General features: G+C 41.3%; 2 protein-coding genes across 4 annotated transcripts; one reads left to right on the top strand and one right to left on the bottom strand.

Moving 5' to 3' along the window:
- Window positions 1–8894: 8894 nt before the first annotated feature.
- Window positions 8895–24731, bottom strand: LOC137324385 (uncharacterized). Of its 2 annotated transcripts, none has more exons than XM_067988611.1 (11): window positions 24181–24731; window positions 22483–22547; window positions 20785–20866; window positions 20288–20392; window positions 17792–18570; window positions 17525–17604; window positions 16137–16244; window positions 12081–12295; window positions 11283–11351; window positions 10451–10546; window positions 8895–9635 (listed from the first exon to the last, which is right to left on the bottom strand). In XM_067988611.1, exons 1-11 carry the CDS (start codon window positions 24696–24698, stop codon window positions 9482–9484), a joined length of 2271 nt encoding a protein of 756 aa, XP_067844712.1. In that variant the 5' UTR covers window positions 24699–24731; the 3' UTR covers window positions 8895–9481. The 2 variants fall into 2 exon arrangements, 1 of the variants encoding a protein (XP_067844712.1); XR_010963599.1 differs by having other exon boundaries at window positions 9608–9635; window positions 10451–10511.
- Window positions 24732–25155: 424 nt separating this feature from the next.
- tarbp1 (TAR (HIV-1) RNA binding protein 1) lies at window positions 25156–185311 on the top strand. 2 transcript variants are annotated; one of them, XM_067988609.1, is made up of 31 exons: window positions 25156–26198; window positions 31423–31520; window positions 32792–32861; window positions 37749–37897; window positions 38440–38492; window positions 38588–38685; window positions 40413–40548; window positions 41409–41505; window positions 43106–43195; window positions 48391–48529; window positions 53631–53730; window positions 55242–55420; window positions 71694–71788; window positions 73981–74142; window positions 84500–84693; window positions 88178–88448; window positions 88772–88954; window positions 105506–105705; window positions 106026–106097; window positions 107924–108044; window positions 110665–110775; window positions 111283–111432; window positions 115343–115429; window positions 117719–117921; window positions 118779–118860; window positions 119836–120010; window positions 133606–133800; window positions 144019–144143; window positions 159167–159303; window positions 177776–177872; window positions 184426–185311. In XM_067988609.1, exons 1-31 carry the CDS (start codon window positions 25157–25159, stop codon window positions 184615–184617), a joined length of 5103 nt encoding a protein of 1700 aa, XP_067844710.1. In that variant the 5' UTR covers window position 25156; the 3' UTR covers window positions 184618–185311. The 2 variants fall into 2 exon arrangements, with proteins under 2 accessions (XP_067844710.1, XP_067844711.1); XM_067988610.1 differs by lacking the exon at window positions 184426–185311 and having other exon boundaries at window positions 177776–182320.
- The last annotated feature ends 42443 nt before the right edge of the window (window positions 185312–227754 follow it).

The raw sequence follows: 227754 nt of genomic DNA, 5'->3' as shown, positions 1-227754 counted from the left end.
GAAAAGGTGGATTTTAAGGAGCGTCTTAAAGGAGACGAGAGAAGCGGAGAGGTTTAGGGAGGGAATTCCAGAGCTTGGGGCCTAGACAGCTGAAGGCATGACAGCCAATGGTGGGGCAAAGGAAATCGGGGCTCTTGATCATAAATGAGCAAACGTTTCCTTAATTTCACCAGCACTGACAAAAGGCTAGATTTGAACATTGCAAAAGTTGCTGCAAACACAATTTTTTGAAGTATAAACTCGTAAATTTAATTCTAATAAGATTAACAATAATAAGGCCAATTTTACTAAGCTGAGAGGTGATTTAGAAAAGTGGACTGGAAACAGCTACTTGAAGGTAAATCAGTGTCAAAGCAGTGAGAGGCATTCAAGGGGTTCAGAGTAAACATGTTCCCACAAAGAAAAAGAGTGAGACTGCCAAATCGAAAGGCCCCTGGATGACAAGGTGCATACAGGGTAAGATAAGCAAAAAAGGGAAACTTATGTGAAACACCGAGAGCTCAATACTGCAGAAAGCCTAGAGGTGGATAGAAAGTGCCGGGGTGAAATTAGGAACACAAAGAGTGCATGAAAAAATACTGGCAAGTAAAATTAAAGAAAACCCAAAAATGTTTTATAAATACATAAAGAGCAAGAGGATAACTAAGAGAAAAGTAGGACCTATTAGAGACCAAAAAGGTAAACTATGTGTGGAGTCAGAAGATGTGGGTATGATTCTTAATGAATACTTTGTGTCTGTCTTCACAAAAGAGGGGGACAATGCAGAGATTGTAGTTGAGGAGGAGGAGTGTGAAATATTAGATGGGATAAACACAGTGAGAGAAGTATTAAAGGGTTTAGCATCTTTGAAAGTAGATAAATTGCCAGGCAGGGCTGAAATGTATCCCAGGCTGTTAAGAGAAGCAAGGGAGGAAATAGCAGAGGCTCTGACCATCATTTTCCAATCCTCCCTGGCTATGGGCATAGTGCCGGAGGATTGGCGGACTGCTAACGTTGTACCGTTGTTTAAAAAGGGAGAAAAAGATAGACCAAGTAATTATAGGCCAGTCAGTCTAACCTCGGTGGTGGGCAAATTATTGGAATCAATTCTGAGGGACAGCGTAAATCGTCATTTAGAAAGGCACTGGTTAATCAAGGACAGTCAGCATGGATTTGTCAAGGGAAGGTCATGCCTGTCTAACTTGATTGAATTTTTTGAGGTGACAACAAGGAGGGTTGATGAGGGATAACGAGGAGGGTATTGGATGTTGGAGAACCAGCGTGACAAATCAGAGGCATTGGAGGGGTTGAGAGAGGTGGTGGTGAGGTAGATCTGGGTGTCATCAACGTACATGTGGAACCTGACGTCATGATTTCAGATTATGTCACCGAGGGGCAGCATGTAGATGAGAAAAAGGCCTAAGATAGATCCTTGGAGAACTCCAGAGGTAACGGTGTGGGAGTGGGAAGAGAAGCCATTGCAGGTGATTCTCTGGTCGTGACTGGATAGATAGTAATGGAACCAGGCAAGGGTAGTCCCATCCACCTGGACAACAGAGAAGAGGCATTGGAGAAGGATGGTGTGGTCAACTGTGTCAAAGGCTGCAGACAGGTCAAGAAGGATGAGGAGGGATAGTTTACCATGGTCACAGTCACATAGAATGTCATTTGTGACTTTGATAATGGCCATTTCAGTGCTGTGGCAGGGGCGGAAACCTGATTGGAGAGGTTCAAACATTAAATTGCGGGAAAGATGTACATGGATTTGAGAGGTGACAGCATGTTCAAGGACTTTGGAGAGGAAAGGGAGGTTGAAGATGGGGCAGTTTGAGGACGGGGTGATGATGGCAGATTTGAAGGGGAGGGGGCCAGTACCTGTGCAGAAGGAACCATCAACAATATCAGCTAACATGGGGGCCAGGAAGGGAAGCTGGGTGGTCGGCAGTTTGGTGGGTAAAGGGTCGAGGGAGCAGGAGTTGGGTCTCATGGACAAGGTGAGCTCAGAGAAGGTATGAAGGGAGAAAGGAGAGAAATTAGAGAAAGATGTGAGTTCAGGGCTAAGGCAGGGAGGAACCTTAAGGTAAGTTTGGTTTGGTGGGCTAGGAGAGGGGAGGGAAAGTGGCAGAGGCAGCTGAACGGAATGCCTAATCTTAGTGACAAAGAAGTCCATGAGCTCCTAGCACCTGTTGTTGGAGGTGAGGGTGGAGAGGGAGGGGAGAGGGGGTTTAAGAAGACGGTTTGTAGTGAAGAGAAGCCAGGGGTTATCTTTGCATTCCAGGATGATATTGGAATAGTGAACAGTTTTGGCAGAGGAGAGCAGGACCTTGGTAGTGCTTTATGTGGTCCAGCCAGATCTGGTGATGAATGGCTAAACCAGTTGTCCGCCATAAAGGTTCATGTTTGCGTCGCTTAGACTTAAGGGAGTAGAGATTAGGGCCGTACCAGGTGGAATGACCAGGGTGAGAGAGAATAATGGTTTTAATGAGGATAAGGACACCAAAGGTGGAGATGAGGGTGTGACTGAGTAGATCGGTAAATGCAAAAATGTCGTGAATGGAGGGCCAAAGGCCAGACAGTTGGGAATTTGAAAGTGCTGTTGTAAGTGACTTGGGGAAAGAGTTTTTTCCAGGGGCAGACACAGAAGGAAGTGGGGTTGGGAGGGGGCATGGGGAATGTGAGTGGAGAGGGATACAAGGGAGTGATCAGAGATGGCCTTATCTGTGATTGACATGATGGGATAAGAGAGGCCACATGAGATGGTAAGGTCGAGGGGGTGGCTGTGAATATGGGTAGGGGAGTTTATATGGAGGGAGAGATTAAGGGAGGATAGGGCAGTGAACTCAGAGGAAAGAGGTTATGATGAGTTAATATGGAGGTTGAAATTACCGAGGATGAGAAGTCGCTCGGTGCAGGGGCTGAGGGAGGAAAGCAGTGAAGATATCGCGTGAGAAATTTGGTGTGGTACTTGGGTGGGCAGTAGAGAATGAGGATTTTAGAGAGATGAGAGTGTTTGTGAAGAGAAGATGCTTGTCATTAATAACTTTAGAAATTTAAAAAGTGTCAATGGGATCTTTATAAATTATGAACTTAAAAATTGAAGTTTAAAAAATGATTGGTTGTCATTATACTGCAGCTTGTGTAAACCCATGTGGTGAGACTACCTCCTCCATGTGGTCACATACCATGTGGAAATCTGAACTGATGCTGGTTTGGCTTCAGTTTTACTGCATGTTTGCATTGCTATTAAAGGGAGTGGGTGATTGAAGGGTATTAGTTTTTGGAACCAGCCACATGTTCTGCAGAATCTTTCCTGGTCTTTTACTTTTCTATGTGCTTATGCACCAAATTAAAACTTTCACATCAATGCAAAATGTTCAGTACAGTTGCCCTTTAAAACATGCTGCCAATGTCCAAATCCTATTTACTTTCCCTTGTCTTATACAAGATTACTTTAAGGATAGGTGCATATGTCTTCTACTGTGTTAACTCACAATACATTCGAACAAAGTAGTTCTTTTAATGGTGAATTTGTTCTGCAAGCATATACCACTTATCTCAGACCCCAGATGTCAATTACATGGTTCAAAAAAACCCCACAAAATCCAGACAGATTAACAAAATTATACACTAGCTTTATCAACAAGAAAAATAATTTTGATTACTATGTAGCAGAATCATCAATTCACTTTTGGGGAGCTAGAACAAATGTGGGTTGTACTAAGTTTGTTTATATTAGAGTGTTACATTATTAATCCTTTTTCTATTAAAGGATGCCATATCAATTCCAACAAACAAAAAAAATCAAGGTTATAGTTCTCTTGAATTCAGTTGCTAGTTGAAATACAAGACTCTCTCAATGAGGCCGTGTCATATAAATTTAGTTACTTATGCAGATTTTTCCATTGCCACCTTAAAGTAAACAAGTCATGCTGTCAGCTTGCTGCATATTCTAGCACCAGAAAATTAGCTGGTCAAAACCTCTGCCAGAAAGAACTGAAACCCTATAAAGGCTACTTATGCTCAAGGTTTGTTCATCTTCCTTCTGAGAATAGCTGCTTATGCTGTTAAGTGCACACAATCTAGCCTAGTTTCTTTGCATCGCCCTCCCTATATCCTATCATGTTCCTTGAGGAAAGATTTAGCCAAGTCATCTCCATAAATGTTGCTCCTTGATAGATCTTCCAATATTCTTTTAACCCATTTATGATCTTCTGGTTCAACTGGATGAGACCAGAAAACTCTGCCTCTAGGAGGATGTCCAACTAGAAGTGACAATTAGGTTTGGGACTTAAAACTTGGATTGTCTCACGAAAAGTTGAACAATCCGGGTTCTAACAAAATACACACAAAACAAATAGGGTGCAGCCACCAACAGCCGGCAGACATGAGAGGCCAAATTGTCTACTTATATGTTGTAAACTTATTGACATCACTGTCAAGGGCTCCATAATGAAAGTTAGTATTATAATCCCTTTCCTAGTTTTAAATTACAGTAATGAACTATTTAAGTGGTTGCATATGGAAAAAAATCCAAAGAATCCAAAAATTCCAGAATTTGTGCAAGGATTACTCTGCTTGATTAAAAAAACAAAGATGTTCCATGTTAAAGGTGCACAGACTGGGTTGTGAAATTCTTTGTTATCTTTAAGAAAAGGAGTCATGACAAATCAAATGAGAATTTTTTTGTTGAAATACTTCATGGACTAGGGTTTTGGAACCAACTATTTAAATAGTTAATTACTATAATTTGAAGCTGGGAAAGAAGTAATTGTAACACAAACATTCACTATAAGACCTCTTGACAAAGACGAGGCTCTGGATATGGCCCAGTCTCCAATTGTATGGGTGGAGCTGGGTAAACTTTTTTGTGCATGTATCTCTCTGCTGGACAAAAAACAAAGATGTGTTCCAGGTTAAAGTTGCTCAGACTGGGTTGTGAAATGTTTCCTTATTCTGAAGAGATCACAGAACTCAAGAGTAAGTCTTCTTTCTGTTTTATCAGGTTAAGGAACAATGTAGAAACAGGTGGATAGATAGATTTTTGGGGTTGTATTTATTTTTACAATTTTCTCAATGTACTGACTTTCCAGGTTTTTGTTTTGAAACTGATCTAAGCAACACATCTAGTCAAACAAGCAGAGCCTTTACACACATTTGGGTCATACAACACCTTGCACTTATATAGCACCTTTAACATAGTAAAACATCCTGAGGTGCTTCACAGGAGCATAATCAGACAAAAATTGACACCAAGTCAAAGGAGACATTAGGACAGGTGACCAAAAACTTGGTCAAAGAGGTATGTTTTAAAGAGAGTCTTGAAGGAGGAGGTGGAGATATTTAGGGAGGGTATTCTAGCGCTTAGGGCCTATACAGCTGAAGGCACATCTGCATCAGAACAAAGATCAGCACTACATAAATTGAGGCTCCTCCAATGGCACTTCTTTGTGCTGAGTTGGCTCATCTCCACCAGGGTGCAATGGAGCTGCTATAATTGGGCTCAGCATTCCTGGTCAAGGGAGAGAAAATGAGCAAGTATTTCTACCCCAAGTGCTATGCAAAGACTCCTGTGGAAAATATTTGTACAGACATTAGATGTGTATAGGATTGGGGTCAGCATGACGCCAAATACAGTTGAGCAGCCTGCTAATGCCTGCCCTCCAGGTATCACTGCCTTCAGGAGCGATAGGAATGAAGGAAAGGGAAAAAAAAGACAAAAATGACAACAGAAGAGAATCCCATGGCCAATGGCTCATATTAAGTCTGGTCACTGTGGACTGTTGAAGTCAAGCAACTTGCAGTAACTCCTCCAGCTTTTGAGCTTGCCTATATAGCCAAGTTTGGAGGTTGTGGTTTGTACCAGACCATCTTTGTGATCTGGAAATCTGAGTGGATCTGATAGCAGACCAATTTTATTTAGAATGCAGCCTGCAAGGAAGACCTTCCACATGAATTCAACTGTTTGCATTCTCTGTCAAGCTCTTGCTTTGAAGAGACACTCTTCCACATTTGTACTGTATGTGTAAGACTATGATGGGGTTTGAGAAGTGTTACTCGCAGCAAGCATGGGGGAATCGTGTAGATGTGGTCTTCTGCAGGCACCATACAATTCTAGTTCCCTACTTACAATAAACTTCAAGCTGAAATTCAAAAGGCCTAGGAGAAACATGGTTTTTACAAGAAACAAAGATTTTTGGTGGCTGTATCTCAAGAACCTTATCTACTTTGCTGTTAAATCGGTGATAAGATTGAGAAAAATCCAACTTAACTCAAGGAGGAAAAAGCTGAAGAACAAACAGCTTAAAATCCAAGTAGTCGCAAATGTGTGCATTTACTTGCAGCAGTTTAAAGTGAAGTTCAGAAGGTGACTGCTGTTTTGAATAGCTGGCTACCTATGTGCAAACAATGGATTATTCCTGCACTCTGAATGAGACTATTTTCCAAAGACTTCTCAAAAAAGGTAATTAACCCTTTATAAACTTTGCCCATTAGATATATGTTTCACATTACATTACATAGAATGTACAGCACAGAAACAGACCATTCGGCCCAACAGATCTATGCTGGTGCTCCACACGAGCCTCCTCCCTACTTCATCTAACCCTATCAGCATATCCTTCCGTTGCTTTCTCCCTCATGTGTTTATCTAGTTTTCCCTTAAATGCTAGTCGCCTCAACTACTCCTTATGGTAGCGAGTTCCACATTTTAGGTAAAGAAGTTTCTCCTGAATTTCCTATTGGATTTATTAGTGACTATCTTATATTTATGGCCCCTAGTTCTGGTCCCCCCACAAGTAGAAACATCTTCTCTACATCTACCCTATTAAACCCTTTCATAATCTTAAAAGATCTCCATCAGGTCACCCCTCAAGTCTTCTCTTTTCTAGAGAAAAGTCCCAGCCTGCTCAATCTTTCCTGATATGTATAACCTCTCAGTTCTGGTATCATCTTAGTAAATCTTTTTTGCACCTTCTTTAATGCCTCTATATCCTTTTTATAATATGGAGACCAGAACTGTTCACCGTATTCCAAGTGTGGTCTAATCAAGGTTCTATACAAGTTTAACATAACTTCTCTGCTTTTCAATTTTATCTCTCTAGAAATGAACCTGTGCTTGGACCTAGCTTACCTACGTCGCTACCTTTAGTGATTTGTGTATCTGTACCTCCAGATCCCTCTGCTCCTCTTACTCATTTAGACTCTTATTTTCCAAGGAATATGTGGCCTCCTTATTTTTCCTATCAAAATGTAATACCTCACACTTGCCTATATTGAAATTAATTTGCCAATTACAAGTTTATTAGTGTCTTCCTGTATTTTGTCGCAGTCCTCCTTAGTACTAACTCTAACCAATTTGGTCTTGTCCGCAAATTTTGAAATTGTACTTCTGATTCCTCAGTCTAAATCATGTAAATGGTGAGCAACAGTGGTTCCAGTACCAATCCTTGTGTAACACAACTTCCCACCTTTTGCCAGTCTGAGTAACTACCTTTAACTCCTATTCTGTTTTGTAGCCAGCTTGCTATCCATTCTGTTACTTGTCCCCTAACTCCATATGCTCTGACCTTAGTCATGAGTCTACTATGTGGTACCTTATCAAAGGCCTTTCGAAAATCCAAATATATTATATGTACTGCATTACCCTTGTCTACTCTGTTACTATCATATATAAACAGTTGATAGCATTTGCCATTTTTTATGGCTTCATATTTCCATTAGATTACAAATAAATATTTTTGTTGTTTTAACCTGTGAAGACTCTGGTTGGCGTTCAATATTCTACCATTTCAAAAATAGTGGCTAATTCAGTACACAGTTTGCTGCAAATACAGCATTTTGATTCTGCAGATCACACAACTCTCCAACTAAAAAAGGTACAGCAAGTCTCCTCTCCCGAAGACATTAAATCCTTATTGAGGTATGTTTTCACAGACAGCAGTGACTCTCCACTACCTTGCCCAAGTGGCCATTATTGATGCACGAGCATTAACAGTGAGTTTTTGCCAGGTATTTGATCATGGGGCAATCACAGCTATCCTCATCCAACTTCTACACACATGCACTTCCAGCAGGCGTCACTGGATAGTGATCAGGAACAGGAACGCTGGTGTATTGAGGTCAATTGCAGTGCCCCAAATAACCATCCAACTGAGAATTATCTCAGCATAATTATGGGATTCAGAGTGGATGTTCCTGGAGTGTACAGTTCAGCTATAGATTGGATAAACTGAGCTGTTAGGGAACCAGTATTTTATACAGCACTCAAAAGTGAGTTACAGTGGGCATGCAACTATTCAAAATTTATGATTTGGCTTATCCAACGAGCACAAGAAGACAGAGGACGTTTAGTAGACTAGTGTCAGCCGTGGCTCAGTGGTAGCACTCTCGCCCGAGTCAGAAGGCTGCAGGTTCAAGTCTCACTCCAGAGACATGAGCACATAATCTAGGCTGACACTTCAGTGCAGTACTGAGGGAGTGCTGCACCGTCAGAGGTGCCGTCCTTTGGATGACACGTTAAACCGAGGGTCCATCTGCCCCCTTGAGTAGACGTAAAAGATCGCATGGCAATCTTTGAAGTAGAGCGGGGGAGTTCTTCCCTGTGTCCTAGGCAATATTTATCCCTCAACCAACATCACTTTTAAGAAAAAACAAATTATGTGGTCACTGTGGGACCTTGCCGTATGCAAATTTACTGCCATGTTTCCCCACATTACAGCAGTGATTACATTTCCAAAAAAGTTCTTAATTGGCTGTAAAACACTTTGGGATGTCCTGAGGTCATGAAAGGCACTATATAAATGCAAGTTCTTTCTTCTTGTCCAGTTACACTTTAACTGTGTACAGAATTCATATAGTCAAAAAGGGGAATCCATTTTGGATTAAAAAAATTATTTCACTTGCTAGGCTGGAAGCAGTCAGTACTGGCATTATTTATTTATAATAAAAATATTTTACACTGATGTCACTATTACTGAAAAAAAATCAATACATCACAGTACCCAAGTTATAAAAATTAAACTCCAATAATGCTGGATTAATATCTTCAAATACAACTTTGTAATTAAAACATTCTCAGTCACATTAGAGGAGTCATCCTGCAAATGTCTGCTGCTAGTTGTAGAATGACTACTACAGTAATTCTACTGCTAACGTTGTTATTAAGAATAAAATAGTGCTCCAATATTTCTGCCAGGTCTGTCACTATGAATATATCCCAGCTGTGGTCCCCAAGATTCATTCCCATGCTGGTCACTACGTGTGACTAGAATGACACGAATGTTGCCAGGACCATTCATTAAAAAACACTGTGGAAGAGAAGGTAATTAAAAAAAAGTTATTTTAAATTTACATTTTCTTGGCTACCCCGCTGAAGTAGCACCCCACAAAGTCTTCAACTGATGGGTTAAAAAGTAGGTATTTAGCTTTGAAAAGTTTTTACTTTGGACAGGCTCCCGTTTTGGAATCTCTAGCACCAATGAACAATGTTTCTAGGATTGTTCCTTCACTGTGTTTCAGATCTGTGACAAGTATCTTTTATTTGCAGTTTATTAAAGAATATGTTTTCCATGAGGTTAGGGACATAGTCATATTTTTTATCTTCTTTGACAGCCTCAGTATGCCATCTCTTTGTTCTCTTGCTGTACTTGGCACGGTACCTGATAAGGGAGAAAAACAAGAGGTTAATTTCTTGCCTTTTAAAAATTCTACTCTAGCATTCATTAAAAAATACTAATTTTCTTGGTGATCCTTTACAGTCAATCATACTGTTAGTAGGCTCTGACTTCTACTACATTGATCATATGAACTAATTCATGTTGTAAAATGGCCTCACTGAAAATACAAACATATACAACTTATTAATATACATGTATGTGGCATCTTATGTCAAAACACCTCAAAGCCTTTAAACACAGTTACATTTAAGTGCAGTGACTACTGTTATGTGGGTAGATAAGCTTAGTGATTCTGCAGCAACAATGTTCCAAAACAGAAATGAATGACCAGCTAATATGCTTTTTGTAATTGGGGCTAGTTGAGGGAATAATGTCCTTGGACACTGGGAGATGTTCCTACTCGTATCAGAAGAGTGCCATAGGATCTATAACATCTATCTGAACAAGCGGATGACACCTCAATGTTACAATATCTCTGCCAAAGGATAGCATCTCTGACTATGCTGTACTCCTTCGGTATTATATTGGCATGTCAGCTTAGATTATAAATCTTGAACTCACAATATTCTGATTGAGATGAATGCTACCAATTGAGCCAAGTTAATACACGGTTTGCCATTTACTGAAATTAAATACTTCTAACAGTTGTCATATTTGGTTTAAATATACACTACAACACAACAGAGATAACTAGGATCATCTAGAACTGAAATGGGCTGTCAAGCCAAACAGAATAATTTCTAACTTTCTGAATCCCATCCAAAGATGGCCGTTACTATAAAATCATTAATACTTACATTGGTGTGCCATCCACATTCTTAGCTTGTGAGCGGTCCAAATGATGGTTGTAGTCAATAGCTGCAAGATAATTCCTTAATTTGTAACTCTGATAACTGTTTTAAATAAACAAGAAAAGTTATAAATGTGGTTTAATTTTCAAGTACAGTGAACCTTGACTAAATCACATTTGGGACTTTAGCAGACAGAATTATTTCAACATGCATAAACATCCAAGAGGGACTATATCTGCTGATTGATAAGTGTTTTTTTTTTAGAGTCGGTTCCTTCCTCATCCCATCAAAGTTAGCTTCTTTAACTCTAAAACATTGTTCTGTGACTTTTTTTCCTGTTCAATCCCAAGAGTGAATTCAATCATAGTATGGTCACTATTACCAAGATGTTTTCTTACTGCCGGATTGTGTAGTTGTCAGTAACCAAAATACTTAAGTTAAGAATCACTTGCTCCCTTATTAGCTCAAGACCCTCTGCTTTATGAAACTATTTTGAAAGCATTCAATAAACATATTCCATTTTCTACTTCAATCTCAATCTAAATCTAAATATTCCAAATCAGAATCTCCCAATGCTACATTTTATTCTTACATACCTGCTATGTATGTGCACTTTCCTCTGTTAAGTAATCATAGTCAGGTTTACAAAATACTCCCACTAGTCTTTTGCATCATTTTCTGTTCCTTAGCTTTATCACATTGTTTCTACCTGCTAATTATATTCATTTAGATCCCTCCTTTCTACTGAGAGGTGGCGGAGGAGGATTCATTAAGTATTCATGAACTCCCAATAATAGTACTACAATACAATTACATTAATGTATTATGTTATACTTACTCATAGCTATGTCGTTTTGAAGCATACATCAGTAAATAATTGTGAAAGGACTCCATATGACTGTTATGTCTGAAACAACAGTGAAATATTTATGTATTCAAATACTATTTTGTGCAGAAAGTCATTATTCCAATGAATTGTTCAATTTTAAATTGAACTAATTTAATTGTTTTTGGTTTTGTGCTCCTCTTCATTGTAGTCACAAAGCTCGCCTGGTGGTTACTTTCCTCTTTCCTCCCACCTCCAGACTTGAGGTAAAGAAGACAGAAATAAAGACTTGCACTTACATAGCACCTTCCATGACCTCAGGACGTCCCAAAGTGCTTTACAGTTAATAACTACTTTTTGAAGTGTGGTCACTGTTTTAATGTAGAAAATGCGACAGCCAATTTGCGCACAGCAAGGTCCCATAAACAACAATGTGATAATGACCAGATAATCTGTTTTTTTGATTGAGGGATTCATATATTAGCTAGTACCAAATCTCTACTCTGCACTTCCCACAACAGCACCGCTAAGATTGTGAATTAAATACCTTGAGGAACAGAAGTGCACAGCCACTCCCTCCCCACTATGGCCACCCCAAAATTATTTTAAATATAAAACTATTAGCAAGTCAGTTGAACAGTTATCATTTCAAAAAAAATCCTGCCGCGTTTAATTGCATCTCCACACAATGCCCCTATAGGAATATAACACACTGTAACCAGAATATCATAAGTTTTGGCATTTAGCGTATTTATACCAACTCAAGCTTTAGCTCTGCCAATAGTAACAATCAAAGTAGGTTATACTTACCTAAAGTACTTAAATCGACTAATATTTCGAAGGAAATTTCTATCCAGGATGATCTGACGGAGGAACTTCAATGGAGCACTATTTTGTTGTATCCATGGCCTGGTGTGCTCTTCATCGTGTATTGATTCATGGTTACAAGATGTCTCTCCTGCACTGTTGGGTACAATCCATTCATGTTCATTTACAACATGATGTAAAAGGCTGGCCCATCTTTCCTACATTGTGATGAAAAGGAAAACATTATGATTATGGTAACAACCAAATTTACTTAAATCAGTATTTGCTACTGAGATGGCCAGTGGTTATTTTGCTGCATAAATTTAGATGGAAGCAAATGTACACGATTACTCTCATATACATTTTTATGTTCTCAGTATAAATTAACTAATGCAGATTTTGTCCTCGGCCAGATAACAGGTGGCACAAGTCTGGGCCATTGGTGCTGCACTCTTGACATTCAGACTGGTTTGATGTGCTAATTGAGGCAGGAAAACCATATTCCGGAGGCATGGTTTTGTTGTTGCGGTGGATGACACCGTTTTCCACGCAATTCACTTTAAAACAGATACAGTTAGAGGAAGGGGAGTTAAGAAACCATTGTAAGACAATCCTACATTGAATTTGCTTTGATCTCCAGGCATATCAAAAGACACAAAATATGATATTTAAGCCCTGGTCTGAGAACTTGAGGGAAGTAGTAAGAGGAACACGATACAAGGTGTTCGAGAACTGGAGGAATGGAAGGAGATGGGGAGAAGGAGACACAGAGTTTAATACATTGTCTGCTTAATAAGCAGAATACATCCACAGAAGTTCTGGGAGTTTAATGGGCAGTTATTGTGCAAGAATTATGCAGTTCGATATGCTTCTACCTGTTACCACCATTTCGGCAAACAAATCTAGTTATTCAGTTTGGAGCAGAGGGTGGTGTTTTGCTACTTCCAGTCCTTTGCAACAACTAGGAGTGAAGCAAGAGTGCAGTGTGCCCTGGCAAAACAGGATCTGTGAGGAACCCAAGGTCACATGATTATGGCAGGTGCAAAAATTTGAGAATGCAGCTTAGGGATAATAGGGGGAAGCAGGCTTCATTTGCAGGAAGTGCTTTAAGATATCCTAAACTTTCATCATGGCCACATAGACAAACATTAAATCACAGCACCTGTAGGCTACCAAAAGAGTTCAACAACAATTACAATTATAGCAAGCCCAATTGGCCTACTTTTTTTGACCATAGAATTATAGAAATTTACGGCACAGATGGAGGTCATTCAGCCCATCGTGTCTGTGCCAGCCAAAAAAGAGCAATCCAGCCTAATCCCACTTTCCAGCACTTGGTCTGTAGCCTTGTAGATTATGGCACTTCAAGTGCACATCCAAGTACTTTTTAAAATGTGATTAGGGTTTCCGCCTCTACCACCCTTTCAGCCAGCGAGTTCCAGACCCCTACCATCCTCTGGGTGAAAACATTTCTCCTCAGCTCCCCTCTAATCCTTTTACCAATTACTTTAAATCTACACCCCCTGGTTATTGACCCCCTCTGCAAAGGGAAATAGGTCCTTCCTAACCACTCTCTCGGCCCCTCATAATTTTATGCACCTCAATTAAATCTCTCCTCAGCCTCCTTTGTTCCAAAGAAAACAACCCCAGCCTGTCCAATCTTTTCTCATAGCTAAAATTCTCCAGTCCTGGCAACATCCTTGTAAATCTCCTCTGTACCCTCTCCAGTGCAATCACATCTTTCCTGTCATGTGGTGACCAGAACTGTATGCAGTAGTCAAGCTGTGATCTAACTAGTGTTTTATACAGTTCTAACATAACCTCCCTGCTCTTATAGTCTATGCCTCGGCTAATAAAGGAAAGTATCCCATATGCCTTCTTAACCACCTTCAGGGATCTGTGGACATGCACTCAAGGTCCCTTTGTTCGTCTGCACCCCTCAGTATCCTCCCATATATTGTGTATTCCCTTGGCTTGTTTATTATCCCCAAATGCATTACCTCACACTTCTCTGGATTGAATTCCACTTGCTACTTTTCTGCTCACCTAAACAGTCTACAGCTTTCCTCTTCACTATCAACCACATGGCCAATTTTTGTATTATCGGCAAACTTCTTAAATTATGACCCCTAAATTTAAGTCTAAATCACTAATATATACCACATGAGAATCCCTAACATCATGGTGAACATCGGTCAACATTTACCCAGAATCAAAATGCTAAGTCACACACACACACACACACACACACACACACAGGAGTGGGGTCAATTACTACAAAGGTTACAGCAAGATTTAACAATTTGCCAGATATGGCAAGAGACGAACACATTCTGGCAAAAGAATGCTGCACATCATATCCAGGAGCCTTCCATTGACTTGTGTTTATACCGAGTATATAATGATAGATAAAACAATGGAGGGGTGAAATGACCATACATGAATATGAAGTATGGGGCTAAGGCAGGTATATGGAGTTAGGTCACACATCAGCCATGATCTCACTAAATGGCAGAACAGACTCATGGGGCTAAATGGTCTACTCCTGTTCCTATGTTCCCATACCCAAGTCCAGGTCATTAATATAGATCAAAAAGAGCAGTGGTCCTAATACTGACTCCTGGGGAACAACACTGGTTGTTTTTCAGACTGGAGGGAAATATACATTCACCACTATTCTCTGCTTTCTGTCCCCTAGCCAGTTTTGTATCCACGCTGCCACTGTCCCTTTAATCCTATGGGCTTCAATTTTGCTAACAAGTCTATTGTGTGGACTTTATCAAATGCCATTTGGAAGTCCATATACACATCAACCCTCTCCGTTACTTCATCAAAGAACTCAATCAAGTTAGTCAAACATGATCTTCCTTTAACAAATCAGTGCTGACTTTCATTTATTAGCCCATACTTTTCCAAGTACCAATTAATTTGGTCTCAGATTATTGTCTCAAAGTTTCCCCACCGACATTAAGCTGACTGGCCTATAATTGCCAGGTCTATCCCTCTCCCCTTTTTAAAAAAAAAACAGGGGTGTAACATTTGCAATCCTCCAGTCCTCTGGCACCATCCCCATATCCAAGGAAGATTGGAAGATTGTGGCCCAAGCCTCTGCAATTTCCACCCTCACTTCCCTCAGTAACCTAGGATGCATCTCATCTGGACCAGGTGACTTTTCTACTTTGAGTACTGCCAATTTTTTAAGTACCTCCTCTTTATCTATTTTTAATCCTATCCAATATCGCTACTACCTCCTCCTTTATGCTACAGTGGCAGTATCCCCTTCTCTAGTGAAGACAGATGCAAAGTATTCATTTAGTGCCTCAGCCATATCCTCTGCCTCCACAAGATGATCTTTTTTGTCCCTAATCGGTCCCCTGCTTCCTTTCAGTAGCCTTTTACTATTTATAAAAGACTTTTGGGTTCCATATACATATACTTAGACCAACTAAAAAAAAAATAATTTGGGCAGTGGCTGCTTTAACCCCACCCACCTCTCAGTGTGAGAAAAGTGAAAATGTTATGAGGCAACTCAATTGGGACCAAGCCAGAGAAACAATATTGAGAAATGGATATGGAGAGATTTTGCAGTTCTTGTTTGTAGTGTAACAAACAGCTCATCTTTCACATTTGCAAGTTCAATTTATAATGATGAATTTCTCTTCTTTAAAAGAGAAAAAGTGTGTTTTTAAGAGAGAACTTGTGATCTTTCTTTACCTGAAGAAAAGTGCATTACATAACCTGGAAATATTTCTCTTTTCATGGTGTTTCTCTATTATTTAGAATTGGAAACCCTCACAGTTGCACATTGAGGTAGCCTGCTCAGCAGGGCAGTGATTTTTACAATTGAGCTCATGAAACTATACCAAACAGTTTCAATAAGAAGTGGTTATAGCTAACACTCAACAATTTCCATGGTAGAGTCAGAAACAGACACACCATATCCTATAGTTGAAAAGATTTGTACAATGCTTTGTAGCACAACACTATCAGGAAACATAATGATCTTTTTCTACTTTGAGTGATACATAACTAAAATGAAAAAGGTTTAACAAAAATTACCGCTAACAGGACCTCATTGCCATTGCAATTCTTTGCACAATACCAGAAGTGATTTCGTATTGGTTCAGACCACGCCATTAGAATGTCATTCCCTTTTTTCTGTGCTGCCTGAAAATAAACACAAGCGCTAGGTGATTCTAAAGTAATGCAATAGGATAGCACATACTAAGTACAAAATAATGCTTTCTAGACAACTATAAATGTGGAACACAAGTTTGCTGGGTGGGCACTAGAAAGAAAATTAATAAAAACATATTTTGCAAGGTTTCTCCCCCGTACTAATTTTCCACACTTAATTAGGTTGCTGATACAGCACTTGACACACAGACTACAACCTGCTCTCAGTCTTCTGTAAAAGGCACTAGGAGAGTACATCTTCTCACCCCCACAAGCAGGAACTTGCTGTGTGGTAAACTGCAGGTGCTAACTTGTATCTTAATATTCTCGGTGGCTCACGGTGTTGACCATGGCTCAGTTGGTAGCACTCTTGCCTCTGAGTCAGAAGGTTGTGGGTTCCGGTTCCACTCCAGAGACTTGAGCACAAAATCTAGGCTGACACTCCAGTGCAGTACTGAGGGAGTGCTGCATTGATAGAGGTGCTGCCTTACGGATGAGACATTAAACCCAAGCCCTGCCTGCTCTCTTAGGTGGACATAAAAGATCCCACTGTACTATTTCGAAGAGGGTGTCATCCCCAGTGTCCTGGCCAATATTTATCCCTCAACCAACATCATTAAAAAAAAATCTGGTCATTATCACGTTGCTGTTGTGGGACCTTGCTGTGAACAAATTGGCTGCCATGTTTCCTACATTACAACACAGTGACTACACTTCAAAAATACTTCATTGGCTGTAAAGAGCTTTGGGATGTCCTGAGGTCGTGAAAAGCGCTATATAAATGCAAGTCTTTCTTTTCTTTTTTTTATTCTATAGCACTGCAAAAGTCTATACATTTGCTGCTCCACTGTAAAAAAAAATCTACAAACAGGGACTAATGGAGCATTGACGTGGAATACTGTCCACACTATTCTTATGTCTGGAAGCTGAGCTTGAAACTAACCCAGGATGATGGCTGAAAATCTCATCTTTCTGTCAGCTAGAAGGATCCTATGCAAAAGGAATTTGGAGCAGATATTCCTTACCATGACATCTGCATGAATTTCTCTTCCGTCCCCCCGCCCCCTAAATTTTAGAAAAGGAAAAGAACAAGATGGCTTGATATCCACCTCCATGTCAAGATATTCTCATTCATTAACTGAATTGCTTTCCACATTCAAAGTTGTAACTGAATAAATAATGAGAACAAACACTTAAAGGCATTTAGAACATGGACATAGAATATTAAAAACCAGAGACAATTAATTAAAAACAAAGTACAAGACATGTACCTTCATCATCTTTTTCTGAATGTTTTTTCCACCATGCCAGATGTCATGCGAGTGGAAGATGGCTGAATACTTCCCTTTTTCTATGGGGTACATGCAAACACAAAATGGGCAAAAGTCAAAGTCAAAATCACTATTCATGAACGTATTTTACAAGTTATTGTTACAAAATGCTGGCTTGAGAACAGCAGTATTTTTCTTTAACATAAATATTTGACAGTCTATTTTTCATTAATTATATAGGATTTACAAAACATATTATGTACTCACTCATTAACGTGTCAATTTGTGGGTTGTTGTTTGTAGTCACTTCAATTATATTCAATTTTGTTCTTAAGCAGTCGAGTGAGCGCTGAAATCCTAACTTCTCAATGTTAGTACTCTTGCCACTAACTTCACTCACATCCACAACATCAATATTTAGAATGTGTTTTCTTGTGTGATGGCTGAATGTGTACGTACAGTATTGAGCAGAATGGCCTGCAGAATCATTTCTGCCATCGCCACATAGGATAACATTTTCACCTTCACAATTTTTGAATAGTTTATCCTGCATGGATTTCCAGTGCTGCACTATTGCTGGAGCAGCATACAGTCGCTGGACCTTATAAAACTCACTGGATGAAATGCAGCCCAACCCCATGAATTTGAATAGGAGAGCAATCTTACGATAATTGTTACCAGATATCAAAATTGAAGCAGCCAGCTGTAGATTACTGGAACTGCAACCCTTGAAACATGGAACTGTACAAAATCTGCCTCCTAGGTGGTGATTTGGACAAATCCAGTAAGCCACAAGGGCAGTTCCTATCATACGGCAATGGTAGGTAAATTTTTTGGTACATCCTTTTGACTTGCAGTCGTTTCCATGGATCATTTTCAGAAGATCCATTATGATGTCAATATCTGCAATACATTTTTTCCTGTTAAGTACTTCTATTCCTGGTACCGCAGAATCCTCAATCTTGATGCTTTCTTCTTCATTACTTTCTTCTGTCACAGTATCACTGAGGTCTGCACAGAAGACATCGTCCTCTGCCGTGATATTGCTGCCAAGAAAATTATGTTGAATGAAGAACAAAAGTCAAGACATCATTACAAAGGAGTTGCTTAAGTTATCAGGCTGTCATAATGTTTGACATAATTAAACTAAGAAATACGCAATTCTGGCAAAAATCCCCACAGAATGTGCTGATACAGAACATTGTTTTAAGTAGTCAAAATGTCAAGAAGCAAATGTAAAGCATAATTATAAAGAGGTACCGGGATTATTTCATAGGGAAGATCTTGAGAGGGACGTGCTATTTGCAACAGAGTGAAGATCAAAATGACTGATGTTGAGGGGACATCGACATGTAGGTACAGCAAGCAATTAGGAAAGCAAATGGTATGTTGGCCTTTATTGCAAGGGGGTTGGAGTACAAGAGTAAAGAAATCTTGCTGCAATTGTACAGGGCTTTGGTGAGACCACACCTGGAGTACGGTGTACAGTTTTGGTCTCCTTACCTAAGGAAGGATATACTTGCCTTAAAGGAGGTGCAACAAAGGTTCACTAGATTGATTCCTGGGTCGAGAGGGTTGTCCTATGAGGAGAGATTGAGTAGAATGGGCCTATATTCTCTGGAGTTTAGAAGAATGCATACGTCATTGAGACATAAGATTTCAAGAAGGCTTGACAAGGTAGGTGCTGAAAGGATGTTTCCCCTGGCTGGAGAGTCTAGAACTCGGGGATATAGTCTCAGGATAAGGGGTTGGACATTTAGGACTGAGATGAGGAGGAATTTCCTTACTCAGAGGATCGTGAATATTTGGAATTCCCTATCTCAGTGTTGTGGATGCTCAGTCATTAAGTATATTCAAGGCTGAGATCGATAAATTTTTGGACTCTTAAGGGAATTAAGGGATATGGGAATCAGGCAGGAAAGTGGAGTTGAGGTCAAAGATCAACCATGATCTTATTGAATGGCTGAGCAGGCTCAAGGGGCTGTACGTCCTACTCCAATTTTTTAATGTTCTTATGGGGCAGAGATAAGTTTGGTCATAGTTTACAGTGTAGTGACTCCAAATTTTCTCCAGCATGAAACCAACCCAAAATGACTGTTCATTTTAAAGTCAGCTTGGCATGAAAAACAGAATTTGCATCATTGACAAAACAAATATAGGCTCTGTGAACATGCCAAGTTAATTCCTGTATTAAAATGAAACATGGGCTACAAGAAAGCTATCAGACATTGCACCAAAGTGTCAGGACACAAGTCTGCACCCACAATTCCTCATACATATTCCTGATGCTGGCTGTACCATCAGGGGGCAGTGCTAAGCAACGGTCAATCACTTTCCTATTGGGAAGGATGAAAAAACATTTAAAACACAAATTGTTTTAGGTTCCTAACACAAGTGTCATACTAGATGACTCAGAAGCAGCATTAGCAGAAGTCTGGGGTGGGGGTGGGGATAGGACACGTGATTGACTCTACATACCTTACAAATATCTAATTTTAAGACAGACATTGCGGGGGAAAATAATGATAAAATATAACTGAAGGAAAAGAGAACAAAAAACAGAATGAAAAATTTGAGGGATTGGAAAGAATAACATAAAACAAAGGAATGACAATTGGTTTTTTAAAAAAGGAATTTGTAAGTGAGAAACTAACCCATTTTGAACCTGTTCCTAAATATTTGCAAATGTAGCTGTTATAATTGCAGAAAGTTTAACCACATAGGCCAATAAACTATCTTCCAAAGCATTAAATTAGAAGATACCTCATAGTTTCATCTTCAAAATCATCCTCTCCTCCTGCCATAGAAGACGCCCTTGATGAAGATGCTTCACTGTCACAATCCTCTGTCACCATTAGTGTTTCATACCTCCAAAAAAAAGCAATAGATAATGCTAACGTAACAAAAAAAGTAAGTTTTAAGTCTTCTGCTACCAGACAGAACATAATTTTCTCAATAGTTTATACAGAACTTACAACAAATGAGTTCATTTCCAAAGGATCGCCAGCAAAAATTCTACACAAAGCCTAGTGTAGTCAAAGTACAGATGTGTGCAGAGTTGCTGGATAATCCTGAGGCTGAAATTGCTGTGCATTTGAATTAACAGTAAGTCACTATATAAAAGAGCCATGCAGCAAAGGTCTGACATTTTCTTTGTTGACTCCCTGAATAGAATCTACCTATTACATACTGTTGCCAGTAAAGATGTCTCCACAATGAGGATGCACAGCAAGATGTTTCATGTATGTTGAAACACTTACATGCGCGTTTCAGTTTTCTGTACTGATGTGGTATCAGCGGTTGTCTGATGTTTGGAAGGAGTGCTCATCAACGAAGACATAACTGAAAGAGACAAATCATGCACAAAATCATTCAGTCTATAAATAAACTGATGAACTATGTTTCAGTGTCATATCACCATGTGTTAACAGTTGTTCAAGTCTTGTTACATTATAATTATGCAATAGTTACTAAGAATACATGTGTTCATAAGCATTTTGGTGCAAAGTTGAATCTAGGCCAATCACTAGCTTGGTTAATAACTCAAATTGCTGTTTATTATTGTTATTTTAAGCAATAATGTTAAATTGCCCACCATAGACATGATCTTCCTCATTTTTTAAATGCAGTTCAACTCCACATACAAACAGGAAATTGCAGACATCCTAAGGAGATGGGAGAAAAGAGAAACACCAAAGACACTGTCCCTTCAAGAGCTTTGCCACACTTGCATAATGTGCCCCATCTGTACAAAGCAACATTGTGAACTGCAAGAGATATTAAATTAAATGTGATCATGCATATATCAATAGTGCCAAGCGATATTGCATCCAAAAGAGAACAGAGGGACAGGAAAGATAGATTTCCAGAATGAGAAAGACAATATGGTAGGTAATCTAACAATGTTCCTCATTCATTCAATGCCACATATAAATAGGAATATACCAAAGCAGTGCAGAACCTGGATATGGAATACTGAGGACCTAAATGTGTAGCTTAGCTTGAACCACTGCTATGCCAAAGCACTTATTCTGGGCAAATTAAGACAAAAATTCTAAATGAAAGCATTTTAGTTGTTCCAGTAGCTGCTCCACAGACAGTGTTGAGCAAAACCCTCCACTTGTAGGGTCACAAATTTGTTAGAGCAGGGGCAGAGTTGACTAACTTTTCCTTGTGGTTCCCGGTTAGCCAAGGAAGGACATAATTTGCTGACCTATGCTTAGTGATGGGTTTACCTAAGATACAGCTGCATACTTTATCGGTACCGTTTTCCTGGGTTTGGGTGGCTCCAGATCAGCTCCCAGGCCGGTCCGAAATTGCAGTCCCATTTAAGATGAATGAAGCCACTCTGGGACGCAGGCGGCTCCTTCCTGCCAGTGACGTCACTGGAGTGGCCTGGAGGAAAGGAGACCTGAAATGGCATGGTAAGAAATTTGAGTTTTTTTTAAAAAAACAAATAAGAAGTACTTATATTTATAAATATTTTTACATAGACATTGAGGGAATTCTTTGATGAAAAGTACTCCCTCCACCCTTAACTTTCCTTTCAAGACTTTAAATCTATAATAACAACCAACTCCAGGCTGAGGCTTTACAGGTAGGTGCATAGGCAACACAATGGAACAATTTAAATATAACCTTCTCAGTAACACACCAGGGTTTTGCAATGCTGTAACAGCATCATGATACTCAATTCAAATGATTCAATTAGTTTCCAAAATCCAAATATGCCCAATTCAGTTACCATTTCTCCCTATTCTGTTTAAGTACAGCAGCAATTAATAACACTCAGTGCTGATACACAAAAGTCAAAATCAGGATTTAAACCTGGATACAATCAACAGACCTGATAACAGGCAAGGTTTTTCTTTTAATAATTCCTCTCCGCACACATTTACATGCATCAAGTTTATTTCACACATCACAGTATGATCTTTAGATAGGGAAAGAAAACGTACATGGAGTCCATCTGGCAGCCATGTTGGTTTGGGAAGTAATCCTAGTTTCTGATATTCCTTCAGGGCTGCATGCCAACCAAAAGAAACAAACAAACAACCAAGCAGTTATTAATATTAACACTAATAAACAAAGTCAAATATGTATATCGGGGCTTGTTTTACAAATGACTATATTGGGCAGCACGATGCAACTTCCTGATATACATGGCACCCACCTCTAATGCACATCCATGAAATTGGCTCTATGTGTCAATGCGCAGAAAAGACAAATATTACCTGAAAAAATACATTTGCTTATTCAAATAAAATTATGTTACTAAAAACTCTAATGCCAGCAGAAACCCTACACATTTGTATTGGGAAGTATTCCTAATAGGCTCCTCTTTCCACCTTTTAAAATAAAGAGCTGGGAATCATCTCTCCTACCCATTACAATGGAGTGAAGTACCTTTACATTGTTGTAGGGATGATAATTCACAACACTTCAAAACTAATTCATTACTTGCCACAGGTTTGAGATGTTGATAGAATAAAGTACTATATGAATGCAAGTACCATTTATTATAAAACCAATGAATCAAAATCCTATGCTCAATTCCTGCATCCACACTGTTAATAGCTTTAAATCCTCACCCTTCCCATCTTTGCCAGCAAAAACCTCTAATCACATTACAACAAACCAGACATCCAGAAGGATTGAATACAATAGCATGACATCATATATGTAACTAATGTCACCATTCACCTGCCAACATTTTCCAAAAATCGAGTCTTTAATTCCTGCACGACTCCACCACCTTCTCCAAGGCCCTCCTTAAATCCCACCTCTTTGATCAAACTTATGGTGTGACCCTTTTATTTCCTTCTTGTGCTTTGCATCTTTTTTAAAATTACACCTCAAACACCTTGGGACGTTTTTCTACATTAAAAAGGCATTATAGAAATGCAAGTTCTTATTGCTGCCAAAACAATTACCATAAATTTAGTTCCTGTCATTAACCATAAATGGAGCAGGCTCTGAAACTGTTTTCCTTTCCCAGGGTTTATTCCTTTAAGGTATGCAGAGTTGGCTTATTCTTCCTGCACCAGGCTCTAAACGAACTCAAGGTTATTCGGACTTCTCGGGACTGCATGCATACAAGTACTTTGGGACTGCTGTTAGCATTTTCTGGGAATCTAGGACGGGTAGGTTGAGCAGGAGTAGGTAGGGACAGTTCCGATCGTTCGTAGCCGTGGCTTTTTAGTAAGGCCAACCCTACACTTACCCGCATTGCTGAGTCTAGTATACTGTTGTTTTATAGACAAACTCGTCAATTTACTCAAGTTCCCACAGTCAGCAATGATAGTTAATCTAAATGATAGTTAAGATGGTTTTTTTTGGAGGGGGTGATTATAAGAGTTATATATAGTGTGAATGCACGTTTCAGACAGATCATAAGTTGCTATAGGACTGTCAATCTTTATTTATGGGGAGGGCAAATGATTCGGCAACGCATAAACAGCGTATAAACTGCTGTCCATGTGAAGCGCTTTACTACGTTAAAAGGTGCTATATAAATGCAAGTTGTTGTTATTGTTGTCCCGGCACCGTGACTTTCCATTAAGTCGGGTGAGAAAACAAAGTCTCGATGCGGATCTGAGTGATAACAGATCACTTGTCCCAAGTATGAGAGGTACACATGCAGTTTGCTTACTTACTGCAGGCTATGCGCGTCGTCCGGAGTGGAAGTGGCAGGGTTCGAGTCCCCGCGTCCCGCCTGCCGGGTTTCTCTCTCCGCCTGCGGGTCCCGGCGCTCGGGGGGAACTTCTCGTCCGGCGAGAAAAGTTGGGTGGTCGAAACTCAAGTTGGCCGCCCCGCAGGAGCAGTTCTCGTAAACGTTCATGAGGAGATTGGCCAGCTCTGCGTGACTGAAGCTGAGCATCAGGCGCAGCTGGTCCCAGCGCCCAAACGCCTGGCCCAGGTAGACTTTGCTCTTGTTGGTGTGGCGAGTGTGCTCCAACCGCCGCTTCTTCCTGGTGTCCGGCGACAGCGTCGGTCTCCCGCGGCCTCTCCGCTTGGTCACTTCTGTCTCCTGTTGAGCGCTGGTGGCGTCAGCAGCCGTAATGGTCGTTGTGCTGCTGATGATGTGGAAGCTGGACTCGGTGACCGAGGTATCGGCTTCGAGCCCTGAGGAGACGCTGTGGGTCCGAGGCCACTCTTCTTCAGCCATCGCCATTTTATTTTTCCCCTCCTACTAACTGATTTTCTTCCCCCCCTCCCTCACTTTAACTGACCATCGGGCTCGAGCGAGGCGGGCCCATTACGTCACCGCCCCTTTCATATTACGTCATGACGCAAAGATCGTTTTTCTCATCGAGCAGCGGGGGACTGGTGGTAACCATGGAAACACGGGCCTTTTTAAAAAAAAATCTAAGTAACACCGAGTGAGCTTTGCAGGAACTCGATGGTGACCCGTTCACGGCTCCATTTTCTTTTGGAGCTAGAAAGATGACCTCGACTTTAAATGCGTAACATAATTATCGAATTTACAGCGCGGCTTCCGCGCATCGTGCCCCCCCCCCCCCCTTCTCAACGAGAAGCGTTTTCCCGGGACGTTTGAGAGTGTGACTCTCTCCCGGAAGTCGCGCGAAAGGTGGTCCGTGCGGCGGTTGGCGCCGGGTTTGGGTTATGAGAATGGACCCGCTGTTGGTGGCGGACTTGCTGCTACGCTTCGGTCGCGGGCCGCGTTCGGGCTCCTCCTTACGGGAGTTGTGCCGCTGGTGCTGGGAAGGAGAGGACGATGGTCCGCCCAGCGCCGATCGAGTGGAGACTCTGCGCCTCTTCGTCGAGAAGCTCGGCGCGCGACCCCGGCCCTGCGCGGGGGACCGCGACCCCGACCCAGTCAGGGAGAAAGTGACCGATCCCCGTGGCAGCGGCTCGGCCGCGGAGTACGGCCTGTCTCCGGAGGAAGAAGATCTTCCGAGCGCCTTGCTGGACCTGGCCGTCGGCCGGTGCCTGCCGCTGTTGCGCTCTATGAGGTTGGAAGGGGCGGGGAGCCAGTTTCAGGAGCCGGGCCGCCGGCTGGTGCACTCGCTGTGCGCCCTGCTCAACACCTGCTGCCGAGAGGCCCCGCCGACCCTGCTGGAAGACGTCGCTGGCTGCTGCCTGCGGGAACTCCGGAGCTACACCGAGGAGCGGAACAGAGTTGACGAGGCCGGTACTTGCGAGCTGCAAGCCCCGGGGTACTTGGACATTCACGTCGCGATCGAGGTGCTGGTGAAGGTGGCGCCGCTGCTTCTGGAGCGATGTATCGCGACAGAAGAGCTGATGTCGGTCACTCTGACGGCTGTTAAGGTGGGAGAGGACAGCGTGGCGTCCAGGATGGTCACCGGGGTAATACCGGCTCTTCTCGATCCGGGCGGTTCCGAGCTAAAGTGCGCGACCATCGAAGACATCTGGCATCGAGTGAAACGTTGGGAAAGTACCGGCACCGTCTCTAGAGTCCTGCTGCTTTTGAGCTCGCTTTCTCATCATCTGTTTCTCCCCACCGGAGATCGGTCACCTCCCGAGACCCACGACCTAAGAACTTGCCCCCAATTTTGGAAAGTGTTGCAGACGGGACTAGTGCAGACGGATAACACGTCGCGCAAGAGAGCTATGTACCTGCTGAAAAGAGCTGTGGCTGTTTCCAATACATTGAAAAGGGATATCTGCTCGGAGTACCAGACTGAATCTGGTAGGTTGAGGACTTAAAGTTTTGTAAGAATTAACAATAGTTATCGGTATAAATGATTATCTCCTACAGTATTCACCAGACAATACATGCCGCCCACCATAAAAGGTTTCTACAGTTAAACTTAAACGACGTTACTGCAATATAAGCAAGATTTTCCAAATTGGAATTGAAAATATTTCACTGTCTTGACATTTTTTTAGTTTGGACAGGTCATACCATTTTGGTAGTTGAAGTTATTCCGGCTCAAAACTCTTTAAATCCCTTGGGACAGGTGGTATGTACAGGAGAGATTGCTGAGTGAGATGGAGTCCGCAAATATAGGAGAGGCCTCACCAAGTTGGAAATAAGTCAGCAAAGTTTTTGTTTTAAAGTGACACAATAAACTCAGCAAATTATTCTGACACCAGTAGTTGGAAAAATAACGGAATCAATCATGAGGAATGCACTTAAGGATCACCTTTTTATGGAAGTAACGTTACAAACATGTCCTCACAGCAGCACTGCCAATTTGTGCACAGCAAGGTCCCTCCGAGCCAGAAGCTGGTGAATTGTCAATAAGACAGTGATTTTTGCAAAGGAACTCTTTAACTATACCACACAGTTTCAATAAAATTAAGTGGTTGTAGCTAACATTCAACAAGTTTCATAGTATAGTCAGAGACCGACACAATCTAGATACAGAAGATATACATCACATCCAACCAGTAAAAAGATTTGTACAAAGCATATTGATACAAAGCAATCAGGAAACTCAATGATCTTTTCCAACCGTTCATGGATACATAACTAAGATGCAAAAGATTTAACAAAAATTACAGCTAACAGGACTTATTTGCGGTTGTAGCTCCTTGCACATCGCCAGAAGAAATTTTGTATTGGTTCAAACAACCTCATCACCGAGCCCATTATCAAGGTTGATACTAGTACAAAACTGAGGGAGTGCTGCACTGTTTGAGGTGGCATTTTTTGGATGAGATGTTAAACTGGGGGTCCACTTGCCTGCTCAGGGCACCATAAAAGATCCCATGACACTATTTGAAGAAGGGCAGAGAAGTTATTCTGAGGGAAGTTTTCTCATTGTTCTGGCCAACATTTATCCACCAACCAATGCTACTAAAACCAATTATCTGATCAATCACATTGTTGTTTGCGAGATCTGCTGTGCATATATTGGCTGCTGTGTTTGCTTATATACCAATTGTGATGGCACTTCAGAAGTAATTATTAGCTGTAAAACACTTGGGATATCATGTGAACATGAAACGCACCATATAAATGCAGGTCTTTCTTTCTAGATATGAAAATGGCAGGGTCGCTTAATGAAAACTTTGCTTCGGTATTTACAGAGGAGAGTGAAAGATGTCTTCAAAGGTTTGTAGATGAGGAAGTAGAAAGGCAACCAATAGCATATGCATTAATAAGGAAATTGTTCTTAAGGTGCTGAGAGTGCTAAAATTGTTAAATACTCGGGACTAGATGACGTGTGTCCCAGGTTAGCAATGAAGCAGTGGACTATAGTCAAATTTCATTGGAGTCAGCAGATCTGTTTACCAACCTCCAGATCAGGACTGGAAGTTGGTAAATATTACACACCTGTTCAGAAAGGGGAAGGTGATATGAGGAAAAACTTTTCTACACAGTGAGTGGTTAGGATCTGGAATGCACTGCCCTAGGGAGTGGTGGAGGCAGATTCAATCATGGCCTTCAAAAGGGAACTGGATAAGTACTTGAAACAAAAAAATGTGCAGGGCTACGGGGATAGGGCGGGGCAGTGGGATTAGCTAGATTGCTCGTGCATAGAGCCAGCACGGACTCGATGGGCCGAATGGCCTCCTTCTGTGCTGTAACCTTCTATGATTCTAAAGTGATAGGCCAGGCAACTCTCAACTGTATTGGTTCGAGAAAAAATTACTAGATACCATAATTAGGGATAAAATAAGCGTGCATAGACTGATTAGAGTTAATTAATATGGATCATGTTTAACTACCATTATAGCATTTTTTGAGAGAATAATGGAATATATGGATTAGGGGCTATGTTAGATATAGTTTAAGGAGACTTTGGCGAACATTTGATAAAGTGCTGCATAAGGAATTGGTTGAGAAAATTAAGAACCGTGGCCAAATAGAGAAAGTGGCTGTATGAATAGAGAGATGGCTGAAAAACTGACAAAATGAGTGTGTCGTGGATCAGTGTTGGGACCTTTTCTTGCGTGTGTAAAATTAATGTAAGATCCTTACTTAGAAATAAAAGATTGAATATCAAAGTTTGCGGACACCAAATTGGGAGGAGTAGCAAACTGCCAAGAAGAATGCAGCATATTACAAAAGAACATAAACAGGCTAGGAGAATGGGCAGCTAAGTGGCAGACACTGTTTAATATGGAAAATGTGAGATATTCCATTTTGGGAACAAGAATAAAGAATAGAATTATAACTTAAATACTACATTTCTCAATGTAGCGGAGCCAAAAAAAGAATGTAGACAAATACATAAACCCTTAAAGGTGAGTAAAAAGATTTTAAAAATACCATTAAGAAGGCAATTGAGATTTGGGATTTATATCGAGAGCACAAAAACAAAGATGCCATGATGACTATGTCTAGAATGATAGGCCACATCTGCAGTAACGTTTGTGACTTTGAGCTCCTCACTACGGGGAGATTCAATCGCCCCAGAGAGAGTGCAGATTTACCAGGATGATATCAGGAGTTTGGAATAAAGGTTAGAGCAACTAGTGCCGCGTCCTGTCAGACTGATGATTGAGGGAGGTTTTGATAGAGGAGTTCGAAATGATAAACAGGATAAACATAGATTACTTATGTTGGTGCATAAATTGAAGAGAAAAGACCACAATGTCAATATGAGTACAAGATACATGAAAAAGGGAAATTCAAAGAAACTTTTTCAGAGTAATCAGAATCTGGAATACTTTGTCCAAGTGATGATTGATGCTAGATTGATTACGGCATTCAGAAAGGTACTGGTTATTACAAGAAGAATATTAAAACGATGGACAAAAAGCAGGACAGTTGGACTACATAAATTCAGCAGTGGAGGAGCTTAAATTCAGCACAGGCAGGAAGGGCATCCTCCTATGCTAAAAATTTCTGTTTCTTTGTCTTGTAGATTTTAATTCTAGAAGAAATTAATGTGAAATACTGAACCACCAATCCTATATGAGTACCGTTTGGTTTTCTCTAGAACAAGAACAACTTGCACTTGTATAGTGCCTTTAATGTAAAAAAAATGTTCAACGGTGCTTCAGAGGCATAAGGAAAAAAAAGGATGCCGAGCCAAAGAAGGAGATATTAGGAGGACTGACCAAAAGCTTGGTCAAAGAGGTGGGTTGTAAGAAGGTCTTAAAGGAGGAGAGGCAGGTGGAGAGAAGTGGGTGGTTAAGGGAGGGAACTCCAGAGTGTGGGGCCAAGGAAGCTGAGTGCATGGCTACCAATGTTGAATTGCACATTGCAATGTTGGGGGGGGTGTACAAAATGCCGGAGTCAGAGGAATAGAGATTTCGGGGAGGGGTTATAGGGCTGGAGGAGGTTACAGAGGTAGGGATGGGGGAGGCCATGGATGGAATTAAACGTAAGGATGAAAATTCTAAATTTGAGGCGTTGGAGGACAGTGAGGGCAGGAGTGATGGATGAGCGGGACCTGGTATGAGATAGGACACGGGCAGCAGAATTTTGGATGAGCTGAAGGATGGGAAGCTGGCCAAGGAAGCATTGGAACAGTCAAAATTGGAGATGACAGAGGCATGAATTAGGGCATCGATGGCAGATGGGCTGAGGTAAGGGCAAAGGTGGGCAATATTATAGAGGTTCCATGAAAGAAAAGCTATGGATTTGAAGGCTACCTTTTCGTCCACAAGGATAAATGAGTTGCATACCTTGACATTTGAAGAGAAATTTGCCTGGTATAACTGTTCATGTTTGACAAATCTTAGAATTTTTTGAGGGGTTAACTGTCAGGGTAGATAAGGGGGAACCAGTGGACGTAGTATATTTGGATTTTCAAAAGGCATTCGATAAGGTGCCACACAACAGGTTGTTACAAGAGATTAGGGCTCATAGGATTGGGGGTATTATATTAGTATGGATTGAGGTTTGGTTAATGGACAGAAAACAGTAGGACTAAATGGGTCATTTTCAGGTTGGCAGGTTGTAACTAATGGGGTGCCGCAAGGATCAGTGCTTGGACCTCCACTGTTTACAATATATATCAATGACTTAGATCAAGGGACCGAGTGTAATGTATCTAGCTTTGCTGAAGATACAAAGCTAGGTGGGAAAGTAAGCTGTGAGCAGGACGCAAAGAGGCTGCAAAGGGGTATAGACAGGTTAAGTGAGTGGGCAAGAAGGTGGCAGACGGAGTATAATGTGGGGAAATATGAAATTTTCCACTTTGTAAGGAAGAATAGAAAAGCAGAATATTTTTTAAAAGGTGAGGGACTAAGAAATGTTGGTAGTCAGAGGGATTTGGATATCCTTGTACATGACTCACAGAAAATTAACATGCAGCTACAGCAAGCAATTAGAAGGACAAGTGGTATGTTAGCCTTTATTGCAAGGAGGTTGGAGTATAAGAGTAAGGAGGTCTTGCTGCAATTATATGGGGCTCTGGTGAGACCACACCTGGTGTACTGTGTACAGTTTTGGTCTCCTTACCTAAGGAAGGATATACTTGCCTTAGGAGGGTGCAACGAAGGTTCACTAGATTGATTCCTGGGATGAGAGGGTCGTTGTGTGAGGAAAGACTGAGTAGAATGGGCCTATATTCTCTGGAGTTTAGAAGAATGAGAGGTGATCTCATTGAAACGAATACAATTTTTAGAGGGCTTGACAGGGTAGATGCTGAGAGGCTGTTTCTCCTGGTTGGAGAGCCTAGAACTAGGGGTCATAGTCTCAAGATAAGGGGTCGCCCATATATGACAGAAATGAGGAGAAGTTTCACAGGGTTGTGCATCTTTGGAACCTGTGATGTTCAGTCATTGAGTATATTCAAGACTCAGAGTGACAGATTTTTGGACACTAAGGGAATCAAGGGATATGGGGATGGGGCAGGAAAGTGGAGTTGAGGTCGAAGATCAGCCATGATTTTACTGAATGGCAGAGCAGGCTCGAGGGCCCGTATGGCCTGCTCCTACTTATGTTCTTATGTTGGGTCAAATGTGACAAATTCTCAGTCCCATTCTAATTTGAACCTTTTTTATTTTAGACTCGTGTATTTTCTGGTGGTCGGGTGAAAAAAACAAACAACATGTACAGTTGTGGGAAAATTATATTTTAATAATGGAGACACTGGAAGAAAATCAAGTGAGTAGACCATGCCTAGTTTATGTACATTGTCACTTTGAAAACTGCCACATCTGTATCGTAAAAATTAAATTCAACATTGGATGGAAATTAATTTATAGCATGGAGGAAACACAATTGTTGAAATATAGCCTTTATGAAGGGACATTGTTGTAACATAGGGAGATTTACTGTACAGCTGGCTATACCATAACTGAATTGGAAATGGTTGATGTTGACACTGGGTACTTGAAATGGAAGAAGTGTTCCATTCCCAAGCCTCAACATGAGTAAAATAATGGAATTGACTGTTAAGATAAACTTTAGGATTGTGTGTATGGCATTTGTGTTTCACACTACTCTCATAAGTGAATCTTAGCTTGCTACATTCTTGAGAGTACTTTTACTTTCTCTGATATCCAGGTGCCTGGGTACCCACTAAGTTATTTGGATCAAGAGAGGAACTTGAGGGACATAGTGGATAAATCATTATTAATCATTATGGCGAATAAGCAGTGTGATGACCATTTTGAAGGCAAAGAAGGTTTCAGTTTGTATTACAACATTAGAAGATAAAAGTAAGAACACTAGTTGGGCTATATACAGCTTTTGTATGGCTGTACTTAAAGTATCGTATTCAATTTTGGATGCTATTTGACAACGACCAAAATGATAGCTAGATTTTGGGCTCTTAATTATTATGATAGGCTATAGGAGTTAGGGCTATTTTCAGCAGAGAAACATGGGTTTAGTGGAAATATGATTGAGGTTTTAAAAATGATGAAGGGATTAGATATGGGTGCATGCATATAAAATCCTTGGATTACATGTTAGAAAGTATTTCTTTTAACAGAGTCATTACCCTCTGAAAAAGATTACATAGGCATGTGGTGAGTATGGATTCCCTGCAGTTCTTCAAAAGGGAATTGGACAGGTTCCTGACAGAGGAGTACAGTACCTTTCCAGTTAAAGAGGGTAAATTGTGGGTTAACTGAAAGGGTTGATGGAGCTTTGCTAAATTGCCAGGGAGTTGGAGAGATATTTCGTAAATTGGCAACAGGTTTTTTTTCCTTTGGTTTTTTGCATTTCCCATGGTGTGGCTCACTGGTATACATGGCAGTCCCATGTCTGGATGGAGTGTGCTTGATGGACCAGATGGTCTTTTCTTGTCCTTTCCATGTGTTCATATGTCTGCATCATGACAAAAAATGCTTCACTGTTCATGGTTTTCTTGAATAATTGCATTAATGAGACAAATGAAAATTTAAGAATCCTTTGGTTTTGTATTTTAGGTTCACGTCATAAGACCAATTTTGCCAAGGCTTAAGAGCCTAATGGATGCCACTGTTTCCAGTGACCAAGGTGATTATGACACTTCTTTGTAATTTTGTTCCCCCACTGCATGATTTACTAATATTTTCCTTTGGGCGAGATACCTACCGACTGCTCTGGTGCAAAACATGAGAAATCGCTCAAAAGTTTTGGCAGGTTGTCTTCTCAGCCCTAAACATGGTTTAGTCGCAGAGGGCTGACGTCAGCTCCTAGCATACAATGTCATCTCAATTTAATTAGATAATGTTTGAAACCAGTGAAGGGAAATACGCATTTCATGGGGGCATCAAAGGGGTAACTGTGCAATTCATTTGTCCCAATTAAAGTTTTTTTAAAAAATTATTTTCCGTTGCAATTAATGTGGCATAAACCAAACACATGATAAAGAGCAATGGATTAAAGTCAACTGCTAATGGTGGCGCTGACCATAACTTGCTAAGTCAAGAGTTATCTGATCAATCCACTCATAGAATATAAATTGTATTGCAATATTCCTCATCATAAATATGTCTTGACTGAGCTACTCCACGGGTTCTGGATCACATTTTAGTTTGCTTATTGATGTATATATTTTTAAAGTTTTAAAAAACAGCACTCCCAGCTATGCACTATAATCTAGTTGTGAGGACAAGGGAGCAATTGCCCCTTGGTTCGTGTTGTCTGTGTGTGTGTGTATGGGAACAACTCCGCCTGCACGTTCCCCTCCAAGTCACACACCATCCCGACTTGGAAATATATCGCCATTCCTTCATCGTTGCTGGGTCAAAATCCTGGAACTCCCTACCTAACAGCACTGTGGGAGAACTTTCACCACATGGACTGCAGTGGTTCAAGAAGGCGGCTCACCACCACCTTCTCAAGGGCAATTAGAGATGGGCTTGCCAGCGATGCCCACATCCCATGAACGATTAAAAAAAATGTGTTTTCACATCCTTCACGCAAAATGCTTTATTACTCAGAACTGTTGTACCTGATGTCTTGATTCAGAACTAACAACTTATCACTAGTATGGCTAGCTAATCTGAGTACCAAGCAGTGCTGGACGTTATGTCTATATAGTGTCATGTAAAGTATTCATCTGCTGCTCTATTCAGTCCCTGAGTTTCCTCTTTTAATGAAAGATGGGGGAGGATGCCTGTTTTTCTCTGTAACTAACCCGCTTGGCTTGGAAGTGTGAACTTTCTGCGAATGCATTTAATTATCCGCAGACATGGGGTCAGCTTCCACATGTACGCTGACAGTACCCAGCTCTCGAACCCTCTGTCGCCTCAGTCTTGTCATGTTGCTTGTCTGATATTCATTGTTAAATGAGCCACAAAATCCTCCAGTTAAACAGTGGAAGAAGAAGCCATTATCTTAGGCCGCTGCCACAAACTCCATACTCTTGCCTCTAATTCCTCCCCTTTCCCCGGTCACTGTCCTAGGTGGATCGAGACAGCTTGCAACCTCTGGGTCCTATTCAACTGAGGGCTGAGTTCCTATCCCATGTTCTCTCCACCACAAAGATCACCTACTTACACCTCCGCCCCTACCTCATCCCACCTGCTGCTGAAACCCTCATCCATGCTATTGGCATCCCCAGATCTGACTATTTCAATGCTCTCTTGGCTGGCCTCCCATCCTCCATCTTCTGTAAACTTCAGCTCATCCAAAACTCTGCTGCCCAACTCTTAACGTGCACCAAGCACTACTTGACCATAACCCCTGTTCTCACTGACTATCGTTGGCTCTTGGACCCCCCCAAGGCCTCAAATTTAAAATTCTCATCCTTATGTTTAAAACCCTTAATGTCCTCACGCCCCCCCAATCTAACCTCCCCCAGTCCTACAACATCCTCCTCCGACCTGTACCCTCTTCCTCTGATTGACGCTTCTTGTGCACCCCCCACTCCTCCTCTCTTTGCCTCACCATTAGTGGTTATGCCTTCAGCTGTGTAGGCCTCACACTCTGGAATTCCCTCCCTTAACCTATCCGCTTCTCTACGCTCCTCTCCTTTAAGGCCTTGTTTGATCCTGCTTTGGCTCGGTGTTTATTACGCCTCTGTGAAGCCCTTTGGGATGTTTTTCTATGTTCAAGAACATAAGATATAGGAGCAGGAGTAGGCCATATGGCCCCTTGAGTCTGCTCTGCCATTCAATCAGATCATGGCTGATCTTCAACCTCAACTCCACTTTCCCGCCCGATCCCCATATCCCTTGATTACCCTAGAGTCCAAAAATCTGTCCATCTCAGCCTTGAATATATCCAACGACTCAGCATCCACAGCCCTCCGGGATAGAGAATTCCAAAGATTCACAACCATCTAAAATTCCTCCTTATCTCAGTCTTGAATGGCCGACCCCGTATCCTGCATCTATTATAGAAACATGGAAAATAGGAGCAGGAGTAGGCCATTCAGCCCTTCGAGCCTGCTCCACCATTCAGTATGATCATGGCTGATCCTCTATCTCAATACCATATTCCGCTCTCTCCCCATACCCCTTGATGCCTTTTGTGTCTCGAATTCTATCTAGCTCCTTCTTAAATATATTCAGTGACTTGGCCTCCACAGCTTTCTGTGGTAGAGAATTCCACAGGTTCACCACCCCCTGAGTGAAGAAATTTCTCCTCATCTCAGTCCTAAATGTCCTACCCCATATCCTGAGAATGTGACCCCTTGTTCTAGACCCCCCAGCCAGTGGAAATATCCTCCCTGCATCCAGTCTGTCTAGCCCTGTCAGAATTTTATATGTTTCAATGAGATCCCCTCTCATTGTTCTAAACTCGTGTGAATACAGGCCGAGTCGATCCAATCTTTCCTCATACGACAGTCCTGCCATTCCCAGGAATCAGTCTGGTGAACCTTCGCTGCACTCCCTCTATGGCAAGTATATCCTTTCTTAAGTAAGGAGACCAAAACTGCACTCAATACTCCAGGTGTGGTCTCATCAAGGCCCTGTATAACTGCAATAAGACATCCTTGCTTCTGTACTCAAATCCTCTTGCAATGAAGGCCAACATACTATTTGCCTTCCTAACTGCTTGCTGCACCTGCATGTTTGCTTTTATGCCCCCTAGTTCTAGACTCCCTAGCAAGGGGAAACAATCTCTCAGCATCTACTCTGTTAAGCCCCCTCATAATCTTGTATGTTTCAATGAGATCACCTCTCATTCTTCTAAACTCCAGAGAGTATAGGCCCATTCTACTCCACCTCTGTTCATAGGACAACTCTTTCATCCCAGGAATTAATCTAGTGAACCTTAGTTGCACTGCTTCTAAGGCAAGTATATCCTTCCTTAGATAAGGAGACCAAAACTATATGCAGTACTCCAGGTGAGGTCTCACCAATGCCCTGTCAATTGTAGTAAGACTTCCTTTTACTTGTACTCCAAACCTCTTGCAATAAAGGCCAACATGCCATTTGCCTTCCTAATTGCCTGCTGTAACTACATGCTAGCTTTTTGTGTTTCTTGTATGAGGACACCCAAGTCTCTCTGAACACCAACATTTAATAGTTTCTCACCATTTAAAAAATATTCTGTTTTTCTATTCTTCCTACCAAAGTGAATAACCTCACATTTCCCCACATTATACTCCATCTGCCACCTTCTTGCCCACTCACTTAACCTGTCGATATCCCTTTGCAGACTCCGTGTCCTCCTCACAGCTTACTTTCCCACCTAGCTTTGTATCGTCAGCAAACTTGGATACATTATGCTCGTTGCCTTCATCTAAGTTATTAATGCAGATTGTAAATATCTGAGGCCCAAGCGCCGATCCTTGCGGCACCCCATTAGTTACAGTCTGCCAACCTGAGAATGACCTGTTTATCCCTACTCTCTGTTTTCTGTCCTTTAGCCAATCTTTTGTCCATGCTAATATATTGCCCCAACCCCATGAGCCCTTACCTTGCGTAGCAACCTTTTATATGGCACCTTATTGAGGCTCTATGTAAGTGCAAATTGTTGCTGTTATATTAAAGAAAAGTCTGCATGGGAAAATTTTCTGCTGCACTTCCTACATTACAGTAGTGACTAAACCTCAAAAGTATTTCATTTGGCTTATCTTTTACTTTCAGGCAATATACCTAAACCCCGTTTTGAGCACCATCGACTCCCCTGCCACCCTCCTGCCCCCATGTCCTTTATTCCTATGTAGGCAATTACCACTGGCTCTTCTGTTTGCTGCAGTAGTTTATCCACACTCTGCTCTATATAACCGTAGCCCCTAAAAGAGCAGTCACTTTATTTACTGGTTATCAGGTTTATTACAGGGGAAAACGGGTACTTCTGTTGTATATGTTAAGCGAAATTTCACCTCATCATATCATTGTATAAATACATTTTTAACTTGTCTCTGACTTTGTTTTGTTTACTATATTTGAATCACACTTGGTAGGAAGGGTAGGTATGAATAGCAGAACAGTCTGTCTGAGCTTGGGCAAAACAAGAAGATTAATAGAAGAAAATGAATCCACGGAGAGCTTAAGAAAATTTAGCGCACCTTGTGGGGCTGCCAATTCATTACAAGCCTGTCTAGTAGTAGAGCTGGTGAATTGGTGGATGGATTAAGCTATTGTCCAGTTTCCTAAGTACAAGCCAATCTTTGTCCCCAAAGGGAAATCCCATCAGTCCTTTGATCGTTTGCTGTTTCATCATTCACCAGCATGTGAAAGTGTCTGAGCTGGCTGTCCTAGCCTCTGATAGTGTGGATATGGTCACTGTTTTCTTTTTACTGAGCTGTGGGGGGTGGGGTGGGAGAGAAGAGAAGAATGTCAGATGAAATGTGTAGTATTTTAAGTTTGAAGGTATTGAAGATTGAATTGCCTGGATTTAGATTCTGAATGTATATTTTTGTTTTATTTTGGGGAAACGATGGGTGGAAGAAGAGCAGAGATTGAAGTTGATTAATGAATCGATTGCTTATATGTCACCTAGGCAATTCACTTTTCCACACATCCTGGCTCCTTTGTGCTTATAAACGCATGTTTGAAAGTGAAAACAAAACCGTGATGAAAGAAGGCCTGTTCCATTTTCTGGATCTTGGTGTAATGAAATATCCTTTCAGAACTCAAGAACTATCTGAGGTAAGTTTTTGAAATTTGCCACATTTGATAAGTGAAACCTTGTTGGCAGCAGCCTTCCGATTTGCCCTACAACAGGAAACAAAAAAAAAATCGTATCTTTAGTCAAGATGTGGGTTGCTGGTTGTTGTCACTTTGATCAAGGCTCTTTGGACCTGATCAGTTAATGTTGGCATCCCATTTCAGAACCTGCGTGTCCTGCCACTGGCGATTTCAGTGATCAGCATTCAAGAATGCTGTTTATAGTGTATTATGTGACATGGGAAGGGTGTCGTATGGGTGCCATCCAGATGCTTTGAAGTTCCTCTATCTTTATAATTCTCCCCTCTGTTATATGAAGGATGTTTTCACTTGAAGAATGGAGGCAACCCTATATCCTATAAAAGTTCTGAAAAATTCTGTATCTCTTAATCTTTTCTACCTTATTTTCTCATTCTTTCCCTCTTTTGCCCCTCTTTTTTACCTTTCTTTGTCCTATTTATCTTTCAAATTGAATATTTTATTTTTAGGTTTCATGCTATACTAATTTTTTTTTTAAATTTAAGTTTATCTGTGGTCCAGTGATGGATGCTCTTTCAGAAAGTACTCTTTACAGCAGGTAAATACTTTAGTTCCTTAATTTATCTTCCTGTTTTTCATGTTTTGTGATCTTCTTTATCTGCTTTGATATGTTACTGTATTTTTATTTTTCAGATCTCCAGATCAGATCATTGGCAGCTGTCCTGTTCTAGGTGTGAAGTTACAGACATTGTTTGTTGATTTTGTGGAAAATGTGCCTGAAGAATTCAAAGGTAGGTTTTCGAGATTTATAGAACTTGTTCTGTAAAGCGTAATCTTGATTGTGTTGTAACGATGTGTTCGATTCAGGATAAAACATACATAAACTGATCTGTTGGGGAGGAAAAAAAATCAAAGCTGTACTGATCATTGCCACCGATTTTCAGTGATACTGTTCTGCTGTGGAAGATAACTTGGTACTTGTTAAGAATTTTTCAGTATTTAGTCATATGTATCCCATCTGTTTGAGTCACTTAATTGGGGACCTGGAGTAATGAACCTCAGATCCATAATTACAGCATTCTATAACTTAAGTAAACAACTAAACAGCTTATTTTCTGAAAACAGTTTTTATTCTGCGGTTTTGACTGTTGCACTGAAATTGCACGGCTGTTGTCATTTATGATAGTATTGCTCCCTATTTATATGCAAGTCAGAAAAATCTAAGACAACTATTTACAGAAGAGAAGTGCATCTGGTCCCTGTTGGGTGTGATAATGATGCTGCCTATGTACTGTACAGGCAAACGATAACCATCTTGCAGTGAGAGTAATCACTTTTTCAAGTGATAATCCTAACCATGGTAATCACAATTGTGCACTTCGTGGTGTGATTCGAATAATGATCAGGGACTGGTAACCATAAATCTTATCTCAAAATTTATTGCAGTCATTAGTTTTTAATGCTTTTGTTTTCTCCCCTCCTATTGTGGCTTGTGCTGGAGTAAGATTCCCTTGATGCTGTTAGTAGGCTATTTTACCATGGGGAGCATCACAGCTGAATACTGTATTATCTTAACCTGATATCCACGAACAAGTCACTGGAAAGTGAACAGGAGTGGAAACCCTGGCTGACTTTTATTTTTTTCCCCCTACTCCTCCTCCCCCCCCCCCCCCCCCCCCCCCCACCCCCCGCCCCCCCAGCTCACTCCTGCTGCTGCCCCAGCTGAGATCCACGAACAGCATAAATCAGGGATTGAACCTGGGATTTTCCTGGCCTGTGCATGCCTTTGTACTATAGCATTTACATACTTGGTGTGATAATGATGCTGCCTATGTACTGTACAGGTAAACGATAACCATCTTGCAGGGAACTGTTTTATGGGGTTTATAAATGTAATTTTTAAAAATTACATCAGTGTGCAATTATTTTGCAATTAGAGCAATTAAAATTCCTTCTGTTTGATTTTGTTTTCTCTGTTTAGTTTGGTAATATTTTTCAGTTGTGATTTGCTTTCCTTAAACCTCTTTCCCCCCCCACCCCCCAAAAAAAAGTTGCTATGTTTGGATATGTGTCTGTACGAACAGAACTCCAGATGTTCTGCTCAGCAGGTGTCAATGCACAGATTCAAGAAACCCCTCATCACACAAAACATTTTTTTTTAAACAATATAAAAGAAACAAAGTATTTCAGGATCCTACCTGGTGCTATCCTGATGAACAGAGGTACAACTATGAAGATGCAATTATACAGTGTGATATATCTTCTGATGTAAGTTAGTGATAGGATTCAAATATCAGAATATTTCTAAGTCAGCATTTATTGATAAAATATTTGCATTGATAATGTATCTTGAAATCCTTTAGTATTAATGCATTATAACTTGTCATATTTGAGATCAAAACCCATAAGCCTTGGAAACTGGAAAGAATTTGCAGTTTGTTTAAAAGGTGCTGTATGTTATCGTATTTTGACCTGGTTTATGTGGAAAGCCAAAAAATGTTTTGTTTCCTTTGATTAGGTGACTTTCTCATGAAGTTGATTAAGAGCATGGCCACCAAGCACTGGTGTGCTATCCCCATACTCTTCATCTCTCGAGCCCTCATGCACATCCCATCACACAAAACTTGGGGAGTAGAAGGGCTTCACGCTCTTCGGTAAGGATGATTGCAGGAAATTAGTTTTAACCCTACCCAGAACTATTTAAGACGGTGTATTTTACTATATAATGGGGTTAGTGGTTCAGGCAGAAACTATGTCATCATTCAAGATTAGATTGGATAGTTGGATGAAGGAAAAAGGGTTGAAGGGATATGGGAACAGGGAGGGTCAATGTGATTAGGTTTATTTGCTCACGTGGTGAGGTAAACGCCAACATGGACTAGTTGGGCCGAATGGCCTTATTCTGTTTTGTAACTTCCATGTATGTATGTATATATAACTAAATGGGTTTGTTAGAATTAACTGGCTATCCTATTTAGAATGCATTGCTTACATTTTCCCAATATCATAATCTAATTATAATGTTAGAGTTATAGTGGGCTTTGAGGATTAGGTGCTTTTTCTGCTGTTGATGAAAACCAATCTCTCTTTCCTCTATGTTTATACTGCAGGGTGGTTTCACCAGTAGGAGTGAGAAAATCATCGACATGCTTTGCTCGTTCATGGTTTATTTATCTTTTAAGTGGCTGTGTTTTTAATGAAAGGAAAAAATGTTTGTTTTTAAATGATGGCTTTGCAGAAAGAGACTTACTTAAAAACCATTTGCTGATAGACCAGTTTAGAATACATAAAACTATTTCAGTGCAACAAACGCTTATGGTCTGACCCTTCTATTGTGTAATGGTATGGGTTTAACATTTACAACCAAAAATTTTCATCAAATATAATATGAAACCATTGAGAACCTTTTTTAAGCTTCTGTGAAGGACCATACTTGGCTAAAAGCCCATCATTTACACCTGTGAAAAATATGCATTAACAATTGCCTTTTATTTTTACATCTGGTACTTTACAGAGAAGTACTGCGTTGCACTATGACCAATCACCAAGTGTTGCTGCGAGGAGCAGTTCAGTGTTACCTTCTACAAACTGCTATGCACCTGACTAATGTGGTAAGGGAATTATTATTCTTTAACTTACACTTGTGAATAATCTCTTGATGTAACAGATGACGTCAGTGACTGAATGAAACCTAACCGGGACCCTTTAGATGTAGTACAGTTTATATAGTATATAGGATTTCTTTTTGCACATTTAAAACATTGCGTTCCTTTTTCCATTTCTTCTCCACTTGCTGCTTGTTGACATATATTGTACTTCATCTGAGAGGACAGAATAGCCTAGACAGCGTACATCACCATAAATACTGCAACGTGATTTGAAGTGAAATGAATCATGAAATGCTAATTTATACCTGTGTTTGTCGCAGTCATCAGAATGAGTGCCATGAAACAAAAAAACTAATTGGGAGTTGAGCTCTCAGTTGAGTCAGTGGGTTGCTGCTCTCAGCTATAAAGTAAGATGTAAAGTTTCTCTATTTGTGTCTACTGCAAACTTGACCGAAGTGATAGACCAATTTGTTGCAATATTTTTTTAAAGTGGGATCACCAATGAGAGTAATTCCATTGAGGAGTTGTAATAAATCACGGTCCGTTTCCAATGAAAATTACAGATAAAGCAGCTGTGCAGTTTTTAACCTTATCTGAAGTTCAAGCTTGTTTGTCTTTTCTAAATTTTAGGATTCTAATATATGTAAACAACTATTATTCTTACAGTTGAGAGTGACAGGCATGAGCATAATGGGCTTCAGATAATTGAAGCAGAATATGTCAGGTATCTACTAGTCGTGAACCAGTTCAATTGAGAAACCTGAAGTTGGGATTGGGCCTTCAACTACTCACACCTCAGTGAAATCTTGGTGAATTTCAGATGCTTATTCATAATAAGTCAACTAATGTTTATAAGTGATCTTTAGATGCATAGTAAAACAAAGAAAATTGAAGTTTTTGAGCATTTTGTTTTCTGTAAAATTTTGGTTAGAGATGTAGAGAAAGTGAAAACAAACCAAATCTAAAATATTCAAAGCAGAGTTTCAGCAGCAGGTTAAACTGATTGAAAGCAGCCAGGGTTTGAAACAGATGTGAGTTAATCGAGCTGGAAGCCTTGAGGATTCTCAAACGCATAACTTATGTGGAATCCCAGATTTTCTAGAGTGAAGTATAAAGGTTTGGAATAAAATTTTGTGCCCTGCTTACGTTTGTTAGTATTTTAAAAGCTAAAAAGCGATGGACTCCTGTACTTTGCTGGTGTTCTCGTCAGCCATATTCATTTTTTCCCATGTACTTTTCTATTTGTGGGCGGATATGGGCACTCCTTTGTCTATCAATGACTCAAATTCCATCTCCTCTGTTCATATGTTTTGACTTTCAAGATTTATTTCACTTTTCCTGAAGTATGTGGTGATTTTGCACCCACTCCACATTTAAGGAGATACACAAGATCTGTAAGTGATTCCTGTTGAAACTGATTATTTTAGTTTGTAAGTTGTTGTCCGTGTAATGTTGCAAAAATGAATTTTCTGCCAGTGAAATTACATGTGTTTGGCATTGGGTTTTAGAGCAATAAAACCCCAAGTGTTTTTTGAGTGAAGCCATGTACTGCTCACTGATTCTTTTTGATAAATAAGAAAATTCTTTTTTTTTGCCTTCTCAGGAAAATGTGAGACTGTCTGACATTTCGAACTTCCTGGCGTCCATTCGAACTGAGGAAGCTTTATCTCGGGGTACAAAATTGTGGATGGAGGTGGGAGAAAAAAATAATCTAATGTGGAGTAGATCCATATGTGAAGAGTAGAAATGAAGTATTACTGAGCAAGCTGCCAGTATAGTTTCTTATAATGTAAACTTTCATTATAGAGTTGCAAGGTCGCCCTTCCTCTCATCTTGCTGCAGTATTAATTGCGCATTGTTTTGAAAGTATCACATTCTATTTTTACAAATTTTTTTATAGTAGCTGCTTATAGAGGAAGAGATATATATTAAATCCACTTGAATACACAGTGGATTTGAAATCCTATTTTTAAAGGGATTTTCTCTCTTTATTCCACTCAATGCACCTTTCCTCCGCTAAGAATTTGTATTGGAAGGTTGCTCCAGAGCCTCTGTAAAGATCATTAAGCCAACCACTGGAAGGGTGGGGTGATTTTAATATCTTTTTAATTTACCTTGTGGTAACGCAGCAATGTTAAATGGGGTTGGCTGAGATCAGGAGCTGGCCGTGTGAGTGGTTGAGCATCCAACTAAACTTGTCCAGAACTCTTACCACCTGTGCCCTATCCTGTATCAAGTGTTGCACCCCTATTGGCGTCAACTTTAATCAGTTCTTCCTCCACAATGCATCAGCTTGAAAGTTTTTTGTCCTAGTTTTTAAATCCCTCTGCGGACTCCTCTTCCCACTGATGTAATCTTTTCCAATCGTACATCTCAATGTGATCTGTCCACTCTTCCACTTTGGTCTACTATGAGTTTGCTTTCCAACCCGCTCCACTGTTTGTGGCAGAACTTCCTTTTCACATGCCCCCAAACTATGGAGGTTTCTTCATAAAAACCCCCTGCCATGCCACTCTTTCCCCATCTTCAAGATTCTTATCAAGAGCCACCTTTTGACCACACTGTAAGCCACCTCCCATTACTTTTCTCTGCTCCCACTCCAGTGCCCCATGCCCCCTTATCCTTAAAAATGTATTGGGGTGTTTCATATGAAAGATGCTATAACTGTGCAATTTGTTGGCGGCAACCTTTTGAAGAATGAAGGTTGTTTCTCTCTTTAACTAATCTAATATTAGTTACATAGACTAGGGATTGTGGAAATGGTGACTTCCCCATTTCTTTCTAAATACATTGTTGTATTGTGAATTGGGTAACCGTGGTGTGTTTGGTGTGTGATTTTCTTCGTCAACTTCCTGTCCTGTTCTTGCTTCTCCTGTGTGTCTTTTATAACGTAGCCGCCACACTTTGTGAAGTTTGCAAACTCTAGGTTTTAGAACTGCTTTTTTGTTACATGTTTTTAATTTTCTTTAAGGAAATTTCACAGATCCTTTCATTAAAAAAATTAGCCACAGTAAATGTTTTTTTTGGAATTTTGCAAGTAAAGGTTAATCCAGGGTTGAATTGCAGAACTGTGATATGACAACAGAAAAGTTGTTACGGGGAAGTCAAGCTATCTTATTTACGACATGCTTACTATACAGACTTTGCTGGAAAGAAAACTATTTACCGCTGATCAAAAGGACCATATAGTTAAAAGACTACTAACTAATTTTATTTCAGCCTCACACCTTCAGCTACAATAATTAGAAATGTACTGCTTAAATTTAGTTCTGTGGAGAATACTTTAAAGAGAGAATTAATTCAATTTTATTGCTAAGATATTTTGTATCTCTATTCATTTAGATATTACACATGTTTGTGTTCCTGTCTTGAATTTGGAAGCACACAGAGATGAAAATTATAATGAAAAACTATAATGAAAACAATGAATTATTGTGCAAACTTAATTTCAAACATCTGTCTACGGGTTGGGTCATGTAAAGAAAGGCTGCGGTCTCTTTAAGGGCAGGGTTTTAAGTGGCTACTAGTATAAAAGTGACTGTGATCAAGGTTTTTCTTGGATTTGTGAAGTCGTCAACAACAACAACTACTTGCATTTATATAGCGCCTTTAACGTCGTAAAACATCCTAAGACGTTTCACAGGAGTGTAATCAAACAAAATTTGACACCGAGCCACATAAGGAGATATTGGTCAAAAAGTTAGATTTTAAGGAGTGTTTAAAGGAGGAGGGAGAGTTAGAGAGGTGGAGAGGTTTAGGGAGGGAATTCCAGAGCTTAGGGCCAAGGCAGCTGAAGGCACGGCCGCCAATGGTGGCGCGATTAAAATCGGGGATGTGCAAGAGGCCAGAACTGGAGGAGCACAGTGATCTCGGAAGGTTGTAACGCTGGAGGAGGTTACAGCAATAGGGAGGGGTGAGGCCATGGAGGGATTTGAAAACAAGGATGAGAATTTTAATATTGAGGCTTGCCGGACCAGGAGCCAATGTAGGTCAACGAGCACAGGGTGATGGTGAACAGGACTTGGTGAGATTTAGGATATGGGCAGCAAAGTTTTGGATGAGTTCAGGTTTATGGAGGGTGGAAGATGGTGGCCGGAGTCAGGAGACATGACTATAATCTCACAAAGGACCAGACTACCTCCCAAGTTTCCAGCTTTTCATTGATTAAGAGAAAGATTCCGATTGCATAGATCGTTTCCCAATAATGTTCAATACTTGCTAATTTGGGTCAATAGGCTAAGGTCCGATGACTGTGCCAAGCTCCGCAAAGACTTCTACACCCAAAGAAGTAAAACCATCTGCTCCCTCCAATACAAGTTTCCAGCGCCATTATTTTTAAATTTAAGTGGCAGCAGCGTGAAAACTGGTTTACATGCAGGAAAATGATGATGGCCAGTGATTTTAATGGGGGCGTAGCTGTGATAATTAACTTCTAACTGTTTTTGGTGAAGGTAATGGCAGAGTGGCGTAAAATTCTCAGGAAAAATATGGAGCGATGTAATTAATGGCATAAGTCACTTGCTCCATAATATCCTCTTTTGCGCCATTCAAGGGTGACACATCAGATGCGCCATTACAATAAGTAAGTCCCAAGGAAAATCTTCCCCTTAGTTTTAATGGGGCATATATTTGTCTTGGACAGTAGCGCATAACTGGTGATAACAAATCAGCAGCCCATTTTACACTCCACCTGATTTTCAAAAAATTCACTCATTTAGCTCTACTTCTGACGAATTTATACCAGTGTGTGCTTTACAAACCAAGCAGTTCCACCAGGTTCCTGCAGGTGAAGCTACTGATCTGCTGCATGTCCTTACTCTTACTGGCACCACCAGCAGGAATTGAATGGTACTGCAGTTGTGAAATGCAGCACCTTGTCCCTGTCTGTGGCCCCCACCATAAACCCTCGTGCATTATATTTTTTATTATTATAGAAGTGTATAGCTGACAATACTTTATACGTGAGTTTATGACTCCTGTTTTGGTGTTCAAAATTATGAGCGATTTTGATAAGGTGACTAGGGAACAATTATCTCTGCTGGTTGGTGAGTTGGTCACTAGATGGCATAAATTTAAGATCATCAAAAGAAAGAAGGGAGAGGTTTTTTTTAATGGAGAAAGTTGTTTGGTTCTGATAGGGCATTTCATATCTTATGGCAGAAACAGAATCGCAGCTTTTAAAAGGGAAGTGGATAAATATTTGAAAAAAATTTAAATGGGTATGGGGAAAGGGCAGGAAAATGGGACCAAGTATATATGGCACAGGCATGATGGACTGATTGGCTTCCTTCTGTGTAAAATTCTAAGATTGGAAACTAGGAGTCACAAGGTTTTGGTCACCTGTCCTAACGTCTCCTTCTTTAGCCCGATGTCAATATTCACATGATTGCACTCCTGTGAAGCGCTGTGGCACATTTTACTATGTTAAAGGTTCTAAATAAATGTTAGTTGTAGGCTAATTGATAGAGATTGATTACTATGATTAGTCAACAACTCCAATATCGTTGTATCATGTGACTACCAGGATAGTAGACTGTGAACTAGATGGACCTTGGTCTTTTTTCATCTAGCAATTCCTATGTTCCCATTTTTCTCATTTCTGGTTTTGTGAGGCATATTACTGTTCTTCGTGGGATCTTTCACATCCACCTGAGGGGCCAGACGGGGCCTTGGATTAATGTTTCATACAAAGGACGGCACCATCGACAGTGCAGTATTCCTGCAGTACTGGACAGGAGTGGTCTCGGGCAAGATTATTTGCTCAAGACTGGAGTGGGACTTGAAACTATGACTGTCTAACTCAGAGGCATGAATGCTACCACTGAGCCAAGGCTGAGTGACACCAAGGGTCTTTTCTTTTGATCAAGCAGAACTCTCAAGGATGCATTGCCTGTCATGTTGGCAGGAAAGCAAGAATTGTGTTTTACCCCATGACAATGATACCAATTGTAAATTGCACTTTACAATGGATTCTGTAATCGCTTAGCAATCATGAAGCACAGAGCTGTCTGTATCCAGTAGTTAATTCACACCCTTTGTAACGCCACAGAAATGGCCATCTCTGTCCTTTATAGCTGCTTCATTTAACACCATTTAAACCTCTTTTCCCAGCCAGGATAAGAAATCCTTTTATCAGCCATTTGTTTTACCATACACTGAGCATCTATCTTCCATTATGCATCTTTAGTGAAGAGAGAGTAGCCTTCATGTTAACTGTATTTATTTAAATATGCATAACGAGACAACAGAATTTCCTGTGTTCATCACAGTCCATTGCCAAGGACTGTGTTTAATGAGGCCTGCCACACTCTCTGCCCATCATTTTGTAAATATTGAAATTTTGGGAATCTTGGACTTGGGTATTTTTGTTCTCTTTGTGCCATCTGAAACCGAGAAGAAGTTTTAAAAGAGCATCTCAGATCTTGGATTGTCTTTTTCTTTTGCCAATTTTCTGACTTCTTCCCTCCGTGCCCACCTCCCTTTCCACCTTCTCTTCTCCTACAGGTGTTTGACCACAATGTTCCACAGTGACAGTGGAACGATTCTCCATGTGGGCATCCTTCATGTGTGAACCTAAACAATGAGCAGCTGAACTCAGCCCTATCCTGTGCCAACCCAGCCCGGTCCTACCCTTACCTGGCATCCACACCATGCATTTTCCAGCAGGCGTCACTGGATATTCTATCGAGAGGAAACCCAGGCTGTTTATTTTTCTCTAACTTGGGTGATTGGAGGGTGTGGGGGAAATGTTCAACTGCATTTTTAAAAAATGTCAGTTTCTTGAATAAATAATTTCTTCAGTAACCTGCTAAAACTGTAAGTGGCTATATTGCACTTGTTCGTGCAACTTGAATCTAAATTCTTAATTGTCATGGATTTTTATTTTAGGTGTGTGAGTGGCTACACAGTAACGACAGAAATTGCAGGCTCGAAGAAGGTGCCACCGAAATGCATCTGGAGAGACCTGCCTTAAATGTCTATGTTCAGAATCTGGTGGAACACTACATGAAGGTTCCAGCGACTGAAGGTAAAAGGCTTACTTCTGTATTTTTGTGAACTGCATTTTGTTTCCAGTATTTTAGTGTATCCTTGCTATGCTGCACACCAGTCACTGGTTGAGAGGGTGGTCCACGCGTGCTTGGAAATACTAGTTTTCAGGATGTCTGCTGGGGAGGTGTGTGGGAGGAACCTAGCTTTAAATTATTTAAGCACTTTAGCGCTGCAGGGTTGAGCTTCCTTAAAGCACTGAGCTGTGGAAGCCGTTGTTGTTTAAAGCACAAAATAGCTCTTCTATTGTAATGCCAACTGAATTCAGCAATTAAAATACAAACACTGTATGGTGCTTTAAATGACAGGTCTCCTAGCTCAGTATTGGGAAAGCCTTTCTGTGCACCTTCTGGTGATGAAGGAGAACTGGAGTTTTCTTTTGCCCTTCAGCTCTGGTGCTCTTCTACTCGCTGCTCCTCACCTACCTACCTCCCTCTTCTTTGCTCCCTTCTGCCGCTTCCCAGCACTCTCAACCACAGCCACCTGTGCCTTCCGTTTCCCACTGTTGCCTCCCACCCTCAAATTTAATGCCTTTCCCTCACTTCCTTCTGCCTCTCGCTTCTCCTACCCAAACTACTCATTACCACAATTCCCATAAATACTCGCTACACATATTACTCCCTATATCTTCATTACTCAATAATCTTCTGCAATTGCCCACTACCCTTCAAATCCTCACTACTCTCCTACCAAACTATTCACCTTCGTGCCCCCAACCTCCTTGCAAACCACATCCCAAATCCTCGCAAATCAAATGGCACCTTTCCAAACACTGTATCCCTTCATTGTTCCTGTTGTACATTTGTATTTGTGGAAAACATAGTTCTTGTATTTTTAAAAGTTTATATTCATTATTATTATTTGACACTTGCCGTGTGGTGATATGCATTCAATTTCTGAGACTTGAGTGCTGACAAATAACATTTCTGTACTCAGCTTTGGATCCCTTTCCCATAGTCATCTATGGAAACACAGCAAAGCTGGGAGGCCAGCCACCACACCATCATATATAAAAAAAAATCTGCTTGCGGATAAGCCCATTGTGGGGCATTACTCTGGAGGTTATGCTTGTATATAATATATAACCTTCTAAACTTGCCATGATGCAATCCTTGGGCAGCAATGTTTTGTGTGTTCCAATTTTTTTTTCTCCCTCCCATATGCGATGGCCAAGTTGAGAAATGGAATATTTTTCTATTTTGGGCACCTAGCATCATTATTGAGCACTCCCAGGTGAGATCTAGCATGAGTCAGATTCAGAGTAAAGCCTCAACAATATATCATAACTACAGTATCAGAACAGCACCATTATGACTTTTTTTTCCTTTTCCTACTCCAGTCATGCTTAAAAATAGACGATAAACTAAGTGGGTTGGGTGGGGAGTTTGGATTTTTTTACTCTGAATCCTCTCCCATATTTTATTGATACAATCTGTAACTTCTAACAAAAAAAATGAAGTGATTTAAATTGAAAACATCAAATCTTTGCCATATTAGAGCCCTGTTGTTGAATTACTGCAAGATGTTGCCGATGGATAGGTTTCCTGAACTGGTATTCATTAAAGCAACGATTTCGGACTGACTTGGAGCTACCCCACCTAGGAAAGTAGGCAACTAGCCAACTGCAAACTTCTGTGGGATTGGCCAACTCCAGATCAACTCTGGTCTGAAGTTGCAGCTTCAGTTAAATTCAGAGCTGCTTTTCGACTTAGCAGGTGTCTCCCTGTTGGCGACACCATTGGAAGCAGCTGGAGGTCTGAGATTGGGAGGTTATGGAGGTGAAAAGGCTGGGCCCACGGGCCACAAAAGCTATTTCGTAATAAGGAAAAGAATTAAGAATTCCAGCAAAGTGCTTTTTTTAATATTGTGACTTGAGCTGCAGCCAGAGTGGGGCATGATTGAGTACAGAAAGGATTTACTAGAATGGTACCAGGAATCAAGCAGATTCAATAGTAACTTTCAAAAAGGAATTGGATAAATACTTGAAGGGGAAAAATTTACATGGCTATGGGTAAAGAGCAGTGGAGTGGGACTAATTGGATAGCTCTTTCAAAGAGCCGGCACAGGCACGATGGGCTGAATGGCCTCCTCCTGTGCTGTACCATACTTTGATACTATGAATCTTTAATACTACTTTGATTGGGAGCAGTGATAATAGCTTGAAACAACGGGGGAATAGCAGCCAAAATTGGGCGTCAATCGGGCATGCTGTTGATTTTAACGATGGCTGGAGGGGATTAAATCATATTGAGAAAAAGGAATCTCTTATTGTATCAAATCAAAACAAAAAAATGTTATATTTCAAAGCTGAAAATTGAGTTTAAAATGACTTAACTGCAAGGCAAAATACCAGTTTGGGTAAAATCAGGATAATGTTAATGCTGGGACAGAAAATTCAATTGAGTAAATATTTTTTCCAAAAAAACTTGGAGGGAAAGTTCCAAACATTAAAATGTTTTGAACTTTAAAAGAATAATCCAGGCCATGTACCTTACAATCGTGTCCACTATGTGTGAGACCAAGTATGGGTGAATCTGTGACACCCTTAACAGTAAAAACTCCTTTATCATCACAGCACCTACAGTCATAACAGATACAACAAGCAAAGTTATGGGTTTTCCCATCAGCGCAAAGTTGACTTTAGTTTACGACGAAAGGCTTGCCCCATGTACCGAATTTAATATATAATAGATTATTTTCATTATATGCTCAATGTGGGATTACTTTGAACTGTACTCTCCCTAGATGTTTCCTTTAAGACTGGGGTGTCCCCATATAATTAAAATTCATTTGGGTCAGGGAGAATCAGGAGTAAATATTATGTACAAAACAATCTCCTGTTTTAAATTATAAAATTTCAGACAGTGTCAATAACGTGTTTCACAAGAAGCTTGTTAGAAAAATTCAGGCATAGGGTATATAAGGGTTGGAAGTGGTGTACTGCAAAGATCAGTGCTGGATCTACTTTTGTTCTTTGTATATGGGGATGATTTGGCCTTGCACATAGGGAGCCGAGTCTTTGAAATTTGCTGACGACACAAAAATAGGGGATTTGGCCAACAGCGGGCAGGAGTACGAAAGACTTCTGGACAGCTTAGACAGGTTAGCAGAATGGGCAGACAGGTGGCAGATGCAATTTCATATGGATTAGTGTGAGATAATATATATTGGGAAGAAAAACAAGAAATGGAAATATACACTCAATGGGAAGACACTGAATGATGTGGATGAACAGCAAGATCTAAGAGTTCAAATACATAATTCCCTGAAAGTGCAAGTGTGGATCAATAAAGCCAACAGCATTTTGGGTTTATAAATAGAGGCATAGAGTACAAAAATAATGAAGTAATATAAATTTTGACAAAACTTTGGTTAGGTCTCAGTTTGAGTTCTGCATGGAGTTTTGGGCGCACACTATAGAAAAGACATGAAAGCCATAGAGTGCATAAAGCGTAGATTCACCCGGATCACCCCTGTGCTCGCAAACTTACATTGGCTCCTGGTCCACCAACACTTTGATTTTAAAATTCTCATCATTGTGTTCAAATCCCTCCATTACCTCACTCCTCCCCATCTCTGTAACCTCCTCCAGCTCTACAACCCTCCGAGAATTCTGCAATCCTCCAACTCTGGTCTCTTCTGCATCCCCCACTTCTTTCACCCCTCCACTACCGGCTGTGCCTTCAGCTGTCTAGGCCCTAAACTCTGGAATTCCCGCCCTAAACTCTGGAATTCCCACCCTAAATTTCTCACTTCTCCTTTAAGACACTCCTTAAAACCTACCTCTTTGACCAAGCTTTTAATCAACGGTCCTAATATCTCCTCCTTTGGCTCTGTCAATTTTTGTCTGGTTACGCTTCTGTAAAGTGCCTCAGGGCGTCTTACTACATTAAAGGAGCTATATAAATGCAAGTTGTAGTTGTTGATGGCAGAAATAGGAAACTATAGTTGCGAAAAGAAACTTGAGAAATTGGAACTATTTCCACTGGAGCAGAGAAGGCTAAGAGGAGATTTAATATTTTTTAAAATTATGAAGGGCTTTGATAAGAGTGAACAGAGAAGGACTATTTTCCTCTGGTTACTTAGTCAGTGATGAGAGGTCATCAGTTGTCACAGAGAATGAGGAGAGGTTAGATTCTAGATACAGAAGATTATTGGAGCATGGAATTCTTTGCAACAGGGAGTGGTTGAGGCAGAGACTGTTGTATATTTCGAGGGAAAATTGGATAAATATTTGAAGCAGATGATGATATAGGGCCATGCGGAGAGAGCAAGACAGTGGGATTAATTTTGGAATTACTTAGCAAAAAGCCAACACAGACATAATGCAGCCAAGTGGCTCCTTCTGAGCTGTAAACTTCTATGGTTCTATGAGCACAAAGGTTGTGCAATTATATAAGCTCATCAAAAGACATCAGAAGTGTCAGAGTGTTGGGTACTTTACTGTTCTTTTAGCTGCAGATTTACTTTCAGCTGCAGATTTACTTTTGCTTGTATATAATTTTATTTCTTACAATAAATGGTGTTTTTCAGTCTATCTGACGAATCAGGAGTATACAATGGGCATCCCATTCTATTCCCAGCATAACTGAGCCATACAATGGTGGATTGTTAGCCCTGAGGAACAGTACTTCCTATTCCCTACACACAAGTTTCAGTTCATAGTAAGCACAGACAGTGAACAGAAGTGTTGGGAGAGACTCCCAGCGTTGACCCGAATTGTAACACATGCTTCCCTCTTTTGACCTATGTGAATACTGGATCCATATATGCAGCATAAATCTTGTATATCAAGATTAGAATCCGTAGGGTCTGGGAAACCCTGATTTATCTTGCTCCTTTTCTATGGGGGAAAACAGTCTGGCCTTTTCCCCCATGGCAGCATGGATAAAAATGAGAAATTGGCACTTAACAGCATTGTGGGACAAGGACAGAGCGCTCAGAAATTCTGTGAGCCATCATAACGCGTTATTGAAAGATAGAACATTACTGACCGACCGTCCAACCTGGATGCTGCAGGTATGTTCCGTACAACAGATATTACATTTAACACACATTTGTTGTGCTTTCTCCGTAACTAGGAGAACGGGTCAGTTACATGCCAGACTGGTTTGAAGCCCAGCTTGTCGCCCGGATGATTCTCCTTGTTGCTGACATCGAAGAGCAGCACAGCACTGAAAGGTAGTAGCAGTAATTCTAAATGTGTGTGTCATGTTATCTGAAGCGCAAATCAAAAACAAAACCAGTTTCCATAATTCTGTTGGTATTCATTTGTCATGATAGTGAGTCAACATTCAGCAACTGCGCTGTTAAAGTGAGAATGAAGATTTAATGCTAGTTGCCGATTAACATGTAATGGTACAGCGTTGAAATTTTCTTATGTCAAATTGAACTGTGGAAAAACAACCTGCAGCACAATTGTAGATTTTTGTCATTCTAAATTTGGGTTGTCATTGTTTCGTCCACAATTACCACCAATTGCAGGTGATTAGAGTATCACACAAGAGGTGTATCATACGACATTGAAGTGGTTTAAATGGCCCACTGCTTCAAATTCTAAAATTCTATACATCACTCCTCTCAGTACCTTCCCATTGTTCTTTGCTTCTCTTTGCCAGTCCCCAGCTCGGGACAAGATCGCGCTAAACATCACAATTGCTCTGCAGTTAGAGATCAGCTAGTATATAAGGCAACACAAATATTGAATTTGTAAATAGGGGAAGTATGGAAAAAGAAATAAAGGAGGAAGAGACAAGGGGTGACGGAAACTGGTGGGTGGGGGAAGAATCTTCAAGAAAAGAAAAAGGAGTTGAAGATTCTTATTTACATTGGTATACTTCTGTTCCTATGTTCCTTTCAGCCCCTCAAGCCTATTCCACCATTCAGTTAGATCATGGCTGATCTGTATCTTAACTCCATTAATCGCCGTGGCTCCATAACCTTTAATACTCTTGCCTATCAAAAATCTATCAATCTCAGTTTTGAAATTTCCATTTGACCTAGCCTCAACAGCCTATTGGGAGAAGAGACTTGTAGATTTCCACTACCCTTTGTGTGAAGAAGTACTTCCTGACATCACCCCTGAATGCCCTAGTTCTCATTTTGAGGCTATGCTCTCTTGTTCTGGACTCCTCCACTAAAATGAACTGGGAAAGGATTATGTTATTCATGGTGGACAGGACCTGGCTAAATGCCAACATGTGGGTGCATGGACACAATTTGTACACGAGATGTGTTTGAGAAGTTGTGTGACTGCCTGACTGCGGTGGGCAGGGTACGGGTGGAAGATTTAATTCCTTCACCCCTATAGCTGTCCGGGTATACTTGTCAGTGAGTGAGCAGGCCAGGCTAAGTGCATGTTCACTGCAGCCTTCTGGGAATGTGATGAGGGAAAAAGTATATTCATATCTCAAAATGAAAAAATGTCTTGCTGTGAAAAGCAAAACAGCGGTGTTCCTATTTTATATGATTTTTCGTTCAGTTAAATGAACTTTAACTTTAATTTCGTAGAAACTTTTGATATCGCACATCTAATGTAGAATGTAAATAAGGGTTAGAGTGAAATCTTTGACTTTGACTTTGGAAAGTTCTCTGCATTAAAGTAGCTAAGCTGTTATAAACACTTAATAATTTGCCATGTGCTTTCTCTAATATTGACCCTGCTTGTGATTTTTTTTTTGATGTTTATTTAGTGTCTTTGACAGTGGGGATCAGAAGGCCTTGGCTTGGTTTTTGCATCCCCTTCTGGATGCCTTATGGAAGCTGAATACTCATGCCTACTTACCTATACTGAAAGCAGACAAGAGCCTACAGCTGTTGTTGAAGCTGTTGGAGATGTCTACCCCAAAACGCCATATAACAAAATCAGAAGGTTGGTTAACCCCCTAATATCTTGTACTATATCAGCAGACTTGAAACGCTTCTGTAGGCTTCAAATAATGTGTTTTCCTTGCCAATTTTCTCCTCTCATCTCTGTCCTTTTCCTGAATATTTTACTACTTTGTTGGATTGCAATTACATAGCTGCTGGGTACCCTCCAAGACCTCGCCCAAGTGACCATCATTCATTTGACAGCCCGTTTGTGTCTCGTCTGCCATCCACCCAGCAGGCAGCGACTGTTGGCGATCAAGAGCAGGAACTTTGGCTGATTTTTTTTTCTCCTGTCTACCCCCTTAACCCAGAAGTGCATTTGTGGCAGTCCCACAACCATTCTGGCTGAAATCAGGAAACTCTAAGAGTTGAATCTGGGTGGCTCAACTACTCATTGGCCAATCTGGGATGGTAAGGCTCGGATGATCTTCAGAACCACTGCCAGAAGGAGTGAAGTTGGGAACAGGGCCAGAAAGTGTGTTTGACAGTCTCCTTATAGCCACTGCTTCACTTATTCGATTTTAAAATTCTGACTCTGGTTTTCAAATCCCTCCGTGGCCTCGCCCCTTCCTATCTCTGTAACCTCCTCCAGCCCTACAACCCTCCGAGATCTCTGCGCTCCTCCAATTCTGGCCGATTGCGCATCCCCAATTTTCTTTGCTCCACCATTGGCGGCCGTACCTTCAGCTGCCTAGGCCCTAAGCTCTGGAATTCCCTCCCAAAACCTCATTGTGTCTCTCTGTCTCTTTCTTTTTCTGTCTGTCTGTCTGTCTGTCTTTCTCTTTCTTTTTCTCTCTCTGTCTCTCTCTCTCCTTTTAAGACACTCCTTAAAACCTGCCTCTTTGACCAAGCTTTTGGTCATCTGTGGTAATATCGGTATCAAATTTTGTTTCATAATACTCCTGTAAAGCGCTTTGGGACATTTTACTATGTTAAAGGCGCTATATAAATGCAAGTTGTTGTTGACTTTGTACTCATGTGGTAGAGTTGGGGTGGAATTTACAGAGTTTGTGTGGGGTGACAAAACACAGAGTAGTGTCTCTGGCAGCCTGCAAGGAAGCGCGCGCTCCACTGAAGGTTCCCCGAGGTCTGTCGGCCCTGTCCCCACTATGTTTTCTAGAGACTTCTGCTGCAACAGAAGTCAGAGCGTGGCATGAAAAGAGCATTGCCAGAAGAAGCAAAGTGCTCCCAGAGGGCCAGTCATTCCTTTCCAGTAGTTGACTGACACATTTCCCATCCCTTGACAGAATTTCTTCCACTATGCCCCAGATCCAACATTTCCTCTGGGACCCGGCTGTGCTATTTAAAAGTCACAAGTTATTTTAATATTAAATAACCCCCCTCCCCCCACAAATGTGTGGATAGAAGATAATGTGAACAATTATCACTGCATATTTAACTCATCCATATTACATTTTCACTGTTGTCACCGGATACCAATTTTTCGCACAATTGAGAAGTCCTTTTTTCTTTGAGATTTAAAGAGAGGCCAAAGTATTAATGAAGCAGGGAAGGATAAGTGTAATGCTTTCTATTTTAAGGAGCTATAATTGTTGGTTTCTATATTTGATTTGTTGGAGGCTAAATTGCAGATGGACTCATTCGCCGTTTCCTGCACTTAAAAAAAAATTATGCTAATTCAAGGTATTGTACTATCAAGTCTTTTTGCTTTTTTTTGGAAGAGTTCAGATGTTGTAGAAGGTTACAAGATTCAGGAAATCTGCAAAGACCCTTTTATACTCCTAGGCCATTTGAATTGCAAAAACTGGCATAAAGCACAGCTGTTAATATTTTACTGCTGACAGTGCTGAAGAGTGAGTGTTCTTATTCAAATCTAATGAAACCTTGAATAACACAGAGACATGGAAATGCACTTTAATGTGGCTGCTTCTCATTTGTGAATGTAGTCCAATTAATTTTGTCGGAAAGTTTAAATGAGAATACATTATGTGGTTTATTTGGGGATATAGCTTTTTGTTCAACCCATTTTTTTTCTTCCCGTGCCCCCCCCGCATCCCTCTCACCCCCCAATAGATTTGAAAGTTTTTGACTTTTGGGATACACTATGCTTAATTTAAAGGAAGATTCCAATTGTTTCCTCTTCTTCCACTTTTAAGCCATGATGTGGAGATGCCGGTGATGGACTGGGGTGTACAAATGTAAGGAATCTTACAACACCAGGTTATAGTCCAACAGTTTTATTTGAACATCACAAGCTTTCGGAGGCTTTCTCCGAAAGCTTGTGATTTTCAAATAAAACTGTTGGACTATAACCTGGTGTTGTAAGATTCCTTACATTTCTCCACTTTTAAGCACTGTTTGATGGGAGATGGGGAAGATCACTGTGAAGTCTGATCATGGCCTTCCCCTGGACATCAACATGTGCACTTTAACAATAGATGATAATTGGGTGACTGGCTGAATGGCTTTACCAATTGAGCCGCAGGGGCAGTCTCTTCATGGATTAAATGCAGAAGCCCCATTATAGGATTGTATTTTTCATTAAGTCTTAGTTCGATCGGATGCCAATTGATCTTTTTTTTCCCCTGTATTTAATTATTTGGAACATGTCTCAAGTGCAGGTTGATAGCTGATGGAGCAGAGAAAAAGCCTCTTCTCTTCTCTTTCTTCGCCCCACCCCCCACCCCCCCACTAGTTGCTTGTTGTAGTATGTGGACTTAACTGTCCAAATCTGAGTAAAATTTCCCATCGCTTTATTCCATTTTCCGCAACGGTATTACAGCAGTGGGCTGCACATTTGAAATTTGAGTTCCTTTTATGTGAAGTAATTACCATGTTACTGTTCTATACGTAAACTGTTTAAAAAGAACGTTTATAGTCTAAATATTGAAACCAACAGAGCAGTCACTCTGTTCTTTCCTTCTGTTGTCAGCCTATTTCGTTTCCTTTGCCATTTCCAAAGAAATTGCATTCTGTATACATCAGGGAGCAGCAGACACCAATAATTTAAATGCGGCAATTAAAGCATGTTATGTCTGAAGAAAGCTTATGCCAGACTTCCTGAGCACTAAAAGGGCCATGCTTTCTTGGAAGCGTTTTTGGCCAATCACTATAAAGGATGAAGTGCAGGATTATCGTAAAATCGAAAGCAAGTAACATGATGATGTGCTTCAGTAAAATTTACATTGTTGCATTGTGTGTTGAACTGAGAGAAAGCGTGCCAGCAACACAGTGTGCTTTTCAAATGCATCCGGGTTCCATGTTACAACTATTTGATCAGTACGGTGACCCCAAATTAGCATTGCTAACGTTGCTAAACTTTTTGGTCGCTAGCCTGGCAAGCTGTTCTTTTGTAGCACAGATGGAAACTGTTGTGCAAGTCATCTAGAGCAGTTTCTGTTATGCTGCAGAACGTTTGGTAAGCCAGTCAAAATAATGGCAGTAGTTTCCCATATTCCTCAGTGTTGGTGAAATCTCACTATGCATCTACTATAACAACCTCCCCTGTCGCTGAGTAAGCAGCACCAGTAGCAGTTACTGCCATTGAGATTTAAAAAAAAATATATCCTTTTGATACCCTTACCTAACAACAAAAATCTATCGATCTCAGTCTTGAAAATTTCAATTGACTCAGCACCCACAGCATTTTGGGGGAACGAGTTCCAGATTTGCCCTACCCTTTGTGTGAAAAAGTGCTTCCTGATTTCTAATTTTAAGATTATGCCCTCCTGTTCTGGATTCCCCCCTCCAGAGGAAATAGTTTCTCCGTATCTACCCTGTTAAATCTGTAACATTTTAAGCACCTCCATCTGATCACTCCTCAATCTGCAATGCTCAAGGGAATACAAGCCAAGTTTATGCAATATGGAACAGACTATTTTAGATCTTGTATTGTGTAATGAGATAGGGTTATTTAGTAATCTCATAGTAAAAGAACCTCTGGGGAAGAGCGATCATAATATGATAGAATTTCACACTGAGTTTGAAAGTAATGTAGTTAAGTCCAAAACTAGAGTCTTAAACTTAAATAAAGCCAATTACATAGGTATGAGGGGTGAGTTGTCAAAGGTAGATTGGGAAATTAAATTAAATGGTTTGACAGTTGAAAAGCAATGGCAAACATTTAAAGAAACATTTCAATATTCTCAACAAGTATACATTCCATTGAGAAATAAAAATGCCACGGGAAGAGTGATCCACCCGTAGCTAACCAAAGAAGTTAAGGAGAGTATTAGATTGTAAGAGCTTCTACAAGTATGTAAAAAAGAAGAGAGTAGCAAAAATAAATGTTGGTCCCTTAAAGGCTGAGACAGGAGAAATTATAATAGGGAATGAGGAAATGGCAGATGCATTAAACCAATATTTTGTATCTGTCTTCACAGTAGAAAACACAAAAAGCATATCAAAAATAATGGGGAACCAAGGGGTAAATGAGAGTGAGGAACTTAAAACAATTAATATCACTAGAGAAAAAGTACTGGACAAACTAATGGGATTAAAAGCTGACAAATCCCCTGGACCTGATGGCCTACATCTGAGGGTTCTAAAAGAGGTGGCTGCAGAGATATTGGTTATGATCTTCCAAAATTTTCAAGATTCTAGAATGGTCCCAGTGGACTAGAAGGTAGCAAATGTTACTCCGCTACACAAGAAGGGAGGGAGAGAGAAAACAGAGAACTACAGGCTAGTTAGCCTGACATCGGTCATTGGAAAAATGCTGGAATCCATTATTGAGTAAGTGGTAATGGGGCACTTAGAGAATCATAAAATGATTAGGCAGAATCAGCATGGTTTTATGAAAGGGAAATAGTGTTTGACAAATTTATTAGTGTTTTTTGAGGATGTAACTAGCAGGGTAGATAAAGGAGAACCAGTGGATGTTCAAAAGGCATTCGATAAGGTGCCACATAAAAGGTTGTTAAACAAGGTAAGGGCTCATGGGGTTGAAGGTAATATATTAGGATGGGTAGAGGATTGGTTAAAGGACAGAAAACAGAGAGTAGGGATAAACGGGTCATTCTCGGGTTGGCAGGCTGTAACTAGTCGGGTGCCGCAAGGATCAGTGTTTGGGCGTCAGCTATTTACAATCTATATTAATGACTTGGATGAAGGGACCGAGTGTAACGTATCCAAGTTTGCTGATGATACAAAGCTAGGTGGGAAAGTAAGCTGTGAGGAGGACACAAAGAGTCTGCAAAGGGATATCGACAGATTAAGTGAGTGAGCAAGAAGGTGGCAGATGGAGTATAATGTGGGGAAATGTGAGGTTATTCACTTTGGTAGGAAGAATAGAAAAACAGAACATTTTTTAAATGGTGAGAAACGATTAAATGTTGGTGTTCAGAGAGACTTGGGTGTCCTCGTACAAGAAACACAAAAAGTTAGTATGTAGGTACAGCAAGCAATTATGAAGGTAAATGGCATGTTGGCCTTTCTTGCAAGGGGAGTTGGAGTACAAGAGTAAGAAGCCTCACTACAGTTGTACAGGACATTGGTGAGACCTCACCTGTCACTGCGTACAGTTTTGGTCTCCTTATCTAAGGAAGGATATACTTGCCTTAGAGGCAGTGCAACTAAGGTTCACTAGATTAATTCCTGGGGTGAGAGGATTCCTATGAGGAGAGGTCGAGTAGAATGGGCCCATACTCTCTGGAGTTTAGAAGAATGAGAGGTGATCTCATTGAAACATATAAGATTTTGAGCGGGCTTGACAGGGTAGATGCTGAGGGATTGTTTCCTCTGGCTAGAGAGTCTAGAACTAGTGGGCATAATCGCAGGATACGGGGTCGGCCATTCAAGACTGAGATGAGGAGGAATGTCTTCATGCAGTGGGTTGTGAATCTTTGGAATTCTTTACCCCAGAGGGCTGTGGATACCGAGTCATTGAATATATTCAAGGCTGAGATGGATAGATTTTTGGACTCTAGGGGAATCTAGGGCTATGGGGACCGGGCGGAAAAGTGGAGTTGAGGTTGAAGATCAGCCATGATTTGATTGAATAGCGGAGCAGGCTCGAGGGGCTGTATGGCCTACTCCTATTTCTTATGTTCTTAACCACAACAACAACTTGCATTTATGTAGTGCCTTTAACGTAAAACGTCCCAAGGTGCTTCACTGGAGCATTATCAGATAAAACTTGACACCGAGCAACATAAATAGATGTTAGGACAGTCCTCATAATTTAACCTAGAGCTCAAGCACAGCAGAGTGAGCAGTGAACAGAATGAGGACTTCAAAATGGAATTTGCAAAGTGCTACACAAAAAATCCAGGAAGGGACTATTACTTAAATGGAAAGAAAATAATGTCCATGGAAAATGAAAGAGATCTGGGAGTGCTGATTGACAATAAATTGAAGCTGTTGCAACAATGCTTAGTGGCAGTGAGTAAACCTGATATTGGTTTGCATTAAAAGGTCAATATTGATCCAAAACTGTGAGGTAATCCTGCCACTTTACAAATCATTGGTGCGCCCGCACTTAGAATAAATGTACAGTTCTGGTCGCCTCGGTACAGAAAGGATATTGCAGCTATTGAAAGGATACAGAAGAGAGCAATCTGAATGATTGAGGGGATGGAGAGATTGGATTATGAGGAGCGATTATGTAAATTGGGCATGTTCTCACTGGAAAAGAGATGGTTTGAGAGGTGATATGATTGCTGTTTTCAGTATTCTAAAGGAACTAGATAATGTGGACCATGACAAACTGTTTCACTTGTCCAGAATAGAAGAATCAAAGGACATGGCCTGCGCTTGAAGGAGGGGGAGGGGGGCGGTAAATTCAAAATCAATCTGCGGAAATATTATTTCAGTGAGCGAGTGGACAAGCTACAGAACAGGCTCCCCAGGGAGGTGGTGGAAACAGATAGTATTGATTAATTCAAATGCAAATTAGATTTTCTTTCAGAAAATAATATTTTGGGATACAGTACATGAATAATTTGAGACTTGGCATATGCTAAGTGTTTCATGCTTGGGAAGATAACTTTGGACCTATGGTCTCCAAAGCATTCCGCCACTGGGGGTTTCCTCACGTCATGTCTGGGACTGCTGTCGACTAATTGATAAAGATTGATTGCCATGATTAGTCAACAACTCCATTATCGTTGTATCATGCGAGTACCAGGATGGTAGAAGGTGAACTAGATGGACAGTGGTCTTTTTTAAAATCTAGTAATTTCTATGTCCTATGTGCCAATGTAATCCTTTAAACCCTGTATAATTCTGGTGAAGCTGGGCTGCACCCCTTCCAGGGCCAATATATCTTTCCCAAGGTTCATACTTCTTGTACCTGTGCAGTAACTTTTAGTGATTAGTGTGCATGGCCACCTAAATCCCTTTGTTCTTCCACCACTCCTATTCTCTCACCATTAAGAAAATATTCCAATTTGTCCTTCTCAGATCCAGAGTGGATGACCTCACACTTCCCCAGATTGTGCTCACTCACTTAATTTGTCAAAGTCCCTTTATAATTTCCTCCTTGCATTCACCCACTGTGCCTCCTAACTTAGTGCCATCTGCAAACTTCGATATACAACTCTCTCTTCCTTCATCCAAGTCATTAATATACATGGTGAAAAGCTGAGGCCCCAGTACAGATCCCTGAGAAACACCGCTTGTCACATCCCTCCATTTAGAGAATCCTTTATCCCCACTCTGTCTTTTACCTAGGCTCAAACAAATAGATCCCTTTTTTGTACATGAACCCCATCTATGCACCATACACCTCAAATCATTCTCTCTCTATAATGCATTCTCTCTTGAATGTATTTATACTGTCCTGGTTTAATTAATCTGCCTGCTAACATATTCCACAACTTTGGGTGAAAAAGTTTCACCTGACTTTCCTCCTTACTCCTAACTACCCAATTTTTAACATGTATGTCCTAGTATTTAAACCAGGAGATTTCCTGCGTAATTCCTGGAGTATCTTGTGCCTTTCAAGCTTTAGGACTGCTTTTTTAAAAAAAAAAGTGAAACAAAGGGTCACATGTTCATAAAAAAGGCTCCTGTACATTGTGTCAATCTATCTGTACAAATTTCCATACTATGCATTTATCAAAAACCCTAAAATATTTTTTAAAAGCTGATTTCTATAAATTCTGTGATAGTTGTATTAAAGTACACTATTTTTGTGTGTTTTAAACTTTTTCAATATAGCAATCTATGACCACCATTAACAATTTCAAATGCTAGGCAGAACCTACAATTCTATTAAGGAAAACTTGATGAGGAAGGTTGAAAAAACAAGGCTCATAGTGGAGGACGAGATGAAATGACACGATCCATCAGTGTTGAAAAAAGTAAAGAAGACGAGTTAAATCAGGAAATAGTATTGAGTTTTTATTGATACCATTGATTTTTTTAAAGGCTGATGATGGTACAAATTAATGTCAACATAAGGTTTTCCATTAAGACCCCTTTTTCAAGTTTATAAATGTGGGCTGTAGTGGGCAGAGAGAAATATGTCTGTTGCGTGGCCTCTGAATTGTTTCCGGTATGAAACCTGCCCCAAAAATTATTTTAAGTTTTCCACGACTAACTTGGAACAAAAAATGTGTTAAACGTGCACCAACAGTTATTGTGTGGATATGAGTCGATGTTAGGCTGTGACTTCTAATTGCAAATATGAGCAGGGTTTACAGGACACAGCATGCAAAGGATTGGAGAGTACTGGTAAATTGCAGGCCATAACTTGGTTGTTCGTATCCTGTTTTCGATTACACACATTCATAAGTTTATATGTAACCATAAGACCATAAGAGATTGGAGCAGGAGTGGGCCATTCAGCCCCTCGAGCCTGCTCCGCCATTCAATGAGATCATGGCTGATCTGATTTTTACCTCAACTCCACTTTCCCACCCTTTCCCCATATCCTTTGACTCCCTTGATGATCAATAATTTGTCTAACTCAGCCTTGAATGCATTCAATGACTCAGCCTCCACAGCTTTTTGGGGTAAAGAATTCCAAAGATTCACGACCCTCTGGGAGAAGAAATTCCTCCTTATTTCCATCTTAAACGGGCGACCCCTTATTCTGAGACTATGCCCCCTAGTTTTAGATTCCCCCATGAGGGGTACCATCCTCTCAGCATCTACCCTATCGAGTCCCCTCAGAATCTTGTGTGTTTCAATAAGATCTCCTCTCATTTTTCTAAACTCCAATGAGTATAGACCCAACCTGTTCAATCTTTGCTCATAAGATAACCCTTCCATACTCGGAAACAACCTTGTGAACCTTCTCTGAACTGCTTCCAATGCAAGTATGTCCTTCCTTAAATAAGGGCACCAGAATTGTACGCCGTACTCCAGGTGTGGTCTCACCAGCACCCTGTACAGTTATAGCATGACTTCCCTGCTTTTATACTCCATCTCCCAAGAAATAAAGGCCAATATTCCGTTTGCCTTCTGGATTACCTGCTGCACCTGTATGTTGACTTTTTGTGTTTCATGTACGAGGACACCCAGATCCCAGCATTTTGTAGTATTTCTCCATTCAAATAATATTTTGCTTTTTTATTTTTCCTCCCAAAGTGGATGACTTCACATTTTCCCACATTATATTCCATCTGCCAAATTTTTGCCCATTCGCTTAACCTGTCAATATTCCTTTGCAGACACTTTGTGTCCTCATCGCAACTTGTTTTTCCACCTACCTTTGTATCATCAGCCACAAGACACTCTGTTCCTTCATCCAAGTCATTGATATATATTGTAAATAGTTGAGGCCCCAGCACTGATCCCTGCGGCACCCCATTAGTTACAAATTGCCATTTTGAAAATGACCCTTTTATCCTGTCTCTTTGTTTTGTGTTAGTTAGCCAATCCTCTATCCATGCCGGTATATTACCCCCAACACCATGAGCTCTTATCTTGTGCAGTAATCTTTTATGTGGCACCTTATCGAATGCCTTTTGGAAATCCAAATATACTGCATCCATTGGTTCCCCTTTATCCACCCTGCCCGTTATTTCCTCAAAGAACTCTAATAAATTTGTCAGACATGATTTCCCCTTCATAAAACCATTTTGACTCTCCTTGATTGTATTATGAGTCTCCAAATGTCCTGCTACTAATTCCTTAATAATGGATTCTGGCATTTTCCCAATGACAGATGCGAGGCTAACTGGTCTATAGTTACCTGCTTTCTGTCTCGCTCCCTTCTTGAATAGGGATGTTACGTTTGCGGTTTTCCAATCCGCTGGGACCTTTCCAGAATCTAGTGAATTCTGGAAGATTACAACCAATGCTTCCACTTTCTCTGTAGCTACTTCCTTTAAGACCCTCGGATGCAAGCCATCAGGTCCAGGGGACTTGTCAGCCTTTAGACCCATTAGTTTACCTAGTACTTTTTCTCTAGTGATAGTGATTGTTTTTAGTTCTTCCCTCCCCTTTGCCCCTTGATTTTCTACTATTATTGGTACATTATTAGTGTCTTCTACTGTGTATGCAATAATGTGTAATAATGTGCATTGCACTATTTTTTGTCTGGTAATGTTCAGTATAGAATCACGTTGCTGATATTCTGATGGCATGAAATGACATTTTGCTAACTTCTGAGTTTTGTTAATGTCGGAGTTTTGTGAGCTTTTTATTTAAATGTCTGCCTCCACAATTTTTTCAGCGAATTATCCTGTATCATGCTTCATCACCCCAGCCAAGAGGGTGGGCAGATGATCTGCTTTAAAGCTGTTATGAATGTTTTTCTGTACCTGACCATCCGGAGGTGCATGATGTTTTATTTTTCTCCTTCCCAATTGATGCTTTTCATCTTATTTACAGTTAAATTGGGATTTGTTTTTTTAATCTGGTTCAATGCAGATGCATGCAGAGGTAGTTTTGTGGACTACCTCAGTGTCAGCCTGGCTCAGTGGTAGTGTTTTTTTGCCTCTCTCAGAGGATTACATGGGTGGGAGGGAACACGGGGTGGGGGAGGGGAAAAGCGGGGGAAAGAGAGGAGATCATGATGCTTAGTTGCATCATGACTGTTTGGCGTCGACTCAACGGACCAGCTGGACTTTTCCTGTCCATTCTTTTGTATGTTTGTAAACTAGAAGATTGTGTGTTCAAGCCCCACTCAACAATTTGAGCACAGAATCTAGATTGACACTTCATTGCAGCATTAAGGAGTTACATAAACACACAGGACATGACTTTAGCTGAGAGCCTGGATCCCAGCCCGTCCCTAGATATTTGTGTGGGAAACTGGAAGCTAAATAAGTGCGTCATAATCTGCAATCACAACTCATTTGAGGTGAATATTTGTGCTTCCGGGCTTTCCATGCACTAGCCAGCCAGAATGACAGGCTGGCTGCCTATCAGTAGGGAAAGCAGCGGCGAATCATAGAGGGGGATGGAAGAGAGAGATAGTGGGCTGTGGAATCAAATTGGAGGCAGTGGGGGGTGGGGGTACATGTGGACGACGTCAGGTGGGCTTTGAAGATCGGGGGGTCCACCATCTGGTGGGGGTGGGGGGTGGTGGAGGCCGATTGCGGGGGTCCTGTCGCGTCACGTGAGCTTGTTGGGCCTGGAAGAAGCACTCCTGTGAATCGGAAGCGATGGGAAACCCGAACAGGCAAGGTTCATTTCACTTTTGCAATACACAAAAAATTAAGTACCTCAACTATTTCAATGAGGTACATCGCCCCTTTAAGTATCGGTCCGCTGGCTTTAAGTGGAGATGGGTCTTCCGGGTGTCTGTTGTGTGCGCATCCAAACTTGTCTGGGTTAAACCCGGAAGTGGGCATGTTGGAGCTGGGACGCGGTCCCATTCCCACTCCAGATAGCTATTATTTTAACCTCCCACCCGCCCCCAACCCACTCGTTCTTGGGGGTTAAAATTACCCCTATAGAGTCCACAGCACAGGAACAGGTCATTCGGCCCAACTTGTCTATGCCAGTGTTTATGTTCCACACGAGCCTCCTCCAACCCCTCTTCATCTAACCCTATCAGCATACCCTTCTATTCCTTTCTCCCTTGTGCTTATATAGCTTCCCCTTAAATGCATCTGTGCTATTTGCCTCAACTACTTATGATAACGTGTTCCACCTTCTTACCACTCATTGGAAATGCTACATTGTCGGAGGTGCCATCTTTCAGATGAGACGTTAAACCGAGGCCCAGTCTGCCTGTTTAAGTGGATGTAAAAGATCCGACGGCCTTATTTGAAGAAGAATGGGGGTTCTTCATTGTTCCTGGACAACATTCATCCCTCAACCTACACCACAAAACAGATTAACTGGTCATTTTTTACATTTGCTTTGGTGGCACATTTGCTGTCTGCAAATTGGATACTGTGTTGCCTTCACAACACAGTGATTACACTTCAAAAAGTAATTCATTGGCTGGGAAGCATTATTTGGCAAACTGAGGACATGAAAAGTAATACGTCAATATGACTGCTTCCTTTCTTTATGAGCTGTTACGGCATGTGAGTGTTTGTTTATTTTTTGCATACAAGTCTACTCCTGAGAATTCTAAGTCATTTTTTTTAGATAATTCAAATTAAGTGAAGTGAATAACACAGCAAAGTGGGAATTTAATGCAAAAAAGTGTGAATTATCAGATAATTTGAATTAAGCAACTTTATTCTAAGAATAGTCTGTATATGCTTTGTCCGACTCCTCCCCCTCCCCTTCCTCAAGTTTATAATTATAGAATGTTAGGGCACAGAAAGCAGCCTTCTGACCCATCAAATCGGCGCCGGTGTTTTTCTCTACAAGTCATTCAATCTAATCCCACTCGCTCTGCATACCTTTTTAATATTACTCTTTTTCAAGCAGTTATCTAATTCTCTGGAGAAAAAAAATGGATCCTGCTTAGACAAGTTTGTGGCAGAGAATTCCAGTTTCTGCCCACCCTCTATGCAGAGAATCTTTCTTCTAACCTCCCCATTAATACTTTTTGTGACTATTGAAATTCGTCGACCATTGGAAACAAGTGATCCTTATTTGCGTTAAAGTCATTCATAATCTTCAAGATCTCCACCAGGTCACCCCTTAACCTCTCCGCTCTACTGAAAAAGCTTTCTCTTCTCAAGTCTGTCTTTGTGCCTATAAATTGTCATCTCCGGCAACACCCTAGTGACTTTATGCTGTACCTTTTCCATTGCTTTATATCATTCTTATACTGGAGTACTCAAAAATGCACAATACTCCAACTGCAGCCTTAGGTCTGATGTGCTTCAGTAGGCAGAAAGGGACAGGTATATGTCCCCAAATTTTGGTGACTGTTTATTTGCATAATCTCCAAATTAATTGTTATGAAACTTGCTCCTAAAGATGGCTTGGAACACAAAATGTGTCAACGTATTCTGTCAATCATTGGATGAGTCGATGTCAGCCCGTTACTTATAATTGCTAATATGAACAGCGTTTATAGGGACATGACATCCAAGGGATTGGAGAGCAGTTGTTAAAAGATAGTAAATGGCAGCACAGAGACCAGTAAGTGGCCATAAAAAACACCCAGAGAAAGAAACAAACATCATTAAAGAAAAGGGGAAGCATGATCATAAAATTCAATCGGGTAGCTATAGAGCAAAAGGGGAATAGCCATAAATGCAGCGCAGAGGTAGTAAACAGGCTGGGAGATGATAAATGCTAAAATGGGACCACCAGTGTGAGAGATCAAAGGAATGGCCAAGGAAAATTAAAAAGATCAAAGAGAAAACGATCATAAAATCCTGAAAGACAGCTGCAGAAAGAACTTTGGACACAGAATCATAAATAGCTTTTAAAAAAAAAACTTCTGTCAAGTTAAAATAATCTTAATCATCAAAATGAACCCTGACTAATGTATTGAATGCTGTAGTGGAGCCATAAACTGGTTGGCGTTTAGCAGCGTGACTATGCAATGTAATGCCAGTTGTGTCCCCATTAGCAGGATGGTGGTTGTGTGGCTTAACTATACCACATCAATCTGGTAGGAAATTTGTCACTGAAAGTTCACTTAACTTTTTCCTGGGCAAGAGACGTGTCTGCGTCTACAAAGCAAAGAACAAAACTGTTGCTCTTGGTGGTAAACCAAACCAGACTCGTGTCATTTGGGGTAAAGTGACTCGTGCTCGTGGAAACACTGGCATAGTTTGTGCCAAGTTCAGCGGTAACCTTTCGTGTGACACAGGATTTAAATCACAGCTGTACATAAATTGACAATAAATAGTAAAATAGTCTTTTTAAAAAAAAAAGCCATCCAAACCAAACAAATCAGAATCTTCAGCTGTCATCAGGTTGATCTGACAGGGATACAGACATAGATTTGTCCATGCAGATGCCCCTAGAAAAGGCTAGCTAAACTATGTATATTGTTTTGAAACCATTAAATGTTTCAGTTCAGAATATAGACAGCTCATCTGGCTTTCTAAAAAGGCCATCAGCAACTGCAGTCCCTGCCGTCAAATAGGAAAGTTTAAAAAAGAATTGGAAAAGTGGCGATGGAAGTCTAATTAAGACAGTCACAATAAACCACCCAGCTTTCAACATAGGCACTGGATGGAGAAATGTTGCTGATAAGCTCTACAGTGGAGTGAAAATAAAAAGCGGTAGGGGCCTCTGGGGGTCAAAGCTGACTGCCTCATTGTTATGTTTCAGTGGTTGGCCATGTAATGATGGACATGAAGATGGCTGCCCTGATACGGAGACCACTCTTTTCATCAAATTGAATAACAGGTTTATTTTTGCATAAATCTTTTTCGAAGGTCCATTAGAGCCATAAGAGATAGGAGTAGGCCACTTGGCCCCTTGAGCCTGCTCAGCCATTTAATGAGATCATGGCTGATCTTTTTGTGGAGTCTTTCCTTCTCACAGGGATATATTTTTGTTGCGAGTCATAAAATATCTTTTAAAATGTTTGCCACTGCTTTGGTTCTGTCTTCACAAAGGAGGACACAAATAACCTCCCAGAAATGTTAGGGAACCAGGGGTCTAGTGAGAGGGAGGAACTGAAGGAAACCAGTATTAGTAAAAAAAAATAGTGCTAGGGAAATTAATGGGGCTAAAGGCTGACAAATCTCCAGGGCCTGATAATCTACATCCCAGAAAACTTTAAAAAAACTTTAAAAGCTCATCACAACTAGTCTTCATATGAGGTATATTACAAGAGTGATTGGTTTTAGATTTGCAAGAATCTTATCCAAATCTAAAATGCTAGTCATTAAACAATTTTGCGGGCGGTTCTCCTAGTGTCTTTTCCTCAACAAACACCACAAAAAATAGATGAAGCGGCCATTCATCTGATTCCTGTTTGTGGGACCTCGCTGTGCACAAAATGGCTCTGCACTTACATGTCAGTTATCTGTACTTCAAAGTAGTTTAATTGCATTTGACACACTGTGGGATGTTTCTGAGAATGTGATAAGGCTCTTTGTAAATGCAAATTTACCTTACCCCCTCTTCCCTACCCTCCCCTCCCCTTCCTCCCATCCCTGTGGGAAAGCTTTTCCCTCCCTGCCTGTGGGGAAGCATCTGTCCTCCAATTAGCATCTCTTCCCAATGGCACGACTGAAATTGATAACTTGTCATGTGAGGATATGGAAATCTGAACCTGCATCCCACCATCCTCTAACTCAGCATGCTGGGACTTAAATTTATTGCACCACGATACCATCCCTACATAAAATGTTTGAGGTACTGTATATTAATTTAAAATATGTTAAGTTCTGTGTTCATTTGCATGATATCCATTTATTCGTTGCAGTACATAATGGGTTTATTTTTATATGACTTTGCATTTGATTTGTTTTTGGCTGTACCCCAAATTCCATACCTGCTATCCGGAAGTTGGGCTTTCATCCTGAAAGTGGGATTAAGCTGGATAGCTCTTTTCAACCGGCATGGACATGATGGGCCGAATGGCCTCTTTCTATAATTTGTAATCTGTGTCTGCTATAAGTGCATGGTTGCATCCCATAAATCTCCCCTGTTTCCTTCTCTTTCCCCCCCTCCCCCCTCAAAAAAAACCCCTCTAGATTAACTTTTTGCAATGCAATAAGAAAGTCTCTGTTTTAGAAGCTGCAAAGTGTATTCAGTAGACCTGGGTTAATGACTTGAAGGTCTGCCTCTGGAAGTGCCTTTCTGGATCTGACATTAATTGGTTGCTGTCTAGCATTCTGCAAAATGAGGTTGACACTGATTACTTGCTTTTCAGGATATGGCATGCTTTGCAATTTAGTGAACATATTTCCAATTATCAATCTGATTTTTTTTAAAAAGAAGAAATTATTCATTTTGTTGCTACTAGGCCAATAGAGAATTACAACAGAACAGAACTTGTGGATTAATTCGTGTAAATCATCTGTTATCCTTGTCTATAGATAGGGTACTGAATGTACTACAAGAATGTGTCATGTCTTCAGTGGAGCAAGTCTTGGAGTACACACTCAGGAGGTTGACAAGTGAATTACAAACTGTAAGTATGACAAATTCAGCTTCATTATTTCTGCTCAGTACTGAATGTGGTCCTGTTTATACTGCTGTGTAATTAGCATTTCTACTATAGCTACAACTGGTATCTAGTATTTGAATTATATAATATAGCAAATTGGTGGTTTGAATATACGGCATTGTATTGGACATTCATTGATACTCGTGTGTCTTCTGTGATGTTGCTCCCAGTAAGAGACACAATATACTGTTTTATAATGACAGCAGGATTATGCCATGTAATTCACAATGTAATTTTCTGCTGCTGAGATGGCTCTGTGTTTGATCTCTTTTGCTTTAAGGCTACAAAGTCATATTGCTATATATAAACACAGTCTGAGGTTAGTCAGTGTTTATTTATTGTTGGGTGAGAGAAGTTTGCAGACTGAAAGATGCTTGTCAATTTCCAGCTCCAGCTTAGAAAAAACAGGCCGGAAGTATATGCCTTTCTTTCGCACCTGGCACATCGTAAAGCCAATAAATACTGGGACTAATTCATAGGTGCTAAGTCCAATATGAACAAAGCCTCGGTCAGACCCCATCTGGAGTACTATGTTCAGTTTTGGGCACCTAACCTCAGGAAGGATATATTGGCCTTGGAAGGTGCACAGTGCAAATTCACCAGAATGATACCAGGGCTTTAAGGATTAAATTACGAGGACAGGCTACATTAACTTGGTTTGAATTCCCTTGAGTTTAGACGGTTGAGGGGTGATTAATCAAGATGTTCATACACGGATTTGACAGGGTAGATACAGAGAAACTATATCCTCTGGTCGGAGATTCAAGAACAAGGTGGCATAAATTTAAAATTAGAGCTAAGCCATTTAGGAATAAAATCAGGAAGCACTTTTTCACACAAAGGGTAGTGGACATCTGGAAGTCTCTTCCCCCAAAAGCCTGTGGGTGCTGGGTCAATTGAAATTTTCAAGATTGAGATAGGTAAGGGTGTCAAGGGATATGGAACAAAAGGTGGGTAAGTGGAGTTGAGGTACAGATCAGCTATGATCTAATTGAACGGCAGAGCAGGCTTGAGCGGCTAAATGGCCTACTCCTGTTCCAATGAACTAAAGATCGATTCATTGGGTTAGACTTTCAATGGAATGAAAAGTAGGCAGGTTCTATAAAGGGCATTTGATATGCTCTGCTAGATTACTGCTCAGATGGTGAAGATAAAAATCTACCCCAAATCTATTGTGTCCTAAATGTTAAATGTTTTTTAAAAAAATGCTAAATTGAAAACGATAAAATAATTATGCCTAGGGGAAGTGCCTTGTTGAGAATCAGTAATGTAAATGAAATCTTTATGTAATCAGACATTGTGGATTTAATTACCAAGGCACCAGGACTTGGTATAAACTGGGTGTAAGTTAATTTCCCCTGTGAAAACAAAACCAAATAATTTCCACTGGGTTTATTTGTGCTAAATACAGTTCTGTAGTAGAATGATATGTGTAACAGTCTACATTTGGAATCCTTGAGGAACTGATGTTGAGTTTCTGTGCTTTTTAAATCTTTTTTTTTGCAGTGTCTCAAAATACTTTTTATCATGTTCGCAAATATTTTGTGACTGGAAGTGTGTGTATTTTAAAGCTGAAACAAAAATATCTGAACTAAAAGAGCTATTTAAAACTGACAATCTATCCTACATCTTTGTAATCTGTTGCCACACTTGACACTGGCAGCATATTTTGGAAAAGCAGATACCCTCTTTTTAAAAATTTTTTTGACTTGTTGCAAAAAAAAACTGATACTAGTCCCACTTTGAACCACAGAGAAAAATAGTAAGTTTTCAAAAAGTTTGGTAGATGCCAATTTTTATTCATAAGCTAGGTGTTTTGTTTTAAATGACGCTTTCCAGTTTCTTGCATGTTTCTTCGTGTGTTGTCTTTATGTTGGTGCTTGGGGAGGGGAAGTAGTTATGACACGCTGCGGGATGATTTCTTCTGTTAGCGATATGCAGTGAAATTGTAAACGTGTATAATGAGCTGCTGTTAATTTTGTTATGAATGGTGAACAAGGAAATCCATTAAAGTGTGCCCTATCTGAATTTTTTTTAAATTTAAAGTAGAAGATATTAGAGAAAGCTTAGGCGTGATTTTTGTTTTGTGCTAAACAGTGGGTGGCACATTTTTTCCTCCATTGTTCTAAATCCACTCTGTTTCTCCTTCATTTGAGGTTTTGGACCTGGACAGATGTAGCCTCTACCTTGCTGTGATGAGTGAGATAGTGAAGACACTTTCAACAGTGGGCTGGACAAGAGGCTCCTCCATCTGGAGCTACATCTCTTCCCTGACGCAGGCTTCAATTCAGCATCTGCAGGCTGCCAATGATGATAAGGTAGTTTTTCCTTCCTTTCTGATGTATACCAGACCATTTTCACCCAAGCCCTCCCCATCTCTTTTCCCCTTCATCCTTGTCTCTTTCTATTTTATTCACAGTACTATGGTCAGTACCCATTTGAACTTCCTCACCAATTTGTCTTAAACAGCAAATCAAGCCTTCTCAGAATCATAAAATCTTACAGCACAGAAGGATGCCATTCAGCCCATCGTGTCTTTTACCAGCTCTTTGGAAGAGCTAGCCAATTAGTCCCACTCCCCTACTTTTGCCGCATAGCCCTACAAATTTTCCTTTTCAAGTATATAATTCAATTTCCTTTTGAAAGTTACTATTGAATCTGCTTCCACCACCCTTTCAGGCAGTGCATTCCAGATCATAACAACTCGCTGCGTAAAACAATTTCTCCTCATTTCCCCTCTGGTTCTTTTGCAAATTCTCTTAAATCTGTGTCCTCTGATTAGCGACCCACCCCCCAGTTAAACAATTTCTCATATAAAAGATGTTTATATACCTGAAATATAAAAGCTATTTCAATATACCTCTGCAAAAGCATCAGCGTTTTAAACTAATTAACAAAAATGGTATTGGTCAGCCATATGGGCTTGTACATATACATTTACTTACAGTTTGAGTAATTGAAAGGACAGCTTTAATTTTTGTTTAATTTCTCAAAAAAATGACAAACCTCAGAAGGCACATTAGAGTTCCAGTTTCAAAAAAGATTTCAAAATAAAATTAAAGCATTTAAAAAAAAACATAAAGCCAGCAGATGCCATGTGTTTGGAGACTGATAACATTAACTTCAAACATTCTCTGACTTTTATTCCCAAGCGTTTTTATTTTGGTATGCATAATTGGCTTGGTTAAACTTTCCATGTTAATTTTTTTTTCCGCGTAATTAGTTTCTTCGTCTGCCGCCCTATTTTTTGCCCTTGTGAAAAATTCATTGACGTTTCTGGAGAGCACCTTGAATGATCACAAGTTCACCTGACCGAATACTATAATAAAACTGGTATTATTTGATGAAAGCCTTTGAACATGTGAAGCAGCCAAATTACACCCTCTCCAAATATTTCACTTATAAATCTTAAAAGCTGTTTATTAATTTCAACATGTAATTGGCAGATGCACAAAAGCACAGATTTCTGCTATAACACACCATTGTACAATCAAGCCAACTGCTACTTTACTCTTAAGAAGTCTGTGCTGCACTTCATAATCGTAACTATTTCAAACTGGCTATTGACAATAGTAGCAACTGGACAAGAGGCAACTTTTGCAATCTTAACATTTTATGGATAACTATTTTAAGATGAAATCATGATTAATGGTCAAGTCCCATAGTGCGGGACACCTCCAAAGTTGAAGAGGGTAAAAGAGATGACAGTGTAAATCAGGAAGTAGTGATTAGGTGATATTGAGTTTGGATTTTAGAAAACTGAATTGGAGAAAAGAAAAATTGAGGGGGATAAAGGGCTCCACAGTTTTGGGGTCCTGGGAAAGAATGAGTTAGAATAGGAGACTAAGCAATCTGTGAAGTGATGCATTTCGGGAAGAAGAATGAGGAGAGGCAATATAAACTAAAAGGTACAATTTTAAAGGGGTGCAGGATCAGAGAAACCTGGGGGTTCACGTACACATCTTTGTCCAATGTCCTGGCGAATTGAATAACTAGGGCTGTAGATAGGGCTTTAAACTAAAAAGAGGGGGGGAGGGGGCAGGGGGCAAGTGAGGGGAAATTTAGAAATCTTATGGGAAAAGTCAAGGCAACGGAGCAGTGTAGTGGTTTGTATAAAGATAAGCAGAGTGTGGCAGGAAGGGACTGAGAGTTTATCAATAATAGAGCATCAGCAAGTAAGGTCAAAGCAGAAAAAAATGTCAAAATTAAAGACTCTATCTGAATGCACAGAGCATTCATAAAAAGATAGATGAATTAGTTGCACAAATAGATATGAATGGGTTTGATCTGATAGCCATTACAAAGATATGGTTGCAAAGTGACCAAGATTGGGAACTAAATATTCCAGGGTACATGATGTTTAGAAAAGACAGGCAGAATGGAAAAGGAGGGGGTGTAGCTCTAATAATAAAGGATGACATAAGGACAGTGGTGAGAAAGGATCTTGGCTCGGAAGATCAGGAAGTAGAATCAGTATAGGTGGAAATAAGAAATAACAAGGGGCAGAAAACACTGGTAGGAGTAGTTTATAGGCCCCCTAATAGTAGCTATACCATTGCACATAGTATTAATCATGAAATAATGGGAGCTTGTATCAAAGGTATTGCAGTAATCATGGGGGACTTAAATCTTCATATAGACTGGGCAAATCAAATTGGCAAAGGTAGTTTGGAGGACAAGTTCATGGAATGCATTCGAGATTGATTCCTAGAGCAATATGTCATGGAACCAACCAGGGAACAGGCTATTTTAGATCTTGTATTATGTGATGAGACAGGGTCAATTAGTAATCTCACAGTAAAGGATCCTCTGGGGAAGAGCGATCATAATATGATAGAATTTCACATTGAGTTTGGGCATGATATACTTAAGTTCGAAACTAGAGTCTTAAACTTAAATAAAGCCAATTATATAGGTATGAGGGGCGAGTTGGCTAAGGTAGATTGGGAAGTTAAATTAAAGAGTATGATGGTTGAAAAGCAATGGCAAACATTTTAAGAAATATTTTAATATTCTCAACAAATATACATTCCATTGAGAAATAAAAACTCCACAGGAAAAGTGATCCACCTATGGCTAACTAGAGAAGTTAAGGATAGTATTGGATTAAAAGAAGATGCCTATAATGTTGCCAAGAAGAGTAGTAAGCCTGAGGATTGGGAGAGTTCTAGAAACCAGCAAAGGATGACCAAAAAATTGATTCAAAAGGGAGGAAATAGAATATGAAAGTAAAATAGCAAGAAATATAAGAGCTTCTTCAATTATGTAAAAAGGAAGAGAGTAGCAAAAGTAAATGTTGGTCCCCTAGAGGCTGAGATAGGAGAAATTATAATGGGGAATCAGGAAATGGCAGATGTGTTCAAGAATTATTTTGTATCTCTCTTCACAGTAGAAGTCACAAAAAGCATACCAGAAATAATGGGGAATCAAGGGGCTAATGAGAGTGAGGAACTTAAAGTAATTATTATCAGTAGAGAAAAAGTATTTGAGAAACTAATAGGGCTAAAAGCCGATAAATCTCCTGGACCTGATGGCTTACTTCCGAGGGGTCTACAAGAGGTGGCTGCAGAGATAGTGGATGCATTGGTTACGATCTTCCAAAATTCTCTAGATTCTGGAACGGTCCCAGTGGACTGGAAAATAGCAAATGTAACCCTGCTACTCAAGAAAGGAGGGAAGAGAGAAAACAGGGAATTAAGGCCAGTTAGCCTATCATCAGTCGTTGGGAAAATACTGGAATCCATTATTAAGGAAGTGGTAACAGGGCACTTAGAAAATCATAAAACCATGTTGACTCTGCCTAATCATATTATGAAAGGGAAATCGTTTTCGACAAATTTATTAGAGTTTTTTGAGGATGTAACTAGCAGGGTAGATGAAGGGGAACTAGTGGATGTAGAATATTTGGATTTTCAAAAGGCATTCGATAAGGTGCCACATAAAAAGTTGTTATGCAAGATAAGGGCTCATGGGATTGGGGGTAACATATTAGCATGGATAGAGGATTGGTTAACGGACAGAAAACAGAGAGTAAGTATAAACGCGTCATTTTCAGGTTGGCGGCTGTAACCAGTGGGGTACCGCAAGGATCAGTGCTTTTTGCTATTTGCAATCTATATTAATGACTTGGATGAAGGGACTGAGTGTAGTTTATCAAGGTTTGCTGATGATACAAAGCTAGGTGGGAAAGTAAGTTGTGAGGAGGACACAGAGTCTGCAAAGGGATATCGACAGGTTAAGTGAGTGGGCAAGAAGGTGGCAGATAGAGTATAATGTGGGGAAATGTGAGGTTATTCACTTTGGTAGGAAGAATAGAAAAACAGAATATTTTTTAAATGATGAGAAACTATTAAAAGTTGCTGTTCAGAGAGATTTAGGTGTCCTGGTACAAGAAACACAAAAAGCTAGCATGTAGTTACAGCAGGCAATTAGGAAGGCAAATGGCATGTTGGCCTTTATTGCAAGGGGGTTGGAGTACAAGAGTAAGGAAGTCTTACTACAATTGTACAGGGCTTTGGTGAGACCTCACCTGGAGTACTGTGCACAGTTTTGGTCTCCTTATCTAAGGAAGGATATACTTGCCTTAGAGGCGGTGCAACAAAGGTTCACTGGATTGATTCCTGGGATGAGAGGGTTGTCCTATGAGAAGAGATTGAGTAGAATGGGCCTGTACTCTCTGGAGTTTAGAAGAATGAGAGGCGATCTCATTGAAACACATAAGATTCTGAGGGGGCTTGCCAGGGCAGATGCTGAGAGGTTGTTTCCCCTGGCTGGAGAATCTAGAACTAGAGGGCATAGTCACAGGATAAGGGGTCGTCCATTTCAGACTGAGATGAGGAGGCATTTCTTCACTCAGAGGGTTGGGAATCTTTGGAATTCTCTACCCCAGAGGGCTGTGGATGCTGAGTTGTTGAGTATATTCAAGGCTGAGAGATAGATTTTTGGACTCTAGGGGAATCAAGAGATATGGGATCGGGCAGGAAAGTGGAGTTGGGGTTGAAGATCAGCCATGATGTGATTGAATGGCGGAGCCGGCTCGATGAGCCGTATGGCCTACTCCTGCTTCTATTTCTTGTGTTCTTATGCTCTGCCTGAGCATTTACATTACCAAGCTCAGGGTGATCCGTGCTCATTTCTGCACAGTTGCTCACTTCTTTAATTGGGGAACTCCTGAAATAAAATGGGAGCTTGGGGTGAGGCTGCGATGGGCAAACCTGCAGACAGGATTAGTGCCTCTGTCAAGATGGCATCCATTATTTTGAGCAATGAGATTGAATGTTGGAAGCCGGGAGATCAGCTGTCAAAGTGATCACTCATCCTCCTTACCTTTCTGGTGGACGGACTGACTGGGGAGTCTAGCAGGCTTTCCAAGACATGCAGGTAAGTGTCTCGTGGTCTAGTCTTGGAACTGGTTTTGGATGAGGAGACACAGGACGGGGGGAGGAGAGGGGAGCAACTCAGGATTTGGGAGCAGATCTCTGCTTTTCTTGGGTGGCATCGGAAGCTGAGTATTCTTTGTTCTTGCCGTTTTCTCACTTTTTTTAAGAGGTATTTTCAAGTAGAAATTGGCATTGGATTCAGAGTTGTCCAGGTCAAATCACATCCCTGAGTCCCATCTTGTTTGACCCTTAGAGAGCACCTCAATTGGCTGACTTAACAATTCTTTGGTACATTTTAATCAGCAAAGGATGACCAAGAAATTGATGGGGAGAAAATTGAATGAGAATAAACCAGCAAGAAATATAAAAACAGATTGTAAGAACTTCTACCAGTATATAAAAAGGAAGTGATTAGCAAAAGTAAATGTGGGTCCCTTAGAGGCAGAGACAGGAGAAATTATAATGGGAAATAAGGAAATGGCAGAGACATTAAACAAATATTTTGTATCTGTCTTCACTGTAGAAGACACAAAAAACATACCAGAAATAGTGGGGAACCAAGGGTCTAATGAGAGTGAGGAACTTAAAGTAATTAATATTAGTAAAGAAAAAGTACTGGAGAAATTAATGGGACTAAAAGCCGACAAATCCCTTGGACCTGATGGCCTACATCCTAGAGTTTTAAAAGAGGTGGCTAAAGAGATAGTGGATGCATTTGTTTTGATCTTCCAGAATTCCCTAGATTCTAGAATGGTCCCCTGTGGATTGGAAGGTAGCAAATGTAACCCTACTATTCAAGAAAGGAGGGAGAGAGAAAACAGTGAGCTATAGGCCAATTAACCTGACATCAGTAGTCGGAAAAATGCTAGAATCTATTATTAAGGACGTAGTAACAGGGCGCTTAGAACATCCAATATTGTTAGGCAGAGTCAACGTGGTTTTATGAAAGGGAAATCGTGTTTGACAAATTTATTAGAGTATTTTGAGGATGTAACTAGCAGGGTAGATAAGGGGGAACCAGTGGATATAGTATATTTGGATTTTCAAAAGGCATTCGGTAAGGTGCCACACAAGAGCTGGTTACACAAGATTAGGGCTCATGGGATTGTGGGTAATATATTAGCATGGATTGAGGATTGGTTAATGGACAGAAAACAGAGAGTAGGAATAAACGGGCCATTTTCAGGTTGGCAGCTTATAACTAGTGGGGTGCCACAAGGATCAGTGCTTGGACCTCAGCTGTTTACAATATATATCAATGACTTAGATGAGGGGACCATTGTATCCAAGTTTGCTGATGATACAAAGGTAGGTGGGAAAGTAAGCTGTGAGGAGGATGCAAAGAGGCTGCAAAGGGATATAGACAGGGTAAGTGAATGGGGTAGAAGGTGGCAGGCGTATAATGTGGGGAAATGTGAAATTATCCACTTTTTTTAGGAAGAATAGAAAAGCTGAATATTTTTAAAAGGTGAGACTAAGAAATGTTGGTAGTCAGAGGGATTGGGGTATCCTTGTACATGACTCACAGAAAATTAACATGCCGCTACAGCAAGCAATTAGAAGGACAAGAGGTATGTTAGCCTTTATTGCAAGGGGGTTGGAGTATAAGAGTAAGGAGGTCTTGCTGCAATTATATAGGGCTCTGGTGAGATTACACCTGGAGTACTGTGTACAGTTTTGTTCTCCTTTCCTAAGGAAGGATATACTTGCCTTAGAGGGGGTGCAACGAAGGTTCACTAGATTGATTCCTGGGATGAGAGGGTAGTCGTATGAGGAGAGATTGAGTAGAATGGGCCTACATTCTCTGGAGTTTATAAGAATGAGAGGTGATCTCATTGAAATGTATAAAATTCTTAGAAGGCTTGACAGAGTAGATGCTGAGAGGCTGTTTCTCCTGGCTGGCGAGTCTAGACCTAGGGGTCATAGTCTCTAGATAAGGGGTTGGCCATTTAGGACCGAGATGAAGAAACATTTCTTCATTCAGAAGGTTGTGAATCTTTGGAATTCTCTACTGCATAGGGCTGTGGATGCTGAGTCATTGAGTATATTCAAGATTAAGATTGAGATCAATAGATTTTTGGCACTAAGGGAATCAAAGAATATGGGGATAGGGTGGGCAAGGGAAGTTGAGCAAGATCAGCTATGATCTTATTGAATGGCGGTATGGTCTGCTCCTGCTCCTATTTCATATGTGCCTTTGCCTTATTTAACTGCTGCTTTTATTTCTCTGACCTTTCTACCTATGTCAGTGAAGTAACTGATGTTGTTCCAGCTGGCATGGAAGATATCATGCCTTCACCCTTCCCTTCTGTGAGGCCCATAATACATCTTGGTTCAATCAAGCCTATTTTCTTGTCTCTTAAAAATGTTTACTTATTGCACATAAAAATTCTGCTTCTATCACCTAGTTTCTTGAAGTATCCAAGCTTACTTTGTCTTTGCTCCAACTTCTGTAAATCTGTTTTTAGAGCTGCCCTCCAGTTGGACAATGAGAATTTTGTGGGGGTTTTTTCCTTTGAGTTTTCAAAGACAATTTCTTCATGTTTCTCTCAAGTCTAGCCAGCAGCCACTACCTCTTACGTTTTGGATTTACCCTAGTCGTCCTCCTATCAACTTTTTAGGCTTCATTAGCTCTCTGACCTTAAGTGGAACTCCCACATCTCCACCATTGCTAATAAAAACAGAAAATGCTGGAGAAGCTTAGCAAGTCAAGCAGCATCTGTAGAGAAAGAAACAGAGTTAACTTTTCAGGTCAAAGACCTATCGTCAGAACTGGAAGATGCTAAAAGAGTTAAAGTTTTTGAGCAAGTACAGAGCCAGGGAAAGCGGGGGAGGGAGGGGTGGGGAGGAAAGAACAAAAGGGAAAGTCTGTGATAGGGTGGACGGCATAAGTGATTAAATGACAAAAGGGATGATGGTGCAAGGCACCTGATGAAGGTGGTAATGGGACAGGTTAAGAAAGAAAGGATTGATCAGGAGTAGCTGTAAATGGCAGCAGTAGAACCATTACCAGCACTAGCTGACCGAAAAAAATGGGAGCAGTGGTTATGATCTGAAGTTATTGAAATCAACGTGGAGTCCGGAAGGTTGTAAAGTGCGTGATTGAGGTGCTGTTCCTCAAGCTTACGCTGAGCTTCGTGGGAATAGTGTAAGAGGCCGAGGACAGAGTTGGAGTGGGAAGGAGAATTAAAATGGCAAGCGACCGGCAGGTCATGGTCACGCTTGGGGACAGAGCGGAGGCTTTCAGCAAAGCAATCACCCAGTCTGCGGTTGGTCTCCCCAATGTAGAAGAGACCACATTGTGTGCAGCGGATAAGTATACTAAACTGAAAGAAGTACAAGTAAACTGCTGTTTCACCTGGAAGGAGTGTTTGGGGCCCTGGACGGTGGAAAGGGAGGAGCTGAATGGGCAGGTGTTGCGTCTCCTGTGCTCGCAGGGGAAGGTGCCGTGGGGAGGAGAGCGGGTGTTGGGGGTGATGGAAGAGTGGACTAGGGTGTCATGGAGGAAGCGATCCCTTTGGAATGCTGAAAGGGGGGGGGGGGGGAGATGTGTTTGGTGGTGGGATCGTGCTGGAGGTGGCGGAAATGGCGGAGGATGATACGTTGAATGTGGAGGCTGGTGGGGTGGAAGGTGAGGACAAGGGGGACCCTATCATAGTTCTGGGAGGGAAGGGAAGGGGTGAGGGCAGGAGTGCAGGAAATAGGACGGACACGGTCGAGGGCCCTGTCAACTACAGTGGAGGGGAATCCTCGGTTGAGGAAAAAGGAAGACCCATCGGAAGCACTGGTGCGGAAGGTGCTATCGTGAGAACAGATTGCTATCATTGCTAAAACTGCTTCCAAGAACCTCAGTTTAGGGAGAAAAAAAACTCCAGGAAATTGCTCCCTGACCCCCTGATGCAATCAAGCAAGCACCAGGAGACTACGGTACCTCATGTATCTCTTTCTATTTGCAGCTACCCCATAACCTATCTTTCATAACTTGAAATGTCCTCCTCTTTCAGGAACTTGTCTAGTGCCTTTTTGAAGGACTGCAGGGAATCCATGCTCACAGCATGTTTTGACAATCTGTTCCCTAAGTCTGCATTTCTTACATGAAAATAGCCCAAATGTTCCTTTTTAAAAATTTGTTTGTGGGATGTGGGTGATACTGACAAGGCCACATTTACTGCCCATCTCTAATTGCCCTGAGAAGGTGTGTTGAATAGCGATTGTTTGTACAACTGAGTGGCTTGCTGGTCCACTTCAGAGTATTAAGAGCCAACCATGTAGTGTGGACTAGTGTCACATGTAGGCCAGATGGAGCCTTGGTGGCAGGTTGCCTTTCCGGAAGTGAAGCAGTTGAGTTTTAATGACAATTTGACAGCTTTCATAGTCAATTTTTCTAGTGCTAGCCTGCAAATTACTAGATTTATTGTCCTAAATTTTAACTCTGAGAAACAGGTGGATTGGGAGGGGGGGGCAGTAAAAAAAAAAAATGTTTTAAATCTAAAACCTGCTCCAACCTGCCCGTTTCTGGTTTTAACTGAGGCGGCACGAGGGGCGGGCAGCCAACCTGCTCTTAGGAGGCGGGTTGGTCACAAAGCTTTCCAGGAGGCTGCGGGCCTCCATTTTTACAGCTTTTTTTGTTTTTAACCCCTGGGGGTTGGGATTCACGCCACGTGAGAGGAAGCGGGAAGGTCCGAAACTGCAGGTGCCTTTATAGCATAGCTTGTGGGCCCAGAGGAGCAGGAGTGCTTCCCCCAGGCCGAACAAGCCTACCTACAGCGATCTACGATGCCCCTCCCCTCACGATCTATGATGCTACCCCCTCCCCCAACGATCTACGACCCCTTGCGTCAAAATCATAAGGACATCTGGGAAACCCATACTTTCGGGTTTCCCGTCAGGAAATCTCCCCTCCCCCCGGCTCCTAGTAAAAATTTAGGCCATTGAGTTCTATTTCGCATCTTCGGTTTTGAACTCATGACCTTTGAGTTGCTTGTCCAGCAGCATAACCACTCTATTTGTTTACATGATGGTTAAGAGTTTTAAGCCAAAGTATCATTTTGAGCTCCCGCTTTGGTATTTTTTTATGTTAAAGATGCTATCAAAATGCAAATTGTTCTTAAGCTATATTAATAATTCTTTTGTGCATTTGCTAAAATGAAGTTTGCTAAAATTATGTAAATTTAACGTGCATTGTGTTTGAATTTGTTACTATTATCCAACATGAAAAATCGTGAAATCTGAAGAGCTATAGAAGCTGTACAGTTAAGCTGAAGGCGCAACACTTCGTACTTGTTCTGTGTCACAGGTCCTGAAGCTAGGACGACAGATCCAAATGGTGGTTGCTAGGGCTTCTTTAGCTTGGGTTTGCGAGATTACTGCCCAGTACCCAGAGCTGCAGCTTGACTCCCTTGATGCTGTCAAGACACTGGTCAGATCTGTTTTAATTGCTCCCTTCAACCAGATACTTGAGAAACCTTTCTGCAGTAAACAAGACAATGGGTAAGTAATGGGAGCAATTTATATTTAAAACATGAAATTATTGTGCAGGAAAATCTAGTGTGACTATTAAAAGTTTCCAGTAAATAGTGAAGATGTAGCCCAAAATTCACGAAGAGGTTGGCGGGGCGGGGGGCTGATGCATGGATTAGAGTACTTTCAGTGTAACTTACTCCTCCATCGAAGAATTACTATTCCACCAACTTCCAAAAAAAAAGCCGAAATCGCTTCTAGTGGGATTTACTTGCAATTTAATTTTCCCAGCTCCACGTTAACGTGAATTTCAGGTCTCCAAATTTACCTGTAAGCAGCTCAGCTGACACCAGCTATAGGACATGTAAGTTAATACCTCCCTGGGGTCCAGCTCGGATTAATGTCCTTTTTGGCTCTGATTGGGAGATGTCTGAGTAGAAAAACTGAGGTAACAGCTGTACTGGTTCTGGGAAGAAAACAAAACCTTAACTAGATTGGAGTTGAGAGAACTGCCCATGTAATATTGAAAGTAATCAGTCTTGGCACTTATTTGTTTTTCTGCCTCGCTATTTTTGTTGATGTTCAGGAATTTGGAGTGTATTGTTCAAACCTTGGCAGGTCCAACGCAGGCCATGATATTGCGGAGATGCCAAGTAAAGGGCAGTCGCTTTCCCCATATGAAGAGGGAGAAAATAGGTGGGTGGGACGCCCCGCAATCTGCTCATACCCGTTGTAGCAGCCAGCTCAAAAATGGGCAACGTAAATAGTGGAATGGGAGCAAGCTACCTACCTGTTTTCTTGAGTGGGGAATGCCACAGAAACCAAAGGAAGGTAAAAGAGTAATCTTGTGTTGACTAGTTCAGAAAACCAGATGTTTTTAGTCGAACTGATGACTGGCCAGCTAATCAGAATCTGAGGTTTTACTAAAACCACGCATGAATATGAAATCAACTGTGTTCTCCTTTTATAATCAAATATTCCTAGAACAATATTATTCTGTCCATAATAATCAACCAAATTGCATGTGAACTCTGGGTTAGTGCCAACAGCACTTTATTTTGCCTTACCAGAAATAAATATGCCAAGTTGTCAACCCACCAGATAACACTCTCCAGAATGGATTGCTGTGTTTAAATAACAAAAATGCAATCTATTAATAAACAAAAGAATATGCTTGCAATTAATGTAATCACACAATGACTGCTCTTGTCATTGAAGCTTGTAGCTTTCAAATGCATTTCAAAAGTATTATCCCATCTGCTGCAAATTCATTGTTTTTTTTTAAAGCTTCATCAATCAGAAAACTGGATTTTTAATAACATAAAGCTGTCAGCAAATGCGATAAGTTGAGGAAGAATTGGCGCAGTTCAACCAAATTTAGTGCAGTGGTTCAAAGGGCTCGTAAGGTTGTGATGTTTAGTCAGATGTAATGTGTTGTTATCCAGGTAAATAATACTTTGGAGGCATTTACTATTGTAACCATGAAAACACTTCTGATTTTACAAGTACAAGTGGTGTCTGAGGCTGTACAATATATAGAATCCACCACTGCTCCTTAGGTGCACTGGTTTATAGTGACTGAATAAATCTTATTCTATTTTTATGTCACAAGGTTCCAGGATTTTTAGCAATGATTTGGGGTTTTTAATCTGCCCTTTTGTCCATTTTTCCATGAAAACTGCAAATCTTCCTCATTATGGGGAAAACTTCCTACTCCCTGTCACCCATTTTAACATTCCAATTTTAACCTTTCTCCAGAAGAGACTTTGCGAATAAGGAAACAACAAATTTTGCCCTGTGCAAGAATTCTATCCTTGCATATTTGCAGCACAGGTCTTCAGAATAGTCCCATTAGCAAACATTTAGTGGTTTATTTTTTGAAATGTTGTGGCAAGCACCTATGCTTCAAACCTCTTGTATGAGTTTGATAGCCTAAGGCAATCATCTGAAGTCCTTCTACCATAAGTGTCCTTTTTTCTGGATGGACTATCATTTTAGTTGTCTATGGTGTCCAATTTACATTGAGTTACATCGAAACTACAGCCCAGAAACGGGCCACTTGGTTCAACTGGTCTATGCCGGCGTTTATGCTCCACTCGAGCCTCCTTACTTCATCTAACCCTATCAGGATACCCTTCTATTTCTTTCTCCCTCATGTGCTTATCTAGCTTCCCATTAAATGCATCAACGCAATTTGCCTCAACTACTCCGTGTGGTAGTGCATTCCATGTGCTTGCCACTCTCTGGGTAAAGAAGTTTCTCCTGAACTCCCTATTGGATTTATTAGTGATTCTTTTATATTTATGGCCTCTAGTTTTGGACTCCCCCCCACAAGTGAAAACATTTTCTCTATATCTACCCTATCATTATCTTAAAGACCTCAATCAGGTCACCCCTCAGCTTTCTCTTTTCTAGAGCAAAGAGTCCCAGCCCATTCAGCCTTTCCTGATAAGATATCCTCTCAGTTCTGGTATCATGCTTGTGAATCTGTTTTGCACCCTCTCCAATGCCTCTATATCCTTTCTATAGTATGGAGACCAGAACTGTGAACAATACTCCAAAGTGTGATCTAACCAAGGTTCTGCGGCACGTTGCTATACAAGGAAAAAATGCACAGGAGAAAATATAGTAAAATTCTAATTATGCAGACATTTTTTTTTCACAATTTCTTTTGTCAGGAAATTTTGCTTTTCTCTCATTCCAAGCTCCTACCTTGTATCCTTTTTAAGCATTTTTTCCCCTGGTTGACAGATTCCCTGCCCCTTTTCCAGTTGCAATTTTTTAAAAAACTGGAACAAAGAAAGCTATTGGAGATCTAATAGAGGTTTTCAAAATTATGAAAGATTCTGAGAGAGTAAATGGTGAAAAATTGTTTCCACAGGTTGGCAAATCAGTAACAAGGGGGTATAAACTCAGGATTGTCACTAGAAGAACAAAGGGTGAAATTACGAGAATTGTTTTTCACACGCAAGGTTATCAGGACATAGAATGCTTTATCACAAGTGGCAAAGACTGTGACACCATTTAAAAAGGAATTGAATTAGCTTTTGAAAAGGAAGAATATAAAAATACATCAGGAAAGGGCAGGGAAATAGGATTATAATAGGTAGTTCCAGTTGAAAAGCTAGCATCGGCACAGATGTGATGGGCCAAGTCTCCTGTGTTGCAATTTCAATAATTCTATTTTAAGTAGTATAGTCAAACATTAGGGGTGTTGGATCCAAGGCTGGTTGACTTTTCTATGTTCTTCTGCTCCATAGTTGGAAACTCCAGTGGCATGGGAGCAGTTCATCTAATTGTCATTTTTGTTGGGGGATTGTGTGAGGCATGGCAGAAACTTAAAGGTGGAAGGAGTAGAATATTTTTTGCTTCATACTATTATGAATTGCATGTTGACATCACACTTAATGGCTTTGCATTTCACTGTACTTTCATAATTTACACTATTGTAAAATGTTGTGATAGTGCTTTACTGCTCCTGGCTTTTTAAAAAAAAAAAATGTTTTCTGTTTAGACTTTTAGAGGATGGATCTTCGGCTCAGGGCTGGGGAAAGGTATCTACTCAGTACGTCCACGATCAGTGGGTCTGCATCTATTTTACTTTGAGAAAATTTGAGCAGCTCATGCCATCACCTGAAAGTACAGCCAACAAGAGCTGCGAGCTTTTATTACCTGCTGTAGAAAATCCAGCACTCGCTCTCCACGCCTGTATAGAAGCACTTAATATTGTTCCATCGGACCAAGTACTTCCCATTATGCAGTGCATGAAGATTCTCGTTCCTAAGGTGAGCAAGATTAAATATGACAAATGTTTGACACGGTGGAACTAAAACATTTCTGATTTACTCCTGCAGTAAATATTTTTACTTTTTTTTCTTGTAAATCTAATATACAGTTTTTAAGCTAACATTGTGATCTAACATTACATATTGGTAACTACAATTGAAGTGCTTTTAATCTTCATGGAGGTCTGTAAATGTTCATTCTATCAAAATCTGCAATAGGAATATTCACAAACTATAGTGCAATTGTAATGTTTTTCTTTTTATTTGAAATGATGCAAAAGTAAGTTTCATTGTGCATTAGAACTTGTTTTTAATTTATTTAGCTTTACAGGTCAGAAGAGTCTCTATGTGTGAAATCTCTTGATCTAGCTTGGAAAGTAGTTGTGGATCTGAACAGCAACCAGATGCATTTTTGGCCTATTTTAAATGCTTTCATACACATTGCCTTTCACCACAAGCTTCTGAATATAACTGAGGAATGTGACATTGGAATAAAAGTGAAGGAGGTAAGATATGTCTTAGCATCTGCTGTTTAGTGAGTCCCACCCTTGTGAATCAGTTTTATAGGCTCAGAAATTGCATGGAATGACGAACCAACAGTGCTCGCCGCTCCGTGGATTTATACTAACCCACTAACTTACCGTGATCTTTACTGGGTGCATTCCTCTAATAGGAAGCTAAGAAGAGCCCAGTGTTAGCTCCAGCAAAGCTAGGACCAATGGGAGAAACGAGAGGATCGATCTCTCCCCTCGACCAATCAGATTGCAGCATTTTTGACAAGCTGTGAACAGTTTCTACAAGCTGGAATGTAAAATCCAAGAAATCCAGTTGTAGACAGCGGGGGAAAAAAAAAGAGGGTAAGAAATAATCAAATTAAATAAGAGACCGAAGGGAAAAGTAAAAAAAAATACATTTTCAAAAATTTTTTTTATAATGACCAAAAGCTATTAAAATAAGGAATAATGAGACCCCACATTTTTAAAAGTTAATTTTTAGTTGTTTGGCAGTCATTAAGACTTACGCGCTGTTAAAACTTAGTTTAGACCTGGTGTTTTTGAGCGTACCAGTTTTGTGGTGATATTAGTTACTTTCCAGCTGGGCAGACGAACAAGTTGGCCCTGGTCCATTGTTTCCACTGATTCCAGCCGTCGATGTCCTTTTAATTCAAGGCTGTCATGTCGTCGGTGAACCGGAAGGAGCAAGTTCCAGATTTCGGCGTTTGACTGCGCATGTGCGAACGCCGGAATTTGTTCCTCGATTTCTCCACTAACAATAGTGACTTGAACTCACTTTTTTAAAGCAATTTCTGGGCTATAGACTTAGAATCATACAACACAGAAGGAGGCCATTCGGCCCATCGTGTCTGTGCCGACTCTTTGAAAGAGCTATCCAATTAGTCCCACTCCCCCGCACTTTCCCTGCAGCTCTGCAAATTTTTCCTTTTCAAGTATTTATCCAATTCCCTTTTAAAAGTTACTATTCATTCTGCTTCCACCACCTTTTCAGGCAATGCATTCCAGATCATCATAATTCGCTGCATTTAAAAAAAAATCTCCTCATCTCCTCTGGTTCTTTTGCCAATTAGCTTAAATCTTTGTTCTCTGTTTATCGACTCTCCTGCCAGTGAAAACAGTTTCTCCTTATTAACTCGATCAAAACCCCTCATATAATTTTGAACATAAAAAGAATTTCCATGTTCTGTATCAGTGGCTGATTCCGTCTGGTACAAGACAAGATATTAGAGTATGGAACAATTAACTGTAATCCCTTTTTCTTAGACATTACTGGCCAATATCAATAGAGGGCTTCCAACCCTAAGGAAAGTTTTGCGGGTGCAGACACAGCCAAGCACTGAAGGCATGAAGCGCAAGAAATCAGCCGTGGTTATTTGGTCACTTTAGATCAAAGAAACTTTGTGGTTCTTGATGATTACATAGAAAATCTGAGTCATTTCTGCTTCTCGTGTATTGCTTCCTTTTCATCTTTATTAAAACATATGTGTTGTGGCTATCACACTCAAAGCCCATCTTTGCCAACCATACTCTTCCAACTCTACACAATCTTCCTCGGTTGCTGATCGGTGAACCAGCTCTGTGTCTCACATCACTACTTTTGCAATTGATGGGTTTCTGATGTGTCCTCACTTTCGATTTCAGCCGAACTTTGGTTGGATGATTGATGAAGTACTGGAGGATGAGAGAGCAGAAATGCTTCTGCACATAGTTTATGAGGGCAAGATGTGATTCGTACTGTTGGCTACACAGGCACTGAAAATTGACACGTGCACTTCTTGTAATCAGTTTGATTCAAATAAGATGTGTACTTTTGTATTTTACAAGTGCTGGTGACATTTAATGAGGATGGACTGTTCAAATGTGAACGTTTCCTCCTCAAAATAAGTGAGTTGGAAGGCCTCCTAGTGTACAGTGTTTGACATTTTTGATGCATTGCACTATAACATAAAGGCTAAACATTATGCTGTGACTTTATGGTGGATAATATCTTCTGACTACGCAGTGACAAACTGCCCACCAATTCAAACCAGCACAGCACTTGAATTGTAAAATGTTCAAACCATGGGAAGAAGTTGGGTAATGAAGAAGAGATGCAAGGTATGTTAGCACCCATGGTGTTCACAAAGTGCGTTTGATCACAATGTTCACATCCACCCGTATGTAGACATGATGACCAGTGCAATGAATCAGGAATGATGTGGAGATGCCGGTGATGGACTGGGGTTAACAATTGTAAACAATTTTACAACACCAAGTTATAGTCCAACGATTTTATTTTTAATCCCACAAGCTTTCAGGGCCTTTCACTTGTCACTTCCACACCGCCTGAGGAAGGGGAAAGCCCCCGAAAGCTTGTGGGATTAAAAATAAAATCGTTGGACTACAACTTGGTGTTGTAAAATTGTTTACAATGAATCAGGAAGGTAGTGATCTTAACACAAATATACTGATTAGATTGAGATTGCAGGCTTTGCCACCATCTTTTGCTCTGGTGACCAATGCTTCTCTTGTATATGGGCCACCCATTTTCAGGGAGCACTGACCCAGGGGTGAGTAGGCACATCCACACACGTCATGGTATAAACAGGCTCAAATTTGAGCAGTGTGACTAGCTGTGGTGTTCAAGAAATGAGACTGTGGTTAATCTTTGGTGAGACATCACCACTGTTGAGAGGTTTATAAAAAGAAACTCCTGACCCCTGTGTCAACTATGTATGATGTGGAGATGCCGGTGATGGACTGGGGTGGACAAATGTAAGGACTTGCACAACATCAGGTTATAGTCCAACAGTTTTATTTTAAATCACAAGCTTTCGGAGCTTACCTCCTTCATCAGGTGAGTGACGAAGGAGGTAAGCTCTGAAAGCTTGTGATTTAAAATAAAACTGTTGGACTATAACCTGGTGTTGTGCAAGTCCTTACATTTGTCAACTATGTATGGCATCAGTGTTGTCAGAAGCTCACCATATTTATTTTTTTGATCAGTGCTTTGAGGAGTGCAGAATATTGCAGTAGATGCCTTGAACAAGTGTTCAAAGTGAGATTCTCGATTTAGAATCAACCAGTTCATCTTTAATATGTGGGGGTTATCCAAAGATTGGCTAGAAATTTTTCTGCAGAGGCCAAGCTTCTGTTTTAGATATGTGAAAAGGGAATTGTTTTTAACACTTCCCTGCTGTTTCTCCTCATTTTCAGGATCATACTGAAGACATGGATGGAAGAGTCAGCAGTTATTTTAGTGACTGTATATTGGCTGTAGACCTGATTGGAATTGACTGCCAGTCAGTGCTGTGATAGCTTGGCTTTTGAGAGGAATTACCTAAATCTCGAGAGGGCTGACTCAATTCTGAGTCTGTGTCTTAAGATGTAGATGTATAATTGGCATTGTAAAAATTGATTTACATGCTTTTAGCAAGCATTACTGCCATGATTTGGCAGCCCCAGCTGTAAGAAGGTACCCATTTAAGTCCAGATGTTTTCCCATAGGAAGGGAAAGTGATCCCAAGCCACCCTTGTGAGCTACTCAAAACAGCATTGGTGCAGCAGGTTGAACCCAATATCCTTTACTGTAAGTATTTTGTAGCCTCGGGAAATCAGAGGGGAGAATTCATAAGAAAAATATTTGGGGGAAAAAGAGAACTTTCCAGAAAAAGTGTTTTCATGTGTGTTAGGTAGATAGGAAAGCTCCAAGGATTATATAGTCTCTCCATATTATAATTAGAAGAGATGAAGGCTACATCCTCTTATTGCATGTCAGTCATTGAAGGTCTCCTGCTGCTATTTTAGAATTTGTGCATTAAACTGTTCAGTAGCTAAATTATGAGAGCTTATTCTCTCAGCGCGTATTTGATCTCTAGAAAAAGCTGTCGTCTTTTTCCAGCTGATTAAAATTGTATGTTGAAATTATGGAATTAGATTTAAATAACCTTCACAAAAGCTTGATAATGTAATCTGAGATATGGTCTTGGTTTCATAGTATTTATTGTTTTATGTTTTAGATTTCTTAAATAGATTATAACCATCTGCTATTACTGAGGATATTTGAATGTTTATCAATTTCTCCACAAATTAGCTTTGGGTATGACCTAATTCTCTTCTAACGACTGCTGGTGAATTATTCATTTACTCAGTCATAGATTTAGATCTATTTTTCTGCCGATAGCTTGCAATAATATCTTCATTACATTATAATTTGGTTTTCATTGCGCATCTGTACTGAGCCCTAATCTTTTTTTAACTAATGGTCATTTCATCCAAAGGTTAGATGTGATGCAGCAGTAAATTTACTTTGCTTTAAATATAGTTTTCTGTTTGTTTCTGGCTGTAGTGTAACATTTGTGCACATATCGTTGGAGGTGGCAGGGCAGGTTGAGAAAGCGGTTAAAAAAGCATACAAGGTCCTGGGCTTTATAAATAGAAGCACAGGGGTCAATTTTTCGATGGCCGAGCGGGTGCGTTCGTGGCAGGGGGGCTCCTAAAATTGGGGATTCCCAGAGAGGGTCCGGAGCCCGGCTCCAACCCGCCCACTTCCGGGTTCCCCAATGACGTGAATCGGTGCGCGCGCAGCCCCCGCATGCAGGACTCCCACTGGCAATCAAAGCCGGCGGGATCCCACTTAAGATCATTATCTGGGTACTTGAGGTCGTTTACAGACCTCATTAGTTGGAGATTTTAGGAGGATTCAGATTTTGGACTACCCAGAGCGTGTTTCCCAGGCTGGGGGAAACACTCCCTGTTTGAACAGATATGTTGCAACCAGCAGCCAGTGGCAGCTGCAAAGATCCATTTAACAGGTGCGGTGTAAACCCTCATTCATTTGCAGCAGGGCACTCTGTCACCTCAGACAAAGTTTTGTCTGCCACACCGTTGTCTCCACACTCCAAATTATTAAATCATACCCTAAACTCTGCTGTCCAAACACATTTACTTACCTCGTGGACCCCTTCACGCTCACAGCCGGGGTTGGGGGGGTGGGGGGGGGTTCCATTGCTACATTCATCAATCCATTGGATGACGACCAACTTCACCAGCCTTGCCTGGCATGCCGTCCACCTCTGCCACGTGGAGCTACACAACACAGTGCTGCGCAACAGGCACCTGCACAAAGTAGTCGTGCAACTACATATACACCCACTGTAGGTTGACCCAAGTGGGTGGCATCAAGGGTGTTCATGGAGAACCTCATGAAAGGGCATTATTGCACAGGCCAGTCAAGAATGGCCAAGACGTGGCAGTAGTGGTGACAATATAATATGTAATGTGAGTTGATCAGAAATCAAACATAAGTAAAAACCATGACAAACCCTCAAACACTCTTGTGCATCCCCATCATGCCCACGACACGTTTGCCTTATGCTTCCTACTACACATATGTGATGCATGCCCTGTGGCTGCAGCACAGGTAGTGGCTGGTTGGGTGAGGCTGACCGTGAAAGAGATGCATGAGAGGGTGAGTATGAGATAGAGCCATGAGATTGTATGAGGATTGGGTTGAGTGGTAGTGGTGGGATGAGTACAGGCGAGTGAGTAAATGCAGGCAAGATGAGGATGAGCTTTGAGTGGATGTGAGGAGTGATATGATAACGTAGTGTTGGCAGTGCAGAAGGAGATGAGGGGTCGGGGCGGTGATTTGGCAGATGGAGTGTAGGGGAATGAGTAAGTGTACTACTTAGGTCATTGAAGCGCCTCCCGCACTGTATGCAGATGCGTGATATGTCGGTGGTGCTGGTGATCTCCTCTGCCACCTCGAGCCAGGCCTTCTTGGTGGCAGAGGCTGGCCACTTCCTCCGTCCGCTGGGGAGAAGATCTCTGTCCTCCCCCCTCCTCCTCACCCCATCCAGTAAGACCTGGAGTGAGGCATCATTAAACCTGGGAGCAGCCTTCCCCCCCCTGGGCTGCTCCATGCTGTAATTTTGCCTATTTTCTGCAGCATCAGTGGAGGACTGCCCCTTTTAAATAGGGCTCCTCCAGCTGACAGCCTATGATGCAGGTGCGCAGTCCGCCCGCTGTGCAGCTTTCCAGCGCAAAACCGGGAAGTCAAGGTAAGTGGCTTCAATTTACTTACGATCGCGACCCCCCCACTGCCCAACCCGCCTCCCTCCTAATATCGGGCCCATAGAGTACAAAAGCAAGGAAGTCTTGATGAACCTTTATGAAACACTGGTTCGACCACAACTGGAATGTTGTGTCCAGTTCTGGGCATTGCACTTTAGTAAGGCCTGAGAGAGGGTGCAGAGGAGATTTAATAGAATGATTCCAGGGATGAGGGACTTAAATTACATGGATAGACTGGAGAACCTGGAACAGAGAAGGTTGAGAGGAGATTTGATAGAGGTATTCAAAATCATGAAGGGTCTAGACAGACTGGCGGAAAGGTCAAGAACCAGAGGGCATGGATTTACGGTGATTGGCAAAAGAACCAAAGGTGACGTGAGGAAAAACTTCTTTACACAGCGAGTAGTTATGATCTGGAATGTGCTGCCTGAAAGGGTGATGGAAAAACCTTTTTACGCAGTGGGTGGTTGGGATCTGGAATGCACTGCCCGAGGGAGTGGTGGAGGCAGATTCAACCATGGCCCTCAAAATGAAACTGGAAATGTGCTTGAAATGAAAAAATGTGCAGGGCTACGGGGATAAGGCGGGGGAGTGGGACTAGCTGGATTGCTCGTGCATAGAGCCGGCTCGGACTCAATGGGCCGAATGGCCTCTTTCTGTTCTGTAACCTTTCTATGATTTTCTCTACCTACTGAAGAGAAATAAACATCGGTTTATCTAGTTACTGTTCTTTTCCTTCCTCTTTACCCTTTATATTTCCATGCTGGAGATATTTGCTGCCACGTTGCCTCAATCAGCCTGGTTGAGATGGCCTGGGCCATAGATTACCCCACAACTATTCTCAGGCTATTCATTTACACTAAGGAAAGCCAATTGATGATGCTATCCTTTTTTTATTCATTCATGGATGTCGGCGTCGCTGGCAAGGCCGGCACTTATTGCCCATCCCTAATTGCCCTTGAGAAGGTGGTGGTGAGCCGCCTTCTTGAACCGCTGCAGTCTGTGTGGTGAAGGTTCTCCCACACTGCTGTTAGGTAGGGAGTTCCAGGATTTTGACCCAGCGACGATGAAGGAACGGCGATATATTTCCAAGTCGGGATGGTGTGTGACTTGGAGGGGAACATGCAGGTTGTATTGTTCCCATGTGCCTGCTTCCCTTGTCCTTCTAGGTGGTAGAGGTGCTGTCGAAGAAGCCTTGGCGAGTTGGTGCAGTGCATCCTGTGGATGGTACACACTGCAGCCACTGTGCACCGGTGGTGGAGGGAGTGAATGTTTAGGGTGGTGGATAGGGTGCCAATCAAGCGGGCTGCTTTGTCCTGGATGGTGTCGAGCTTCTTGAGTGTTGTTGGAGCTGCAAGTGGGCAAGTGAAGAGTATTCCATCACACTCCTGACTTGTTCTTTGTAGATGGTGGAAAGGCTTTGGGGAGTCAGGAGGTGAGTCACTTGCCGCAGAATACCCAGCCTCTGACCTGCTCTTGTAGCCACAGTATTTATGTGGCTGGTCCAGTTAAGTTTCTGGTCAATGGTGATCCCCAGAATGTTGATGGTGGTGGGGGATTCGGCGATGGTAAGCCATTGAATGTCATGGGGAGGTGGTTAGATTCTCTCTTGTTGGAGATGGTCATTGCCTGGCACTTGTCTGGCGCGAATGTTACTTGCCACTTATCAGCCCAAGCCTGAATGTTGTCCAGGTCTTGCTGCATGCAGACACGGACTGCTTCATTATCTGAGGGGTTGCGGGTGGAACTGATCATTGTGCAATCATCAGCGAACATCCCCATTTCTGACCTTATGATGGGGGGAAGGTCATTGATGAAGCAGCTGAAGATGGTTGGGCCTAGGACACTGCCCTGAGGAACTCCTGCAGCAATGCCCAGGGGCTGAGATGATTGGCCTCCAACAACCACTGCCATCTTCCTTTGTGCCAGGTATGACTCCAGCCACTGGAGAGTTTTCCCCCTGATTCCCATTGACTTCAATTTTATTAGGGCTCTTTGGTGTCACACTCGGTCAAATGCTGCCTTGATGTTAAGGGCAGTTACTCTCACCTCACCTGCTCCCCCTTTTCTCTCCATACAATATCTACTATAGCGACACTCTAGGGTAAATTCAACTCCCAAGCTCTCGACGGGGAATAACACTCGAGCCCATTTTCCAGACTGGAGGAAGGCGTGCGGTGGTGTTCTCTGGAGGTCGGTACTAGAACCACTGCTTTTCTTGATATTTATTAATGACTTAGACTTGAGTGTAAAGGGCACAATTTCAAAATTTGCAGATGACACAAAACTTGGGAGTGTAGTAAACAGTGAGGAGGATAGTGATAGACTTCAAGAGGACATAGACAGGCTGGTGGAATGGGCAGACACATGGCAGATGAAATTTAATGCTGAGAAGTGTGAGGTGATACATTTTGGTAGGAAGAACGAGGAGAGGCAGTATAAACTAAATAGTACATATCTAAAGGAGTGCAGGAACAGAGAGACTTGGGTGTAATAGAGAGACAGGTTGTTGAAGGTGGCAGGACAGGTTGAGAAAGCAGTTAAGAAAACATACAGGATCCTGTGCTTTATAAATAGACGCGAGGATGATATGTTGAACCTTTTATAAAACATTGGTTTGGCCATAATTGGAGTATTGTGCCCAATTCTGGGCGCCGCACTTTAGGAAGGATGTGAAGGCCTTAGAGAGGGCGCAGAAAAGATTTGCTAGAATGGTTCCAGGGATGAGGGACCTCAGTTACGTGGATAGACAGGAAAAGCTGGGATTGTTCTCTGAGTAGAGACGGTTGAGAGGAGATTTGATGGAGGTGTCAAAATCATGAAGGGGCTAGACAAAGTAAATAAAGAAAAACTGTTCCCATTGTGAACCAGAGGGCACAGGTTTAAGGTGATTGGCAAAAGAACCAAAGGAAAAAATTTTTTAAGTGAGTGTTAGGATCTGGAATGCACTGCCTGAAAGGGTAGTGGAAGCACGGTCAATTATAGCTTTCAGAAAGGAATTAGATAGGTACCTGAAGGAGAAAAATTTGCATGGCTATGGGGAAAGTGCGGGGGAGTGGAACTAGCTGGATTGTTCTTGCAGAGTGCCGTCGCAGGCTCGATGGGCCGAATGGCCTCCTGTGCCGTAACCATTCTATGATTCTATGAAAAGAAGCATGGGTCGGCGATGGGGCCCCAACATTACAGACTGATTTTCTGCCCTGCGTTCCTTTCAAGCATGGCTCTCTGTTGGGAGCATGGGGTAACTGAACTTGACCCAGCCATGATTTTTCCAAAACTTCTTCCTAATATTAGCAGGCAAGCTGGTGTTAAAGGCAGCCCTGAACCTCAACCCTGCGACATCCTGGTCGAAGTCTCACAACAATATGTGTGTGTGTGTGTGTGTGTGTGTGTTTATATTATGAGATATATATATATATATATATCTCATAATATAAACATATTTACATTTGGACCCAAGCTTTGATTTCAACAACACTCGAGCTTTGTTTTTGCAGTTTGATGTCGTGAGTTACTGCTAGTTGGATTACTAACTTGTAATTCACTCCCAACTATCTAATGTTCTGTATGAGAATGGTGCTGTGAGGTGTTCAGTGCTAGAAAAGAGATTACAATGAGAAAAACAGTAAAATTTAAAGAATCTAATCATACTCTCAATGTAATGGCAGCAATGAGCAGAGAATTATGTGTGTTTATCACCTTATTCTTGAGTATTTATCTCCTAGGCAGCTGTAAATTGATGTAAAGCATATTTTTAAAAAAATTGCCAGTGAACGCACATTGTGATTCAGCCCCAGAACCTTATTTTGTTGTCAGAATGGATGCTTAGAATTGGAGAAAATCACTGATTCAGCAACAGAAATATTGTGCAATTTTATTACAAGCAGCGATCCATATTTTAATGGAAGTAATGGATCAAAGCTGTCTTTCTTATTTAGCTTTTAACACTCAGCAAGTCAAAACTGACATTGATGTTTGAAGACCTGTCGTAAATACAAACCTTTTGAATTCATGATTGCATGAATAAGAGAATAATAAATATAATGGAAACAGCTGATTTCAGTAGGAGATAACCAAAGTAAACCAGGACAGTTTGGATATAAATTTAGGATTATGTCAACAATTCTTTGGTCTACTGTGTTTGCCTTACAGATTAAAATGCACAATAATTCCCTTAAATTATTTTTCCCCCCTGCAGCTAGTGCGTTACATCTTGAATTTTAATTTCAGGAGTTGGTACCTAGTTGAAATATGCTTGATGTCGGGTGTAATGACATGAAATTAGATGAGATGGCTATTGAACAAAGGGAACTGTGATTCAAGCCAAGTGAATACTAGGAAATGACTTGTTGAGATAATTGCTAAAGTAATGCTGTCAGAATTTAGATGACCGCTTGTTATTAACCAAGCCTATAATCATTAAGACTTATGGTTGATCTGAAAAAAGTTAGTAACTTAAATAATGCTTCTTGAATCGATTTGTCATGCAATAAATAGGCAATCCCATACACTGATGGGGTGTTTGTCCATGATGGTGTAAAATAAAAAATAAAGCATCTTTCTCTTTGTTGAATAATCTATTGCAGTCTAGCCATGTGCACCCAAGGTCAAGACAGAGACTTGTGTAGTTCTGGAAGTCCTTGGTATGAATGATTTGAATATTCATATTATAGCTGAATGGGTGGGGGAGCCCGTCCAGTTAGTAATTCGAAGTACTTGGTACCAATCAATAAATCAAGCCATCTTGTTCAGTTCCAAATGTTTTAGGTGACTGACACACGGGGTTAATGGTTTTGATAGCAGTGATTGGGTTGAAGCCCTTGTTAAGGAACATCGGAACAGGAGGGTTTTTTTTTGTTCGTTCATGGGATGTGGGCGTCGCTGGCAAGGCCAGCATTTATTGCCCATCCCTAATTGCCCTTGAGAAGATGGTGGTGAGCCGTCGCCTTGAACTGCTGCAGTCCATGTGGTGAAGGTTCTCCCACAGTGCTGTTAGGAAGGGAGTTCCAGGATTTTGACCATACGACGATGAAGGAACGGCAATATATTTCCAAGTTGGGATGGTGTGTGACTTGGAGGGGAACGTGCAGGCGGTGGTGTTCCCATGTGCCTGCTGCCCTTGTCCTTCTAGGTGGTAGGGGTCGCGGGTTTGGGAGGTGCTGTTGAAGAAGCCTTGGCGAGTTGCTGCAGTGCATCCTGTGGGTGGTACACACTGCAGCCACAGTGCGCCGGTGGTGAAGGGAGTGAATGTTTAGGGTGGTGGATGGGGTGCCAATCAAGTGGGCTGCTTTGTCCTGGATGGTGTTGAGCTTCTTGAGTGTTGTTGGAGCTGCCCTCATCCAGGCAAGTGGAGAGTATTCCATCACACTCCTGACTTGTGCCTTGTAGATGGTGGAAAGGCTTTGGGGAGTCAGGAGGTGAGTCACTCGCCGCAGAATACCCAGCCTCTGACCTGCTCTTATAGCCACAGTATTTATGTGGCTGGTCCAGTTAAGTTTCTGGTCAATGGTGACCCCCAGGATGTTGATGGTAGGGGATTCGATGATAGTAATGCCATTGAATGTCAAGGGGAGGTGGTTAGACTCTCTCTTGTTGGAGATGGTCATTGCCTGGCACTTGTCTGGCACGAATGTTACTTGCCACTTATCAGCCCAAGCCTGGATGTTGTCCAGGTCTTGCTGCATGCGGGCACAGACGGCTTCATTATCTGAGGGGTTGCGAATGGAACTGAACACTGTGCAATCATCAGAAGTAGGCCATTCAGCTTGTTCGTCATTCAGTTAGATCATGGCTGATTTGTATCTCCGCTCCATTTATCTGCCTTGGTTCCATATCCCTTAATATCCTTACCTAACAAAACTCTATCAATCTCAGATTTTAAAATTTTCAATTGTCCTAGCCTCAACAGCTTTTTGGGAGAAGAGAGTTCCAGATTTCCTCTACCCTTCGTATGAAGAACAACAACTTGCATTTATGTAGCATCTTTAACATAGTAAAACATCCCAAGGTGCTTCACAGGAGCGTTATCAGACAAAATTTGACTTCTGTTTCCTGGCATCACCCCCGAACGGCCTAGCTCTAATTTTAAAGTTATGCCCCCTTGTCCTGGACTCCCCCACCAGAAGAAATAGTTTCTCTCTAACTACCCTATCCAATCCTTTAATCATTTTAAACACCTCAATTAAATCACCCCTTAATCTTCTATACTTAAGGATGGGGCCAATGATCTTTTGTTGTCCTTTTTGACGGACAGTTCTGTGGTCAGGAGCTTCTGATTGTAGGCTAATATTTTGGCTAAATGAACACAGTGAGTCAGTCTGAAGCCAGTGGAGAGACTGGGGCTAATCTGGCTTGATGGCTGTGTTTTATCATGCAAAAAGTGAGTAACTGTTTCAAAGATTAATGTTCTGTTGAGAGAGCACAGGAGATTTGTTGTTTTGACATTTCTAGAATAGTAAAATTTAGAATTGTACTGGAAAATGTTCATTTACTTGTTTAATGTTAAATAAATGTGCTGGTCAGTTTGTAGCCTGTGCTTCGGTCTGATAAATATATTCAGTGCTTCTCCTGAAGACAGAGGTCACGAGGCAGCATGTCGTACATTCCAGTAAAATGGAATACATTGGCAAGGGTTCTCTGTTTAATCCTTGAAACTAGTTACATTTACCTAGGTATTGAACACACTGGTTTGCAGGGGAACAAGGTCTGCCTGTGGAAGTGGCCACTGACGCTGAACCCAAGTAATATGTCTCGTGTAAAAACCCAAAAATGGAACTGATTTTTTTTTTGTTTGTGAATTATCCACCAACACAAACACGGGCACAGAGAATGGGTGAGTAATCTACTCCCAGGTCTGTACCAGTACTGCTTTGTAACCAGTCACATCAGAGGGGTGTGAGTGCTCTGGATTGTCCCCTTCCCCACCACCCAATCTTCTTGACCAGGATACCACTTGTCAGCTGCTTAGCACCTTCTTCATAATGGACTGGCTGAATCTGAGAAAATTCAATTGTAAAGATCAGGATTTGAAATCATAATGATCTACTAAATATTGAGACCATATAGCTTTTTAAACTGACCAGCATTATAAATTATCAGTACTAAGATATTTTACTGCACAAACATAAGTTGAAAGAATCCACCTGATTTTCTTGTCATTTTAGTATTTGGAAATGGAAGTCATTGAAAGGCATTGCACTGTCATGCTTATTTTTCACTTAGAGTTGTGCTAAGGGGGAGGCAATATATTCATATCCATGGAGGAAAATACTTTATTCAGTGTGTGGGAGTACAGATCATTGACTACATCTTTATTATTCAACTGTCCTTTGAGTCAACATTTTGAGGTGCAGAAATTGGGACTAAGTTCCCACTCTGCTCCGTTAAAGTGCCAAAACAACCTTTTTTACTTATTGTTCTTGGTCCAAGTATCTGCCCTGGTGATGTGCATTATAAATTTTATAAATTGTCATTTTAAAAAGATGTTTCTGTGATCATCGTTCCCCCCTGAGGCCAAGGGCTGGCGCAGATAACATTTATTTATGTTGTTAGAGGTATTCAAGAGTGCCGAAATTAAGACAGCAATTTAAACTACGTAAACCATTACAAATGTGTGCTTGTTGAATCTGTTCTAGCTCATAATTTTTAACTTTGATTCCTGCTAGTGAAATTGAAAAGACGATGGACAAAATCTTTTGGAAAGAGGTGAAAGTGTCATGTGAAATATGAAAGCCTAGAATTTTCCACTCAGGCAAAAACATGAATGTCAGTGGGGAGGTGCATAATTTATATCCACCTGACGTGAAGTCGGCTGACCTTGATGAGCTTTCTGAGGTCAGCTTAATTTAAATAATCAGGGTGTGCTTTAAGTGTTTGGGTATGCCACTGATTGCAAGCTCACCCGTTGGGAGATAAAAATTAGTGTGCTGTTGCAGAATTTAAAAACCTGTAACAACTTAAAGGAGCAGTCATCCAAATAGTCAGTTGCATCCATGACTTGCTTAATGCACCTGTGCACAGCTGTTTGCCTAACGTCACACTTGTCCCCAGTAGCAGCTTGGAATGACCATTTAGCATGGAAATTAAAGGCAGTGGCAACCCTAACAACCACTGGCACAGTGGTTGGACCCATACAACACACCCTCTGCCTATGATTTGGGGCCTGCACAGCATGCCCTGTGCATGTGTTCTGGACCCTACACAACATTCCCTGTATCTGTGATGCTTGTCAATTATTTGCATGCTTGTTGAATAAATTGCACATTTAACAGCTTGTTATCAAGTATTCTCTGTGTTTGATGACAATTCCATGGAGACCATTTTAAGCATCATTTTGTTATTTCCGCACAAACCCGATTAGATGCCTGCAATATCCTGCTAACTACTGATTATAATGTTATACAGGGGACGTGTATATGCTGCATAATTGCATGGGGAGCTATATGTATAGCATAACTACATGGGACTTGAGCAACTTAAGAATTATATTGCCAGAGGGGAGCTCTGGAAGTCAACGCCTTTACCCTGTTCAACAAACAAAAGCCACATAGGGTTGGCACAGGTGCTTTAAGATTTTATCCCTCCAGATGCTGAAAGGCTTTCTCAGTCTTCAAAATAAATATTTTTCTCTATTTCCTAGAGAGTTGCTTGTACTGAGAATTTCTAATAGTGATGGAAAAAGATAGTTGGGGAAATTTACTGATCTGCAGAACTTCAATAATACAGTGCAAGGCTAAGTAAAAAAAATTGCAGTCCAAGGAATACATTGAGGAAATACCGTGCAGCGAATTCATAACAACATACAATTCAGATTGGTATCCCCATTGAGTGGCAAATATTTCATAGAATTTCACAGCACAGAAACCAGCCATTCTACCTTTCAAGTCTGCACTTGTATTTATCTCCATGTGAGCCAATAATCCCACACTTCTGCTCACTCTCCATATCCTTTACTATTTCTGTTTTTCAAGCAACTATCAAAGATCCTTTTAAAAATACTTATGCACCTCAATTTTCTGTTTGCTGGAAAATTGGGCTTGCACGTGGCCATACTGGTAGTGTCAGGGGGCCAGACTTGATGCAATGTTCTGATTTAGGCCCCCGCCCCCACACACAATTTGACTGAGCTCCCTACCCATGGAAAACATGTTCAGGAAATCAGACCTGTGAGCAGGAGTACTGCTAGTTGGAAAATTGAACCATCCAACTCCTGTCAAAGAGCTACTGCTCACCCCAAAATGGGAATTGAGTATTATGGAGCTGGAGCAGACAATATGGAGTGTATTGCCTGCGACGATATCAGCAGGGAAGTTACCCGAATGTAGCAGTGATGCCTCAGAGGCCCTCATGGAGGGTGGCCCTATTTGGAAAGCCTTGGAAAGTCAATTTAAAAAAAAAAAAAATAGATTTAGGATGGGCACAGCATGCTGGTGGTTCAAAACACAATGACATGGAATGGGTTCGCACTTGTAATTTCTTGCATTATAATTGCAACGGCCTGAGGACATATTGCTTTCTCGTTGCATTCTCGGCCATTTTCATTTCATCACTTGCGTTGATGATGCTGCAAGGAGCCACTAAGTGCGACAGGTGTTTCCCAGCAAGGGGGGGGGAACAGATTGGTTGGGGGGAATCTTTACCAGGACAGTGGCTGTGGTGGTCTTGTAGCTTGCTATATATGCTCTGCCCTGTTGGCTGCAAGAGGAACACGGCCTAGTGATGGAGAAGTAAATGGACAAAAAGAGGGTAACATATGTCATGCAAGATTTGAACCAACTTTTTTCTCTTTAGTGGTTTCAAAAAAAAAGCACAGAGGCCCATAGGCATATAAAAAGAGAAAATAAAAGTTCATATTTTGGTTAGAAACCCTTCACCAATTCTAACGAAAATTCACTACACACAATGTTAATTTATGTTTTCTGTTTTCAGATGTCTACGTACCTTCTGTACATTTCCATCATTTTCTGTTTTTATTTCAGGCTTGCAGTTTTTTCTTTTAACTCCCTTTATAAAAGGCAGTTTAAATTCCCTTTAGCCTGGGTACATGTATCAGCATTGCCTCAGTGTTAGCGTACTCACCTCTGAGTCAGAAGGTCATGTGTTCAAGCCCCACTCCAGATACTTGAGTGTATAATTTGGTCCGACACTTAAGTGTAGTATGTTACTCTGTCAGAGGTGCCATCTTTTGGATGAGATATTCCATCAGTCCCCTTAAGTGGATGTAAAAGATCCCAAGGCACTATTCGATGAAGAGCCAGGGTAGTTCTCTTGGTGACCTGGCTAACACTTAACCCTTAACCAACTTCATTGAAAAAACATATTATTTGGTCATGTAGCTCACCGCTGTTTGTGGGACCTTGCTGTGTGCAAATTGGTTGCTGCGTTTCCCTACATTACAACAGTGACTGCACTTCATTGGTTGTGAAGTGCTTTGGGACATCCTGAGATCATGAAAGACTCTGCAAACATGCAATTTCATTTTTTTTGTAGATTATAAACAAGTTGCTTGAAATATCGCAAACCAAAACTGGAGTCTTCAACGTGTTGGTTACTCACTGCTGCCAAACATGGTTGCCTGCTGTTTCTACTGCTGAAGGTTTTCTGCAAGATTCTTTCACAAGTGCTGAAAACCACGTAGATCTTTTTGTAGAAGCTTGCCTATTTGGACCTGTTTTTAGGAAAGATCAGAGGTAAAATGATGGAGTGTTGTAAAACATCTTAAAGAACTTAATTTTCAAAATAAGTGCTGTGTCTTTACAGTAAAGTCAATTTCAATCTCAGATTTGTTGTTACTTTATAAAATTTGTGCTGTTTGCAGCTAGTTATTGGAAATGTGAAAAATTAAAAGTCTAAAGTATATCATTACTTTAGTTATTCAATTGTGTAATCAAATGTGAATACACTTTTTCTATTGTATTTTGTCACAAGCTGCCTCTGTATTTTATGTATAGTAAATTTCTGATGGGTTTTCAAAGGAGTTTAAGTGTTAATTCTTTTTCTTTTTGTCTAGGCTAATTCAAGATGTACATATCCACATAGAACTACTGGGAGACGACTGTGCAGCTAACGGAGCTACTGAAAAGTAAGAGAATAGTTGGTTTCTGAATTAGTTGCCGGAATTGCAATGGGCAGAATTGATTTGGATGAGGGGAGAGAATAATTTGTGAACTTGGAAAATGCTGACACAGTGTGACCCATTCGCAAAACGGGATTCACTCATAGACCTAGTAAACAACTGGCCTGCAGTTCTTGATCTTGTTGTCCAGAATGGCAGGTGAAAAAGGGCTATTATTTTGTGATCTTTCTAGCTTTTTATTTCAATTTTCCCAGAGCAAGATATTCACATAGCTTTAAGCTTATTTCTAAACACATCCTACTGATTTATATTGTTTATTTTTATCCACCTCCATGCATTCTTTAGCACTTTTATTGCACTGCTTTCGTATAACTTGATTTTACTCCTTTTTATCTGCTGCTTTTACGTGACTTGGTTGTTTAATGGATTTGGGTGTTTCTTGATTGTAGATTTGCTTAAATCCTGTTTGCACCAACAGGCATGTTGAACTTAAGAGCAGGGATAGAAAAAAAATGGTAAAATAAGTAAAATTTATTTAAGGAACCACCTAAATAAATTTCTGCTTGCAGATAAAGAGGATTAAGTATTCAGAGCTTAAGCGCCTCCTCTTGTATCTCTCATGAATACCTCCTTCCCACTCTGTGTCCAGGCTGCACTGTCAAGGCCAAAGGCCCAGCACCTCTCTTGCATGTTTGACATTGATAAGGAGGACCATGGAGGTATATTGTTTTTAGAACAATCTCACTCTTCGCATTGCCTTGTTTCTGGTATTGTTGCTAATAAAGAATGCCAGGTTGCAGTTCCCAGCACTGCATGTGATAAAGCACCTGGCACTCTGGGCTGGGCCCGGGGTGGGGTCTGGCCTTATGCTCCCTGCTTACTCACCAGCAAGTAGCTGGGCTGCTAGTTGACCTGTCCTTCTGTTTTTCTCTTTCTCTCTGTATGGCGCTTCCACACTTTGTCAACGCAGGCTCCAACAGTAGGGTCTGGAAGGAGTGGGTAGGACTTAAGTCCTGAGGGTGGGAAGTTGAATAGGTTCTGTTTGGGAGGGATGGGAAGGCATCAGAGACTGAAGCTCAGAGTGGAGAGAATACGGGGATTGTAGTTCGGTAAAGCTCAGTTAGGGCTGGAGAACAGTTGCCACTACCCTAAGAAAAGCAATTGTAAACAATTTTACAACACCAAGTTATAGTCCAACAATTTTATTTTTAATCCCACAAGCTTTCGGAGGCTTCCCCCTTCCTCAGGTGGTGGTCATTTCCACACCACCTGAGGAAGGGGGAAGCCTCCGAAAGCTTGTGGGATTAAAAATAAAATTGTTGGACTATAACTTGGTGTTGTAAAATTGTTTACAATTGTCAACCCCAGTCCATCACCGGCATCTCCACATCTAAGAAAAGCACACAGACATTGTCATTTTTTTTTAAAACACGTTTATTTTAATGGATCAAAACTCTGAACAGCAGTAAAGTAGAACCACAAGTTTGATGTAGTCAACGGTTTCGTAGTCGACTATTAGCCAGAATGCACTTGATGAAGAAGCAGCAATTGCACGTAACCCTTCCTGCATACTTCCAGTCAGCTGGGTTAGAATGGGAGCTGGTCATCTAGCAGGGTGCACGCTTGGCCCAGGGAGGTCACGTGAAAAAAAATGGAGAGCAGGAAATGGAAAGTAATCCTCTTAGAAAAATACCTATTTACTATTTTCCTTAAGTAAAGCTGAAATCACATTATTTAAACAATAACATTCTTATGAACCATTATTATCTGGATGGAACGTCCTAACTTTTTTTTTAAAAAGCTGATCTTTTTGCCAATTTACCACCTTGCAGTGAAAACAAAGATGATCAATCTGTGCGAATTTGGGCCATTAACTTCCTCTGTCAATTGAATGGATCGAATTCGTTGCACAAGAAATTCATGGAGAAGCTTGTTAGCAAACTCCTTGAGAAGGTAATTATTTATCTTCCGGTATCTTCCTATTGCGTGTCACTGGCATAAATTTTTCACAAATGATGATGATTCGTTACTGAATGAGTAAGAAACAAACATTCTGGCACTGTGTTTTGGTCACAAGGAAGTGAAGTATGGTTCAGCATGATGGCAGAAATGCTTAATCATAGGACCCTGTGACAGTACTTTTCTGGGAAATTGAACATTATATCTATAAATTCTATTAGTTTTGCTATATGTTGTGCACGTTACATTGAAAACGCACTATAAATACCTGTTACTCCCATAGGTGGTGATATAATGGGCTTTTTCAATGTTAATGGTGTCATGTTGGATGACACACAATGGCTCCCATTTTGTAATGAGAAAGAGCCCCTCTGATTGTTTAGTTTGGTCACCGGGCTCCCATAAATCACTCAAAATGCTTTCCGAAATTTTTTCCATCCAGCATTTTTTCTCCAACTGAAACTTCTGATGTCCAAAATAAAAGTTTAAACAAACTGCTTTTTAAAAGATATTTCACAATACCATGATTAAATTGATCCACTGAATTGTCTTTGTATCTTTTAACACATTATTCATTAAAATTTTTACTTGAAGGCCTCAGCCATTCCCAAAAGCCTGGGCTTGAACTTCATGATTTTGCCCAGAGCAGAATTTGGATTGTGTGGTTTTAGCATGTATAGCGTGCTTAATTTCCCTGATGCTTCAGTATTGTTCAGTCAGCTATACTGATGGAATATTTTTATTTAGATTCCAGCACTTTCCAATGGTAGCTTTTCTTCAAATAATTTGAAAAACAAAAGGGCAAATTATAAAAACTTTATTGAAGTAATATATTGAGTTTTTTTTTAAATGGAGAAGTTACTTCTCTGAAAAAAATGACTTCCGATTGCATACAGTTTTGTGTTCTGTAAACTTCAGAAAGTGCATTAAAGTTGTGAGGAGAGGAAGAGAGACTGACTTATCGCACTAGTTGAATTTTGAAGCCAACTATTTATCCATTTGTCCTTTGCTGGCAGTTAAAAACTAATTGCTAATTTTTTTACACTTGTGAGACAGAGATTCTAATAGCTAACACCTCTTGACACTGATAGCGAGAAAGACACGGGTCTAGAAATTGGTTGACACCGCACTAGCTTTACAGGTTTAAGACAGGTGCCAAAGCATCCAATATGGCAGGCAGTGTGCTCCGGGCTGGAAGTGCGCCACCCGCCATATTGGTAAAGGCAGAAAGAGACATTGAGGGCTGTGCCTGAAGCAGATGTTGGGGCCCTTTGCATATGCAAATAAGGGGCATTTGCAAAAGGTTTGCATATAAAACCTTGATGGTACACTTTGAGTACCATGTGCTATATTGTCTCCACACTATAGGAAGGATATTTGGGCCTTCAAGAAGGCACAATGTAGATTCATTCGGAATAAATGTGAAGAAAGATTGGGGCTTTTTTGTTAGAACAGTGCAGATTACGGGGCAATATGATAGAAGTGTTTAAAAATTATGAAAGGATGGGACAGGGTAGAGAGAAGCAGACTGTTTCCAGTGGTTGAGGGGCCTAGAATGTGTGACCATGTTTAAATGTAAGAGATTTAGAATAGAGCACAAGAGAAACATGGTTACACTATGGGTTGTAAAGCTGTGGAACTCACTTCCAGGCTTAGTAGTCGAGAGAGAAACAATATCAAAATTCAAGATTAGATTGGATAGGTGGATAAAAGAAATGGGGATAAAGGGATATGAGCTGGTGATTAGGACTGTTTACTCACGTCGGGTAAATCTCAACATGGGCTAAATGGCCTGTTTCCGCGTTGTAACTTCTATATATGCCTGAGAACAGAAACACAACATGGAGAAGGGAGATGGACATGCATTTCTATCTGTGAGTGATGCCATAAGAGATCAACTACTAGGTTATATGTTGCCAACATTTGTTCACCAATGTTATTCCACACACACACAATTGAATGGCACTGCTTTTGTGGAGTAAGTATTTAAATATTTAAGTATATGCAGATGTGCAATCTCTTAATGGAGGCTGTCAGTGGCTTGGCAGAGAATTATGTAACCCTTTCTATTCTTGAGATCTCTGCGCTCCTCCAATTCTGGCCTCTTGCCCATCCCTGATTTTCTTCGCTCTACCATTGGAGGCCATGCCTTCAGCTGCCTAGACCCCAAGCTCTGGAATTCACTCCCTAAACCCCTCAATCTCTCTCCTTTTAAGGTGCTCCTTAATACCTGCCTCTTTGACCAAGCCTGTCCTAATATCTCCTTGTGAGGCTCAGTGCCAAATTTTGTTTGATAACGCTCCTGTGAAGCGCCTTGGGACTTTCTACTATGTTAAAGGTGCTATATAAATGCAAGTTGTTGTTGACTGTTTTATGCTGTGTATTTTCAGCACTTGCAATTTGGATCACTCCTTTTGATCAAATATCACTCCTAAATTGCAAGTCTATTTACAATGGCGCCTGTTGGATTTTGTTTTCAGAAGGGTTGCTCAGCCAGTGTTCAGCACATATTTGAACAAAATAGTATCGCTTATCTTTTTTGCATTTAACACCAGCATTCCTAATCTATACCTCTTCAGCATCTGCCACATGTCGCTATTTCATCTATTCACAGGATGAAGAGCTGAGGAACACCAAAGGCCGATATTATGTGAACTCCATGCTGCATCGACTGAAGAACAGAATTTGGCAGACAGTACTTTTACTTCTTCCTCAAATGGACGAGGTAGAAATATAAGCTCGTGACTGTATTTTACATTTGCAGGGACACCAAAAGTAATTAGCCATGAAGTCGTTTTAATCTTTCCAAATTTTAGTATCTGAAAAAGAGGGTTCTTTTTATTTCTCCAATTTGGGGGACAAAACCACTCTTTGGACTGTTGATTGTCGGTTGTTTCTCTGGTGGTAGTTATTGTTGGAGGAGATAGCCCTGATAACTATATGGTGCTTGCACATTAAAATACAAACATAATTGTGATGCATTGTGAATACTTTAATCAGAGGATTGCTTGTGCTGAATTAAAAAAATTCAACCCAAAGTAAATTTGTTGAGATTCACTTGGGTCAATGGCCAGGAAAGCCCGTTTCTACACGTCTTCCTGTCCACCATCCTTTATTGATCCCCAAGCAGGTTTACTTTCAGGTTGCAGCCGTCTGCTGCGCAGTAGTTGGTATCATCTAATGGACATAGTGCCCATATTCTTGCACTAAAACTGCATCAATCTGTTCACAGATTTTTCTGAGCAGCATCATTGAAACTGTTTATCAATCTGGTTTGAGTGATAATCAGGCATCTGTAAAATACCTAATCGAATGGTTCATCATCTTGATACTACAGAAGTGCCCTGATTTTATTGATTCTTTCTGGAGATGCTTCAGTTACGTAAGTAAAACATTATTAATTAAACCTTATTATTCCTCTTACTTTCCTACACTGTTCTTAAAATCTACTTAGATATACTGGGGGAAGACAGAGGGGCAGTGGGACATCAGTAAGAAGATCAATACCTCTCTAAATGCCACTGTTGTAGGAACTTACATTTCTTAGTTGTTAATTTCCTTCTCTGTACGGTTTCAATTTATTAGTGACATTCCAATAATGGGTCCATTATAGAATCATAGAATGATACAGCACAGAAGGAGGTCATTTGGCCCATCGTGCTTGTGCCGGCTCTTTGAAAGAGCTATCCAATTAGTCCCAATTAGTCTTGTCATCCAAGACTGAAAAGAATATCAATCACAGCTGGGAGCCTGTGGAGCTATTTGTTAATGTCATATGAGTGGCAGTTTTGAGGTGCAAAATGGTCAGCCTCCCAGAAGCTGCAAAACTAACCATCAAAATAGAATTTAATCTACATTGCAGATGGGGGTAAAGATAAAGGGAACATTTTATGTTGAAGGTACATTTACCTTTTCCTCTGATGTGCCATCATCACCACAATACACCCCTTGCTGCCCTCCCCAGCTCTACCCTATAGAAATTCATCCAGAATTTTGTGGCCTGCTCACTTCCTGCTCACTGATCACTCCTGTCCTTGGTCACCTTCATTGGTTCCCTGTCCCCTAGCATATCAACTTCAAATTTCTTACTCTCATCTTCAAGTCCTTTCATGGTCTTGTTACATCTTATTTCTCCAGTCTTCTCCAGCTCTATCTCATTACTACTTGTGGAATCTTGATGTGTGCAAATTGATTGCCATATTTCCAAATTACAACAGTGCTACACTTCAAAAGTAATGTATTGGCTGTTAATTCCCTGGGACCTCCTGAGGTTGTGAAAGCACTGTATAAATGCAAGTTCGTTCTTCTTTCTAAGTCACCATTGTCAAATTTAGTGTTTTAACTCCACAATTCAGAACTGCATTAATTTTCATATATTATAACATCATACCTCTGCTTTTCAACCCAGCTTCATGCTGACGCACTATCTTAACCTGATCCTAATGGCTCAGAAGATAAATGCACTGTGTGGTGTGGTACTGAGACATTCAGGGCAGGAGGGTCGCAGGTTTAATCTCTGGCCTCCTGTGGAGTTAGCTGTTCACAGTTGGGGCGGGAATAGAGCAGCACCGAGTGTATTAGTGTTAGCTTGCATGTATTTCATTAGTTGGGAGATAGGGGCTAAAGGAGAACTGGTGTGGGGGTCGGGGTGGGGAGGATGGTCCTGGAGAGCAACAGGGTGAGGCAGTGAGATGGAACATTGTTCACCCCTGAGACCTATGTCAATCTAGTCCAGACTCACTGGGTGAAAGTCTCCTCCCTTTGATTGTAAATAGCTTAATTAAAGCTTAAGTGAACAGTTTTATAGCAGTTCCTTGTGGGTGTGAGCCTATGGCACACCACTGTTCACATGTCAGCACAAATAGTAACTAAATTGCTCTGAAGATAGCGGATATGGGAGATAAAAATGGTACAGTAGCAGTGCTGTTCTGAGGTTTGGATTGAGGCACATTGTTGGGGCACATTACAGAGAGTTTTATTCTGCAGCTACCTGTGCTTTACCTGACCTGGGATTATTTGCAGCTGACATTGGGTGGCAAACACGGAGTGATGTTCCATTCTTATACACTGATATCTCTCACCTTCATGCGCATATAACAAGAAATACAACTTTTAAAATAAATTGTCTCCTTCCCTATTGCCCTCAAGAATGTGAAAGCTGCATTGTGCTGAGCACTGGAGGACCTAAGTCCTGTAATATGTCTCTGAATGGCCTTGCAAAACAGTTTCTTGACTGCCCATTGCTTCTCATGGATGACTGGAATATGCCAGAACTGGAGCTTCAAAGGTAGTGTAAATTCCTCTGGCATCAATACTCTGCTTTCTTTCCAAGGTTCACCAATTATGTGGCATCAGCATGGGGTCCAGTATAGCACAGCAGTTAATCTTGAATTTGTAAATAGGATGCTTTTAATTTTCATTGTTCAATATTGTTGGGAAACCTCATACAACTGGCTTGTTGCCTCCTTCATCAAGAGAGCACAGCTGCCAATGATTGTGTAAAGGGAGGAGGGATGCACAAAAGGCTGGAGTCAGAAGAACAGAGAGTTTGGGTGCAGCTGTGGTGCTGGAGAAGGTTACAGTAATGGGGTGGGGCGAGGCCACATAAGGATTTAAACTGAAGGTTGAGCATTTTAAATTTGAGGTGTTAGGGAACGGAGAACCAGTATAGGAGTGATTGACTAGTGGGACTTTGTATGGGAAAGGATACAGGAAGCAGAGTTGTGGACGAGCTGAAGTTTAGAGGATGGGAAGCTGGCAAGGAGAGAATTCAAATAACCAAATCTGGAGGTGACAAGGCACAGATGAGGGTTTCACTGGCAGAGGTAGGGGCAGACGCGGTAGATGTTACCGAAGTGAAAGTAGACGGTTTTGATGTTTGAGAGGATTTGGGTTTGGAAGCTCAGCTCAGGGTTGACTAGGCCACCGAGTTTACGAACTGTCTGTTTTAGTCTGAGATAGTTGCCGGGGAGAAGGATGGAATTGGTGGCGAGGGCCAAAGACAATGAGAGAAGCATGTCTGTTGTTGACTGCACTCTCTCAAAGTAAAAGTGCCTTTTGTTATCCCATTTTGTGTAGCACTGTTGACAAGTAATTATCATCTTCATTATCTGCACTCTACCTTAATCCTCAGGCCCAAGCCTCTTCCCCAAAATTGGCCTAAGATCTGCACTAGTCTTCATTACTGTTAATCATTACTGCGGATGTTGCACTATAACAGAAGTAATTGCTGCAATATCATTTGCCCTAAAAGCAAAATTACAGAATAAGATGAGTAACGGTAAATTGATGATTGCATAAAAGGAAGGACAGTTTCATTATTTTTTTTAATTAGTGTAGACTCATTATGTAGGGAATTGTCTTGTAAGTGGAGCTTTAAAAGGAATCTCCAGAGTTATAATTATGGCTCAAAGTAAAAAAAAAAATCCTTTTATAGTTAATTGAAACTCAGTGCAATATTCCTAATTTGGGTGACTATTTCAACAGAGCAACTGAATTAGCACTCCTTCCTGTTTAAATTAACAGCTGTTAAATGCAGCACATTATGGCTTCTAAAGGTGTAAATTTGCCTCAGTGGAATTTGAAATGAAGGCATGGTTGCTGCTTATTCTTCATAGCAAATTAATGGAAGACAATATTATATTTGGAGGCTCGAACTAAAATTTTGGGGGATTTGATCTGATGTGCTCCTGATATATAGCACTTTTATGTCGTATGTAAGGAATACACCAAACCCAACCTGTTCTGGCCTGTAAACATATGGACCCAATTCTGTACTTTGTTGTGTTGGTGAAGGGAATGAATAGCTGAGTTATATATTCAAGAAAGGCCTCAGGTTCGATCCCAGTCTGTGCTGAGTTAGCTGATCTCAGTGGAGATGGTGCTAACGAGGCTGCAATTGACCTCAGCACCCTGGCTTAGAAGAGGGGAAACATTGGTCTTGGTTCTGAGTCCTGATCGCTATTGAGTGACCCTGCTGGTAATGGGTAGTTTTAGGATGAGATTAGATTTGGCTATGGTACCTCCCATAGTCAAAAAACTATGCCACTCACTGTCTAGGCTCAAACATGAAAGAATGACTTTTTGGACGATTCACCAGAGGGTGCACATTGCTAGCAGAATCATGGCCCTGGAAGGAATCAATGGGCTTAGGAAAGGCGGATGAGGGAGAATAAATTGGTGGAAAATAGAGAAATATTTTTTAAATATAGATTTGTAGCTCATTTATTAAGTTAAATTGAATTAAATAAATTATGTATTATTTAATTCTGCTGTGTTTTGTTTTTATGCAGAATCCAGAAAGTACAAAAACCAGTATCTGTACCTTCCTGGCTGTGTTAGTTCACATTAACGTGATCCTTAAGAACACTTCAAAGAAGGTAAGCATCCCTATTTTCAGAACTAACTTGAGGTTAAATATTCTGAAGAAACTTGTATGGAATTATTGGAATTTACGCTAAAGCTCTGTGGTCATTTACTAATTGTGTGATGAATGAAACTGATGGAGTTCCATTGTCCTGATTGCCAAAAGGAATCACATTCATTGCAAAAACAAAGTGCCACTCATGAAACCTATACCGTCTATAAATTCATAGCAGTTGATCCCAAAAGACAAGTTGTCAAAACCCCATGTACTAGACCACAAATTAAAAAAATATAACAAGCTACAGGAATGCAGTTGTAACTCTGGAGCCCAGCATTTGAGTATACAGCTGAAGGTCTAAAGACAGTCAACTGAATATAAAATATATATATAATTGACTTGGTGAGTATGTACATTGTGTGTGTGTGTGCATGTAATTTTAATGTTGTGAAAAGTGAGTGCTGTAGAGAGGTGACGTGTATCTGTGCCCATACCACAATTTTTGATCTCCGATGATCTTTATGTGGTGAAGCACAGGATACAGACCGGACATTTCTCTAATTGAGAAGGGGGTGAACAGAGGAACAAATTGGAGGGAGTGTAATTACTGGGCTGCTTTTGTGCCCCCTTCAAACAAGTAGTGCATAGGCAAATTGGTGGGACCCAGGACTGACTTCTCAACCCCAGCCTCTCATTTGCAGCTGATGATTAGCCCAGGGAGAAAGCGTGAGAACCTCACCCACCCCCTCATCACCTCCAGGCTCCATTTTTTCCAATGTTTTGATCCTAATGTTTCCCAAACTCCACCTAGAGTTGTTGTTGCACATAAACTTCCATTTATCCAGACCTCTGTCGCCTGCATCCTATCCCGCACAAAATCCAACCCACCTATCACCTCTATAATTGCCAACCTCCATGAGCTCCCCATTCCTTACACAATGATTTCAAGTTCTCTGGTCTACTGTCCACTCCCTCTCCCTCCACCATCAGTAACCGAGCCATAAGCCATCTACACGCGTATGTGTGTACGTGTACACACACACACACACACACACACACACACACGTGGACCTCTGGTCATTTCACTATCTCCTCTCCCTACTCTTGTTTCAATGGTTTACTCTGATCGAAGTAAAAATGCAACATAATCAATGATTAATTGTCGTGTTGGTAATAGCTCTACACAATCTTAAACACTTCTTTCTCATCACTACCCTTCCCCCACTTCTGCATATTTTCAAAATATTGCAAGCAAGTGGGTAACCCTACCCAACCCATGAATGAGCCTTTCTTCCCAGCTCTCAATATATTTTAGGAAAGCATCCCTATATTCAGCTCTATATCCCAAACTTCAAAAATCCCCAACTGCAACAGATCTGTTGAAGCACTTGCATGATATATTTTGATATATTCAGGAAAAAAACACCATGAGTAGTGAAAGACGCTCTTCAATTGAAAATAATTTTAGGGACATCACCAGTAACTTGTCGTACTTAGATTTTAAAAAAATTTACAAGCAAGCCCTTAACCTGCAATGAATAGCATATTTTGTTCAATAAATCCAGTTAACGGGCTATTGGGAGCTGTTCTGAGTTATCTGCCAGACAGTTTTAAAATAGCCACCGTTGCTTTGTAGCATCATCTGAAAAGGCTTGACTAAATGAAGTAAAGCAGTAATCTTGCGTTTCTAAAGGCCTTGAGGCAATGGGGAAAGCACTATAACTCTGGTATTGCCAAAGAGCATTTCAACTTGTATTTTTAAAGATATGGGTTACTGTTGTTCTATTTCAAATGTGAGGCTGATTTTGGAGTCTTGATTATTTCCAAACTGTTGCATTTGAACATTTTATTTTAAAGTTGTCTGTCCCAACTTCCTTTAGGACAGGGAGATAATGGCAAGGCTATTGGGTCATTTCCTGCACCGTGCATTTACTGGGGAAACTGAGTCTGGGAGAAAGTGGGTAGATAGTTCCCTTAGCATGTGTCCAAAGAAAATGGTGCACTTGATGAGGTAGTTTGAGTCACCCCCTACTTTTAAAATGTACATAAAATTATTTTCATTCTTTTACTGCTTTAATTTTAAAAGTAAATATGATTTTTTTTTTACATATGTGACATTTTTATTTAGAAATAAAACAGTAGTAAACCACATGTAAATATATGAACATTTTAAAAATTAGAAGCTGGGAGTGATTCAAGATCATCCACTGGTTTATGACTTGTATTTCATAAGGCTCATATTCAGTAATATGTTGGCACTAATCCAAATTCTGTTGACTTTGTTTTTATTTTTCTTATTAACTAGGACCAATATTTGAAGAAGGCACTGAGTGTGATATTGCCATGGTGTCTAAACCACAATTTCAGTGTGAGATTGTATGCCCTGCTTGCTTTACAAAAAGTCTGGGAGGCATGTCTACTGTCTAAGCTGGAGGGTGAGGAGTTGCAGTTTTTGGCACCAATAATAGAATCCTGTCTGGAGCAAGTTGGACACAAGCAAAGCACAGGGTTAGTAGGAGACAACAGTATACTTTTCTCTTCATAATGTTCATTGCTATTTGTTTAAAAAGCTTTATGGGGTCATCCATAATTGTCCTTTTCAGAAGAATACTCTGGGGAAGTGTTAATTTTCTATATACACTTTCAGCGGGTTTTTTTTTAAGTTGAGGGGGCAATAAAATTCACTCAAGACATTTTAATATATTTTGCCATCTTCTTTCTGTTTCCCTGCACCACATGCGGCCAAGATGGCCATCAGGCAACTTGCTCACAGGCCTCCACCAATGCTGCTGTGATGGTGGCTACTGCACGGTGCACACGGGCAACCTGGTATGATTCTCCCTTCTGTGCTTTACTTCATCGACTGTGAGGAACCACCCAGCCCTGTAAATGGTTAGAGAGACCAGGATAGTCCCAGCTATCTGTAGCATTCATTAGGTCCTTTGCTGTAGGAACGGAGGGGGTAGTGAAAGATAGCCATTGGGTGGCTGGGAGGACACTGAGGATCGTTGGATAATTGAGATGGGGACTGTGGTGCGCATTCAGTGTGGGTAAGGGGGATCACCTCCATATTGTGCACCTGCCTCAAGCACTCCATAGTGACTGGCACCATGAATGTATGGGACCTGTATAGGACCAACAATATCAAAGATTATGGAAAGCTCTTCAATTTTATACTAATTTATTGCTTTTGCTATTCTTTTTAACAAAAAATTCTGAATTTCCTATTATACACTTTTTAATTCTAATTCTGTAGACTTGATAATTCTGGTCTCTGGGCCGTATGAAGAGTTAACCAGTGTTGTTTGTGTTTTAGCTTAGTTCTTTGAGGTAAATGCCTAGCCTTTTTCTTCCCTTCTGTTAAGGAATGCTGGAAAGAACTGGCAGAGGATTCAGGACCATTTCTTTTTTGGAAAATTTCAACCATTGGAAGACTACAGTTTAGAGGTACAGAAGATAAAATATTCCAGATTTTCTTCAATAACTACATTTTGATGAAATGTCCAACTTGCAGCCAGGTATCTACTAATGCAACTAAGTCTAAATCGTCTCGCAAAATAATTGCTTCCAGTTCCCCATTTTATTTCCCACATTTTGCACATTGCAATACATGCATTTTAACCTTTTTTAACACTACTCCTTTGCCCGTGATTTTTCTTGTCTAAGCTAGATCATAGACTTATACAGCACAGAAGGAGGCCATTCGGCCCATTGTCTCTGTGCCGGCTCTTTGAAAGAGCTATCCAATTAGTCCCACTCCCTTGCTTTTTCCCCATAGCTGTGCAAATTTCTTCTTGTCAAGTGTACATCCAATTCCCTTTTTGAAAGTTACTATTAAATCTGCTTCCACCACCTTTTCAGGTAATGCATTCCAGATGCAGTGGGAAGTCCTTGAACTATCTGTTAAAAGGTAACAAGCCCATCAGGAATAATCAGGACTTGAACTTGATCTTTATGCTTGGAAATTACTGATGCTGTAGACTCATGCCAAATAAAGCCTAATCTAGTGCTAGAAGGCAAATTAAAAAGTGTGCTTCACAGCTCAACAAGAAATTTGTTATATATTTTCAGTTTTACATATAAAAAATCCAATGCTTACAAGCGTGCATGCTCAAGTATCATTGGAAGTTTATCATTCTAATTTTTAAAACAGTAAAAATACATCTACTGATTGACTGGAGCATCTAATAGTTATAAAGAGTCAATAGTTATAAACATCATTCAATGGTGCTGGCTGAGGCAATCAGTATTTAACTGGCAATTAACCAAAAACATAAAAGTGACCTTTTAAAAAAAATTAATAAATTGCTGATCATTTCCAATCCCAGCAGCTCAACTTTGTAATTTAAAAAAAAATGAGAATACAATCCTGGTCCCTGAGCTTAACCTTCATAGTTCATGCTTCTCCCTTCTCTCTTGCAGACAATATTTTACATCTTTCCAAGCCTATCAGATGTAATAGAAGATGAATGGATCCCTGTCTGGAAGTTTAACCGAGTCATGGCTCTCTTCTCCTCCAGTTCTTCAGTTAACTTGTTTAACCCTAGGAATGAGCTTTGTGATGTGAAACCAACAGACTGGGTTCAACGAGACAAAGGTTTAAAAAAAAAATTCTCCTGTTCTAGTTTCATTTTTTTTCTTTTCCTTTCTCTCCCCATTCTCTTTGGGCAGGGCACCACCTGCAGCCGAGTGGACGGACACACTAGGCATCCTGCTCACACTTCCTCTGGCAACCCCAGTCTGAAGCTGCTTTTGAGCTAAGACCCATAATACTGACTTTGAGTCTTGTGCAGCCAACTTCACCAGGAAAGTAAACTTGCTGGAATTCACCAAGAAACAGCAGCCAGGAAGACATGGTGAAAATAGGGTTTCCTGGTTGCCCGTCTTAGCAAATCCCACCAGGTTTACTTCTGTGTTTCAGTTGGCTGTGTAAGACACTGATGTTGGGAGCTGGTGCCACTAGCACAAATTTCACCCATTATAAAAGCTGTTTTAGAGACTGATAGGTACATTAGCAAGCAGTGCCACCCCACATCCTGATTTTGTCGTTGATGTTTAATATTGTTATTCTAGATCACCGTAACAACTTGAGAGCGGCAGTAGTGTTTCTGTACCAAACAACACTCTTCCCCCTTTTACTTAATAAGGTCTGAGCCACCAACACTACACTGATCCCCATAGAAAATACCTAGCCAGTATGGATAGTTACCGTCATTAATATATAAAGAATACATCTCAATGCTAGTGGTTTACCAGTGAGCCAACCACAGTGTCATGAGGATGGCCAAGAATGGCAAGTCAGTATCACTGAGTGCTTCCGTGTACTGTCACTTTGCATTGTTATTCGCATTTCGAGTAAACATCAAGTACTACTAGCCTGTACTTATTTGTAATTATTAAGTAGGAATTTCTAGAGTATGGGGCCCAGGTGGCTGAAGGCATGGTCACCAATGATGGGGTGAAGGGAGGGCCAGTGTAAGTCAGTGAGGATAAGAGTGAGCGGAATTTGGTGCAGTATAAGATACGGACAGACAAGTTTTGGATGATCTGAAGTTTATGGAGGGTGACAAATGGTAGGCCAGCCGGAAGAGCATTGGAACAGTGGCGTCTGGAGGTGACCAAGGCATAGATGAGACCAATTTTAGTGGCAATTGATAACAAATTGTGTCTAGCTATAAGTTCCAAAATTGACTGCTTGAACTGTATTCAGCTAGGACCCTTCCAACTGGCAGAAGAGTCGTTCATGCATCACAAAGATCAGCAATAAGTACAGATGAGGGAGGCTATTAGGCTCATCAAGCTCATTCTGGGTTGTATTCAAATCCAAATCCCAGAGATGAAAGGATAACATTATAACCATTATATTCAATCCCTTAAGAGGTTTACTGCCAATGAGGCTTTTAAATAAGATTTTCACCCACTTTTTTTCTCTCCAGTGAACTCCTATCACCAAATACTCAGGATTCCAATGGACATGGTTGGTCCAGTCTATATATCCTGTCCGTGCAATGACGCCGTCTTATTTAAATAACTTGTCAAGATCTTTCTGGATTTTAATAAGTTGCTGTCATGAGCTTCTGACTTTGTTTCAAAATCGGGTGCACTGGGAAATACTTGTATCAGGAAAAGCATAAGAATTCACAACACCATAAAAAACCATTGCAGTCCATCTGGCCAATCCCACTGGCTTTCCTTGGACTGTTCCTGTTGCCAGACTCTCGGTTCTTTTCAAAAAATGCCATATTGCAAGCTGCGTGCGTGCGTGTGTGTGTGTGTGTGTGTGTGTGTGTGTGTCCGTCCGTAGGGTGGAATTATCACCTGAATGTTTGAAAGAAAGAACTTGCATCCAGAAGCATAGAAGCAGATACTAAACGTCAACCATAATTTTTTTTCAGTACCACAACATAAGTGGGCAATCAGAGAAGAGGTGGAAATCTTAAGAGATGCAAATAGGCTCAAAACTGAGGAGGATCACAAAATAGTAAATATCTTGAATGATTACTTCCTCCCAAATGTTCAGAAGGGAAGATGCAAGATAATCTAATGACTTCAATATAAATGAAATGGAAATCCTAGACAGGTTAAAAGGGCTCAAAACAAATGATCACCAGGAATAATGTTGTTTTTCCCACATTGTTGAGGGAGACTAGTGAAGAGATTTGTGAGGCACTGACAATTATTATGAGGAAGTCACAGGACATTGGATGTTTTTTTTTAATTCGAGACATTTTCATATCTGCAAGTAGTTTTCTTCCTACATTTGTGCTGCTTTTGACCATATTATTCACTTTCTAAATTTATTGACTTTTGAGTTAAACAATGCAATGGCGTTTTATTTTATAGCCCAGAGGAATAATTACATAATGTTCGGTGTCATTTCAGATTGTTGATAACATATCTGCAGTCAAATGCCAATGCTAATTTAATGCATGAAATAGCATCCTGTTTTACATTAAATATAGCATTGCTGTTTAATTGGGTTTTGAGGGATTTTGACTGTACACTTGGTTTGCAGGACTAATGGAATCTACCAGCTGCAGAAAATTTGAATTTTAAATTAACCAAATTCTTTGCTGTTTTTTTTAAAAAAGGTGAAGAATTCAATCTGGTGGACATGTGCATCTACCCTGGTAACGCTTGCATCATCAGCTTGTGATCGGGGTGGGGTGGGGTGGGGTGTGGGTATGGTGGCAGAAATTAACTTAGAAAATGGCAACCTACTAGAGTAGTTGGATTGGCTGCTCCTATCAATGCGAAACAAAATATTCCCAATCTTTGGTTTCTTACACAATTCACCATGTACTATCGATGTGATGTTAAAATGTTCTAGGCCATATACACTTTACGCAGCTACAAATATTGACCTCATTTGATGTCTTTCCGATAACATGGAAAGCAGGAAGAATGACACATTACATTGTATAACCTTTCTGTTTCATATTATAAACTGATCTTGTTGATCTCCAGACATCCTCACTAAGAAGAAAAAATGAAAGACTGAAGGGGAACAAAAATAGGTTTATTTACAGTTTGTAAAGTTATCAGCTTTTTCTCTTCTCTTAATGTAAAGAAAAATTGCTCTATCCATCCCTTAAAAGAACAATTACCAGGTTTGGCACTTCAGCTTAATGGGTATAGGTTTCCTTCAAAGACAGTCTCATGTGAGCACTTAGGTGGAAGTAAAGAAGTAGTTGTTTTGAAATATGCTTGATATACACAGCAGGTCTGTCACCGATGCTGTAGCTATTGGCTAGTTCATGTAGGGGCATAATAGGCTCGTGGTTCAACCTGGTGCTGACTTCCAAAGGAGCCGCGTTGAATATTCTGGACTCTTAGTAACATGGCAATTCTGATGGTGTTGAACTTTTAAGATTCCTTGAAGCCTAGCATTGTATTGTAAGCAATTCTTTTTAGACAGACAGTGCAACTAGCATATCAAATACATAAACAAGTAAAATAAACATAAAATGAAAAGGCTATTACTATGTACATAACAAGTGTATGCAGAAGAAATTGGATCTTGCCAAGATAGCCTATGCTGTTTACTAAGATATCCAGGACAAAGCAGCCCGCTTGATTGGCACCTCATCCACTACCTTAAACATTCACTCCCTCCACTACCAGTGTACCGTGGCTGCAGTGTGTACCATCAATAAGATGCACTGCAGCAACTAGCCAAGGCTTCTTCAACAGCACCTCCCAAACCCGCGACCTCTACCACCTAGAAGGACAAGGGCAGCAGGCACATGGGAACACCACCGCCTGTACATTCCCCTCCAAGTCACACACCATCCTGATTTGGAAGTATGTCGCCGTTCCTTCATCGTCGCCGGGTCAAAATCCTGGAACTCCCTACCTAACAGCACTGTGGGAGAACCTTCACCACACCGACTGCAGCGGTTCAAGAAGGCGGCTCACCACTAACTTCTCAAGGGCAATTAAGTATGGGCAATAAATACTGGCCTTGCCAGCAACGCCCACATCCCAGGAATGAATAAAAAAAGATAAGGGTGCATCACTTACCTTGCTATTGAGTGTCAGCCAACACAATTATAAACTGGTGAAGCTATTTCATAAAGATGATCCAATTCTAGAATCAGTTCACAGTAGCCCAAGGCTACCGAGTTACGGTTTGGATAACTGCATTTCAAATATCAAAAACTATAAATGATTTATTTTGACCATCTGGAGAGCCTCATTGTGATAACAAGTAACCAATTGTGATTAAAAAAATGTGTTAAAATTTTCCTGACCTAACAAGTACAGCGGCTGTAGAAAATAAAAGTTATTTGAGCAGCAAACATATTATCATTCGTAAGATTGGGCATCCTCAGCAGCGACAAGATTCAAGTTCGTCAGTAGATTCCCTGTAAATCCACCTACATCATTTTTGGCACATGGGGCTTTCCAGAAATAGATCTCGTGACCTAGAACAAATCACTGGGTTTTTTTGCCACTCAAAAGCATTAAAAGAAAACAGCAAAGAAATTGGGAATATGTTAGTTACAATCTTCAAAAACTACTTGGATTTGGACTAGTATTGGAGGATTGAAAATGTTACAATCTAATTTAGAAAAGGAGGAACAGAGAAAACACAGTAACTACAGGCTAATGAGTTTAACATCAGTGGTGGAAAAGTTGTTAAAATCAATTATTAGGGACAGTGAATACCTAGAAAAATATAAGCCAATTAAGGTCAGTCAAGGCTGTAAAAGAATGCACAGCAAAGTTTATAGAAGTAGTGGAGGGAGAAGTTTATTAACCTATTCAGCAAATTTAGTGAAAAAATAAGTTTGAAGCACAGCTTTAATGAAAGAACTTTAGCGCTCCTGATTTTGCTCAGTATGAACTCTATACTGTGAATAACATGAATAAACTTACATATTGTTTCACTTTCAGAGCATTTTAAGTAAATTCTTGAAATTTTCATACTAAAAGTGAAATATTACCTTCCACATCCACGCCCTCCCCCCATTACACAGCTGGAATTGTTCCACAAACGGAAATGCTATCCAGAGCATAGTTGCTGGTTTTTGGACGAATCTGAGGTACAGCTGCAACAGCTCTTCTACTTCTGGCATAAGCATGGTGATGTGGCTTAAACCCCAGATAGTCTTGTGCTTCTGATTCTGTCACAGTCATCTGGAGCACTGATATACAAGTTATGTCTAACAAAGCTATGGAAATTGGAAATGAAATACCACTGGTCTGCATGGCTTTGGAGTGTCCTAAACCCAAGCGCAAGAGCTAGATTGCCTTTGCAGCATGATATTTGAATAAGATAGGGCAGTCGTAAGACCACTATAGATGTTTATACTTGAAACTGTATCGGAGTTGCATTACATATATGGAGAAAGAACAAAGACATTTCCCTCTCTGGGAAATTTTGTTCAGTGACAAAACATTAGTTGAGCAACCGACCTGAAACGTTAACTATGTTTCTCTCTCCACAGATGCTGCCTGACCTGCTGAATGTTTCCAGCATTTTCTGTTTTTATTAGTTAAGCAATATTTAGCTTTTCAGCTTGTAGAACATACCTTGTGTTTATCTGTGCACCACCAGAAAATATTAATGCTTATTCTACATGTGCTATGCCTACTTGGCCAATATACAAAGGGTTTTCTAGATGCTGCCTGTAATACAGCTGCCTGGAGTAATTTATGGAGTGTTACCATCTTGATTTGACTACTAACAGTCCAAGCCATTTGCTGCTATGCTATTGCAGGCTGCATGTTGCAGGTCTCTAAAATGCCTCAATTTTAAAATTCTCATCCTTGTATTCAAATCCCTCCATGGCCTTGCCCCTCTCTATCTCTGTAACCTCCTCCAGTCCTACAGTCCTCCGAGAACTCTGTGCTCCTCCAATTCTTGCCTTTTGTGCACCCCCGATTTTGATCACTCCACCATTGGCGGCCATGCCTTCAGCTGCCTAGGCCCTAAGCTTTGGAATTCCTTCCCTAAATCTCACCGCCTCTCTATCTCTCTCTCCTCCTTTAAGACGCTCCTCAAAACCTACCTCTTTGACCAAGCTTTTGGTCACATGTCCTAATATTTCCTTATGGTTTGGTGTCAAATTTTGTTTGGTGACGCCCCTGTTAAGTGCCGTAGGACGTTTTTACTACTTTAAAGAGCTATGTAAATGCAAGATGCTCCCTTATGTATTCCTTGTATTTGATAGCTCAGCATTAACTATTACCCTTAATTGCAGTATATTGTATGGGATGCCCACCCTAGCATCCTAACAGACCAATTTGTGCAGGCTAAAGCTACTTAGATTTAATTACAAGTTAAATAATTTACAGAAGCCAAAGTATACAGCAAGATACCAAATCAGCACAATAAGGTTGACACTAGTTTAATAAGAGGTCAAAATACACTTTTTACAAGATATTTTAGACTGATCACAAGACTTTTTGATGAAACAGGTATATCTCTTCATAGACCGTTCGGATATGAGGTTGTACATGGATGATGCAAGTTTCAGCTCAATCCATGGAATTTGAATTTCCTGTCAGAACAAAAGCCTATGGAGAATTCCCCAGTATTTAATCAGTTCAAAAGCCTCTGAAGTCAGACCTGTCAGTCACCCATGATTAAAGACAGAATGGTGTGAACTATTACACAGAATGCTGATGAGCCGATTCTCTGCTTTCCAAGGACCGTTAATGCCTTGGCCATGTACAATTTAATTATCACGAGAACAAACCCCCTGTCTCCTGATTAATTTCAGATCAATCAATTCCATAGACAATTCATCTTCGAACTTCATTTAGTATTTTGGTAGTGACTGGTATTTTAACTCTTGCTATTTCCAAACTATCTTGTACAGAAACATCTCTATTTTATCACATCATTGCCCTCAGAGTTCAGTCCTTGTGAGCCCTGCCTCAGGATTCTTCACTCCCCTTTTATTTGTATATGAATATTAGACTACCTAAAGTCACCCGTTCTGGATGGGATGCATCCTAGGTTACTGAGGGAAGTAAGGGTGGAAATTACAGAGACTCGGGCCACAATCTTCCAATCCTCCTTAGGTATGGGGGTGGTGCCAGTGGACTGGAGGATTGCAAATGTTACACCCCTGTTCAAAAAAGGGGAGTGGGATAAACCCGGCAAATACAGGCCAGTCAGCCTAATGTCCGTGGTGGGGAACTTTTAGAGACAGTAATCCGGGACAAAATTAACTAGCCCTTAGAAAAGTATGGGCTAATAAATGAAAGCACAGATTTGTTAAAGGAAAATCGTGTTTGACTAACTTGATGTGTTCTTTGATGAAGTAATGGATGAGGGTAGTGCAGTTGATGTTGTGTACATGGACTTTCAAAAGGAGTTTGATAAATTACCACATAATAGACTTGTTAACAAAATTAACACCCATGGGATTAAAGGGACAGTAGCAGAATGGATACGAAATTGACTAAGTGACAGAAAGCAGAGTAGTGGCAAATGGTTGTTTTTCATACTGGAGAAAAATTTACAGTGGTGTTGCCCAGGGGGTCAGTATTAGGATCACTGCTCTTTTTGATATATATTAATGACCTGGACTTGCGTATTAAGGGCATAATTTCAAAGTTTGTAGATGACACGAAACTCGGAAATGTAGTAATTAATGAGGAGGATAGTAACAGACTTCAGGAGGACATAGACTGGTGAAATGGGCAGACACATGGCAGGTGAAATTTAATACAGAGAAGTGTGAAGTGATACATTTTGGTAGGAAGAATGAGGAGAGGCAATATAAGCTAAATGGTACAATTTTAAAGGGGGTGCAGCAACAGAGAGACCTGGGATGTATGTACACAAATCTTTGAAGTTGAGAAGGCTGTTGAAAATGCATTTGGGATCCTTGGCTTTATTATTAGCGGCATAGAGTACAAAAGCAAGGAAGTCATGCTAAACCTTTATAAAACACTGATTAGGTGTCAGCTGGAGTATTGTGTTCAATTCTGGGCACCACACTTTAGGAAGGATGATAAGGCCTTAGAGAGGGTGCAGAAGAGATTTACTAGAATGGTACCAAGGATGAGGGACTTCAGTTATGTGAAGCTGGGTTTCTCCTTAGAGCAGAGAAGGTTAAGCGGAGATTTGATAGGGGTGTTCAAAATCATGAACAGTTTTAATAGCATAATTAAGAAACTGTTTCCATGGCGGAAAGGTCAGTAACCAGAGGACACAGATTTAAGGTGATTGACAAAAGAACCAGAGGTGACATGAAGAGAAAAAAAAATTATGCAACAAATTGTTATGATCTGGAATGTGCTGCCTGCAAGGGTGGTGGAAGCGGATTCAGTAGTAATTTTAAAAAGGGAATTGGATAACTACTTGAAGGAAAAAAAAATTGCAGGGCTATGGGAAAAGAGCTGGGGAATGGGACTAATTGAATAGGTCTACCAAAGAGCCAGCACGATTGGCTGAATGGCCTCTTTCTGTGCTGTATCATTCTATGATTCTACCTACTGTGGGTGTTCATTGTTTGACTATAGTTCACTCTACACATTGAAAGCTCCCACTCCACTGAGACTTAGTACCTATTTTTCTGTGCATTTCTGCTTATTGTATCATCTTGGTCCTTTTGCTCCCTCCTCCGTAAAATGAACTGACTTGCATAATCATTTTGAGGTATATGCAGTAGAGGAGAACACATACTTATATAGTTCCAAGCTCTTTAAAGGGCCAGTGAATGTTCCATCCCACTCTCGTTTGAATGGTAGCCTTTCAATGTAGATGTGGAGGCTTAACTTTGTTCAAAGCTGAGGAATACAATACCTGATATTAATTGATGATCTTCCAGCTGTGAGCTTTTGAGATATTGTCCAGTAACTGCAGGTTTAAATTTGGTGGATCTCCAAACCTGTTCCTTTAGAACTATCCTAACCTCAAACTAGGGGGAATACAGGGAAACTTATTGTGTATTTTTACAGGAATTTACACATGGCTGATGTACAGTGTAATGAGAATCTCACTTGAATATAATTTAGTTAGGATTTGGATTGGTTAAAACAAAATATTTTGTAAACATCTTGAAATTTGGAATCTCATTAAGAAAGCTATTCAGAAAGGAGCTAATGCTGTCTTAAATGCCAGACCTCTAAGACTGTACCAGAGAGGACATTCTGGCCTTGGAGGGATTATAACGAAGTACAACCAAATTGATGAATGGAATTGGGCACTTGAACAATGAAGACAGACTAAGGATTCTAGGAATGTTTTCATTGAAACTAAGGTGGCCTTGAGGTGGACTTATTGAGGATGTTTGTAATCTTAAAGGAAATAACTAAACTGGTTCCTTGAGCAATGTTCAATATTAATACAGCTGTACGACAAGGGGAAATGGATTCAATCTTACATGAGAAATGATGAATATACAATAAGATATACTGTAACATCTTCTTGCAGAGGGTGGTATAATATCCTACACAGGAATGAAGTAGAATTGGGGGATATTATAAATTACAGAATTATTTTGGTAAACATGGCTTTGAAAATTATGAAAGCTAAAGTGGAGTTTGAAGACTGACCAATGGGACTGGCCCGCTGAGTGAGGAAGATCACTGACTTTTCTCGCCCTTTTTGTAAGTTAGTATTACCTAGCAATATTCTGCATTTTATGAGAATATTTTTAATTACTAAAAGCAGAATGCTATATGTGGAAGAATCTCCTTATTACATTAAGATCTAATAACTCAAATGTCAATAAATGAATAGGCTATATTTCTGCCAAATATTTCTGGAGCCGGGGAAGCTCTCGAGACGAGACAGGCTTCACCTGATCTGACAGGTACCAGTGTCCTGGCAAAGAGGATAAATATGGGAGTGGGGATGGTTTTAAGCTGATACAGCAGAGGGAGGAGCAAACAAAGCAGATCTAGAAAGAGAGATAATAAAGAATAATGATGCTGGAAAAGCTACAGAAGCTATGGTACTGACCAGGGTCTGTTAAATGACAGTTTGAGTGTACAACAGGTAAGTGTGCAGCGTATAAGGATATCACCATATGGAGAAATGATGACAAAATAAGCAAACACTTCAGTATAGAGAGTGAGGGAAGTAGGATGCTTTGAAGTTCTATATATGAATGCTAGGAACTTTTAGGAGTGAATTGGAAATCTGAATGCCATTACTGGTAAGGGAGCCTCTGATATTCTAGGCATTACATTTCTTGGGTGCTCACTCAGTTTGTGTGTGTTCATGTGAGAGAGAGAAATATATTTGTGATCAGGGCATCTTTGTACAACTTTTTTTGCTCTTAGAATAGGGGTGCTGTGTCTATTCAAGCCTTAGCTTGGGTTCAAGAATCCCTTCTTTCCATTTCCTCAATGAGTTAAATGACTGGAAATAAGAATACGTATCACTTGGTGTAATAGTAACAATCTGAAATCTATACATTGACACATTTATTTAATTGGTTTGGAGGCATTGAGTAGTATAATGCTTAAATAATTAATTCAGGTGTCCTGAGATTCATAAGGTTGCAGAAACAATAGAGGTGGGTTTACTATAGCAACTCATCTTTATAAAAGTCTGTGCAAAGACATCATTAGTGGGTGACTTTCCTACTGGCAGTGCCTTAATTGCTGTTTCAGTCTCCTGATAACTGAATTACATTTTCCAAAGCTCTGTAGTCTTTTAGATCAGCCTGAGGTAGTACAACCTCAAAGAACTTATCACTACTTGAACCTGATGGGTTTTGTTCAGACTTTCTAATTTGTATATAAATCTTTGTATATAAATTTATAGAACCTTTCATGTCAAATTTGAATATCTAGAAGGACTTTACACTATTCAGTATTTTTTGAAGTGCAGTTACAAACATGACCGCAGAGAGGGGGAAAGCAATGACATAAAAATGTGGCTTCCCCAGAATGAGTGACTGGAGCCCTCCCAGTCTCTCAGGAAAGGCTCAATTAAATTCGAATAATGGATAGTAGTGGGAAAAATATTTATTTTTTTCCCCTAATGCTTTCAATAATTTTCTCCCACTCTTTGCCCGAAGCATTAGCTCTTGCTGGGCTGCAATTCAATGAGTATCAGGTGCGTTCCTTGCCTGATGACCATTCCTGGCCTGGGCAGCGAGTGTTGGCAGTTTATTCCAACACTGGGGGAGGGGGTGGGTGTGAAATTACAGCTAAGCCCCACTCTTTTCTCACGTGTGGTCCACACACATGCACTTTCCAGCAGGATGGCCATCAGGGACAGGAAACCTGGCTAATTTTTAAAGAACTTTATTTTAATCTCTTGCATAGACGTCCAGAGGGGGAAGAGGAGGAGAATAAATTTGTGACAACCGTGAAAGCCTTTCTCTTGCTGATGAGTCCTCTTTGGTCTCTTCAATGTTTTGGATGTTGAAGATTCTGAAGTCTCACTTAGGCTTGATATGTCTGAATATTGTCAATAGTTGGACTTAAATGCATTTTCTACTCCATCCTTATGAAATGATTGTCATTATTTAAAATTTTAAAATGTGTATCTCAGTTTTAGCTTTGATTTCTTTGTGTTCCTTTGAGTTCCAGCTTAATCTCTTCACTGACATTCTCTACATTGCTAGATGTTTAAGACGACTTTGCAAATTGTAATTTTACTTTCCATGGTTCACTAATCATCCACCAAGCTTACTTGCGCTATTCAGTTTTCATTCCTATAGATATGATCTTGCTGAGCTGTAACATTCAAAATGCTAAATACAGACTAAGAAATGCTTTAATAGTCCTCGAGGAATCTAGGAACCAAACAATGTGAAATGCAAATCAGCTTCCTTATTGCAAAGAGAGATCAGCTCTCAAAATAGAAACATGGAGTTAGAACTTAATAACACTGCAGCAGGCTATTCTGATAAGGCAGTTATGTCATTAGAGTATTTGTGTAGGAGACACACTTCAGTTTATCCAGTTTTGGCAATTTTCACAAAATCCAAATAGTAAATACGGAACTGCCAAGTCTTTACATTTAGTTCAAGATTGGCCAATCCCTTAAACAAAACTGGAAAGGAACATTAAAAGGATTCCAGGATCTCCAATCAGGTGTGCTTTGTGTTGAATTTGTCATTGTGCAGAGCAATGTTAGAGAAATGTCACCATAAACCATAGACGTTTAAACAAAGGGAAGCTATTCAGTTCATCGTGTCTTTGGTGGCTTTTTGCTAGAGCAATGCAAAACTAATCCCACTGCTCCATTTTTTTCTCCCCATAGCCCTCTATCTTCCTTCAATTGTCACTTTAAAAAAAAATCCAATGGTCTCTGCCTCGACCACTTCCTGTGGCAATGCACTCCATGTTCCAACAATCCTCTGTGTAAAGAAATTTCTCTTAGGCTCTCCCCTCACTCTTCATGATGGTTGTAAATTGAATATCCTTGGTTGATATTAGTTCCTCAATACCCATGACCAAATCATTTGTTTATGTGGAAAACAAGCAAAGTCCTTGTAGCACACCACTAGCTACAACCTGCCAATGCAAAAAAAAATCAATCTTACTCCTGCTGCATTTTCTTCAGCCATCCCTCTATCCACGTCACCACTTTACCTTTAGTACCACCAGCTGTAGCTGTATCTTTAGAAGTCTCCTCTGGCAAATTTATCAAATACTTTTTGGAAGCCCAAGTAGATCACATCCACTGTATTTCCTTTGTCTATCCACTCAGTCCTTTTCTTGTACAACTTGATTAAATTAATAAAGCATGCGCTTGCTGTTGCAAATTATTGATGACTGGCCATACCTTTTAAGTTGTTACCAGTGTTATTCCTTATATTGATCTCTAGCAGTTTATGATGTGAGGCTTGCTGCTCTATAGTTACTTGACTTATTCTTGTCTTTTCCTAAACAAGGATGTAACATTTGTCACCCTCCAATTCTTTGGTACAGTTCCTTCACTGATATGTTTGAGATTGTCACAAATTCTAGAGTTGGGGGCTCGGCTCAAAATTAGAAGAGGTAAAGTGCAATGACAGTTTAGATTTAACTACTTTACGCAGGGGGAGTCAAACATGTAAAACGTTTGCCCAGGGAGGCAACTGGTGTGGAAAAACTTAAGGGGGAATTAGATAGATGTTTAAGGGTTACTAGATTTTTGGACTGGGCCAGACAGTGGTAAGTCTGTTCTCTGCTTTTAGGCTGCAGATGTCTGCGACCACCTGGTGACCCTTTTATCCCCCTCTGTCAAACAGGCTTTTAAATGTCCAAATGGCTGCCGGCTGTAAAACGACTCATTCCCCATGGCATGTTTCACACAGCACGGGAAACACGCTGAGGCAGCGATGAAATTGCTTGCCTTCACTCTAAATTAGATTCATGTACGTTTCAAGTACTTGAATTGTTTGTTTAAATATCGTCCCACCAGCTTTAATTGCCGGCAGGACTTCCGGGTTCGGGAATGGCGCATGCACCCAGATGCCTCTGGGTTGTGTGTGTTCTTAGGCGTGTTGGATTTCTGCCCGCTCTGGAAACCGCGATTTTCTTCGCCCCCAATGCACCCACAGTTCCGGTTTAAAATCGAGCCCTTTGTATGGAATTCCAATTGGGGTATAAAATTTCAGTCATCCAGTTATGATTTCTATGCTTAGCCCTGATTTTTGTGCAGGTAATAATTCCGAGCTTGATCAAAAAATACCAGGTAGACTAACATTTTATATCCAGTATAGATATCCAACAAATGTGTGACCTAACTTAAGTTCAATGTCGGTTGTAAATGTTTTACAGGTTATGGCCTAGCTGAAGTAGATCAAGATGCTGAGTGGACAGATGTACAAAAGAAGATAATGCCGTGGAAGAATAACATCCCAGACCAAGACCTGGAACTGATCTATCAGGAAAGGGCCACAAAGTTTGGAAAATCGTCTAACAGCAGCTTGATTATAGTGGCATCACTTATTGATAAGCCTACTAACCTGGGAGGTAAGGATAAAGCAATGTTTCAAGTTCTGAATTCTTTAAGGTATTTTTACTTCTTGTATTTCAGTGTATTTGGTCACTTTCCATTCTGTCCTATTGTATAGAATTGCAATTGGGGTATAAAATTTCAGTTATCCATTTATGATTTCTGTGCTTAGCCCATTGAATATATTCATTCCATTTTTTAATTAATTAATTTATTTATCCTCAACAACAGCTCACCCTTGTATATGCCTTTAATGTAATAAATATATCCCAAAATGTTTCACAAAGTGCAGGTTGCACCTAAGCAAGAGAAGGGAGAAGAGTTAGGGGAGGTGCAGACAAAGATTTAAGGAGGCTTTTGAAGGTGAGGTGAGAGCAATAAGCAGATGGGTTTGGGAAGAAAATTCCATTGTGCTGGAGCAAGATGGTTAAAGGCTTTTCCAACAATGGTGGGGAAGAGGGAGGGGGACATACAGTAGACTAGAGTTGGAGGAGCAGAGAAATGAAGGGGTGGAGGAGATTGCGAAGGTGAAACAGGAAGAGGCCATGGAGGAATTTGTCAACCAGGATGAGAATTTTGAAATAAATGTGCTGAGAGGAGGGGATTCAGCTCAGCTCGGTGAGGTTAGGAATTGATGGATGAATGGGATTTAGTGTGGGTTAGGATCCGGGCCGCGAAGTTCTGAGCATCTATTCAGATCAATTATTTGACGAACTTCCCTGGTCATCATTTTGTGTTTCTAACTACAAACACTTGATCTGCAGGTTGGCTTGGTTAGACATTTGTGCAGCGACCATCCCCTTGTGACTTTTGGGTTTCATTGGAGCCTAAAGATGGCTTGCTTCCCACTTCCATTTTCATTTATATGTGGAGGTGAAACAAATGAGGAAGAATGTTAAATTCCCTACCAAAGAGAAAGTCCTCCTCTTCCATCTACCCATGGGCTTGTTTTTCTGATCTGCTTGGACTTTTTGGGGGGGTTTTGTTTCATCCTTTTCTTCATTAACTCTTTGGTGCTTGTGTCTTCAAAAGACCTCAGTAACAATACCAGAATATTGACGGCAATACCAGAATATTGACGGCAAAACCACATGCCTAGGGGCTATTGTTTGGCCCTATTCAGATGAAGGCTCATTCTTTTGAATGTGAAGATTAAACCACAGTCAAAGAACAAGGACCATACCAAATATATAGGGCATCCACTTCTTGAGGTTCTAATCTATAATAGTATGTTGGAGAAAGCACTGCTGTTTCATGGTTAATGCTTCTTCCATTGGAGGTAGGTATGGCACACAAGTACAAATGTGCCGTACCTGCATCTTACAATAGAATTCTTCATGCTTGTATGATAATAGTTGAGTTTCCTGGCCATTTGATCTTACTTTGATCTTAGTCAAAAAAAAAGAATTTTCATTAATAAAATGCACACTAGTGGAGCCAAAACAACATTGATGTGAAATAAATCAGACTTTTTTAGTTCATTAAATATTTTGTTAGTACTGAGCAACAATGAATAAATTATTGTGGCCAAAGGAGTTGACCAATATAGCACGAGGTTATTGCCTTGTTTATACTCAAAATTGGTGCTGAATTAGCAAAACAATAATTCAGACAATCCAGCAGCTACTAAAAAATTATGAACCTGTCAAATTTATTGAGTTACAATTATTCCAAATGAACAAAATGTGGCACTCCTGCCTCTATAAGACACTGGCAGGCTTCAGCTTCTGAATTTGCAGCAACAAAAAATATGGCGTGCCTCCTGTCCTCTGTCTTCAGTGGTTTTAGTAGTACTTATTTTGACTCTGGCTTCTCAACCAAACCGAAATACTTCAGAGGCAGGATAATCGAAGAGGGATTACTTACTCAAATTAGTTCCCTATTATTAGTAGAAACTTCAGCCCATTGTGCCTGTGCCATTGCCAGTTGCATAGTAGCATAGTAGTTACAGCACAGAAGGAGGCTGTTTGGCCCATCATGCCTGTGCCAGCTCTTTGAAGGAGCTATCCAATTAGTCCTATTCCCCTGCTCTTTCTCCATAGTACTGTAAATTTTTTCCCTTTAAGTAATTATCCAATTCACTTTTGAATGTTACTATTGAATCTGTTTCCACAACCTTTCAGGCAATTCATATCAGATTCTTACAACTTGCTGCATAAAAAAAAAAATGTTTCCTCATGTTGCCTCTGGCTCTTTACCGATCACCTTAAATCCTTGTCCCCTGGTTAATGACCCTTCTGTCACTGGAAACAGAATTTCCTTAATTACTCTATGAAAACTGTTCATGATTTTGAACACCTCCTATCAAATCTCCCTTTAACCTTCTTCTAAGGAGAACAACCCCAGCTTCTCCAATCTCTCCATATAACTGAAGTTTCTCACCTCTGGTACCATTCTAGTAAATCTATTCTGCGCCCTCTGTAAGGCCTTGACATCCTTCCTAAAGTGTGGTGCCCAGAATTGAACACGATACTCTAGCTGAGGCCTAACCAGTTGTTTCATAAAGGTTTAGCATAACCTCCTTGCTTTTGTACTCTATGCCTCCATTAATAAAGGCCAGGATTCCATATGCATTTTTAACAGCCTTCTCAACTTGTCCTGCCACCTTCAAAGATTTGTGTATGTGCACCTATGTTCCTGCAACCTCTTCAAAATTGTACCATATAGCTTATATTGCCTCTCCTGATTCTTCCTACCAAAATGTATCACTTTACACTTCTCTGCGTAAATTTCATCTGCCATATTTCTGCCCATTTCACAAGTCTGTCTATATCCTCCTGATATCTGTTGCTATCCTCCACATTGTTTACTACATTTCTGAGTTTCGTGTCATCTGCAAACTTTGAAATTATGCCCGCTATACCCAAGTCCAGTTCATTAATGTATATCAAAAAGAGCAGTGGTCCTAAAACTAACCCTGGGGAATACCACTGCATATTTCCCTCTAGCCTGAAAAACACCCGTTCACCACTACTCTCTGCTTTCTGTCCCTTAGCCAATTTTGTATCCATGCTGCCACTGACCCTTTAATCCTATGGGCTTTACTTTTGCTAACAAGTCTATTATGTGGCACTACCCTCATCAACCATCTCTGTTACTTCATCGAAGAACTCACCAAGTTAGTCAAACACGATTTTCCTTTAACAAATCCGTGCTGACTTTCATTTATTAGCCCATATTTTTCCAAGTGCCAATTAATTTTGTCCCGGATTATTGTGACTACAAGTTTCGCCACCACTGACATTTGGCTGACTGGCCTGTAATTGCTAGGTATATCCCCCCTCCCCTTTTTTTAAGCAGGGGTGTGACATTTGCAATCCTCCAGTCTTCCGGCACCATCTCCATATCAAAGGAGGATTGAAAGATTGTGGCCAGAGCCTCCACAATTTCCACCCTTGCTTCCCTCCGTAACCTAGGATGCATCCCACCCAGACCGGGTGACTTTTCTACTTTGAGTACTGCCAATCTTTTAAGTACCTCCTTTATCTATTTTTTTTTTATTCGTTCACGGGATGTGGGTGTCGCTGGCGAGGCCAGCATTTATTGCCCATCCCTAATTGCCCTCGAGAAGGTGGTGATGAGCCGCCTTCTTGAACCGCTGCAGTCCGTGTGGTGAAGGTTCTCCCACAGTGCTGTTAGGAAGGGAGTTCCAGGATTTTGACCCAGCGACAATGAAGGAACGGCGATATATTTCCAAGTCGGGATGGTGTGTGACTTGGAGGGGAACGTGCATGTGGTGGTGTTCCCATGTGCCTGCTGCTCTTGTCCTTCGAGATGGTAGAGGTCGCGGGTTTGGGAGGTGCTGTCGAAGAAGCCTTGGCGAGTTGCTGCAGTGCATCCTGTGGATGGTACACACTGCAGCCACAGTGCGCCGGTGGTGAAGGGAGTGAATGTTTAGGGTGGTGGATGGAGTGCCAATCAAGCGGGCTGCTTTATCTTGGATGGTGTTGAGCTTCTTGAGTGTTGTTGGAGCTGCACTCATCCAAGCAAGTGGAGAGTATTCCATCACACTCCTGACTTGTGCGTTGTAGATGGTGGAAAGGCTTTGGGGAGTCAGGAGGTAAGTCACTCGCCGCAGAATACCCAGCCTCTGACCTGCTCTTGTAGCCACAGTATTTATATGGCTGGTCCAGTTAAGTTTCTGGTCATTGGTGACCCCCAGGATGTTGATGGTGGGGGATTCGGCAATGGTAATGCTGTTGAGTGTCAAGGGGAGGTGGTTAGACTCTCTCTTGTTGGAGATGGTCATTGCCTGGCACTTGTCTGGCGCGAATGTTACTTGCCACTTATGAGCCCAAGCCTGGATGTTGTCCAGGTCTTGCTGCATGCGGGCTCGGACTGCTTCATTATTTGAGGGGTTGTGAATGGAACCGAACACTGTGCAGTCATCAGTGAACATCCCCATTTCTGACCTTATGATGGAGGGAAGGTCATTGACAAAGCAGCTGAAGATGGTTGGGCCTAGGACACTGCCCTGAGGAACTCCTGCAGCAATGTCCTGGGGCTGAGATGATTGGCCTCCAACAACCACTACCATCTTCCTTTGTGCCAGGTATGACTCCAGCCACTGGAGAGTTTTCCCCCTCATTCCCATTGACTTCAATTTTACTAGGGCTCCTTGGTGCCACACTCTGTTAAATGCTGCCTTGATGTCAAGGGCAGTCACTCTCACCTCACCTCTGGAATTCAGCTCTTTTGTCCATGTTTGGACCAAGGCTGTAATGAGGTCTGGAGCCGAGTGGTCCTGACGGAACCTAAACTGAGCATCGGTGAGCAGGTTATTGGTGAGTAAGTGCCGCTTGATAGCACTGTCGACGACACTTCCATCACTTTGCTGATGATTGAGAGTAGACTGATGGGGCGATAATTGGCCGGATTGGATTTGTCCTGCTTTTTGTGGACAGGACATACCTGGGCAATTTTCCACATTGTCGGGTAGATGCCAGTGTTGTAGCTGTACTGGAACAGCTTGGTTAGAGGCGCAGCTAGTTCTGGAGCACAAGTCTTCAGCACTACGGCTGGGATGTTGTCGGGGCCCATAGCCTTTGCTGTATCCAGTGCACTCAACTGTTTCTTGATATCACGTGGAGTGAATCGAATTGGCCGAAGACTGGCTTCTGTGATGGTGGGGATATCGGGAGGAGGCCGAGATGGATCATTCACTCGGCACTTCTGGCTGAAGATGGTATCCTATCCAATATCACTACTACCTCCTCCTTTCCTGCTACAATGGCAGCATCCTCTTCTCTAGTGAAGACAGATTGAAGTATTCATTTAATACTGCAACCATGCCCTCTGCCTCCACAAGAAGATCTCCTTTTTTGTCCGTAATCGATACCACCCTTCCTTTGACTACGCTTTTACTATTTATATATTTATAAAAGACTTTTGGGTTCCCTTTAATGTGAGCTGCTAATCTATTCTCATACTCTCTCTTTGCCCCTCTTATTCCCTGGTTCTCAACTATATTATGAACCTTACATTTGCCATAAGCCTCCATTTTCTTTTTCATTTCAATCTCTATATCTTTAGCCATCCAGGGAGCTCTAGCTTTGGATGCCCTTCCTTTCCCACTTGTAGGAATGTGTCTTCTCTGCACCCGAACCAACTCCTCCTTAAAAGCTTCCCATTGTTCAGTTACTGTTTTGCCTGCCAATTTTTGATTCCAGTCCACCTCGGCAAGATCCCTTTTTAACTCTGAAATTAGCCATCCTCCAGTTTAGTATTTTCACATTTGTTTGTTCCTTGTCCTTTTCTATAACTGTTCTAAACCTAATGATATTATGATCGCTGTTCCCCAAATGCTCCACCTGACCCACTTCATTCCTCATAACTAGATCCAGCACTGATTTCTTCCTCGTTGGGCTGGGAACACACTGTTCCGGAAAGTTCTGTAGTACACATTACAGGAATTCCTCCCCCTCTTTGCCCTTTACACGGTTACTGTCCCAGTCTATGTTTGGATAATTGAAGTCCCCCATTATCACTCCTCTATAGTTCTTGCATCTTTCTGTAATTTGTCTGCAAATTTGCTTCTCTATCGCCTTCCCACTATTTGGTGGTCTATAGTATACACCCAGCAGCGTAATAGCTCCTCTCGTCTTCCTTAATTCTAACCAAATTGATTCTGTCTTTGACCCCTCAACTAAATCATCCCTTTCCAGTGCTGTAATAGTTTCTTTGATCAATACTGCCACTCCCCTCCTTTCTTCCCTTATCTTTACTGAATACTTTGTAGCCAAGAATATTAAGTACCCAATCCTCCCCTTCTTTGAGCCAGGTCTCTGATATTGCCACTATATCATATTCCCATTTGGCAACTTGAGCCTGCAGCTCCACAACCTTATTTACCAAGCTACATGCATTTACGCACACTCATCTTAGCCTGCCTCGTATTTGCCCCATGTCTGATCACTCCTATTTCTGAACTCTTCTTTACTCTAGTGCTATTTGTCCTTCCCAGTCCTCTGTGCACCTTGTTTCTCCTCTGTAATGTTTCATCCTGGTGCCCACCCCCTGCCAAATTAATTTAAACCTTTCCCTACAACATACTGTAGCTATCTACTATAATCCCATTTTCATGATTTTTCCCTGTATCCTTTAATATTTTTCTTTAAGTGCCTATTTCGCTCCAAAATGCCATGATTCGATAGCCACTTATGGTAATGTATACCATAATCTAATAACCTTTTCTTCTGACCTCCCCATTTAGTAGTGACTCTCAGTCTGTGTCCTACTTCTTGTTTAAGAAAGCAAAAAGTAGAAAGAAAAGTAAGCAAAAATAGATATGGATGAATGTAACTTTTATTCCCATGGGTAAGGAATTTGTTCAAAGCACTCCCCCTAGACTTTCCTTCCCTATGGGAATAAAAGTTACATTCATCTATCTATTTTTGCTTACTTTTCTTTCCACTTTTCGCTTTCTGAAACAACCTTTTCAGCTTGGTGACAAAAGTCTGATGGAAGGCAAATGCTAAAACCATTCAGGGGTGGGTAGGGTTCTAGTAGCTGTCATGTTTGTCCCCAGACACTCCCACCGCTGTCCTCACTTCCAAGTGAAATGCCCCAGCAGTATAAACAGAGCTGTTTCTTGCCGTCTTTTTTTTTATTCGTTCGTGGGATGTGGGCGTCGCTGGCGAGGCCAGCATTTATTGCCCATCCCTAATTGTCCTTGAGAAGGTGGTGGTGAGCCGCCGCCTTAAACCGTTGCAGTCCATATGGTGAAGGTTCTCCTATAGTGCTGTTAGGAAGGGAGTTCCAGGATTTTGACCTAGCGACGATGAAGGAATGGCGGCATATTTCCAAGTCGGGATGGTGTGTGACTTTGAGGGGCACGTGCAGGTGGAGTTGTTCCCATGTGCCTGCTGCTCTTGTCCTTCTCGGTGGTAGAGGTCGCGGGTTTGGGAGGTGCTGTCGAAGAAGCCTTAGCGAGTGCTGCAGTGCATCCTGTGGATGGTACACACTGCAGCCACGGTGCGTCGGTGAAGGGAGTGAATGTTTAGGGTGGTGGATGGGGTGCCAATCAAGTGAGCTGCTTTGTCCTGGGTGGTGTTGAGCTTTTTGAGTGTTGTTGGAGCTGCACTCATCCAGGCAAGTGGAGAGTATTCCATCACACTCCTGACCAGGTCTCAGACCTGGGTTCTGGTTTTAAGTCTGAGCATAAACGACGTGTGGAAAAAGTCAGGGAAAAAGAGGTGGCAAGTGAGATTACTGCAAGATCTAGGAATCTAAGGGAGATGTTGAATAAACCGAGGACAAAAACTGAGCAGCTTATGACTGTATGGGCGCTGTTTCTACAGTTTGAACTACAATCATTATATTTTGGTTTTTTTGTGACTATTTTGGTTGTCTTTTTTGATTATTTAGATATATATATATATATATCTAATCAAGAAGGCATGCAACTACTACTAAAATATATATGTATTATATTTCACTTATTCCTTGTGCCCCCAGTTATGGTAATAAGTTACTAAGTCCCAAATATAATAAAAATCAAGCTTTGTATGTTAAATCACTACATTTTTAGATTGGGTAAGACTTATTTCAGACAACACACAATAAAAATCATAGTGTGCTATTTCTGGGTGATGTGTTCCTGCTGCAGCTGGCAATTCTTCGTTGAAACGCTTGTAAAGTGCTCTGAATTAGATTTCCAGGCTTCATTATGTTCTGCCACAGTTCAGTTGGCTTTTAATTTATCAGATTTAATATTACGTATTGTGTTTAAATCTGGTAACTGACTTTGACGTTCTAAAAATTTCACAACTATCTTACCTTTGCAGTTCTGGAAGTTTTTGGGATGATTGCTTTGCTGTAGTGAAGAGATGTATTTATTGTTTGAAATCTTTTCAGGACTCCAGTATTATTTCTTTCACTGGGATGAACAATGTGTAGTTTATTCAAATAATTTTTTGAATTAGGATACACTTGATGGCTCTGTGCTTCTCTATAATTCTACTTTACAGTTCATTTACAAGAATTGTCATTGCTGGTGTTGCAATACAGGAAACTCCTGATCATCTTAAAATCTGAAAGGGGCTGCACTCTATTTAGCTTCGTCCTCCATGAAAAACTGACCCTGTTGATGTATGCGGTTGAATACAATTAAATTTATTTCAACGCTCGTTCCTCTTCCATATCCACCTAAATTAAGTGCTAGGTATTTTTATTTTATTGTGCACATACGACCAGCATTGTTTTCTTCAAAGGTATCTTTATAAGTGTATTGTGAGTGGTTTCAATCTTTAAGTCACACATGTCGTCCTGGTCTATATTTTTCATTCTCTGTTCTCAGCCATCATTGTGCATGGTGTAAGGGTGGAATAGAAAATTATACTCTTGAACATTGAAAATGTATCCACGTTCTTGAAAATTGCCCCCGATAAGCTTCCCCGATTGTTCAGCGGGTTTTACCATCGAGTAGCTAAGCCATGTGCACTAGGAATGTCAAGATTTCATTGCTTTTCTGTGTTGAGTTGGCTGATCCCAGCCAAGGCAGTGGTAGGAACATTACAGTGGTCCATGCTGTTCCTTAGGTATGCAGGTGAAAATAGGTGAAGGTTACCGTTTTTTAACCCTGTCGAAAGATGGTGTTTGTGAATTCTGGTGTCGGCTGTGGTGCTCCTTGCATTGGAATGGCCCACTGACGGTCAGTCAAAGCTCATATTTGTATAATTGCCACTTAGGCAGCTTACTTGGGTGGCTATAGAACGAAAGAATCGATGACTTGGGAAGGAACATTTGGCAAGGCTTAAAAAATGTTCAACTCTTGGAGCACATCTATAACAATGTGCATTTTTTTTTTGGTACACCAAATATGAGTTATCCGTTCTCAGTTGAAAATTCATGCAAGAAAATTGTATTTTTTTAAAGTAGAATTCAAAGTTAAGTAGTTTTTTTTTATTCAGCTATGGGAAGCCACATGGCAATAGCCAGGCTGCTGCTACTAAAAACCCATGTTTGTTTCCTTCAATATTTTTGCGTGTATTTCTGAATCTGTAACTTATTATGTTTCCCTTATCTCCACAGTAAGTACAATACTCCGTTGTTTAGGTCTGCCATCCCATACACTAACAGTGATTAAGTGGAGGGACTTGAACTGTGCACACAGAGCTGCCCGGCAACTATTTGCCCCTCCTCCCAACCATGGAGAACATGTGTCCTCTGTTTGATATTTCCTCAGACAGCATGCTTGATCAGGGACTCGGTGGAGTTAGGGATCAAACCTGTGTTCCTCTGCTCCCTGACACCATATGTTGGTGCTTTAGTGCACTATGCCATCCTTACAAATGTCATTTTATACAGGTCTGAAATAATTTGAGAACTGTTGAAGCTAGATTAACACATGAGGGAGAAAGGAATAGAAGGATATGCTGATAGGGTTAGATGAACTAGGGTGGGAGGAGGCTAGTGTGGAGTATAAACACCGGCATAGACCAGTTGGGCCGAATGGTCTGTTTCTGTGCTGTACGTTCTATGTATGTTAGCCTTCATGAAATTTTGAATTTAATGTACTGCGAAGAACCTGACATAAGTTTTTTTTTTAGTTTTGCATGGCATTCTGCTTATCTTGAGTGAAAACGCAGATGTGAACTTTTATTTTTGATGCACATTCAATAGAGGTGAACTGAAACCAGTTAATTAGATTTCTCCCTATGCTTCGGATAAGATGCTCATTATTTTGGTTCAGTGTCGTCTTTAATAACCTGACAGTTGATGTGTGTTTATTCCAGGTTTGTGTCGGACAAGTGAGATATTTGGGGCTTCTGCACTAGTTGTAAGCAACATGCATTGTGTGAACGACAAGCAGTTTCAAGCTCTCAGTGTGTCTGCTGAACAGTGGCTACCAGTCATTGAGGTGGGTGCAAGGTTTTATATTTGCCCTTTTTTGGTTTCCTAAATCAGAAATAAAAAGGTAAAAGAGTGGTTCCATTATTGCAAAGCTCAAGGCAAGTAAATGGACTTGAGCTGCAAGCAGTCTGATTATTCCTGCTCTTCAAAGAGCATATGCGGAATCCTGCCGCTTCAAGGTGCAGTTACCTCTGTAGGGATTCGTAGGATCTGATCAACTCCTCGTCTAATGTTTGGGAGATGCACTTCAACCCCTCTGTTGTCAACTAAGAAGGTCGTGACTTACAGTGGTTCGGAGAATATCTAAGTTGCTCTGTCAGGCTGGAATGGCAAACAAACTGAGTGGAATCTAAAAGATATGGGTCACATTGCTTCAGGTTTGTACTGTGATAGAGGCCTGTGTAGGGACTATGGGAGTTTGATACAGGAGCTTTCAATGAAAGGGAAGGTGACAATCCGCATTGGGTGGCAGTAAGGATTTAGATTTAATAATTTTGATTTATATTTCTCTGTGTGTATGACCCTTGGAGGGTTCTTTTTCAAATTCGCTTAATGTGACCATCTAATAATATAAGACTCCAAGCTTTATTGAGCTTCATTATACTCAAATAAAAAGAATTGTGTCATAATTATTTTTGGTTCTATTCCAGGCTTTCTAGAAAAGCAAATAAGTAAAATATCTGCAGAACTGACAAATACAATATCTTTAGTGGTTAAAATTATTTTTTTAATTTAAAGCTCTGTTGTTTACTTGTGGCATTTAAAAAAGATAGTGACACTCAAGCTATCATCCACAAATGTAAATGTTTAATGAATCAAGTAACTGAGCTAATTGTAGTTACAAAATAAAATAATGCATTAATATTGCCTTCCTGAAGAGTAGAGGTTTGCATTATATTTCTGTATTTGTTAAACTCTAGTTTATATAGTGTATATATATAATATATGCTTTTTAACAAAAAACAGACTGCAGACAATCCCTTTTAAGGCTTTGCTGCAGGATAAGTAGTTATATGATGGATTTGTTTTAATAAAAATTAGTAAAACCTCCAGCATGCAGTTTTTTAAAAGCCCTATAATAAAACTTCAGGTATACTCACTGAATCAAACAGTGATGCATTATAGATTTCAAATGATTAGCTATGGGCATTGTGGCTCCATATTACTGACAATTTATCTTGTAATGCTGGAAAGAGCAGTATGTGAACGTGAAATGGGTTGCATCTCAATTCCAAAAGCAAACAGCTTAGCTGGAGATACGATATTTTAGAAGTGATTAGTAAAGTCCTCTGGTGGAGGGGGGCGGGCGGGCAATAGTAAAAATGCCGTACACCTGCGCATTCTATTTTTGTATCCTTAAACCTGCATAGCTAATGATGTAGACATTATGGTATTCCTGGCACTTACCAACATTTCTTTCAGGAAGCACCGCACTGACCTTTCTCTAAGCTCACTCTTGATCTGACTCTGTGTCGACTTTAAATACTGATTGATGCAATAAGGCTGATTGCTTTGGAGCGAGGAGTTGGCATTAATGAAAAGTAACCGACAGGAGAGCAGTCAAACAATGTAAATCAGCCGCAGGGTGCATTTTGTTTTGCCATGCATGCCTGACAGCAAGTGCTGGTATAAAAGTGGGGTTGGGTCTGTAGGAGTGTAGGGTTGTATCCTGATACAGGTCCATTAAAATACTGTAGCTTTTTGAGTGTATATTTGAAAATGTTAAACAAGAAGCTCCTTAGGTGAGAAGTGATACTATTGGGTGCTTGCAGTCTGTCAACAACAGGCTAGTGTCTGAGTGACATTTATGTTCAGCAAGTGTGGTAAGTGAATCAAGCAACACATAGACCAGAATTGAACTGTTGAATAGCAATTTAAATTTAGAAAATAATTTTTGATAAATTTATCATGTCGCAATATTTATGTTGCTTAATTTGATGGAAATTGAAAGGTAGATTATATAAATGAAATGCCCAGACTTGTATGTCAAGTGTTGCAACCCAGCTTAAAGTCTTCACTTCATCGAAGATAGCGATCTGTATTACGTGTTCTGGGTAACTCACTGTTCTTTTTATCTATTTCTGGGAGGCGGGGACACTATTTGTAGCTTGCTTCATTTCCTACCTTTTTGGTTCAGTAATTTGCATTCAGTTGATTCTGCAATGTCCAGACTTCGCAGGCTCTATTACGATTTCTGCCTGAGAAATAGCTTCCTTTTTATGTTAATGACCGCTGGCACATTGAGATAAATGTTAGTTCTCTGTGATTCCCACATGTAATCTATCCTTGAACCAGTCTTATGTGGCAAGCTGTGGTTACACCATTTAGATCTGAATAAAAACTTGTCCTTTATACTCCATGTTCTGCTAGTCTAACACAACTGGCAAAGCCTTGGACTACCCAATCATTTTGAATTCAAGCAGCAATAAAGTTACAATAAACATTTTTTTATTGATTTGTTTATGGTTAATTTTAGTTTCTAAAATTCCAGTTTGTTTCAACAACTTGTTCGGGTGACTTCTTTTTAAGACTGAGTTAGAAGAAAGGAGAAAGATTTGTGCACATAAGTGGTTCCCCGCCATCAATCTTCCCATGATGTGGAGATGCCGGTGATGGACTGGGGTGGACAAATGTTAGGAGTCTTACAACACCAGGTTATAGTCCAACAGCTTTATTTGAAATCACAAGCTTTCGGAGCTTTCCTCCTTCGTCAGGTGAGGAAAGGAGGAAGGAGGACGAAGAAAGAAAGCTCCGAAAGCTTGTGATTTCAAATAAAGCTGTTGGACTATAACCTGGTGTTGTAAGACTCCTTACATCAATCTTCCCCACAAGGTCTTTACAATAACAAAGCAGAAGGGAAACTACTGGACTGTTACTTGGTCAAATGTTAGGGAAATATCGGCAAAGTTACCAGTGTCTTCTGCATTTGTCTTTTCTGCTTTAAAACTGCTAGTTAGTTGCAACCAGGCACATTCCCTGATGTGATGTAATGAAGTTCAAATCCAGTGGCATGAATGAGGACATGTTTCCCACGGCCCATAATTCTCATTCATAATGTCAATCAAATCACATCAGAGGGAGACCTAAAGACTGTCTCTTTATGAATTTAATTTCTTTGTTGGAAGGACATGTGCAAGAAGGTTTGTTATGTTGGGATATAAAAGTGTACAACGTCTAGACAAGTACTTTGTTATTTTACCATGCTTAAGGATTGCACCTTTTATCATCAACTTCATCTCTCACTAATTAATTTAAATCAAGGTTTCTCAAGGGGCTGCAGCTTCCATTCTTTGAAAGTTTTTATAATCCACTAAAGCTTTGGTGTCTACATCCTTTGATAAATAGGAGGCAATCCGCTAAGCACCTGTAGTTTGGTGTCTCATTATTGATATGGTATTACACTATAAAACCAATTTAATGATGTAGGGTGGGTGATGTTAAAGAAATTTGAGCGGTAGAGTTCTCCACTCCATTGCTGAGTAACTTTCCATCAGCAATGATGGCTGAGAGCTTCTGGATTTGTCATTTCTTGGTTAAACACAACCTTGGACTTGTGATTCGTTGTCTAGCTGAGTATAAGTTTCCAACTTTTGCCACCAGTGAGAACTATGTACTAGTTTAATATTGGAGAGAAAACAAAGAACCTACAGGGGGGCATTTTAACACCCCCCCTCCCCCCCAGAAGGGGCGGGAGGGGTTAAGTTCTTCAAAATTTGAAACCCGACCCCGCCACGAACGCACCTACTTCTAGTTTAACTGGAGTGGGTTGGGGGACGGGTGAGTAACCTGCTCTCGAGAGGTGAGTCAGTAATTTAAATATGTTTAGTGATGTTGCGTGCCTCAGATTTTAGCAGCCTTTCAGATTTAACAGTTGTGGGCTGGGTTTCCCAGGGCTCAGGAAACCTGGCAGCTGAAAGGAGGTGAGAATGGCCGGATCCATAAGTGCTTGTGGACCAGGGGGATCAGGAGTACTCTCCCAGCCCCCCAAGCAAACTTGTCACGATTGTCCGTGCTCCCGTGATTGGACCCCCCCCACAACAATCTCCAGGCTGACCCACGATCTCTCTTCCCCTCTCCCCCCCCCCCCCCCCCCCACCGCAAGATCTCTCCCTCCTTCCTCTCCAGTACCTGGCTGCAGCCTTGCACTTCAGGCCCTCCCACCTTCAATCTGGCCGGCTGCCAGCTGGGAAACGGAGAAAAAAAATTCAAATGAGGTCCTGCCCTTAAATTCGGCAGGACCTCCGTGTTCCCTGCATTTCCGTGTTTCCCAGCTGCTATAAGTCGCCCTCACTCCCTCCCCATAAATATAGGAGCCACAGTCTCTTTCAACACAGTGAATTTGTAATGAAAGTGTCGCTGGACTCTATTGTCTCTTCTTCCTTTCAGTCAAATAATAAGCTTGACAAACATTTTTCAAGTCGAAAGAATGTAGGTGATCTTGCCATCTGTTTATATTCCAGAATCCCTTCCAATATCAACAGTTCTGTAATGTGTGCCGTTGCCATTGATTCTCAATCTGCCATGCAGGGCAGATTCAGCAACAAGACAGAAACTATGTTCATACCCGTACAAATACAGTTACCAGAAAGCCGCATTCACGACTTTCTTATCTTCGCCATGCGTCTTCCCAGGTGAAGGTCAATACAGACTAGCCATGGCAAAACTGCACGCTGAGGGCCATGTGCCCATAGCCAAATTCAAAATAATGAACCTAATACAAGTGCTGCTGGTGGCACTTGGCCATCAGAGGCATGCAGTGAAACTGGTGTCAGTGCTCTGACAGTATTAACGCTAGATTAATTACACTACAGAAATGCTCCAGCAGTGCTCCTGCTGTTGGAGACAAGCCAGGAGGGTGAATGGAATGTGAGCACAGCTGTTTAAAGGAAAAAGAAAAAAACTTGCATTTATATAGCGCCTTTCATGACCTCAGGACGTCCCAAAGTGCTTTACAGTCAATGAAGCACTTTTGAAGTGGTACTCACTGTTGTAATGTCGGAAAAGCGGCAGCCTATTTGCCCACAGCAATGAGATAACGACCAGATCATCTGTTTTTAGGTGTTGGTTGAGGGATAAATATTGGCCAGGACACCGGGAAGAATGCCCCAGCTCCTCTTCGAAATAGTGCCATGAGATCGTTTACATCCACCTGAGAAGGCAGACGGGGCCTCGGTTTAACGTCTCATTGGAAAGACAGCACCTCCGACAGTGCAGCACTCCCTCAGTACGGGACTGGGAGTGTCAGCCTAGATTTTACCATGCAGTACCTGGAGTGGGACTTAAACGAAGGCAAGAGTGCTACAACTGAGTTTAGTTGGTTTTGGGGGTAAAAAGGATATGGCTGCTGAGATTAAGTCAACTTCCTGGCTAGCTAATTGATTTTAGTTAAAGGTTGGCAAAGGGACACAGGTGGCGCCTCCCTTCCAGTTTCACAGCTCAGCTTCTCAGTTGACTTGTATAGTTAACCCCTGCCATATCTTGTCATTTTCTGTACTGATCTTGCATTACTGTGGAAATACTGTAAATCACAAGCCTATCGAACCATGGGCTGATTTTTCAGTTGTCTGAAGGTGCAATGTGAACAACGTCCCCAGAGAATCTTGACATCAATGCATTGAATAATTGCCAAAATATAATAATCCATTCAGATTTTTATATACTCCATTTATGTCAGATTTGTGAACTAATTCTGCTATCTCTGACATCTGTTTGGAATACAGTGTTCTTAACTCCTGCATTTACCAAGACACTAAACTACCTTGGACCTCTTGAGACCCAGTATGGTGTGGCATCATGGTGACTAAATGGACATGCGAGCTCCCTTCCCAAACCCTGCGCACCTAAAAGCATGTCTGCTGCTTCCCACAACTGCCTCTGCTCTCCCGTAGCTGATTTGTCTCCTTCCAGTGTGTGGCAGCTCTCTCTTAACTAATTCTGATTAAGGGAATACACCTAACACCTTTTAACCTGTCTTTTCTTTTCACAGATGCCCACTCATATGCTCTGTATTTCCAGTATTTTCTGTAAACACTCCCTACTTATGCATTTTCTCTCTATCTTAAAGTGTTGAAATCTGTTTGGCACATGTCAGGTGTTACATAACTATAAAAATAGATAAGACAGCTGGTCATTTCTAATCCATGGAGAAAGTGCCCCAACAATAGAAAGTAGCTTGTGAATTAACTTCAAGAGTGACTCATTAAAATAATTTTTTAAAAATGAAAGCCTGCCTGACTTCTAATTGACCTGAAGATCTGTCCGAGACTAAGAAGCCTCTAATTAACCTGATAAAGACACAGCAATCATAGAATTACATAGAATGTACAGCACATAAACAGGCCATTCGGCCCAACTGGTCTGTGCCGATATTTATGTGATACTTTACCCACCCTACTTTATCTAACTCTACCACATCTATGACCTTAAAAGGACATTTTCCTATCAAGTTGCACACAGCTGCAATTTAGCAATAGAATAATATATATGCTTTTCATGGCATTATGTTCCTGTCCTTGTAGAACCTTGTATCCTCTGACCTACCATGAAGAATGTTATGGAAGATCAGTTAACAAACCAATGCGCAGCTGTTAACGTTGCATGCATAGATACTCAATACTGCTAATTGTTGCATTAAACATAGGAATGTACAGGACCGGAAAAGACCATTTGGGTCTACCTGCCTGGCCCCAGAGTTGAAAACCAGAATGCACAATTCACTGCCTACATCGTTCAAATGATTCTCATGTCAAATGCCCGTCTAGCTCCCTCAAAATTACTGATGTTATCAGCCTTGATCACCTCTCTGAGCAGTTCATTCCAAACACTTACCACCGTACGTGTAAAACTGTTCTATCTGATCTGTCCATTTACCTTCCTTTTCTGAGCTTCACCCCATGCCCCCTTGTGCTCAGGGCCATGGCAAATGATACGTGGGGCTATAATAATAATTTCCTACATTGCAACAGTGACTACACTTCAAAAGTATTTCATTGGTTGTAAAGCACTTTGGGATGTCCTGAAGTCATGAAAGGCGCTGTATCAATACAAGTTCCTTCTTTCTTTCTTGGACTACTAGGGTGCCTTGTAGAGAAGGAAAGGAATTAACACATGATTCAGCTTTGGCCCTTTATAAAGGAGGCTTATGGGCCCAGTAGTAAAAATAAAAAGGGCACTATTTACAATAATGCCCTCCAGCTGACAATTGAAATGTTTAAGATACATATCCCATTCTCTCTATCAGATTGTGAAGTTAGAATAGAAGCTATTGTCACAAAGTCTTGGTCGTCTTGGCAACTGATGTATCTCTAAGAATGGACTTTTCAGACAATGTACCAGCAATTATTATTTTGGAAAATACTGCCAGATAATTGAGAACTTGCAGTTAGTCATAAGAGTTGGTTACCATTCTATTGTGTAAGTACTTGTGAATGTGGGTGAATAATAATTCTTTTGTAGAGAGTACTCGCTATTTGTTCATTTGTCCTAGAGGTATCAATGAATGAATAGAGGAAATCCATATCAGCCTGTTTTCTGTGGAATGAACAAAAGAAAAAATCACTGGGAGAAAGTAACTTCATGAAAGATGAAATATCCAGGAATTTAAATCATTACCATAATATAATTGCACATTAAATATTGAAATAAGAAAATATTGGACACTTCAGATATCTGTGCATATATAAAACTCTTCTATGGGTCCATGAGAATGTACCCAATCTAGGTTGTTGTGAACATTAATACAGAGATTCATTCTTCAATGAGTAATTAATGATTCGTGGGATTTAAATTCGTGCAGAACCCAGTTGTCGATTTTGACATTATGGAAATTACTTTGAAATCTGCATGAATATCCAGCAAAGTTTTTGCCAAATAGGAAATGTTTTGGCATTGTGTCAGTGGAGGATACATTATGGCTATCCATTCCACATAATTAAGCCACTTTTACATTTAATCTGGGTTTTTGGAAACTTAGATTAAATGTAAAGGCACGCCACTCATCCCTATTGCTATTGTTTTGCTTCAGAATGCATGCACAAAGGACAATATCTTCTGAATCTCTTATCCAATCCTTGGGGGGGAAGAGGATGTGGTGAACCTGCAAGAAAAACTTGAAGGTGGTAGGCCTGGATCTGGATACTGAGTTGATCCCAAGCGTTAGCATACTTTGGTTACGATGCTGGCATGCTAGCACACTAAACTAGTTGGGTGCATTTAGCAGGCCACAGGAGAGGAGTTGTTTCGAGCTTGAGACCCTCAAAAAAGCAGTTTTCCATTGCCGAAAGCTGTGTTTACCTTGAGAAGAGCCATCCATGGTAAGGGGCTGAGAACCATGCATTGGTAGCCAAGGCCAATTACATAAGGAGCCTTGGAGTTGGCTCATCTGGTAGCTCACAAGTGACAGGAACGCATGTCAGCTTGCCATGAAAAGATACAACATTCTGTAATGGCCTCCCTTAGGTCTTCGTAATATATTTAGTTCACTACCTAATAAATAAAAAGGGGATAGGGTGGGAAAGTGGAGTTGAGGTAGATGATCAGCCATGATCTTATTGAATGGCGGATCGGGCTCGAGGGGTTGTATGGCCTACTCCTGCTCCTATTTCTTATGTTAGGACACAAAAGGGAGTAAATCACTGCAGAGCTTTTAGAATTTGGTCCTCTTACTCCTGGCTGTGCTGGCGACTACTCAATTTCCCTCCTTTTTCTGGAGCATCCCTGGATGTTTTTGTGACCTTTTTATCAGGAAGGAGGAACAAGACCCTTTGTTCGTTGTTTAAATTCAGAAATCAAAGTGTAATAGCTTGTTGCAAATGCAGTAATGTTATAGAATGACACAGAAATTACAGCACAGAAACCGGCCATTCGGCACAACTGATCTATGCCAGTGTTTATCCTCCACACGAGCCTTCTCCCACCCTACTTCATCTCACCCTATCAGCATATCTTTCTATTCCTTTCTCCTTCATGTACCTAGCTTCCCCTTAAATGCATCTATACTATTCGCCTCAACTACTCCATGTGGTAGCAAGTTCCACATTACCCAGAGAGTGGTTAGAAAGAAGTTTCACCTGAATTCATTATTGGATTTATTAGTGACTATCATATATACAGCTCCTAGTTTTGAACTCCCCCACAAGTTGAAAAATCTTCTACGTCTATCCTATCAAACCCCTTCATAATTTTAATTCTATTAGGTCACTCCTCAGGCTTCGCTTTTCGAGAGAAAAGAGCCCCAACCTGTTCAGTCTTTCCTGATAGATGCAACTTCTCAATTCTGGTATTGTCCTTGTAAATCTTTTTTTGCACTTTCTCCAGTGCCTCTATATTCTTTGTATATGTAAAATGTAATCTATGGGGATGATTAAAATTGGGAGATTTGGGAAGAGAAAGTCACGATTTTAAGTTTCTTTGAGCATAATTTAACCTGTTTGTAGAATAAAACATTTATCTATCTATTTGATTATGCCAGGTTCTATGCACTTCACTGGAGAAACAATCCAAAGGCCCCATATATACTTAAATATAAATGTAGGGTAGAGGTACTTAGGCTTCAGTCTATAGCAGCCCACCAATTTAATAATCAGTTCCAGGCAATATTTTAAATCAGAAATTTGAAACTTGAATAATGGCCAGCTTGGAGCAGATTCCTGGGAAATTAATGGTACTAATGCACCATTTAAACGGGCTTGGTTTCTTGTCAAACTTAATAGCTTAAAGGCAGATACTGCTTTAATCCAAGAGACCCATCTTGTACAGACTGAAGCTCATACATTTTTTAAAAAGGGATTGATGGAACCTATTTTTCACTCTGTCTACAATTCCAGCAGTGAGAGGTTGCCTCTTTAATTTTAAAGAATTTACAAGTTAGATTATGTCCTGTTTTCAAGAAGGAGAAGGATGATCATTCTAACAACTCAAATTGTACGTGAACTTCTTAAATCAGGTAGTATTTATACATCCACTCAAGTACCCTGAGAGCCTTGTATCAGATTTATTCATTCATCTTAATCCTCCTCCTCCCTCTTTACTCCTCCTCTTCCTCCCCCTTACTCGGCCCCCCCCCCCATTCTTTCTGCTCCCCTCAGAGGCTTTGCTTGCTGTCAACAAAATTAGAATGAGGAAAGAAACTGATAGAAATTAGAATTTCTGTCTCAAAGCTGTAACCCATTAGCATTGATCTTTTCTAACTGATAATAAAACACAAATGAGATAATTAGTTAACTTCAAAGTTCAACTAATGTGTTTTTTATCCCTGATCCCAGTCTGTCTGTTTTTCTGTCCCACTTTCTAAAGTTTATAGAGCACAAATGAAAGGCTACAATAGGTGTGTAATGAAAACAGTCTTTTATTCTCTCACAGACACAGCCTCTTTTGTCAGAGGAATACTCAGTATGAATTTTAGATATAGTAATAAATTTTTTTTAGATATAGTAGTAATTCTACCATCCATCTCCTGGAAGGGGAAATAACAAAAGGTTACAAATCTGAATGCTACCTGTATCTCTAAACAACTGTTATGTGTGCAGTTCCCCTCCTTATCTTTTGAGCTGTGGGAGCTAACCTGTCTCTCTATAAAGATTCATTTGTTCGATTCAACTACACTTCAGAGGACTGTTTGCAGTTTGCTTCTTTTTTTAGCTCTCAATCTAAGCCAAGGCCAGTTATACATTGGAAAAAAAATAGGCTCTCAGATATATAACCATTTACACAGTCTGCGTATCGAATCATAGAATTTTATAGCACATAAGGAGGCCATTTGGTTCATTGCACTTTTGCTAACCCTGAAAGAGATATCTACAATCCCATTCCCCTGCCCGCTTTCCATATTCTGCTTGCACCATGGTTTCTAGTAGAGAATTCCATGCCCTAACAACCCTCTGCGTTAAAAAAAAACCTCAACCTCTCCATTCCCTTTTTTATTGAAAATCATTAATCCTAGAGCACTTACTCTATTTGTAGCACCTGAGATCAGCTAATTCATTGCAGACCAGGAATCAAACTGAGATCTCCCTCTTAAACCTGCTACCAGGGAAAGTATAACAACAAACTATCAAACATATGTAACAAAATAAGTAGAGGCTGCAGATGGGTTTTTAAACTCTCATGTGTTGCACCTGATTTAAAGAGATGGCCACCAGATCAAAACAAGGCATAGCTACTTCCAGATTTACTCTTTTCTCTTATACTCCTCTCAACCTTGATAATGTCCTGCACTATATGTCTTGGCGCTTCACCTTGGCTCCTCAGTATGAATAGACATGGCAGCATTCGGGTCCAATTTTTCCCCTCCCTACTGAGTTTATGATCACATCTCTTGAGTTTCTGGCTCAGATTGGAATTGACAGAGGCCTTGAAGGTGGACACCATCTTTGACACAGTTGATATGTGGGTGGGGGAGAAAATGAAGAGGCACGTACCATTTTTTAAAAAAAGTTTCTAAATAGTGTCTATAGAATCATGTTAGAAATTACATCAATACCCCAGAATCTTTACCTAGGAGATTGTGTGTGCGTGCGTGCGGGCCTGAGTGTGTTGACTGCTTTCAAACTGAGACCTTCCTGATCTGTTGGGTTTACTGCTTGATAAATATGCTGCGCCTTCAGGGCAGCCTTGACTGAATTTGTTTTGTCGTTAGACATGTTTTGTGGTTTCCTGGATGCGTAGGTGATCATTTGGATTGTAAAACTGAAGACAAACAATATAAATTTGCAGCTGACGGTGAATTAACCCGACAGATATTTGAATTTGTGAATTTTGAAAAGAATGTCCTGAGTGGCGAATTTCCCAATGCCGGTCGTGTAAAGACAAAACAGGAAAGCATAACAGTTGCAATATAGAATCTGCTTTATATTTTCACCTGCAGCTTGGAAAGAGCTGTGCACTGGCAGGAGGTTCTGCTGCTGCCTTATAAGGTTATTGGAGGGGAAGAGAGGAAGAATCTAAAATGAATTCTGAATAATGATGATCACTTCTAAAACTTGAGTAAAATATTCCATTGGTTGACATTAGCCAAGCTATATCGGAGGTAGAATATTCACATACATGAAAGTGAAATTACATGACTAGTTATAACAAAATTATTATAATTGTGCTTGGTTTTCATTGGTAATTATAAGCTTTGAATTATTGGTTTTGTTTCCCTGACATTTTCTTCCAATACAATCCAACAATATGTTGGCTGTGAGTTCTCGTGCAAAGTGATTTTGTGCAGCTTCATCCCTGGCTCCTAGTGGCATTGATATAGAGCACAAAACAGCATTAATTGCCTCTTAACTGGCAATCTGACTCTGGGAGGCCATAGGATGGCTGGTGTGGGAAATTGAAAAAAATGTTATGTTGGTGAAAATAGAAGTTGGGGCTGAAACTCATCATCAGGGCACAGCAGAGGGAGCTTTTAACTTTGCATTCTGTGCTGTGCATCAGTGGCTGACGGCCTGCAACCAAATCCAACCCATCAGCTCCTTTCATCTGGCCCGTGCTGCTTCTCATATTAACCATATTACGCTCATTTCAACCACGGTTAGCTTCACTCAGCTAAGATTAATGGTGGTGAAAATGGCTTTATGTGCTTAATGTGAGAAGATGCACGGGGCTGAGTAAATGGCTCAGTTGCAATATTCTCCTGCATCTCAGGGGGGAGGGGGGGAGAAAAAGCTACTAGCTGATTGCTAATTTAGACTAATGACATAAGAACCTTTTTGTACCAGTCAAGCTTCCAACCTGGGAAGTTTGAAAAGTTGAACCATATTGGGAGTCTAGCTTTTTGTGTATATGGTGGGGGGGGGGGCGGTGGTCTGGCTTTGTGTGTGGAGGGGAGTCTGGCTTTTTATGTATGTGGGGGAATCTCAATTTTTGTTGTGTGTGGTAGTGCTTTTGAGTGCACGGCAGTTTGAATTTATGTTTATGGGGATGTTTTAATTTTTTGTGCACCTTGGCTCATACCTCTGCAAAATCTTGCAGCCCATTCATTGCTTTTGACATGAGTATCCAATCCCCACCTCCAAAAGGTTGGACATCCCAACTGTATGTCTTAGATGCATTTAAAGGGAAGCTAGATAAACACACGATAGGGAAAGGAATAGAAGATTATGCTGATAGGGTTAGATGAAAAGAGGTGGGAGGGTGTGGAGTATAAACATCGGAATGGACCAGTTGGGCTGAATGGCCTATTTCTACGCTGTGTAATTCTATGTAATGTGACCTGAGAGTGTTCCAATTTCCAGTGCTAATGTCTTCATCTGGCAAGCAAAAAAAAAATACAGCTTACAAAGAAAATATCAGAATACAAAAATTCAGAATTTGGAAATCACAATTCTTCAAACTGTGATCCTAGCAGGCCTGTGCGGTCATAATTTCTGTATGCTTCTGAAATTGTTGACTTACCAGTCATTTATTTCTGTTGCTGTATAACTAATAAAATTCCACAATCATCAATTTGAGTAGTTGACATCACTTTTGGAAATTATCAGTATTTGTATATGCAAGAGATCCAATCCACACAAAAGGTACAAAACCACAGTCTCAAATGATAAGTCAGTCAGTTTGCCGATAAAATAAAACCATACAATCCCACATAGAGTAATGAAACACTGACTTTTCTAATGGAGCCCTCTGGTAGAGGGTCTAATGTTCCAGGATTACTAATGACAAAGGGTGAGTGATAATAACTAAGGCTGATGTGCATGGGAAAAAAATCAATGAATGTAATTTTCATTGAAGTTTACCAGTAAAGGTTTAAAACCAACTCCCCAATGGTTTTTAATTTCTCATCTTTCTATAATTTATAAATATCAAACTGGTTGGGCTTTCTTGTTGCAGTTTATAATGGTTGCTTAGAGTGGCTTTACGTGGTTTCAGTAATTGGGCAAGAGACACGCAATTTCAATTCTATGTGCAGATTTGAAAGAGTGCTTTAACAGTGGCCCTGATATTTGCGGGGGGTGACGTATTGTAGCAGCTGGGAAATGCCTGCCTTCTAACCTGTCAGTTAAAACCAGAAGTGGGTGCATTCGAGGCTGGTTGGGGTCGGGCTTCAGATTTTTGAAATATTAACCTACCCCGCCACTGTCCCGCTTGTCATGGAGAGTTAAAATTCCCCCCATACAGTCTGGATAGGAGTGGATGTTGGGGGCAAAGGTTTGCACCAATGATTTCCCCCACCCATATGCAGAGTTGATGACCTTAGTTGTGGGAATTAGCCAAACATAGATTACCAGGCACTTCGTCACAGGGAGGGAGAGAAAAGGGGGAAAGTCAGCATTGTCGGCATAGGCCTGAGAGTAGGTTGCCTGCCTGCACACACACTCAGCTGCGTGCATGGCCCTGAGGAAAGCTAAAGACTGGGAAAGGAGAAAAGTAATACCGTAAAAGAAGAGAGGATTTAACCTTGCAACAGAAAACACATTCTTTAGCACATATCCTGAAAAGGTTGGGACTGTGCCCTATTGCAAGAAAACAGAAGTCTTGATGTAAAATTGTAAATGTATATTCTCATTTTATGATGCTCATGTGGCCTCTAAACTATGGAAATGATGATCTTATTTCCATACTAATGGTATCGGAGCGACTCAGTGGCATCACCAGATGGTTTTACTCTGATTTCTCATCTTTAAGCTAAAATAAATACTCCAAAAAGAATTCTTTCAAGATACCCGTTCCAAGTGCACTGGATACGTGTCATGTACATTCATAAGGCTGACTAGAACGCTCAGCTTTGGAGTTTGTGAGTTATCATGATAACCACACAGATGGAAATAGCTGATATTGCATTCAGTTGCTTGTCTTAGGATTTACTGATATTTCCCACAGAAATTCTGCCAAGCTGGACTGCTTATCTTTGCACTTTCCAATGATCAGCTTCAAAGAGGCACTGGCAGAAGCTGGGAGGTCTGGTTGACACAGGGCACTAAGGAACTCAGTTGAAGAAAGGAGGTGAAACGTAGCATAGTTCCTCACAGAAAAGTGAGCAAACCAGTCTGCCTGCAATAAAATTATTTTGTTTTTTGTTTATCTTCAATCTCCATTTTACAGGTGAGACCTGCTCAGTTGGTTGAGTATCTGCAGCGAAAGAAAACGGAAGGGCACACAATCATTGGAGTGGAACAGACTGCCAACAGCCATGATCTTGCACAGTACAGCTTCCCAGAAAAAACATTACTGTTGCTAGGGTGAGTTACTTGCTAAAAATAATCTTGGCATCAGGTCCCTCAAGTGTGCTTCAAGGGGCTATGTTTTTGAACTGATAACTCGTTGAATTTAACAGAGAACAGGTTGAATGTAGCCTCCTTTCACATGCCTGTGATTGGATAACAAAAGGTAAGCCACAAAAGATAATTGAGCTACATTTTTACACGTCCACACATGAAACAGATGTTTTATTCTTGGTGCAGTTTTGTGTACTTAAAAACAGCCCAGTGTACCTCGTCAATCGTATTTCTTTGTGTTTATTTCAACTAAGTGACAATTTCATTTCTGATTTTTCGCTCAGTGGATATAGAACCAGCTAAAGAAAAAATAGAGACCCTGAAAATCTCCAGGCCTTGCGGCACGCTCCAGCCATGACTCAAGTGGGAGTGTGAGGGAAAGCCAGCAAATTAGAATGGGACCCGGATATGCCGGGTATTGACTCCTGCTATACGTTTACAGGATGCCTTGTTTGCAGTAGAACCTCTGTTGGCCCCAAACATAGTCCCCTAGGTCAGAGGGTGGTGTGTCAGGGTCGCTCTGGGCAGGAGTTTCCTCTGCCTTGGTCTGGGATCTGCCAGGCAGCAGTGTGCTGGCAGAAAGAAAGCATTACGGCTAACTAGCCAGCAGATGTGAGACCCTTGGGTCTCTAGCCTAAAAGTCTGGCCTGGAGACTCCCATGCTGCTGAAGTATTGACTTCCTTGTGTGAAAAATATGGAACTTACCCCTGGCACATGGTTGGGATGGCCTTCACCTGAACCACGCTGGGACCAGTGTTCTGGCAAACTGAATAATTAGGGCGGAAGAGAAGACTTTAAACTAAATGGGGGGAGGTGGGGTGAAGTTTAGATTGATAAAGAGAAAAGACAAGGAAGTAGTGAAGGAAAGTGATGGGGGTAATAATAAACAGATTTTCGAGACTGGAATGTTTAAGCTGTGTTTTGCCATGTACTTCTCTCTTTCCCCAACCCTTCCACCACAACCAGTTCTGCCAATTAAAAAAAAAACATTTGCCTAAACATAGTTTGTTAGGATTTCTCTTCCCCCCCCCCCCAAGTGACTTAGTTTATGGTTCAGCTGGATACAGATCAAGAAGTCTTTAGCTTTGATCCCCATTCGATGCTGAGTTGTTGACCTCAGCTAGCGCAGCGGCAGAGACTCTGAAATGGACTCTAGGCTAGAGAGGGGAAAATCAATCATGTTTCTTATTCTTTATCACTATCAAGCTTACATAATGTGGAATAAAAACAGAAAATGCTGGAAATACTCAGTAGGTCATGCAGCATCTGTGGAGAGAGAAACAGAGTTAACGTTTCAAGTCGATGATCTTTCGTCAGAACTGGATAACAATCTTCAGAATACTGTTGTACCCTTGATTTCATATGTCCTGGGATAAGATCTCAATCAGCTCCACTACCCTTTCACCTACCTCACATCCCTTGTATCATGTTTGTGCCAAGCAATAGCAAGAAAAATAGAAATTGAAAAAAACATAGGTCTGTATGAATATGATAAACTGAACTTAAGGCTGTAAACCTTGGCTGTTAATAACATTCCCAGCAGCCTTTTAACTCGCACTCATCTCTTATTGAGAAATTGAACAGTATGTAAATATTACTGAATCGATTTCATTTTTGTTTGTCTTTAGCTACGCAATTTCAGAATCTAGCCAGGCATTAGAGATTTCATAGACCAGATAAAATTGGCACCTGTTGTTCCCCGTATGTGTATTGCCAATAGGTATTTAATTTCCTTTATATATTGTGAAATATTCCATCAACAGTGGCAATTGTATCCTGGAAAATTGAGGTGGGAGGGTGGCGTTAATCCTTTCAAGGGATTACTATGTAAAAATACCACGCCTATTCCACTGAGTAATTATGATGAAGTAATTGTGATGCATAGTACCACTGATTTGCAGTGTCAACAATTTGTGCAGAATTTAGTTGAAAACCCATCTTGATTGTGATCTTAGCCTCGGGGGCTGGGATTCTCGGGCCTTCTCCTTCACTCCATGTGAGAGGAAGCGAGAAGGCCCGAAACTGCAGGTAAGTGCCTTTATAGCACTGCTTGTGGGCCCGGAGCAGCAGGTGTGCTTCCCCCAGGCCCAAAAGTCTATCTGCAGCGACCGCCCCCCCACAACCCCGCAACGATTGCCGACCCCTCCCACCATTTGTGTATTAACATTATAGTCAAAAGAATTAGCTCAACAACATTGAATGAAGCAATCACAGCGTAATGCAGTCTAACAAAATAGATTACAGATGGTGATGAGACTTATTTTTGTGTGTGTCTTTCTCTGTCCCTCTCAACTAAAAATTAAGTTGATAACAAATGTAAAACTTTACTTGGGGGGGAAAAAAAATCATCCTGCAGCTTGTTTTTAAATAATTTGGAAAAAACCATGAGAAGATGCACTTTTGCACTTCCGCTGAAGAATCCTAGTGATACGTGCTGGGGTGTTGAGTACGTTGCACGTACTCAGACTATGGCATTTCTTTTCAGCTAACCCTTTACCTCTGGGGAAAAGATATCAACTTGAAACCTAGGCTTTTGAAAGAGGCTGAGGCATTCAAGTGAAAATGCTTAAAGAAAATACTCCAAGGCACACAACAATATTCTAGATAAGTTTAATTGTGTTATTGTGAAATATATAATTTTTAACATTTTAATTATGCTAGAAACCTTACTTTAACCCTATCATCAGGAAGTTGAAGGGAAGAAATGATGTGCGTGCGGTTTCGCGCGCACACACACACACACACACACACTCTCTCTCTTACTTTTAGTCGGTGGAAACAATTCTATAACATAATTCAGAAACAATGGGCATAGTTTTAGCCCAGAGCCAGAAATGGTTGGGGGGTCGAATTGCGGATGGGAAACCTGGAAGTACAGTTTTGACGTCCGGACGTTTTTTTTTTGATGGTTTCCCGCCCGACAGGCCAGCCTGATTGACAAGCTGGTCTCAGTCGGATGGGAAAAGAGGAAGGACGAGATGGTGTTCAGGTAAGTGTTAGATGGGATGGATGGTGGGAGGGGTCGGCGATCGTTGCGGGGTTGTGGGGGGGTCGCTGCAGATAGACTTTTGGGCCTGGGGGAAGCACACCTGCTGCTCCGGGCCCACAAGCAGTGCTATAAAGGCACTTACCTGCAGTTTCGGGCCTTCTCGCTTCCTCTCACATGGAGTGAAGGAGAAGGCCCGAGAATCCCAGCCCCCGAGGCTAAAATCAATAAAGCTTTGAAAATGGAGGCCTGCAACCTCCTTTTAAAAAGCTTTTAATGTCCGACCTGCCTCCTGAGTGCGGGTTGGTTGCCCGCCTTTGTGAAAATTGGAAATGGGCGGGTTGGAGACGGGTTTTAGATTTTTTGCAATTTTTACTCCCCCCCCCCCCCCCCCCCCGCCTCCAAACCACCTGTTTTTCCAGGCTAAAATCGTGCCCAATGTTTTAACTCAAAGCACTGCATGTTCATTTGGCTGAAAATACAGATTCTTAATTATAGTCAAACCAAAATTAAGAGGGTTTGGATTGAGGAAAAATAAAGATTCATTGCTTAGCTTTGAAGTATAAATAACAGAAAAACTGCTGTTCGCCTTTCTGTGAAGTGAAGCTTAAACAGTTGATAATAGTTGAAATGTAAATATTAATTGGAAGAGAAATATTAAAATTTGTACTACATTGTGTTTTGGAATCATTTGCAGAAAAGTTAATCAGAAGTCCTGCTACAGGACAAAAGCAATTAAAAAATATCCTGATGCATAATAGAAAATCGTACTCATTGTGCACACTGCAATTGTGGCATTTCCCCGAAGCTAACCAACTGATAGTTCTAGGTCAAAATATAAACTTCCAGCCCGGGCTTTTGAGAGTGGCTGAGACCTTCAAATAAAAACATTAGTGAAACTATTCAAACACACATGTTAACTTTATAATTAGGTTTAATCATGTTATATGAGGTAACTTTTTCACAATTTTATTAAGTTAAAACCGTAGAAATTTCAGCTACCGAGAGGAAAAAATGTTGACCAATTTGATTTGATTAACAAGCCTTTTGCTCTTGAACAAAATAATATGAATCAATCCCAATAAATAAATTTGTAGGCTACCCGATTAGCTGGAGGAAACTTGCTTGAGGTAGAACAGCTTTGTATATCATTCAATCAACTCCAAGAAGTTTGTAGCATAAATTTATAAATTTGAATATGATTAAGCATTACACAAAAGCAGTGTTACAGGATGTGTACACTATATGCAATCCTTTTAATATGTGAGTTTAGATTACATAGATCACATGTAAAAAATGTGAGCTGTACAATGAATTCTCATCAAGAAACAAGCAATGATGTTTAAATAGCAGCTGACATCAGTAAATATTTCAAACATTAATGACTTGATAATCTAAAGTGATCGGTATGGTTGTAGGCGAGGCCATGCATTAATTTTTTTAACACTTGCATTGAGTTTTATAGAAGAGTAAACAACTTTGCATTTAACACAATCTACTTTTTAGTTGAGATAACAGCCAGTCTCATCAACAAAACGATCTCATAATTGTGTTACTTTTTTGACTACATATGTCTACATACTCTCCAAAAATTAATTCATTGTGTTAAAGTGCTTTGAGATATTGGGATGACATATTAACGCACTTTATCAATGCAAGCATTCTCTTTATTTTATTCACATATGGTAATGCAATTAGCTTGTATTTATAATGGGTATTCTCAAGCATCTTTTTCCCTTCCTTTTTATTTACTCCCATGCCATTCTTCCCTACCGAAGGTGTTTATTCCTAGCTGGGATACTGTTCCACAGACACCAGTTGCTCTGCAGTATCTCACACAGCTGGCTATATATTAGCCCACATAGTAACCATTGGCAGGCTGATCTACCATGGGGGCATCACAACAAAGCCCACCCATGTGCGCATGCTTCCAGGGGATGTTGATCAATAGCTGAGCCGTGTCTGATTTTCCCCTCCAATTGAGGCCAATTAGAATGCTGCTACCATTATCCTACGATCAGTCAACTCTGCGTAAGCTAGGCCTTGGACCTTCCTGGTCGGTGTGGTTCAGCTGCTCAGTTCTTAACCAGTTCTTAACTATTGAGGGTGCCTAAAGCAGTCAATTGTTTAATAATTATCATCATGTTGAAAACCTGTTTTCTATTGGCACAACTTGCTGGTTTTAAAATTCCAGTCTTCAATAACTAACTATTCTGATTTATGAAATGGAGTGTTACTTCATAGACCGTTAGACATAGTTTTATCAAAACACAATTGTTTTCAGAGTTACAGTTTACTCCTGATTGTTTTCGTGCTTTAAAAAAACTTAAATTGTCCATTAATTTTAACTGAGCAACGTAAATAACACAGCAAAATTAGAATTTAATGATAAAACAAATTTGAATCATAAGATAAGTTGAATTAAATGATTTTGAATTGAAAGTAGCCTATATCAAAAACTGTCTTTGTGCGGGCTTGACATTTTCAACGCTATGAGTAGTCCAATGACATATTTATATCAAAATACTAAAGAAAGCAAGATTTTAAAATGTTCAATTTATTCAAAGTTTGCTCTTGTTAAGATGAATTTAATTCTTATGCAGTTCTGTAATTGTATTTTATAACATTTTGTTACAGCATCTAGAAAAACAGATTTCCTGTATCAAAAGGTTTGCTTATTTACATAGCTCCCTGAATGGCTCAACAGGTTTACCCAGTTACTGGATTCTAGGAAATAGCTGAACCATACTAACCTTCTCCAGCCCTATAATCCTCCGAGATCTCTGCACTCCTCCAGTTCTGGCCTCTTGCGCATCCCCAATTTTCTTCACTCCACCGTTGGCGGCCGTGCCTTCAGCTGTCTAGGCCATAAGCTGTGGAATTCCCTCCCTAAACCTCTCTGCCTCTCTCCTCCTTTAAGACACTCCTTAAAACCTACCTCTTTGACCAAACTTTTGGTCACCTGTCCTAATATCTCTATGTGGCTCGGTGTCAAATTTTGTTTGATTGCTCCTGTGAAGCGCTTTGGGACGTTTTACAACGTTAAAGGTGCTATTTAAATGCAAGTTGTTGTTGACTGGGAAAGACCCAGGGTTGATCTCTGGTTTCTGCTGAGTTAGTTTGACCTCAGCCATGGTGCTGATTGCGGTTCTGCAGTTGGTCTCGGCACTTTGGGCTAGCAAAGGGAAAAATCAGCCAGGCTTCCCACTCCCGACCAGTATCCAGTGACCTCTTCTGAAAGTGCATGTTTGTGCTCATCACGGTTAAATAGCCTCTCACCAATCACTGTCTCGGTTCGCACATGAAGAATGGCTGCTTGGGTGTAACTACCATCGAGTGAACTGTACCTCAGTGGGGATTCAATCCCTTCAGGAGAGAAGGGGAGAAAATTGGCAGAGAGTGTTTACTTTGAAAGCTGGTAAAATGTTTTAGTACTCAGCTATTTAAAGCATTGCTTTTTTTAATTAAGTGCTCTTTTTTAATTGCTTGAGCAATGTGTTTCTCAATTTTAATTTGTTGCATTAGTTCAGTGTTTAGGGAGAATTTGCTGCATCTTGCCTGGGCATGCATTGGATACACAGTGGATTTATACCTTGAGGCAGCATCGCCTTTAATTTGCCAGAATATTCTAAAGAACAGTACAACATTCAAAATGTATCAGCCCATCTTGAGAACGTAGGGTTCTGGAATAAGTTACCAGGAAATGTGGTTAAAGCAAACGGTATATGGGTTCAAGACACAATTTAATGAGTTTCTTGAGACAGATGGGATTGACCTGTCAAAAAGGGAGTGGCTTATTCACCCTAATAGCCTCTTCCATTTACTTTAACATTCTTATCCTACCGCAGAAGTTTACAGCACCAACAAAGGCCTTTTGACCCATTTTGTCTATGCTGTCTCTTTATCAGAGCAATCCAAAAGTAATCCCACTGCCCTGCTTTTTCGTCATAGGTCTGTATCTTCCTCTGCTCCAAATTTTTATCTTCTCTTTCCTAAAAAGATGGTCTCTGCCTCAACTATTACCTATGGTAAAGTATACCATGGTGTAATAGCCCTCTGCATAAAAACATTTTACCTAACCTCTCTCTTGTCACCCTCTATTTTAAATTGATGATCACTTGTCACTGCCTCTGCAACCAGAGGGAATAGTCTTCCCCATAAATCCTATTAAAATCGTCATAATTTTAAAAATCTCGATTAAATCTCCTTTTTAATCTTCTCTGCCCAGTACCTCAAGTCTCTCCTCATAACTGTGGTTTCTCATCTCTCTGATTTTGATGTCCTTTCTATAATAAGGAACCCAAAACTGAACACATTATTAACCATTCCTTTGTACAAATTTATCATAATCTCTTTTCTATTGTACCCTATGCCCCTATTTATAAAACCCTAAAAGCTCTGTTATGTATTAGGTCACATGAAAGATGGTGCAAAGGATATTAAAGAAATACACAATTGATGCTTTTATTTCTCAGAGCACTTCTTTTCATTAATATAAGTACTCAGTCTTGTTTGGTTTGGAGTTCACCAACAACTAATGCGAGATTGGGAACAGGAGTCTTTACTATACTCGATGCCAGATAAAGATACAGAACGTTGACTAAACTTAGGCTTTTCCTTTCTCTGAAATGGGTTTATTCATTGCTTCCCTGTAGAGCCCTGTCAACAAAACACATTCTGAACCATGCCTTAATTCTTTTTCCCTCTGTTGGTGACAACGGTCCCACTATTCGCACACTCCAGAAAAAAGCATTTGCACCACTTTAACATGGTAGACATATCACCATATTTGCCTCTAAAGTTTTTTGCTTCTTTTGAGAAACCAAGAAGAGGCTAAAGAAGAATGCCATCAAGGTTGAAGAGAGTAAAAGAGTTGAAGTAAATTAGGTGATTACAAATTTGGATTTTAAAAGCCAGAGGATTTTAGGGGAAAGAAAGAACAAAGGAACTGAGGAATCCTACAGTTTTGAGATCTTCGGAAAAATTAGTAAGGTTAGTAGGCTGGTCCGGGGCAGGGGAGGTCTAAACTTTCCTTGTGAGATTTGGAGACATACTCCTACTCCACCTAGACCCACAAAGAATCATTCAATCATACAGCACAATAAGGAGGCCATTCGGCCCATTGTGCCTGTGCCAGCTCTTTGAAAAAGCTATCCAATTAGTTCCACTCCCCCGTTCTTTCCCCATAGTCCTGCAAATTTCTTCTCCAAGTATTTATTCAAATCCCTTTTGAATGTTACTATTGAATCTGCTTCCATCACCCCTTCAATCAGTGCATTCCAGATCATCATAACTCGCTGCATTTTTAAAAAAGAATAAAGGAAACAAAGGAATGAAAAAAACATCTTTTTTGGCTTCTTCTGCACTGATCCTCTTCCGACCCGGTTCAGCCTGGCTGGAAAGCCGCAGCGGCTTACCCGTTCAGACCTGAGTTAAAATTGCAGTCGAGTTCTGAGGATGCCATTGGGACCCAACATGTATATGAAAAGAAAAGGCCCATCGACATTGGGCAGGTGTTGCCACGTCCTCGGGAGAGCAGGTTAAAATCATAGACAGCAGGATCCTGGCGGGTAAATAACCTGGGTGATTTTACTTGCCCTTCCGCCCAGTAAAAAAAAATCGGGCAGGTAGGGTTAAAATCAACCCCTAGATTTTGACACAGTTCACATAAAGGGAGAGAAGACATAAGATGCTATATTTGGCATTTAGGAAGAAGAGGAGAGGAAAATTCAGAGGAGCGCTAACTGGTAGAATCAATAAAATGGAGAAAGATAAGAAAGGTTGGCAGAGGGAAAGAGAAAGGTTAGAGGCTGGAGTTAAGAGGACGGAGCACTTCCTCCATGTAGTTTGAATAGTTTTTGTTTCCTTTTCGTGTTAGTACCAATATATCGGCATTGAGTTTTGAAAACATCGGGCTTGTTGAATGTTTAGGTTAGTAAGTAGCAAGGGCGAGGTTGTTGGAACACGCACGGTAGTAGCTGGAGGCTGATATTATTGCAGAAGCATTAGTGAGAAAAACAGATCACGAGTGATAAACCCACAGGAGTTACATGAAAAATAGCACATCCATTTCAAAATGGTTAACAAGAAGTCTACTGAAAAACAAAGCTGGTTTGTGCTAATATACTTTGCTGTCTTACAATTGGGAACTATACTTCAGTTCAACTCTTAACACTAGAGATTGCAGCAAGTCATAAGGGTAATGAACAGCTGTGCAGATTAATAGTCCTTTAACCTAGTGTCAAGTTAATGAATCTTTTCATCTCTATTGTCTGATTGAAGATAAGCAGAGGACTTGTTAGAGTCTATGCATCCATGCAACATAAATCTCACATTTGATTAATGGAGTTTTGAGCAAATATCTTCTGAAACAAACAGCAACTTGATCTGAATATATACTACTGATGCATTGATAAAGCATTCTTATCAATGCATCAGTAGTATATATTTAAAAAAAAATATGCTGATGGAGAAAGCGAAGTTATATTAACTACAGCCGATAAATATAGTTCAAGTGCAAAACTACCTCCAAAATCCATTGACTGACGTCCAGGTACAAGAGCCCCGATTTTAACACAGCCCACCTGTCAGAACGATGAAGGCAGGGGGGTTTAAAATGGCGCCCATGTGGAAACTGCTGCCGACCAGATTTGGCTCTGCAGTATCCCGATTGCGCCCAATCGTTTCCACTAGTTGTATCAGCGCAATCGGCCAAACCAGTGCAAAAGATCGTGGAAATTTAAGCGTAAGTGAGTTACGCCCAAAACTCACTAGTGCTCGAATTTCCGCGATCTTTTACCCAGGTTTAAAAATCATTGCGCCTGAAGCTGGCTCCGCCCACATTTGGCCACGCTCCAGATCGAAATAATGAGGACGGTGAGTTTGCGCCATTCAAGAAGGGTTGTCAAATTACGCTCTTTTTTTGGCGTACAGGCACCCATAGTCATGTGATTCCAGCCTTCCTGCATTGACCAGCAATCGTTTCAGCAAGATAGAGGCTTGCAGCAATTTCCCGATTGCGCCCAAAGTGGAAACTCTAGGCCGTAGTCATTCTTGACCTCATTTTTCTGATGTCAGTAGCAAAGTACCTCGGTGCAGTCTAAATTGGCTTAATCGTGGTTAATTTGAGTTCTTAGTGGTTTGCTATCCTTTTGCAAAGTTTTCAGAATTTTTTTTTGTGCAAGTTTCTCATGACCTTAATGGGAATTTTGCATTCTGCCCAGTCATTGTTACGAACTTCCAGTTTCAGAGTGCATTTGACAACTTTTTGCATTAGATTCATCAATGATTTCTTGCATCATTCGGTGGTGTCACATGAATCCAAGCCTGCTGCTGTTGTCTCATCGTTGGTTCCCATCAATACTACAACCTGGTTTCAAGATTTGTACGTCCTGTGCATATGTTCTTCTCAACAATAGATGCCCACTACTGGTTACTTGCATTGCTTACCAACATTGCACAACCTTCTGAAGTGCATAGTCTCAGGCTGCAAATGACTGTACTTATAGGACAACAGCATCACGTTCTGACAGTGGACCAGACACCACTAGAAATAAATCTGCCACGTGAGTGTATGTTGAGACGCAATCAGTTACAGAGGAATCTTTTGGGACCTGTGCTTCAAACAGAAAAGAACAGGAGGAAAGTCATGAATTTCATTCACCTGGCTTGGGTATATTTTGATTGATGACTGCAGCATCCATTTGGTTTCTAAATTGGGCCTTTATGGCCTTTCTTCAGTATTCTAGTGGATTCCCCATGTGCTGCAATTTTCCAGGGATTTTACTTTGTGGAACAGTAGCACAAAGCAAGTCTGGAAGGATATCGGTCCGTTTTCCTTGGCTCCAGTCAGCACTGATGACTTGTCCAGAGACCGTACCCATGGAGGAAACTGTGTCATGGATTACTCAGCGATTTTTTTTTTCCATGTACAGGTGAAGCATGGTAAATGACCCATTCAGGGCAAATACCCCCTACTCCCTAAAAGGAACTCAAGAAATTCAATATATGCTCAGAAAAAGCTCCAGCTGAGGAATGTGACACACTAAATCTGCTGGGTTAAGATTGCAAGTAGTGCCGGTTACAATGATGGTGGGCCAGTAACCTGGGAATATTACGGATAACTTCTTTGCCTGTAACATACTGCTGTTAAAATTCTTGTAGCAATCTTCTCTTGAAGTAAGGGTGTCGTCAGCAGCCCAGGGAATCTTGCGTCCAAGACATCTGCAGTGAACTTCTTTGAGTTTTACTTTTCAGAGAAGCATGACGTTAGTTAGGGGGTAATTAGACCTGCCGAGAGTCTTAAGCAATGACAGTAGAGCCTCCACTCCAGTAGCCAGCATGATTGCCAAGCTGCCCTGCATGCAGTTAAATGCCCACCGGCGAAAGGAAGGCAGTGTATGCTTTGCGATCACAGGAAAAATTTAACATCTAGGTTTAAAAGAGCACGGCCGGGAAACTAGTAGAGATCTACAATGAAACCTTCCCCCGCTGCTGTCTTTACCTCAATCCGCAGAAAGGATAAAGGAACGTTGGCCTTTATCTCAAGGGGTTTGGAATACAAAAGTGTGGAAGTGATGTTTCAGTTGTATAGAGCCTTGGTCAGATCCTTTTTGGAGTATTATGTTCAATTTTGGGCACCAAACCTCAGGAAAGATATATTGGCCTTGGAGGGTACAGTGCAGATGCATCAGAATGATACCAGGGCTTGGGTTAAGTTATGAAGACAGCTTGCATAAACTTGGTTTGTATTCCCCTGAATTTAGATGGTTGAGGGTGATCTAATCAAGGTTTTTAAAATGATAAAGGGATTCAGTAGGGTAGGTACAGAGAAACTATTTCCTCTGGTAGGGGAATCCAGAACAAGGGGGCATAATCTTAAAATTAGAGCTAGACCATTTAGGAGTGAAATCAGGAAATACTTTTTCACATAAAGGGTAGTGAAAATCTGGCAATCTCTCCCCCAAAAGCGGATACTAGGACAATTGAAATCTTCGAGACTGAGATCGATAGATTTTTGTTAGCTACGGGCATCAAGGGATATTGAGCAAAGGTGGGTAGAGTTAGGGCACAAATCAGCCATGATCTAATTGAATGACAGAACATGCTTGAGGGGCTGAATGGCCTACTGTTCTTATGTGTCAGCTCCTTACAGTTGATTATTAGTGTAATACAACTGTTGCAAATCTCTTGCCCTCAGTCACCTTATGATTGCACTTCAGAACTACTGTACAAAAACAGAAGAAATATTTCTTTCAATACAGTAGCCAATGATGTGTTGTTTTAAGGTGTTTAGATTTTTCCATTTGTTCAGTCACAGAGCTCATACATGCTCTACAACTCACTGGTATAATGGGTAATGATTAGGACTGAGCGCACATTGTGAATTTAATATAAATCCTGTTTTTATCAGGATTTTTAAGAACTTGGCCAGTCACATCTAGAAAGAGAGGTAAATGTCTGCTCGTCATAATAAAGCAACTACAGAGAGCTTGAGGAGGGTAGTGTACTATGGTCACAGACACAAGGGCAGTCTTGGTGCCGTGAGAAGTGCAGCGGCAGGTCTGAAGGGATTGAACAGAGCTTTGGGAGAGATAGGCATAGAGCTGGGAGGCGACGACATGTGCAAGGATCTTAGACGGGTCAGATAACTAGAGGGTGAGTTTTCAGAGGAGGGGGTGATGCCTGTTTTTTTTTAAAAGGAAATGGAATACTGCCTGAGGAAAGGAAACCATTAATGATGCCAGCCAGCATTTTAGCAAGTCCTTAAATCATTGTAATCTACATTAAATCAATATAAGGGCAGGGGAAGTCTCTGAGAAATGTGGTGCAATAAATAAATACTCACAAATCTTCAGTTGCAGCAAATAGACCCATTATTTTGATCTGAGGGATTCTGTAACAACTTCTGACAATATGTAAGAAATATTGAATGGTGTATAGTACCTTTTCGGTAGGAAATATCAATATCCTCACCAATCCCAAATTGACATCTTTTTAATGTTCTACCTTAGCGAATCACTTACGTCTGCTTTAAAACAAAGGCTGGCCTGGGTATATTTTAAGTGTTGTACATTAATGTGATTAGCAACATTTTATTGCCTTTCTTTGGCAGAGATTAGGCAAGTTACTCATGTAATTCAACGTGTAAGAATGCGTGCAGTATGTTGGTGTTATCAATCTGTTTTTTTTATTGTGCCTCTGTGAGCACCATGGGACGTTTGTCTACATTTAAAAGCGCTATATAAATGCAAGTTGTTGTGTTGTACCATGGAGCAGTGGGACATGTGATTTGCCTATAATTCGTATTGAGCCTGATCATATTGAATTCCTGGTCTCAATGGCCTGGCAGGGAGAGATGTCTCCAAGGGAAGGAGGAAATATCGCTACTGCCTATCTGTTCTTGCATACCTCCTAGTGGCGGGTTACATAGTTGTATTGGCAGGAGCCTGTGAAAAGTTTGGCTGTGCCATCATTTTAGTAAGGGAACGCTGAATGAGACTGGGGTGGAAGTGCTAAAAGGAAGAAGTAAAGTCTCTTTAAATATATTCTTTTCTAAAAAGCTGCTGTGAATTGCTGCCAGACTGCAGCCCCAGACACCTGATTTCTGTGTCCATTTGTTTTGAGACAAAGACATTTACCGCCCGAGGTGAGTTAGGCACAGTTTCATAAATCTGTGCATCAAGGTGAATATAACAAATATGTTATAATTTCTTGCTCTGGGAACAGGACAGTTACATTAAACAGTTGGAGCAGCTTTCCATTGGAAGAATTTGAGGTACGTGGAGACAACAACCAATTACAGATAAGGGGGTTATTCAGCCCATCTCGATTCGTCCATCCAGAATGACCTCAAGGTTCCCCCTGTCGTAGCATCTAATTGTTTCTTTAATGATTTTAGGGTTTTTGCCTCCACTGCTCTGTCAGAGTCCGTTCCATGCATTGATCTTCCTGATATCCATCCTAAGTTTTACTAGTTTGAGCCTGTATCGCTTTGTCCTACTCTCTCACAATTTAATTTAAAGTAATATTCTGCATTTACTGTTTCCATATCAAATGCAATTTTATTTGCTTCTATAAGATCAATATCTCCTTGAAACTTGTGCCTATCAAAGTGAGATGCCAGTGCATGGGTTCCAAGCACTTCATTGAAGTTGATTTTTTTTATATATAGGAAGGATGAAGAACTAAAAACAAAATGGTAAAAATGCTCAGCTAAATCTGACCAGTCAGTGGTTATACGGTTCCGAATGTGAACAGCAAAATCCAGTTATGTAACTTGAATGCTTCAAATCCATAGTGATAACTGATGCAGTTATATTGGGGGTAATTTTAACCCCCAAGAACGGGTGAGTTGGGGGCGGGTGTGCAGTAAAAGTAGGTTGATTTTTGGAGCTGGACCACAGGCGGGAAGGCTGGAGCCATGAGGTGAGTGCCTTTATTGCACTGCTTGTGGGCCAGGAGGAGCAGGACTGCTTCATCCAGACCCAACTAGCTCACCTGGCATGATCGGACCCCTGCAATACCACCCACCCCCTGGATCTTCTCCAAGACCCCACCCGATGTCATCCATGTCCCTTCCCCCTCTCCCCCCCCCCCCCCCCCCCCAATTTCTTCCATGGCCCACGTTTGATCTTTCCCTCCCGCCCCCCTCCGATTCGCGGCTCCTTTCCTTTCCGACAGCAGCCGTCCTGTCAATTTGGCTGCCTGGCTTGCTGGAAACCCAGAAGCACGAATACTTACCTTAATTGAGTTGCGATCGCAGATGCGACGCGCTCATTTGGCTTCCGGTTTCCCCACACGAATATCTACAGACGTGCTGGATTCCCAGCTCCTAGCTAAAATCTCATCCATTGTGTTTCCCAAAGACTACTCAAATGCATTATGATAAAATTGGAAGTTCATAGATTTGTATCTAAAGGCTGTCGTAGCCCAGGTTAAAGGTGCTTTTATATTATAGGAGTGCAACTGCTTTGTTGTAGTTGAGCTGGATTTGTATCTGGAACGAAAGGAGGTGAATTCGAGTATGATGTATCTAATGCCCACAAGATCTAATAGTGTTGCTTATCTTGTATCACACAAGCGCTGCTTTATTTCTTTTGGGAACCACTTCTGGAGCTGCTTATTAGTTACACTAAAACATGCACCATAACATCAATTGAATATGTTATGAACAATGGTTTAATAGAAAATAAATGACTGCCATTCATCCTATTCATAGAGAGCTCCATGGCTTAAAGGATTTGGACATGGTTTCACTAAAAGAAATGCTTCTGGGCAATTGATGTATCATAGTAGGTAGAACACAGGAGGAGGCCATTCGGCCCATCATGCCAGTGCCGGCTCTTTGAAAGAGCTATCCAATTAGCCCCATTCCCCTGCTTTTTCCCCATAGCCCTGTAAATTTTTTTGCTTCAACTATTTATCCAATTCCCTTTTGAAAGTTACTATTGAATCCGCTTCCACCACCCTTTCAGGCAGTGCATTCTAGATCATTACAGCTCGCTGTGTGTAAAAAAAAAAGTTTTCTTATGTCATCTCTGGCACTTTTGCCGATTTACCTTAAATCTGTGACCTCTGGTTACCGACCCTTCTACCACTGGAAACAATTTCTCCCTATTTACTCTGTCAAAACCGTTCATGATTTTGAACACCTCTATCAAATCCCCCCTTAAGCTTCTCTGTTCTAAGGAGAACAACCCCAGCTTCTCCAGTCTTGAATGTCTAATAACTCGAGTAATTTTTTTCAGTTATGCTGTAGCAATGTGTTCTAGAGATTATAAAAGACAGATAAGAACTAGTTAGGTAATCATTACATATCTTAAAGAAAAGGAAAATAACTCAATTTGTTACTTGTTACATTTTTTTGGTTTCCACACTAGATATTCCCCTTGGGTTGGGAGTCCATGACCACTCCTATAAGCAAACCCTGTGACCCTTACAAAACTAGAAATGTGTCTTTTCTTGCCCAATAGCTAGGCCTATAGAGCTAGGTCCAGGAGTCAAACTGTATTCAGGTTTAAGGATTATATCACATGGTGCCACCTGAACTTCTCGTCTTTGGTTGGTAGAAGATTAACGCTATCAGACTATGAATACACAGTTATTGAATATAAAAACAGTACAAGCAAATGTATTTACAATAATTACAATCTGTTCCTAAATTCTTCACAGTTTAAAAACGACAAAGACACATCTCCTGTGCTTGCCCTAACCATAAAACAGCCTTGGCTCAGTGGTAGCACCCTCACCTCTGAGTCCAAAGGTTGTGGGTTCAATCCCCAATCCAGAGACCTGACTAAATAATCTAGGCTGACACTTCAGTGCAGCACTGTGGGAACACTGCACTGTTGGACGTGCCATCCATTGGTTGAGATATTAAACCAAGACTCCATCTGCCCTCTCGGGTGGATGTAAAAATCCCATTGCACTAAAGAAGAGCAAGGGAGTTCTCCCAATGTCCTAGCCAACATTAATCCCTCAACCAACACCACAAAAACAGATTATCTGGTCATTTATCTCATAGCTGTTCGTGGGTCTTATATAAAAGTGCTATATAAATGCAAGTTTTTTTTCTTAATTTTAAAGCAGACCCTTGAAACACAATTGCTTACTTCTTACATGGCTCCTTGCTACTACGGAGTCCTCACACAAGGCACGTACCCCTGAGAGCTTCAGACATTGGCTCCTTGTTGCAATACAAAAATATAACTCCAAATTTTTTTTGAAGAAATCCCAGAACAAAGAGAATTAAAAATGGGGTTTTCTTATAATTGCATTTACAGGATTTAACACAGCATTTTGAATACCACTGCCAAGCAAATGAGCACAGTATATAGTCCCACAGGATGCTTGTAAGTGATTGGAATAGTTTGATTCTTTCCTGAGAAACTCAACTGATCTGTTCAAACCATTTTGATCAGCTTGTGTTTGCAGAAAATGAACACTTATTCGGATAGTTATTATGAACACTGCTGGACAGAATGACACTAATGACTCTGAACTCAACAGCAAATTAAAGCACCTTTTTGTTCCATAGGGACAAGCTTCCAGTGCACATTGATGTTTATGGCATACAAGACTGTATGCATATTATTTGCGGCCTGCTATTAGTTTAGCAGTTTTTACCCTGGGTGTGCCCTGATCAGCAAGAAAGAATCCAATAAATCTTCATAGACAAAATGCTTCATTTTGTCACAATAGATTTACTGGAATCTTAAATGTCTTCCTCCTCTCCACTATTTTTAGCGCACTGGTTGGTGTGTTTAATTCTTGTCTGTGCTGTTTTAACACCTGTTTATTTTAAATAGATGAACAATTGCATTAAAAAATACAGCAAAATACTGCAGATGCTGGAAATCTGAAATCAGAGGGATATGGGGATAGGGCGGGAAAGTGGAGTTGAGGTAGAAGATCAGCCATGATCTTATTGAATGGTGGAGCTGGCTCGAGGGGCTGTAGGGCCTACTCCTGCTCCTATTTCTTGTGTTCTTATGAAATAAAAACAGAAAATGCTGAAAACACTCAGCTGCTCAGGCAGCAGAGAAACGTGGGCTACCTGAAACATTAACACTACATTTCTCTCTCTGCTGCCTGACCATTTCTGACGAAACATCATCGATCTGAAACGTTAACCCTACCATTTTCTTTTTCTATTTAACAATTGAATGAAACTAGCAGTGAGAAGAGTTTAACACAGACGCATTAACCAATCTGATAAAAATGTCTTAAGGAAGAAATTAAACCCCTTAGTATCGTACCTTTCTACAAATCCAACTTTGTGCCGATGCTTTAAGTTGCTCTTAGCTGTCCTCAGCAATATTCGCTACCAAGGTTATGATTCAGCAGTCCCTGGATAAACAATGTTGCTATGCGGCAAACTGGAAAGTTAATCTGAGTTGAGGTGATTAGTGTGTCATGTACAATGGAAAAAGCAAGAGGTTAATTAAGCGGACAAAAAAGGAAATTTGCGTTACCAGAAAATGAATGTATGTGGACCATCTGAAAGCTTTAGATACACAAACAGCAGTCATCGATTGCTCCATCCATCTTGCAACACACAGTCCTCAGTAAACCTTTGTGGAGTCCATTTTTCACTTTCATCACAAAATATGTTTCCAATTTGGTAAAGGAGCATTGAATCATGTTGATCTTTATATTTATTTTTAATATGCTCACCTTACCTGACATGCCAGTTTTTATTTCTTTTATTCTAAATGTATTTTTGAAGTGTTCGAGAATTGATTCACTCAACCCAGCTCCTTTAGGGTCAGGTCCAGTGACATGATAGTGTGCCTGCGGTGTCCTGCCAGGGTAACAGGTGGTTGGAACATGTTATTCTGTCTGCTACTTGAAGACATTTGTCCTCCATTTTTATATATATATATATATTGAAAAGTTGACTAAGATTTTTTTTCCCGGAGTTTACATGTTCAATTTTCTTTCCCTAGGAACGAGCGAGAGGGAATTCCAGCCAATTTGATCCAGCACCTCGATGTGTGTGTGGAAATCCCACAGTGTGGTATAGTCCGATCACTCAATGTTCATGTGAGTGGAGCTTTGCTCATGTGGGAGTACACACGACAGCAGATGATGAAGCAAGGTGCAAGACCATAAATTGGGACTGCACAAATGTGAAAATTAAGTTGTTAATATGTGTTTTGTCACTTATAAATCAATATCACTGTGCTGCTGGAACAAGCGTCTACGGAGGAAGTCTACAGTTCCGTAGATAATCTGGTGAAAACAAAGTGTTATTGGAAGATTGGCTGCTGGAGACAATGACCTCATTAAACCATGGGCTGCTTTGGACATACAAAGCTAAATGGTTAGGCGGCTTGTATCAATTTAATATTTATGTCTAAATAAGAATAGAATTTTCTTGTTAACACATACATTATTCCCTCCTGGACAGGAACAGGAGTAGGCTATTCAGCCCGTCAAGCCTGTTCCGCCATTCAGTTAGATCATGGCAGAGCTGTACCTCAACTCTGTTTACTCGCCTTTGCTCCATATCCGTTAATGCTCTTACCTAATTAGAAAAAAATCTATCTCAGTTTTGAATTTTCAATTGACCTCAGCAGCTTTTTGAAGGAGAGAGTTCCAGATTTCCACTACCCTTTGTGTGAAGAAGTGCTTCCTGACATCGCCCATGAACGGCCTAGCTCTAATTTTAAGGTTAAGCCCCCTTGTTCTGGACTCCCCCACCAGAGGAAATAGTTTCTTTCCATTATGAGTTTTGAGTCTCACAATAAGTTGTGAGCTAGACTTACTCAACAATTGCTGCTTGTATTATCTTCTTTAGAAGATTTTATAAATCAAACCAGTGCAAAAAATTGTGACAAAGAAGGTAACTGTGAATGTAAATATTATAACAAATCTGCATTTACCCATAGAGTTTCTCCAGATCATCAAATTCTAAAAGTTTTTTTTAAAAAAGACCAATAATGGAACATCTCTGTTCTACAAATTAAAGGGGATTTTCCAAAGCTGACACCACTTATGCTACATGTAGGGTGCCCAAAATATAGACTTGCATTTACATAGCACCTTATTGTGTCTGAAAATATCTCTCACTTTCAATGAATTACTTTGAAGCGTGGTCACTGTTGTTGTAGCCAAAATGCAGGTTTACAGAGTTCAAAGGGTAACTGTGTGGACAAGTTCACTTACCTTCGCTCACAACTCTTTCTTTTTCATTTTGGCCTATTACACCAAAATACACTGGGTGGTTCAGTCTCCCCTGGTGTTAATTCAGCCCCATAACACTGTCTGACTCCGAAGCTGCTCTCAACCAGTTGTCTTGATTATGTCTTCCTCACTCCCTCTTCAAGCAAAAGTGAGGCCAAATCTGAAAGATGTTAACTGTAATCCTTTAAAACTATTTGATTCCTAGAAAGAGTCCTCATGAAGTTAGGTGGCACAGTGGATTAACACACAGCAATTTCACCTTCTGGGACCGAGCTTTGAATCCAGCCTAGATTGACGGGATGAATGTTGCTTGTTGTAAGGGTAATATGCGAAATAAGTTTGGGGCAGTCTCAATCCAATTCCTATTGGTGTGCGCCTACAGTACATAACCGCCCCTAAGTTGGCAATCTGACTTGACACAGCTATAGCATTGGATGGTGTGGGAAATGGAGATGTCTCACAATATAATAGGGAGTTCTTTTGGAGCTTGGCACTAGGTCAAATTTTTAGGATGTACCTGAGTGAGATTTAATCACATCTGATCTAGGAGTGCTTGATGCTGACACTTCGAGACCCAAAACCAGAGAGCATTCCATTTCCCAGCATTAAGCTCCCTCATTTTGAGCACAAGGGGAAAAAACAAGTACTGATGGTGAAATTCTCTGTTTAAGATCAGTGTGTTGGAACTTTAATTTATTACTGTTTCTGAGTTCTAAATCGGTCTCTTTCACACGTGCTTTTAGTTTTGTCAAATCAGCTGAGGTTTATCCAGTCGAAATTGACAGATTGGGCAAACTGAATATGAAAAAGGACAAATTTGATACTGTGTATGATAAACTCAATAACTACAACTTAAGATTGCATTTTATAGTATTTTGACTGCATCTTTTTAAAGCAGGGTCCAGTATGTTCCACAGTGTTTGTACAGAAATATTAGTTAAGAATTCAGTGGGAAATTTTAAAATATTTTCCTTTTAACTGAATAGAATTTTTAAAACCTAACTTGACAGCTTGATAGTCTCTGCATGCATGCAATCTTCAATATATAATAAATAATGAGAGCTGTTTTTTTATAGTCAATTTTTTTTTAAAGTGCCTTGTTACCATCCCAAGGTATCTATTTTTGTCCTCTGTTCCTCGGGGGACTGGATATGAAGTTAGCCCAGACTGATTGTGACTTTTACGGTCCTTTTGGTGAAATAAGTTTGGTCTCCATCAGCTTTGGTTTTTAGTGGGCATGAGTCTACATCACAAGATGGCCCATAATGTAACAGTCTCACTCAGATGCACCTAGTACGGGAAATGGAAATACCACAGTGGTGTGTGGAGTAAGAGCTGCTCTTCTGGGAATGAGATTAGAGGGGATCAATACTGCACATGAAGTACTTTCAAACTGTAGTACCTCCACACACCCATTAATGTCAGTGTGTGAATTAATTTCTCCTGTTAGGAGAATTTGCCAAGTTGCTTAGCCTAGCAGGCAGCTTGTCTGCTAGAGAGCTGGCCATGTTGTACTGACATATAGTGAGTCGGACACCATTTACAATGGAGATCAGGACTGCCATTTGACTGCCAGAATTGTGGATTTGAGAGAACAGGCTGCCCACTGATGGATTAACTTTCGCTGAAAGACTCGGCAGGACTCTGGCTGGCTGTCCCCGTCTGTGACTGCTAAAATTGGGAATTTCATTGATCTTTTTCATTACAATCTCTGAGGAAAGTATTTCAGACTGAAAACACAACCCTACCCTTCAAAACAGTATTTTCTCCTTTAAGACGCAATGCTGGGGGGAATGCATCTCTCCCATGCTTTAACAGACTTGGAAATAGTTGATGTTGATATGATGCAACAAAATCGAAAATATTCTACTCCCCAGCACTGACGACCCTCAGCTCATTCAGCCCAAAATTCACCAAAAATTAAATTTAAAAGAAAAAGAACTCTTATTTGGCACCTTTCACAACTTCGGGATGTCCCAAAGCGCTTCACAGCCAATGAAGCACTTCTGAAGAGTAGTCACTTGTCAAGTGGGCAAACGGAGCAGCCAATTTGTGCACAGCCAGGTCCCACAAACAGCAATGAGATAAATGACCGGAAAATCTATTTTTTAATGGTGTTAATTGAGGGATTAATGTTAGGACACTGAAAGAGCTCCCTGCTTTTCTGCCATAAGATCTTTTATGAGGGCAGACAAGGCCTCAGTTTAGTGTCTCATCCAAAAGACGGCACCTCCGACAGTGCAGCACTCCCTCAGTAGTGCACTGAAGTAGCATATAAAATGCTGCAGCATAAAATGTCAGAACAAAATTGGGCTTAAGACATTTAGTTAGGCCAACCCCATTGGCCTAGTGGGTAATGGTGTAGTTCTACATTATACAGATTGGAAGATCCAAGGTTCTGTCCGTCTGCGCTGAGTGAGTTGATCTCAGCTGGGGCACTGTAATTGGCCTCAGCATCTCTGGATTGGGCAGGAGGGAGGATTACAAGGCTGATTCCTGGACTGAGAGGGCTGAGTTATGAGAAAATATTGCCTACCCTGAGATTGTACTCTCTGAAGAAGAGGAGAAGGAGTAGGCCTTGATGGCGATCTTTAACATTTTTTTTCAAGATTTGGAAAGATTTGATCCAGGAAAGTTATTCAGTTGGGCACAGGATTTAAGGATTATGGGACACCGTTTAAAGTTAAGGGTGTCAAAAGGATATTTTTAATTTTTTTTCCACTAAGAGGATGACAGAATTGAGGAGCAGATTAGTCGCAGGGTTGGTGGAACAGGAAACCTTAGCCGTTTTTTTAAAAAAGGACAGGGTGAATTTGTTAGTAAATAAGATTCAGGGCTATTACTTCCAGAATTCAGCGTGGAACTAGATGGCCCAAAATGTTGCTATGTTACTACTATCTACTATAGTCTCACTCTGATTGCTATCCAGCAAACCCATGGGAAAGCACACACTTGCGAGTGTGTGGATATCTGATGAAAACATGACCAGGCTTGGCTGGGCTGCCCTCTGTGATTGAATAAACTGGCAACTTGCCTCTGGTGCTATACTCCAGCAAGCGTTGGCACTTTTTGGAGATGGAGTACATTATTAAAAATGTATGTTAAATCATACATCAGATGATCTAAGTTTAATGGCGTATCTCGGTATGTTTTTTTTTATCACTGATTCTAGGAGTCCAGCATTTAAACTTTAACCAAAAAAAATAACAGCTTATTTCTCTGATCCACAATAAAAGAAGTATCCTAAATGTGTTAACATGCGCATCCGATTTCTTTTTAAACCTGTACATCTTATTTTTGCAGTACAAAGGATTGTTTGATAAAAGATAATAAAATGTTTGTAAAGCAGAAAAGTTTTCATTTGTATCAAGAATTTATATATTATAATTATTGAGTCTCTTTTCGACCCCCCCCCCCCAAATGTTGTTTTTGCATTTTGGTTAATCTTTCTTGCCTAAAGCAGACTTATCAAAGCTATATAAATGTGTCCCGTTCAACAGTACCGGGATTGGCTATGTAGTTACTGACCTTGTGTTGCATTCTGAAATACAGTTTAAGAGTCCATATCTGTCTTGGCAAATCGAAAACTATTTAAAGTCACTGATGGGTCTTATACCTACTGGGGGGGGTGGGTGGGTGTAATGTGTTGTAGAAGAGATTATAGAAAAGCAACTGGACAAGCCAGTTAGCAGCAGGTGAAGCTAATACTGAAGCCCCATTAAACTGTTTCAATGTTTGAAAAAGGAAGTGATAAATAACCAGGCTGCTCCACACAGTTTAAAGTGCCAGTGGTAAACAAACGATCATTGTTCCACGCTCGTTCAACAGGATAGGTTTATTTTCTCTACAGCATTTAAACAGGATAGGCCCCGTTTGAATCTTTCTCCTGAAAATTACAATAGGGACTCCACAGAAGTGCTTCAAAAAAAAAATGAAGATAAAGTCAGGGGATTACTGCTGGAGCTGCAAAGTACTGGAAAAAATGAAGTAGGCTAAAGCAATCGCAACGTTTTGCAGCTCCAGCTACTTTTCAAATGGTTCCGGGGTGTTGTTTTTATTTTTAATTTTCAGGAGAGGAGGACTTTGATTTCTCACTTTTTTTTTCAGCGGTTGCAGTGAAAGCCAAGATGGATTAATAAAAGGGGAAGAAAAGCCCTTTATGAGGATTTCCAACATATTGCCCTGAACAGATCGATATTGATGACAAAGGTCATTCAACCTACCCTAGCATGCACTTCCAGAATAACGCTGTAGTCCCCCATCACAGCATCAAACTATTTCTTAAGTGATTCCATGGCTTTCACTTCCACGACCCTGCTCGGAAGTATTGATCACTCTGAGTGGTGCAGAACTTCCTGACGTCAGACTTAAATTTGCCTTTTGCTATTGTCCCCTTGTGCTACTATCAGTTTAGTTTAGCCTTGTTAACGTTTGAGACACTAAAGTAGTTTTCTAACTACAACTTGCATTTATATAGCACCTTTTAATGTGGAGAAACGTCCCATGGCCCTTAATAAAAAAATGGAGGCTGAGCCACAGAGCAAGATTTTAGGAAGGATGGCCAAAAGCTTGGTCAAAGAGGCAGGTTTTAAGGAGGAGCGGTAGGTTTAGAGGTGGAGGAGTTTAGGGAACGAATGCCAGAGCATGGAGCCGAGGTGGTTGGTGGTATGGCTGCCAATGGAGAAGGAATCCATGAGGCTGGAGTCAGAGGAATGAAGAGTCTGGGCTGGAGGTTGGGGGCTGTTGGGCTGAAGGTGATTACAGAGATAGAGAAGGGTCAGGCCATGGAAGGATTTAAACACTGGGATGAGAATTTTAAGTGTGAGGCATTGGAGGAACTAGCAAGGACAGGGGTAGTGGGTGAGTAGGATATGGGCAGCAGAGTTTTGGATGAGCTGAAGTTTATGGAGGATGGGAGCTTGGCTAAGAGAGTATTGGAATAGTGGAGTCTGGAGACGACAAAGGCAATCTCCTAAGTAGCTGTACAGGCTTCCTTACTTTTCCTGTTACTTCTTCCAACAGTAATCCATCCAATCTCCCTTTTCTCTTGGCATTTGTTTCCTTTTCTTGGCCACTATTTGCTGGCTGTATCATTTCCTGATGACTCGCCTCAAGGTCCATCTGTCCACTTAACTGAGCTGCAGTGACTCGTCTACCAAATCTAATACTGTCCACTCTCCCTGGATGATTCCCTCACAGTTTCTTCACCCAGAAGTCCCTGTACCCTCTTGCCAGGGTTCTGGAGAGCGAAGCTTTTTGATGCGCCAATTTTAAAAAAAAATTTACCTCCAATTAACGATAGCTCCTCGTGGAGTCTGTTTCGCTACTTTAATCTGCTGCTAATTTTTCTCTTCAGCATCTGAATTGGATGTACTTGGGCTTATTTTAAAACCGGAAGTTTTTTTTCCAGAGGAAACAGGAGAAATACCCTGTTGCTGAAGGGGGGTGGGAAGAGCAGAAGGAAAGACAGAACCAGCTGAAGAGGATGGATGAAGAGAGAAGAGACTGCGTTGCAGGGAAAGAGAGCATGCAATACACTGTTTCTAAAAATGTTTTCCCTTCAGAGCGATTTACGTTTGTTGGTCAGCACCACACAGTATGATGGGGTATAAAACCAGGATGAGTATGCGGGCACTGGGCCTGCTCGTAGAGGCACGCACGTCCTCGTGAAGGCTTGAGACCAGGATCAAGGCTCAGCATGAGTCTGCACGGCCCCAGGATGTTGTCCACAGCCTTTTCATCTGATTAACTGTAAATAATACTGGCTGCAGCTTCTCTGCAGGCCACGCTGTGGCTATGAGAAACCCCACAGGACATCAACTAGTATCCATTAAAAATAATCAGTTTGCCAAGTTTCAATTTAGAATAATTCAATACATACTGATTGTTGTTTTCAACTGCAGATTATTATTTGCAATCATTTATCATCATGCATGAGTTGCACAGAACATCTTGGCCACTGATAGCTGTCATGAAAAAAAGGAGCCAAAATTCAATATATGTACTGTCCCCTCTCCATCATCTCCACAGTATCTGTTATCTTCATAATAAATTGATGTGTTTTGAGACATATCCATCATACTTCAGATGTGGCACTTCATCGCATATATAATTTTCTGTGTTACACTTAAAAGTGAAAAAAAGAAAGCTAGTAATAGCCTGCTCGTTTCTTCTGATCCTCGCCTCAAGTTGACCTCAGAGTGTGCCCAGTTACAACAATTAGTAAAAGGACAGGACAGGTTAAACACTATTCCACCTCTAGTAGAATAATATAGTGTGCTTTACATGAATGGATTTTGCCTGTACTTAATTTTGTAAACTTGTATTTTGTATTGCTGGAAGTGACCCATAAAAGGTTAGCTCCTAAGGCTACATAAAGTATTCTTTTCAGCAGAAAGCCGTGAGCTTGAGCCAGTCAGTTTGTCTGCAGGGTTTTCTTGTTTTGGCCTACACAATGATGGTCTGAGATGTTTATTGGTTAATCAATCTGGGGATTCTTATTTGCAATCCCAAACATTTTAGCTATCATCAAAGATAGCTCATGTTATACCTTGCTGCATAAGTTGTCATTCTGTTCAACTTGCCCAGTCTGGCGCACAGCCAGTCCGCCCATGAGAAGCTCCCCTGGTCACCGTTCAAATGATAGGCCACAGTCTAGAGTAGTGACTTTGATTGACAGCTGTTTCTGAGACCTTTGAGAAGAGAGTGGGGCTTTTCGATTGGCTGGAGTCCCCTGCGATTGACAGCTAGTCATCAGAAATTTCCTCTTACAGATTTATATAGGCAGGTCAGTACAGTCAATGGTTTAAATTTTCAGCTAGCAGCTGTAAAACTGAGACACCTGGCTTGGCAAGGGGAGTTAGGCTAGAGGAAGTTTACAGTAAGTGCATTTCTGTTTGAGATCCATGGTTAGAGAGAAAGCACATGGAGGCTTTGTAGTGTTATATACACGTGCAGGGAAATAGATATCTTTTTGTTGTTCAACTGTGCACTGATCAGTCATCTGACTTCTTTAAATAAAGCCAGTTATTGATTCAAAGTCTGTCTTTATTTGGAAAGGATGCTTAGCTAGTATGTTGTTCAGAAAGTTAGGAGAATTCACATGGTGGCACATAAAAGAAAGACTTGCATTTCTATAGCGCCTTTCACGACCTCTGGATGTCCCAAAGCACTTTACAGCCAATTAAGTGCTTTTGAAGTGTCATCACTGTTGTGATGTAGGAAACGTGGCAGCCAATTTGTGCACAGCAAGGTCCCACAAACAGCAATGAGATAATGACCAGATAACCTGTTTTAGTGATGTTGTTTGGACACCAGAGCGAACTCCCCTGCTCTTCTTGAAAATAGTGTGCCTGCTCCGCCATTCAATAAGATCATAGCTGATCTTCGACATCAACTCCAATTTCCCGCCCGATCCCCATATCCCTTGATTCCCCTAGAGTCCAAAAATCTATCAGTCTTGAATATACTCAACGACTGAGCATCCACAGCCCTCTGGGGTAGAGAATTCCAAAGATTCACCACCCTCTGCGTGAAAAAGGCCTCCGAGGGCCTCGGTTTACACGTCTCATCCGAAAAACAGCACTTCCGAAAGTGCAGCACTCCCTCAGTACTGGAGTGTCAGCCTAGATTCTGAATTGTCTGACTCAGAGGTGAGAGTGCTACAACTGAGCTACAGCTGACACATGAAAGATGTAAAGTCACAGCTGCACATCATGTTGAAGCTCCAATGCACCATATCATATATTGGCATGGTGTAGTTTCTGCCCTGTAATCTCCCACGATCAAGTTTCCCATCTGGATTGTGCAGAGGAAGGGCTGACAAGCAAAGGCTAGACATTTCCTTACGAGGAAGAGAGAAAATTAAAGTTCGAGTTGCACTGCTCCGGAACTTAAGTGTGACATAGCAAGCACTTGGGAGCAGACCCATCCTCTCAGACAGGGAGTGTTGGGAGCCCAAGCGTAGCAAAGATAAAATAAATTAAAACGGGGCCAAAATAAATATGATAAAACATCCCCAACAGATTGTAGCTCAATACAAATTTTAGGCAAATAGTGCATATTAATAATAACTTTTACGAGTATATAAAATCTGCACACTTTGTGTTAAATGATGACTATCAAGCCATGTATCAGACACTGGAAAAAAGGGAGTGCGTTATTCCACTGAATCACCCAACAGAATGCATGATTATGATTTATTGTTCTCATTTTGCAGTTTGCAGCCCGCACATAATACAAGCTTTTAGTGAATTTTACAGCACAAGGAAAATAAATACAGAAAATATTAAAATCTATTGAGGTGGGGTGATTGTAAGAGAATCTATGAATATATGATCCAGTTTTGAGTTGTGTAAAACAATGGGGACTAACATAAGGGCCGATTTCCTGATCAAGGGGTTCCGAGATTGAAGCACTCCAGCAGAGTGGGGAGCTGACCTCGTCCAATTTAGCATGGTCAGCTTGTTTAAATAATTGTAATATGCTTCTTGCATGCCTTCAACATGTAAAGAAAGCACAACGGCAGCAGGTGGGGGAGGGAAATATGGAGAGCAGCAGCTGAGACAGGGCTCCTAATCTCTCACCAGTAAGAAAATATTCTGATTTGCTTTTCTCAGATCCAAAGTGGTCGACCTCACACTTCCCCACGTTCATAGAATCATACAGCACAGAAGGGGGCCATTCAGCCCATAATGCCTGTGCTGGTTCTTTGAAAGAGCTATCCAATTAAAACATAAGAAACATTAGAAATGGGAGCAGGAGTGGGCCACATGGCCCCTTGAGCCTGCTCTGCCATTCAATAAGATCATGGCTGATCTTCGACCTCAACTCCACTTTCCCACCCGATCCCCATAACCCTTGATTCCCTTAGAGTCCAAAAATCTATTGATCTCAGTCTTGAATATTCTCAACTACTTAGCCTCCACAGCCCTCTGGGGTAGAGAATTCCAAATATTCACAACCCTCTGAGTGAAGAAATTCCTCCTCCTCTCAGTCCTAAATGTCTGATACCTTATCCTGAGGCTATGTCCCCTAGTGCCAAACTCTCCAGCTAGGGGAAACATCTTCTCAGCCTCTACCCTGTCAAATCCTCTTAGAATCTTATATGTTTCAATGAGATCATCTCTCTTTCTTCTAAATTCCAGAGAGTATAGGCCCATTCTACTCAATCTCTCCTCATAGGGCAACCTGCTCATCCCAGGAATCAATCTAGTGAACCTTCGTTGCACCGCATTTAAGGCAAGTAGGTAAGGAGAACATGCCCGCTCATGTAGAATTAAAGCCAAATATCTTGGTTCTCAACAGGGTAGAGCGAACAGTACCAAATTTCACTTGGTATTGCTTGATGTTGATGCTACATACCCAAAATAGATAGTGCTCCATACATCAGCACACACCTCCCTCACCTTGATCAGCACAACAGACTTGGGCTGATAAGTGGCAAGTAACATTCACACCAGACAAGTGCCAGGCAATGACCATCTCCAACAAGAGAGAGCCTAACCACCTCCCCTCAACATTCAACGGCATTACCATCGCCGAATCCCCCACCATCAACATTCTGGGTCTCACCATTGACCAGAAACTTAACTGGACTAGCCACATAAATACTGTGGCTACAAGAGCAGGTCAGAGGCTGGGTATTCTGCGGTGAGTGACTCACCTCCTGACTCCCCAAAGCCTTTCCACCATCTACAAGGCATAAGTCAGGAGTGTGATGGAATACTCTCCACTTGCCTGGATGAGTGCAGCTCCAACAACACTCAAGAAGCTCGACACCATCCAGGACAAAGCAGCCCACTTGATTGGCACCTCATCCACCACCCTAAACATTCACTCCCTTCACCACCAGCGCACAGTGGCTGCAGTGTGTAACCATCCACAGGATGCACTGCACCAACTCGCCAAGGCTTCTTCGACAGCTCCTCCCAAATCCGTGACCTCTACCACCTAGAAGAACAAGGGCAACAGGCACATGGGAACAACACCACCTGCACGTTCCCCTCCAAGTCACACACCATCCCAACTTGGAAATATATCGTCGTTCCTTCATCATCGCTGGGTCAAAATCCTGGAACTCCCTTCCTAACAGCACTGTGGGAGAACCTTCACCACACGAACTGCAGCGGTTCAAGGTGACGGCTCACCACCACCTTCTCAAGGGCAATTAGGGATGGGCAATAAATGCTGGCCTTGCCAGCGACACCCACATCCCATGAACGAATAAAACAAAAATTAACTAAAGATTATTTTTAAAAGATACACATGCAACCACAATAGAGAAAGAATGTAACTGGTGCCTGGTGGGTAAATACTAGGTTCAATCAGTCAGCTGTGAATAGTTTTACTATCTCTAACATCCACCTATGAGAGGCTTCAGTTTTCTCCTCCTTTTATAGAGCTATATATATATGTATACAGGCGAATAGCATGGATGCATTTAAGGGGAAGCTAGATAAACACACGACGGAGAAAGGAATAGAAGGGTATGCTGATAGGATTAGATGAAGTAGTGTGGGAGGAGGCTCATGTGGAGCATAAACACCGGCAGAGTCCAGTTGAGCCGAATGGGCTTGTTTCTGTGCTGTAAATTCAATGTAATATGTGGAGAGAGCAGGGTAGTCGCATTAGTTTTGGATTGCCCTAGCAAAAAGCTGGCACGTACACAATGGGTCAAATTACCTCCTTCTATGCTGCAGCCGCCTATGGGTCTATTTGTCAATGGCTTGTGTTGAGTACGTTTTGGTAGAAAAAAAGGGGCAGTGTTGATCCTTACGATAATCTTATTGCACACATCTATCTGTAGAGACTTGACATGAAACACCACTATAGTCTCACTGCATATTTGACTTCACTGTGTAAAATTAATTCAGAAACCATTTACGCTGTAAATTGATTAAAACCAAGACTGAGTTGATGAGATCAACCTAAAGAATCCACAGAAACGAGAGAATGTAATTGATCTTCATTTTGAGGAAGACTGTCAAAGGAATGTGCAAGATAAAAAAAAGCCCTTCCTGTTAACCACAGCATGAATGAAATAGGCCTGTTAGCATTTTTAAAAAGAGATAGTAACCAGTTAATTTAAATATTGATACTAATAATCTGCTGGACAAATAGGGGTCACATGCTTTTATAAATCCTGGATGCCTTTGATGTTTTTGCAAGTTCGGCAAACACATTAAGATTAATTTTTCAGTGTGTGGCAATATTTTAATTTAAGTTAACAGTTTCCCCCTTTCTGCTTTATTTTGGAAAAATGTTCAAATTACCATTTAGGGTTCTGATGAAAGAAGTATCAGCACTACAAGGTGTTGGCCCATGTTACATATAATACATACTATATTAAATGCTACATAATATGCATGCGATAAAATATTGTAAACAATTTTACAACACCAAGTTATAGTCCAGCAATTTTATTTTAAATTCACAAGCTTTCGGAGATTTCCTCCTTCCTCAGGCAAATGTTTCAAGAGCTCCTTGAAGCCTACGCATTTATACATATAGAACAATACATGGTGTTTACAGACTGCCCCTGCAACTGCCCGTTGCATATTGAGAGGAGGAGGAATCTCAAAGCATGTCTTTTTAAGTTAACTTCTTTCTAAAGAATCTCATTTTGGTCTCCTGAAAATCTAATTGAGCACAAAATAGAAATAAGTGTAGAGCAGACGAGGAACTTTATTTCCTTCAGTGCAGTGAATGCCCTCAATTTACATGTATTCAGTGTGATTAGTTAACCTGTACGTTATGTTGACGATACTTTGTTAACACGCATGGAACAAAAATATCAGTTTGAGTTGGAGATGAAGTCAATAATAAAAAATCCTGGAGGAAGGGTTCAGGGTTAGGATGTAGCCTATATAACAACAACTTGCCTTTATATAGTGCCTTTAACATAGTAAAATGTCACAAGGCGCTTCACAGGAGCGATTATCAAACTAAGTTTGACACCGAGCCACATAAGGAGATATTAGGACAGATGACCAAAAACTTGGTCAAAGAGGAAGGTTTTAAGGAGCGTCTTAAAGGAGGAGGGAGAGGTAGAGAGGCAGAGAGGTTTAGGGAGGGAATTCCAGAGCTTAGGGCTTAGGCAGCTGGTGGCATGGCCGCCAATGGTGGAGCGATTAAAATCGGGGATGCGGCAAGAGGCAAGAACTGGAGGAGCGCAGAGATCTCAGAGGGTTGTAGGACTGAAGGAGGTTACGGAGATAGGGAGGGGCAAAGCCATGTAAGATCATATACAGGGTCAGGTATGTACATATCAATATCGTATTAAACCTTTTATCTAAAATATATTCGTCCTTTGTGTTTGGGGATTTTTCCCCAGAATTGATCATTGAATATTTTTTGTTTTTATTGTAAATACTAGTGGATCTCCTGTGGTGTTGCTCACAGTAAGTCGGCTATACTGTATTAAAGGTATACCATGTATTATGCCACAAAGTGTGTTAATGTGACCGTTGGGGGGAGATTTCTGTAACCTGGCCTGTCCCTTTAAGGGTGTAAGATCTTACTGACGTAAACAAGTGCATCCTGAGGTCAATCACAACATAACTGCTCTTTGACATATCCAGACGTCAAATAGAGGGTGGATTACAGAAGTTATATAAGATTAGAAACTCATGTGCCAGCAATTATTTAAATCTGTTTATCAAGGTGAGTAATACCAGTACCAGAAAATGGAACATTCTTCTACTTCCTACACCCCTCCGCCTCAGCTCAAGCAATGTCCCCACATCTATGGGTATTCTTGTATTTTACAAAGACAGGTGCCTTAGCGGGAGGAAGGCAAATAAGGAAAGCTGTTAGTTTTCAGGGAAATGAGAGAGAAATAGCGGATGGTATGATCTGGCATCCAATTAAATTGAGACATTACAGGGTACACTAAGTGCAGCGGTCACAATCTGTACACCTGCCATCTACCTCAGAGTAACCAGACCTCACCAGACTACAAATAGAAAAAGAAAATAGGAATGCTTGAAAGCAGAAACGGTAAATGTTTTGGGTTAAGGTACAAGCAGCAGAGTCTAGTATGGTATTTTTAGAACTTTGGAGCCAACCAGATGGATCAGAATGATCGTTCCTAGTCCTAGACATAGAAACACGTAGAAGTTACAACATGGAAACAGGCCATTCAGCCCAACCAGTCCGTGTCAGTATTTACCCTCCACGCAAGCAACTTGCCCTCTTCACATTTACCCACCCTGTTTCCATATCCCTTCACTCCCTTCCCGATTGCACCCAAAGCGGGAACTCTACCCCTCTATGTGCTAGATATTATTACTTTATTTCACTGCCTTTAAAAGGTGCTTGGATGTGCACTTGAAGTGCCGCAACCTACAAAGCTACAGACCAAGAGCTGGAGGCTGGATAGCTCTTTTTCGGCCGGCACAGACACGATGGGCTGAATGGCCTCCTGTGCCATAAATTTCTAAGATTCTATGATTTACATTTGTATCTAATGGTATAATGCATCCTGACTGTGTTGGGGACAGAATCGCATCATGTTCACATAGAACAAGATTTATTTATTTAATTTTAATGGCATTTATTGTAGCAAACTAAGTTTAAATAGTGAGAAAACTGAGACTCCAACAGTTTGATCATCACGAGGATGTTGGATGGAACAATCCACCCTGCCAGATTGGCCTGAAGATCTTGTGCTGTGCAACACTGCTTTGGCTTATGTTAGTATCCAATGCAAAAACAGTCATAAAAGAGAGGTCCTCAGAACAGAAAATGCTTCTTTGTTCATGGCTACAGGTCAAATAAAGTGCCATTGTCGAGGGCATAAGATGAGAAAAGAACCCTTTTATTGTGTGCAGATGCTACTGAATTTAGTTCCTCACCATGCTGTTGCAGGTAACTGCGAACACAGGGAAACGTACAAATTTAGGAAAAATAAAACTCTGGGAAATTTCTCTTCAACCCCCGAAGGTGATGAAGAAAGTTCCAGGAGATTGTGGTTTCTGGATGGCACGTCACCCAATGAACCACCTACCTTCTACGTATACGTAGAGATGTCGACCGCTCTCAGGAACTTGTTCAGCTCACTTTTGAATATTTGCAGAGAATCCGCACTCACGGCACGAGCCAGCAACTTTGTAGCTTTACTACTTTCAGGATTCAATTTAATCCAACTCAACAGACGTGTTCGTGACAACAACAAACCAGTATGGGTACAGGTATACTGATTATAGGCACAACAGATTTATTAAGTGGTTTTATGTCTAGTACAAAGAAGTAATACTTAACCAAGACAATAGTAACAGTCTGTTCCTCAAAACTGCGTTAGAATCCCTCTCTCTCTTGCTGTGTTCTGTTGACCGTAGATTCTCTTCTTTCCTCCTCTGCATTTTCGCGCTGCCTCTCTAGTTCAATAGTAGCTCTTTTATACCCTTTTCCTGCCTATGTGGCAACTAACAGTTGCCTGGGCTATCTCACCCACGCCATTAATCATCATTCCTAACCTTCAATAGTACATTCTATGCTTACTCCCGGTATCACCCCGTTCCTTGCTTTTGCAAACTTATCTGAGAAATTACATCAACAGTCTTTACATGAGTTACTGCAAAAGCAGTTTTACCCAAACAATCTTTACGTTAGTTGTTGCAAAGGTCTTTTACTTTGGTAATAAGAGATCTGAATGTTTCGGGCCCTTTCGATTGGTGATTTAATTAACATCCTGTCCTTGGTTATCTGTTCATTTCAAACATCACATTACTGCAGCACATTCCTTGCAAATACACTCATTGCCTGGACCTTCACCGCCTGCTTGTTGCAAACATTATACTGCTTCAGCACATTCTTTGTCTTTAACTTCATTTTTGCTTAATTGGCCATCATGCTTACTTCTCGACCTTATGTCATGTTACACTGCGTTTATATACGATGTAGTTATTTTAACAATATCCAAAGACTTCGTTATATATTAAATGTAATTTCATAAAGACATCACACCATGCATGCATATATTAAAACACTTCTAAATCAACTATATCTTACAACTTGTTCCAGAAGTCAATGACTCTCTGTGAAAAGAAGTACCTCCTACCTAGATCTATGCTTCTGTAACTTATATTTATATCCCCCGGTCCTCCAGAGCTCAAATAGGCTAGCCGTTTTGGAGTGAGTCTAATCCTTTAATTATTTTAAAGACCTCCATCGTACCTCCTCAAAGTCTACACTTCCACATTTTTCCAAAGTAAAATGCCCCAGCTCTCTTTGCCTCTGCTGGTAACTCAGGACACTTAAACTACCTATCAATCTATTGGACCGCCTCTGAAACTTTTCCCGGTCTTCTCTATCAACCCGTCATGTAAGGGGACCAAAACTGGACACAGTGTTCTAGACATGGCCTCATTGAGGCCTTGTACAATTTATTTGTTTCTATTTGGCAAGGCAGTATTTTTTTACCCATCCATAGTTTTCCTGAGGGCAGGCATTAAGAGTCAACCACATAGAATGGGCCTGGAGTTACGAGTCAGCCAGGGTAGGTAGGGGTGGCAAGTCCCTTTAGTGAATCAGTTGGGTTTTTAGAACAATCCGGCATTTTTCATAGTCACTTTTTTCTGATGGCATCTCACAAATTGCCAGATTCATTGGCATCAGTTTCACAACTTGCCCTGGTGGGATTTGAACTCACAAACTCTGGTTTATTACTTCAGTACCATAACCATTAAGCTACAAAACAAAAGGATAGCATTTATCATTTTATATTTAATTATCCTGGCAATACATCCTTTAACAATAGCCTCACGGCACTGGTCGTGTACCCTCAATGACTCATGCGCTATGACCCTCAGATCCTTCTCCCACTTAGCAGCCTTGAATATGCAACGCTGCATGCTGTACGCACACTTGGAGTTGCCCCTACCCAATCGCGCTACATTTGTCTATATTGAAAAATGTATGCCAGGCACAGGCCCATTCCCCCATCGTAATAGATCTGCCTGCAATCTTTTTTTTTCAACTAAGGTCCTTACATCCCCACGTATCCTTGTATCATCTGTGAACTTGCGGATATTTCCTCCACCGCCTTTATCCAGATCATTGCTACTGCTGGTGAAGAGCAACGGCCCAAACCCTGATCCCCACAGAACTCCACTAGTGACTGGCCCCAATGCAGAACCTCTGCCATTAATAACTACTTCTCCAGCCATCATGAGTGTGGGTCAGGCTTGATGGACCAGCTGGTCTTTTCCTGCCCGTCATTTACGTGTGCTCGTACTTTCTGTCAATCCAAAATTTGTCCGCCAATCCTGTAAGAGGTTTTTTTGAAAGTCTAGACTTAACTTCTTTACCCAGACAGTGGTTAGAATGTGGAACTTGCTGCCACATGGAGTGGTTGAAAGCAACAGCATCTGCATCACATTACACCACTTCAACCGCCAAAGGATGGATTATTTTCCCAAGTGCTAAATGGCCACCAGACCAAGTATGATATAGAAATGAAGCTGTAGATAATGCTCCCCTTCTTTCCACTGCATACTTTGCAACAAATGGGGTTCTTTTTGTTGGGGGGAAACTACTGCCATAGTTCGCCACTTAATTTCTTATATACATCTATATTTCTCAAATCACCTTGTTTACAGGCTAAAGAATGACAATTTCTCTAATCTGTGGTGGTAAATCAGTGACTTAAGTTGCCAAACAAGGTAGGACTGGTTTAGAATGTGACTTGTCACAGAGTGCTCTGAAAAAGGAAGATATGAGACAGTTATGTTTCAGGATTATTTGGCCATTTCTCCCTGGATATGATCCATTTTAAAATTTGTTTTGAGTTAAATCTCGTTTTAAAGGGGTTGGTTTCTCAGGACAGCCCATGCTGGGTTGTTAATACAACGTCAGATGAAAGGTGGTTAATATACTAACTGAAAGTTGTTTTTCCCAGAGCCCAATTTAGTGGCTTGTCTTCGTAAGAGATGAACACTTGGCACCTATTGTGTTGGAAGGGTTTTGATCTCTTCCTGGTTGTGAGCAGTCAAGATGAAAGCAAAATCTTATACACCTAAAAAAGTAGTCTGGCTATTGGAAACAGAACTGCGCAGTCAGTCAGCCAGCAAGGTGCTACAAAAAGGTTAAAAAAAGTCAGAAGCCCGCAGGGAGAGGGGATTATTTATCTTGAGCTGTAGGACAGGATGTAGAGATTATTCTGTTTAAGTTAAGTAAAACGACCCACCGGACGGGAGTTGCATTGCATGTTCTTTATTTTGTATCATTACATGAATATAAGCTCTACCAATGAACTAAGCATATCTGATCATACCTATTACTCTGTACATTTCACATTACTGAGGAATAAAGCTGCGTATGATTTGAACCAAACTTCGCCTCATTTAGTATTAACTCAATCCGCCTTCAGAGAGATTTTAAAAATACATGCGTATTGAAAAATAAGGGTTTCCTCAGGCTGCAAGGATATTTATTTTCTCATAAGTGACTTACTAACCTTGTGCTAGTATTCTTCAATGGTCAGAAAGAGCACAGGATGGGTAGCTGGGTTTAGATTGTGGGTTTTTTAGCTAATGTAGGATGGGGAAGATCATATGATTCTATCTGAAAAGTCAGGCACTTACATGGCTTTATCTGAACCAGATGTATGACCTGACCATGACACATAGAGGACAATGAATAATGAAGAATGGGACATTCTTATTTATACCATCCACATCCAAAATGCCTGGAGCATGTGCCTAACATTCACTGTGTTATCTGACTGAACATAGTCAGGTGATAAATGCAACTATTCCATCTTAATGACAGTAATATATTGATTATACATACTAATGCAATAGATGACAACTGTAAAGCAGATAAGGTTTTTATTTAACCAGGTTCTGTAAAGTCCTGTTGGTCAATCCCAAAGTCTTAAGTGATTTCTGAGTGACAGAACTATGTGATTAATTCATCTACCAGTATGTGCACAAGATGTAGACCTGAGCGCCACATTTTAAACCACATGTGAAGCAGGAATGTCGAGACAATGTTATCGAGAAAAGCTGATCTTAATGCTTTCTAATCAGAGGTGAAACTGCATTATGAATAAATAACAGAGGTGCTTACAGACTTGAAATGTGACTTGTATGTGATGTTATTGGACTGCACTGTCTTTTTGCTCCTATTTTCTGCTGCTGCCTATATCATCATGTCCTCACCCCGGAGATGAAGCAGTAAACATAACCGTAGGCGTTACAAATCTCAGTTGGTTGTCCTATCAGGAGATGCATTTCATAGAATCATACAGCACAGAAGAAGGCCATTCGGCCCATCATGCTTGTGCCGGCGCTTTGAAAGAGCTATCCAATTAGTCCCATTCCCCTGCTCCTTCCCCATAGCCCTGCATTTTTTTCTTTTTGAGTATATATCCAATTGCCTTTTGAAAGTTACTATTGAATCTACCTAGTTTCCAACATTACAACAGTGACTATACTTCAAAAGTACATCGTTGGCTGTAAAGCGCTTTGGGCGTCCTGAGTTCGTGAAAGGTGCTATATAAATGCAAGTCTTTCTTTCTTATTGGGCTGGGTAGACTCCTGGGACTCCACAGTTGTCTCTGATGTTTACCCCACACAGGATAAGAGATCTATATTCATTTTATTAAAAAATAAGGAAACACTCGTATTTACATAACAACATTTTACATCTGTCAGAAACATCTCAGAACTCTTCACATACAATTAAATATTTTGGCGTTCAGTAATTGCTTTATGTGGACAAACATGGCACATCAAAATCCCACAAGCACCAATGACCAATCTATTTTTTGGTTGAGGGGGGAATTTTAGTCAAGATTCCTGGAGAATTCCCTCCTTTTCTTCAAATAATTCTTCCCCAAAGGACATTAGTGAACCAGTTGGATTTTTACAACAATCCGACAGCTTCACGGTAACTTTTACTGACACTAACTTCCTTTTTCTTGATACTGTTTTTTCAAACTGAATTCAAATTCTCAAACTACCGCGGGATTTGAATGCGCGTAGTTTGGATTATTAGTCGAGACTTCTGGATTACTAGTCCAGTAACAGAACCACTACATTACAGTACTTTCTATGCACTTAATTCACACAGTGGGACTTGAAACCACAACCTTCTGACTGAAAGGCATTTTTGAAATGTATTATTTTTATTTTTTTTGGCTCAGAGCCCTTGGTAATACATTGCACAGGCTCATTGCTGTCACCAGGATTTATGACAATGGCTAATTCTGCAGAATTTTATGATCAGTTTAAAATGTAATTATTCAATTTACTTACTTGCATTTACTTAAACCCTATCTAATTTATTCACATTTATTTAATTTTTTTATTTATACCATATTATAATTGTTTTTTTCAATTATTATTGACTTCCTAATTTAAATGAATGGCTTAGAATTATTATGCACCAATTATTATGCAAGTAAATGTATTAAGAAGAACATTGTATTTTAATTGAATTGAATGGCTGAATTAAAACATATCTGTGCATAGAATCAATCATACAGCTCAGAAGGAGGCCATTCTGCCCATCATATCTGTGCTGACTCTTTGAAGGAGTTATCCAATTAGTCCCATTCTCCTACTATAGAATCTGCTTAAACCACCCTTTCAATCAGTGCATTCCAGATCATAACAGCTCGCTGCGTAAAAACTGTCCTCATCTTCCCTCAGGTTCATTTGCCAATTATCTTAAATCTGTATCATCTGGTTACCGACCCTTCTGCCAGTGGAAACAGTTTTCCCCCATCTACTCTATCAATTACCCCAATAATTTTGAATACCTCTATTAAATCTCCCCTTAACCTTCTCTGCTCTAAGAAGAATAATCCCAGATTCTCTAGTCTCTCCACATAACTGAAGTCCCTTATTCCTGGTATCATTCTGGTGAATCTCCTCTGCACCCCCTCTAAGGTTTGACGTCCTTTCTAAAGTGTGGGGCCCACAATTGGACATAATACTTTCGCTGAGGCCTAACCTGTGATTTATAAGACTGTCAGCTGTGGCTCATTGGGTAGCGTGCTTGCCTCTGAGTCAGAAGATTGTAGGTTTAAGTCCCACTCCAGATACTTAAGCACAAAATCTAGGCCAACACTCCAAAATAGAAAGACTTGCATTTATACAGTGCCTTTACGTAACCTCAGGATGTCCCAAAGTGCTTTACAGCTTTTGAAGTGTAGTCACTGTTGTAATGTAGGAAATGCAGCAGCCAATTTGAGCGCAGTAAGGTCCCACAAACAGCAATGTGACAATGAACAGGTAATCTTGTTTTAGTGATGTTGATTGAGATAAATATTGGCCAGGATACCAGGGAGAACACCCCTTCTCTTCTTCGAAATACTGCCATCTGGATCTTTTATACCCACTTCAAAGGGTAGGCGATGCCTCAGTTTAACGTCTCATCCGAAAGACGGCACCTTCGACAGTGCAGCGCTCCCTCAGTACTGGACTGGGAGCGTCGGTCTAGATTTTGTGCTCAAGTCACTGGGATGGGACTTGAACCCACCACCTTCTGACTCAGGTGAGAGAGCTACCCACTGAGGCCACGGCTTACTCCAATGCAGTACCATGGTGAGTGATGAGTGAGACTATGTATATCACAATAATCAGCACAGAATTAATTTTATTCAAGATGCCAAAAAAAATGTTTTAAGCAGCACTCATAAATAAAAAGGCACACTACCAGAATGGAACCACTGCACAAATTATTTACAGTAGCATGCAATTCATAGAATCATAGAATAGTTACAGCACGGAAGGAGGCCATTCGGCCCATTGAGTCCGTATCGGCTCTCTGCAAGAGCAATCCAGCTAGTCCCACTCCCCTGCTCTATCCCCGTAGCCCTAAATCTGAGATGGAAGCTTTCTTGAATGCAAAGATTCAAAACCAGCGATCGGCCAAAAAATTCATATTGTATCAACTTAAAAAAATAAATTTGCCTGTCACATTTTAAATTTTAATTTTTTATAATTAATAATTCATCTCACCTCATCTCCTTAGGTTTTCAAGCTGTATTTAATTCTTTTAAAATAAAAGATGGACTCAGAATGCCAGAATTATATGAGCCTTTTCTCTGATGAGCTGCGTGCTGGGTTGTGAGGATTCCATTAATGTCCAGCTGGGATTTCCTGTCCGTTGGTAAGGTCCCCACAGGGCCCAGGAGGATTGTACCTTTTAACTCAGCCCTTGTCACCTTTAGACTGAAATATAACTAACCTAATAAATCCCACAAAATTTCAAGCTGTCATTGTTTAAATGAATATGTAATGTTTGTATTATATATATGTGTGTGTAGTATATGTGTGTGTTTAGTATATGTGTGTATTATATGTGTATGTGTAGTAAATGTGTGTGTGTAGTATGTGTATGTGTGTGGTATATGTATGTGTATAGGATGTGTGTGTATGTAGTACATGTGTATGTTTTTTTTATATTCGTTCACGGGATGTGGGCGTCGCTGGCGAGGCCGGCATTTATTGCCCATCCCTAATTGCCCTTGAGAAGGTGGCGGTGTGCCGCCTTCTTGAACAACTGAGTGGCTTGCTAGGCCATTTCAGAGGGCGATTAAAAATCAACCACATTGCTGTAGTGTGTCTGTGTGTGTGTGTAGTGTGTGTGTAGTATATGTGTGTGTGTGGTATATGTGTGTGCGTAGTGTGTGTAGTATATATGTGTATATGTAGTATATGTGTGTGTAGTATATGTGTATAGTATGTGTGTGTAGTATGTGTGTAATATGAGTGTATAGTATATGTGTGAGTAGTGTGTGTATATGTGTGTGTATATAGTATATGTGTGTATGTAGTGTGTGTGTGTGGTATATATGTGTAGTATGCATGTGTATAATGTGTGTGTAGTGTGTGTAGTATATGTGTGTGTATAGTATATAAGAACATAAAAAATAGGAGCAGGAGTAGGCCAATCGGCCCCTCGAGCCTGCTCCGCCATTCAATAAGATCATGGCTGATCTGATCTGTTTGTGCGTGGAATAGAACCATCCACGTTTAGAGCACAGTGAGAAGCAATTCAACCCATCGTGTCTTTGCTGCAGAATATTCGCTTGATTCAGTCAGACATTATGAGCATTCCGGTTGGATTGAGTTTTGGAAACAAGGATGAGATGTGCAAAGGTAGATGTGCTTTCCTTATTTTATTTTTTTCCATCTTTTTTCACTTATTGCATCAACCTGCAAAAAAAAAAGAAACTTGCAGTCAGATCTCAGACACGAAGAAGATAATCTGTGATGATGCTGAATCCTCAGGCAGGAGATATTTAAGGCTCCTGTGGCAGAATCCTTCAGCAACAATTAATTAAACTGGCAGTCAGAGATGTCACTGGAGAGCAGAACACCTGAAGATGCTAAAGATGTTTATTAGGAAAAAAAATCAGATGCAGGAGAACTATATTTAGATGCAGCTTTTTGTGGTTTGTTTGAGCCCGTCGCAAATGAGGCACACATTGCATTTTGGGAACGGCGTATTCAAACAGTTACATCATGTTACATCGAGATACATCGAATCTACAGCACAGAAACAGGCCATTCGGCCCAACTGGTCTATGCCAGCGTTTATGCTCCACATGAGCCTCCCCCCACTCCTCTTCATCTAATCCTTTCAGCATATCCTTCTATTCCTTTCTCCCTCGTGTGTTTATCTAGCTTCCCTTTAAATGCATCTATGCTTTTTGCCTCAACTACTCCTTGTGGTAGCGAGTTCCACATTCTTACCACTCTCTGGGTAAAGAGGTTTCTCCCGAGTTTGCAGTTATTGAATGTGGATAAATGAAAGAAAATGTCCTTTTGTATCCCAGCATAGAGTGGTTTGAGCCTACGTTGATATGTGATGTGTTTCAGCTTTCAGGCAGGTTGAATCCATTGTCCCAGTGGATTCCCAGCCAACAGGGCAAAACTGTCTGTTACTTGGCATTAATTGTCACTAATTGGACAATATCATTCTGATAAGGTCATAAGGACAGTTGATGTGTGAATTGGAGGTTCAGTTCCCATCGCTTACAGTCGGTGTTAATGTGATTCGCCCACTATAAGAAATGGACAGTAAAACTGCTGCTCGGTGTATACAAAAGAAGCAAAATGGTGGATTGTCTCCGAGTCTCCATCTCTGAATTGTTATGAATCTCCCTATTGCTCCGGAGCCCCCCCGCCCCGCCGCAGACTCGATTTGTCGCTGTAACGTATTAGAGTAATTCAACAGGTGTCTTTTTTATAGAGCTAATAATTTAAAAGCATTAAAAAAGGCTGATCGGGTCAGATGAAGTAGGGCGGGAGGAGGCTGGTGTGGAGCATAAAAACCGGCATCAACCAGATGGGCCGAATGGCCTGTTTCGGTGCTGTAAATTCTACATAATTGTATGTAAGAAGCTTCCACCTCCCACATAGCCCAAGATAGCTGGGCGCTTAATGTGTTATAAGCGACGCCTTTGTAATCGACTTCCATGGTACTGCCGAATGGTTGTCGTCATTTGCCCAATATAGGCGTCAGCCTGTGATGCGCGAGGATAATGTAAGTGGTGGGGACTGTGGTGGGGGCTGCTGTCCTGTGGATTCATGGGTTCAGGTTGTGAGAGCAGTGTGATCTGCTGCTTGATCCACACTATACTTGAGCTGCCGCTAGCTGTAAAAAGGAAAAATATTCCATCCCTCAATGCTTTCAACCTTTACCGCAAACCCTCCTCTCCATCCCCGCAAAAAAAAATGTTCTCAACTCCTTGATTAAGAGACAAAGGGAACTGAGTGCTTTGGTGAAGGGGCCACATATTAGGACAACCTCTTGGGTGATGCTCCACTGCCCTACTGACACAGTTTGTGAAAGTGAAATGGGAGAACGCATACATCATGAAACAAGGGGCAGCTTCTTGTGTTAATCAATCCCTCGCCACTGTACCACATGCAGGTTAAAAAGGAAAGGCCACATTTGTTGGAAATATGAAATAAAAACAGAGAATGCTGTTTGAGATACACAGCAGTCCCACAGGCACTTGAAAAAAGAAGAGGCGAGTTAACACTTTTGATGTGAATCTTTATCAGTTCTGAAAAAAGGGTCTCTGTCTAAAATATTAATCTATCCTTTCTCTTTGTAGATGCTAATTGACCAGCTCCGTACTTTATCACGTTCCATTTTTATTTCAATAAATTCAGCCACCTTATTGTAAAAATTAATCTTTTTTTATGCTATTTTTTGTTACATTCATTTCATTATTTTGCTATGTTTGGCTTTAAATGAATACCTCATAAAAGGATAAAATTGAGCTCAGTTCCACTCATGGGGTGGAGCCCAGGTAGAAGAGACGGAGTGTGAGGTGTAGGGCTTTAATACCCAGGGTTGATCTGTGACCTGAGCTCCTACATAGCGAGGATCCACACCCAGTGCCTGACAGCGTTAGATGTGGCTCAGTGGGTAACACTCTCGCCTCTGAGTCAGAAGGTTGTGAGTTTAAGTCCCCACTCCAGAGACTTGAGCACACAAATCCAGGCTGAGACTCCTGTGCAGTACTGAGAGAGTGCTGCACTGTTGGAGGTGCTGTCTTTTGGATGAGATGTTAAACCAAGGCCCTGTAAAAGATCCCATGGTATTATTCGAAGAAGAGCAGGGGAGTTCTCCCTGGTATTCTGGCAATATTTATCCCTCAACCAACATCACTAAAAAAACAAATTATCTGGTCATGCTCTTTGTGGGACCTTGCTGTGTGCAAATTGGCTGCCACATTTCCTACATTACAACAGTGACTGCACTTCGAAAGTACTTAATTGGTTGTAAAGCGCTTTGAGACGTTCTGAAGTCATGAAAGGTGCTATATAAATGCAAGTCTTTCTTTCATATGATCATACAAACAATGATTGTCAGGAAAAGGCCGACTGGTCCATGCAGCCTGACCCATAAAACTGCGAAGCTTTGTGCCTCACAATACACTCCCCAGCCCTACCCGAGTCCTTGTAATCTCCTGGGAGAGGCGAAAAACCAGATAAAAACCCAGGCCAATTTTTTTTTTATTCATTCATGGGATGTGGGCATCGCTGGCAAGGCCAGCATTTATTGCCCATCCTTAATTGCCCTTGAGAAGGTGGTGGTGAGCCGCCTTCTAAATTAGAAGGGGGGGATTTTGGACAATTCCTCTCTGACCCCCTTAGGCGATCGAAACTAGTCCAGGAGATCACTCTGGCCCTGATTAATGTTATACACTCTGAATTTACTCTTCTGAAACATTTGCATGTGCATGAGGGGGAGTGGGTGGGAGTGGAGACATGTTTTGTTGTTATAATGGTATAATCCAAACTTCAGAAGCCATCTGGAAAACTTCTTTACTCAAACAGTGCTAAATATTTGGAATAATTTACCAAGCAAGGTAATAGATGCAAAAAACATTGGGATTATTCAAAGTACAGTTGAATGCTGTGAGTTACTGGAGCAGGGGGTGGCGTCCAACCTTTGTTCTTTGTCGGCTACTAGGCTCTAATCATGGAGTCTTGAGGCCCCCGTGTACTTTTTAAATTCATTATCCCATTTAATTGTAGCTGCTACTAGTACTAGTTCCAATTTAAGATTTACTCACCAATGAGGCCCCAGAGCTAAAAATGGCCCATTCCAATTTTCCAGAGCCACAAATTCAAACTGGACAAACCAGCAAAAAGGAAATAAAGGCACAAATATTACTGAGTTTCCTGTGCTCCGAGGGCCGAATCAACGGGGCTGAGGGTCCTGTTGCAACCTACATCCCCACAGTATGGACACTCCTGTACTCCTATCAGTCAAATGGCCTATCCTTGTGTTTCTAATCATCAATATAAGGAAATTTATTACCTTTAAATGAACAAATTTAACAGGAAAATGATTCAGACACTTTGCCTTTTGTTCTGAGGAGAAGGAAAGCCAAAGGAGCCATGTCTCATTTTCACCACATCACCTCGCTTGGAAGTGGCGCAAAGGTGCATATTTTTAGTGAGAATAATAATACAAGTCATTTTGAAACAAAAGTGACCACAGCTGCCAAACATTGGAACAATCCACAGTCAGTGGTATATATTTGAGTAAATGGGATTAGTTCCATTGTAGGCTAGGAGGAGATTTATTGGAAGTTCTTAAAATTAGGAAGGGTTATGACTGGGTGACTATTTCCTCTGGTTGGTGAATCAGTGATGAGGAGTCATCAATTTCAAATTGTCACTAAGAGAATGAGGAGACTTGCAGTTATAACCTTACAGGGCTACGGGGATAGGGCGGGGGAGCGGGACCAGCTGGATTGTTCTTGCATAGAGCCAGCGCAGACTCAATGGGCCGAATGGCCTCCTTCCATGCTGTAATATTTCTGTGATTCTATGAGAGAGGGTAGGAGAAATTCCATTACACAGAGAAATGGTTGAGGAGGAAACCATTTAACCTTATAAGGGAAGAGCAGATAAACATTCAAAGCAGATGCAAATACAGAACTCTGGGGAGAGAGAAGGGCTCTCTGTGCTGTAAACTTGCATGGTTCTATGTTTGTGGGAGTGGCTTCATCCATAATGTGCATTAACAGCCATACATTTTGCCTGTTGATTGTCGTTAATTTTCCATCTGATTTCTCTCCAAAACTTTTCTTCCATTGTTCACACTCTGGCTTCAACGTGCAATATTTTCTACCGCATGTCATATGTCAATAATACGGGAAAAAAAGATTTGTCAGACACTGTTTTAATGAAGGTCGTGCTCCTTTAATGGACCACTGAATGTAGTTTGAAAGCAGCCCCATTCTTCATTTCACAGTTGCCTCATTTTCAGAGCGGACGCCCTGTTTGTGCTAAATTTAATTGATTTTACTCAGCGTTGTCTCAAGTGGCCTTTTCCCCCCAAACAGATGGGATGCTATAAATACAAACAGGACCCTGGGACTGAGCGAGGAACAAAACAAGCCCTAACATAATAATTACAGTGACTAATGAAGGAGCGCTCAACTGTCCAATTCCCAATCTTTTCACCCTTGCCGGTATTGGCAGGGGTGAAAAGATTGGGAATTGGACAGTTCAGCGCTCCTTCATTTCTCTGGCGTATTTATTTTCACTTCGTTACATCTTCCGGTCACTATTTCATTGATCAGCAGACTGGGTGTCACCGTGGGTTAGCGCACTCACTGCCCTTTCACCTCTGACACCTGGATCTGAACCCAGCCCAGGCTGATGGGATGAACGTCACAACCCAGCTAATGTTGGTCATGGACCCACAGCACAAAAATTGTCCCTAATATGCACTAAGTTGCATTAAATTGGCAATTTCACTCAGAGAGGCCAGAAGGTGGCTGGTGGAGAAAATAGAAAAAAAAAGTTGCTGTAGGGGATGCTGGAGGTGAGGCCTGTTGTGAAGCGCCTTGGGACGTTAAAGGTGCTATATAAGTTGTTGTTGTCGTTGCATCGCTATTGTTGTTGTTGTTGTGATAGTAGTACTAGTGGTAGTAATGGTAGTAGCAATAATAATAGTAATAATGGTAGTAGTAGCAGTAATGGTGGAGTTGTAGTAGTAGCAATGGTAGTAGTAGTAATAGTTGTAGTAGTAGTAGCAGTAATGGTAGTAGTAGTAGTGTCAATGGTAGTAGTAGTAATAGTTGTAGTAGTAGTAATAGTAGTAGCAGAGTGCAGGGAACTCTACTCTGCATGGCCATATTGTACCTGATCTGGGAGTGCTTAATTCTAATACTGGGTACCCAAAATGGCAAAGAGTTCCATTTCAAATGCTAATATCTCTTGTCTTGATGAGCACGAAAATATAACCACAAATCAAATTTTAAATTTTTTTCGCAGAGCCATTCGACCACCAACATCATGGCTTCACTTTCGAATGACCAGCTCTGCCGTGTTCTTGACCTGACCCATACCACCATAGGGCAGTGTCGAGCATTGGCTGCAAATTTCCCCCAAGGACGGAAGTGGAGGAGGAGGGGGAATCAGAGGGGAAGTCATCTGTGGGCCACTCTTGTACACCTCTTGGTTCAGAATGACAGTGGCAGAGGCCTGTGGAGAATACTTCGCAGCAGCCTCTTCAGCCATCATTCTTTGGGATGTGGGCATCACTGGCAAAGGCCAGCATTTATTGTCCAGCCCTAGTTGCCCTTGAGAAGGTGGTGGTGAGCCTCCTTATTGAACTGCTGCAGTCTGTGTGGTGAAGGTTCTCCTACAGTACTGTTAAAGTAGGGAGTTCCAGGATTTTGACCCAGCGATGATGAAGGAATGGTGATATATGTCCAAGTCCGAGTGACTCGGAGGGGAACTTGGAGGTGATGGTGTTCCTATGCACCTATTGCCCTTTTCCTTCTAGGTGGTGGAGGTCACAGGTTTGGGAGGTGCTGCTGAAGAAACCTTGGTGAGTTGCTGCAGTGCATCCTGTGGATGGTACACACTGCAGCCACAGTGTGTTGGTGGTGAAGGGAGTGAATGTTTAGGATGGTGGATGGGCTGCTGATCAAGTGAGCTGTTTTGTCCTGGATGGTGTTGAGCTTCTTGGGTGTTGTTACAGCCACATCCATGCAGAGAAGTGGAGAGTATTCTATCACACTCCTGAGTTGTGCCCTGTAGGTGGTGGTGAGGCTTTGGGGAATCAGGAGGTGAGTCACTCGCCGCAGAATAGGCAGCCTCTGACCTGCTGTAGTAGCTACTGCATTTACGTAGCTGTTCCAATTGAGTTTCTGGTCAATGGTGACCCCCCAGAATATTGACGATGGGGGACTCAGCGATGGTAATCATAGAATCATAGAAAGTTACGGCTCAGAAGGAGGCCATTCGGCCCATCGTGTCAATGCCAGCCAAAAAAGAGCTATCCGGCTTAATCCCACTTTCCAGTCCATAGCCCCGTAGGTTACGGCACTTCAAGTGCACATCCAAGTACGTTTTAAATGAGTTGAGGGTTTCTGCCTCTACCACCTTCTCAGGCAGTGAGTTCCAGACCCCCACCACCCTCTGGGTGAAAAATATTCTCCTCCGCTCCCCTCTAATCCTTCTACCAATTACTTTAAATCTATGCCCCGGGTCACTGACCCCTCTGCTAAGGGAGATGGGTCCTCCCTATCCACTCTGTCCAGTCCTGTCATAATTTTATATACCTCAATTGGGGATGTTCGCTGATGATTGCACAGTGTTCAGTTCCACTCGCAACCCCTCAGATAATGAAGCAGTCCGAGCCCACATGCAGCAAGACCTGGACAACATCCAGGCTTGGGCTGATAAGTGGCAAGTAATATTCGCGCCAGACAAGTGCAGCAAGACCTGGACAACATCCAGGCTTGGGCTGATAAGTGGCAAGTAACATTCATGCCAGACAAGTGCCAGGCAATGACCATCTCCAACAAAAGAGGGTCTAACCATCTTCCCTTGACATTCAACGGCATTACCATCGCCGAATCCCCCACCATCAACATCCTGGGGGTCACCATTGACCAGAAACTTAACTGGACTAGCCATATAAATACAGTGGCTACTTGGGGGAGTCAGGAGGTGAGTCACTCGCCGCAGAATACTCAGCCTCTGCCCTGCTCTTGTAGCCACAGTATTTATATGGCTGGTCCAGTTAAGTTTCTGGTCAATGGTGACCCCCAGGATGTTGATGGTGGGGTATTCTGCAATGGTAATGCCATTGAATGTCAAGGGGAGGTGGTTCGACTCTCTCTTGTTGGAGATGGTCATTGCCTGGCACTTGTCTGGCACGAATGTTACTTGCCACTTATCAGCCCAAGCCTGGATGTTGTCCAGGTCTTGCTGCATGCGGGCTCGGACTGCTTCATTATCTGAGGGGTTGCGAATGGAACTGAACACCGTGCAATCATCAGCGAGCATCCCCATTTCTGACCTTATGATGGAGGGAAGCAGCTGAAGATGGTTGGGCCTAGGACACTGCCCTGAGGAACTCCTGCAGCAATGTCCTGGGGCTAAGATGATTGGCCTCCAACAACCACTACCATCTTCCTTTGTGCTAGGTATGACTCCAGCCACTGGAGAGTTTTCTCCCTGATTCCCATTGATTCAATTTTACTAGGGCTCCTTGGTGCCACACTCGGTCAAATGCTGCCTTGATGTCAAGGGCAGTCACTCTCACCTCACCTCTGGAATTCAGCTCTTTTGTCCATGTTTGGACCAAGGCTGTAATGAGGTCTGGAACCGAGTGGTCCTGGCTGAACCCAAACTGAGCATCGGTGAGCAGGTTATTGGTGAGTAAGTGCCGCTTGATAGCACTGTCGATGACACCTTCCATCACTTTGCTGATGATTGAGAGTAGACTGATGGGGCGGTAATTGGCTGGATTGGATTTGTCCTGCTTTTTGTGGACAGGGCGTACCTGGGCAATTTTCCACATTGTCGGGTAGATGCCAGTGTTGTAGCTGTACTGGAACAGTTTGGCTAGAGGTGCAGCTAGTTCTGGAGCATAAGTCTTCAGCACTACAGCCGGGATGTTGTCGGGGCCCGTAGCCTTTGCTGTATCCAGTGCACTCAGCCGTTTCTTGATATCACGTGGAGTGAATTGAATTGGCTGAAGACTGGCTTCTGTGATGGTGGGGATATCGGGAGGAGGCCGAGATGGATCATCCACTCGGCACTTCTGGCTGAAGATTGTTGCAAATGCTTCAGCCTTGTCTTTTGCACTCACGTGCTGGACTCTGCCATCATTGAGGATGGGGATGTTCACAGAGCCTCCTCCTCCCATTAGTTGTTTAATTGTCCACCACCATTCACGACTGGATGTGGCAGGACTGCAGAGCTTTGATCTGATCTGTTGGTTGTGGAATCGCTTAGCTCTCTCTATAGCATGTTGCTTCCGCTGTTTAGCATGCATGTAGTCCTGAGTTGTAGCTTCACCAGGTTGGCACCTCTTTTTTAGGTACGCCTAGTGCTGCTCCTGGCATGCTCTTCTACACTCCTCATTGAACCAGGGTTGATCCCCTGCCTTGTTGGTAATGGTAGAGTGAGGAATATGCCGGGCCATGAGGTTACAGATTGTGCTGGAATACAATTCTGCTGCTGTTGATGGCCCACAGCACCTCATGGATGCCCAGTTTTGAGCTGCTAGATCTGTTCTGAATCTATCCCATTTAGCACGGTGGCAGTGCCACACAACATGTTAGATGGTGTCCTCAGTGTGAAGACGGGACTTCATCTCCATGAGGACTGTGGGAGAACCTTCACCCCACGGACTGCAGCGGTTCAAGATGGTGGCTCACCACCACCTTCTCAAGGGCAATTAGGGATGGGCAATAAATGCTGGCCTCGCCAGCGAAGGCCACATCCCGTGAACGAATAAAAAAAAATTAAATCTCTCCTCAGCCTCCTTTGTTTCAAAGAAAACAACCCCAGCCTATCCAATCTGTAATCATAGCTAAAATTCTACACCACTGGCAACATCCTCATAAATCTCCTCTATACTCTCTCTAGTGCAATCACATCTTTCCTGTAATGTGGTGACCAGAACTGTACGCTGTACTCAAGCTGTGGCCCAACCAATGTTTTATACAGTTCCAGCATAACCTCCCTGCTCTTATATTCTATGCCTCAGCTAATCAAGGAAAGTATCCTGTATGCCTTTTTAACCACCTTATCTACCTGTCTTGCTACCTTCAGGGATCTTTGGACTTGCACTCCAAGGTCCCTTTGTTCCTCTACATCTCTCAATATCCTCCCATTTATTGTGTACTCCCTTGCCTTGTTTGCCCTCCCCAAATGCATTAGCTCACACTTCTCTGGATTGAATTCCATTTGCCACTTTTCTGCCCACTTGACCAGTCCATTGATATCTTCCTGCAGTCTACAGCTTTCCTCCTCACTATCAACCACACAGCCAATTTCTGTGTCTTCTGCAAACTTCTGGATCAAGCCCCCCACATTCAAGTCCAAATCATTAATATATACCACAAAAAGCAAGGGATCTAGTAGTGAGCCTTGCGGAACCCCACTGGAAACAGCCTTCTAGTCTCAAAAACACCCGTCAACCATTGCCCTTTGTTTCTTCTGACCGAGCTAATTTTGGATCCAATTTGCCACTTTCCCTTGGATCCCATGGGCTTTTACTTTTTTGACCAGTCTGCCATGTGGGACCTTGTCAAAAGCCTTGCTAAAATCCATGTACACTACATTAAACACGTTACCCTCAATGACCTTCCTTGTTACCTCCTCAAAAAATTCAATCAAGTTAGTCAGACACCACCTTCCCTTAACAAATCCATGTTGATTGTCCTTGATTAATCCGTGCCTTTCTAAATGATGATTTATGCTGTCCCTCAGAATTGATTTCAATAATTTGCCCACCACTGTGGTTAGACTGATTGGTATATAATTACTCGGTCTATCTCTTTCTCCTTTTTTATACAACGGTACAATATTAGCAGGCCTCCAATCCTCTGGCACTACATCTGCAGCCAGGGAGGATTGGAAAATGATGGTCAGAGCCTCTGTTATTTCCTCCCTTGCTTCTCTTAACAGCCTGGGATACATTTCATCTGGGCCGGGCGATTTATCGACTTTCAGAGATGCTAAACCATTTAATACTTCCTCTCTCACTATGTTTATCCTATCCAGTATTTCACACACCTCCTCCTAAACTACAATGTCTGCATCGTCCCCGTCTTTTGTGAAGACAGACGCAAAGTATTCATTTAGAACCGTACCCTCATCTTCCGCTTCCACACATAGGTTACCCCTTTGGTTACCTCTTCGGCCCTACTCTTTCCTTAGTTATTCTAAGTGATGCCATTGAATGTCAAGGAGAGATATTGAGTGACTACCCTGCTGGTTCTATAAATGTATTTTACCCCTGATATATGATGCTGTATAATATTGTAGTATTTATCTTCTTGGGCTGTGTATGCTCCAATGTTCCCTATAGTTCTTTTTCCTAAAAGATTCCAGATACAAAATATTAAAAAATAAAGCCAAAAAAAAAATCACATGAATTTTTCTTGGGCTTTCCCCAGTTTTCTCCTCTTGGTCTCTCCCCTCTATGCCGCCTTCCATCAGTTGGGAGCGGGGTGAGTGAGGCGTGGAGTTACCCTGGACTTTCTCCCTGTTTACCATGCGAGTATTCTCTAGTAGAACTGCTGGACTAAGTGGCACAGCATAACTGATTGTTGGATCGGATTGGAGTAAATAACGGACCCCTGGTTTGATCCTGCGGAAAACTGGAAACCTGCCCAAACCAAAGGAGTGAAGGAACTAGACTTAACGAAGGATGATTGGTTGCTTGCCTAGCATGCCATCAGATTACTTTCCTTTACAAACATGATGGTGGATCATAACTGAGGGGCTCTTCCAACTTGATCAGACCTGTCAAAACATATAAAAATCTGATTACTATGGCTCTCAGTTAACTGGCCTTTTTATTTTTCATCCATCCAAGCCAAGACTTGTCCCTGCCGGTAGCCTCACAATATTTAGACAGAATTGTTCTCCCTGAGGTCTCTGGTTCTGACAGGACTGGATTAAAAGGCCCATTACAGCAGAGGAGTTGAGGAAAGCAATTACTGACATGCAGAGTGTGAAGACCCCAGGCAATGATGCTGAGCTAATCATGAATTTTTTTTTAAATAAACTGGCTTTGCAAATAGATAGGCAGATGGATGTATGGAGACATGGATAGAGAGAAAGATTAGTCTCTTCTGCTTTTCACATCTCTTTATTTTTAAAACATTGTTGTGAGTGTAAGCTATCTTTCCCTTTGAGAGGAACAGGCAGAGAAAATGAGACAAAGAGCTGGAGTGACAGTGAGATAGAGACTGAGGGAAGATAGGGAGAGCAGGAGGGTAAAGGGACAGAGAGAATAAGACCTGAAGGACCAAAGATGCAGATTGATAAGGAAACCGGGACGGAGACAGGAGGGAGTGGAACAGAGGGCCATCTGCTAAAAGGAGTAGGAGGCAAAGTAGAGGTTGAGAGGGGCAGGGAGCAGAACAAATAGGAATGAAACACAAAGATAGGGAATCTGGGAGAGGACGCAGGCGCATGCTGGTTGGGCAGGAGGGAGCAAAAGAGACACAATGAGGCATGGGAGGAAAGAGAGTGCTAAAAGCACAAGGAAAAGAAACATGGAGGCAAATGAGGAGGTGGAGAAAAGACCCTTATTTTCTTCAAAAAACAACAGCAGTGGGTGCAACACAAACTAAGGTTTACAGCAGCATACATCCAAAATTGTAGATTTGTGTTTGGGCTCACAGTAATCAAGCTCTGTTGCACAAATTTAAATTGTCATTAATTATCAGTTAATGGTGATATCACAGTTATCATGCACTAGTAATTACAGTTGCTAATGTTAGCAAACACTTAATGCTTCCATATGAAATTGCTGTGACAAAAATGCAGTATTTTTGGCCATAGTCTGTATTGGTTTCTTAGCTTAATTTTTTAAAAGGAAGATGTTAACCTTAAAATGGCTTCTGCAAACTGCATGCTAGGATGATTCAGTTACAAGGAGAGGCTGGAGAAGCTGGGATTGTTCTCCTTAGATCAGAGAAGGTTAAGGGGAGATTTAATAGAGATGTTCAAAATCATGAAGGGTTTTGATAGAGTAAATAAGGAGAAACTGTTTCCAGTGGAAGGAGGGTCGGTAAACAGAGGACACAGATTTAAGGTTATTGGCAAAAGAACCAGAGGCAAGATGAGGAGAAATTTTTTTACGCAGCGAGTTGTTCTGATCTGGAATGCACTGCCTGAAAGGGCGGTGGAAACAGAGTCAATAGTAACTTTCAAAAGGGAATTGGATAAATACTTGAAGGGGAAAAAATTGCAGGGCCATGGGGAATGGGCAGGGGAGTGGGACTAATTGGATAGCTCTTCAAAGAGCCGAGAACAGGCACGATGGGCCAAATGGCCTCCTCCTGTGCTGTATCATTCTATGATTCTATATTGGATTCTATTCCTTTGGCTGTGCATGAAGTATATAAGAAAAAAGCCAGCTGAGTCAATACAGTTGATTACTAACAGACTGGGTAAACAGTCACCAAGTACATACAAGTGCCAGAAATTTTTAATGTCCACCATGTTATAAATTGGAAAGCCAAGTGGTGAAGGATAGACTACTACAGCCTGGTCTTCAGTTGCTCCCAAGCCTCTATTCACAGAGATTCCCCTTACACACACACCTCACCCTTGATAAGCTCTCCTATAAAAAGGATACAAGAGAGTCCCCAGTTGACACACAACACCTAATACAATTAATACTGATTGATATAAATCACATGACACAATTAACATATCAGAGAATATTAATCAATTACATAATCTGTTTCCCCTGGCTGCAGAGTCTAGAACTAGGGGGCATAGTCGCAGGATAAGGGGTCAGCCATTTAGGACTGAAATGAGGAGAAATCTCTTCACTCAGAGGTTTGTGAATCTTTGGAATTCTCTACCTCAGAGGGCCATGGATGCTCAGTTGTTGAGTACATTCAGGCTGAGATCGATAGATTTTTGGACTCTAAGGGAATCGAGGGATATGGGGATCAGGCAGGAAAGTGGAATTAAGGTCAAAGATCAGCCATGATCTTATTGAATAGTGGAGCAGGCTCGAGGGGCCGTATGGCCTACTCCTGCTCCTATTTCTTATGTTCTTATGATTAGGATAGCCCTAAAAGAGACAACACTTGACAATCACCAAAGGCATGCTTTTTGTGTCTATGTTTTAATTTTTGTTGACCATTTTTTCAAGTAGGGTCTTATAGACTGAGTTCTCAAAGACCAGAAACATGAGACAAGGTTGGGATTGGTCACTCTGGATAAGAGAAGGCTCAGGAGAGATATTATTCAAATATTCAAGATCTTTAAAGGAGCTGAAGCCAGGGACTCGAGGCGTCCCAGATTGGGCCTTGGGCCTCATCACCATAATTCCGGTGAGCTGCGGTCGCCAATCGGGCTCCGGACCAATTTGGACCATCGCGAGGCCGGCAACACCCTCAGATAGGTCCTGGGAAGAGGGGGAGGCGAACAGGAGGAGGGGAGGGTAACAGGAGGAGGGGAGGCGAACGGGAGGAGGGGGAATGCGAGGGGAGGTGAATGGGAGTGGGGGCGGGTGGGAGGGGGCAAGGGGGGCGAACAGGAGGGAGGCAAAGGTGAGGTGCAAATGGGAGGGGGAGCAAAGGGGGCAAACGGGAGGGGGTGAACAGGAGGGGGTGAGCGAGAGGGGGTGGTGTACGGGAGGGGGCAAATGGAAGGGGAGGGCGAACGGAGGGAAGGGCGAGCTTGGGCCACAGAGTTGCCATGGGGCAAGGAGGTGCACTCTTGCTCGATTGGCTGGACATTAAGGTATCCTACCGCTTTGTTGGCAGCCTCCAGCGGTTGGTTCGGCCGCAGAAGAACCTGAAAAACCGAGCAGAGCCTGCCCGGCGCAAACTCCGCTCAGTGCTGGGTCGTGAAACAGGCGCCAGGCCCCAAAAATTGGTGCTTTTTTGCACCCAAAAAACATACTAAGGCCGACACTGAGTCACGAGTTTTAGGTAATATGTAAGCTCCTGATACCCATGTAATATAAGTGGGTATAAATGTGCATCCAAATTTAACACATTGGCAAACTTTTTGTAAAACTAATCAGAAAAAATAAAAATGAGATACATATAAAAGAGACAAGACAATGAAGTCTATAAATAGCTTCAGTTTTGCACTCGTGGTTTACTGTACCATTTTGAACCGTTCGTGTACGTACTGTTCTTTTATTCTGTACGTCTAGTTGCAAAGTATCAGCCACTTCAACCCATTTCTTTCAACACTGCTTAGTCATTATTTAAGATCCCCTTGTGTATCCCCCTTGTGAAGTGAAAGGGGGGAGTGGATGGGGGATAGAGCGATCATTCTGATTAATTAAAAATGTATGTGTTATCATTATCTTTGCTAATTAGCTGGCCATAATTCCCACAGGAATGACATGCCGCCCTGCTGGGATTTGTCATTATTATCGAAAAGCACAGTTAGCCAGTTAGAAAATGTGCTGATTCCACCAAACAGCAACATCACATCAACAATAGCACTTCCTTCTAGTTAAAATTTCAATCGGATGACTAGTTTAAAGATGCCGCACGAGAATTGTCTCTAATAAAGGAATTGCTTCCATTTGTGCAGGTTGTGTAAGGAAACTTGGGACCACCTAGTCACTACTTCTTGATATATCTTGTCTTCTCTCCTACTTCTTTCAACCTTGGTGGTGTCATGCACTATTCTGGTCACCATTGACCAGAAACTTAACTGGACCAGCCACATAAATACTGTGGCTACAAGAGCAGGTCAGAGGCTGAGTATTCTGTGGCGAGTGACTCACCTCCTGACGCCTTTCCACCATCTACAAGGCACAAGTCAGGGGTGTTATGGAATACTCTCCATTTGCCTGGATGAGTGCAGCTCCAACAACACTCAAGAAGCTCGACACCATCCAGGACAAAGCAGCCCGCTTGATTGGTACCCCATCCACCACCCTAAACATTCACTCCCTTCACCACCTGCGCACTGTGGCTGCAGTGTGTACCATCCACAGGATGCACTGCAGCAACTCGCCAAGGCTTCTTCGACAGCACCTCCCAAACCCGCGACCTCTACCACCTAGAAGGACAAGGGCAGCAGGCACATGGGAACAACACCACCTGAACGTTCCCCTCCAAGTCACACACCATCCTGACTTGGAAATATATCGCCGTTCCTTCATCATTGCTGGGTCAAAATCCTGGAACTCCCTTCCTAACAGCACTGTGGGAGAACCTTCACCATACGGACTGCAGCGGTTCAAGAAGGCGGCTCACCACCACCTTCTCAAGGACAATTAGGGATGGGCAAGAAATGCAGGCTTTGCCAGCGACGCCCACATCCCATGAACGAATAAAAAAAACTATGAGGTCTTGGCCCTCCACTTTAGGTTTCTCAATCTGATAAATTCTGTTGAAGGTCTCCACCCAACACATTAAACTATTGTTCTCTTTCATTGTACATTTCCAACATCTCCTGCCATTAATTCAGACGTCCCCCATTTACAGTTTGTCTTCACTTTCTACTATCTGTCAGCTTGGCTCAGTTGGTAACACTCTCACCTCTATGTCAGAAGCTAATGGGTTCTAAGCCCCGCTTCAGGCCTTGCACTGTCTGCCTGTTCAGCTGGATGACAAAGATCCTGTGGCACCATCCGTAGAAGACAGGGAGATGTCCTGGCCAACATTCCTCCCTCAACCAACATCACCAAAAACAGAGTGACTGGCCATTCATCTCATGTAAGATCTTGTTGTGTGTCAAATAATTAACATTAATTCTTGACAGAGTTGGTTGAAGTGATTTCTTCTATGTATAAAGCCCTAGAACAAATCAGACGGAATTTCAACGACGTCTGACTTTTTGGAGTAGACTGGAAAAATAAATGTTTGGAGTGACACTGGGTTCCAAAAGTAGAAGAGTACTCGGTTGCCCAACATCTTGATGATCATAGAATTCACCCCTTATAATATGAAAATTGGGGCCGTATCAGGAACATAGAACCCCGATTGCCATTTTAGGACAGAACTGGTTGGAGCTTGCGCCATGCGCTCTCTGGCCAGTGTTACTGGCGGTACTGCCATGATGCTCCAGCCATCATGAGGTGTGGAGCAGGCTTGATAGACCAGCTGGTCTTTTCCTGCCCATCAATTTCATATGTTCGTATGTACGTAGCTTGAGATGGCAGTTCAGGGAGGTTGCCGGACTTGAGACCACAGATTCAGACGTGCTGACAGGAACCATAGAGAACATCCAGCTGGTTTTTGATTTATCCTGGTCTAGATCTCAGACACGAGCGTTATGGCAATAACTTTGGGTCAGTGGAGGAGGTATCAAGGTTGAACTGGTTGTTGTCAGTTTACATGTGCAATCTAATATTATGTTTCCATCTTGCTAATGTTGCCAATGGTATTGTGTAGATAGTGAGGGGGATTTGCTAAGGATGAACTCCTGGGCTGCCATGTGAGGAAACCATGCGAGCAGAGAAGGAGTAGCCATTGGCAGCAATTTAGTGCCAGCTTTGCGACAGGTAAGAGCAGTGCCCCAGAGGTGCGGTGGAGAAACACTGCCAACTGTGTTGAAGGCAGCAGAAAGGTTGAGGCCGATGGGGAAAGATAGGGAACCACAGTCGCAGTTGCACAGGCTGTCATTTGTGGCTTTGACCAGTGCAGCCTTGGTGTAGAAGGTGAACGGAACTCAGGTTAGAGGGACTTGAATATGGAGTGGAGAGAAGTGGGAATGTAGTGACAAGGCAACAAGACGTTCCAGGGCTTTGGAGAAGAAGGGAAGGTTGAGAAAGGGCCGTAGTTGGAGAGAGTGGAGGGGTTTAAGGTAGGTTTCTTAAGGAGGAGAGTGGTGACGGCAGTTTTGAAAGAGGAGGAGACAGTGCCCGATGAGAGAGGCAGGTTGGTGATGTTGGAAAGCATGGGAGTGAGGAAGTGAAATTTGTTGGTCAGGAGGGGATTGAGGAAGCAGGTGGTAGACTTCATGGAAAAAGTAAGTGAGCTGAGTGGGAGATGGGGAGGAAAATGTAAAGTATGGGAAGGGTGAGGATATGTTTAGTTGGAGATCAGTTGGGGGAACTGGGAGTTTGAGAAGGTTGTGGGGCGGGGGGCTTGGAGGAGGTAATGACCTCGATGTCCCTTGATTTTTGGCCCCATAAAAAGAGCATGGCTTTGGTAAGGGCAGCACCATCCCCAATTACATGAATAAATGTAATTGTACTCTGACAAGGTTACGGCAGTGGAATGGGAGCGGCTCCAAGGAAACTCTCCCCCAGGGTTCCTCAAATCTTGAGTGAGGTGAGGATGGGGGTAGGTCTGATTCATAATGGAGATAAGGAGTTTGACGTTGTTTTGTCTATCTAGGATAATGAATAGCATAGACTCATTTAAGGGGAAGCTAGATAAGCATATGAGGGAGAAAAGAATAGAAGGATATGGTGATGGGTTAGATGAAGTAAGAGTGGGAGGAGGCTCGTGTGGAGCATACACACCGACATGGGCCAGTTGGGCTCTTTCTGTGCTGTAAATTCTGTGTAAGTGGTTTTGGCTAGGGAGAGGGAGTGACGATACAACTTGAGTTAATCCAGCCAGAGCTGCTGGTGGACAGCCAGGCCAGGTGAATGGCAAGACCATTTGAGCTTACGCCCTGCTGATTTGAGTCTACAGAGGTGGCTGTTATACCAGGAGAACCAGTGGGGGTGAGAGACTGTACAGGATCCAAAGGAATGAAGGTGGAGGCAAGACAGTAATGGAGAAAATAAATGATTGCATCTGTTGGCAGGTCAAAGGAAGGAGTTGTGCTACAGCTTTACAAAGCCCTGGTTAGACCACACCTGGAGTACTGTGTTCAGTTCTGGGCACTACATCTTAGGAAGAGTATATTGGCATTGGATGGAGTGCAGCATAGATTTACTAGAATGATACCTGGACTCCAAGGGTTAAATTACGAGGCGAGATTATACAAACTAGGGTTGTAGTCCCTGGAATTTAGAAGATTAAGGAGTGATTTGATTGAAGATTTCAAGATATTAAGGGGAACTGAAAGGGTAGAGAGAGAGAAAGTATTTCCGCTGGTTGGGGACATAGCCTAAAAATTAGAGCCAGGACTTTCAGGAGTGAAGTTAGGAAACACTTCTACACGCAAAGAGTGGTAGAAGTTTGGAACTCTCTTCCATAAATGGCAGTTGGTGTTAGCTCTATTGTTAATTTTAAATCTGAGGTTGATAGATTTTTGTTAACCAAAGGTATTAAAGGAAATGGGGCTAAGGCGGGCACATGGAGTTGGGTCACAGATCAGCCATGATCTCACTGAATGGCGGAACAGGCTCAAGGGGCTAAATGGCCTACTCCTGTTCCCATGTTCCTGTGTTCCCGTGTCCCTCGATCAGAGTTCGCGAGAGTGAAGTTGGGGGTAATATTTCTTCCAGGGGCCGAAAGTGACAGTAGAGGGGGCTGGGGAGGACAGGTGGGTGTGTAGGAGAATGGAGACAATGAAGTGGTCAGTGAATGTGCCTAGTCAGCAATTGGGGTCATGAGGGCGTGGAGACTGTCAGCTGATGAGATCGAGGAGGTGATCATGATCATGGGTGAGGAAGCTGATGTGGGTAAGAGTGAGGCTGAGCGAGGCGAGCAGGGCAAGGAAGTCAGTAGAAGAAGGTGAAGACAAGTTTAAATGGAGATGTAAATTACTGAGAATGGGGAGTGGTGTGATGGAAAGGCAGAGATAGGATTTGAAATAGTCTGTGCTGAAACAGCCACTGGTGGTAAATCAATATTGTGACTGCATCAGTCGATGGATATAGATTTTTTTTCACTTAACATTTCCATTTTACTATTTGACTGTGTTACAATTCATTTTAATAAGATCTCCCTGTTTCTGTAATGCACTTTCGGAGAACATTGGACAGCATTGCTTTAAATTAATAATCCATTTTTATGCCACTGCCGTTGAGTGTGGTACTACAGGGCAATGTGTGTGTGTCCATGTTAGATCCTTTGTTAGGCTATTTCTGTTCTTCCTGAGGGTAGAAAAAAATCTAATTATTTTGCTTTAACACAGAGGGATCGAGAAAGAGAGTGTGAAATTCTCCTATTGAACCAGATAAAGAGAGCTGTGAGGAATTCTTTGTAGGCACCACAATTACAAACAGTCAAGGGTAATACAAACTGAAGCCTTTGTTGATTTAATGATTGCCTATACAGCGCCAGCTTTAAGAACTCACAGCTGTGAGTCTCGAAGAGAAGCCGGTGATTAGAAGCAATGATTGTTGTTCGATAATTGCCAGAGCAGTTAATTGCATTTCTATCTATTATTTATAAACCCTGAGTTAATCCGAAGCCAATGACATTCTTCAATGGATGGTATGAAATGCTGTGCATTAAGTGTCAGAGATAATCAGAACCAGTCTCCCATCTTGCACACAAACTCAGCTGCTCGTACCCTGTCCCGTACTGAGTCCCAGTTGTTCATCACCCCATCCTCACTGACCTCATTGAGTCCCTGCTCCCCAATGCATCGAATTTTAAATCCTCATTCTCGTCATCAAATAAGTATTCCGTAGACGCTAATGATAGGAAAATTGGCCCCGCAGTGTACAGTATAGGGCCGATTTTTGGGACCTGGGAGTGAGAGGTGAGCGGCCCACACGTAAAGGGGGAGTGGAGAGAGGCAGGAGTGGACCTGGGAGTGAGAGGTGAGCGGCCCACATGTAAAGCAGGAGTGGAGAGAGGCAGGAGTGGACCTGGGAGTGAGAGGCGAACGGCCCACACGTAAAGGGGGAGTGGAGAGAGGCAGGAGTGGACCTGGGAGTGAGAGGCGAATGGCCCACACGTAAAGGGGGAGTGGAGAGAGGCAGGAGTGGACCTGGGAGTGAGAGGCGAATGGCCCACACGTAAAGGGGGAGTGGAGAGAGGCAGGAGTGGACCTGGGAGTGAGAGGTGAGCGGCCCACATGTAAAGGGGGAGTGGAGAGAGGCAGGAGAGGACCTGGGTGTGAGAGGCGAATGGCCCACACGTAAAGGGGGAGTGGAGAGAGGCAGGAGTGGACCTGGGAGTGAGAGGTGAGCGGCCCACATGTAAAGGGGGAGTGGAGAGAGGCAGGAGAGGACCTGGGTGTGAGAGGCGAACGGCCCACACGTAAAGGGGGAGTGGAGAGAGGCAGGAGAGGACCTAGGAACTCAAAATAAAGTTAAAAAGTGATGTCACGGGATAGCAGGTAGGTGATCGGTTGGTATTCCTGTTTTTTCGCTCTCTAAGCTGGGAAACTATAACTATCACTTCATTAAATTAATAACTTAAAGTAGATAAACTAATTAGTTAATAAAACTAAAAATATCGAGTGAATAAAAACTTTAATTAAATATATAAAACAAGGTTAGATTGGAATGGCAGGGCAGGTGGTGTGTCGTAACTGCAGCATTTGGGAGTTGGTGGAGACCAGCGAGATCGCAAGCAACCACATCTGCAGTAAGTGTTCGCAACTCGAGGAACTTCGGCTCAGAGCTGTCGAGCTGGAGTCGAGCTGCAGACATTGCGATACATCAGGGAGGGGATGAGTTATCTGGACACTTTGATCCAGGAGGCAGTCACACCCCTTAGGTTAGATAGTAGTTTAGATTTGGTCAGTGGTCAGGGACAGGAGGATGTGACTGCAAGTTAGGTGGGTATGGGGACCCAGGATGCAGCGATGAAGGAGCCTCAGCCTTTGACCTTGTCCAACAGGTATGAGGTACTTGCTACCTGTGTGGATGAGAACAACGACTGCAGGGAGGATGGGCAAATTGACCACGGCACCGTGATACAGGAGGCCATTCAAGTGGGGGGAGTAAAAAGGAATGTGGTAGTGGTAAGGGATAACATAGTCAGGGGATAGTTACTGTTCTCTGCAGCCGCAACCGGGAGTCCCTGGCGCCCGGTGTCAGGATTAAGGCTATCTCCTCGCGGCTGGAGAAGAACTTGGCACATGAGGGGAAGGGACCAGTTGTCATGGTCCACATAGGAACCAACGACATAGGTAGAACTTGGAATGAGGTTCTGTTTGAGAGACTAGGGTCCAAAATGAGCAGAACCTCAAAGGTAATAATCTCTGGATATTGGCATAGGGACAAAAAGATCAGAGAGTTAAATGAGTGGCTCAAAGAGTGATGTGGGAGACAGGGGTTTCAATTCATGGGGCACTGGCACCAGTACTGGGAAAAGAGGGAGCTGTTCCGTCGGGACGGGCTTCACTTAAACCGGGCTGGGACCAGTGTCCTGGCGAATTGAATAACTAGGGCGGTTGATAGGGCTTTAACTAAAGGGGAGGGGGTGCGGATGAGAAGGTTCAGGTGAGGGTAACTTTATAAATCTAAAGAGAAAAACCAAGGTCATACAGTAGTGTAGCGATTTGGGTAAAGATAAGCCGAGTGTGTCAGGAAGGGACAGAGAGTTTAATGGTAATAGTGCATCAGTGAATAAGGTCAAATCGGGGAAAAATAGAAAACAGTTAAAATCTGAATGCACGAAGCATTTGTAACAAGATAGATGAATTACTGGCACAAATAGAGATAGATGGGTTTGATCTAGTAGCCATTACTGATACATGATTGCAAGGTGGCCAAGGTTGGAAACTAAATATTCTAGGGTACTTGACTTTTTGAAAAGACAAACAAAATGGAAAAGAAGTGGGTTTAGCCCTGATAATAAAAGATGACATAAGGATAGTAGTGAGAAAGGACCTTGACTCGGAAGATCAGGAAATAGAATCAGAATGGGTGGAGATAAGAAATAACAAGGGGCACAAAACACTGGTGGGAGTAGTTTATAGGCCCCCTAACGGTAGTTATACTGTTGGACAGAGTATTAATCAAGAAATAAGAGGAGCTTGTAACAAAGGTAATGCAATAATCGTGGGGGACTTTAATCTTCATATAGACTGGGCAAATCAAATTGGTAAAGGTAGTTTGGAGGACAAGTTCATGAATGCATTCGAGATAGTTTCCTATACGTCGTGGAACCAACCAGGGAACAGGCTATTTTAGATCTTGTCTTGTGTAATGAGACAGGATTAATTAGTAATCTCATAGTAAGGGATCCTCAGGGGAAGAGTGATCATAATATGAAAGCATTTCACATTGAGTTCGAGAGTGATGTACTTATGTCCGAAACTAGAGTCTTAAACTTAAACAAAGCCAAGTACATAGGTATGAGGGGCGAGTTGGCCAAGGTTGATTGGGAAATTAGATTAAAGGATATGATGGTAGATAACATTTAAAGAAATATTTCATAATTCTCAATGATTATTCATTCCATTGAGGAATAAATACTCCACTGGAAAAGTGACTAACTAAACGTGGCTAACTAAAGAAGTTAAGAATAGTATTAAATTGAAAGAAAAGGCCAAGAAGAGTAGTAAGCCTGAGGATTGGGAGAGTTTTAGAAACCAGCAAAGAATGACCAAAAAATTGATAAAGAGGGAGAAAATAGAATGAGAGTTAACTAGCAAGAAATATAAAAACAGATTGTAAGAGCTTCTACAAGTATGTAAAAAGGAAGAGAGTAGCGACAGCCTTAGAGGCTGAGACAGGAGAAATTATAATGGGGAATAGGGAAATGGCAGAGATGTTAAACAAATATTTTTATCTGTCTTCACAGTAGAAGACACAAAAAACATACCAGAATTAGTGGGGAACCAAGGGTCTAATGAGAGTGAGGAACTTAAAGTAACTAATATTAATAAAGAAAAAGTACTGGAGAAATTAATGGGACTAAAAGCCGACAAATCCCCCAGACCTGATGGCCTACATTCTAGGGTTCTAAAAGAGGTGGCTGCAGAGATAATGGATGCATTGGTTGTGATCTTCCAGAATTTCCTACATTCTAGAACAGTACCAGTGGATTGGAAGGTAGCAAATGTAACACTGCTATTCAAGAAAGGAGGGAGAGAGGAAACAGTGAGCTATAGGCCAGTTAGTCTGACATCGGTAGTCAGGAAAATGCTGGAATCTATTATTAAGGACGTGGTAACGGGGCACTTAGAAAGTCATAATATTATTAGGCAGAGTCAACATGGTTTTATGAAAGGGAAATCGTGTTTGACAAATTTATTAGAGTTTTTTGAGGATGTAACTAGCAGGGTAGAAAAAGGGGAACCAGTGGATGTAGTATATTTGGATTTTTAAAAATTTATTCATGGGATATGGGCGTTGTTGGCAAGGCCAGCATTTATTGCCCATCCCTAGTTGCCCCTTGAGAAGGTGGTGGTGAGCTGCCTTCTTGAACCGCTGCAGTCGGTGTGGTGAAGGTTCTCCCACAGCGCTGTTAGGTAGGGAGTTCCAGGATTTTGATCTGGTGTCGATGAAGGAATGGCGACATATTTCCAAGTCAGGATGGTGTGTGACTTGGAGGGGAACGGGCAGGTGGTGGTGTTCCCATGTGTCTGCTGCCCTTATCCTTCTAAGTGGTAGAGGTACTGTCGAAAAAGCCTTGGTGAGTTGCTGCAGTGCACCCTGTAGATGGTACACACTGCAGCCACTGTGCGCCAGTGGTAGAGAGAGTGAATGTTTAAGGTGGAGGATAGGGTGCCAATCAAGCGGGCTGCTTTGTCCTGGACCGTGTCGAGCTTCTTGAGTGTTGTTGGAGCTGCACTCATCCAGGCAAGTGGAGAGTATTCCATCACACTCCTGACTTGTGCCTTGTAGATGGTGGAAAGACTTTGAGGAGTCAGGAGGTGAGTCACTCGCTGCAGAATACACAGCCTCTGACCTGCTCTTGTAGCCACAGTATTTATGTGGCTGGTCCAGTTTAGTTTCTGGTCAATGGTAACTCCCAGAATGTTGATGGTGGGGGATTCGGTGATGGTAATGCCTTGAATGTCAAGGGGAAGTGGTTAGACTCTCTCTTGTTGGAGATGGTCATTGCCTGGCACTTGTCTGGCGCGAATGTTACTTACCACTTATCAGCCCAAACCTGGATGTTGTCCAGGTCTTGCTGCATGCTGGCAGGGACTGCGTCATTATCTGAGGGGTTGCCACATCCTTAATAATAGATTCCAGTGAATGGAACTGATCACTGTGCAATCATCAGCGAACATCCCCACTTCTGACCTTATGATGGATGGAAGGTCATTGACAAAGCAGCTGAAGATGGTTGGGCTTAGGACACTGCCCTGAGGAACTCTTGCAGCGATGACCTGGAGCTGAGATGATTAGCCTCCAACAACCCACTACCATCTTCCTTTGTACTAGGTATGACTCCAGCCACTGGAGAGTTTTCCCCTGATTCCCACTGACTTCAATTTGACTAGGGCTCCTTGATGCCACACTTGGTCAAATGCTGCCTTGATGTCATTAAGAGTCAATCGTTTAGTGTGAGATTGGAGTCGCATGTAGTCCTGGCCAGATGGAGGTGGTAGGCCCCACCCCTAAAGGACATCAGTGAACCAGTTGGGTTTTTACAACAATCTAGCAGCTTTCACGGTCATTTCTCTGGTGACAGACCTTATATCACCAGATTTATTGAATTCAATTTTACAATTTGTTATGGTGGGATTTGAACCCGCAATCTTTGGGTTATTAATGTAGCACCATAGCCACCAGACCACAGAGGGAAGGCAGCATTGGTTATATTTCATTCATTTTTAATGTTTAACCTTGTAATGTGATCAAATAACTTCCCAATTTATGTTCTGTCGATCATCCAAGGTGTTGCCAAGACCAAAGCCTGGGATTTCTAGGGTGGGGAGGAATCTCCCGCTGTAACTTCAGCGACTCCACTCGGGGAAGGGTGTAATTACAGTCTGATAACCAGTTTCGATTATCAATGTGGACATGGGATTTTATGATTGGAAAGTGGACAGGATGTGCACGCAGATGTGAGATTATCACATAGAATTACACAGAATGTACAGCACAGAAGCAGGCCATTCTGCCCAACAGGTCTATGCCAGTGTTTATGCTCCACACGAGCCTCCTCCCACTCTATTTACTTCATCTAACCCTATCAACATATCCTTTTAGTCCTTTCTCCCTCATGTACTTATCTAGCTTCCCCTAAAATGCATCTATGCTATTCACCTCAACTACTCCTTGTGGTAGCGAGGTCCACATTTTCACCACTCTCTGAGTAAAGAAGTTTCTTCTAAATTCCTCATTGGATTTATTAGTGACTAGGTTATGTTTATGGCCCCTAGTTTTGGACTCTCCCACAAGTAGAAACATCCTCTCTAGGTCCACCTGATCGAACCCCTTCATAATTTTAAAGACCTCCATCGGGCCACCTTTCAGTCTTTTTTCTAGAGAAAAGAACCTCAGCCTAGGTAGATACTTACTAACTTTTTATATCTGATATGATTTTGAGTGCCAATGTTCTTTGTCCTCAATTAGTGTTGTTTTGTGGAATAAGAAAATGCCTCAAACGCACATGCCCATTTTCTAAACTAACCCTCAATATCACAAGATCTCCAAAAAAAAGTTATACCTAGTTATTGAAATTTCTGGTTGTTTCCATTTGATTAGGATGATAAATAATGCAAGATTAGTGTTTAGGGTTTCGTTCCCCTCCTTGAATCACAGGGAATCTGCTCGCCCCCTCTGGGGGGAGAACTCTTGTTGGCTCCCTGGGTCCATCTGTCCCGAATTATTCTTCTCTTCGGTCACAAACTGAACTTTTTTTTGCCAGTATTTTAGTTAGCATGGATTACAATACTGGGTTTATCTGTCTTCCTAAATTTGGTTTAGAGAAAGATGTCAGAATTATGTCATGAGTATCCCTGAGGCTATTCTATTCATGTTGGCTGAATGGAGTTGTACAGTTTATTTCTGGTTTTGTCAATGAAAGGGCCTTACGCTGATGACAATGATTTCTGTTTCACTCCCGCACGGTTGCAGTAATTAGTATCAGATAAAGAATGGCTTAATATAAATGTGGTTTGGGTATTGATTTATCCCATTTGTTTGAATATCACATGCATGTTGTATGTCTACTTATTTCCCATTCAGATATTGTTCATTATTTAGAATACAATGGTGTAGTGATTATGGTACTGGACTAATATCCCAGAGGTTCAAGTTGCAAAGTCTTTTGTGGGCTAATACCAGAAAACTTACCGTGAAAGCCACTGGATTGCTGTAAAAACCCAACTGGTTCACTAATGTCCTTCGCTAATGTCTGTTCTGATCTATACGTGACTCCAGTCCCACGCTATATGGTGGACTCTTGTTCTTGACCTGGCTATTTTGACACGTCACTTTCAGCAGTGTGAATATCATCAAACCCAGTGGTACTGAAGTACGTGGGAATACAGGAATCTGTTGTGTTTAC

This window comes from Heptranchias perlo, chromosome 8, assembly GCF_035084215.1.
Source record: "Heptranchias perlo isolate sHepPer1 chromosome 8, sHepPer1.hap1, whole genome shotgun sequence".
Taxonomy (NCBI): domain Eukaryota; kingdom Metazoa; phylum Chordata; class Chondrichthyes; order Hexanchiformes; family Hexanchidae; genus Heptranchias; species Heptranchias perlo.
Note: the sequence above shows the minus strand (reverse complement) of the source record. Positions and strands in the feature narration are given on the sequence as shown.

Excerpts from the sequence above, each read along its gene's own strand:
- LOC137324385 (XM_067988611.1), bottom strand. The coding sequence starts at position 24,698 with ATGGCGATGGCTGAAGAAGAGTGGCCTCGGACCCACAGCGTCTCCTCA. Across the intron at positions 18,571-20,287 it reads TTTGAAGATGAAACTATGAG|CAATATCACGGCAGAGGACG; the intron begins GTATCTTCTAAT and ends TTTTCTTGGCAG. Across the intron at positions 12,296-16,136 it reads GCAATGAGGTCCTGTTAGCG|GAAAGATGGGCCAGCCTTTT; the intron begins GTAATTTTTGTT and ends ATCACAATGTAG.
- tarbp1 (XM_067988609.1), top strand. The coding sequence starts at position 25,157 with ATGGACCCGCTGTTGGTGGCGGACTTGCTGCTACGCTTCGGTCGCGGG. Across the intron at positions 84,694-88,177 it reads TGCAGTAAACAAGACAATGG|ACTTTTAGAGGATGGATCTT; the intron begins GTAAGTAATGGG and ends TTTTCTGTTTAG. Across the intron at positions 111,433-115,342 it reads TCTGGAGATGCTTCAGTTAC|AATCCAGAAAGTACAAAAAC; the intron begins GTAAGTAAAACA and ends GTTTTTATGCAG.